Here is a 251,577-nt window from a genome sequence, read left to right on the forward strand (position 1 = left end):
CTCCCCCTACTTACCACTATCTTTGTATCCACTGCATTGAGTCATAATGATTGGTTTTGGAGTCTGTCTTTATCAAGCTACCCTCTTTAAGGGAGAATCAGGCTTTGCTCAACTTCATACCCAGTCACCATGTGCATGGTTAGCATTTGGTATGTTTGATGAATAAATGCGGAGTGAATGCGTGAATAATCGAGTTTGTACGAGATGGCTGGCTGGTGAGAGTGGAACAGGATGTGATGGGATATTCAGAGAGGGGATTTGGCAGGTGGTCACACTGGGGAGTTAAGGGAATGTGTATCAGATTTTAGAGGTGAGACACTCGGACAGACCAAACGGCACACTGGGAAAGCCTCCCCTTTGATGATACCTGCCAAGAGGGAATGACAGGGATTTCTATGGTGGAAAGATAGTTTCTTAAGCCAGTGTTTTCACAGTCACAGGGCTGCCAACATCACAACCACTGTGTGCTGACTTATAATACAGATTTCTGGGCCTCCTCTCAAGCCCTTCTAGTTTCTGGTACTGCGTTCAAGGAAGCTGCCTTTGAATAGCTCCCCAGGCGGTATCCTAAAGTGAGGGTCCTCTGGAGTAGGTGATTGAGTGCTAGAATCTAAACCCTCTGTAATAATTTGTTGTGCAAAACTGTGTCTGAAGCTCCTACCCATACAACAGACACTGGGACTTTACCCTCACAGATCTGTGCTCAGTAAGTTTAGGATGAATCCTGAGAATACATGTACTTAAAAAGTATGTGTAAGCCCAGCAAGCATAGAATCTATTTGGACATACCTAGGTGTCCAGTTTGACTGAGATTGAGAATTTTTTTCTCCAGTGATTGATGAAAATAGTCTTAGAAATCTCCAATTTGTTATATATTTTGGCCACTCTGTGCAGTGTCCTGAGTATTGTGAGAAATTAGACATAGCTTTTATGTTTAACACTCCTATAGTTAGAAAAAAAAAAAGATGTGTGAAAATAATTGTTGCAGTGGCACAGCTCTCATATTCACTTGCTGGGACCTTCTAATAAGGACCTTAAGATAGGAGAGATCAGGATCCAGCAGTGGGTGCTGGGATGAAGCCCTGTCATTGAGTCCAAAGAACATAATTTTGGGATTGGTTTCTGACAGTCCCAAAGTGAGGGGTCAGGACATGGTTGCAGAATTTCTCATCAGGGAACCTCCCCAACCACACATGTGCAGAAAGGCTCTTTAGAGGTCAAAGGAGAGTGATGCTAAGGGATGCTCTATCCATAGGCCTTTTCAGTAGAATCCATCTCCTAAGAGATATGAGTGCACACATGGGAGGATCCAGATATATACCAAATATGGACTCTGAACCAGGCAAATCAAATTGATTGGCCAAGGAGACCCAAAAGAAATGCCCCGTAAAAGTAATTCAAATTACCACACGGGCACAATTCAGGGCTTCTCCCTGAGTCTGCCCTTGTGTCTATCCACACATGATGCTTAGTCACTAAGTTGTGTCTGACTCTTTTGCAACCCCATGGACTGTAGCCTGCCAGGTTGCTCGGTCTATGGGGATTCTCCAGACAAGAATACTGGAGTGGGTTGCTATGCCCTCCTCCAGCGAATCTTCCCAACCCAGGGACTGAACCCCAGTCTTCTGCATTGGCAGGCAGATTCTTTATCACTGAGCTACCATAGGTAGCCATAGGAAATACAAACTGCTAATATTAACTCCCTCTGTTGGAGATTTGCTTAACATAGCTATACATTATGCTTTCCTCTGTTACCTTTAGTTTCATCATAGAATCTTGGCTCATTTTATCCTCTCTTGCAACTGGCACATCATCAGTGCTAATTAGCTTGGCCTTGTATTTCACATCATCACCTTTGAATCTGGCCAAAAGATATTCATCTGTCTTTTCGGTGCCTTTCTTCTCTTCCTTTCCCTTTTCTTTATCCACACATACTATACTATTTTTCTCTCCTAATAAATACTTTGTTTCACTACTTTCTGTCTTTGTGGAAATTCTTTTCTGCAAAGCTGAAGGGCCAGGGCCTTGTCACTGACCACTGGTCTAGTGACTAGTCTAGTGGCTAGGATTTGGTGCTTTCACCACTTCAGTCCAGCCTCAATCTCTGGCCAGGAACCAAAGACCCATTTCAGGCTGCTGAAGGCTGAGGCCACCTGAGATCAAGTGCAGAGACTGGCCAACAAGTAGAAGAGAGAGTCATTTGAATCAGTGTAAGCAATACTGCAAGAAAGGGTGGTTTGAAACTGTGTAAGGGGTCAGAGCTTTGGCTGAGAAATAGGCTCCAGGGGTAGGCTGCAATCCTGGAAGGAAGCCGGAGTGAGAACCAATAACCTAGGCCAGAAGTCTTCGTCTGGACTGCCCTTGGAGGGGTAAACAAGAAGACTCAATTCGGTGTTCCTGCAAACATCCAAGACTGTTCACACTAGGCTGAGGGCAGAAGACACATCCTCATTAGGAGAAAAGAAACAGAAATCGTGCCAGGCAAGGTCTTCATTGGAGCTGGTGGGACAACATCTGCAAGAGCATGCTTTCAGTGCCTACAGATGTCTGAGACAGGGGCTGGAACAAGCAGGAAGCAGTTCATGAAAGAGTGCCATTTCTGCATAAGACAGGTATAGATCCAATTGGATGAGTTAACAAAAGAGTAGGGGGAAACAAAAGTTTCATGGAGGAGTGAGAATTTGAAAAGAGTTTGAGAAATCAGTGCTAAGTATGAAAAATGAAACTTACTGGTCTAAGTTAACAAGGTCACATCTGGATCCCTTCTCATGATTCAAATTATGTAAGCAATTCATCAAAATTGTAGCCTAGTGACAGTTATTTTCACTATTTGTATGCAATGGAATCCTAGATTTTTTTTTTTCAAAAATCTGAAACCAAGCTGGAACCTTTAGGGGGCCCTCCTGGGTACATATCCTCTCTGTGTTCCCCATTTCTTGTTTATAGGGAATAGGCTTCAGCCCCCTAGACCTTCCCTGAGTTCCAGAGGGCAAATTCAAACAGTTGTTAATCAGGGAAGTGAAGGATTGCAGAAACAAAGGAGGAGCAGCCAGTGTGTGCTCAGTGGCTAAATTGAGTCCAATTCTTTGTGACCCCAGGGACTGTTACCCACCAGGCTCAGACTCTGTCCATGGGATTTCCTAGGCAAGAATACTGGAGTGGGTTGCCATTTCCTTCTTCATGGGATCTTCCTGACCCAGGGATGGAACCCATGTCTCCTTTATTGGCAGGCATATTCTTTACCACTGAGCCACCCGGGAAATCCAAGGATTCATACAGGGAATCAAAAGAGGGTGAAAATCCTTTGGGGTTTATAGTAGCTGAAACATTAGCAGAACAGGCTGAGATTTCAGCAACATAATTTGCTCCCCTTCCCCCTTGGTACTTTATCCCGGTCATCACAACAGTGTTCTGTTAATTCTAGTATGCTGCTTCATAACTGCAAGCTGCACAGCCCGAAGTCCTGTAATTCTTGTCATTGCAATGGGACAAATCCTGTAAGAGTCAGTAGGCTTAAAAAAAAGAGAGATGACAGAAAGGACCAACTCCCACCCACTTTACTGGGAGAAGTGGGGAAAACATCAAGTGATATTATATGTCACTACTATCAATGAACATGGTCATTTGTGCCCACATTTTCTCCTATTCATATTAGTATTGGCCTTTAGGCAGGCATATATCCCAAAGTGATTCTTGGCTTTGCTTTTACAACAAATATTTTCAAGTATTTACTCGATCCAGGATCTTCTACTAGGTGTGTTTACTTCATATATCTTAATTCTCTTAATGGAACACATAAGAACACAAATTAAGTCAGTGACTTACCATGTAAGAAGACTCAGCAAATTTTACTTGTTTCTTCTTCTGGAGAAGTTTATGTTAAAATTTAAGCAACCACAAAACTGACAAAGGACTTGTATCTAGGATATATAAGGAATTCTCAAACTCAATAGCATAAATCAACTGTACATAATTTAGGTCAAGGTCCTGGTTCCTCAGGAAGGAATATACATAATAATATGTTTGAGTTTTGCAGGAGCTGAGGCCCCCATCCAGATAGAGGATGATAACACCACCCTGTTACATCACCTCTAATCAATCAGAAGAAAGCCACAGAGACACACCCTGCAGCCCTCAAATTTTGCCCATAAAAACTCCTGCCTGAAAATTATTGAGGAGTTTGGGTTTTTTGAACCTGAGCCACCCGTTCTCCTTGCTTGGTCCTGAAATAAAATTTTCTCTGCTCCAAATTCTTTGGAATGTTTATTTGCTTTCACTGTGTGACACAAACTTGTGTTCGATAACAATTTCTGAATATATACTATTTTATTTTAGTGACTTTTTTTCCTGGTATAGAGACAGGAAAGAAGGGAGCAGGGCACAACAGTTAAAAGAATGACACAGCTATTGAGGATATGACAAAAATTGGTTAGCACCAACTAGACCCAAAATGGCAGAAGATTTGACTTCCAGTGGCCCTTGAGCCTCATTATATGCTCACGTGTAATACATTAGCACGCTAAATGACTCACCCAAAGGTGCCATGACAGTTTCAAGGCTGTCCATAAAAGGCCAAAAATGTAGGTGGTGCCCAATTCCTGGAAATTACCATCCCTTCCCTGAAATAGTTGGAATAATCCTCCCATTCATTACTGTATGAAATTACCCAGCCCATAAGAACTAACAACTGCAAATGCCAAGGCTTGCTCTCACTGTCTAAGAGAGATTGCATTCTGCCTATAGAATGTGTATCTGTCTAAATAAACTTGCTTTCACTTTACTCTGGCTTGCTCTTGAATTCTTTCTTACATGAAGTCAAGGACCCTCACTTGGCAGCCCATCCCAGGAACTAACCACAGACCTGGGAAGTGACCATCTTGTTTCCCCTTCTCCTGTAACATAATCTTACTATATGTACACAAATAGCTCAGTTGGTAAAGAATCTGCTTGCAATGCGGGAGACCCCAGTTTGATTCCTGGGTCAGGAAGATCCCCTGGAGAAGGGATAGGCTACCCACTCCAGTGTTCTTGGGCTTCCCTTGTGGCTCAGCTGGTAAAGAATCTGCCTGCAGTGTGGAAGACCTGGGTTCGACCCCTGGGTTGGGAAGATTCCCTTGGAAAAGAGAAAGGCTACCCACTCCAGTATTCTGGCATGGAGAATTCCATGGACAGTCCATGGGGTCACAAAGAGTGGGACACAACTGAGTGACTTTCACACACACACTACATCCACACCCAGATTCTACAATTGTCACCTTAATTTTTGATGGTTTTCAGAGGAAGTTAAACACAACAGAACACTTTACCCCAAACACTTGAACACCCGTAACATTAAGTGTGGCCCTGACTCCATATTAGGTGCTAGGGGTAAAGAGCATGCCTGCCAATGCAGGAGACTTAAGGGATGCAGGTTTGACTCCTGGGTGGGAAAGATCCCCTGGAAGAGGGCATGGCAACCCACTCCAGTATTCTTGCCTGGAGAATCCCATGGACAGAGGAGCCTGGTAGGCTACAGTCCATGGAGTCTCAAAGAATCAGGTATGACTGAAGTGACTTAGCACACACATACTCATACTATTAACCACCCGGTAGCATCCTAACCAATCATCTAATGCCACCATTCCAGTAGGAATTTTCTCTTCTCCACCCTCTGGAAGCAACATCTGTTCTGATTTTTTCTGTCATAGTTAGTTTTGCCTATCCTAGAACCTCATGTAAGCATATCATACAGCATATACTCTTTTCTGTAATGCCTCTTTCATTTAGTGTAATGTTTCTGAGGTTTATCCATGTTGTCCCATATAATTTGGTATTTTTTGTTGAAGAATAGCATTTCATTCTATGTTTATACAATAGCTTTTTTTTTTTTGGTTTGAATGTTTTTTATTCAATTATACATAATGTCAGATGATAGAAAAGTTACAAGAATAGCTCAAAGAATTCTAGATATCCTTCATTCAGGCTCTCCAAATGTTAGCATTTACCTACGCATGTTTATTGTCTCTTTCACTCTCTCTACTTCTTTTCTCAATCATGTTGAGTTGCAGAGATATCATCCCTTTACTCTGGAATACTTCAGTATCACCTAATAACAAAAAGAAATTCTCTCATATAACCAGAGTACATTTAACAAAATCAGGAGATGAGAGTGATATAGCACTATTTTATAAGCTAAAGACTGTGTTCAGATTTTGCCACCTGTTTCAATAGTATCCTGACTCGCATGAGAAAATCTAAAAATGTCTGTTGCACTCACTGTCATGTCTTTTTAGTCTTCTTTATTCTGGAACAATTCCCAAATCTTTCTTCATATTTCATGACAATGACATTTTGAAGACTATAGGCAAGTTATTTTTTAAATTAGGTTTTTATTTTGAGATAATTCTAGAGTTGCATGCACTTGTAAAGCATAATACAAAGAGATCTCACATATCCTTCACCCATCTTCTCCAATGGTAACATCTTGCCAAACTACAGCACACTATCAGAACCAAAATATTGACACATAAGTCAAGATTCAGAACATTTCCATCTCAGAAGGATCCCTCATGTTGCTCTTTTAGAGCCTCCCCTATTTTCCTCCCGTCCCTACCCCTCCTTTACTAGCATGTGAGATGAACGCAATTGTGTGGTAGTTCGAGCATTCTTTGACATTGCCTTTCTTTGGGATTGGAATGAAAACTGACATTTTCCAGTCCTGTGGCCACTGCTGAGTTTTCCAAATTTGCTGGCATACTGAGTGCAGCACTTTCACAGCATCATAGTTCAGGATTTGAAACAGCTCAACTGGAATGCCATCACCTCCATTAGCTTTGTTCATAGTGATGCTTTCCAAGGCCCACTTTACTTCACATTCCAGGATGTCTGGCTCTAGATTAGTCATCACACCATCATGATTACCTGGGTCATGAAGATCTTTTTTGTACAATTCTTCTGTGTATTCTTGCCACCTCTTCTTAATATCGTCTACTTCTGTTAGGTCCAGACCATTTCTGTCCTTTATCGAGCCCATCTTTGCATGAAATGTTCCCTTGGCATCTCTAATTTTCTTGAAGAGATCTCTAGTCTTTCCCATTCTGTTGTTTTCCTCTATTTCTTTTCATTGATCGCTGAAGAAGGCTTTCTTATCTCTTCTTGCTATTCTCTGGAACTCTGCATTCAGATGCTTATATCTTTCCTTTTCTCCTTTGCTTTTCGCCTCTCTTCTTTTCACAACTATTTCTAAGGCCTCCCCAGACAGCCATTTTGCTTTTTTTGCATTTCTTTTCCATGGGGATGGTCTTGATCCCTGTCTCCTGTACAATGTCACGAACCTCATTCCATAGTTCATCAGGCACTCTATCGATCAGATCTAGGCCCTTAAATCTATTTCTCACTTCCACTGTATAATCATAAGGGGTTTGATTTAGGTCATATCTGAATGGTCTAGTGGTTTTCCCTACTTTCTTCAATTTAAGTCTGAATTTGGTAATAAGGAGTTCATGATCTGAGCCACAGTCAGCTCCTGGTCTTGTTTTTGTTGACTGTATAGAGCTTCTCCATCTTTGGCTGCAAAGAATATAATCAATCTGATTTCAGTGTTGACCATCTGGTGATGTCCATGTGTAGAGTCTTCTCTTGTGTGGTTGGAAGAGGGTGTTTGCTATGACCAGTACATTTTCTTGGCAAAACTCTATTAGTCTTTGCCCTGCTTCATTCCGCATTCCAAGGCCAAATTTGCCTGTTACTCTAGGTGTTTCTTGACTTCCTACTTTTGCATTCCAGTCCCCTATAATGAAAAGGACATCTTTTTTGGGTGTTAGTTCTAAAAGGTCTTGTAGGTCTTCATAGAACCGTTCAACTTTAGCTTCTTCAGCATTACTGGTTGGGGCATAGACTTGGATAACTGTGATATTGAATGGTTTGCCTTGGAGACAAACAGAGATCATTCTGTCGTTTTTGAGATTGCATCCAAGTACTGCATTTCGGACTCTTTTGTTGACCATGATGGCTACTCCATTTCTTCTGAGGGATTCCTGCCCGCAGTAGTAGATATAATGATCATCTGAGTTAAATTCACCCATTCCAGTCCATTTTAGTTCACTGATTCCTAGAATGTCGACATTCACTCTTGCCATCTCTTGTTTGACCACTTCCAATTTGCCTTGATTCATGGACCTGACATTCCAGGTTCCTATGCAATATTGCTCTTTATAGCATCGGACCTTGCTTCTATCACCAGTCACATCCACAGCTGGGTATTGTTTTTGCTTTGGCTCCATCCCTTCATTCTTTCTGGAGTTATTTCTCCACTGATCTCCAGTAGCATATTGGGCACCTACTGACCTGGGGCGTTCCTCTTTCAGTATCCTATCATTTTGCCTTTTCATACTGTTCATGGGGTTCTCAAGGCAAGAATACTGAAGTGGTTTGCCATTCCCTTCTCCAGTGGACCACATTCTGTTAGACCTCTCCACCATGACCCACCCGTCTTGGGTTGCCCCATGGGCATGGCTTAATTTCATTAAGTTAGACAAGGCTGTGGTCCTAGTGTGATTAGATTGACTAGTTTTCTGTGAGTATGGTTTCAGTGTGTCTGCCCTCTGATGCCCTCTTGCAACACCTATCATCTTACTTGGGTTTCTCTTACCTTGGGCGTGGGCTATCTCTTCATGGCTGCTCCAGCAAAGCACAGCCGCTGCTCCTTACCTTGGACGAGGGGTATCTCCTTACCACTGCCCTTCCTGACCTTCAAAGTGGGATAGCTCCTCTAGGCCCTCCTACGCCCATGCAGCCACCGCTCCTCGGGTTGATCCTCCTGGCCACCACTCCTGGCCTCGGGCGCCGCCCCTGGCCTAGGGCGCGGTGTGGCTCCTCAGGGTCACCGGCCCTGGCCTCGGGCGCGAGGTGGCTTCTCCTGGCCGCCCCAGACCTCCGACACGGGGTAGCTCCTCTCAGCCGCCGCCCCTGACCTCAGACGCGGGGTAGCTCCTCTCGGCTGTTCCTGCGCTGTCGTAGCCTGGTACTCTTGGCCGCTGCCCCTGACCTCGGACGTGGGGTAACTCCTCTTGCCCGCGCTTAGTGCGCCGGGTCGCAGCCGCCCACACTTAAGCAATACGTGAACCGTGAATTTCCTGATGTTCAAGCTGGTTTTAGAAAAGGCAGAGGAACCAGAGATCAAATTGCCAACATCCACTGGATCATTGAAAAAGCAAGAGAGTTCCAGAAAAACATCTATTTCTGCTTTATTGACCATGCCAAAGCCTTTGACTGTGTGGATCACAAGAAACTGTGGAAAATTCTGAAAGAGATGGGAATACCAGACCACCTCACCTGTCTCCTGAGAAATATGTATGCAGGTCAGGAAGCAGCAGTTAGAACTGGACATGGAACAACAGACTGGTTCCAAATAGGAAAAGGAGTACGTCAAGGCTGTATATTGTCACCCTGCTTATTTACCTTATATGCAGAGTACATCATGAGAAAATGCTGGGCTGGAAGAAACACAAGCTGGAATCAAGATTGCCTGAAGAAATATCAATAACCTCAGATATGCAGATGACACCACTCTTATGGCAGAAAGTAAAGAGGAACTAAAAAGCCTCTTGATGAAAGTGAAGAGTGAAAAAGTTGGCTTAAAGATCAACATTCAGAAAACGAAGATCATGGTCCCATCACTTCATGGGAAATAGACGGGGAAACAGTGGAAACAGTGTCAGACTTTATTTTTGGGGCTCCCAAATCACTGCAGATGGTGATTGCAGCCATGAAATTAAAGGACGCTTACTCCTTGGAAGAAAAGTTATGACCAACCTAAATAGTATATGCAAAAGCAGAGACATTACTTTGCCTACTAAGGTCCATCTAGCCAAGGCTATGGTTTTTCCAGTGGTCACGTATGGATGTGAGAGTTGGACTGTGAAGAGGGCTGAGCGCCGAAGAATTGATGCTTTTGAACTGTGGTGTTGGAGAAGACTCTTGAGAGTCCCTTGGACTGCAAGGAGATCCAACCAGTCCATTCTGAAGATCAGCCCTGGGATTTCTTTGGAAGGAATGATGCTAAAGCTGAAACTCCAGTACTTTGGCCACCTCATGTGAAGAGTTGACTCATTGGAAAAGACTCTGATGCTGGGAGGGATTGGGGGCAGGAGGAGAAGGGGACGACCGATGATGAGATGGCTGGATGGCATCACTGACTCAATGGGTGTGAGTCTGAGTGAACTCCGGGAGTTGGTGATGGACAGGGAGGCCTGGCGTGCTGCGATTCCTGGGGTCGCAAAGAGTTGGACACGACTGAGTGACTGAACTGAACTGAACTGAACCCTTCCTTAACCCTGATAAGTAGTAATCTGTTCTCCATTTCCATAATTTCGCCATTTCAATGAGGTTAGATAAAGAGAACTATGTACTATTCAACCTTTCAAATGGGCTTTTTTCTTTCACCATAGTTCTCTGGAGATTCATCCATGGTGTGGATATACTATGGTGTGTTCAATCATTCACCTGTTGACAGACATCTGAGTTGTTTCCAGTTTTTTCACTATTATGAATAAAGGTGCTCTAAACATTCGTGTTCGGGTTTTTATGTGAATGTAAGTCTTTATTTCTCTGGGATAAATGCCCAGGAGAGAAACTGCTGGGTCACATGGTAATTACATATTTAGTTTTTGAAGAACTACCAGATTGTTTTCTAAAGTGGCTGTACCATTTTGCATTCCAGCAGCAATGTATGAGTAATCCAAATCACCAATAACACTTTGTACATACTGTCTGTATTTTTTTATTTTAGGAGTTTGAGTAGGGTGAGGTGGTACTTCATTGTGATTTTATTTTGCACTTCCCTGATGGCTAATGATGTTGAACATCATTTCATATGTTTCTTTGCCATCTGTCTATCTTCTCGGGTGAAATGTCTCTTCATGTCTTTTGTCCATGGATTGTTTGCTTTTGGATTGTTTCCTTTTTACTGTGGAGTTTGCTTTTGTTGTAGGAAGAGCTAGCATTGTTTTCTTTTGACTGGTAGATGTTTAGGATGAGCCAGTCAAGGAAGAGCACTTATTACAATGTGAATGAAACCCCAATCCTTTGCATACTGATGCAGACACCAATTGCATGCACGTATTTCTGGATCAAGTGTGTAGGTTTAGGGAGCATGGCAGCAAGAGTGAGAACCTTGACTGAATTTCATGTGTGACTTCAGTAGAACTGCTGCCAACACATCTTGTGTTCATGGATGCAACAAGGCAAAAGGCTATTGGTCAGTTTTGAGAATTTTTTGTATGTTCTAGATACTTGTATTTGTTGGATATGTGGTTTGTAGCATGTCTTTTCGTCCTCCTGACAGGGTCTTTCATAAAGCAAAACTTTTTCATTCTGATTAAGTAAAATTTATCAGTTTATTTTAGGGATAACATTTTTTTTTTAATTTTAGGGATAACAATTTTAAAGTCTAAAAACTCTTTGCTTTATTTTATATTCAAAAGATTGTCTCCTATATTTTTCCTAAAAGTTGTTTAGTTTTACACTTTACATTTGAGTCCATGATGGATGGACTTTATGTTAATTCTTCATGTGACGTGAAACTTAGGTCAAAGCTTGTTTTTCTACCTGCGAATGTCTAGTTAACTGCAACACCATTTGTTGAAAAGGTTTCTTCTTCCATTGATTTGCTTTTGCAATTCAGGTGGAGTCTGTGATCTTGAATTAGGCAATGCTTGCCCAGGTATCACTCCAAAAGCACAAGCAACAAAAGAAAAAATATGTAGTAATTGAACTTTATAAAAATTAATATCTTTTGTGCATCATAGCATACAATGCTAGATTTACACCCAAGTTGTTCTTTCTTTCTTTTTTTTTTTTTTTTTTTTTTGAGTGACTTAAATGGTGTTGTATTTTAATGTCAGTGTCCACATGTTTATTGCTAGTACATAAAAATGCAATTGATATTTTAATGATTATCTTTTATCTGGAGACCTTGATGACCTCACACGTTGGTTCTTAGATTTCTTTTTCTTTTTTTTTTAGTAAATTCTTTGGTTTTTCTTTGTAGATAGTCATGTCATCTCCAAATGGGACAATTTTATGTCTTCCTTTCCAGTTGGAATGACTTTTATTTTCTTGCCTTATTGTGTTTCTTGAACTTCTAGCACTCTGTTGTTTCTTGTATTTCCCATTTATATATTTAGAACATCAGACAGTGATTGTCTTAGCACATTTGTGCTTCCATGACAAAATACCATAGACTGAGTGGCTTATAAACAACAGAAATTTATTTCTCACAGTTCTGGAGACAGAAAGTCCAATTTCAGGGTTTCTCTGTTTGAGTTTCTCTGAAACAGTGTCAGACTTTATTTTTGGGGGCTCCAAAATCACTGCAGATGGTGATTGCAGCCATGAAATTAAAAGACGCTTACTCCTTGGAAGGAAAGTTATGACCAACCTAGATAGCATATTGAAAAGCAGAGACATTACTTTGCCAACAAAGGTCCATCTAGTCAAGGCTATGGTTTTTCCAGTGGTCACGTATGGATGTGAGAGTTGGACTGTGAAGAAGGCTGAGCGCTGAAGAATTGATGCTTTTGAACTGTGGTGTTGGAGAAGACTCTTGAGAGTCCCTTGGACTGCAAGGAGATCCACCCAGTCCATTCAAAAGGAGATCAGCCCTGGGATTTCTTTGGAAGGAATGATGCTAAAGCTGAAACTCCAGTACTTTGGCCAGCTCATGCGAAGAGCTGACTCATTAGAAAAGACTCTGATGCTGGGAGGAATTGGGGGCAGGAGGAGAAGGGGACGACAGAGGATGAGATGGCTGGATGGCATCACCGACTCAATGGGTGTGAGTCTGAGTGAACTCCGGATGGACAGGGAGGCCTGGCGTGCTGCGATTCATGGGGTCGCAAAGAGTTGGACACGACTGAGCAACTGAAGTGAACTGAACTGAACTGATACCCTTTCATGATTAGATTAGGGTTACACTACTTTATCCATAGATCCACAGAAGTGCATCATAGCAGAAGGCACATGCTTTCAATTAGTATTATTACCAGTGATATTAACTTTGTTAGCTTTGATCAGTTGATTAAGGTGATGTTTCCCAGGCTTTTTCACTATGAAGTTACTTTCTTACTTTTTATAGTTAATAAGTATTTTGTAGGAAGATATTTTGAGACTGTGTAAAGAGTCTGACTTAGCAACTAAACAACAACAAAATATCTTATTCTTCAAACTTTCACCAGCCAGCTTGAACATCATATATTGATGACACTTGCCTGAATCATTTATGACGGCCTAAAAAAATTTTTTTTATTAAAATACAGTTGATTTAAAATGTGTTCATTTCCAAAAAATACATTAGTTTCAGGTGTACAGTAAAGTGATTTAGTTATACATATATATAAATACAAATATATACATATATTCTTTTTTACATTTTTTTCCATTATAAGTTATTACAAGATATTGATTATAGTTCCCTGTGCTCTACAGCAGGTCCTTGTTGGTTGTCTATTTTATATATAGTAGCATGTAATTATGGGTTTCAAGTGATGATTTTCCCGTATTTGACCAGTATTTCCCATATTGACCTTAAGTTACCTGCTATTTCCCTGTGATATATCTTTATTCAAAGGCAACATGACTGTCTATGTAGAAAATCCCAAAGAATCTACCAAAATGCTACTAGATCTGTAAGTGAATATTACAGTGTTGTAGGAAGACAAGATTTAGGTATAAAAATCCATCATATTTCTATAAAATAGCAACATGCAACCAGAAATTAAAATGCTAAAAATATCATTTACAAGAGCAAAAAATCCATGAATACTTAGGGGTGAAAGTAAGAAAATATGTACAAGATTGGTATTAATATTTTGAAATTACAATTGACATAAATTTAAAAAGACAAATAAATGGACACACATACTTTGTTTATGTATTGGAAGAGTCAATATTGTTAAGCTGTTAATTCTTCTCAAGTATATCTGTGGATTCAACACAAATACTATCAGGGTCCCAGTAGCCTTTTCGAATAGAAATTGGTAAGCTGATTCTAAAATTGATATGAAAAAACAAAGGATCTAGAATATTGTGGAAACAATTGGAAATCCATATGTTAAACAAAATCAATCTTGACCCTTGCCTTGTAACAGATCAAAACAAACAATCTGATATTAAAAATGGGCAGAGGAGCTGAATAGACATTATTTCAAAGCAGACATACAAATGGTCAATAGGTTCATGAAAAGGTGCTCATCATCAGTAATCATCAGGAAAATATAAATCAAAATCATCATTTTGTATGTTAAAATAATTATTATAAAAAAGACAAGAGCTACAAGTCCTGGTGAGGATGTGGAGAAAAGGGAATATTTATGCACTGTTGGTGGGATTAGAAATTGGTACTGCCACTATGAAGGAGCTTCACACACTTCAAAGTAGAATTACTATACTATCAGTAATCCCACTTCTGAGTATTCCCAAAGAAAATGGAAATGAGATCCTGAAGAGATGCCTGCATTGCCATGTTCATTGTGGCATTATTCATAATAGTCAAGATATGGAAACAACCGAATTTTGTTTGTCTGCTACTTCCTCTTAATTAGCTTAATAGTCAAGTTATGAGCAGAGAAAACTTTAAATGCCTTGAACCTATAATTCAGACTTTTTCAAAGGGCTGTGTGTGTGTTTGAGGGGCATGCCTTCAGTGCTACAGCTTGCTTTTTTGTCTTAAATACTGTCACTGGCAAACCCCATTAACAATTCCCAGGGAATAAAAATAGAATCTGGATAATAAAATAAAATATTTTTTTTCCTCTTTGTGCTTAGTCTAGTCTCACTCAGAGGTTGCCACATGCCTTCATAAATGGAACATATACCTGGATGAGCCCTTCTTTTCCACTGGGGACCTACCTCAAAGGAAGTCCTGCCAGGTTGTTGGCCCCTGGTTGGAAATTAGTCGCACAAATACTATAAGATTCAACCCAAATAAGATTTCTGGTTCAGGAAATTTGGAACCAGTGCCGAACTGTTAATGGATTCCTTGAAAGACCAAAATGGGTGGTGTCCAATGGGGCAGACTGATGTGACTGGGGGTCCCCCTTGAATTTATAACAACCTGTGCTTAAGATAGTCCTTCCCCAGTCAGAATATCCCACAGGTTAGACAGGACTGCCTCAGAGCCAGAGCCATTTAGGCACGTAAGTTCTTAGCCTACTTGGTCTGTTAGGAAGTGGCACAGCTATCTGAGTCAAGGGTCTTCTTTTTTCTCCTTTCAGCCAAAAAGAAGGAGTTTCAGCCTTCACACCATGTGAGTGCTAAAAGCACGACGGAGTCCCATGGGGTGCTCACCAGGTCACTAAGGCACCTGGTATTCTGTACCGATACCAGGAGGAGAACTTGTGGAACCTCAGTTGATAATCATCCAAGCCAGGTAGGCAGTGAGTGTTTCTTGTCTGGCCAGCAGCTCACAGGTCTTCCAGGTATTGGGGTTCCTGGTCTTACAAAGGGCTCACAGGGCTCCCCTGCCTACTTCAGAGAAACTCACACCATGCAGCAGGGATTAAAAACAAACAAACAACAACAACAAAAAACCTCAATCATAATAAGACAAAGGAAATCATTAGAAGCCAACACAAAACCTTTCAGTATTCCTAGAGTGCCCCAGGGAATATCACCAAATCTATACTACTACTAGTCCTGAGTGATTAAAAAGGAATGCAATCCTGAGGTCCTGTTTAATTTCCCAAAGTGACCTGGACATGAGGTGAAAACTTCAGAAAGTGGAAGCAGAACCAGATAGTCCTCCCTGCCTCTCACCTCAGCAAGGTTGCCTGAAAGTGAAAGTGAAGTTGCGCAGTCGTGTCCCGACTCTTTGTGACCCCATGGGCTGTAGCCTACCAGGCTCCTCTGTCCATGGGATTTTCCAGGCAATAGTCCTGGAGTGGATTGCCATTTCCTTCTCCAGGGGATCTTCCCAACCCAGGGATCGAACCCAGGTCTCCCGCATTGTAGACAGACGCTTTACCGTCTGAGCCACCAGGTGTTTAATAACCAAGATATAGAGGAGGAAAAGTCAGAGGATAAAAGGGCCTGGGGGTATCAGGAAAGGCCTAAGAATGGGCATTCACAGAACCATTAGAATATAAACTGCATGCACACATTCTCACCCATTCCTTTCTATGTGTCCCTGAATGCCCTGTACCCCGTATATCATACAAATACTGGGGCTACTATCCACCTAATGGGAGACAAACTGGAGATTGGTGTTCCCCTAGACCAAGGCACAAAGAGATAATGGTAATGACTGGGGAAAACCTTACCTATGCAGAACAAGTGGACCTCCTAGAATTAAATCCCGAGGTTTGGGCCCAGGGATGGGGGTGTGGGTAGGCTAGCTGCAGGAGCCAGTCCTATGATAGTCCATCTAAAACCTGGACATACATTGTCCCAGATTTAGCTCAAATATCACAAACTAGGGTGTCCTATCTAGGCTTCATTCTCACAGCTCAGAGAAGCCTACCCTAGCAAAGAAAAGAAGCCATTTGCAGCCTCACCTACCCTAAAACTGGAAGATAGCTTAGGAGTTTCCTGAGGATGGCTGGGTTTTGCCACATCTGGATCCCTAAATATGGTCTAATATCTAGGCCTCTATATGAAAATTTGAAAGGAAAGGATGATCCTTTTGAATGGAGTTGAAACTGTGTAACTCATATTGGGACTCGAACCTTAATTCCCTTGAATGGAACAACTCAAGTATGCTCTCCAGGTAGAAGAAACCATGAAAGCTCTCATGGAATATGGTAACCAAGAGCTATTCCTTCACAGCAGGACCTAGGTGTATCTAAAAACCCTCAAGATCAGATCCCTCCTAAGTGGAATGGACCCCACTTAGTGATTCTGAGAGAGGAGTGAAAGTGGCTGGACACAACTGCTAGATAAATGAAGAAGGAGTACAGCTGTTAGGATGCAATAAAAACTGGCTGCAACCAAAGTGACTTCGCGAATATTTCCGTCATTGATCTTTAGCTCATTATGCCTTCATTGTAATACTAAAAATCACTCCCCCTTTTATGCCTTGACAGTTTCAAGGTAGACCATAAAAGGCCAAAAAGTGGGTAGTGGCCCAGTCTGCTGGATAGCCCATTGTGTGTTTGTGCTCTGCTGCTCATTCGTGTCCGACTCTTTGTGACCCTATGGATTGTAGCCCACCAGGCTTCTCTGTCCATGGAATTCTCCAGGCAAGAATACTGGAATGGGTTGCTATGCTCTCCTCCAGGGGATCTTCCCAGTCCAGGGATCGAACCCATGTCTCCTGCATTGGCAAGTAGATTTCTTTACCACTGAACCATCTGGGAAGTCCTGGATAGCCCATCACAAGCATGAATTCAGCGTCTCCCTGGGCCTCACATTCCAGACTTGGTTCTCATTGACTGACTCCTTCTTCTCACTAACTTTCTCTCAAATTTACAAGTTGGATCTTGAAGAAAGAAAACAAAAAACCACAGACATTAGGGAAAAGATGGAGCACATAGATGCTCCCTTCTGGTTAATGTCCCCATCCTCTTTGAACTCTGCTCCAATATGCTTTTACAATCCCAGAGATGGAGTTTGGTAGGGCAAAAGGTACTGTGCAAAGTGTGTTGTTGATGAAATGCAACGTAGTGTCTCCTTGAGGTGAGGTGAGACCAAACACTCTGGTGAGGGAAGAGCCTGAAACCCAAAGAGGACTTCTAAGAGTTGACTGTGATGGAGAGGATGCTGGAAAATTACCTTAATGTTTCATGCTTTTCATAGGATGAGTGAACCTGTCGAGAACCAGCTGGATTTGCCCCTCTGGGAGTAAGGGGTTTGCTTTCTCTGAGACTTGCTTTGAGCACATGTCAAAGGGAAATAAGTACATGGGAATTCTTCTAAACCCTGCCCAATGTGCTTCTTTTTTTTTTTTTTTTTCCAATATGCTTCTGACATGGAGAAAGCAAATAGGCTGGTTGTAGAAAAAACCTAGCTGGCCTGGTTGCTCAGCAGTAAGGAATTTGCTTGCCAATGCAATAGAGGTTTGATGCCTGGGTATGGAAGATCCCCTGGAGAAGGAAATGGCAACCCTCTCTACTATTCTTGCCTGGAAAATCCCATGGACAGAGGAGCCTGGTGAGCTACATCCATGGGGTTGCAGAGTGGGACACAACTTAGCAACTAAACAACTGAAGCAACAACAGAAACAACCTAGAACCTGTAATTGGTTTTGTCTCTTGCTTTAAATCTTGAGGGTACAAATGAAATTATTTACAGAACAGAAGCAGAGTCACAGATGTAGACAACAAACTTATGGTTACCAGGGGATAAGAGGTGGGGGGAAGGATAAATTGGGAGATTAGGACTGACATGTACACACTACTACATATAAAATAGATAACTATACCTGCTGTATAGCACAGGGAACTCTACTCAATACTCTGTAATGGCCTACATGGGGGAAAAAAAAATCCTAAAAAAAAAATCCCCCAAAATGAGCAGAGAGTAGATGTATATACATGTGTAACTGATTCACTTTGCTATACACCTAAAACTAACACAACGTTGTCAATCAACTATACTCCAGTAAAAAAAGACAAAAAAGCAGAAACCCAAGAGTCCTCTCTTCTCCTTGAGTCCATTGTGCATGCATGGTTCAGCTCCAGCCTTCTTTGTCACGTCACTTCTAGTGCTGGCATGAAGCCAAACTGGTTTCTCCCTTTTTTTAGATCTGACACACAACAGTCCCCAGGCATTCATTGCCTGTACCAGGAAAGAGAAGAGACGATGAGTAGCTATTCATTCTGTCCCTGACATCTGTCTGGATATGGTCTACACTTATGGGGTATGAATTCAGATTAGGATAGGTGTGGAAAATGTACAGGTACTCAGGATTGCTAGGGACCAACTAAGGAATACTCTTCCAGCCTCACAGGACCTTTAGATTTGGGTTAGAACCAGATTGGCCTCTGGGCTTTCCTATTATACAAATCATAACCATGCTGGGATTATTCTGAATAGCTAAAATGTGGACACATCCAATATCAGATTAATTTAAGAACACCTCTAGTTGTTTTTTTAATTTTTTTTTTAACTGAAGGATAATTGCTTTACAGAATTTTGTTTTCTGTCAAACATCACAATGAATCAGCCATAGTTATACATATATCCCTTCCCTCTTGAACCTCCCATCTATCTTCCTTCCCATCCCACCCCTCTAGGTTGATGCAGAGCCCCTGTTTGAGTTCCCTGAGACATAACGGAAATGCCCGTTGCCTATCTATTTTATGTATGGTAATGTAAGTTTCCATGTTGCTCTCTCCAGACATTTCACCCTCTCCGCCCCTCTCTCCCTGTGTCTGTAAGTCTGTTCTTTATGTCTGTTTCTCCATTGCTGCCTTGCAGTTAAATTCATCAGTACCACCTTTTTAGATTCCATATATATGTGTTAGTACACGATATTTATCTTTCTTTTTCTGACTTACTTCACTCTGTATAATAGGTTCTAGGTTCATCCACCTTATTAGAACTGATTCAAATATGTTTCTTTTTATGGTTGAGGAATATTCCATTGTGTATATGTACCACAACTTCTTTATCCATTCATCTGTTGAAGGACATCTAGGTTGCTTCCATGTTCTAGCTATTGTAAATAGTGCTGAAATGAACAATGGGGTACATGTGTCTTTTTCAATTTTGGTCTTCTCAGGATATATGCCTAGCAGTGGGATTGCTGGGTCATATGGAGAACACCTCTAGCTTTTTGTTGTTGTTCTGCTTTAAGCATTGTCTAGGGGAAAAAAAGAGGGCCTTTGAGGATGTTGCTGGCGAGATCTGGTCTCTAAGCTCTTCTGCTGGTCCTTTTCTATTTTACAGCATTCTTGAGATATGTTCACATACTCATCAACTTAAAGTGTGCAATTTAGCAGGTTTAGTATATTCACAGGTATATGCAATTATCACCACAATCTATTTTATTTATTTATTTACGGTCGTGCAGCATGGTCTGCGGGATCTTCATTCTCCAACCAGAGATTGAACCCATGCCCCCTGCAGGGGAAGTGCAGTCTTAACCACTGGACTGCCAGGGAAATCCCTACAATCAATTTTAGAGTATTTTTATCACCTCAAAAAAGAAACCCCATACACTTCAGCTATTATTGTCTCTTCCTGCAACCTCCTCTGCCCTAAGCAACCACTGATATACATTCTATCTCTAGAACTTTGCCTATTCTAGACATTTCACATGCATAGAGTCATGTAATATGTGTTTTTTGTGACTGACTTCTTTTATTCAATGTAATGCTTTCAAGGTTCATCCATGTTGCTGCATGTATCAGTACTTCATTCCTTTTTATTACTGAGTAATATTGCATTGTATGAATATACATTTGTATACCCCTTTATTGGCTAATGGACATTTAGGTATACTTTTACTATTATTAATAATGTTGCTATGAACATTTGTATAGAAGTTTTTATGTGGATATATGTTTTCATACGTGTCTATACCTAGGAGTGGAATGCAAGATCAAATGGTAGCAATGTACTTAACTTTATGTAGAACTGCCAGACTGCTTCTATAGTGGCTACACCATCTCACACTGTTTTTGTCCTTTATTTCTAGTGTTCCACTCACCTACCCACATGGTGGTTTTCATAGTCTTCTGACTTCAAGGTAGAAACTCAGAATATCACATCAGATAAGATATTTGAAAGCACAGGCCACCTGAAATATATTATTGGCATCAGAACTATCCACTGCACCTACTTTTAAGGCAATATTAAAAATTATCTTTCTATAGATATTTAAATATATCCTCATAACAATCTAACTCTCCCTGTTACATCTTCCCTAGTATAAAATAACCACAAAGGAGAAAAGAAGCTAAACATATAAAGCTATTTATAAAACTTTCTATAGGCCATGTTTTAATCACTCATGGCTAAATTTGTTTATTTCTTTTTACATCCTCCTTCTTGCCAGGCTTCTGACTCTAGCACCAACTTAAAAGGGATCTGTTGTCATTATCATTAAATATATTGAATTTGTTTGGTACTTTGACTGTTTTACATGTATCTTAAAATTCCAGCATGCCCTAAGGAGATAAAAATCTCTGCATTGTACCTCAGAGCTTTTCACCACAATGCTCTGAATTTCTTTCAAATGTCTTGAGTCAAATCCGGGATTTACTAATTGACTGGATTTGTGATTTTAGACTTAATCTCCTTGAGGTTCTTTTTTTCATCTGTAAAATGGAAATGCTCATACTATCACCTTTACAGTACCATATGAGATGATGAATGTGAATGGAATATATAACATTAATACCAGATATATGTGGAGGTTTTCTTAATCAGTTTAGCTATGCATGTCTCATCTGTAGATATTAAATGCTGAGAAACTTGCTGTGAAAGATACTATTTACAGTTAGTAGTTATTTGCTGTTTCCCTCAACTTGGCCAGATTGCCTTTCTAGAAAGAAAGTATCTTTAGTAACAAGCTTCTCTAATTAATTCTTTATACTTCTCAAAGATCCTCCAACAGCTGCTTTGTTTTCCTTCTCAGAGGACTTGAGTTTCCTGCTGACATTCATTCTACAACTGTCAGGACATTTCATTCTCCACTCTGAACAAGACTCTCTTCCAGTATGATTTTGGCTGCTCCATGCTTACCATGTGATAAAACTCATTTCACTGTTTCATTTGGGATAGTTCCTGCATCAAATATTTCTAAGTGTTCACTACCAATCACCACAGATAGTGACTGTAGCCATGAAATTAAAAGATGCTTGCTCCTTGGAAGAAAAGCTATGACAAACCAGTTATGGCCAATAACCATCAGTTTCTGGCCTTGCTTTAATATTTCAAGTGTGTACATTACAGATACCAGGCAGGATGCCCTTGTTCTTCCCTTCACTGTTTTCCCTGGAATTCTTGTTAGCAGTCAGGATGGTGTGAAGTATCCCTTTTCTGGATGGAGCTGATGGTTGGTGGGGGCAGTTTCGTGGTTATTATTGCTCATATGCTTGCCTTTCTTTTTCTGCTACATCTGAGAAGAGGTTAAGTTTACACTTCCAGCTCCTCCCAAGTGAAGTCCCTCTGTGTCTCCGGTGATTTCAAGTTAGGTAATGAATTTGAAAAGAGTATGTCTATTTTTAAAAATTAATTAATTTTTGGCTGCACTGGGTCTTCATTGCTGCAAGTGGGCTTTGTTAGTTTTGGAGAGTGGGGGGCGGGGTTACTCCCTCGAGTTGCCCTGTGCAGGCTTCTCATTGCGGTGCCTTGTTGCAGAGCACAGGCTCTAGAGAACAGGGTTCAGTAATTGTGGCTTAAGGGCTTAGATGCCCCATAGCATGTGGAATCTTATCAGACCAGGGATTGAACCCCTGTCCCCTGCATTGGCAGGTGGATTCTTAACCACTGGACTACAGTCCAGGGTGTGTCTTAAAATAGTTTTGTACTCTCATGTAAGTTCCTGCATATCCCTAATTTTGTCAAGATCGGAATCTATGAACTAGTGGACTAATTGCTGTGATTATAAAAAAAACTCTCCAAAGTGAAAAAGAAAACCAGAGCATTGTGATTCCAAAGTCAACGGAAGATTATATTTCAATAACGGAGATGAATATAGTTGAAAAATTAAATGGAATTAAAAAGTATTTAACTTTTACTTTGAACTAATGTTAGGCTTACAGAAAATGTGGAAAAAAGATTTTCTGTATTTTCTTCACTCAACTTCCCCAATGTTAACATCTTACAGCAACAGTTAGAACTGGACATGGAACAACAGACTGGTTCCAAATAGGAAAAGGAATATGTCAAGGCTGTATATTGTCACCCTGCTTATTTAACTTATATGCAGAGTACATCATGAGAAACGCTGGGCTGGATGACGCACAAGCTGGAATCAAGATTGCCAGGAGAAATATCAATAACCTCAGATATGCAGATGACACCACCCTTATGGCAGAAAGTGAAGAACTAAAGAGCCTCTTGATGAAAGTGAAAGAGGAGAGTGAAAAAGTTGGCTTAAAGATCAACATTTAGAAAACTAAGATCATGGCATCCGGTTTCATCACTTCATGGCAAATAGATGGGGAAACAGTGACAGACTTTATTTTGGGGGGCTCCAAAATCACTGCAGATGGTGACTGCAGCCATGAAATTAAAAGACACTTACACCTTGGAAGAAAAGTTATGACCAACCTAGACACCATATTAAAAAGCAGAGACATTACTTTGCCAACAAAGGTCCATCTACTCAAGGTTATGGTTTTTCCAGTAGTCATGTATGGATGTGAGAGTTAGACTATAAAGAAAACTGAGAGTCAAAGAATTGATGCTTTTGAACTGTGGGATTGGAGAAGACTCTTGAGAGTCCCTTGGACTCCAAGGAGATCCAACTAGTCCATCCTAAAGGAAATCAGCTCTGAATATGCATTGGAAGGACTGATGTTAAAGCTGAAACTCCAATACTTTGGCCACCTGATACAAAGAACTGACTCATTTGAAAAGACCCTGATTCTGGGAAAGATTGAAGGTGGGAGGAGAAGGGGACGACAGAGGATAAGATGATTGGATGGCATCACCAAGTCAATGGACAAGAGTTTGAGTAAACTCCAGGAGTTAGTCATGGACAGGCCTGGCGTGCTGCAGTCTATGGGGTCGCAAAGAGCTGGACACGACTGAGCAACTGAACTGAACTGAACCTTAGCACAGTAATCAAAACAAGGGAATGAACATTAGTACCCAATGCTGCTGCTGCTGCTGCTAAGTCGCTTCAGTCATGTCCGACTCTGGGTGACCCCAGAGTAGGAGCTAAATTAGAGACCTTATACACGTGTCACCAGTTTTCCCACCAATGTCCCTTTTTCTTTACAGGATACCATATTACATTTAGTTGTTATTTCTTCCTAGTCCCCAGCAGTCGATAATTGCCCTGAGATCTTTCCTTGTCTTTCATGATCTTGACAGTTTCAAAGAGTATTGAGCAATTATTTTTTGGAACATCCTCCCTTTTCAATTTGTCTATTTTTTTTTTTGTGATTGAGTGAGATTATACATTTTCAGCAAGAATACCACAGAAATGATCAGTGATCAGGACTTAGCACTTCCATTGCAGGGGCCAGAGTTCAATCTCTGGGCAGGAACTAGGATCCCACAAATTGTCCAGTGAGGCAAGAAAAAAAAAAAAAAGAATGCAAGACTATTAGATTGGAAAAAACTGAACTTTAATGTGAAAGTCATAGATGAAAGATTAGAGTTGTATATCAAAAGTTCTAGGACAGAATGGGGAGGGCGGGGCAGAATAATGCTATCCCCTCAAGGATATCCATGAAACATGTGAATAAATTAAATAGAATGTGATCAACTATGAGCATGCATGCTCAGTCATGTCTGGCTCTTTGTGACCACATGGACTGTAGCCTGCCAGGCTCCTCTGTCCATGGGATTCTCCAGGCAAGAATACCGGAGTGGGTTGCCATTTCCTTCTCCAGGGGATCTTCCCCAGCCAGAGATAGAACCTGCGTCTCTTGCATCTACTGCATTGGCAGGTGGGTTCTTTACCACTACTGCCACCTGAATATATTAGGTTACAGACAAAGGGGAATTAAGGTTGCAGGTGAGCTAAAAGTTGCTGCTGCTGCTGCTGCTGCTGCTAAGTTGCTTCAGCCGTGTCCGACTCTGTGCGACCCCATAGATGGCAGCCCATCAGGCTCCACCGTCCCTGGGATTCTCCAGGCAAGAAACACTGGAGTGGGTTGCCATTTCCTTCTCCAATGCATGAAAGTGAAAAGTGAAAGTAAAGTTGCTCAGTCGTGTCCGACTCTTAGCGATCCCATGGACTGCAGCCCACCAGGCTCCTCCGTCCATGGGATTTTCCAGGCAAGAGTACTGGAGTGGGGTGCCACTGCCTTCTCTGAAAGGTTGCTAATCAGTTGATTTTAAAATAGGAAGATTATCCTAGATTATCTGAGTGGCCCTGTTGTAATCACAGGGATCCTTAAAGGGTTAACAGTTGGTCTGATGTGACATGAGAAGGACCCAAACTGTCATTTCTGCCTTGAGATAAAAAGGGTGGCAGAAGCCAAGGAATCCAAGTAGCCTCTGGAAGTTGGAAAAGGAAACACTTTGCAAGAGCCCCCATAAAGTAAGGCAGCCCAGCCAACACCTCGATTTTGGTCCAGTTTGAGACTGTCAGACTTCTGACTTACAGAAGGTAAGCTAATAAATAGGTGTTAAGCCACTATTTGGAGAAGGCAATGGCAACCCACTCCAGTACTCTTGCCTGGGAAATCCGACGGATGGAGGAGCCTGGTGGGCTACAGTCCATGGGGTCACGAGGAGTCCAACACAACCGACACGACTGAGCGACTTCACTTTCACTTTTCACTTTCATGCACTGGAGAAGGAAATAGCAACCCACTCCAGTATTCTTGCCTGGAGAATCCCAGGGATGGAGGAGCCTGGTGGGCTACCATCTATGGGGTCATACAGTCGGACATGACTGAGGGGACTTAGCAGCAGCAACAGCAAGCCACTATTCTGTAGTAATTTGTTAGCTTAGACAAAGAAAACAAACTGACTACCTACATCTGAACTTTAAGGGACTCTACATCTTGGTCCCTCCCTAGTTTACTGACTTTTCCCCCTTTATTCTTTTCCTTTTGATTTTGGCTCCAGTCAGTGGGTTGTTGCTTAAATATCATCCCAGTTGATTTTAGGTGTTTATGTTTCTGGGTATGTGAAACATAGGGTTCTAAAAGACAATCTTATACAAAATTGCCACTCCCCTGTTAATCCTGCAACCTTGTTCCCATTCTCCCCTTCTCCTCACCCTTCTCATACAGGATATAATTCACTTTATCTTCTGGTAAATCCCCCCCGACTCCTCCCCCTGACAAATGAGCAGGTGTTGACTCCTCTCCCTGACAAATGAGCAGGTATTTGTGTGTGTTCTTACATCCCCTTGTCTCTTTCACAAAGGGTGTAATTAAAAAAAAACTTATTAATCAGCATCTTGTCTTAGTTGCATACATGGGATCTTCATTGCTCCACTACATGCAGGATTTTAGTTTCCCAAAAAGGGATTGAATCCTTCTGCATTGCAAGGATTCTTAACCACTGGACCACCAGGAAAGTCCCCAGAAAGTGTGTAGTACTTTTGCCTTTAAGCAAATTTAACTTTTCAAAGTCCAGCGAATTTGGCACAAGAAGGCTAGTTATGACTTTAAGCGAATGTTGTTTTGTTTAAATGCTAAGGGCCAGAATTAAATGAATTAAAACAGGAGACATGAGGGAAATGAAATAGTTAACTTTCAGTAAGTTCTTCTAATCCTTACCTGCAATTAGACTGTACACCTAGGTACTTCTCATCACAGATGCTGTTAACCGAGTTGCATTAATTTTAGTCAATGTGGGCAGCAGAGGGTGCAAACTGTTGAGCTGGCACAGAAAGGTCAATTACTCCCTTTTCGGAGGTTCATTGGGTGGGTGTTTGAATACTGAGACATTTCTGATGACGGTTTGTGTATTCCCAGTTGCTTGAATCCTAAAACCTTCACTTAGGTACCTTGCCCAACTGTGCCACAGCATCGCAGTTTTGGTCGCTGAGCCCAAACTGGAGCCCCAAACTAGTGGTCCTACAGAGCAGGGCCTTCCCCACAATATACAACCTTGCCCAAAGGGGACAAAAACAATGTAAAATATCACACCTGAGCCTATACTTTTCCTCAAGTGAACTGAGCAGTGTTTGGTAGCCGTTAACAAACTAATCATAGTACCCTCCCACTTCCATCTGCAGCAACAAACATTCCCAGGATCCCGGGCCGTTTGGACTGACGTTACTTCCGGGAAAAGTAACCTTTCTTTGGCGGTTGCAGATCAGAGAGGTCTCGCGACATTTGCTCCCGCGAGATCTGCTTGCTCACTCTAGCGATGACATCCTCCTCCTCCTCCCCGCCGCCTTTCGGCAATCTTCGCCAGTCCCAGCCCCGACCAATCTGCCCTCAGATGGCATAGATCAGGGTCTTCCCCCGAACCCCGGTCAGCGCGGGGCGTCCGGCGGCAGCGGCGGGGTGCGAGCTGCACGAGGCCGACGGCAGCGGCACTGCGGACGGCCACGGGCTGGCGACAAGCAGTGAGCGTGGGCGGGGCGGGGGTAAGCCCATTGAGTAGCGGCTCGATTGTTCTGGCCTGGCTATGGCGCCTCTCCTCCCCCCCGCCATGGCTCCCCGTGTCCCTGCTCCGCTCCTCTCAGTGAGTGAAAGTGGCCGCCGCCGCCGCCGGCCCAGCGCCCGCAGCCGCCTCAGCGCCGCCGCCATCTTGGGGTCCCAGGAGCCGCCGAAGGAGCGAGCTAGGAGCGTCCACGCCCAACGCAGTCACCGTCCCACGGCCTCAGAGAGCGAACCGCGGCTCCACAGTCGGCGGGGCGACCCCCCCCTCCGGACCCCGCCCGCACCCCGCCCCCCCTCCGCCGCCGCCGCGGCGGCGGGGCCCGGCGGCCCGAGGTGAGGCGACTAGACGTGGGCGGACGAACGGAGGGGGGGTTGTGTAGGCCCCGTTGCGCCCCTCTCTGTGGGCGACGACTGGGCCTCGTCTTAAAGGGGCCGTCGCCCCCGGCCCTGGGATTTGTTGGGGTTAGTAGGGAGGATGGGTGTGGACACTACTCGCAGGGTTGGGACCTCAGGGATCTGGGCCTTGTTCCTACTCTCTCCTACCTCTGGAGACCCGGGGTCACGCGGTGACCTCGGCCAGCCGAGAAAGCCCGTGGGGCGCCCACACGTGAGGAGTGTGTTAGACCTGGTGCACGTGGGACCCGGTGGGGCGGTGTCGGCTAACACGTGTGTGGGTTTGGGGGTGGGGTGGGGCAGGGCGGGGGCTGTTGGGCTCGAGTGGGAACCCGGTGTGGACTGCTGTATTTGTCCTTTTAAACAGATGAGCTCTAAGGGCTTGATAGTGTGTCAGTTTATGGGAGCGAGTTGGGATCTGGGTGAATGGTCCATTTTGCTTGTTGGTGTTGGCTGGGTGCAGCCTAACACGTGCGCACACTTAGGAGTGTGTAGGTGTCACCCCTTCTAGGCTTTTTGGCCTTTGTAGGGCGTCTAGGCAAGTGTCATCTAATTTGACGTTCCTTCTTGAGGTCGCTGTTGAAAACTACTACTTCCGTAATCTGCGAGGGTGGAAGCCCCCTACAGTTTAGGAATGAGAGGTTCTAAGACGGCACTCACTATTTTAGTTTAACAGCCAGCTCTGCCGAATTCTTTGATTCAAACACTATCTAGTTGTATGTTCGTGTACTTGTTGGTAGAACGGAAGAAGAAATGAGGTGGTTGACTTTGCTAACATCTCAGATAACCAGCTTACTTTTCCAATCAACTTTCATGATTTCCTTTCCCAAAGGGAATTTTCATTATGGTTTTCAAGTGGCGGCTTTTTGTTACTCATTTTTAAAGTAACACCTTTACTGAGATATAATCCGCATACCAAAAGCTCCGACTTTTAAAGTGTACAATTCCATGATTTTTAGCAGACGAGTTGAGTTGTATAGCTAGCACAGTGCACTATGTAACTGATCACTCCAAAAAGAAGCCCCCATAGCAGTTACTCCCTTCTCCTCTTCACCCAACCCCTAGCAATCACTAATCTCTTTTCTATTTTTGTAGATTTGCCTACTCTGGATATTTCATATAAACAGAATCATACAATATGTGTCCTTTTGTGGGTATCTTCTTTCACTTAACCATGTTTTCAAGGCTCTTTCATGTTGTAGCATGTATCAGGACTTTGTTTCTTTTTGTTGCCAATTAGTGTTCCAATTCTGGTTGTGTTTTATTCTTGAAATTCTCAAGCTCTTCCTATAAAACATTTATTTGGTTATTATATATGGTAGAAGTCACATACTTAACTAGATTCTAAAATAAATTTGTAGTTTTGAGAGTTATATTCCATTGTTTTAGTTTACTATCTTTTTTTCCTCTACAGTTTGTTTTAGAAGAATCCGAATCGATTTTTAAAGGTCTGTGTTTTTTAATAGGAAAAACCTAATGTAATGAGCACAAATGTGATTAGAAGTTTTATGACTAATAAAAACATTTTGAGTACATCAAGGTACAAATGTGATTCAGTCTCAGCTACAGACCTAAAACTGTGATGTTATAATTTCACTTAGTGAAAGTTTGTCATGGTACTACCAAGGGAAGGTATCCTTAAACAGTTTTTGACTGCCATTAACTTGTGTAGACATCGGACTAGGGAAGGACTAATAGGCATCTTTTCTGCCCACAAGGTTAAAACGGGCTTGGGGATTTAACACATTAGCATAAAGTTCACACAAAATACAAATGCTGGGATGCATTGAGTTTTAGAGTGGATAAGATTTGGATAAGATTGGTAGGAATTGGATAAGATTAATAGGAAACTTTGAATTTGTGTAGGAAAATAAGTGAAGTTGGTGACAGGTTTGCTTCTTAAACACAAGGATTTTGATACACTAGGTCGTAGCCTGCAGAAGACTGAGAAGAGCATACTCGTTAATACTTACTAAATACCTTATATGGGCACTGATCTAATCAGCAGGGCTCCTGTTCTACCTCACGTCACCTTGGCAGTTAGGATTTCAGCATATGAGTTGGGGGAGTGAAGGAACCTAAACATTTGAACTATGGCTGTGCATTAAATGAGAAAGTTGTAGAAGCGCTGGATTCTCTTGCTAATTGTAGTACAGTAGGTTTGCTTAGAGTTGAAAAGTTGGTCACAAAGAAGTTTAATGCCTGGGTTTTGTAAGTACATAAGAGAGATTTCCATATATTTTAGGTCAGAAGTAGGATATCAGTAATAGCCAACGTCATTGACAAATTCGATGTGAAAAAAATCACTGGGACTAAATGCTGTCCTTTTTTTTTTTTTTTTTTCTTTAAAATTTGGCGTGCATCTTGTGGTATTTTAGTTCCCCAGCCAGGGACTGAACCTGAGCCTTTGCTGTAAAAGCAGAATCGTAACCACTGGACCGCCAGGGAATTCCTCATATTTTAAACTGATGAAAAGACAATGAATAAACTGTGTGACATCCCTTTGTAAACCTTCATTACCAAGGTTTGGTAACTGTGTGATGGTGTCGGAGCAGTATCCTTACATTATTTATGTGCTTTGAACCCCTTTTGGGCTCCCCTGGTGGCTCAGTGGGTAAAGCGTCTGCCTTCAATGCGGGAGACCTGGGTTCGATCCCTGGGTTGAGAAGATCCCCTGGAGAAAGAAATGGCAACCCACTCCAGTACTCTTGCCTGGAAAATCCCATGGACTGAGAATCCTGGTAGGCTACAGTCCGTGGGCTCGCAAAGAGTCGGACACGACTGAGCGACTTCACTTCACTTGAACCCCTTTATAGTTTAAAGAAACCTTTGAACCCCTTCTCAGAATTTTATTTTTCAAATGTATAAAATATAGTTCATATTTTAACAACTAGTGATTGTCCTGCTCATACTGCTGTGGTATGCTATGGGAACTACATTCAGAATAGAAGAAAATGTTAATTTCAGTTATAGGTTAGTGAAAATAAGGATGTACATTTTTTCTCATACAATTTCTTGAACCCTAGTTTAAAGAGCCTTTGTCCTGGAGAGTCCAACAAGTAGCTAAGTCATTTTATATGCATCAAACCAGTGGTTTTTTTTTTTTTTTTTTAAGACGTAGAAGGATTGTTGGCTCAAATTTGCATTCACATGAACAGGACTTCTTAGGGGAAAAGCGAGTGATAATTTAGCTGAAGAGAAACCTGGTTGTATAATAGAAAGACATTGGTTTTGAACTTAAAAAAACTTAGGTTTGAGTCCTACTTAGCACTGAACAAGCCAATGAACTTGTTCAGTTCTCCGTATTTGTAAAACAGGTACAATAATTTTCACTTCTGAGATTAAATGACATATCAACTATAAGACAGCATATTGAGAAATGTTAGTTTATATTCACCTTTGAAGAACATATCAAAAACTTTAACATACGTTTAGTTCTGATTTGGAAGAGGAAACTTATGCAGTAGGAAAGAACATGTATGGCATATAGGGTTTTCTCGGGGTATATGTATAGTGTTCACCTTTTTGTACTGGTACCAAAATGATTCATATTTCTTATGAATATAAACATAAGCTGCCTTTGGGTTTGCATCTGACAGCTACCTTTTCTAGGCAAGAAGTTAGTTAACTGAGGAGGATAAACTGGGTAAATCTTTCATTCCTTGTGCATGAACAGAAAAATGGCTAGTGAACATCAATATGGTAAAAGGAATGCTAGGCCAGGTGGTCAGTTTCTCTCTGAGATTGTTGTCTGAATGTTACTAGAAAGGCTGTCAACATATTTGTCACTCCTGGAACTTCCCTGTTGGTCCAGTGGTTTAAGACTTCATGCTTCCCTGCAGGAGGCATGGGTTTGATTCTTGGGGAGCTAAGATCCCACATGTCTTATTGTGTGTCTAATAAGTGAATAAATCTTTTAAAAAGTCACTCCTGAGAGAGGTATGAAAAATAAAATTTAGAAATGGACTGTATTTGTATTATCTTGGTAGAAAACCACAGTGCATTCACTCTTAGACTTAAATTATTATACCTCAAAGAAGAACAAATTAAGCAGGAGGGAAGTTTCCAATATAAAATAATGAAGGCAACAGTGAGGCTTGCATATGAAGATAAATTTGACTTCACAATGGAGTGATGAAGACTGAGATGGACTATTATTAAGTTGTTAATCTGGAAAATTAGAACTAGCTTGTTAGATAGGTGTATAATGAGTGGTTTGTTTATGAAACTTAATAACACAAAAAGTGGTTAAAACTCATAAACAGACCAGACCCAATTTAAATATTACAAAGCCAGAGACTTTTCCATCCGTAGTTCATTTCAGGTCAACAACCATTTAATGATACTTGAACCTAATGGTTTAGGAAACTCCTTACTCTGTTCATTCATTCACTCAATATTTATTTATTGAACACATACTGAATGTGCTTTGATCCGCCCAACAGTGGGTTGTTGAGCATCTGCCACACTCAGGGACTGTGGTAAGACTCTGTTGGGCGTGTACAAGTGAGTTAATCCAATTGTATGTATATATATTGGAGAAGGAAATGGCAACCCACTCCAGTCTTCTTGCCTGGGAAATCCTATGGACAGAGGATCCTGGTGGGCTACAGTCCATGGGGTCGCAAAAGAATTGTACTTGACTTAGTTTCTGAACAACAACATGTTTATGTATGGAGAGTACAGAGGGGCTCTGCAAAGAGAAACAGAATTGTGCAAACTCTTGGGATGCCATTTTTTGTTTGTTGTTCAGTCACTAAGCCGTGTCTGACTCTTTTGCAACCCCATGGACTATAGTCTTCCAGGCCCCTCTGTCCCTGGGATTTCTCAAGTAAGAATACTGGAGTGGGTTACCATTTCCTTCTCCAGAGGATCTTCTTGACCCAGGGATTGGACCCACATCTTCTGCACTGGCAGGTGGATTCTTTACCACTAGTCACCAGGGAAGCCATAGGGTGCCATGGATAAGTGTAAAAGTATAAACCTAAATGTTTCTCTTGACGTGCTGATACAAATTACTAGTACTTAGGTTTTTTTGTTTGTTTTAATATAGTGAAACATTCTTTTCATTTGTTTAAAGGTCCTAATCTGCCTTGTTAACAGAGGCATTGTCATCCAGTGGCCTTGTAGTATAGACAGACCCCTTTTAGATGCTAGAGCCAGATGACCTGGGTTGAAATTTTAGCTCTCTTATTAACTGTGTTGCCTCTGGAAAGCTGTTTAAGCCTCAGTTAATTCATCTTTTAAATTAAGATAATAGAAATACTTACTTCACTCACTTACTTGCTCACAGAGACCTAAAAATTCTTACAGTGGAACCTGGCAAAGGGTGCTCTCAACAAGCGTTAGCTATAATTGTAAGTACCATTTTGTTTTGACAGTTTAATCTAGAGTTTTAGTTTGTAAAGTATTGAAGTCAGAAACTTTTTATTATGAATAGACAATATCTCAAGTCTTTTTTTAGATAACAGGTAAAAATACATCAGTAAAGAAAATCATTACAATGCATTAACCTGTGTTTATGTAATGAATACCAGTAGATAGAAATTTCTTTCTATAGTTAAAACTATAGTGCAAAGAGATGTTTTACAACATTAAACTTTTTAATTCAGGGTCTAAAATATTTCTGTCCAGGTTGTCATTCTAATGTTAGTAATAATTTGCCTTTTTTTAGAATCATTCTTAGAAAATAATAGTAAGCCAGACTCTACAGTAGGGCTTGGGAGAGGTTTTCTGTAAAGGGTCAAATAATAAATCTTAGGCTTTGCTGGTCATGCTTTCTCTGTCTCAGCCACTCATGTCTGCGATTGTATTGTGAAAGCAGCCAAAGTGAATATGTACATGAATGAGTGGGGCTATTTTCCAGTAAAACTATGGGCACTGAAATTGTAATTTCATATAATTTTCATGTGTCCTGAATTTTCCCCAGTTACTTCAAAATTTAAAAACCATTCTTATCTGTCAGGATTTATAAAAATGAGCAGCAGGCTGAGTTTGACATGCGGGGCATGCCAGCTCCTGTTCTAGAGTTGTGGCTCTGTAACTCTCTGGCTAGGTGATCTTGTGCTAGTTAATATTAAGCCTTTAATTCCATCATTTCAATAGGGATAATGCATAAAAGTATTTACTTTATATGTAGAGTTGTTAGAAACAAATGAAATAATCCATGTGAAGTGCTTAGCATCATCCCTGACACAAGTGTTTAATAAATGCTATAAATTATTGTCATCTAGTTGAAACTCCCTCATTTTACACTGAGACTCTTGGGACCCTGAAAGGATAGCTGTTATTCTTAAAGTCTGTATGGCTTGTCAGTAGCATTAAACTTAAAGTTCTTGACTTCACCTTCTCTTTCTACTACCGAACCATGCTGCTTCCATAGAGGATTGTAATACCATTTAGTTCATTTAAAATACTGCTTGATAAAATTATTCTATTGGCTACAGTAGTAGTAGATGCATGACATTATGCATTTGCTAAACTCTCAGGGCCTTTATAGCACAGAGTAAACTTCAGTATGTCCAAATTAAGCGAAAATCATTTTGGAGGTTGAAGGATTCCAGGAAGGAATGCGGATTGTGAAAGGAGAATATAATAATATTATAAATGTATGAAACCGCCTTATTAAAATTAGGAGGAGGGAACTGCTAACCTAAGTAACCTTGAAAATGAGTGGACTCTTAAGGAACTGCATATGAGCACTGTAGTCTAATTGTTACAATTGTGTTCTATGAGATATACCACTTAATTGTGATACTGAAACACAGAGAGACTACAATTGAACAATTAAGTAAATGGATGGTGGGAGACAGACTACTTACTGTCAGAGTAAGAATTTACAGATAATCAAGGGAAGGAGGCTAGAATAATCCTTGTGGTGATGGATTAAATTGGAGTTATCACTATGAATCCATGTTTAGCTTGATACAGGTATAGGTGGTTGCATATACAAATTTTTAGAGGCACATACATAACATGGGTTTATATACACACAGGTATATTTCTGTGCTCTGTGTAGAGAAGGTTAAAAACCTAGGAACATACCTAGTACCCACATTGTGTTTTCTTACACCATTATGTAATAAAAGGAACTGGAGCTCCTTGGAGAAGTAGCTAACTAGGTTTGATACGGGAAATCTACAAGATGAGCCTGGAGCATCAGAAGGTAAGGAAGTACTACAGCTCCCACCACCAGCATTCCACATTGATGAGGATATGTCAGAGGAGCACAGGGACCAACTGAAAAAGCTCCCAGTGGTCAAAACTCAACGATTTGAGCAGCAAAATAAAGCAGCATTGGATTATAACCCATAACATAAAATCAATATTTATGACTCTATATTGGTCTAAATAAATGATTGAATAAATGAATATACTGCTTGGAATACTTCATTAGCATGGCTTTATGCCCTTGGAGCCTCTGCTTGTTGGAGGTCCTTCAGACAATATTGGAATAGTTAAATATGTGGGAGTTTGGAGTCAGACTTGTTGGATTCCAGTCCTGGCTCTGTCACTTTGGCTGTGTGACCTTAGGGGAGACATTAAGCTTAACTCTTTTTTTTTCTTTGTAAAATAAGGGTTATAGTGTTGTCTATGTCATAAAAGAATTAAATATGTGAATGTATATATGAAGTGCATATGCAAATAAAATGGCATCTGGTTCTCAATAGAATGTGTGTACATAGTCTTATTGCATTTGATGCAACAAAATAAAAAATTTGAATTCTCAGTTGGAATTCCTTGTGATGAAGTTCCCTTACCCCCAAGCTTCTTGAATAGTTAAAAAAGTGTTTATTGGACGCCTAGTTTGGTGTAAACATACTTGCCTTGTTTATAATATCTGTGTATCTTATAAAATAAAGATAATGAAAGTAATTATATTTGGTGTTAATAAAAATATCATGTCTTAAGTGACTGAAATACAGTTGAAAAGCAAGAGCTGTTTAGTATACAATTCACCTCATGCTTGTTTATAGATGGTTCATTGCCAGGATGAATTACCTGAACTTTGATTTCTCAGACTTCCTTTGGTGAAGAAAGGCTTCTCTGTTACCACCCACACTGGTTACTGTGTTCACCCCCAAAATGAAAACTGACTTTTAGTATAGGAAAACTGAGTAGAAAAGTCAATTTTATAATATTGGCTGGTTATGAATGTCTCTTACCTTTTATTCACAATAATAAACTCTCACCATTACTTTTGTAATAATGGACACTTAACTATATGGAACTGATAACTAAGTTATCTCAGCTCTTTGTGAGAATCTCTATTTTTTGCAAATATCTATCAAGTAAGTTAATGTTAACTTCCTTTTGATGAGAAATAAACTGAATTGCTCAAGATTTTGGGCCTGTGGATTCAGTTCTGTAATTTCTGTTTTACTGGTGCATATATTTATCAGCTATCTCACTCCCTGAAAAAGGTAAGTGTTTTCGTGAATTTAGCTGTGAAAGTTGTTAAAGTCACTAATTCTTCAGTAAGAGGAATCTTTAGCTTTGTTTTCAAATTTTTAATTTGATAAATTGTCATTAATTTAGATTGGGTTCTTTTCACCAAAAGACTTGTGAAATATACTAGGGACCTCTAACATAGCCTAACATAAAACAATTTTTTTTTTAAATTACCATGTGAAAGATCCACTGGCTTCCTCAGGAAGCATTTCCTCCCTTTTGGATTTTTTTTATTTAGACTCTAATTAATTCTTAATTAATGGGAATTAAACTTGTTTGACCGGATGTCATGTCTGTGGTGTATACTAGAGAACTCCCTGTAGGCAGTTGTACTAGTAATTTATTTTTTATTATTTTGATAAAATGCAGTTTGTTTCCTGTCTTGATGAAGATGCTATTCTAGGAAGCTGAAATGATTCTTTACCTAGAAGAAAGCAAACACATTGTAATTGTTGTCATCCTTGGAAACATACTTCATTTTGATATATATTCTGATTTTATTGAGGAAGAAAAGTAGGGAAAGGTAATCATGGATAAGTACCTTTTCTTTCTCACAATATACCTATAAGATAAGCAAAATATTTTCTCTTTGCCATTTTAGAACTCTCTGGAAGGGCCATGATTTTTTAGCCAGGCATTCTTCATTCCATTTAAAGTGCAGATGTAGGGAGTTCCCTGGCGATCCAGTGGTTAGGAAGTTAGGACTCTGCGCTTTCATCATGGTGGCCCAAGGACGATCCCTTGTTGAGGAACTCAGATTCTGCAAGCTGAGTAGCAGGAACCATCCCCTCCCCAGTCCACCGCTGCTCCCCCCCCAAAAAAAAAACTCATGCAGGTGTAATTTTTGTCTCAGACTTTGATTTGGGGAAACCCTGGGTTTGTTAAATTACTCCTATGCTCTTACAGTAGGAACTGTTGCTTTGGTGGAGCAGGTGCTTTCTGGCCTTCCTGTCAACCTATGTAGAGGCCACTGTCAGCCTGTGCTCTTTGAGGACAAAGTTTTTCCTTCTGCTTAGTTCAGTCCTGGGACATAGTGGCTTCTTTAGCTTTTTAGTGCATATTCAGTGGTTTGAATGGAAAGTTTAGGTTCAACTAGAATATTTAAAGAGTACTTAATGAATTATTTTCCTCTTTAACTTGCCATGTGTAGAGTGACCAGATACTGTTCAAACATGGATACTTTTGGAAGTGAGAGAATGTTGGTAATTATGTTTCAGACAACAGGCATAAAATTGAACTGTCATGGGCAGACCTGCTCATGGGATCACTCTTGTCTCTTTGTTATTTTATCATAGCAGAGTCTGTGGTAAAGAATTGGGTGGTGAAGAATTGGGGCTTTTGAGTCACTGGTAATACATCTGAGTTCTAATTCTAGCTCGGGCAAGTTATTTAACCTAACTAAAATGGGAATACAGTTTAAATTACCATGAGGATTAAATGAGCTAGTATTATTAAGGCAGGAGGCCATCTATGGGGTCACACAGAGTTGGACACGACTAAAGTGACTTAGCAGCAGCAGCAGCAGCGGCAGAAAAGCCCCTCACACTAGCGGGCTCTTATTCAGTGATAGGTCTCTTCTCCTCCTCTCATCAGGCCATAACGAGAGTTATACTTCCAACTGAGGCTGGCTTTGAAAGTTTTTTTTTATGGTTAAGGTTATGTGAAAGATTTCAGTGAATGCAGAAATATTTTTTTGATGAGCCATTGAATTTTTTTTTTGTTAAAGTTGTATAATTATGGCGGGCAGGAAATAAATGCCTGTAGAACCTAATTACTCTTACTCTTTCAAAGCATTCATGAGAAAAAAATTTTACCCTAATTATTTTTTTTAGAATTGCTAAATGATATTTTAATAGATTTTAATAGTTTATAAAATATAAACTATATAATATTTAATAGTAATGGAAAGAAGTTGCTGGTAGTCTTTATTTCAGCTAAATGGAATGATACAAAGATGTTTTATTGGTTAGGGAACAAGTGATTTAAATGAGAATTTTATTAATTCTTGTCAGTATATTGTACAGATTATGTATTTTGGAATTTGGATTATTTTCCCCATGTTTTTTATATTCTGCAAATTTAATCCATTTTAATTATTTGTGAATTTTTAAAAAGGAAACTAAACAAAAGCAGTTTTTGTTGTACTTTGTGCATTAGTACAAGGCTCCACATTGTGAACCAAAGAGGGGAGTGTTCAGGTACTAAACTTCCACCTACTTCTGATATTGCATATGATTTCTTACTTAGTAAACAACAGATAATAAGGTAATACAGAAAGACCTAAGGTAAAGAACAGTCAGAGTAATAGCAGATCCAACTAAGAGAACTAAGAGAAATGGGAGTTACTTAGTTGGCCCATTTAAGTATACCGTAAATTGTTGCTGCCTGTAAAATATTGGAGAGTTAGGGAAGATATTTTTACAGTAAGGAATACTGGTTAAGCATAGCATATGTTAATGGGAACTTTTAGTATCTGTGTTATCTGGTACTGCTGCTGCTGCTAAGTCACTTCAGTCGTGTCCGACTCTGTGTGACCCCATAGACGGCAGCCCACCAGGCTCCCCCGTCCCTGGGATTCTCCAGGCAAGAACACTGGAGTGGGTTGCCATTTCCTTCTCCAACCTGGTACTGGAGAAAAAAAAATAAGGGCACTGGAGAAATACAAAAAATACTTTAAGGGCAGTGGCTAGAAATTGAATCCTAATCTGAAGAGCAAAAGGGAAAGCGTAATAAGGATCTTCTGGAGTAATTCTGAGTGGCCTTGGAACCCAGCAGAATCTTGGTAAGGGTTTTGTGTTAGAGAGAATTTGCACCTTTATTTGGTGTGGATATGGCAAAGAGGGCTACTGCGTCTGATTACATATAGTTTGCAGTAATACCCTTTCTCTGCAGACTGTTAATACTGTTGCAAACTGATAAAGAATGAAACCAAGCAAAGAAGGACTGACTAGTTTTTTTAAATGGAGAAGTTTTTAATTTTGATGAAGTCAGTTTATCAATATTTTCTTTTGTAGTTAGTACCTCCTGTCTTTTGTAGTTAGTACACCCCATCTATTAAATTTTTACCTACTCCAAAATCACAAGGATATGTTCTTATGTTTTCTTTTAGAAGCTTTATCGTTTTAACTTTTTATTTAAGTCTGATTTGTCTCACATCACTTTTGTGTATGATATGAAGTGTAGGTGTTTGAAGTTCAATCTCTCCTCCATATAGATATACAGTTGTTCCAGTACCATTTGTCAAAAAAAAAAACCTTCCTTTCCCTATTGAATTGTTTAGTGCCTTTGTCAAGAACAGTGTGACTGCAAGTATGGATCTCTTTCTGAACTCTCTTCTGCACTGTTGATTTGTCTATCCTCTGCCAATGCAGCACCATCTGATTACACTGATTTCAAGAGTTGCTGAAAGTTTCAGTGAACTCCCAACTTTAGCCATCTTTTCTAAACTTGTGTGGACGATTCTGCATCTTTTGTATTTCCATATGAAGCTTAGATTGAGCTTGTCAGTCTCTTCAAAAACTGGGATTGGATTGAGAAATCTATAGATGAACTAGACAATGTACATGAAGGATGTTATAGTAATACATATATCTGACAAAAGAATTATATCTGTGATATATCAAGGACTTATATAACTCAGTAATAAAAAGACTGAAATTTTCTGAAATGTGGTTGAAAAACTTTAACAGACATTTCACAAAGGAATTTACACAAATGGCCATTAAGCGTATGAAAATGTACTCAACTTTATCAGTCATTAGGGATGTACAAATTGAAACCACAGTGAGATGATATTATAATACAAAGTGTTGACAAAGATGGAAAGCAACTAGAACTCTTATTCATTGTTGGGGGCTGGGGAGTGTAAAATAGTAGAACAATTTTGGAAAGTTGTTTGGTGGTTTCTTTTAAGGATAAACATATACCTACCTGGAGAAGGCAATGGCAGCCCACTCCAGTACTCTTGCCTGGAAAATCCCATGGACGGAGGAGCCTGGTAGGCTGTTGTCCATGGGGTCACAAAGAGTCGGACACTTACTGAGCGACTTCACTTTCACTTTTCACTTTCATGCACTGGAGAAGGAAATGGCAACCCACTCCAGTGTTCCTGCCTGAAGAATCCCAGGGATGGTGGAGCCTGGTGGGCTGCCATCTGTGGGGTCGCACAGAGTTGGACACGACTGAAGCGACTTAGCAGCATATACCTACCTATAACCTAGCAGTTCCATTCCTCAGAATTTACCCAAAGAGAAATGAAAACCCAAATATCCATCAGCAAGTGAATAGATAAATTGTGATTATATTCATTCTTGTAATGGAGTCTGATTCAGTAACAAAAAGGAATGAATGGTATGTAATAACATGGATGAATCTCAAAAACATACTCAAAACCTCAAAGAATTCAGATACAAAAGTATATATACAGTATTTGTTTAGTCAGTCAGTTGTGTCTGACTTTGTGACCCCATGCAGTATGATTCCCTTTATATAATAAATTTCTAGTCTTATAGTGGTTCAAAGATTGTTTGGATTCAAATCCACATTCCCTATTAAAGTGGTATGAACTTGAGCAAGTTACTTAACGTGTAAGCCTTTGGTTCCTTATCTGTAAGTGGGATAATAATAGTAATAATCTTTTTAAACAAAATTATCCAGTAGGTTCTCTGTGCTAGAGGTATTATACTACTGTTAGAATTTTTTAAGAACCCTCCATATGATATTTAAATTTGTATAGTGTTACAAATAATTTTTGCTCATTTTTAAACTTTTTTCCTGTGCAGAAATGGCACATTGTAACATTTATTGAGATATAATTTCTGGTTGATAAAAGTCACCATTTAAAATATGTATAGTTTTAGTGTATTCATTGGTTTTAATATATTCACAGAGTTGGCAATAGTCACCTCAGTGTCAGAACCTTTTCATCAGCCCCCAAAGAAACCTCTGTTTATTATCAGTCACATTCCATTCCCCACTTGTTGTTTAGTCACTAGGTAGTATCTGACTCTTTTGAGACCCCATGGACTGTATCCTGGCAGGCTCCTCTATCCATGGAAAAAGCCAGGCAAGAATACTGGAGTGGGTTGCCATTTCCTTCTCCAGGGGATCTTCCCGAGCCAGGGATTGAACTTGTGTCTCTTGTGCCTCCTGCTTTGGCTGGTGGATTCTTTACCACTGAGCCACCAGAGAAGCCCCTACTTAACCCTGTCCCAACTTCCTGTCGCACACAACCACTGATCATTTTTTGTTTCCTGTGGAGCTGCTGTTCTTTATACCTCATAAGTTAATCAAACAATATAAGGGCTTTGTTGACTGGCTTGTTTACTTAGTATAATGTTAAAAGTTCATCTGTGTTACAGTGTCTGTTAGTAATTATTCCAACTCTTTCTAATGCCAAATAATATTCCATTGTATAGATATACCACATTATATTTATCCATTCATCAGTTGATGGACATTATGTTGTTTCCACCTTTTGGCTGTTATGAATATTACTATGAAGACTTAAGTCTTAACTTTTTTTGCAGACATATATTTTCATTTCTCTTGGGTATTCCTAGAAGTGGATTTGCTGGGACAAAGGTAAACATATGTTCAACTACTTGAAAAGTATCAGACATTTCCTAAATGGCTGCACCATTTTACATTCCCACTAGCAGTGTATGAAGGTTCTAGTTTCTTTTATATCTTTTCCAGCACTTGTTACTGTCTGTCTTTTCTATTATAATCGTCCTAGTGGGTTTTATTGTGGATTTGCTTTGTATTTTCCTGGTCTCTAATGATGTTGAAGCATCTTTTCATGTACTTTTAGCCATTGAAATATCCCCTTGGGAGGAATATTTATTCACATCCTTTTCCCATTTTTAAGTAATTAAAAAAAACTGTTTTGGGGATTGCCAAACAACGTGGGGGATCTTACTAGTTTCCTGACCAGGCATGGAACCTGCCTCCACTGCACTGCAAGTGCAGAGTCTTAACCACTGGACTGCCAGGAAAGTCCCCTTTGTCCATTTTTAATTTGAGTACCTTTTTATTACTGTGTTTTAAGAGCTTTGTAAAATATTCTGGATATCAATTCCTTATCGGATATATGATTTGTAAGTATTTTCTCCTATTAGTGAATTTTCAATTTCTTGAGAGTATCCTTTAAAGCACTAAAGATGATAAGTCCAGTTTATCTGTTTTCCTTTTGTTGCTGTTGCTCTTGGTATATTATCTAAGAAACTGTTACCTCATCCAAGGTCATGAAGATTTTTTCTCACATTTTCTTCTAAGAGTTTTATACTTTTAGCTCTTAAATTTAGGTTTATGATCTCTTTTGAGTTAATTTTTTGTGTGTAGTGCAAGGAAGAGTTCCAGCTTCATTCTTTTGTATGTTGCTGTACAGTTGTCATTGTGCCATTTGTTCAAAAGGCTGGTCTTTCCCCACTGGATTATCTTGACCCCCTTGTTGAACATCAGTTGACTCTAAATGTAAGGGTTTATTTGTGGACTCTCAGTTGTTCCATTGATCAGTGTTTCTTACTTTATGTCAGCACCATATATCTTAATAACTACTTCAGCTGTGTGGATAATTTTAAAATCAAAGTATGAATTCTCCAACTTTGTCATTTCGAAGATTATTTTGGCTGTCCTAGGTCCCTTACATTTCCATATGAATTTTATTTTATTTTTTATTTACTTTTTCCGCTGCACTGTGGCTTACAGGATCTTAGTTCCCTGACCAGCAATGAAACCTGGACCACAGCAGTGAAACTGTTGAGTCCTTACCACTGGGTCACCAGAGAATTGCCTGAATTTTAGAATCAGCTTGTCTATTTCTTCAAAAAAGGCAGCTTGGATTTTTGATGTGTATTGTTGAGATGTTAAAAATGTTAAATCATCTGATCCATGAACTGTGGGATATTGTCATTTTTTTAGTTCTTTTAATTTCTTTCAACAGTGTCTTGCAGTTCTTTGGTTAAGTGTGTATTCTTTTTGAGGGTAATGTAAGTGGAATTATTTTCTTAGTTTTTCTTTCAGATTGTTCGTTGCCAGTATATAAAAATATAATTGATTTTTGTATATTGATCTTGTATCCTACAAGATAACTGAGCTTGCTTATTCGTTCTAATCATTTTTTAGAGCATTCCTTAGTGTTATCTACTCTTGTACAAGATCATGTCATCTGTAAATATAGTTTTACTTCTTTCTTTTCAGTCCGGGTGCCTGCCATCACTCTCTCCCTCCCTTCCTTCCTTTTCCTAATTGCCCTAGCTAGAATTTTCAGTCCAGTTTTGAATAGAGGTTGTGAAAGCAGACAACCGTGTCTTGTTCCTGATCTTAAGGGGGAAGCGTTCTGTCTTTCACTATTAGGTATGGTGTTAGCTCTGTTTTGTGTCAGTGTCCTTTATCAGGTTGAGGGAGTCCCCCCTCCCACCCCCCACCCCCCGCCTTTTAAAAAAATTTTCTTTATTTTTTGGCAGCACTCTGTGGCCTGTGGGATTTTACTTCTCCAGCCAGTGATGGAACCTCTGCCCCCTGCAGTGGAAACATGGAGTCTTAAACACGGCTGTCAGTAGTGAAGACTGTTCCTAGTTTGTCAACTGTTTTATTTTGAAATGGTGTTGGATTTTGTCAAATCATTTTTCTGTTTCTGTTGAGATGATGAAGTGGGTTTTGTGCTTTAATGAGGTGTAACACATTGATTTGCAGGTATGACACCAACTTTGCATTCCTAGGATAAATTCTACTTTAGTAATAGTGTGTAATTTGGAGAAGGCAGTGGCACCCCACTCCAGTACTCTTGCCTGGAGAATCCCATGGATGCAGGAGCCTGGTGGGCTGCAGTCCATGGGGTTGCTAGGAGTCAGACACGACTGAGCATTTTCACTTCCACTTTTCACTTTCATGCAGTGGAGAAGGAAATGGCGACCCACTCCAGTGTTCTTGCCTGGAGAATCCCAGGGATGGGGGGGATCCTGGTGGGCTGCCGTCTATGGGGTCGCACAGAGTCGGACACGACTGAAGCGCCTTAGCAGCAGTAGCAGCAGCAGTAATTCTTTTTATATATTGTTGGATTCCGTGTATGATGCAGTTAACCCTTGAAAACCATGGGTTTGAACTGCATGGACTCACTTACATGTGGATTGTTTTTCAATAACTGCATACTGCACCATCTGTAGTTGGTTGAATCCATAGATGCAGAACTGTGGATATGGAACCTTAGGTACAGAACAGCATGACATGAATTTTCAACTGCAAGGAGGGTCAGTGGCCCCAAATCCCCCATGTTGTTCATGGGTCAGCTGTATTTTGTTGAGGATTTTGTATCTATATTAAAAGGGTAATTAGTCTTTGTAGTCTTCCCTTGGTACCCATGGGGGATTGATTCCAGGATCCCCTGCAAATACCAGAATTTGTGGAAGTTCAGGTCCCTTCTGTAAAATGGTATAGTCAGCCCTCCATATGCGTGGGCTCTATATCTGGGATATGAAGGGCTGACTTGTACTTTTCTTGTGATATCTTTGCCTGGTTTTAAAAATCAAGGTAATGCAGACTCATAGAGTTTCCTTCCTGTTATCTGGAAGAGTTTGTGAAGGATTGGTATTAATTCCACTTTAAATGTTTGGAAAAATTCACTGGTGGAGCCATTTGGCCTGGGTTTTTCTTTGTGGTTGGAAGTATTTAATTTTAGGTGATTGTATTCATCACACTTTTCATTTTTTATTTGTTAACTCATACAGAAGGATCCATATCCTAAACTCTGCTGTTTCCTCATTCAGAGTTATCACTTCAGTTCAGTCACTCAGTCGTGTCCGACTCTTTGCGACCCCATGGACTGCAGCATGACAGGCCTCCCTGTCCATCACCATCTCCCAGAGTTTACTCAAACTCATGTCCATCAAGTCGGTGATGCCATCCAACCTCTCATTCTCTTGTCATCTCTTATCCTCCCACCTTTAATCTTTCCCAGCATCAGGGTCTTTTCCAATGAGTCAGTTCCTCACATCAGGTGGCCAAAGTGTTGGAGTTTCAGCTTCAACATCAGTCCTTCAATGAACACTCAGGACTGATTTCCTTTAGGATGGACTGGTTGGATCTCCTTGCAGTCCAAGGGACTCTCAGGAGTCTTCTCCAATACCACAGTTCAAAAGCATCAATTCTTTGGCGCTCAGTTTTCTTCACAGTCCAACTCTCACATCCATACATGACCACAGGAAAAACCATAGCCTTGACTAGATGGACCTTTGTCAGCAAAGTAATGTTTCTGCTTTTGAATATGCTATCTAGGTTGGTCATAACTTTGCTTCCAAGGAGTAAGCGTCTTTTAATTTCATGGCTACAGTCACCATCTGCAGTGATTTTGGAGCCCCCGAAAATAAAGTCTGCCACTGTTTCTACTGTTTCCCCATCTGTTTGCCATGAAGTGAGGGGACTGGATGCCATGTTCCTAGTTTTCTGAATGTTGAGCTTTAAGCCAACTTTTTCACTCTCCTCTTTGACTTTCATCAAGAGGCTCTTTAGTTCTTCACTTTCTTCCATAAGGGTGATATCATCTGCATATCTGAGGTTATTAATATTTCTCCTGGCAATCTTGATTCTAGCTTGTGCTTCATCCAGCCCAGCATTTCTCATGATGTACTCTGCATGTAAGTTAAATAAGCAGGGTGACAATATACAGCTTTGACGTACTCCTTTTCCTATTTGGAACCAGTCTGTTGTTCCATGTCCAGTTCTAACTGTTGCTCCTGACCTGCATACAGATTTCTCAAGAGGCAGGTCAAGTGGTCTGGTAGTCCCATCTCTTTCAGAATTTTCCACAGTTTGTTGTGATCCACACAGGCAAAGGCTTTGGCATGGTCAATAAAGCAGAAATAGATGTTTTTCTGGAACTCTCTTGCTTTTTCGATGATCCAGCGGATGTTGACAATTTGATCTCTGGTTCCTCTGCCTTTTCTAAATCCAGCTTGAACATCTGGAAGTTCACGGTTCGCATATTGCTGAAGCCTGGCTTGGAGAATTTTGAGCATTACTTTACTAGGGTGTGAGATGAGTGCAATTGTGTGGTAGTTTGAGCATTCTTTGGTATTGCCTTTCTTTGGGATTGGAATGAAAACTGACCTTTTCCAGCCTGTGGCCACTGCTCAGTTTTCCAAATTTGCTGGCATATTGAGTGTAACACTTTCACAGCATCATCTTTCAGGATTTAAAATAGCTCAACTGGAAGTCCATCCCCTCCACTAGCTTTGTTCATAGTGATGCTTTCTAAGGCCCACTTGACTTCACATTCCAGGATGTCTGGCTCTAGGTGAGTGATCACACCATTGTGATGATCTGGGTCATGAAGATGTTTTTTGTACATTTCTTCTGTGTATTCTTAATATCTTCTGTGTATTATTAATATCTTCTTAATATCTTCTGCTTCTGTTAGGTCCATACCATTTCTGTCCTTTATTGAGCCCATCTTTGCATGAAATGTTCCCTTGGTATCTCTAATTTTCTTGGAGAGATCTCTAGTCTTTCCCATTCTATTATTTTCCTCTATTTCTTTGCGCTGATCACCAAGGAAGGCTTTCTTATCTCTTCTTGCTGTTCTTTGGAACTCTGCATTCAAATGGGTATATCTTTCCTTTTCCCCTTTGCTTTTCACTTCTCTTCTTTTCACAGCTCTTTGTAAGGCCTCCTCAGAGAGCAATTTTGTGTTTTTGCTTTTTTTTTTTCCTTGGGGATGGTCTTGATCTCTGTCTCCTGTACAGTGTCACGAACCTCCGTCCATAGTTCATCAGCCACTCTGTCTATCAGATCTAGTCCCTTGAATCTATTTGTCACTTCCACTGTATAATCATAAGGGATTTGATTTAGGTCATACCTGAGTGGTATAGTGGTTTTCCCTACTTTCTTCAATTTAAGTCTGAATTTGGTAATAAGGAGTTCATGATCTGAGCCACAGTCAGCTCCCAGGTCTTGTTTTTGTTGACTGTATAGGGCTTCTCCATCTTTGGCTGCAAAGAATATAATCAATCTGATTTCGGTGTTAACCATCTGGTGATGTCCATGTGTAGAGTCTTCTCTTGTGTTGTTGTAGTTCAGAGTTATAGGTATTTGTAAATCATGCAGATTCCTTGTTTAGCATTTAACATAGTCTGACACTCATAAGTTCAGGAAGTTTTTTTCCTAAACTTCTATTTCACTTTATCTGTACATTTCTTAAATAACTTCCCATGTGTGCTTTTCATTCTCTTTTTATTCACTAAATTCTCTGAAGGAAATATCTTTTTCTACACTGAGTTCATCAATTGAATAGCTGAATGAGTGAAATGTGACTTTAATATTCATGTGCAAATAACATCTCCATTCTTTTTTGGTCTATTTCTATCTTTAAAAATATTACAGAGATTTTTATTTGGCTTGATCCTGCTGTTTGTGCCATAGCCCTGCAGATTATTAATGTAGCCTGTGGCTCTCTGAACTCAGTAAATCACATTCAGTCATAATAGGTTTGGGTTACAGATTGCCTGAGTTATGGAGGAGTGCAGGTGGGAAATCCAGTTGTTCTGTTACCTTAATATTTGGCCTTTTAGAGCTTTAGCCTATAACCTGCTATAGCCTGTCTTCAGTTCTTAAAATGCTTTAAAGCTATAGTTTTCACAAGAGCTGTACTTTAATTCAGCCCCTTCTGTACTAATACAGATAAATTTAGGAATTACTTCTTTTTAAAAATTTATTTATTTTTAACTGGAGGAGGATTGCTTTATAGTATTGTGTTGGTTTCTGCCATATATCAACATGAATCAGCCATAGGTATATGTATTTTCCTCTCCCTCTTGAACCTCCCTCCCACCAGGAATTACTTCTTAAAGGCAGTTATGATTGAACTGTCTTTAGATATCTGACTAAGTCAGTGATTCTCATTCTGGTCTTCTCTTAAATATTTTGATGAGTGATTTTGCCATAAAATGGTCAAATAAATTGACAATTCCTCTTGAAAAGAGACTAAGCACATTAACATATTGGAAATGTGAAGAATCTTAAGTCTGACTTTAATGCATTAATATTTTTAATGAAAGTGAAAGTTGCTCATTTGTGTCCAACTCTTTGCGACCCCATGGACTATACAAGCCTTGGAATTCTCCAGGCCAGAATGCTGGAGTGGGCATCCGTTCCCTTCTCCAGGGGATCTTCCCAACCCAGTGATTGTACCCAGGTCTTCCACGTTGTAGGTGGATTCTTTACCAGCTGAGCCACCAGGGAAAACCCAGGAATGCTGGAGTGGGTTTCCTATCCCTTCTCCAGCAGATCTTCTTGACCCAGGAGTCGAACCGGGGTCTTCTGCTTTACAGGTGGATTCTTTACCAGCTGAGCTACCAGGGAAACTTGATATTTTTAATATCCATGGTCATTTATTAATATCGAGCTAGGACTCAGAGAAGTAAACTTTGGGAAATGGTTCTCTAAATGACTGGTGTGAAACTAACTTGGGGCAATATTTATAAAGAGAAATTGGTGGGGGGCACGGAATTATGGAAAATCTAACTGTTTAGATCTTTTGACAAATACTTAATAGCCAGAATTGTATTTTATGAGGTGATTGTGATATAGCATGTTTTACCATTGCTGTTAAAAAATAAAGATTAGAACTCACCTCTTTCCCTTAAAAAAAAACAAAATTAAAATTAAGCTAAAAACTGTTTCTTGGATTAGGCTACCATTGAACAGAGCCTGTTAGCTTACCCCTATTCAGAAGTAGGGTGGCTTTCCCTGTTAGGTCTTTCATTTGGGGGAGGATGGAAATTCTCTGCTAAGAATTGGCAGTTGGTGCAGGTATCCTTCAGCTTCTTGTCTAGAAGTAATGCCTTAATCTCTTCTATCCCCATATTTATCTAAGCTTGCCTGGGAGACAACTTTATGGAGGATTCCCTGAAAGATATTCATTCAGTTCATGCATTCTTCTGTTGTTCAGTGGGTAATAAATGATTGAATCCATTCTGCTTGTTTCTGTTACCTGACTTTTGTTATCTTTGATTTGTCTTATTTAAATTTTACCTGCAGGTCTTGTGTCCAGGATGGACGTGGAGGCCTATGGTCATTGACTACAGATTGTCTTTATATAGAAACTAACATTAGAACTAGAGTTTTGTAGCCTTGACATTTAAGACTGTGTTTTGAAAAACAAATTAATATGGTCATTTTTAAATATCAGACCAAATAGATTCATTAGATAGGGATTCTTTGCCCAAATATTTTAGCAAGTTTATTTAGTAAGGGAGCTAAGGCATGCATGTATATGTACAGTTAGTCAACTGTAAGATCATGTAAGTGCCATCCTTTCTGTAAATAACCATATAGATGTTCAAAGAAGAGGAAAGTTTTAGCTAAGAATAATTTGAAAGTGTTTCCTGGAACAGGGTATATCATTTTGTCTTTGAGAGATTTCATCTCAGCTTGGGGAGACTTATTACAGAGATGTTATTTATAGGATAAGTGCAAGGCAGTATCCATAAAGGCATAGCAGTAATTAGAGAATGCAAAGCAGTCAGCGTAGGACCATACATGAACATAGGTAGGTAAGTCTGATGTATGTGGGTTTGATTTGAAGGCAGATACTTTACCATGGATATCAAGCTTTATTTGAGAACTAAAAGGTGATCACAGTCCAAGTTGCAGGGTAATCAGGATTAAAGAGCCAGAGTTCAGGGTATGGACCAGGTCACTCAGTGGTGAATGGCTTTGACATCGTGTGTTAATAGTTCTTTCATCCTTTGAAATTGCAGTGAGAGCTTGTGGTTAGATGAATCTTAAAGGGCGCTCTTCACATGAAGATGGGGATGGATCTAACAGGAAGTTTAGAAGCATTTTCAGGGTGTTCTTAATTTGTGCATGCTACTGAATTTTCTACTTAACAGTGATTTAAATGGTAAATTTTATGTATATTTTATGACAGAATCTAATCAAGCACTTTAAAAATATTAATTGACTCTCCAGATATCATCATAAAACTTCTTGTGGAGAACTTCATACACCTCCTCCTTGAGTCCTGTGGAAATAAGAGAGTGCTGTTTCATGTTTGCTGTTTCAGCTGTCAGTGGTGATACGCTACAAAGGCGATTCTGGGAGAATCAGATGATAGGACTGGGGTGTCCCAAGGGCCACATTGAGCATTGTAAGACTATACAAATAACTGATCTTTCCTGGACGTACCTGGTTTTGAGTTCATGTTTTTAGTATGCAGCCTAGATACTAAGGAATTATTTAAGAAATAGTTCCTTTTGAATCACCTAGTGTTTCTTTGTAGTCATACCTTCACAGTCCCTTAATTAAGATCATTTTTTATTAGGCAAATTAAGTAAAGCATAATATCAATTATTTTGTAATAATACCTTAGGAGGGAGCCAAGCAGCAATTTTTTCTTTTTATATGGAACTATAGATGATTAATCATATTGTGTTAGTTTCAGGTGTACAGAAAAATGGTTCAGTAACAGTAAATCCTTTTTATTTTAATACAGTGATGTGTATCTTACTCAGTTCAGTCGCTCAGTCGTGTCCGACTCTTTGCGACCTCATGAATCGCAGCACGCCAGGCCTCCCTGTGCATCACCATCTCCCGGAGTTCACTCAGAGACTCACATCCATCGAGTCAGTGATGTCATCCAGCCGTCTCATCCTCTGTCATCCCCTTCTCCTCCTGCCCGCAATCCTTCCCAGCATGAGAGTCTTTTCCAATGAGTCAGCTCTCCCTCTTTCCCCTTTGGTAACCATAAGTTTGTTTTCTCTGTTTGTGAGTCTGTTTCTGTTTTGTAAATAAGTTCATTTGTATTATTTTTTAAATTCCATGTATGTGATGTCATAATGATACTTGTCCTCCGTTTGCCTTCACTTGGTGATACTCTCTAGGTCCATCCATGTTGCTGCAACATTTATACCACATCTTCTTTATCCGTTCGTCTGTTGCTTCCATGTCTTGGTTGTTATGAATAGTGCTATGAACATTGGAGTGCATTTATCTTTTTGAATTAGAATTTTCATCTCTTTTGGGTGTATACCCAACAGTGGCATTGCTGGGTCATACGGTAACTGCATATTGTTTTCCACAGCAGACAAATCAGTTTACATTCCCACCAGCAGAGTGGAAGTATTCCCTTTCCTCCATACCCTCTTCAGCATTTATTACTTGTAGACTTTTTGATAGTGACCATTCTGATGGGTGTGAGATGATACCTCATTGTAGTTTTGATTTGTGTTTCCCTGATAGTTAGCATTGTTGAGCATATTTTCACATGCCTGTTGGCCATCTATGTCTTTGGAAAAATGACTGTCTAGGTCTTCCAAGTAGCAGCTTGATGTGCTTTAATTTGTATGTATATTAAATGTGTTATATTATTATCTAAGATACTTCTGCTTTATTTTATTAAATAGGTGGTTTTTTTTTTAATGGTTACTTTTATTTATTTGGCTGCACTGGATCTTAGTCGCAGCATGTAGGATCTAGTTCCCTGATCCGGGTTTGAACCTGGACCCCCTGCACTGGGAATGCAGAGTCTTAGCCATTGGACAACCAAGGAAATCCCTTGCTTTCTTTCATTTATTTGTTTGTTTTTATGTTTGGCTGCACTGTATCTTTATTACTGCACACCGGCTTTCTCTAATTGTGGCGAGAGGGCGCTACTCTTTGTTGCAGTACACAGGCTCTTCACTGCAGTGGCTTCTCTTGTTGTAGAACACGGGCTCTAGCACATGGGCTTCAGTAGTTGCAGCGTGTCAGCTCAATAGTTGTGGCCCATGGGCTTAGTTGCTCTGCGGCATGTAGACTCTTCCCCAGGCCAGGGATGAAACGCGTGTCCTCTGCATTGGCAGGTGAATTCTTAACACTGTACCGCCAGGGAAGTCCTTTTGCTTATAAACACCAAGTTTCTTTGAAATTATCTGGAATGGGTACATGTTAGGCCTCATTTGAAAAGTAGAATGTATTGAAGTCTTTTATTAAAAAAAAAAACTTTTATTTAAAAGTTTTTTATAAAGATTTTTAAAAAAGATATTTTAAGTATTTTTGACATTGTTTACTTTGTTACCAAGGCTAATATTTTATATACCTTGAAATTCACCTTAAGTTACAATTCAGTGATTTTTAGCAAAATTACAGAATTGTGCAACCATCACTACAGTGTTGGTTTAAAACATTTCCAGCGCACCTGAAAAAAAGATCTCTAGTATCCATTTGTAGTCGTTCCTCCTTTCAGTTCAGTTCAGTCACTCAGTCGTGTCCGACTCTTTGTGACCCCATGAATCGCGGCACACCAGGCCTCCCTGTCCATCACCATCTCCCAGAGTTCCCTCAAACTCACGTCCATCAAGTCGGTGATCCCATCCAGCCATCTCATCCTCTGTCGTCCCCTTCTCCTCCTGCCCCCAATCCCTCCCAGCATCAGAGTCTTTCTTCCAGTGAGTCAACTCTTCACATGAGGTGGCCAAAGTACTGGAGTTTCAGCTTTACCATCATTCCTTCCAAAGAAATCCCAGGGCTGATCTCCTTCAGAATGGACTGGTTGGATGTCCTTGCAGTCCAAGGGACACTCAAGAGTTTTCTCCACCACAGTTCAAAAGCATCAATTCTTCGGCGCTCAGCTTTCTTCACAGTCCAAATCTTACATCCATACATGACTACTGGAAAAGCCATAGCCTTGACTAGACGGACCTTCGTTGGCAAAGTAATGTCTCTGCTTTTGAATATGCTATCTAGGTTGGTCATAACTTTTCTTCCAAGGAATAAGCGTCTTTTAATTTCACTGTCCTTGTGTATCTATAGATTTCTTATTCTGGGTATTTTATATAAATGGAATCTTACAGTATGTGGTCTTTGGTGTCTCCCTTCTTCTGTGTAACAAAATTTTGAGGCTCGTTCATGTTATTGCATATATGAATTGTTTATTCCTTTTTATTGCTGATTACTATTCCATTGTCCAGGCCACATTTTGTTTATCCATTCACTATCTGATAGGCATTTAGATTATTTCAATTTTTGACTATTATAAATAACATTGCTGTGAACATTCACACAAAAGGCTTTGAATGGTAGATGTGTGTTTTTATTTCTTTTGAATAGATAACAAAGAGTGGAAGTGCTAGATCACATGGTAGCTCTGTATTCAAATTTTCAAGTTAACTGCCTTAACTTTTCAGTAGTGGCTATAATATTTTACATTTTCATCAGCAATGTATGAGGGTTTCATTTTCTCCACATCTTCCCTAGCAATTATTATCTTTTTACCAGGACCATTCTAGTGGGTGTAAATGGTATCCTTCTGTACTTTTAATTTGCGGTTTTTTATGTTGAGCATCTCCATGTTCTATTAATCATTTGTATATCTTCTTTGGTAAAATATCTGTTCAAAGTCTTTTGCATATTTTTTACTTGACTTATCTTATTTAGTTGCCAGAGTTCTTTCAGTTGAGTTCAGTCACTCAGTCGTGTCAAACTCTTTGCGACCCCATGAATTGCAGCATGCCAGGCCTCCCTGTCCATCACCAAATCCCAGAGTTCACTCACACTCACGTCCATCGAGTTGGTGATGACATCCAGCCATCTCATCCTCTGTCGTCCCCTTCTCCTCCTGCCCCCAATCCCTCCCAGCATCAGGGTCTTTTCCAGTGAGTCAACTCTTCGCATGAGCTGGCTGAAGTATTGGAGTTTCAGCTTCAGCATCAGTCCTTCCAGGGAACACCCAGGACTGATCTCCTTTAGGATGGACTGGTTGGATCTCCTTGCAGTCCAAGGGACTCTCAAGAGTCTTCTCCAACGCCACAGTTCAAAAGCATCAATTCTTCAGCACTCAGCTTTCTTCACAGTCCAACTCTCACATCCATACATGACCACTGGAAAAACCATAGCCTTGACTAGACGGACCTTTGTTGGCAAAGTATCTGAAATTATGAGGGTTTTTTTTTCTTGTAGAATGAAGTTTTATAGTTTGAGGTTTTACACCTGGATCTCTGAACCATATTGAATTTTTTTTGCATGGTATGAGGTAAATAGTTTAAATTCAGTTTTTTGTATGTGTTATATATTCAGTTGTTCAGCACAGTTTGCTGAAAAGACTATCCTTTCCCTCATTGAAATTGCCTTGGCACCTTCATTGAAAATGAATTGCCGTAAATATGAGGTTTATTTCTGGATTTTTCAGATCTATTTCATTGGTCTGTGTGGTTATCCTCATACCAGTATCACACTGTCCTAATGACTGTAGCTTTCTTATAAATACATTTAAAATCAGACAGTATAAATCATTCAGTCCTGTTCTTTTTCAGAATTATTTTGACTATTCTAGGTTCTTTGAGTTTGCATATAAATTTAAGAATCAGCTTGTCAATTTCTGGGTGGGGCCGGGGGGTGGGGAGGAAGAGAAAAGCCTGCTGAGATTTTTATAGGGATTATGTTGAATCTGTAGCACAATCAGGGGAGAATTTTTAACATTCTCTTAAGAAAAAATTAAGGGAGTATAAGAGAAAGATTATATTAGGAAAAATTTTAAATCTATAATAAAAATAAAAAGGCCCCTTCTCTGGTGGCTAAGTGGTAAAAAATTTGCCTGCAATTCAGGAAACCTGGGTTTGATCCCTGGGTTGGGAAGATCTCCTGGAGAAGGGAATGGTAACCCACTCCAGTATTCTTGCCTGGAGAATCCCATCGACAGAGGAGCCTGGCAGGCTACAGTCCATGGGGTCACAAAGAGTCCGATATGACTGAGTGACTAATACTTCATAATAAAAAGAGAAGACAACTCAAGATAAAGATGTTTTGGTTTCCTTTAAAGATTATACCTGAATTTATTGGATTATCAACTTTACAAAATAATTTACTGTTAATATTTGTTGAGTACTCACTGTATATCAGATGGTGGGCTAATTGCTCTGTATTGTCCCATTATTTAATCCTGGCTCAACCCCATAACTCTTTAAAGAGACCCATTTATGAGGTAGAAGATGTTACGTGAAAGAGAGTTGGGGGAAAGTTGTCATGTCGATTCTCTAGTGAAGATGTCCTGACTCTAACATCCTCCTTAACAACATAAGGTAGCAAAGAAAATGCTCAGGTTTCTCACTCTCACTTTTATTCTCTTTGCTCTAGTTTTAAAAATCATTTCTAAATCTTTATATTTAATGGCATATTTATAAGAGAGTGTATAGTAAAATACTTTGCCAGTGTATCTAATCCTTTGTAAATGGATTACAGTTACTACCTCACACATATGTATGAATGTAAATACAAAATGAAAAAGGAAATAGCTGTTTGGAAGGGTGATGCTGAGAACAAGTGCTCCTCAATGAGATGTACAACAGTGAATTTATGGTACAGATTTGGATAGTTGTGAGTAATTATTAAAAGTATCATGAATTTTCATAATGATAGATGACAGTATTTCTATATTTTGATTTTTTTTTCATCCTTTTAACTTTTGCCTTTGCATTAGGAGGCAGTGCCTTATCATCTGTAGACTTATATTTTGATTTCTCTTCACATTGATAGCAAGCAGGCAAAATAAAGGGAGAGGGAATAGCATTTCATCTTTGTACTGCTTATCTCCATTCTGCAGCCGTGCAGTCGGAAACCCTTGTGCATGAAGACAGATTTGTTCTATGGCCTCGGAGTTGGGTGCCGGGGACGATGGCGGCTGCACTGAGCTGGCAAAGCCCCTCTACCTTCAATACCTGGAGAGGGCCCTCCGATTGGACCATTTCCTGCGACAAACATCAGCCATCTTCAACAGGAATATTTCTAGGTATGGTGTTCCATCTTCCCAATGTAATGTTTTACCACAGTTCTGATTCCCATTATTCCTGTAGATTTTAGGGTTAAAATATCTTACTGGTTTTAGAATTTTTTTTTCCTTCTCTCTTTCAAATAAAATACAGTCTACTTAACCAAAGGATCAATTTCTTCTGTAAAGTGTTTAGTCTACTAATCATAAATTATAATATTTTTCTGGGTCAGTTTTTATTGTGGATTCATCATTCTTTAATTTGTAGTGATGAAAGTGAAGATGGACTGGATGACAGTAATCCTCTATTGCCTCAGTCTGGAGATCCCTTGATACAAGTTAAGGAAGAACCTCCAAATTCATTGCTTGGTGAGACTTCTGGAGCAAGCACTTCTGAAATGTTAAACACATACTCATTGAATGGAGTTCTGCAGTCAGGTTAGTGTGGTATGAAATCCCTTTTTGAACTATCAGTTTTCTTGGGTCAGTTGTTCTTTCTTTTTTTTTTTATTCTTTGTATTTCTTTACACAGAATCAAAATTTGACAAAGGGAATTTATATAACTTCTCTAAGTTGAAGAAAAGCAGAAAGTGGCTAAAGGTAAGAAATAAGGTAGAACATTTATAATTTAAATAACCCACTAAAATTACAAATAGAAAAGTAACTGATTAATTTTGGTACACTGGCAGAGATTTTCCTAGACAGGAGTCTTTTCTTCTGGGTGGTGTTTTAATAGATTATAGAGAAAAGTCTAGAGGACTCAGCAGAGTTCATTTTAACAAAGTTTTTAGAAATAAAGCCCTATGCTAAGCAAGGGAGTACAGAAATATATCAGATAAGATCCTTGCCTTTACTGGCTTATAAGGACAATTTATTTTTTTATTAGTATCTGAGTAGTTCATTCATTCAGCAGATGTTGATTGAGGCATCCTGCCTTGGGCAACATTATTGTACACAGATACATAGAGTTCCCACCCTGAGTAGCTTACATTCTAATGGAGGGAGTAAGCCTTCACATAAGTAAATAAATAGTTTGTTTAAAGAGGTAACATTTTAGCTGAATGATCAGAGAGAACTCTGTAAAGGTTTAAGATAAAAGCATTTCAGTAAGAAGGAAAAATGGCAGAAGTCCTGAGGGACGAAGCAACTTGGTATGTTTGGGGAAGTAATGAAGGCTGATACAGCTGGAGTATAGTAAGAGGATAGTAGAAGCTGAGGTTGGCTTATCATGTTGGGCCTTGTACACTGTGTTGAAGAATTTGTATTTTAACTCTTGTTACAGTGGTAAGCAGTTGGAGTATTTGTAAGCAAGGGAGTGACGTAATCTCATTTACACTCTTAAAAGATTACTGTCATTAGCTCAATTCAATTAAGGATAGCCTTTCTTCTAATGAAACTAATTATTTCTCTGTTTTATACTTTTCTTGTGAAGAGTTCAATGTGGTTTAAAGTTATCCTTTCATTTTTATCACCAGGGCATTTAAAAGACTCAGTAGAGTCCTGATTTGCTTCATGTCCGTGAGGTTTTAAACTGTTGGGAGTGCAGTAACCTCTATGCTTCGCCATCATATTTTTAAAAATCAAGATGTAATTCACATGCCATTAAATATTCCCTTTTAAAATTTATAATTTAATAATTTTGAGTACATTCATAAAGTTATTGCAGCCATCACCACTGTCTTAATTCAAGAGCATTTTCATCACTCCAGAAAGAAATTCTACTCATTAGCAGTTACTCATTCTCTAGTTTCCCCAGCCCTTCACACCATTAATCTGTTTTCTCTCTCTGTGGATTTGCCTGTTCTAGACATTTCATATAAATGGAAACATTAAATGTGGCCTTTTTTGTCTGGCTTCTTTTACTTAGCATAACGTTTTCAACGATCGTTCATGTTACAGCATGTCAGTACTCCTTCCTTCATTTCAGTTGCCAAATAATACTTTGTAATATGGGTAATACCACATTTTGTTTATCCATTCATCTGTTAATGGATTTTGGGGTTGTTTCTCCTTTATCAGCCATCACAACTAGCATTCTATATTCCCTTTTATGCTGTACTAGTTTTTTAGCTTTTGTTTAGTTTTTTGTCTTAGAATTTGACATTTAGTTAAATTATCTTATGTGTAGTGTATATACTAAGTGAAATTTAGCCTTGTTGCTTTTGATAGCATTTCTCATGTTTTAGTGCTTTCTACTTGGGGATCAGTAGGTTTCAGTTCAGTTTAGTCACTCAGTCGTGTCCGACTCTTTGCGACCCCGTGAATCGCAGCACGCCAGGCCTCCCTGTCCATCACCAACTCCGGAGTTCACTCAAACTCAGGTCCATTGAGTCAGTGATGCCATCCAGCCATCTCATCCTCTGTCGTCCCCTTCTCCTCCTGCCTCCAATCCCTCCCAGCATCAGAGTCTTTTCCAATGAGTCAGCTCTTCGCATGAGGTGACCAAAGTACTGGAGTTTCAGCTTTACCATCATTCCTTCCAAAGAACACCCAGGACCGATCTCCTTCAGAATGGACTGGTTGGATCTCCTTGCAGTCCGAGGGACACTCAAGAGTCTTCAACACCACAGTTCAAAAGCATCAATTCTTCGGCGCTCAGCTTTCTTCACAGTCCAACTCTCACATCCACACATGACTACTGGAAAAACCATAGCCTTGACTAGACGGACCTTTGTTGGCAAAGTAATATCTCTCCTTTTGAATATGCTATCTAGATTGGTCATAACTTTTCTTCCAGGGAGTAAGCGTCTTTTAATTTCATGGCTGCAATCACCATCTGCAGTGATTTTGGAGCCCAAAAAATAGTCTGACACTGTTTCCACTGTTTCCCCATCTATTGGCCATGAAGTAATGGGACCAGATGCCATGATCTTTGTTTTCTGAATGTTGAGCTTTAAGCCAGCTTTGTCAGTCTCCTCTTTTACTTTCATCAAGAGGCTTTTTAGTTCCTCTTCACATTCTCCCATAAGGGTGGTGTCATCTGCATATCTGAGGTTATTGATATTTCTCTCGGCAATCTTGATTCCAGCTTGTGCTTCATCCAGCCCAGCATTTCTCATGATGTACTCTGCGTATAAGTTAAATAAGCAGGGTGACAATATACAGCCTTGATGTAGTAGGTTTAATTGATTACCTTTTTGTTTTTCAGTTGAATTGGTAAAGAATAGTATAAGGGAAACTAGAATGATTATCCATCCTCCAGCTGTTTTTGTCGTTTTGAAAAGTGGAAGAAAAAATCCTTGGATTATGAAAGTAATTGTTTCATATCAGAGGTTCCATTTCCATTTCCTCCCTTTTTCAGAGCATTTTGCTGAGTGATGAATCCAGTGAGGCAGATTCTCATAGTGAAGACAACGATGAAGAAGAAGAAGATGATGACGAAGAGGAAGAACTCAGTTTCAGCAGAGAAGATCTTCATAATATGTTGCGACTACACAAATATAAGAAACTTCACCAGAATAAGTATAGTAAAGAGAAGGAGGTAAAGAGTTCCAGGAGAAATCTCAGGTTTTCATGCTGGGTGTTTACCCTCTGGTTTATATTAATTGTAACTATATCTTTGTAACTTTATATTTAGATGGTGGTTGTAGTTGTTCTAATAATTGAAAAACATTTCACATGCCAAAAAAGTTCAATGTTTTAATGTACACCATTCAGTTCTTGGTATATTCTAGAACTTGTAACTGTAATCACTATCTAATTTCAGAATATTTTCTCCAAAAAGAAGTCTCATTCCACTTAGTTCTTGCTCCTTATTCTGTTTTTCAATTTTTTTTTTTTTTAGTTTCGGCTGTTCCTTGTAGCTTAAGGAATCTGTTTCCTGATAAGAGATTGACCTAGACCACAGAAATGAAAGCCTGGAATCTTAACCACTTAGCCACTAGGGAACTTCCCTCTCATTCTCTTCATTCCGCTCTGCTCCAGGCAGCTATCAATCCACCATTTCTCTATAAATTGCCTAGTCTAGACATTTTGTACAAATGGAACATGTGGTGCTTTATGTCCAGCTTCTCTCACTTAGCATATTTTCAGAGTTCATTCATGTTGTAACATGTATTATTAGTACTTCTTTCCTTTTTATTACCAAATAATATTCTATTGTATGGACATACTGTGTTTTATTTATCCATGCATCATTTGATGAACTAATTGGATTGCTTCTACTTTTTGAGCTTTATGGATCATAGCTATGAATATTGAGTTGTTTCACTTTTTGGCTCTTATGAATAATACTGCCATGAAGATTTGTGTATAGGTTTTCTGTGTGAATATATGTTTTATTTCTCTTGACCATATACCAAGGAAAAGAATCACTGGGTCATATGGTAACTCTGTGCTTTTGAAGGAACTGTCAGGCTGTTTTCCAAGGCACCATTTAAAATTCTTGTGGTTGCTTTTTTAATGCAGTTGTTTTTTTGAAAGTGTTCCTATCTTGGAAAAACTCCCTTTCTTCACATAATAACATTAGATTGATGATTTAAGTGGCAGTTATTTGAATGCTGTTATCAATGCCTTCTGATTTTTGCCAGAAGTCTCAACACTTTGTACATAATGAGTAATAGGATATTTGAAGACCTAAAAGCTTTCCACCATTAAGGTCCAAAGTTAGTTTAGAAAGCTTTGAATAATATGTTAAAAGTTATAAACCTGTAGAAGTGACAGATAGTAAAATATATGACTTCTGACTTAGACAAGGAGTTCCTTCTTAAAGTACAGTGCTAAGGCAGTTGGTATTCAAAATATTGGAGAAGGAAATGACAAACCACTCCAGTATTCTTGCCTGGAGAATCCCAGGGACAGAGGAGCATGGTGGACTACCGTCTGTGGGCTCAGAGTTGGACATGACTGAAGTAACTTAGCAGTAGCAGCATTCAAAATATTTGTTTTTTTTTTTTTTTGAAGTAAAACGCAGATGTGGAAAAGTTCACAGATTTTAAGTGTGCAGTTCGATGAATGTTTTAATAGACCTCATAGTAGTTCTTCATGGCACTCTTGTATGCTAGGTTCAGTCCTTGAACAATTCATTTGGCTATAATTCAGGAAAGAGATTCATCAATGTACTACCTAATTTTATTTATTTATTATCATGGTTACCCATTGAACTTTGGAAGTCAATTTAAATGAAATGTTTGAAAAGATTAATTACTCTTTGGACAGAAAAAAGTAGATTATTTGTATGTTTGAATTCTGGTAACAAAAACACTATGTAAATGTTGTCAAACTCTCTTAGTGGGAAATGAAGAGAGAAGACTTCAAACAATGAAGAATTGGATGGCTGGGGACTATTCAAACCAAATATAAAACTAAGAGCTGGAAAAGCAGATGTTAGGAATCTTAGTAAATCTGAGGACCTATTGGTAATAGAAATATGTTTGTTTCTTGTTGATGAATTCAAGAGGAGACCTTTCGGCAATGACAAATATGTGTCAGAGCAAAGTAAATACTCTGGTGGAGACTCAGAATTATGAAGGATTTTTGTTTGTTTTATTTTTTAAGTTATTTTCAACAACTTGCTGTGTGCATAGCCAGTGAGACCATTTTGTTTTGAAGTTAAGGAAATAATTCACTTTGATGTATTAGATCTTCATTGGTCTCTTTATACTCTAAGAATACATATATGGGAAGAACAGTACATGTAGCAACTGTGGTTTTTCCTCTGGAATGGCTTTTTTAAATAGAGATGATTTGAAGACTGAGCTGTAAGAGAGACAGGCCCTTCTGAGCATCCTGTCTTTGCCTGTTTTAGTTGCAGCAGTACCAGTACTACAGTGCAGGGCTGCTCTCCACCTATGACCCTTTCTATGAGCAGCAGCGGCACCTTCTAGGACCCAAAAAAAAGAAATTCAAGGAAGAAAAGAAACTTAAAGGTAAGCATATTGACTTGCCTTCTACCTTTACTCATTCTCAGTTTCAGGTACATTTGGACTTTGAACGTAATCCATGTAGTAGAAATTTGCTTCATCTGAAAAACCCTAGCCTCCTTTATCTCATCACTAATTTTAAGTATAACTAAACTTATTTTGTTTGGTTTGTGATCTTTTCTAGAATTATGAAGACATGAGAACTATAGATTCTTTGCCAGAGGTTTAAGCCGATTAGTTTATTCCTTTTTTTCCTTCTACATGCTGTCTAAATAGTGAAAGTATTCTGGGAGAGAAAGAAGTTGGTTACACAGGGAGGTATGAGGAGTAACCTGAAGTATTTGGAATAAGATATAATCGTTGCTGTATGTAGTGATTTAAAATAGATCACCTCCTGATATTCAGGAGTGTTTGTTTGCATGTTTGCCAGGAAATGTCTTTTCCTCTCTTGAGTTCCAAGTGTCTGGAAATCAGGAAGGAAATAGGAAAGGAAAGTTTTAGACTATCTGTACTAGGCAGATTTTATTCCCCTAAAAACGCTATTCAGAAAAACTCTTTTTAGCCTTCTTCCCTTGTTTCTTCCACATCCTCCTTGTTTTATCTCTGTAGTCTCTCATCCTTCTACCCTCCCTTTCAAGCTAGGTTTTTCTTTCATGTATAATTTTCTTTTCACAGATCTTAGTGTAATATCAGCAAATGCATTATTTCTTTCTGTTATTTTTTTTTAGTCACCTCACATTGCCACCAAATAGAAATGTTTCCTTCCTCTGATCATTACTTGAGCTCATGATAATTCGTAAGCCTCCCTTCCTATTGTTGGGTTCAAAAGAAATTCAGTTCTCAACATTCTATCTCTCATTCATGTAAACAGGGATATCCAGTGTTCTTTTCCAAGGTAGTGTGATCTTAGAATATTCATGGACCTGGATAGATAAAGGGATAAACACTGCTAGTCTAAGTGGAATGAGAAAAGAATCTTGATTTTTCTTAAAGTGATAAGGTTGTTTTATGACTCTCCTGTGGAAGAGAAGAAAGGCAACCTTCTGAGAGTCTGTTGCTTTGCAGCTAAGTTGAAAAAAGTGAAGAAGAAAAGGCGAAGAGATGAAGAACTTTCCTCTGAAGAATCCCCTCGTCGCCACCACCACCAGACCAAAGTCTTTGCCAAGTTCTCTCATGATGCTCCTCCTCCTGGCACCAAGAAGAAGCACTTATCCATTGAGCAGCTCAATGCCCGTCGCAGGAAAGTGTGGCTCAGCATTGTGAAGAAGGAACTACCAAAGGTCAGTCAGTGCCTCCATGTAGAATTTTCTCTGCCTGCCCTCCAAAAAGAAGCTGGGGGAGCTGGATTCTTTCACAGGATTCAGGAAGAAACTATCTATTGGAATTAGGAGAATCCTGGATAGTTCCCTCCTTGGTTAATTGATTTTCTAGAATTTGATCAGGATTCACAAGATAATTGTTGTGTTATGCTCCTTTGCCAAAAAAAATGGAGGGAGACCTCTTTGAGGAAGAAATACAATTTTCTTACATAAAATAATAGAGACTTGACAGCAAAATTTAAAGTGATAATACAGGAGATTAAAACAAAATGATGGAGATGTGTTTTCTTAGACACTGTAAACATGTAGATGTTACTGAATAATCACAGGTATTAGAAGAAAATGTGAATGATTAGGAAAAACATGTATAAGCATTCATTTTGCTCTTTTAATTTGTTTGAATGTTTTATTTTGATTTACTAATTTCCAACTTAAAAGTTGCAGAAATAATGCAAGGAATGTCTGTATTCCTTAGATTCACCAGTGGTTTGCATTTTATTCAATTAATTGCTTGATTATAAATTGAGTGCAATCTTAATTGAAATAGGAACAGGATATTTCATGAATTTAGAAGCTGATTCTAAACTCTGTGGAAAAAGTCAGTATGTAAGAATTGCTAGAAAAAAAGTAAAAAAACCTTCCCAAACATTAAAACACACTGTAAAATCTCTGCAATTAAAATAGCATGATATTGACACATGAATAGGCAGATAGACTAGTACATTTAATAAGTGATGCTGGACAACTAGATAGCCTTTTCAAAAAAAAGTAAAATTAGGTCTGTGTTTCACACATATACTCTAAATGGATTTGGGATGTCAGTGTAAAAAAATGAAATCATACAAATATTAGAATAAAACGATTGCATTTCTATCTATTTTTTGTGTAGGAAAGAGTTTATAATTCAACATCCAGAGGTAATATAAGAAAATACTCTTAAATTTGACCACATAAAATAAGTTTTTGCCTGACAAAAGACAGCTGACAAACTGTGAGACATTATTTACATTGAATACTATAGTTACAAGGCTATTGTCTCCAACACAGAAAGAACTTAAAAATTGAGGGGAAAAATTACCACAGATTTAGTTCAAAGTGTCTCATAATTGGGGTAATACAAATGAAAAACCACTTAGGTACCCTTAGACAAAAATAAAACTATTTGTCACCTATTACACTGGCAGGAATTTTAAAATATAACTATTCATTCTATTAAGGACCTCTGGGCAAACAGGTGGTCTCATGCATTACTGCTCGGAATACAAATTAGAACTGTATTAGAGGGAAAGTTGGCAACAGATGCATTTACCTTTCAAATCAGTACTTCCACTTCTAGGAATCTACCTTAAAGTAAACACACAAAATACATGTAAATGAGGTTATTCACTGTAGCATTATTTGTAATTGCAAAATAATGAAAACAGTCTAAGTGTCCATATATGGGGCTTGAATTAAACGATGACAGGTCTACTCAGTGGATTATCATACTGCTGTTAAAGAATGAGGAAGACCTCTCTGAGCTGATATAAAGTAATTTCTAGGACATACAGTTAAATGAAAGAGGCAAAACATTAAAAAGTAAATATACCCTTCATGTGAGAACAAAGGGAATATTAAGAAAATGCACAAATACCTGTTCAAAAGAAATTCAAGAGGGATGAACCAGAAATTAAAGTGATTGATTCCTTATAAAGGGCAGGTGGGAAAAGGATAGAAAGAAGGGAAGGAATGGGAACAGGGTAGCAGGGATGAGGAAGAAGTCTTTGAGTGTATCTTGGACAAGGCTGATTTTCAGAACCATACTAATGTTTTATGTGTCACTGACATACTTCAAAATAAAATATCAAGCCAGTCAGGATGTGGCTGGAGAGGAACGTTAGGGGATGTGTAGGCAAAATGGAATAAAAATAGGAACAAATATACTTAACTGTATTAGAAATGAGTAATATAATCAAGTTACAGGGAGTGTGGAACAAGAAACTCATATAAGTAACTGAGGGAAACAGTATTTTGATCAGATATGAAAGGGTAAGCACTGATGGAGCTATACGTAAATGCCATGATTGACACAGAAAAAGTGCTTCTCCCAGGGGTCTAGGTTAACAGTTTTGAAACTACTTTATGTGTATATTAGCATTGAACAAATAAGTAAATACATTGTATGTGAGAGCCAGTTTTCACTTCTGGAGAAAGAAATTAAAAGTAAGAAGGAAGGGGAAAGTTAAAATGAAGCCCATGAAATTTGATTGGAATCAGAGGTATCAGTATAAATTCATGGTTTTATATATACATCCAGATACAGAGATATACTTGGGTGTGTATGTATGTTTTTTTTTTTCTGCCTCTGGTAGCAGTGACACCCTAGTAACAATGAGGATACCTGGCAACCAGGTCTTGGTTTCTAAACAACTTTTATTCTCTAGTAAAAGGAATCAGGGCTCCTTAAAGAAGTACCATATTCCAGAACTCATCAGGGAGAATGCAAAATGAACCTTAGGGAATTTTCTCGTGGTCCAGTGGTTAGAACTTGGTGTGTCAATCCCTGGTTGGAATACTAAGGTTCCACAAGCCACACGGCACAGCCTTTACTCACCCCTCTGCCCTCTGCACCCCGCCCCCACCTCCCACCAAAAAACAGCAAAATAAACCTTAAAACACTTTTAAGTGCTGCTAGAAAGTAAGGAAGTTCTGAAAAAAGCTGGAGGGGAAGGAGGGGTTTGTCAAAAGAACACAGGAACAAACTTAAAGGACCACTTCATGGCCAAAGTTAGAACAATTTGAGCAACAAAATAATAATGATACTGAATTTTAACCCACAGAATAAAAGAAGTAGTTATCAGCCCATACGTCATAAATACCTGAATAGACAAAGGTGTAGATAGAGCACCTCTACCTTTCAGTATGAAATTCAGTTAATATATATAGAAGGAAAGAAGAAAGTAAAATTATCCTTATGCAGATACCACAGTAATACTTGTTGCAGACTAGATGCATTTATGAATGCTAAAATTAGAGAGCAGAAGAGGAGAAACAGAAATTGTATAGCCTCAAAACTGGCAGAGTGCACCTTATCCAAATGACCAAAGTAAATATCACAAGTAATATAAATTTTCATACCATGAACTCCTTGATGTGGTCCACTGGGAGGAGTACATCATCAATGCCTGATTTCTCTGCTTTTCTTGCCGAAGTGCATAATGTCATTCCAGTTGTGAGGAAACACCAGAAAATCCACACATTTTGGGACACTTTGCAGAATAACTGATTGTACTTTTCAAAAGTGTCAAGGACATGAAAGAGAAAGATTGAGGAAATGTTACATGCAGGAAGAGATTAAGGAGAAGAGCAACTAAATGAATGCATTGTTGGATCCTGTTCTAGGATCTTGGAACAGTAAGAGGATATTAGTGCAGAAATTCTTGGCATTCAGATAAGACCTGTAATTTAGTCAGTACTTTGCTGGTGTTAATTTCCTTTCTTAATAATTGTACTATGATTATATAAATTGCTAAAATTAGGGAAAGCGGGGGTGGGGAGTAGTAAGGGAACTCTATTTTTTGCACCTTTTCCATAACTCTAAAGTTAGTTCAGTTTCCTCACACCGTATACAAAAATAAACTCGAATTAAAGACCTGAGAAGATCTGATAAGATATGAAACTCGTGAAAGGAAACATAGGCAGAACAACCTTTGACATAAATTGTAGCAATATTTCTTTGGATCTGTCTCTTAAGGCAAAAGAAAAATAAACAAATGGGATCTAATTAAACTTAAAAGCATTTGCACAGCAAAAGAAACCATTGACAGAATGAAAAGAAAACCTACAAAATGGGAGAAAATATTTACAAATGATGTGACTGGCAAAAGGTTAATATACAAAATATATAAACAACTCACACAACTCAGTATAAATAAAAACATCATAGTTTGAACCTGTTAATCGTATATCACTATCTTGTCCTCTCTTCGCTCTTTCCTCTAGGAACCACTAGTTTGTTCTCTATATCTACGACACTGTTTTTGTTTTACTATATTCATTTGTTTATATTTTAGATTCCACATAAAAGTGGAATTTATTCCACATATGGTAACTGTCTTGCTGTATCTGATTTATTTCACTAAGCATAATACTCCCTAGGTCCATGCATGTTGTTGCAAATGGCACACGTTCATCTGTTGTTGGACACTTAGATTGCTTCCATATCGTGGCTATTGTAAATAGTGCTGCTGTGAACGTTGGGGTGTATGTATCTTTTTGAATCAATTAATATTTTCATAAAATAATTGATGTATTTGTTTTCCCTGGATATGTACCCAGCAGAGGAATTGCTGGATGATGTGCTAGTTCTGATTTAGTTTTTGAGACATCTCCATGCTGTTTTCCATTGCACCTGTACCAATTTACATTCCCACTAACAGTGTGCCTTTTCTCCACATCCTCTCCAACATTTGTTATTTGTGGTCCTCTTGATAGTGACCATTCTGACAGGTATGAGATGCTATTTCCTTTTTGTTTTGATTTGCATTTCTCTGATGACTAGTGCTGTTGAGCATCTTTTCATGTGCCCTGTTGACTTGGTATGAATATTCTTAATGGGAAAAGTTACAGAAAAACTTATTTCATACCTGGTGAAGAGCCTTCAGATGATAAGGAATTCAGTGAGAGTATTTTAGATTTTTATCTTTAGAGTGGCAATAGCTGCTTTAGAGAAAGTTTTTGATAAAAGCCCTAAAAAAATTCCCTTAATCAGACAGTCTGAGGTGGGATTATTATAGAAATGACTTTCAGGCCCTTTGTGTAACTTTAAACCTATTGTTTCTTTATAGTCAGGAGAGTTCTTTAATAATCAGAGAGCCACTAGGCTCTGTCTCTTCTTTTCACATCAAATAAATGGGTTCTCATGGGAAATCAGGTTTTTTTATTGCAGATGGTTGTTTGGTTTTTTTTAATTGAAGTGGAAGACATGATAAGCAGCTTGAGACTTGATTGTGGGCTGCTGAGTCATCTTGTATTAGGTCTGCCTTGGAATTTATGTTGAAGAAGATGAGGTCATGTGGTGGTAGAAATTAAGTAATGGTGGCAGTGGGTGTTCCTTGGCTGGAGGTAGAACTGGAATCACAAACTGAGAGACTAGTTCACCTTTCTCCTAATGATTTCTGTATGTGAGTGCCCTGCTGTCTCAGCTTCTTTGCAGACTGGCCCTAGAAAGCAGTGTCCTAATCAGGGTTAGTATATGTTGTTACATTTTCCTAGTTCAAGCCTTAAATATAACTTAAATTCTTCCCAGAAGTATACAGAAGATTAGATCTAAGGCAGACACAGGACCAGCTTATTCTTTTTAACTTTGCTTTAGGACTTTATGTGTGGTTCTGAGTGGTACATTTGGATAACTCTTGGAAGTGATGTGTCTTTTTTAACTGAAAAAGTAATGTACTTTGAATATGCTTGGTTTGACATTTTTTAAATCTTCATAGAGATCAATAAATGACAGTACCAATCTACACAATCATTTTTTCAAAAAGGAATCCTAATTGAGATATTGTTTTAAATATCTTAGGCCAACAAGCAGAAAGCTTCAGCTCGTAACTTGTTTCTCACCAATAGCCGCAAGGTAAGATTATAGTTTTATATTTCCCGTATTATGTTTTGCTGGAATATGTTCTTGTTATTTAGATCTATGTTTGCTGTTCTTATCTCTTTTGACCTGTTGATAATCTAATAGTACTTGAGAGAGTTTCTCAATGTTTTCAATCTATTTTATAAATAGAATTGCTCTTCCTTGCCTTTTTGGTTTTCATACCTTTTTGGGTAAGACCATAGCCCACTCTTAAGTCCTTGGTCAAACCATGGCATCATCCTGTGCTCAGACTCTTCATCTAAGAAATGGTGGTATTAATACTCTCTCATAGAAGGAGTTAATACAACTTTGTCACTGACTCAATTGACAAGAGTTTGAGCAAACTCTGGGGGACAGTGAAGGACAGGGAAGCCTGGCGTGCTTCAGTCCACGGGGTTGCAAAGAGTTGGATTGGACTGAGCAACAACAACAACAGCACAACTTTGAGTGTTGTGAGAATTAGATGAGGTAAGCTTACTAGTTGTGTGTCCTTGGGCTACTCATCCTCATTTTCTCATCTATATATAAAATACCAACTTCATAGGGTTTTTATGGAGAATGAATTAGTCACGTTAAACTTAGAATGGTGCCTAGCATATAATAAATATTGTTAGCTTTTTTTTTTTTTTTTTTTTTTTAAGTTTTTTGGCCACACCATGTAGCTTGTGGGATTTTGGTTCCCCAAGCAGGAATTGAACCCCCAGGCCCCTTGGCAGTGAGAGCTTGGAGTCCTAACCAGTGTGCTGTCAGGGAGTTCCCAACAGCTCTTAATAGTAATGTGTTTAATAATACTTCAAAACTTCCTAGAATATTGTAGGTTACTATATATTTTTTTCATCTTCTAAGGTCTGTAGATTTCTTACAGGCCTGGGACTAGCTCACACTCCTATTCAGGGATGTTAATCAGATTGGAAGAGAAAAAGATACGGCCATAGGAGGACGGTATATGCACTGGGCGAGTTGAGGGATGCTGTGGTTTAGAGTCCAGGGAGAACTGGCCCCAGTGTTGGGTCCTCCTCCATTGTCATAATACATTGTCATCTGCAGCTCGCCCACCAATGCATGAAGGAGGTGCGTCGAGCCGCCTTGCAGGCCCAAAAAAACTGTAAGGAGACTTTACCTCGTGCCCGCCGCCTCACCAAGGAAATGCTTCTGTACTGGAAGAAGTATGAGAAAGTGGAGAAGGAACACCGCAAACGTGCAGAGAAGGAAGCCTTGGAGCAGCGGAAGTTGGATGAAGAAATGCGGGAGGTAGGGCAATAGCATGAAAGTTTGAAAACCATAATAGCTGCAGCCATATTGAGAGATTGTTTTACATTTCATAAGTTATAAATCTAACCAATGAAACCATCGAAAAAATATTTTAACACATAACTTTGAGGATAGTGATTTTAGTCCAGTAAATCAGTTGTTTTTATTCTTTAGTAAGGTCTTCTCCCTGGCCTTCACCTCTCTTTTGTGTTAATTTCTTATATTCTTTGTAGCCTTATTCTTTTGTTTATTTCTGGAGGACAGTTGCGCTCCCACCCCTACCCCCCCAAAAAAAAGGAAAGAAAAGGATGAAATGAAAGAAAAAGAGAACAGCTTATAGTTTAGCTTGGCTTAGTTCCAGGTGCTGGCTGTAATTTCAGTTTGGTGGAAGATCTGGACTGGTTGCAGTTTTCTGAGACCCATTCTCCCACCTACTTTTCTGTTTTAACTTGCAGTCAGTTCTCTTGCTAAGCTTGATATCAGGAGAGATTAAGGAGACAAAGCCACTGTGTTGCCATTGGTAAACCCATTGGGATGAGTGGAGGGACAGTTGAGGTCTGGAGAAGGAAAAGAATTGGAGGATTGGATATTTTCTTTCAGGTATAAGTAGTACTCCTGTCAAACAGAGCTGTAGAGGCTCTTTTGAGTTCTGCATCGTCCCTCCTGTCTCATGCCTTTGATGGGCAGTATAGATTTTGCCCAGGTTTCTTAAGTCCCTGGGCAATGTGTATTTTTACTTGAAAGACAAATGTGTTTTGAGTTAGTAAACTTTTGATGCTGTTAGAAATACTTGCTCACTGAGTTTAGAGGCATTTGAGTTAGTCATAGATCTTGAAATTTTGAAAGTGACTTGGCTTATAATCTAGGTTTGACATTGTCTCAATATGTTGGTAACTAACTGATAAGAGTTTCATCTGTGATTATGTTGACTTCCATCTTTTTCTGTGAGTTTCTGAATTAAGACATTTTTGATGGATCCTTGTTCCCTTAATTTGCCTTCTTTATTTAAACATATAGTAATTTACTTCCTTTCAGTATAAGGGAATGTTGCTTTTTTGTTTTAATTTAGAAAGGTTTTCTTGATGGTACTTTAGCTTTAGTGAAAATCCATATACTTTATGAAAAGAAATCTTATTTTCTCTCAGATTTTTTTTCCCTAATCTGAATCTGGCTAAAGTGTTTGTTTGTTTTTTTTTTTTTTTTTAAAAAAACCCTGAGAAGTCTGGTTTCATGTCGCATACTTTGGGACTTATATCTTTCCTTGGCCACGTTACTTTTTTAGTACTGTTTTTCTTTTGTACAGGTGGATCAAAGATAACTCAAGTATACTTCATAGGAGTTTTACTATAAAATAGTTCATGCAAAATTAATGACCATTTGATTTGGTATTATTGTGTGAGCTGTATTTCATGTAATTCAGTCTTTTGGATCATTTGCTTACTTATTTTATTGTTTATCTTGAAGAACGATTTTTACTGACATAATGATTATTTTTCTTACTAGGTAATTTCAGGGGCACTTTGAATTTATCTTTTTCATTAAAAAAATTATGTGTTTGTGATATTATATTTAGTCTGTATTCATGTTTTGTAGCTCTCATTATCACAGATGAACAATGGGTTGTTTTGGGCAGCATTTTCTTTTTTTCATAGGCTTCTTAGTCTCAGATACCTCCTGCAGAACAATTTATAGCTCTTCATCACTTATTTTGACTTTCAATGTTAAAGAAGAGTTTTGAACACATATATGTTTTTAAAAATAAAGCTGTACACGTATATTTGTCACCAAAGTTATTAAGTAACATATGGTGTTTAAATTTAGTTGGTATGGTAGTGCAGTTAAAAGTAAAGGAATAAAGAATTAAGCATTTTAGATAGCAGCCTAGTAGAAAAAATATTTCATTTTGTAAAGGAGAGCAAAATATAGGTTGTTATTAGGCTATAAGTGAGGATTATTCCTGGCTTTTAGTGCCACTGTCTTGATTATAAATAAAATTTGTTCATTAGCCATTTTTCCCTTTCTGAATGTAAAGAATTTGTAAAGGAGTTGTTTGCAGACTATGTATAGGTTTAGTGAATGCTGTTGACTACCCTGATTTGACTCTTTTCACTTTCAACTTTTTTCCCTTTTAGGCTAAGAGGCAACAGCGAAAACTGAACTTCCTGATCACCCAGACAGAGTTGTATGCCCATTTCATGAGTCGTAAACGAGACATGGGTCATGATGGGATCCAGGAAGAAATCTTAAGGAAACTGGAAGATAGTTCTGCCCAGAGACAAATTGACATTGGTGGAGGGGTGGTAGTTAACATCACACAGGAGGACTATGGTGAGTCCTGAATCAGAAATTAGAGAAAGGAGATACCCCACATTTTTTCATATTTCAGGTTATATTCATTATTAATTCTTGTAAGTTTTGTCTTGATCAATAAGTAGTGTTGATCAAAAGGGAACTTTATTTTAACTGGAGTAGGGAAAGAAAGTATGAATGTTTCTATAAAATAAGCATATGGAAAGCTTTTATTGAAGAATTTAAAGAGGAAAAGGTGTGGTTATTTGATCTTACAAATTTGGGAAGATTTTGTCTTTTGATTTGTTAATAGAAATAAAAGATATTTTATCAGAAGAATGCAGTGAATTTGTCTCTCACATAACAGAATTCTTGGTGATACAAGTAAAACATGAGAAGAGACTATTTCGATACTTTTGTGACCACACAGAGAGGGAGGAATTGGTGTAAAGTTTAAGAGGAGTTTCACAGAGAATAGTGCTCAAGATCATATTGAGTAAGAGAAAATGAAAGTGCTTCAGATTATCTTGGGATTTAAACATTATCTATTGTTTTATTTTAGAATCGTTTCACCCAGTATAAATATATTACAATTTTGAATCCTCGTTGTCTTGCCTTTCCTGGCTTTAGCATTGCTTCGTGCGTGAAATGCAGAATTGGAAAACTGGAGCTCAGTCTCCTGGTGGCTTTTGTGAGCTGACTTTGGCTCCTGGAGACCATGGGAGACCCCTACCTCCATTACCACTTCCAGGTCCTTACGTCTGTCAAATAATTAGATCCTTTTCTTCTCCCTCACCCTCTTTGAATTTAGGGATATACAGAATGTGGAGTCAGGGATCCACATATGCTAGTATAAATTGCATCCTTGAAAGAGGTCAGTTAATGAGGTGTTATAATCAAAGTTTTTCCCTTTTCAGATAGTAACCATTTCAAAGCCCAGGCCCTGAAGAATGCTGAAAATGCTTATCATATTCATCAGGCTCGGGTGAGTCTTAGAAATGAACTGTTGGGTCCTGGAAATACCCTTACAGCCTTTCACTTAGGTAGTCTTCCTTTAAGCTTAATCATATTTTCAATTAAAAACATTGTTGAATGTGTATATATGTATGAGACTGTATTGGATGGGGATTGTAGCTCTATTTACTTTAGAATAATAGTAGGAATACTTGAGTAAGATGGGAAACGAGCTTTCGCTTTTCTAAGCTTTAAAAATGTGTTGACTAAAGCTAAGAGAGTTTTTCTATTTTTTTTCCTCTGTCCTCGCCAGTAAGTATGTATAATACCAAGTGAAGTGCATCATTGTTTAGTGAAAAATACCATACTCTTGATTGTTAAGAAAGCTATATCATGTCTAAAAAATGCTAAGTTTGCACATTCTTTCACTTTAGTAATAACTTGCTTATTCATGATACAGTGACATATGAAATCAGAAAGAAACAACAGATTAAGTTAAGTAAAGAATTAAGTAAACATTAATTAAACACAGTTAAGTAAACACCATTTAATATACTGCATAGGAGCCCCTGTGTCACTGACAGAATCCAAGTCAAGGATAGAGACTAAATACCCTGACCAATCAAATAGATTTTATATCACATTTTAAATAAATTCATTGATGAAGCAAGTAATTATGTAATATGGCTTAGTGCCTGTCTATCAAAAGTGTATGCTTAATACAACTGTTAATTTTGAAATATTAGTAATATACTTTAATGTACGGTTGACCATTAAGTAACTCTGGGAGTTAGTGGTGCCAACACACCCTGAAGTCAAAAATCTTTGTACGACTTTACAGTCAGCCTGCCATGTCTATGGAGCCACATCCACAGATTCAACCAATGGCAGGATCATGTAGTACTCTTGTACATATTTAGTGGAAAAAATTTTCATGTCAGTTGACCTACACAGTTCAAAGCCTTGTTGTTCAAGAGTCAGTTATATCATGCTTTGTATGTAATACGATATATTACATTATTGGAAAGTTCGTTCCAGCCAGCACAAGATAGATACATTGGCATTATGAATTTCATTTGAATTTAATTATTTTCCTCTTATATTTTTCTTCTAATATACTTTTATTTTCCAGACAAGGTCATTTGATGAAGATGCAAAAGAAAGTCGAGCAGCTGCCCTGCGGGCAGCAAACAAGTCTGGCACTGGGTTTGGGGAGAGTTATAGCCTGGCAAACCCATCTATCCGGGCTGGTGAGGATATTCCACAGCCTACAATTTTTAATGGCAAATTAAAAGGTTATCAGCTGAAAGGCATGAATTGGTTGGCAAATCTCTATGAACAGGTGAATTTTAGAACTATGTGCTACCCCCTCTGTTTTGTTTGTAAATTATATATTATGAAATGAGCACAAGAAAATGTTTTAGATTTCATCCTTTAAAAAAAAAAAAAAGCATTGTCTTTTGGCAGGAATCAGAAAGATGTCTCTATTTCTAACCTGGAAGCTTTATAGGGAAATATTTGTATCGTGTATAAAATTTGTCTTAAGTGGTCTTAGTAAGCCTGATTGCTTTTGTACCTGGATTAGATTAGCTGAAAAACTGGGTTTGGCCCATTTGTCTCATGTATCATGATTCAGAGTTATAGCTTGGAATTGACAAAAGGAATCATTACAGTAGTGAGTAATAGTGCTGAAACTGGGTATCTCTAGTCACTTTTGTTTGAACAGGTCTGACATTTTGGGTAGTTCTTTTTGGCAGTAATGAAGCATGAGAAAAAACTCTGTTTTTTTTTTCCAGGGTATTAATGGCATTCTTGCAGATGAAATGGGCCTTGGTAAAACAGTACAAAGCATTGCCCTCCTGGCCCATCTGGCTGAGGTGGGTAGATGCATGCAGTCTTTTCATCTTCCTCTCTCTCAATTCTAGGGTTGTTTTCTACTGAGCCATTATCAAGCACTATGCTAGATTCTGTAGCATACCATGACATTAGGTCTTGGTCCTTGGCTTGAAAACCTTTACAAGGTGACACAGTGTGTTGAAACTTTCTAGTTTTCAAGAATGTTAGGACAGGTTTTGAGCATATGTGTTTTCACTCCCCATCTCCTGCTTCTGTTGAGAACCACCAGTGTAGTGGCAAAAACACTGTAGTTAGTTAGATCAGAAGACCTGGTTTCACATCTCAGCTCTATGCTTACTAGCAGTGTTAATTTGGACAGTTCACTTATCTCTTTTGACCTGACTTCCCTTTAACTCTCTGAGGTTTAGTTTCCACTTCTGCAAAGTGGGGCTCATACCTACCTTACAGGAATTTTGTAAGAATTAAATGAGAAAAAATGTGTGAAGTCATTTTGAAAAAAGCAAAATGCTCTATTCCAATTAAATAATAGTAATATTGTTGTGATCATCTAGTATAAGGAAAAGCAACACATACAAGTCAGTATGTCATAAGTGCTTTGTGAATGATACAGATTAGGACCTATAAGAGGTGGGAGGAGTGGGGGTAATTGCTTGCTGTTTTTTTCTCAAGATGTTACTACCAACTTCCTTGTTTGTGTTACTGTAACATAGAATATTATTTTTCTTAACATATGATATTATTATTGAGTGTACAGGTATGAGAAATGGGAAACATTTCTTTTGTTACAGTGCATTGCCTATTAAACTATTTTTGTTGTTAATTATAATTTTGAGTTAAATCTCTTCAGTTTTCCTGCAGTTGGCTGACGTAGATTTTCTGTTTCAGAGAGAGAACATTTGGGGACCTTTCTTAATAATTTCGCCTGCATCCACACTTAACAATTGGCACCAGGAGTTTACTAGATTTGTTCCTAAATTTAAGGTAAAAATCAATAATAATTCTCTTTTTAAAATAAACATTCTGACTCCATTTTTGCTGCCTTCCTTAATTGCTCATAATAGCTTTTAATTCTTGCATTTTTTTCAAATAACCTTCATACACTTCCTATTGAAGTTACTGATGGGAACGATAAGAGAGCATGTTGCATCCTTCTGTTTTATGAGAAAGCCGAAGTCCAGTTTGAGTGATTTTGCTGTATTGGCCACATGAATTGTAGCTCCCAGTTGTACTGCCATAATAGAAAGTATCTATGTTGCTGACTTAATGTAGGTTTTGATAAATCATAATCAGTTTTCTTGACACTCCAAAGCCACCTCTTTGGTCTTGGTCCAGGTTATAATGCCCTAAGGTAACAATGTGAAAATTGATTTTAACTAATGTAGAGGAAAATAATTGATATTGACATAGGAAGTGATCAGCAAGGAAGTATGTTACATCAAATACAGACAAGATTTAAATAGGAGTTTAATTATGCAAAGCTGTTGGGATGTAAGAAAGAATGGATAGGATTTATTATCTTATTTGCAAGTAAAAAGAAGGAAATGTTAAATACTTGTCTCTAAAGGAATATAATGATAATGAAGTTGCATGTTAAGAAGGATTTTATGGAGATTATGTATCAAGAGATATTGACATGATCTCTGATCTTGGGTCTCGATAATAAACCGGTTCCACACAATTTAAGAGCATGGGAGGTGTTTTTCTGGCTTATGCTTCATATGGAATAGGGACATTTCTGAGATATTCCACTTTGGGGCACTTTTGTGTCTGTGGCCCCACCTTTGTAGCTGAATTAATAGACCTAAGAACTGTTTACAAGGCACATTATGTATATGGCTTTTAGCTTGGCCAGCTCATTCTAAGGAGGTGAGGTCATTCTAAGGCAATTTGTTGAGTATTTTCTCTGTAGAGTTTTTTCGCATTGAATATGGAGCGCCTCATCTTTTTTTCTGCTCTTTTGTTGTTACATGGTAAACAATTAGGAGGTCAAAAAGTTGTCTTAAAATTTTCTTAGAAACCACCTTCAATATTTCCTTCACAGGCCAATAGATGGCAATGTAATACTCCTTAATGTCATTGGTACCTCTCCTTTGACTTTATACCAGTGCCTGAAACTGAGTTTTCATTTGTATGTTGAGCTTCCTTTTGAAGCTCTAGTTTAGGGGTCAGTAAAATAGGACTTCTGGGCCAGTTGAAAGTGTGCAGTTGAGTAGTATTAAGTACATTTGTTGTGATAATCACTGCTGTCTGGTTGCAGAATTTTATCATCCCAAACAGAAATCTCTTTCCCTATTTCCCTTTCCCTCTGGCCCCTGTCTACCACAAATTGTCTTTATGTCTCTGTGGATTTGCTTATTCTGAATATTTTGTATACCTGGAATGTGGCCTTTCATGTGGCTTCTTTTCACTTAGCAGTTTTTTCAAGGTGTTCGTCATGTTGTGCACTTCATTCCTTTTTCTGATTGAATAATATTCAGTCATAACATATAGTGAGTATAATATTATAGTGAATTTCTGGGTATACTGTATTTTGTTTATCCATTCATCTGTCGATGGATATTTTGATTGTTTCTTCTTTTTGACTATTGTTAATAATACTGCTGTAAACATTCATGTACAGGTTTCTATTTGAACACTTGTCCTCTTTTCAGTTCTTTTGGGTATAACCTAGGGGTGGAAATGCTATCACCTTGTATTTAATTTATTGAGGAATTCACCTCCTATTCTTTGGTACAGCTTATGAGCTAAGAATAGTTGTTTTTTTTTGTTTTTTTTTTTTACTTTTTAAAATTGTTGCTTATAAAAGAATAATATTTCATTGCAAATGAAATATGAAATTTGAGTACACATATGTTTGATGTATATATTACATAAATATTAAATTTTATTATTTGTGGCAGCATTAACATCACAACAGCAGAGTTGAGTAGTTGTGGCAGAGGCTGGCATACAAAGCTAAAATTACTATCTGGCTATTTATAGAAAAAGTTTGATGACATTTGGTCTATTAATTCATTGTTTCTATTGCCATTATTCCTTTAAATTGTCAGATATGTGTTCACTTCCCTGCAGCACATAGTCAGAAGTAGACATTACTCAAGTTTAAGGTCTGGTTACATTCAAAAGATACTTAGATCTATTATGATAACATCTAAAAGTTCATTTTATTTGGCAACTGTCTGAGTAACACTGGTTTTATGATTCTGGTATGATTAGTGCCTATGACCTCCCTCCTTTTCCTCATGAAATAGGTTTACATTGTTTCTCTTGACTAATGTACCACTTTTCATTCCTAAAATTGAGTATTCAATGTGTTTTCTATTTCATTTATTTCTACTCTTTTTTTATTCTTTTCCTACTTTTTTGGGTAAACTTCTTTATCTTTCTGTCATTTTGAGATGGAGCTTAAATGGTTTATTTTCAGCTTTTTCTAATGTTTATTCAAGGGTATTGTTTTCTTAGCATGACCATAGCCATCAAAGGTTTGAGGTGTCACATTTTTATTATCTTAACATTCAAAATACTTTCCAGTTTCTACTTCAAGTTCTTATTTGATTCATGGGTTACTTAAAAGTGTTTTTCTTATTTTCTAAACAAAGGATGATTTTCTAGATATCTTTTTGTTATTTATAGCTTAAATCCACTGATAAGAAAATATGCTTCTTATTATTTAATCCTTCAAAATTTGTTGAGCTTTGCTTTTATGGCTCAGCACATGGGCAGTTTTTATAAGTGTTCCTATTTGTGTGTGAAAATAGTTTTTCTGCACTGTTAAGTACATTTTTGTATATATGTTGATTAGGTCAAGTTTGTTAACTTGTTCTTTACTGTTACATCTTTATTGATTTTTTTTTTTGTGTGCCTGTCCTATTACTGACTGAAAGAAGTGTGTTAATATTGACAACAGTTATGGATTTATGCATTTTTGTTTTCTTGTTTATTTTTACTTTGAGGCAGTGAGATGTACACAGATTTACAATTTTATCTTCCTGGTGAATGAACTTTTTATTAATACAAAATTCTTTCTTTAAGAAGGAAAATCTTAAAATCTATTTTCTTTAATATTCACTAACCAAACACTTTTGGTTAGTGTTTGCCTGCTCTCTTTTTTCTGTTAACTATTCTGTATCTTTATATTTAACATGTATTTCTTTTATTTGGAATATCTGTGCTTACTTTTAATGTAATTATTGATATGCTGCATTTAAATCTGTTGCCTCTTTGCTTTCTTCTTTCACCTGTTTAACTTCCCTTTTTTCCCTTTGAGTCCTTTTGAATCGATTCGATTTTATCCTTATTTTTTTTCCTTTTATTTATTTTTTAAAAAATATTATTTATTGGGACTTCTCTAGTGGTCCACTGATTGAGAATCTGCCTGACAATGCAGGGGGCATGGGTTCAACCCTTGATCTAGGAAGATTCCACATTCTGCGGGGCAGCTGAGCCCTGAGTAGCCCATGAACCGCCACTAGAGAAAGCCCATCTGTAGTAAGGAAGACCCTGCACAGCCAAAAATAAAATAAATAATATTTATTTTAAAATAATAAAGTATTATTTATTTATTTGGCTGCATTGAGTCTTAGTTGCAGACCGAAGGATCTTTGTTGGATCATGCAGGATCTTTTGTTGTGGTGCATGGACCCTCTAGCTGTGGTCTGCAGGCTCAGTAGTTGTAGAGCACAGGCTTCTTGGCTCCACAGTGTGTGGGGTCTTAGTTTCCCAGCCAGGGACTGACCCAAGTTCCCTGCATTGCAAGGTGGATTCTTAGCTACTGGACTACTGAGGAAGTAGTAGTATTTCTTATCCCTTTTAAACTTGCTAATTATATATTCATTCTGTTACTCAGTAGATTCCCGGGAAAATACAACATGCATGCTTAACTTCCTCAAAAAAAAATACAAGTTAATACTGTTAATACTTTTCAGATAATAGAAAGACCTTAGTATAGTACTGTAACTACACTCCCCTTCTCTAAACTTAACACAGTTGTTTTTGTATATATTTTATATTTTAAACCCCAGAAGACATTTTACTATTATTTGTACTTTTGAAATTATTTAGATTTATTCATATTATTCACATTCATTTCTCATTGATCTTCATCCCTTCTTGCATACTTGTGCTTCCATCTCTGAGATATTTCAGAAGAACAAGACATATCAAGTTATGGATTCAAGAAGCACTTTGAATCCCGTAACAATAAAAAGAATGAGAGTTACATCTAGGTACATTACAGAATTGCTGAGTTTTGCATTCTTTTGTTTCTCCATGCTTTGGTCTGGATGTTTCCTTCTGACCTCTCTTGTAGTTCACTAATTTTCTCTTCAACTGATTCAGTCTATTGAATTCATCATTTAATTCTTAATTCTAGTTATTTTTTCAGTTCTAGAAATTGCCTTTGGTTCTCTTGTAATTTCTAGTGTAACACTGAAGTTCTAAATCTCCTCTTTTAATTCTGTGAACAAACAAGCATTTGTTTAAAAGTTTGTTTCTAAAATTTTTGTTTTGGTTTTGTTTTAATGCAAGATGTATAGGAAAAATTCTGGAGATAATTGTGAGCTCTGAATGTTAATTTCTTCTTCCAGAGAGAGGATTAATGTATGTTTGGGGTTTTGTTGTGGATTTTTTTGCCTACAGTAATTTTTTTCTGGGACAGTAATAATCCAAAGCTCCATTAATCTAAGTCAGGAGTTGGAATGAATTGAAGCTAGATTTCAGAATCTGATAAAACAAGTGTATGTATAGTTTACCTTTACTATCCGTGTGTATATATCTTTTCATTTCCAACTTAAGGCCAGGGAGGTAGGTAGTTATCAGAAACCTTCCTCCTTGAACTACAGTTTTTTGTTTGTGGGTCCTGTGTCCCTTTAAAAAAAGAAAAACAACTTTTCAGTTTCATAGTGTCTCAACTAGAACTTTTGGGAAGGATCAGCACTCTCTAGGGGAACATGTACAATGCCAGGCTTTCCTGTCTTTTCTAGATCTAGACTCTATAATTCTTCACTGCCCAAGTAGCTCTCTGATGCCTTTTCAAACAGTTGTTTTGCATTTGTGTTTTAACTGGGTCAGTAGAAGAGTGCTAGTCCAACTCCTAGTGCAATAATGATAGAAGAGGAATTCCTATATTCATTCTGTTAAGATTTTTTAAAAAGCCTTTCTGAATAATGTATCGGTGATGATGAAAGTGAAAGTGTTAGTCACTCAATCATGTCCAACTTTTTGCAACCTCATGGACTGTAGCCCCCCCAGCCTCCTCTGTCCATGAAATTCTCCAGGCAAGAATACTGGAGAGGGTAGCTGTTCTCTTCTCCAGGGGATCCTCCCGACCCAGAGATTGAACCTAGGTCTCCTGAATTACAGTCAGATTCTTTACCATCTGAGCCACCAGAAAATCCTATATTTATAATGATACTTTTAAGATTATCAGTAGAAACTAATATACATATTGGTCCTTTTTCCAGGTGCTACCATATTGGGGAAATCCTCATGATAGAAAAGTCATCAGGAGGTTTTGGAGTCAGGTAACTTTCAGCTTACTGTAAGCATATACACACACACATATACATATTCACACATATATGCATTCATTATTTCTCCAGTTGATTTGAATAATTTCTCTTACATAAAATCTTACATGTTTCTATGCAGATGTAATTTTTTTTCTTTTACAATGTTTTTCCTGTTAGACAGTCAGTCAGGATTAAGAACTTTTCTCTTTAATAAGCTGATGACCACTTTTTAACAAGGTTTGTGATTAAGATGACTACTTTAAAAATAATTACACTTTAATTCACTACACATCTCCTACATGAGAAACATATCTTTAAGGCTATCTTAAACTTCTTGGCCTTAGGAAATACAGTCCATTCCTTATTGTCTTATTATGAATTGTTTAGGTTTCTCTTTTCACCCTTGCCCTCTTATATTTACAGAAGACCCTCTACACTCAGGATGCCCCCTTCCATGTGGTTATCACCAGTTACCAGCTGGTGGTACAGGATGTAAAGTATTTCCAGCGAGTCAAGTGGCAGTACATGGTACTGGATGAGGCTCAGGCACTCAAGAGTAGTTCCAGGTAATTCAAGTAGTAGAAGTAAAGTCTGTGGACTGAGGACATACAGATACGTAGATACGTGTATGACACACGCACACAAGAATGAAGGTCAGAGAGAATTCAAAACGTGGTATCTGCGGAAACCATGTATCTGACCAGAAGGCATAAATTCTTTTTTCGCATTTTCATGGAATGTAAATATTAATGTTTAGAGTGTGAGGATTTTTCTCTGCTTCTTCCTCCTCACTCAATAATTATGGCATTTTAACTGATTTTCGTTCTTGAGGGAAATTTTCTGTGGAGGAAGGGGTAGCTGCCCTTTGCTTGAGGGATTACTTTACAGATCTTGGTAGGAAGCAGAATGTTAAATTCTGTGGATTATAGCTTCTACTATTTTATGCAGGTTATCCTAGTCCCTGGATGGTTATTAGACTCCCAAGAATCCTTTAATTGGAAGTTACATGTTTAAAATGTTCTAATACCTTCAAGCTCCCAGACTGAATAGTAAATGAGTGCTTGGCTGTGAAGTGTTATTCAGTGGTATTAGACCTTGAGTTTGATGGATTTTATTAACTCTTGGTGAATTCATAGGACTTTCGTAGAAGTCCATGTTAACTGGCAGAATAGTATTTTCCATGGACCTTTCCATTCTCTGAAGAGCATAATTTCCTGTTTCACTCTTTTGAAGTAGGGCACACTTGTGGCCAGGAGCAATAGATTCATTCACTTTGTATTTTTTTCTCACACCCTTTCTCATTTTCCACTGTTCCCTCCAAACTCACACTAGAAGCATATAGAATAATAATTTTAAAACTTTCCGCTATGCGTTTTCAGTCGCTTAGTTGTGTCTGACTCTTTGCAACCCCATGAATTGTAGCCCACCAGGCTCCTTTGTCCATGGGATTTCCCAGGCAAGAATACAGAAATGGGTTGCTATTTCCTCCTCTAGGGGATCTTCCCCACCCAGAGATTGAACCTGTGACTCCTGGGTCTCCTCCATTGGCAGGCGGATTCTTTACCACTAGTGCCACCAGTTATATGGTTTGTATCAACAAAACTGACTAAAGATAGTGAAGGACTTTATCAAGCCAGAACGGATCCTAATCTGCCTTTTTGGGCTTCCCTGCTGCCTCAGATCATAAAGAATCTGCCTACAATGTAGAAGACCTGGGTTTGATCCCTGGGTTGGGAAGATCCCCTGGAGAAGAGAATGCCTACTCACTCCAATATTCTTGCCTGGAGAATTCCATGGACAGAGGAGCTTGCCAGGCTATAGTCCATGGGGTTGCAAACAATTGAACGATTAACACTTTCACTGCCTATTTGAGGATGTTTTAAAACTTTAATACCTTAATATCATGTTTTCAGTATAGAGAAGTCAATTCCTTTGAAATTTCCTATCCTCAGCTTTGTTGAATGATATTTTTCAGTTGTGTTTATTATAGATTGCTTGATTCTGAATGTTTGTTATTTTTTGAAAAGCATTTCTAGAAATAAGGGTTCTCAGTAGGGCGAATAAAGATTTACTGCTAACTTGGAATTTATTGCTCATTTTATTGAACAGTGTTCGTTGGAAGATACTCTTGCAGTTTCAGTGTCGGAATCGGCTTTTGCTCACTGGGACCCCCATTCAGAACACTATGGCAGAGGTAGGCACTAGTAACAGATTGGAATTCTTTATCTAGGCCCACCCAGAGTGTTATAGCTGTATACAACTTATAATCCCCCATGTAAAAGGAAGAATTTGCCCTATGTGGTTTTTTGTGGGGAGGTGCAGAGGAGGCATCATTCCTATTTTCTTATTCTCTGGCACAAGGCAAGTAAGTTTCTTTATTCTTTGGTACTTAAATAATGATCACATTAAGAATGCTGCTCATCTGATGCAGAGATATTTTTATATTAGGATGAAAAGGTAATATTCTTTAACACTGAGAGGAGCTAAAATTCTTTCTTATCATCTAAAATAGGAATCAGAAAACTTTCTATAAAGAATCTGATAGTAAATATTTAGACTTTATGGGCCATATAGTCATTGCACAGCTATTCAACCTTCCATTGTAATGTGAAAGCAGTCATAGATGATATATAAAAGAATAGGTATGACTATGTTCCACTATAAAGTTTGATTTATAAAAGTAGATGGCAGACCAGACTTGGCACCAGAAGTCATAATTTACTGATCCCTGATCTAGAGTTATTATTAGCAAGTTTTGCTACCTCATACAGTGTTCAGTTGTGGATGGATCTTTGTATAAATTTTAAAACTGTCTCACTGCAAAATCTGAGCAGGACTTTGAGACTTTGTGTGTAAAATTAATTGAAAAATACCACAGTTTGCTACAGTGCCTTGTTAAAGTTGGTTGATGAGACATGTGCTTATACACTCTCACTTAGTCACACATATACGTGCACCTAGACACAGGTAAACAAATCTGCAAGTTCACTTTCTCTCTCTCTGAACTCATTATGTCTTCACATCCTGTCATTTCATTGCTCTGTAGCTATTTTACTTTTCATTTGTTTCCAGCTCTGGGCTCTATTGCATTTCATTATGCCAACGTTATTTGATTCACACGAGGAATTTAATGAATGGTTTTCCAAGGACATTGAGAGCCATGCCGAAAACAAATCTGCCATAGATGAGAGTGAGTACTTTTATGAACTTTCATTCTTATTAGTGTAGGCAACACATAATTGTATCTTTTCTTCTGTGTAAAGAATTTTCTTCTAGTATGCATAAGAGGATCTGAGACAAAAGTTTTTTCTCTTTTAAAATAAATTTTTTTCTTTTTTATGTGCTTTCTGTGTGTCTAAGAGTCAAAAAAGGACTTATCAAGTGATGCTGCTGTAGTGTTGACTATTTACTCAAGGCAGAACAGGCAAAGTTCACATTTTGGCTTACAAAATCCTCATTTTCCACATAGATCCTGAAAAATTTTATATTCTTTGTGAAATGGGGTAAGGCTTTTTGCGTGTAATAAAAACAAAATATTAGAAGGGTAATTTTTGGTATTTTTCTTTACATATTAGGATTTATTTCTTCTTTGAACATTTTTGAATTTTTATTCTAAATTGTTTTGATCTCTTGACTAGTATCTTTTAAGAGAGTTATGGAGTATGTATTACACAATGTGAAGTGATATCTACCATTGGAAAAGTCCTTAAGTAATTTCTTATACTACATGTTGTTAATATGCCAACACACTTTGAAAAATGATTTGGGGGCAACACTGGGAGTCCCATATAGATTGCATTAAACCTGTTTGAGAACCCTATTATTGATAAAATGTTCTTGAAACATTCTGAAGGTGAATTCTGATAAAAATAAAGTCATCCTTATTGGTCTGAGTAAATATAGCAAAACGCATTTGCCCAATTGACTATAGGAAGATGCTGTGGAAAGTTCAGATCCTTGGCTTTCTACCTGGGAAAAATTGTTTCAGTCTTGCAAATAAATCATTATGCCAGAGGTATTTAGTGAGAGATGATCATGATATTTCTTTTGTTTGTGTTAAACTGATGTCATGTATTATTTGTCTGGGGGGGGGGTCTCCTGCCATTTCAGATCAACTCTCTCGCTTACACATGATATTGAAGCCATTTATGCTGAGGAGAATCAAGAAAGATGTGGAAAATGAATTGTCTGACAAGGTAAGGAAAGTCAATCTTGTGAGTTTAGGACTTAATAAACAACAACGTAAGATTCCAGGGTAAAAAAAAATTCCTTGGTAAAAGTTAAGTTGAAACGTAATTAGTTTGAGAGAAAACCTTTAAACTTGGGAGGGTCAATACAGACTTAAGATGAGTCAAATAATCAAGGCAAGTAATAGTTTTTTCTTTTTTGTTTTATACTTTTTATTATGGAGAATTTGAAATATTATAAAAGAAAGAATAGTATAATGAATGCTCCATATAGCCCAAATGATCAACCCATGACCATTCTTCACCCTTTTAGATTATTTTGAAGCAGATCTTGAATGTTTTTTGTTTCATTTATAAATATTTTCATATGTATCTCTAAAAGATTTGGTGTTTTTTAAAATATATAATCACGTATCATTATCATCTCTACAAAAAAAAGAAGTTACTTCATTGCAGTATCACATACCCAGTCAGTGCTTAGATATCCCCAGTTGTCTTTGTGTATGCTTCTTTCTTTCTTCCTTTCTCTTTTAAAGTGTTCACTTTTTGCGGTCGGGATCCAAACAAGGTTCATATGTAGTGTTTGGGTGATATGTCCCTTAAATATCTTTTAGTCCCACCCTTCTTTTTCCCTTTTGCAATTCTTTGTTGAGGAAACTGGGTGGTTTGTCCAGAGTTTTCCACATATCAAATTTTGTTCAGTGCATCATTGTGGTATTCTCTGACATGTTCCTCTGTCTCCTGTATTTCTGCAGACTGAGAGGTAGGTTTAGAAGTTTACTGTGCTTTGAGTTGTATTACTTTTTCTCATAAAGTCTATAATTATGGTTCATAAATATCTTTTTTGAATTTTTACCCGACCTCTGTAATTTTCTGTTATTGCTTGTGAATCCTCCCAATATTCTCCTTTCGTCTTTTTTTTGCCTCCCAGTACTTAACTCCTTTGGAGTATTTCCTACCTCACCTAGATTATACCTGTTTCTCACAGTTCTCCTGTCTATATAAAAGCCATCTTTCCAGGTGGCTTCCAGATAATGTCAGGTGGTTCTCACTGTCACTGCCAGAGGCTGGATCATTTTGAAATTTAGTAACTCTCATAGGATTGTGGTGGTGACATACACCTTCAAAGAGAGGGAAAGAAGTGTACCTTTGTTTTATTCCTTTAAAAAAAACTTTATGGCTGTTTTGTGAAACTGGTTGATTTTGCCTAAATAGAAGTATCACACAGATGTACCTGATAGAAAATACTTCATTAAAAAAAAAATAGATCTTTGAGGCTTTTATATCAGAAACAGCTTAAAAACAATAGCAGCATCATAATGTCTCTTATTTAGTGGTTATTAGTGAGGTGATGGAGAAGGCAGTGGCACCTCATTCTAGTACTCTTGCCTGGAAAATCCCATGGACAGAGGAGCCTGGTAGGCTGCAGTCCATGGGGTTGCTAAGAGTTGGACACTACTGAGCGACTTCATTTTCGCTTTTCACTTTCATGCATTGGAGAAGGAAACGGCAACCCACTCCAGTGTTCTTGCCTGGAGAATCCCAGGGACGAGGGAGCCTGGTGGGCTGCCGTCTATGGGGTTGCACAGTGTCAGACACGACTGAAGCGACTTAGCAGCAGCAGCAGCAGCGAGGTGATCAGAAGATGTGTGGTTGTTAACTACTGCGTGTATTATAAATTTCTTAAACATCAGCAATGTTTCTAATCTGTGAATTAAATAATATATATGTTATTGAACTATTACTGTCTGCGAGCAACTGATATGTAGAGAGATTCAGACTTCCCAGGGAGATGAATGTATAGATAGCTGGTACTGTATCATAGGATATATAGTGATGATCTATGTGAAGTATAATGGGAACACAGAAAGGGGATAGTTCTGTTAGGGAAGGTTAGAGAAGGCATCAAAGCAGAGGTGACATGTGAGCTAGATCTGAAATAATGAGTTGGCTTTTACTAGGAAATATGGTGGGAAATGGGTGCTAAGCAACAAGAATGAACAAAGGTAGGTCAGTATTCAAATAGGCAGCATGTGTGGCAAACATTATTCAGACTGTTGTTGCTGAGAAATACAGGAGAACATCATGAGATTGGGACAATATGGTAAGTTAGACTATGGGAGGCCTCTGCCTACAGGAGAATTTGTAATATTTTACCATAGGCAGTAACTTACATTGAAGATTTTCCAGCACTTGGGTACTTTAGAAGATTTGCATGGAAGGTTTCTTGGAACCAGGAGAGATTGGGGCAGGAAGCTCCCGTAGTAATAGCAGTCTAAGTTAGACATGGTGAGATTCTGTGGTATGTCAGGGTGGTTAGAGAAAAATATCCAGGTTGAGTTGAGGAACTTAGAAAATGATAGAACACGGGGTATGAAAGAGAAGAGATCGGAGCTGACTTTTTGACTTTTTGAAGTTTCTTTTTGGGCAACTTAGTAAATGACAGTGCTGTTAATCAAGTAAACTGTGAAAGAGAAATTTTTTTCTGATACATCAGAAATGCAATTGCTACAGACTGTTTGAGTGATACTATTTTAGTAGGTAGTTGGAAATATAGGGCTTAGGGATGTTTGGAAATATATTTTTGCAAGTTACTGTGATTGATGGTAGTTGGTGCTATTAGAAATGGGAAGAAGTTACCCATGGAAAGCATGTAGAGTGAGTGACAAGGGAAGAGGATCAAGAAAAGCTCATATTTTGGATAGTTAGCCACATCATAGGTTTATAGAGATACTGAGTTTCTTGAATTAGCCATATCACAAGTTTATAGAGATACTGAGTTTCTTGAGATATGTATACTGTTTTCTTTCCAATCATAATCTGCCTTGCATGAGTTTCCAACTTTATGGTAATACTGAGCTTTCTTACAAACTTTTTCAGAATATAAATGTTCTTATTGATTTTTAGATTGAGATTCTAATGTATTGCCAACTGACCAGCCGACAGAAACTGCTGTATCAGGCACTGAAGAACAAAATTTCCATTGAAGATTTATTACAGTCTTCTATGGGCTCTACCCAGCAAGCACAGACAACCACCAGCAGCCTCATGAATCTGGTCATGCAGTTTAGGAAGGTAAGAGCTTAGGTCAGTCGCCCTAGAGTTGTCTTTATTAACCCACTTCAAGGAAGAGGCTCTATCTAGCCTTGATGCCAAATAAACAAAGGTTGTTAAAGAATGAAAATGGGAATATATATATTCATAAAGGTAAGCCTGCAGGGTTTAGAATTCCCCCATTGCTTCATAGTGATGTCTGCACAGGACACTATTGTCTTATCATTTCCCTTTCTCTCAGGTATGTAATCACCCAGAATTATTTGAACGACAAGAAACTTGGTCTCCATTTCATATTTCCCTAAAGCCATACCAGATTTCAAAGTTTATCTACCGTCATGGACAGATCAGGGTCTTCAACCATTCACGAGACAGGTGAGCACATATTAATTAATATCTATTTGCTCTAAGAGTGCTTTTGTAATTTGGGGTTTTGTGGCTTAGTAGATAAACTTAATTGAGAATGAGTTCCACAACAGCGAAGTATTTAAGCAATGGGTGGACAACAGTTTGTTGAGGGATCATGTGATAGGGTCTGTGTACTATCAAGAGTTTAACTGGATGACCTGAAAGGCCCTAACTACTTGCAGTTCCCTTTCTGAATGAGGAATGTTCACCTGTGTGCAAACATGTACTTGTACCAACAGAGATCAACAAATATCTCTGCCTAAGTATTGAAATTGCTTTGTGGTGGCTTATTTCACACTTGGAATAGCACTTGTAGAAAAACTGATTCGATTTCAAATTTACTTTTTTCCCAGAATCAGCAGCGACAGATTTGGTTAAAAAAAAAAAAGAAGTGTTGTTAATGGTAATATGCTAGAAACCACTTCCATTCAGAAAATAGATGTGTAGGTCCATTCTGCACCTCTGCATGCAGAATCAGTCAGAAAATAATGATTTTATTTTGAAAATTAAACAATTGCTTTTGAATTTTTAAAACAAATTCTCAAAAGAGTCTTGTGTACACTTGCACTTGAGAACCATAGATTTATAAAGCTCTTTCTGTATAGAAACTGTATAAACAATATTATCAAAATAATCAACAACATCTAGCCTAACATTACTGAAACTGAGACAGATTTCTTGGGTTTAATTTTAGAATGCTTTGTGATAGCTCCAGGCTAATACTTTACATGGGCAAGGGGATTAACAGAACAGAGTTATAGTGGTTTTTGTTTAATATAGTGTATGGCAACTTGCAGTGCTGGAGTTGTTTCTGGAAATGTGAAATAAAATGAGACCGCTTTGAACTTGTATTATCATCTGCTACCTTTAGTAAATATTTAGTCATTTTATATGGTATCATTTTTGCCTGGCAACAAAATTCTCAAAGGTAGAAACAGTTTTAAACCTTCAAAGATTCTTTTAGTTTGGAGCCTTCAGTTTAGTTAACTTCCTGATACTTATATTTGGGTTTGGATTTATTTTGTTTTACTTACTTTACAGGTGGTTAAGGGTTCTTCTTTCTCCATTTGCACCAGACTATATCCAACAGTCTCTCTTTCACAGAAAAGGTAGGTGTTTTGGTCTTTGAGGAGGAAAGTATGCCAAGGATTTATCAGGATGTTCTTTGTTTTGCTGAGTTGGAACTAATAGTGGCTTTGCCTGAATGCTAGGCTTTTGTTTATAGTCTTGATAAGATTTAAGTAAGTTAGTTGTCCTTTATCTGTAGACGCTAGTAGGCTTTGTGGTTATAACAGAAAGCATAAAAAAAATTTTTTTTAATTTCTATCTGTTTCAGTTGACCTTCCATCTTTATTTTATATCTGTCTCTTTAAAATTTCTTACACCTTTGAATAAAGGTGTGATAGAGACAGTGCAGGCTCTTGTTAGTTTGATTCTTTAGGTCCCCTCTGCTTAGTCTAAGGAAAGGAAGCTGCTCAGCTTTGAGCATTGTCCAAAGTATTGAGGCAGAAGTTCAGAATTCTTCACCTCTGTGCTTTCCTTTTCTTTTCCTTTTCCTGGCACAATAAAAAGAGGAAGGCAGTTAGCCAAGGATCCGAAACCCCAGAGGTAACTGATGAGCCAACTCCACTCTGGCCCATATGTGTCATATCTTATACGTCTGCCTCTTTCACTTGTGATTGTGGTACAAAAATATGACACTCTGTCTTCTGTCAAAGTGGCTGTATTGGAACCTTTAGAATAGTTTTAAATTCTTAAGTCAAAATTCAGCAGTTCAGCAGGCTTTAGTTGAGTGTTGTCTCTTGTTTTCTGTTGGGTTTCACTTTGTTCTTTGAAATTCCAGGTGTTAATGAAGAAAGCTGTTTCTCTTTCCTTCGCTTTATTGATGTATCTCCAGCTGAAATGGCAAACCTCATGCTTCAGGGACTTTTAGCCAGGTGAGAAGTTTGTTCATTGTTTAATGAGAGAACAGTTGAGAATAAATAGGGGCAAATGTTGAATATTGTGAAATTAAATATTTAGTATTATATGATCTTACAAAGCCTCTCATTCTTTTTGTATTAAGAATTAAAGTTTTGTAAGGAAATCATAACTTTCTTTTGAAAATTTAATAATTGTACAATGCTTCATGCTGTACCTTAAATAAAAACTGTTTAGGTTCTTCTCCCAAATGCTACCAGAAGGTCTTCAAGTCTTAATTTCTAGGTGGAAATTTGTTTTATTTGTTTCTTCAGGGCAAATGATGGCTGATGATTCCTTTACTTAGTAGGGATTATAGCATAACCTGCCTTATGTATTCTGGGAAACTTAGTTCTCTGTTCTTATTCTTTGGAATAATGGCTTTTACTTAAATTTACTGCTTTGTATTATATTTATATAAAAAATAATGACCTCATTAGGAGAGGCTTATCTCCTTTATAAGAGGATGTTTTTATGAGAGGTTTTGCGATAAGAGTTGAATATTCCTTAACACTAAGAGGAGCTTTACGGAGGATTTTCATTTTCATAGTAGCAAATCCAATTCATGCCAAAGATAGAATTTATGGAACAAAAGTATGAAGCGACTTTGTTTGAAAGAACTGTGTCTAAAATGCCCAAGATTGACAGAAGAGACTGTTAATGAGAGACAAGGTTCCTTGCTGCTATGAACTACCCTCAAACCTCCATGGAGCACTGAATAAGCATGTCTGCTGTGGTTTGTTTCAGATGGTTAGCTCTTTTCCTGTCTCTGAAAGCCTCCTACAGGCTCCATCAGCTGCGCTCCTGGGGAGAGCCGGAAGGGGAGAGCCAGGAGAAATATCTGAGAAACAAGGATTTCCTTCTTGGGGTTAATTTTCCACTCTCCTTTCCCAGCCTTTCCAGCTGCCCTTTGTTAAAGGTAAGCAATTATTTCAGCATCAGTTATCTGTGTAGTACTCCCTTCCCTTTTCTTTCAGTCAATAAAAGTAATAAAGTAAAAGATGACCTGAGGCAGTCAAAAAAAGTTCCTATAGGAGTGAGAGCAGTGTATTGTTACAATTTATTACATATAACTTAATAGACATTTTATGTGTGTATACAGTATATGTGCATTTATATTTTAGTATATATGTTATATATAACTTTACTGGGAAGTACACATATTTTAAAGTACCCATTTAAAATATGTGAATTTACACTTGTGTATGCATTTGTGTAACAACTACCTAGATTAAGGTATAGAATATTTCCAGCACCCAGAAGTCTCTCATACTTTTCCCATTTGAAACCTCAAATTCAGAACAGACCACCAAAAAAAAGATACTCTTTTTTAATGCTGTTAAGTGGTCCATTGCCTGTTTCTAATCACAGTTTATTAGTCTAATGTTGGTGGATATTTAGGTTGGTTCCAGTTTGGGGCTATTATGGATAAAAGTGCTGTATATATTCGTGTACATGTCTTTTGATGAATGCAAGCACTAATTCCTTTGGCGTTTATATCCAGGAGTGGGATTGCTGTATCATCACACACATGTATGTTTAGATTTAGTACCCATTGCCAATGAGGGTGAAAGAGGAAAGTGGAAAAACTGGCTTAAAACTCAACATTCAAAAAACTCAGATCATGGCCTCCATCACTTCGTGGCAAATAAGTGGAAGCGGTGACAAATTTTATTTTCTTAGGCTCCAGAATCACTGTGGATGATGATTGCAGCCATGAAATTAAAACACTTAATCCTTGGAAAGAAAGCTGTGACAAACCTAGACAGTGTATTAAAAAGCCAAGATGTCACTTTGCCGGCAGAGGTTCTTATAGTCAAAGCTCTGGTTTTTCCAGTAGTCTTGTGAGAGTTGGACCATAAAGAAGGCTGAGCACCAAAGAATTGATGCTTTTGAAATATGGTCCTGGAGAAGATTCTTGAATCCCTTGGATTGCAAGGATATCAAACCAGTTATTCCTAAAGGAAATCAACTCTGAATATTCATGGAAGGACTGATGTTGAAGCTGAAGCTCCAGTTTTTGACCACCTGATGCAAAGAGCTGATTCATTGGAAGAGACCCTGAAGCTGGGAAAGATTGAAGGCAAAAGGAGAAGAGGGTAGCAGAGGATGAGATGGATGGATAACATCACCGACTCAGTGGACATGAATTTGAGCAAACTCAAGGAGATAGTGAAGGACAGGGAACCCGGGCATACTGAAGTCCATGGGGTCGTAAAGAGCCAGACACGACTTAGTGACTGAACAACAACCCATTGCCAGATATTTTTCCAAAATGGTATTACAAAGTTAAACTCCCACCAACAGTGTGAGAGATTTACTGTTCATCTTCCTTGCCTACTCCTGGTACTGTCTGTTCATTTTTTGACTTTGTGATTTTCAGTTTCATCTCCATGGAAAATAATGATGTTGAGCACTTTTTCATATAATTGTTCACCTTTATATAGTAGGTAAGGGGGAAAGTGATAGGTGATAGGTGCAGGTTCAGATCATGTGGGACCTTATAAGTGAATGACTAAGGATCTGTGTTTTATTCTGAATGAAATGGATAACACTGGAGAATTTTGAGAAGCGATATGTATGTTTATATTTTATAGTTCTTTAACTAGATTAAAAGTTTAAAAGGTAGAAATTTTCTTTGTATCCTCTAGAAAATGTAAGGGGTCCTCAGTCACACTGGTGACTGCTATAGAAGTAGGATGTTCTTTGGCTGCATCTGGTATTTGACCCCTGTCCACCGAAGAACCCATGTGGTTTCTTTTTCTTCTCTTTCCCATTTCTTTCTCAAGTGTTGCTCCATGTACTTTTATGGACTCTGAAGATAAGATCATTAATGCAGGAGGAGAATAGAATTGGGTTCCAATTCTGTTTGGAATGATATAGTCAGTGGTGGCGAGGTGACTTCCTTCTAGTAAATACTGCTATGTTTGGTAGACAGTTGCTTAACCTCTCTCTTATAGTCTGATTTCCTACATTTGATACTGTGTATTGCTAAAGATACAAATTTTTTTTACTAGTTTTATTTTTGTTACAGAAAGCGCCGTGGCCCCTGGGAGTTTGTTGTGCCCTGTTACGTCAGTGCTTCAGTCTTACCTAACACTGAAAGAGATGAATCAGTTATCTGTATTCTTCTGCTTTCTGAAAATAGAGTAGTGTGTTCAGAGCACCTGTTCTGTGCTGTCCTTCAATCAGTGAATTTCTTGAGAAATTTAGATGTGGGCAGCATGCTTTATGTGAGATTGGTTTTTCCGAAGTTAAATTCACTTCCATTTCTTATTCTTTACTTTTATTTCATGTTGTAAGCAGACATTTGCTTTTGTAGTAGCTTAGCATGTAGAACTGAGTTACTGAGCCACAGGTAGCTGAAAGCTAATCGTGGACATGTAGAGATGCTGTTCTGCTTTGGCTCTCATCCTTATCTCCAACATACATATGTTGAAATATCAACCAGGCAGTGTACCTTGCCAGAGTTGGTTGATATATCTTTTCTAAGAAATACTTGCTTTCAATTAAGTAGAAAGATCTTTACATGATATCTAGCCTTAAAGGTTACACTGGGTTCTGATTGAAGAATTATTTTGTTGAAGCTCTATGTGTAACAATTAATAAAGCCCGTTATAACTGTGGCTTTTTCAGTCTGGCCATGACTCACAAGAATATTTTATACTACCTATAGTTATGTAAGAATCAAGACTAGGTGAATAGAATCACCATGTAGAAAGATTCTGGATCATTCTGTGTAATAGTAAGGAAAGAAACTGACATTTTGGGACTGAGGAAGGGTCTTACTTTCTGAATGTGAAAGAGACCATCAGAAATTACTCAGAGAGCAGTACACATATTTCATTGCAGAGTTACTCTGACATGTAGTTTATGATCAACTACTACTGATGACTGTGTTAGTATATTTGGCATATACCTGTTATATTCCTCCTATTCAAAAATCATATAAAGTTAAGTAATTTTGGAAAAAAAAAAAAACCTAATTCAAACCTGAGCAGATAGTTTATTATGGAGAATCTCCCCCAAGAGTGGCTTTGCTAGAATATGCCTCTCACCACTGTCATGCTGCTTCTCACACTGATTTTTCCAAAGCAAGTTTTTCTTACTCAAGAAATATTTTTTTAGAGAACATGACATTGCCTGTTTTGCAAGAAGAGTAGAGAAGGAAATTTTGAATACTTAATTCTTTAAAACAGATTTCCAAAGTTTATTAGTTAAGAGTATAGAGTAAAAGCTAAAACTTAAGATGCATGATATTTTAGTGTACATACATATATGAAAAACACATTTCCTCTAATCCTGCCAATTTACAGTTTTTTACAAAAAAGTGAGTCTCTTTGGGGTGGGGGGAAGGTGACTTGTCAAGTATGGACAACAGTGGTGAGGCTTAAGTCTAATAATTGTCTGTCTTGATAATGTTTGGATTTGTTGATAGGATTTAAATACAAGGTCTTGGATTCTTTTCATTTATTTGTGGCTGCATCAGGTCTTAGTTGTCATACGTGGGATCTGTCGTCGTGATGCATGGACTTCTCTCTAGTTTTGGCTCGAGGGCTTAGTTGCCCCACAGCATGTGGGATCTTAGTTCCCCGACCAGGGATCAAGCCTGTGTCCCCTACATTGAAAGGTGGATTCTTCACCACCACCAGGGAAGTCCCCTGTCTTGAATTCTTTTTGTTTGTCGTTTGTGTGTGATAAATTCATCATGTATGTGCTTTGTGCCTTTTCCTGACGTGACTTGTTTGTTGTCATTGGGATCTACAAAAAAATTCCGGCATTATTAATACAATTTACAGATCTTCTGAAAGAGCCCTTTGCTTATACAGGGATGCTACTACTGTGGAATCAGAGAGAAAATTTTTATTTTCACAGGAAGCAAATTTATAACTGTGCTTACTAGTTTTAGCATGTGTCCTGAAAATATGACTTGAAAGGTATTTGCTGTCATTCCTATGATGAATTAGAACTTGAGGAAGGACAAGAAAAGTCTTGAAAGATTAGAAAAAGACTGACATATAATTGTGGGTCGTTAAAGCTTGAGAGGGCAGGAAGTACCCTAGTCAATGATTAAAGAGTTAAAATTTTTTTCCAATGATAATTAATTAATAACCATTTGAATTCATGAACCTAAGAAGTAGCTAAGTTGATCCTGAAAATATGACTGTTTGCTTTCCATTAGTAGATAACAGGCCCGGGTGATTAGAAAAACAGGAAGAAATAATGGGTATAATATTTTAAAAATTTTAGCCTTTCTCTTGTTGCCTTGGCTATCCTAGAGATATTAACATACATATAGGAAAATGCACAAGTCGTGTGACATTGTCTTGTCTGCTCATTCTAGTCCTTCTATGTGATAGTATCTCATTGTGGCTTTAAATTACATTTCCCTTGTGAATAATGATATTGAATACCTTTTCTGATGCTCATTGGCCATTTGGATAACCTCCTTTGTGAAATGCTTCTTCAAGACGCTTATTTTTCTTTGTTCTACCTATTACTTTTTCACTCTCAATACTGTCTTCTGTTGAATTGTTAGCATTTTTTGTATCTTGTGAAAGAAATCTTTGTCTTTATCGAGGTCATGAAGATTATTCTGTTTTTCTCCAAAAATTTTTTTGATTTACCGTTCAAATCTACAAGAAACTGAGTTTTTAGTATATGTTATGGGTTGTCATTTCTTTTTACTTATAGATATCCATATCCATTTGACCCAACTTCCTTTGTTGAAAAGACCATCCTTGTTGCACTACAGCTTCACTTTTGTCAAACGGGTGGCTGTATATGTGTAGGCTTGTTTCTCATCATGTTCTGTTCTATTAGTCCATTAGTCTATCCTTGACCAGTACCAATTATCTTAATAATTCTTGCTCCATGAAAAGACTTGAAACTGGTAGCACAGGTCCTCTGTCTTTGTTTTTCTTCAGTATTGCCTTTACTGTTCTTGGCCCTTTGCATTTTCATGTAAATTTAGAATCAGCTCATCTGTCTTGGTTTAAACTCTTTCCAGCAATACCACTAGCCTCATGTGTCTTGATTATGCCCCCCTGTTATTAAAACATTTTTATCCAGTACCTGTGTATTATTTCATTTAAAATGATACACAGATAACATATTAATATTATTTACATTGTGAAGCTTGCCGTAATTTCTCTGGAGACCACTGACCTAAACAGCAAAAGATGCCTAATTGAGTAAGAAATGTTAATAGAGGAGAGAACTGTTTACAGGAGAAAGTACTTCTTTTTTTGTTTCCCACACACTCTTTACCCTTTCTCTCCTGCTGTTTTTCACTTGCTTGATCCCAAGGGCCAATGAGATTGAGCATTCGAATGGGTCCATTATTTGTATGTGTATCAGAAGAGCTTGTTGATTGAAAGAATCTCCAGGGGTGGAATGTGATCTTGGCTTAAGGTTGGGTTTTTCTAATGCTCCTTCAGAGTAGCCTTCCCCCAATGGCAGTCTACTCCTACAAAGGGAAAGTACTATAATTAATGTGGTTTTTGAACCTGTCACGCATCACTGCCTATTGTGGGCGAGGTGTGTTAACAATCATAGTCTCTATCTTCTAGTTTGAAAAATCATTCATGCATATAGTAAAAAGACATGCACAAAATTAAAAGGACTCAAGATCAGCGTTGAAGACATAATTACACTGCCAAAATAATAGTAGATGACTAGTGGTAAAGTTCAGGATGGAAGATCACTTTAGGTTAAAACAGACAAAAAAAACTCTTTTATAGAAATGGTATTGTTTAAAATTGGATCTTGAGTGATAGGGACCTGGATAGGAGGAAGAATATTCCAAGTTAAAGATTTGAGCCAAAATAAAGAGCAGTGGTGAGAAAAAAGGCTGGATAAGTAAGTCACCTTTCTTCCAAAGGAATCTTTGAATGCCAGTCTGTTGGGATGTAGATGTTAAACCAGGAGTTTCAACCTTTTTTGGCTCACCTTCTCCAGTAGATGCTACAGTTGTAATCCTGGGGGGATAAAGTTTTGGTGGCTACTATCAAGCTTTGGGAGGGAATAATCTGGTAGTTGGTTTTAAGAAGGCTGTTAAATCATTCATCATTACAGCTCATCAGTGGAGATCTCTGCCACTGGTATTTGATGACTGATCTTAAGATTATGACAACAGGAAAGACTGGACATGGGGATCTGTGATGAGGAGAGTATTAAAGTTCCAGGTGAACACTTAAGAGTGAGATTAGGGGCTCTTTGATATTATGAGTACAGGTAGAATAGAGAAGGCCCAGTGGCAGGGATTTACAAGGAGAGAGATTCTGGTTAGGAAGTGGGTAATGAAGTAATACAATTAAAAAGAATAGGAAAACCTTTCAGGAGAGACTGTTGGGTTAAAGCTGAGGTTTGTAATAGAAAGGAGACTCAGATTTGAAGATGAAAAAGGAAGAAGGCAGTTAAAAGGGAAATCAAACATACAAGAAAGATGATTGATAAAGGATGCAAAAGTGATTAACTTTCCTTTTTACATGGTAGAGAGCCATTGTTCAGGTAGGTGCTCTTTAATTAATAGAAAGCTACTTCTCAAACACAAAGAATATTTTACAAGATCCAGAAAGACTGAAACCAAGCTGAACATTTTTTTTTAAAATGCTGTTAAATAATTCTGCCATTTTTGGTGGACTTCCCTATTGGTCCAGTGGTTATGAGTCCGCCTTCCAATGGAGGGGTGAATCCCTGGTTGGAACTATGATCCACATGGCAAGTGGTGTAGCCAAAAGGAAAAAAACAGCTCAGTTCTGTCTTTTTTTTTTTTTTTTTTTAATTTATTTGGCTGTGCCAGGTCAGAGTTGCAGCACTCGGGATCTTCGATCTTTGTTGCAGGTGTGGGATCCTTAGTTGCAGCATGTGAACTTTTTGCTGTGGCATGTGGGACCAAGTTCCTCACCAGAGATTGAACTCGGGCCCCCTGCATTGGGAGCTCAGAGTCTTAGCCACTGGACCACAGGGATGTTTTTTTTCCCCTTTGGAATTTTGTATGTTTTCTTATCTGAGAGAATGTCCTCCAACTTAAAATTAGAAGTATAATCTTCCTCTCTATTTAAAATAAAATTTTCTGAAGGGTTCTAACTTTCCTTGGATGTTGGGAAATACGGGTGGCATTGGTAACTTGTTTGGTCATGCATTGAGTTTATTGCACATTGGTTATTTTTGCCATGCATTTGAGCTGAGATCTAGAGACATTTCTTGGGAATAAGAAATATACCAGCAGCTGCTGCTGTTGCTGCTAAGTGGTTTCAGTTGTGTCCGACTCTGTGTGACCCCATAGATGGCAGCCCACCAGGCTCTCTCGTCCCTGGGATTCTCCAGGCAAGAATACTGGAGTGGGTTGCCATTTCCTTCTCCAGTGCATGAAAGTGAAAAGTGAAAGTGAAGTCACTCAGTCGTGTCCGACTCTTAGCGACCCCATGGAGTGCAGCCCACCAGGCTCCTCTGTCCTTGGGGTTTTCCAGGCAAGAGTACTGGAGTAGGGTACCATTGCCTTCTCCATATACCAGCAGAAAGAAGCTAATTTTTAGACATCTCAAAGAGTAATTGTAAAAAGGGTGTCAATTGTGGATATTACCCCTGTAGTATTAATAGTTATCTATACCTATAAAACAAATTACCCAAAAACGTAGCAGCGTAAAACAGTGAACATTTTTAATATCTCATAGTTTCTGTTGGTCATAAACTTGGGAGCAGCTTAGGTAGGTGGTTCCGACTCAGAAAATCTTCCGAAGTTGCAGTCAGGATATCAGCTAGGGTTGCAGTTACCCGAAAGATTGACTGGAGCCATAGTACCAGCTCACTTACGTGCCTGATACTTTGGTGCCCATTTTGGCTGGAGGATTCCGTTTCTTAAGATGTGGACTTCTCCATGGGGCTGCTTCAGTGTCCTCATGACATGGCAGCTGGCTTCCCCCAGAGTGAGCGATTCAGGAGAGAGAGTACGGAGGAGCCTCAGTGCCTTTTATATTAGTTACTTCATTACCAAGTTTGTTTTGGTATTCTCTGTTGTGAGATTTTGGCTTAGGTGATGGATGAGTTTTGACTGTGATACCATGAAAGTTCTTAAATTGGAAGGGATGCTGGCATCATCACTCCTTGCTCTCCGTGTTACCTGTCTGTTCAGTTTTGTTAGCTGCAGCAAATGTCAGCTGGGGAAACTGTTAATATGGTATAATATATGCCATTTATCTTCAGCCCAAAATTCATTGCTCATAAACCCTAACTCTTTGTGAACAATTTTTTTCATTGCAAGCTCTGTTCTTTTATCTTGCATTTTCATTTTATTTGCCTACTTAGTTCTGATTTTATAACTTTGATTATTTGGAAACATAATGCTGTAGAGATGCTATTTCTCCAGCTCCTTTGTTTTGCTTTTGGTTTCTTTTGTGATACTACAAAGTAGAGTGGCCTTGTTTTATATGCATAGTAAATGCAAATTTGTTTCAATGTTTTGATGGGAAAACATGAATCCTGATTCCATGTTCAAAATCAGTCTTAAAAGTTGGGGATTATTCTCAAGCAAACCTGAGAGAAGAGACAAAGGGAAATGCTAAAATTGAAAGTGAGTGCCAGGATACTTATACTATTCAAATAATAACTTTTTTATAATTTTTACTTTTGGCTGTACTGGGTCTTCATTGCTGTGCAGACTTTTCTCTAGTTGCAGAGAGTCGGGACTGCTCTCTAGTTAAGGTGCATAGACTTCTTGTCGCAGTGGCTTCTCTTATTGCAGAGCGCGGGCTCTAGGATGTCTGGACTTCAGTAGTTGTGGCTTCTAGGTTCTAGAGCACAGGCTCAGTAATTGTGGTGCACAGGCTTAGTAGCACCATGGCATGGGGGATCCTCCCGGATCAGGGGTCAAACCCTGTCTCCTGTATTAGCAGGCGGACTCTCCACCCCTGAGCCACCAAGGAAGCCCAGATAATAATTCTGAATAAAATTCCTTTGGAGCTATCAGATTAATTTTGAGTTAATTTTTTCCATATTCACTTTTATCCTCTTATTGCAGAAAACCCTTTATTTTGTTCTCTTCTGTGTCTTCATGTATTTTATGTTATAAATAGTAGCAGGTATTTTTCCAGCAGCCTGTCTCCTGAATACAGCTTCCTATCATCAGATCAAGGTGAACGCTTTTTTTTTATTTTTTTGAGGAGGAAGTTAATGAATGTTGACTTACCTACATGTTGTCATCTTTTTCTTGGTAGTCTATCTTTAAATAACATATTACCTAAGTTATATTAAGCAGTCTAGTCCAATCCTCCCATCTTTCTTGCCGCTTGTGGACGTGAATGAATTTTAACAGTGGGAAGCTCTTTTTTTCCCACTGAGTATACCTGTAAAACTCTTCTTCTTACCCAGCAGTGAATATTAAATTTGAATCCTGTGTTACAGAGTTCGAAGAAGTACCATTCTCATAATACTGGCTTTGGGGGAGTATACAGAAACATCAAGGAACTAAAAACTAGGCTAAGGACACAGATCAGATGACACTTAGTATTTTGAACAAAGTTAGGGCCTTTTAAAATCTCTTACTTGACATAAGTGCTTTTCTGATTATCCTTTTCTTGTTTGTTCTTTACCCTGCTTTACTGGTGATGAGTCCAAGAAGGAATAGTATTTAGCTCAAAACTTTTGAGAATTAATTCTCACCAGAGATCCTTTCTTGTACAGTTTTGCAAGGGTTAGAGTGCAAGTCTCATACACATGAATCTTTTTTTTTTTTTAATCTTATTTTGCTTTGAAAACTAAAGACAAAAACCAGAATCTGTAGGAAATATACCATTGAGCCATCTTTCAGGGAGGTGGAACAGATTTTATACTATATCCAGTTAAATAATATGTTAAAAATGGTAATTGGCAGAAAGGGTACAGCATCGATTTCATTTCCTATCCTAGTCTCTGAGAAGCTGTTGTCATGGTAATGGTCTGCTTAGGTATTATATGAGTTTACTGGCTCACTACAACTCTAGTGAGCCAGCTAACTCATAGACATTGAGGGCATTTCAGATTTTGCAGTTTAAAATATACAAAAGAATCTAAACATAAAGAGTTGTTTTGGGAGAAGTGGTGTTTTGTTTTGTTTTGTTTTGTTTTAATTTTAAACACTGTACTCTATTAAATGCTTGAATGGCTATTGATGAAGAATCTCCCAAACAGGAAGTTTCCAAAAACTCCTCTGCTAGATGTTAATTTGCAACTGCAGTATCTATATCATCATTTCCTGAAATCATGAGAGCTGCCAGCACCCTTGTGGAAAGCTCTGGAAAACCATTGTTTTCAGAGTTTTTCTGTATTTCCATCTGAGAAAATAGAATCCATGTAATCTTAGCAATTGGTCTGTAAACACTGTGCCCTTTCATTTTAAGTGAGACAATTTCTCTATATCTGAGTTTGATGTGTTCTTTAAGAGCAAAAGCAGAAAATTAATTTCTAAGTAATGAAGGCCTAACATTAGCGTAAGTACTCTTTTTAATTCTAAATAAGACATGGAAAACAAAATATGGCCCCTTGTTAAGTGGGCAAATCTGTATCTGAGGGGAAAATACAGATAACAGTGTGTTCTCTGCTACACTGTGGCACAAAGTATGCTGCTGTGGGGCCTATCATACTGCTTTGTGGTTTTCACTTGAGACTTGCATGGTGCCAGAAGACTCTAGCGAAGCCTGCCTTCACGTGTGTGCATATTATGGTGCTGGCAGCAGGACATACAGTTGCCAGTGCCTACGGAGTAATGAGATAGTCCAGGACACGAGGAAGGGACAACAGAAGAGCAAGACCTGTGACCACTTTATTACCAGGTCACATCTCTCATTGCATGGCGTTCTTTTTTCCTAATCTGTTTTAGGCCAAAATAGACTGAAAAAGTAATAAACCTTATTTTCTGTACCACCCACCCGTCCATATCCCACACAGTAGTGTCTAAGGTGTCCTTTTTTAAATCTGGGATCAGCTGTAGATCACCTTGATTTAGTGACTCCAAATGAGAATCCCATCTTAACCCAGCTGAGATAAGACAAATGAACACATCCTAATTTAGGAATGACGACCCTGGAAGTAAAGTTATCATTAGACTTTTTTCTAGTAAGATATCTCAAGCAAAATAGTGTGGTTAAGAGACTCCCTATAGTGACTGTTGTATCCCTTTCTTATTAATAGGTGTAGTGCTGAAGAGAAAATAATTGAAGGGAATAGTCATTCTTTTCATCTCTTACCTGTTATATTTGCCATTTAAGAATACTGAAAATGAGGTTGACTTTAAGAGATTCTTGACTGAGATTCTGTTTAGATACTGGTTAGTAAAGAGTTCAAAAGTCTTTAGGCCCGCCACTGCTGCCATCTCAGCCACCTGGGTGGTGGTGGACGCTGCAGCTAGCAGTCTTGAAATACTTCAGATGAGCAGCAGTTGCTAGGCTTATGTCATCTTCACCCCCGGAGGGGCAAGAACTGTTACTAATAGTCAGAAGTGAACTTCAAAAAAAAAAAACAAGAAAATTGGCTATATATACATGTGTGTATGTGTATATATATACATATATTTCTTTAACCTTCAACCTTATTGTGTCAACAATAAGGTTTTGTGGTTTTTTTTTTGTAATTGATCCTAGCTTGTCAGTATTCAATATTGAAAGAACAGGGTGACACCTGGTCTATTTATCTTCATAACGATCCTCAGGCATTCAGATGATAATGAAGATAAATATGTAGAAAGGTGGATAAACCTCAGTGCAGATGCTAGCCAACATAAAGAGAATACAAATATTATTGGAAAATGATATCAGAAGATTAACATTATTTCCTGGTTAATGATTGGACCTCAACATCTGGAGAAAATTAGCAAACTGGTCAAAACTACACGAGTCCAGCATTGTAATAAAGGGTTGTAAAGACTTCCTAACTGTATGATTAGATTTCACTAAAGGCATCCCAACCCTGCAGGAAGCAGTTGAAGCCTTTCAGTTTGTTCCTGACTGTTATTTAGAAGATGCTGATTGCTTCTTTAAAGTACATTATGATGCACCTGTCTTACTAGACACTTGAGATGGAGTCTTTCAAACTGTGATCCTGAAGAACCCATGTACTTTAGGAGAAGATACGTACAGAGTCTTTGAGGAGATTTGGTACTGGACACGTGGCACTGGAATTACAACTGTTTTTCTCGTGCAGTGGGTCCTGGTTACTGTTCTTCTTGCAGTTTTTTGTATTGTCTTCATTCATATGGTTATTTGTATACTGACTTGCCTTGAGAAACCAATAAGACAGATAAATGAAATAATCAAGAATGAAGATCCAAAGATAAAGTGTCTAACGCTGAGCTGAAGAAGGAACTGCATCTATAGTATACACTACTCTAATCCCACTGACTGCTTCTTTGTATGTGAACATTCCATACTTAAAAAGTCTTTCATATGAATGACTGCAAACTGAAGCTTTAAAGATCAGCTCTAAGTCTCTTAAAATGAATTCATACGGTAATGAAAGTGAAGGATTTAATTTTTTAAATGGTAGTTAGAGAAACTAAAGAGGCTGTTCCTTGCTCCTGACCACTTGTATTGATGTCTCCAAATAAATAGAACATCTAACGTTGCTAGAACTATACTACATTGTTAGTACAGGCATGTAATACTAAACTCATCTGCCTAAAAGAATTTGGCAGGGAATATTGTTGGTCATCATTTTTAACTCAAAATACGAGTTTGTATCAACAGTTTAACAATGAACCAATTTTTCCTTGAGATACACAAAATGTTGTTTTGTCTAATGAAAAATTTGCTGTAACTATTGATAATAAACGGTATTCACTTCCAGAAAAAGGTAGAATTAGAGATGACATTTACTTAAAGTACACTGATAAAAGCACATTTTTAAATTAGCATGAACCTTGACTGTGACTTTTTTTTGGTTTTGCTTACATTAAACAATTGTCAGTAGCACTAATTTGCATCTTTGTTTTGTAGTCTCTGGTTTTCAGCAGCCACTGTAAAGCAGTGAGTGGCTACTCAGACCAGGTCATCCATCAGCGGAGATCAGCTACCTCCTCGCTTCGTTGCTGCCTGCCCACTGAGCTGCCATCTTTTTTGTGTGTGGCCAGTCCACGAGTAAGTGCTTCAGTAGAGGAGCAATAAAATAGGTGGTGTTTAAAGAAATAAACTAGTTTTCAGGGGGTCCATGTCTTAACAAGAATGCTCAGTATTTAGAAAGAGGATCTGTGGTCCTAGCTTTCCTAAGACAGTATCCCTCACTTTGAATTGTGTTGGCTTGAGAACCGCTGTATGGCAGCTGGAAGCGGCTTCTTTCTCTGATGCTGCATCTGTGCAGTTCCTCTTATTTAGTCCAGGGTTCTAAACGACCATGGGAGCAGGCCATCTGTCAGGTGGGTTACCACCCAGTAGCAGGGACAGGGACAGTGGAATATTTGAAAAGGAGAGGGAGCCATTTGTCACCTGTGTTGAGGTTTTTGAAGGTTTTTCAGAGGCTGGGGCCAGATTGGGAGGGAGATTTGATCTGGCCTTATCGCCTTGGTATAGTCTCCATATAACAAAGGGAAACCTAACACTCCAGCATCAAGAAACTTCTTACCTTTCTTCCGCAGCCCTGCCTGGGCTGTCCTTCACAAGTATGTTCCCTCTGAAAAGTGACTGTTGTGCCATATCTTCCATTCAGTAGTTGTAGTCTTACTTGTAGGTTGGGAGTAATTTCTATTGTGGCTTCAACTTTAAACAGCTGTTAGAACCTTCCTAATACCCTGTTTATCAAAACAGGGCCCTCTGGTGATAGCTGACAGTGTCTCCAAAGGCTGTCCCGGAACACTGCAGCTGTTTACTTTGCTTACATCTTCCACTCTTTCATGTCTTTCTGATCAGAGCCAGGCAGAAGCTCTCTTAAACCACAAAGAAGTACATGAAGGGAGAGGGGCAAAGTGGAGATGTGGCCAAACTGCTGTTAGAGCAAAAACTAGCTTCTGTCTTTCCAGCTTGTTTCCATTTGCTCTAAGGGGCAGCTTTCAGTTAGCCCAGGACACACTAAGAGGTTGACTTTTCTTACCCTTCTGTGTTTTTATCTTGTTTTCACCACTTATCCTAGCAAGACTACTGTTTTCACAGTTCCATTCAAAAAAGGTGAAGACTTTAAATCTTCTTCGTGATGTTTCTCTACCACTGTTTATATAAGCTTACATCCTTACTTTATTAAATTATCAAAGGTCAGAATCTGGCATAAGGTCCAAAGAAAGATGATAGGTGGAAATGAGATGATAGTACTGAGGCCCGTTGATTCCTGCCTGCCTGAATTTCTTTGCTGATCCTGTGCTACACAAACGTGATTCCCTTCCCATGATCAACTTTGTTTGATTTATATTGATTATCCAGAAAGTATTTGGGTTTTGTATGTACCCACTTCTTCCAAAGCATTCTTGGTATTTGAAGCTTAAATTGATTTAGGGAAAAGCACTTTTTCTAGGCAACATTTAAAGCCAAGTGCTTACATAGAAAGCAGCCTTCATGTTTCATAGTTGTATAGTTGTTTCCTTTTTTCTTCTAATCTGTAATGTATACAGAGAGACCTATAAGAGGAAGTCTGGATTTTTGAGAGAAGGTTGTCAGGACATTTTTACTTCTCATATTCCCCATGTTTTATGGAGCCAATAAAGAGTGAACTGCCCTGGACTGTAATTGCATTTATGGACATAAAATTTTTCATTTATACCACTTGGAGCTCTGTAGCCAACCATTCTGAAGAATAACCCCACTTTCCTGACATATTTACACATAAAAATTCCCACTGTTCTACTTAGGTATTATTTCTGAGGAGGCTGAAGTCTGAACTATCGTGTCTGGTACTGATATCTCCCTAAAAAGCAGTAGTAAATTGAAGAAGACTATAATTGTGTAAAGGTGTGGGGGCAAGCAGGAAGCAAAAGAAAGCTTTTCTCATCTGGCTGAAGGGTTCCTTTCCAGCATCCTTGTCTTTTCTGCCCCTCTCCCTATACTTGTTTGTAGAGTTTCTTCAGTAGCTTGTGCTAAATCTGAAATGGGAGTAATCACACCATAATTAGAAGGACGGGAAGAAAAGTTTTTAACATGTCTGAATGTTTTATACACGTCTTCAGATCAGGCCTGGGGTGTAAGTAAGGCAATATTTCATGAGATGTTTTAATTATATTGATTTCTAACCTATCTGTGGTGGAGAGAAACTGATTTCCTTTGAAGCCTCAACCCTGGCCTTGAGTTAAGACAAATTAATTTCCATGGCACATGCTATGAAAACTTTAGGGTCAGTTCAGGAAGAACTGTGTCACTAAGGAAGGAATTATCATTACCTGAGGAAATCGTTCTACAAGGTTAATAAACTAAGACCCTGGGAATTCATCATACCAAAAAACTAAAGTGCTTGGAGCGGTCACGCTTCTTAGAGCTAGAGCAGGAATCTACATGTCCTCAGGAAGGACGCGCTGAATGCTTGAGGAGGCAGCCCCTAAAGATACTAGAGTTTAGGAAATTAATGAAGCAAGCAACAGGGGTCAGCTCATGTGAGACGAAAGGGAGTGTGCATTTCCATTTGTGGGGAGGCAGGAATGGTATGTCATACTTCATCTCCCCTGCTTCTGAGCAGTTGGGAACGCTGCTTGGGGTGGGCAGAATGGGTGGAGGTGGGCTGTTTAGGGTAGAGCTGACTTGGAAGGCATGATTTAAGTAGAAATGGACATGTTTGCCTCCTTTTGGACCTCGTGGGTTTACTGCTTACGTACTTAAAGCATGACATCTGTGATTCTGTATATATCTTGGTTCAGGGCTCCTGCCAAGTAAGCTTAATGAAACATTAAAAAATATTTCACTACGAGCTGTGCCTTCGGAACCTCCTAGTTTTTAATCCTGAATTTGGAAGGCTATTAGCAAAATGAAATTGGAAAACAGGCGAACGTTTATAACTAAAAAAAGTTGTTTTGTTTTTAAACTGTAAAAGAGTGACTAGAAATGAGTCCAGACAGGAAAAACATTCTTTCCTGTGTCAACTGTTTTTGCCTTGTTCCTTCATGAATTTCTAACTTTTGATTTTTCATCTCAAGAACATGGGCCCAAAGTTTTTATATAATTCCAATGTATGTTCTGCTTTTCTTAAAAAAAAAAAAAAATAGCAAGGGAGAAGGGGGAGGAAGGAAAGAATTGGGAGTTTGGGATTAGCAGATGCAAATTATTTTATACATAGGATGGATAAACAGCAAGGGCCAACTGTATAGCACAGGAGCTGTATTCAATATCCTGTGATAAACCATAATGGAAAAGAATATATATATGTATAACTGAGTTACTTTGCTATATAGCAGAAATTAATACATTATAATAAATCAACTATACTTCAGTAAAATTTAAAGAAAATTAAAGTGGTCATCTTTGAGTGTAAAATTTTTAATCATCTGCTTTGTGTTTTCAGTCTTTATTTGCCTTTGTTCACCTTTCAGTGGGAAAAAAATGAATAACTTGAAAGCAAGAGAACAAACTCCTTTTGGAGTGGGTAAATGTGATATGAGATAACCAAAACCTGTTCTTAGCACTGTCTAGGCAAATTGATTTATGCCTGTGCCTTCTAGGTTTGGGGGGCTTTCCTGGTAGCTCAGTTGGTAAAGAATCTGCCCGCAATGTGGAAGATCTGGGTTCGATCCCTGGTTTGGGAAAATCCCCTGGAGAAGGGAATGGCTACCCCCAACTCCAGTATTCTGGCCTGGAGAATTCCATGGACTGAATAGTCCATGGGATTGCAAAGAGTTAGACACAACTGAGCGACTTTCACTTCACACTTCTAGGTTTTGGAGTGCGGGGTCTCAGCCAGCTACCCACTGTACTTTTGCATCTGGACCATAGATGGCACTGCTTCCTAGCAAACTCAGTTTAGCTTCATCTGCAAGCCAGAGTAGTGTACTCTTTGGTAAATTGGTAAATGATGTTCTTTCTCCAGTTTTGGTATTCTCTGGTTTCCACCGGGGCTTCCATGATGGCTCAGATCGTAAAGAATCTGCCTGCAATGTGAGAGACCTGGGTTCGATCCCTGGGTCAGGAAGATCCCCTGGAGAAGGGCATGGCAGCCCACTCTAGTATTCTCGCCTGGAGAATCCTGTGGACAGAGGAACCTGGCAGGCTACGGTCCATAGGGTCGCAAAAAGTTGGACACGACTGAACGACTAACACTAGTACTACTAGTTTCCAGCAGAAACTAGTGGCCCCATAGTTAGCTATCTGTTTGTTTATCTGTTCCAAGGCAGTATTTCTCAAGGTTTGGCTTTGTTGTTGTTCAGTTGCTTGCGACCCCATAAATTGCACCATGACAGGCTTCCCTGTCCTTCACCATCTCCTGGAGTTTGCTCAGACGCATGTCCATTGAGTCAATAAATGCCATCCAACCATTTTGTCTTCCGTTGCCCCCTTCTCCTCCTGCCATGAACAGAATGAGATGCTTGGATGTGTGTCAAAAACCTAGAACTAGTGACTCCTCCCTTAGACCTGTATCAAAATCTGCACATTAGATAAACTCCCAAAAAGGTTCTTTTGACAACCATTGCCCTAAATATTGATGAGCATAAAAATAGAAAAGTTAGTAGTAAGGTAGATTTTCGTAAATGTCTAACTTCTAAAAAATAATAGAAATAATAAGACTTTATAACTGGGTACAGTACTTTATGTTCTGATCTCTCCCATCTCTCTGCCCTTGTTCCTTCTAGCCACATTCTTCCTATCTCTTGGTCTAGCTCCATGACTCTTCTGAGCAATTTTCTGCTAATAATGAGACTTTAGCCTTTTTATCAACCTGGGCTTACACATAATCAAAACCTCCAAATTTTAACAAAAGGTAACCTCAGACTTCTTATCAACCCAGATGATTCACAGACAGTTGAATGCATAGTTGCTTATTAGAGTGGGAATAGCCTCAGGTCATTAAAAAAGAATTAAAGTCGAAGTTTTTAAATTGACAGACTTCTTTTCTGTTGGGGGTCAGCATTTGAATGTAGATGCATCTTGTGGTGAGATAAAAATTTGTGCAAAGTCTCTGCCCTAGCCCAGGAATGAATTCACTACTCTCTGGCAACCGCTTTCTCCGTTCCCTACCACCTAGTGCTCCCCACAGCATATATCCTGAAAGAAAGAGTCTGTTATCTTCCGTTGGGTTTGTCAGTCAGCAGCCTGGTCAGGGAAGAGGAAAAACAAATGTTGATAAACTTGGGCGTTGCGCCACAGAAGCGTTGAAGACAGCTTCCGACGCACCAGGAGAACACTCTTCAGTTCTTTAATGATGGCTGTCTCACACTCCCTTTGTGGCCTCACCACACTGTGTATGGCTTATAGAACTTTGCCAAAAGCACTGTGGCAGTGAAGGGAGATGGCAGAGTGACTCTCGCTATAGAATTACTCCTGGCCTAGTATCCCAATTATCTGCAAACTCCAGCAGTCTCTGGATCCTTAGTTTGTTGCAAGTTCATGTTATGGGGATTGGCCTTTTATCTGGGGAACCTCACTAAGTCACTTATTAAGTTTGTCAGAGCAAGGAAGTTAAAACCACTACCTAAGAATTATCCACATAAGTCTCATTTCAGAGTCAAAAGTTCCCAGAGGGCTTAGTGCGTGTGGAAAATGTGAAAGAACCATCTCACGTGAATCTTTCCCTGCAGGTCACCGCAGTGCCATTGGATTCTTACTGCAATGACCGAAGTGCAGAATATGAGCGGCGAGTGCTGAAGGAAGGAGGGAGTCTGGCAGCCAAGCAGTGTTTGTTGAATGGGGCCCCTGAACTGGCAGCAGACTGGCTGAATCGACGGTCCCAGTTCTTTCCAGAACCAGCTGGAGGACTGTGGAGCATTAGGCCTCAGAATGGCTGGTCTTTCATCAGAATTCCAGGTAACTTCTCCTTTCTCTTGGCATATGTTCATTCTTTGGCAAGGGAAGAACCAGGGTGTTAACTTCATGCAGTGGTTTCAAATATTTGGGATTCAAGAGTTCTTGGTGTTTCTATTTCCTCTTTTACCCTTAGTGACTATAGGTAAGAATACTGAAGAAATTTGTGAGTTGAATGGAAAGAGAAATCTGTTTTAGATTTCTGCCTAAATACTCTCTTTTGACAAGAGAAAGGAATACCAGTCTTTGGTGGCCAGGATCCGGAGTTGGGGTGGCGGTGGGGCCGCAGTGCAGGGAGGGTAGGAAAATGAATTTGGTAAGAAAGGCTTTAGGTCGAATGAGTACAGTTGTCTTGTGCCCTTGCCAGTGGAATGAATGAGAACGTCGTCACTCGCAGAAAGCCTAGTTTAAGTAGCATAAACAGTGTTCTGCACGAAGCACTAGAGATCTGAATGATAACCAGAAGAAAAACAGTGTTTTGTGCCAAAATGCTAGCAGATTCCCAGACCTCCTAGGGTCAACGTCGAGGGTTGAAGGGAAACTAGGTTTTCATCTTCACTTTAGCGAGACTACTTTTAAGGAAACTGAATACAGGGTTCATAGGCTTATGTTCTTCGTTACACCTGCTGGCACACTGAAGTAGTAGCTTAAAGCTTCCACGTTTGTTTCAGTTGTCCAACTTCTCTGCCACTTCGATTGTGTTCATCTTACAGGCATATGAAGGAAATAAACTAGAGTTAAGTGTTCAAAACAGAGGTTCTGCTGTTTCTAATAGATAACTGGGTTCTAGGCTTTAAGGCCTGGCTTTTCCATTTAATGTTAACTTTGTCAAGTGTTGAGGGACTTTGGGTCAACCTGTTAGTTGCTTTGGGGGTGCTTTGAACTGGAAGATACCATTTTGTGTATACAAGAGCAATATTTATATGACTTCATATCTGACTTAAATTAGATGAAAGCAGTGGGTGCCGGTCTGTTGTTGGAAAATAAGGGGAAGCTCAGGTATAAAGCAGGCCTGGATGGTAGTAGGAATAGAGGAATAGAATCCAGCAGGTTTGGAAACCACAGAGTCCCAGGCAGAAGATGAGCACAGGTGTTGAAAGAAATAAGATAACACCTTATTTCTCCTTTCTCCCTTCTTCATTCTGACTCCCAAGTTCCCAGTACACAAGGAGAAGGCTTATTGCTGGCGCTGTGGGAATCTCTTGTGGCTTTTCCTGTTCTTTGAAAGAAAAATGGACCTTGTTTAAATAGCAGGAAGTGTCTGAGTTCTTTTCGCATCGATAAAAAGCACCAGCCTCACTGGCTGTTTACTGTGAGAACCAACCAGCTCCTCACTGACCCCATTGTGCTCAGTAGACTGGCTGGGCAGGGCAGTGGGGGGTGGAGGGGGTCACTGGAACCTGTATTTTATCTCTCTTTCCTCTATACTTTTACGTTTTCTGTTTCCCTGGGAAGAGTTGGTTTCATTATATTCCTTGCAAGACTGATCAAGAATCTCTTGGATTTCACACCTTGAATGTGTCTCTGTGTCTCACCAAGAGAAGTATGTACAGTCCCTTCAAAAGTCTCCTCTCCTTGGAAAAAGGAGATTGTCTTTTACCTGTTATCCTAATTTTACTGCCACTGGATACATTCATTTTGTCGGTGACCCAACGTCTTATACTGTGGTCAGTAAGAGCTTGTGTCTAAGTGAAAATACTATAAGGTTGCATAGCAGGATTGTAGGAAAGACTGCAAGATGGTAGCATAGATCTGTTCATCTCACCATTTTTTGAGCTTCTGTTTTAAAGAAGGGGCTGGGCCCAGGTTTGACTTGGCAGAATCAGCCTAATTTCTTGGGAACTGTGCTCTTCTTGACTCTATGCCCTGCTTAGCTACAGGTGGTATTCTTGTCCAGGGCAACTTTGGTAGCTCCTGAAAACTGAGTAATGGATGTCAGTCCCAGAAGGCACTGGTGTGTGCCATGGAAGAAAACACTTTTCTGCTTAAGTGTTTTAAGGGTGTTGCTGGTCACTTTCTTTTTAGATCTTTTCCTTCAGGAAAGTCCAAAGAAATCAGTCCATCCACTTCATCTCCCCCACCTAAGCAGTAACAAGCTAACATTAGGTACAGCTTCTTGATTCTTTTAGGTTCATCAGAGTTCTCTTCTAAGTGTGTATACATCTTCATCTTTGAGTTTTCCTAATCCTAGCATCAGTGTGTTCTGCTTAGCAAAGTAAAGTAGATGTGAGAAGCAGGAATGTGTGAAAATCATCGAATCGTGATTTTGAGATGAATTGAAACTTCTCAAAATTCACACACAAGACAGATTTGTATATGCTTAAATATTTGTCTTGAGGGAGTATATGCAAGTGGAAAGAGGAGATAAGCAAGCTGCAGAAATCTGATGCTCTTAGCTTGCCCGCTCTTACTCAGTGACTGAAAAATATATGGGTTTCTTTTTTTTCCCCTTCCTGTGCTTTTAATGAGAAACAAGGAAACTTATTGTCTGAAGCTGATTGGTACCTCTGTGGGGAATGTTTAGGAGCTATCAAAATTGAGGGACCCCAGGGAACCCAATTAAAAGAGAAGGGTAATTGTGACAAGGAGAAACCCTTGGAGTTGTTATGAAAGCATTGCCTGCCTGATCAGACTGGGAATTTATACAGGCCTCCTTGTCTGGTGCCAACAAGAGGGCTTAGCAGTCGGTTCTGTCCCAGCTGCAGTCATTTGATTGTGTTGGTCAGGAGACCAACAAAAAGGAGAGCATTTCAATAATCTAAACAGGACCAAACAAAGAGACTGAACAAAGGTGTGTGCCACAGCGTCAGGGAGTGGGGGTAGGGAGAGAAATGTGGCCTGGCAATGTTCCGAAGGTGGGAAAAGGCAGGCTGTAGCGCAAAGGAGTAAACATCCAGGACCTGTGGCTTTGTAGCAAAAACAGAGTGGCTGATGATTTGTTGTGATGCTGTCAGCACATCCGTTCTCATTCAGTTTATACAATCAGTTGTGCACTTGGCAGATAGTGGCGAGAACAGAGAAATGACCATTGAAAACTCTTGGATTGCTCTCAACAGCCAGCTTCTGTAGTTCAGAGGAGAAAAACCATGGGTTCAGACCTAGAAACTAAAAGTAGACAATATGTTTTTCTTAACAGTTTTCTTGTTTTACTTTTAGTAGTTGTATTTCTAGCCTTTCTGTCTCCCTTCTTTTGTCCCACAACCACTTACAAATATACTCTTACCTCTCTCATTCCCCTAAGTTTCATCTCTTCCTCTCCTAATATCAGCAATTGTTAGGGCATGTTTATGGACCAGTCTGCAAACAGGAAATTCTACTTCCTGAAATGTGATGGGAGTTGAATGATACTGAATGGATAAGATGAAAATTTCTGAGTTAAGTGTTCTCTAAAGATCTCTGGCTGAAATGCCTTTTTTTTTTTTTTTTTTAATGGGAGGAGGAAGGAGAAAGGCACAAATTAGTGAGTGAGAGCAGCTTCCATTTCCCAGAAACCCAAAGTCTTTCTGAAAAAGCTGAATAAGCCCTAGTATCTTTATTAAATTACAGCTTAGGATAGTGATATTTACCAGCCAACCTATTTGAAATCATCCGAAAGAGAGTGTTTTTTATTTTCTTTTTGTTTTGTTTTTTAGTGTATTTCTTGGTGTTTAAGTGTCCCTAGGGGCAGGTAAGAACTTTTATTTTCTTGAGCTCCAAAATCACTGCAGATAGTGACTGCAGCCAAGAGATTAAAAGACACTTGCTCCTTGGAAGAAAAGCTATGACCAACCTAGACAGCATAGACATTACTTTGCCAACAAAGCTCCATCAAGTCAAAGCTATGGTTTTTCCAGTAGTCACTTATGGATGTGACAATTGGGCCATAAAGAAAGCTGAGTGATGAAGAATTGATGCTTTTGAACTGTGGTGTTGGAGAAGACTCTTGAGAGTCCCCTTGGACTGCAGAGAGATCAAACTAGTCAATCCTAAAGGAGATCAGTCCTGAATATTCATTGGAATGACTGATGCTGAAGCTGAAACTCCAATACTTTGGCCACTTGATGCGAAGAGCCAACTCATTGGAAAAGACCCTGATGCTGGGAAGGATTGAAGGCAGGAAAAGGGGATGACAGAGGATGAGGTGGTTGGATGGTATCACTGACTCAATGGACATGAGTTTGAGCAAGCTCCGGGACTTGGTGATGGACAGGGCAGCCTGGCGTGCTGCAGTCCATGCGGTTGCAAAAAGTCAGACACGACTGAACTGAACTGAAGAGCAGCCCTTGTTTCTCTACATTCTCATGCCTTCAGGAGGTAAACCTTAATTTAGCCATAGAACTGGCAGAAAGAGATACCTAGAGATAGGATGAACAAAGGAAAAACAGATTTCTCAGGTCACTTACAGCAGGTATGGCATGGATGTTACTCTTAGATGTCCACATGACCTGCTGTCTCTTGAATAAGAATGTGGAACAGGGAAATTTTCAGGTACCTTAGCTGCTTAGCAGATGTCTTATTGGGAACTGTCAGTTGGGAAGGGACCTCCCTCCCTCCTTCAGGATATTTCTTCCCAGAACACTACTGGATATGATTTTAAAGTACTTTGCATTCTTCTCTAGAGTACTTTCCTGCTCTCCTGATGGATAAGCATCCTGGTTGTAGTAATTTTGGCTGCATACAGCTTTGCAGTGAGTGATTTTGCTGCTTCAATTAAATACAACTTTCCACTTCCCCCTTTTCTTCTCCCTAGGCAAGGAGAGCCTCATCACTGACAGTGGAAAGCTGTATGCCCTTGATGTCCTGCTGACTCGGCTCAAGTCTCAAGGACATAGGGTCCTTATCTACTCCCAGATGACCAGGATGATAGACCTGCTGGAGGTAGGAGAAAGAATTGTGGGGACTAGGACACTTTGGCATTTGACTTATAAGAATCAGATGGGTATGACTAACGTCAGTGCTGCTTAATGTAAACACCAAACTTGTCTTCATGCTTTTACCATCTGTAAAGGCAGAGGAAGCAACTTCTGGCAGAGATGAAAGTATGTAAAGGACTTCTTCCTCCTTCTTTATAGCAATGAAATAGAATCCCCTCTTTCCTCCTTTTACTAGGGAAGAAATTCCCTAATTTTCGAGTAGATCAGAGCCTAGGAATTTCTTGAAAGGTCCTGTGAAATTCCATATGGAAAACAAGATTTGGAATTAGTTCTCTATTAGAGACCAGCTGTTCTACCTGAGTTAGTGTAGTAGTTCTCAACCTGATGACATTTTGCAGTCTTCTGGGGGAGCTTTAACAAATATGAATGTCTGGTCTCATCCTCAGAGATTCTTACATTAATATTAAAAGTTGAGAACAAAACCTAGGCATCAGGATACTTAAAAGCTCCCAAGGGGCTTCTAATATATAACCAAAGTTAGCAACCAGTGGATTATGGTGACAGAGAGAGCTCTGTCTTATTTTGCAGGACATATTTTGTTTCTTTTGTTACCTCTGGGTTGACATTTGCTCTACTTTCTTGTTGCTAAAGTAGTGGCTTATTATTTGGGGGAGAGAAAGTCATGGACATACAAACACAGGAGTGAAAATGAGGATAATGATCACAGACCACTAGAGTTAGTGCAAAAAATTTGGAAAATCATCCATCAAGGGACTAAAGCACCTGGATGTCAACAGTATATAAATATTCTCAAGTTTTTTTCATGTGTTTTAACTATCTAAGGCTTTAAATTTTAATCCTGCTACTCAGATACTAGTTGGTAGTAAATAAGTAAAAACTGGACCATGACTATCCCTATCTAGAAATAAGAGAGTTAGAGATTCTGTCGGTACAGAAGGAAAGAAGGGTAGCAATAAGAATTTTAGGTTCTTCAGAAGCCAAGGCTGGCTCACTGAATTTTACAGTGAGTTTATCTGAATTCAGTGGCAGGCTCTTACAAAAGCATGCAACTTCTTTTAGCAAGAGACATAACAAATGATATTCAGGGTCAAATTAATCACTGAGTTTTATTTTTAATAAAAAGTATGTAGCCTCTAGAAAGCTGTCAACAAGGGAAAGTTTCTTGTTTGTATTGTGAGTAGGTCATCTATTTCTTTTTTAATTAATTTTTATTGAGTATAGTTACTTTACAATGTTGTGATAGTTTCTGCTATACAACAAAATGAGTCAGTCGTAATCTGCATGTGTGTTCTCCCTTTTGGACTTCCTTCTCTGTAAAGCCACCGTGGTGCTTTCAGTAGAGCTCCCAGTGCTGGACAGTATGCTCTCGTGAGTTATCTATTTAGTATATAGTATCAGCAGTGTATCTGTGTCAGTCCCAGTCTCCAGTTCCTCCCACTCCTCTCCCTTTCCCCTTGGTATCCATACATTTGTTCTGAAAATCTGTGCCTGAATCCTTAATATTCTGCTCAAACTAAATGATGCCAAAACAATATGAGTAACTTTCCTTCAGTGGGACTTTTTTTAGATAAAACATTCTTGCCTTTTCCTGAAGAGTCAGGAAAGTATAGATGAAGTAGTAATGTTTCACTGATTAGAATTATAGAAAAAAGCAATATGCTAAGGATTTTGTGAGGGAATCATTGATCTTGTTTCCCCAAGGCTATATCAATATGTTATAAAGTCTTAAAAGCTGGTTCACATTAAAGGGAAGTTCCAGGAAAAAGGGAGTGCCACCAAAACATAAGCTAGCTCTGGTAGATGAAGGTGACTGTGGGTAGGTTAAGTTTGACAGAGTCCTGCATTTTAGTCCCTTATTCTGTATATTGCACATTTCTAGGTATTCATAAATATTACTTATTACTAAGATAAGTAATTCAAAGTATATTCAGATGAGTTTTGTTCAGGATGAGCGCTCTAAACCCTACTCACCAGGGTCCCTCTGTCTCTATGATCCAGCAGGATTTTTAGAGGGGATGGACTATGTGGGTAGGCTTAGCAAATACTGGCAGCTTGAGAAGCTTCTCTCAATGTAGTTGCATCACTCTATGGGGAATTATAAATTAGGGAAAAGCCAATTCAAATCCTGAATTTCACAACTGCTAACATTCTTTAGCCATGTGTATAACATGCATCTAGGATGCTGAAGCCAGCAAGTTTTGCAACTGTTTGTACTGAAAAATTAAAGTGAAACTGTTGTCTAGTTTCCTTACCACTATACTATTCCTATTACCACTGTACTCTTTTCCTTCAAGATTAAATTTAAAAGTTTCTTTTTTTTTAAGTCTGTTCATTTGTTTTAATACTGTTTACTCAAATGAATTACATTTTGTATTCTAAGAGGTTAGTCCTCCAGATTTATTTTGTGGGCATAGAATTACAGTGCCCACAGAGTTTAATACATGTCTAATCATTCATAGTCAGATGGCATCACCGACTCGATGGACATGAGTTTGGGTAAACTCCGGGAGCTGGTGATGGACAGGGAGGCCTGGCGTGCTGCGATTCATGGGGTCGCAGGGTCGGAGACAACTGAGCGACTGAACTGAACTGAATCATTCATAGAAGTGTAAATGTGTTGTGAATCTTGGGACAGTGCAGGATTAGGTTTATTTTTCATTCTTTTCAGAGTATTATGGGTTTTCCAGTCACTTTCATGATGGAAGCTTTCACTATAAAGCCATGTTCCATGTTTCAGTAGAGCCATGTTCCACTTTAGAACATGACCAAGTATTAAAAAAAAAAAATATCTTCACTTTGGCCTTGAGTCTTCATTCTCACGGTACTGTGGGTTTTTTTTTTTTACTTTTTGTACTTTTTAGAGTAAAAAAAAGAAAGTTTTCAGGATTGTCTTTTTCCCTGGACATCTTGCATCTTGTATATCAAAGAGGGAAGAAAAACTTACAGTAGAGCAGAAATTAGAGCTCGCATGGGGCTGTTGACGCTCTGCTGTGTAGCCGTGGAGTACGTTAGCATCTCTTTTACCCAACAGCCTTTTTGGGTTTTTTGTTCTGTGCTTTAACCCTGGCTCTGTGTTTGTTTCTGGGATTCAGAAGAACTAAAAGATAGTAAAAATTCACACATTTTTATATGGCCAGGTTTCCATTTTGGGAAAAATACTAGATCAAGGCACTTTGTATTTGCTCAGTATTTTCTAAAGTGATTGATAGCCTCCTTCTCTTGGGCAAAAATCTGATTTTAATTTAAATTTCTAGTAAATGTGTCAGATCTTCCAAATAGAATTCTGTTTTCAGGAATATTTTATTTTTTCCCATGGTATCCAAATAGTATTTCTGGATAAGGGATTTAAAAAGGAAAGTGATTTCCAGGGCCAAGAACTTTTAGTGTGCCATGGGTAGAAGTTAAGAACATAGAGGAAGGGTATGGCAGGTCACTAAACGTTATATTATCAGTTTATTTTGTATTTACCGAGTCACATATAGGATCTTGGCTGATGCGGCTACTATGAACACAGGCATAGCCCTTGTCCAGTTGGGATGGTGGCATCCAGCTGGATGTCAGAACTTTCCCCAACACCACCATTTTACCCTGGTTTGTGGCACTCCCCTTTACTCCCCATAGTTTAGAACTTGCAGAGAGCTTTAACTCACTACAGATGACTTAGGTTATCTCTGCATCGTCTCTGTTGAGATTCATTCCTATTGCATCAAGCAGCTGAGTCTGTAGTTTAAGGAAATAAGTCTCAATATTTTCTATGCAATACAAGAATACTTGGGAAGAGTCAGCCAACTGGTGCTGTATGTGTTGTGATTGTTAAGTATTGAAACCCAGACAAATCTTGCACTGCACCAATATATGAAAATAATACAACACAGAATTAAATCCAGATAATCCATAGCTAATGATGATATTTGAGACACTGGGTCGTATAAGTTGCATAGTCAGCAAGTACCTCACTGGGGAAGGATTCATCCCAAACAGACATTCTATCATTTATGGGCTGATTTTCTTAGAACTCCAAATAACCTTTGGGAACTATGGTTCTGAACATACAGGGAAACTAAATATTTTATAACTGCTCCATGGAATGAAAAGCAAATTGAGGTCACTGTAAACTAACATTTTCATTAGGTCTTAGAAATGATAGAAGGAAATTTGTGTTTGCAACCACGCTATATTTTTCCTGTTTAGTTCATTTCTTTTTATGAGGGAGGTGTTGTGCCAGGCAGAGGTAAACACCAGTTAAATGTGGTCTTTAACTTCAAGAGATGTGTTGAGTGAAGAATTTATGTATATGTACATCACACAAATAACTGTCAAGTATACCCTGATACTAATGCCAAAAATAAAGCATGACCAGAGCTGAAGATAGCAGGAGGGATATGTTTATTTCTAACTTGGTCACTTCAGGAAGGCTTCACATAAAATGACATAAAACCAAACTTAAATAGAATTTCAACCGTGAGGAAGAAGGGCATTTTCAGACTAAGGAAGCCACATGTAAAAAGGCATGGAGGTTGGAAGGTACATGACATTGTGTGGGTTGGGAAAGGAGGGTGAGTTCAGTGTAACTGGAGCATATCGTATAGAAGAAAGGGGAATAACAAGTAGGGCGAAGGCAGATTGTGGTGGGCCCTTCAGTGCCTTGTGATCAAGTCTTGCTCCATAGGGCTTTATATTAGATGAAGGAAGGATAACTGCCCTATTTCAGTCACTTGGTATGATTTGCTTGGACAAAAGAGAAATTGTAGACATTGAGAGAAGTCTCACTTTTTGCTGGTGATGAACCTCAAGGATGGGAGGGGGCATGTCTAGAAAAATAAAGTTACACTAGGTCTGCAGGTTTGTGGATAATATTGACTTTCCTTCAGATTGTTTTATGATAATGAAATTGGGTTAAAATGAACACCAGAGACAACTTTGAAATAAAAAAGAAGTCTCAGAATGGAAGGTTTGTTGTAGGGATATGTAAACATTTGCCTTTATTTTTTCAAGTGCCCAATTAACTCTTTATGTTGATGATGGATAAGAGTTATACAGAGGGTTATGGGGCTTCTCCCGCCCCCTTTTTTCCTCTAATGGTAATGAACTTCTTTTCTGTCTGGAAGCAGTAGGTAGAAGGATTAAGCTAAAGGCTCTGGATCCAGTCTACTTGAATTCTCATCCTAGCTCCATTACCTACTGCCTGTGTCACTTTAGAGATCTTACTTAACATCTGTTAAATATAGGATTGACAATACCTATCTGAAATAGCCTTTCTAGATAAGCAAAACCAGGTAAAATACCCAAAATAGTGATTGTTATTTAGTAAATGTTCGGTAAATGCAAACCATCATCATTATCACTGCTCCTTCAAGATGAACCTAGACCCTTTGTATTACATCACTGGTGTGAATGTTTGCTTTTATTTACTGTACTTTAAAGGATTGAGAGGCATTCCTGAAACTATTGTGAGTTTTTCTAATACTTCTGTTCACATGCTCCTGCTTAAAAAGTAGGACTTAGGAATGTGTTCTAGAACTGACCTGTCCTCTCAATTTGTATTCTAAGAAAGTGGTTTTCCAACAGATGGGGTTGGGTACAGGAAAGGAGACTTAAAGTGTAGACATTAAATAGGTGAGGCCCTGGACTCCATACCCTTGTTTGTTAACTAGAACAGTAAATTTTTAAAATCTATTTTCTATTAGAGGGGTTCCATATAAGATTTTTCTTGAAAAAAGTGTTCCAGTGCCTTAGAAATAACATAAGGGTATATTCTGTAACAATGTGGATGTACTTACTAGTCACACCTGTTAAATGCAAATTCTGATTTATTGGATATATGGGGCATGCCCCTCAGTTCTGCATTTCTAACACACTTCATGTGTTGCTCATCTGAGGGGCATGCTGAGATAGCATGATTCTAAGGGACCCTGCTCTGCCTTCACTCTGGAGTGGTTGTTCTCAGCTCTGGTTATAACATCTTTGGATGTTTTATATCAGCAAGCACCTTTGGAACTTTTAAAAAATAGACCAGTCTAGGCCCTAATTCAGACCTACAGAGTCAGAATTCCTGGAGTGGGACCCAGGAGTTTTAATCCTGGTTGAAAGTCAGTCCTCAGATGGCAGGAGTACCTCTTATCCATAACCCCTTTGCCTTCTTCAGTAATTTTTAAAAATAGCATCTACTAGAACTATATAGGTCTAAAGACTTCCTAAATGTTAAAAGCCATAATTTGTATTTTATTAATTCAAGGAGAATTAGAGCTTACTTTGGTTGGTGGTTATTGATCCACTTGAGAATACTGGTGTTCATATTTGTTTAATTAGGGGAGAGTACAAATTATGAGACTTTTGGGAGAGGAAGGTCTACATTTGGTTTCTGTCTTCTCTTTGCTGCTTTTTTTTTAGGGGGATGGCCAGCACAGCATGTGGGATCTTGGTTCTCTGATCATGGATTGAACCGTCACTCCCGACATAGAAAGTGCAGAGTCTTAATCACTGGACTGCCAGAGAAGTGCTTCTCTTTGCTGCTTTAAGTGGAGCAAAAGGAATTCTTGGTTTACAAGGTTCCAAGAAATTCAGTCATACTGATAGATCGTTTTTTTAGCCTTTCCTAAATAACCCAAGTAGACTTGAGTGAGAGAATGCCCTTGGTTTCTCCACAGTGCCAAATGTCAGGAAGAACTGGGTAGTGGTTTTCCTGTCACATGAGTTCTAAGCACTGGACTGCTAACATGACTTGGTTCCTACACAGCACAGTACAGTCATCCAGCAAGCGGTAATCATCCAACTGTGGTCCTCAGGCATGGGAGTGAATTCAGAGGATTGAGGGGTGAATGGGAATCCTGTGCCATCCTTAAAAGATATTTAACTGCAAAACTCAAAAAATAGTACTGATTAACCAACTCTTAGCTGCTGGCTTTGAAAAGAATATATTAAGCAAGGCACTTAAAATGGATCTTAGAAAACCTTTTGATACAGAGATTGTTAAGTGGGGATAGATTTTTAAAATTTATTTTTATTGGCAAATAATTGCTCTGGGTTTTTTTTTAAAATAGATTTTTAAATTAAATTTTCAAAAGTTCTGTGACTACTATCAAATCATTTGTTGTTAGAATTCATCTCTTTTTATTTAAAAGAATGGAATTTTATATTAAATCATTAGTTGTTTTTAGGATTATAGGAGAACTAGACTAAGAATGGAGCAGCTCTTGAAATTAATGATTGGAAAAAATAAGGCTTTTCTTTCCAGATGAATATTTGATTAAATTAAGTATCTTTTCAAACAGCCTAGAGTTCTAAGTGAAGTCACTCAGTCGTGTCCCACTCTTTGTGACCCCGTGGACTATAGCCCACCAGGCTCCTCCATCCATGGGATTCTCCAGGCAAGAATACTGGAGTGGGTTGCCATTTCTTTCTCCAGGAGATCTTCCCAACCCAGGGATTGAACCCGGGTCTCCCCCATTATAGGCAGACGCTTTACCATCTGAGCCACCAGGGAAATCCTAGAGTTCTAGAGAGATGTCTAAGGCAGCTTTGGGGCTACCTAGCTCACAAACTAGGTAGTTTGGGGGTTTCTAGCTCACAAACCAAAAATTGTGAATGAAAGAAATACTGAGTTGTCTTTTTAGCTCAGCCTTTTAGATGTTTTTCTGTAGTGTGAGAATATAGCTATTCCTCTATTCTGCTTTTAACTGGTGTTTCCATGTCCATGTACTTGTTTTGAAGCTGTTTATTGAAATAGGATCTGGACTCATCTAAGCCTTCTGAAATGCCACTATTCCCGTGGGTGAGAGAGGAGAGGCTTAAAGCAGCAAATGGGAAAAATTCAGTTCCGTTGCCTCAGTAACAAGCTGTCTGTAATCAGTGTTGTTTGGTTATGGTCTAGGATTAATATCTTTGGTGGTGTTCTGACCTTGATACATAAATGATGTGTACAGCAAGATCTACAGGAAGATTCATTCATCACTGCTGTCATTAAAGTTCAGAAGTTCTGGTTCAAAAGGCAAAAGAGTGCCTATGCAGGAAGTCTACTTTTTGGTTAAAATTCAAATCTGTGGGCTTTCTCTCTATAATCTAGATATTTTGTTGTTCTGGATGGCCACATCTGATGGAATAGCTGCCCAGGTATAGTGAGCCTCTAAAGACCATCCTTATGCTGTTATTTTTCATCTTCTTTCCTGAATTTCTCCTTATCCAAAACATCCCCTGCTACTCTTCTGCAATTAACCCATTCCCATCATAGGGCTATAAGGGCTGAATGTGAAACTTGCTTTGACTGAATATTTTCTGTCCCTCTTTGATTACGAAAGTCCTTAAAGAATCCCCTGGAGACAGAAACAAATAGTGAAAAAAAGAAGAATAAAAAAATACATACATATCAGCTTGCTTTAAGAGTGCTGCTGCATACACTACACCAACCATGCCAGACTCTAACAACCTTGCATACTGAAGTACCCAGCCAGGTGTAAGAGCTGCATAATGAGAGGATTACAATAAAAGAGCATTTGACCACAGAAAGGTATTTAGCATATATAGCTCCCAAATGTAGAAATGATGAGTCTTTTTCAATAGGAAAAAATTTTATTTGAACTGAAAAAAAAACAGTTTCATGGTGTTTCTTATAAATCGGCAGGTATATTAGCTTTTGATACTAGTCCCTCAATGAGTGCACTTCTTGAAATGCAATCTATATGATTGGATAAAGAAAGAGGAAATCATTACATCATCTGTAAGAAGAATTGCAGCTTCCAAGAATGGATATATATTCCCTCCATTTCATCTCTTGAAATACTTTCTCCATTCTTAAAAGTTATAATTCTTCTTACAGATGACACCAAGAACATACACAGCCATGGAAAGTTACCCTGTTGCTTAGGTCTCCCTTAACAGTAATGCATGCTCTGCTGAGAGAAGGGAGCTTGGGTTGTAAATTCAAGGACTTTGGTTTAGCAAGAATTTGCTAGAGAGAAACCCATTGGGGTGAGTGCTATTTCCTGAAAGAAAACCAGATATTCCATAGCTGTGGAGGCATCTGGTTGGTGACTGAAAAGCCATTTTGGTTTAGAGATTTTATTTTGTTTCACTTGTTTGTTTTTTCACAAAATCTATAAAAGTCTGCAGGAATAAGATTAGTCTAAGTTGAAATTGAGAGTGGTTGTAATCTTCAGGGTACCCTCTATTTTTACACACTGATAGTAAGCTTATTTACAAATCAAATTCCTGTACTTTTGAGATTGCTTTGTCTTCATTCTGGATAGAATGACTTACCTACCCTCCATTGATAAGGTGGGTAGATGCTTCTGAGAATTAGAATGCAGTAATTTGCATCAAGCTTATTATATCTTTTTGCTCTGATTGGCAGGAATATATGGTTTACAGGAAGCATACCTACATGAGGCTTGATGGCTCATCTAAGATCTCAGAGAGACGGGACATGGTTGCTGATTTTCAGACCAGGTAATGTTAATAGAAATTACAGAAATTGTCATTTGATTTTTCCTCTAGTTGAGATGGTGAGTTTCAAAGAAATACCAGTACATCTCAGATTGTTAAGCAATCATGATACAGTTCCTGCCATTTTAAGAGGTAGCTCCATCTGCTTATGATGGTTCAGATCTGGGTGGCTGTGAGAGAGAGAGGAAATGAATAGTTGGTAATTTTGGTATTCTAAATATTCTTTCTTACTGAATCAGTGCCTGTAACTTTGCACAATAAAAGAAATAATTTCTGAGTATGAACCAGGATCCTTCTTATGTGAATAATATGTATGTAAAAAAAAAGTCCACAAGGCTATATTCATAAATGTTAACAGTGGCTATCTCTGGGTATTGACTTATAGTTGATTTTCATTTTGTTTGCTTACCTGTTTTACTTTGTGTGAATTTAAAGAAAAATACCTTCTTTTTTTCCTGCTTTGCCCCTAATATTGTAGTGGTACAGTGCACTCTGACAAATTGCAATAGTGTGCAGTCTATTCATCTGGCAGCTCTCACTTACAGTACCTGTCCTACCCGATAATAAGCCTGTGAAATTTCAAATACCGCCTCCTGGATGCTGATGGCCTACAGAGCCATAATTATCCTAAGTGCAGGTTCTCATTGTAATAAGCAGGGTCTAGTTACTGCTTTCTCCAAGGAGAAAGCCAGGCTGTACAGGTCTCCTGAACTCAACCCTTAATTTTCCTTGAGATCTAAGGAATAGACTAGGTTTTAATGTTCTGTAAGTCAGAACAGTTCTGAATTTTTGGCCTTTAATTGTGTAGTCTGTTACTATTTAGCTTTTGAATTCTTGGTAAGAAAATTAAGCATATAGCCACTTGTATTTAGGTTATAATTTTTAAATTTCTTTTATTTCAGTTTTAAAACATGTTTTACTTCAACATAAAACAGATCTATAATTCAACATAGCCTGCATGCCCTCTGAGAATTTTTGTTATTGCACAATCCTTCGTAATACAGCATGGGTAAGGGGGTGCATCCTGATGTTTTAGTTTACAGTGCATACTCAGACCAATAACTCCTGAGCTGAAACTGCTTCTGAATTCAGGTGCCTGTTTGACCAACAATGGAGGGGGAGAACTTCTTTGGACCTGTTTTAGTTTGTTACCTAGCAGAAGCTTTTGGCCAGTTTGTAAATTGATTATTTAAGTGGGACATGTATAAGCATAGTAGTGCTTCCTAGCATTGCATATTGTTTTGTGCCTCCCCTCACCCCAGAAAAAGTTTACCAGCTGATCTTTATCTTTTCTTGATTTTGAAATCAAATGAAACACATTTCTCTATGTCCTTATCTAGTCCAATGTTCAGAGCTCCAACTGATGAGGATCTTACATATAAGATCTATAGACTGTTTTCCTTGGGGTGCCTATATTCTCTCCAGGCATATGTGTTAGAAGAAAAGTCATCAAGTCATCGGTCTTTCACCTACTACTGTTTGTGGTTTTTTCCCCCACTAATATGTTTGATATTGTACATTTGAGAATCTCCTTTATAGAAAAGCTTTTTTTTTTTTCAAGTAACAGTTGTGGCCATTTTGTATTATATAAAATGCCTATTGAGGAAAATATGGGATTATTTGATAAAGTAAAAAATACCCACAGTCTCATCACTGTTAACATTTTGGTTTATCCCTCTAGGCTCTGATATGTGTGTGTAATTATATTTACATGTTGATACCATGTTGTACAGATGATTATGTGTCCTCATTTCTTCCACTTAACAGTATTTCATAAAGATCTTCATATATCATCAAAAAAGTCATCATAGTCATTATTTTTAATGACCTATATTCCATTACATTGGATATACCATCTTTCTGTTGTTAAAATGTTGAATATCTTTGTTTATAAAGCTTTGTCGTCATTTTAGATTATTGTCTTAATATGGATTCAAACAAGAGAGATTACTGAGTGAAGGGATATGAGTGTTTAAGACTACATATTTTCATATTACTTTATAGAAAATTCTGCTGATGTCGATAACCAACCAGAGCTGTAATGTGTTGATCTGTAAAGTTTGGGCTTCTGAGTTATAGAGCTACAACTTTTCTTCTAGCTGATCCAATTCCCTAAACTGGGGATTTCATGGGAGAAAAAAATCAGTAGATGTATCTATTTTACTACTTTTAAAATCTCTTACTTGTGATTACTTGGGCAATCCCAGTAGCTTAGCTTTAAAAGAAGGGTATTTTCACCATTAAATTATACTAGATATACTTAGTAAATACTTTGTTTTTTAAACTTTCCTGGAAAACCTTACTTGAGTGTCCAAATTCTGCAACTAAGAATTACTTAGGGAGCAGTGAGTTTTATTTAGACTCAACGTGAGTAACAATCATTTTATCACTTGGCATCTAATAGGCAAAATGAAAAAACAGACTTAAGTCTTCTTCCCTTCCTACAGGATGAGCTAGACTAGACGATTAGAATTAGGATTATGGCCAGGAAATAATCTCTCTCTCATGTATAGAATCTGAACTGTATCTATGCTGATCAGAAGCCTGTGAGACAGGTCTCTCCAAAGTTCTCAAGTTATAAATTTGAAAGGCTAACCCAATATAGAGAAAAAGACAGGTGTTTTTGAAAACAAGAAAGCATCCTTGCCAAATATTTTCATTGTTGTTAAAGAAAAGACATCAAAAGAAAAAATTGTAGTTTTCAACTGGAAAGCCCTGTGGCTCAAAGGTCAGCCAGAGTAAACAAGAACTCCTATAAAAAACCATTTACATTCCCTTCATACAAGATTGATTTATGAGGGGTCCTTCCAGGAAAGAGTCTGACTGAGACTAAAGACTGTTTGGCCAGGATGTCCTGACTGGGCAACATTCGGAACATCTGACCAGTACGTGATCCTAGACTGAGCCATTCACAAGGGCTTTGCTCTGGGGTGCCTTGGCCTTTGCTTCCCTTCCTCCTATCCCATGACATTTCCCAAATGGACCCCGCCCCCCACCACCGTTACCTGATTATTCGGGTGACTGGAAAATATGAGCAAAAGTAAGAGTGTAGTGTGGATTTTTTCTTTCTTGGTGAGAGTAGAAATAAAGTTCCAGGGTCTTTAATTCTAGCTCTTTTCCAGTCATCATCAAGTCTTTCCCAAAGTCAGCTACGTGCCCAGCACTATTTCAGTAATTTGGTGTAAAGTGGCCTTAACTAAAGAAGAATTAGAGTGAGATTTAGGCATGTCTTTGCTACATGATTTCATAGGCTGCTTCACAGACCACCCTGAGCCTGGTCTCTAAGGCCTATTCCAATAGAGACCCTGAGTTGAGATTCCTTTTTAGCCCCATAGAGGGCACCCAAACTATCATGTTGCCTTCTGGGATTCTATTTTCTTCCTTTTGGTCAGCTTCCAAAACATTAATTTACATTATCAATGCTAGATTTATTAAGTAGAAAGGAACTTCTCAGCAGTTCAATTTAGATGTTTTGGTTTACATATGATCCAACAGTGTGATCCAGGATGGACACTAATTTCTTTGACTTTTAATAATCTAAGACTCCCATAATCCTTATTTTTCCATTAGAGTATGATGAAATTACACTGAGTACAGCCAAACATTGCTGCTTACCATCTCCTTATCACTAAAAGGTATCTTCTTGATATATAGGTAACATCTCCAGAAAAGCATTTTTCACCATTAATATCTCTAAATTTTGTTACTAATTTATTTATTTATTTATTTATTTTTACTAATTTATTTTTAACTAGATTCCTTTTTCTAGTGTTTTTTTCTGTATATAGTCCCTGTTTGTGAAGAATTGCCACATCTGGGGACTTATGTCTCTGGCTGTGCAGACTATGGAAATGACCCATCTTTCTGCCTCTATTCTTTTTTATAGATCTCAGCTACCTTCTATCTCTCTCTTTGTCCCACCCCTTTCCCCCGTCCCCACATCAACAAAAAGTCCTGGCTGTCAGGTGACTCCATCAGCTCTAACAGATGTTGGAGCGAAGCTTCTGACTCCTGCCTCTGTACCCACCAGAGCAGGAGAGAGAGATGCATGGAATTGAGCAGTCTTCTTAAGGCCAAAGTAGAGAAGATTATCTTGTAGAGATTAGTATGGCCCTGGAAAGCTACATCAGTGTTTATTTGAAGCATTATTGTGGTTAAATATTCTCTTATGGGCTAGGAGGTATCAAGCTTGCATTTACATCATCCCGTATCTAGGGGAGAATGTGTTTGTAAACTGGCAGATGCCTTTTAACTTTTTGGTTTGCCCTTTATGATTTAACTGTGAAAGATGATAACATATAAATAAAATTATGAAATATTAGGCTTCATGATAAAATTCAAGGATAAATGAGCACAACTTCCAGTATTTTTGGAATCATGCCCTACAAGAAACCTCCAAACATGATCTGTTATCCATGTCTGCCTCTAGGAAAGCTGTGTTTAATGGAATGCAAATTAATGGACAGGTTTCTGCTAGGACCTACCCAGCCTAGGGATTTAGCCAGGATACTTACTTTAGAGTAGTTCCTTCACTGGTATTCATATTTGCCATTGCTATGTCATCATTAAGTCGCTTCGGCTATTTTATTCAGAGCATCCTCATTTTACAGTGCAGGAAACAGACCTTTAGTGGTCAAGTGACTTTACCAAGGAAGAACCGCATCAAGGGATGAAAGCATCCTGATGTCAGTGTGTTTGTTTTTTCTCTTAAACTGGAACCCACAGAATAAAATTTATCTTACACTGAGATTTAATACATATCTGCCATGTCAGAAAATCAGAAAAAATACTTATCCTTATGACCTGTGATATAATATTTTCTAATCTGTTCTTTTTATTTCTGTAACTTATATGTACCAAACCCACCAAACTGATTTCATGACCAATGGTAGGTGTGACCTGCAGTTTGAATAACACTGGTAATGAATTTCTGGTTTTGTTCCTCATTATAGTCATGAAGAAAAGGGATCAGCAGCTTGATTTAGAGGGCTGTAAAGTTTGTTCATCAGTATAATGCAGTCCCTTTCCTGTAGAAATGTTCTGGAAAATAACCTCAGGTGACAAAAACATGAAAATGCAAGATAGTCTCGAATATATTCGTGTTATCTGTAAGAACTGGGCTTGAACTGAGCCCCTAATTGCATGTGTGTACACAGATAAACCTTATAGTCAGTCTGTCCTTTCTGATCCGGCATGGCCTTTGTTCCTAAAAGATATTCAGTGAATATTTACTGCCTGAATGAGTGACAGGTGCACCTACTGATTTATTTGTAATCCTCAGTTTCTTTAAAAGGATATAGGATATAGAGGGGAACTGAGAAAACTATATCTTATCATTTCTGTTAAGGGCAATGTTGGCATCCATCAGGAAAGAGCTTTAATTTTAGCCTGTCATCATGGATTAATCCTAAATTCAACTGAATACTTAGAAGTCATAACCTGAGTCTTAATCCTGACCTCTGGTCATTTTTCTGGACTAACTTTTTTCATATGAAGTTGAGTCCTTCGGAGTTATGATCATTAGTTCCCAGATTATTGAAAGTCATGATTCTTTGGGGAAACATCAGGAAATATTGACTTATTTTTCCCCACTGTATGAACTGGGAATAGTTGGACTTGCTAGACAGTTGACTATTACAGAGACGTCTCTACTTCCATGGCATATTTTTCTGTTACTTTTGCCAAATATTTTAAATTATATTGCCTATCAATCAGTCTTAGTGGGCAGCAAAAGTTTATCTGCGAATTGGAAGATGACTGCCATAATTTCGTTTTAGCAACCCAGCGCCTTTGTTGACACCTTTCAGTGCGTCAGAGAAACGTGGGTCAGGTCTGGGTAACCACCAAACCCTCCTAGGCCTACACATCGTTCTGTGTCCAGAGATCCCTCTCTTTTGCCACATGCTAGTTTTCATTTTCAGTTTTTCCTCTTAAAATATCTCCCCTCTCTCTCTTCTGCAGGAATGACATTTTTGTGTTCCTGCTAAGTACACGAGCTGGAGGACTGGGTATCAATCTGACTGCTGCAGATACCGTAAGTAACGAACTAAAAATATACTGGATATGTAGTTTTTCTACTGTAAATATGTTGTTTGGTTGATAATATCCTTTATTATGTATCACAAACTTTTTATTTCTTTGCCTCTTGTTGTGTTAAAAGGAAGTAGTTGCATTTGCCCTGGAACATTTCAGCTTTCCTTTTTAGACTTTCTTTCTAGTTTCTTACACATTCATTCAACACAGATTTAGTAAAAGTATACTGTGTGTCTGATACTATTCTAAACACTTGGACTGTGTTAGGGAACTCAGCCAACAAGATTTGTTTGTTTTAGGAGCTGTAACTGAGCAAATCAGAAAGGGTTGTTTTATGACTCTTATGTATTATTCCATCATAGGAAAAACTCATATTTTTATATCCTAAACTTCTAAACATGGTTGGAGAGCAATGAAATTGGTGATTTAAAAAATAAAAAGACATCTCATCAAATTATCTATCCCTTTATGCCCACTCTCCTTAGAGGGATGCTTCAGCATCTGAAGTATGGGAGAAGAAAAGAACATTCCTTTTGTATCTCAGAACTATTCCCAAGATACGATATATATTTAAAAACAATTTCGGTAACCTTGAGACATAAAAATGCATAAATGGGAAATTGTTTTGTAGATGGCATGACTCTACAAATACCATTTAATGTCGTCTTTGTGGTACCTCTGTGAAATACAGAACATTAGAATCCCTAAATAAGAGAAAGATGCAAACTCTGGAGGGTCATGGAAAAATGAAGTCCAAAGGTGAAGAGGCTTGGATAAATTCACAGCAGTAGATCTGAACTAGACCCCCTGTTTCCCAGGTTCCACTTCTAGACTGTCCATTCTTTCTCCTTGTTAACTGCTGCACTGTAGAATTGCTTGCCTTCAAGAATGGAAAAACAGAATCCATAACATCACCGAGTAGAGTCTCAGCCACAGGACTCAGCTGAACTTTCCTCAGCATCTAAACTTCAGCCAGTTAACCTTTTTGGAACTGGGTTCCATGGCCTCAGGTCTGCTGGAGACATAACTGGGTAGATTCTGTAACTTACCTGTACATCATCAGCCTCAGTCGTCTTGAGAGAAGGCAGTCAGTGGTGGTAGTGTTGTTCTGGGGAGTCCTCTGATGAGGTAGCTCACTTGGTGCCGTGTTAGCAGAAATTTGCCTTTCCCTTTGCCCCTTGGTTCTCTACTCTAGTTTTTATGCATACTGGCCCAATTAGTCATAGTCTTTTTTTTTTTTCCCCTGATTAATTACTTTGGTTGTAAATTTGTGGGTGGTAGAGGGCAGGTTCCATAGTTTTTGGATTCCTTCAAATTAGAGAAATGAGATGTGGGTTTGAAACCCAGCTCTGCTATTCACTATGTGAACGTGAAGCAGTTGCTTGACTGCTCTAAGCCATAGTTTCCTCCTCAATAGAATGAATATAATAATCCTTCCTTCTCCTATAGCTGTGAAATGTTGCCTAGAAAGCATGTGTGCCCAGTGCCTGCACATTAATAGCCCTCAGGGATCCTGTGGCCCTTGTAGCTCCTGATGAGAGAGCCAGGTCCAGAACTTTGTTATTTATACTAGGCCGCAAATAGCCTTCCTTTCCCTTAGGCCTTGTCTGCCTGGCTCTGTGCTCAGCTCTGCTACTATGGGAAAGCTGGGGATGGGAGTCCAGGGAAGGCTTTGGATTCCCAGGGTGGGTAAAAAAAAGTCACACATGATATGGATTGAACGGCCAGAGCTGGGGCCTGGGAGCCTCAGAGGAGGAAGAGAGATGAATGGGGAGGCGGTACTCCAGAACCCTGCACTGGTGCAGCGTTGCTGTGTCCTGGAGGCGTGGCTGGAAGTGGGTGGAAACTCTCAGGGTCTTCCCAGGGGCAGGAGCCTCTTCTCCAGCACCTTTGTCCCCTTCAGGGTTGGTAGATAAGCCTCTCCTGGAAGAGTGCTCTGTCACTGCACAGCCCCCCAAAAACTGAGCCTGAGTTTATCTCTGGGTCTCCCGCTTCCCCCTTCTTGCCCTGGTCTCCACATGCCAACTGCAGTTATCCTCAGAGAGTCATGGGTACTTGGGTGAGAATGCCAAGCATGTCTCTTACCACACTAGGTTCTTCCCTTATACCAAGCAGTGCCTAATGGGGCAGGCCAGGTGCAGATTGGAGGATTTGGAGACAAGTAACTTGGTTCTTGGATGGATGTTGAAACACTGTTTAGTGTGCGGGTGGGTCCCAGTTACTACATTTATCTAATCCCCATGCTCCCCCACCCTCTCCCCTCCACATCCTGGGCTTTGCTCCAACTAGCCAAAGCCAATGAATATTTGAAATAGAAAATTGAGCTCGTAGGAACTGATCCAGACACAGATTCAATTCAGCAAAGTGTTAAGTTCTCTCCCAGGTTAAAGGGGATCCTCTGACCGTGGCCTAGGAGTTGATAGCAGTGGGCCCAATTAGTCTTACTCTTAATGTGAGTACAAGACTGATCACTTTCTCCTAGCTGATCTTTTGGACTCCACTCTCAGCTCCCCAGCCCCATACCTCCTCAATTTGTTTATACCCTTCTTTATCAGCCATGCTAATCCCTTGCTTAAAACTCTTCAGGGAGTCTCTGTCATCTACAAGATAAAGTGTAAGCTCTTTTACACATACAAAGCCCTTCACTTTGTGGCCTTTATCTCCCTTTCCAGCCTAATTGCCAGACTACTGCTCCTTCCATAGTTTATATTCCAGAAACAATGATTGACTTGATTCCTGAACCTCCCATACTGTATCATGTGCGTGCTAAATCACTTCAGTTATGTCCTACTCTTGTGCAACCCCATGGACTATAGCCCGCCAGACTCCTCTCTCCATGGGATTCTCCAGGCAAGAGTACTAGAGTGCGTTGCCATGCCCTTCTCCAGGGGATCTTCCCGACCCAGGGATCGACTGGTGTCTCCTTCATTGGCAGGCGGGTTCTTTACCACTAGCGCCGCCTACGTAAACAACTCCCTCATCGTAAGTCTTTCTCCTTGGCACACCTCTTCTTCCACCTGGGGAACTTCTGATTGTTTTTCAAAACCCCGTTCATGATCAGGGGTTACTGTTTTATATAGACTGATAAAGCTCTGATAAGGTGCCATTTGTGCCAAGATCTGAAGAAAGTGAGAAAAGCAAGCCAATTATGTATGTGGCCTAAAACAAGCGCATTCCAGGGAAAGGAGATAAGTGCAAAGCCCTGAGGTGAGAACACGCATGGCATAATCAAAATGAAGCGAAGCTTTTTGTAGGGGGAACAGAATAAAGGTGGGCAGAGTGGTGTCAAATGAGTGACAGAAGCAGATTGTGTGAGACTTCATGGGCCATGGTTAGGATTTTGAAGTGAGAGGCTACTGGAAGGATTTGAACAGAGAAAATGTATCTTTCTGGCTTCAAGGGTTGTGGAGTGGGGAAGATCATAGGGAGAAAGGTGGAAGCAGGAAGTTCGTTAGGAATTAGACATAAGGCAGTGGTGACTTGGGCAAGGATTAAAGTAGTGGAGGTGATGAGAGATAATTGGAATCTGCGTGTATCAATCTTTTGAAGGCACAGCCAGTGAGGTTTGCTGCTAAGATTGGATGTGGATCATGTGGGTCAAGCAGAAGTCCAAGGTATTCAATGTGAGGAACTAGGGTGATGGAGGTACCAGCTGCTGGTTAAGGGAAAGTGCACAGAGGAATGGGTTTGAGAAAGGAACTCAAGAGTTTGGTTTGGGGTGTATTAAGTTCAAGGTTCTTAGCAGACATTAAGTAGCCATGTCATGCAGGCAGTAGAGTGTGGGTTTTAGGAAAAAGATTGAGGCTCAAGATATATTTTGGAGTCACCAGGTCATAGGTAATGTTTAAGGCCGTGAGGCTGGATGAGGTCACCTGGGGAGACCTAGCATTGGTTCATTTGATTAAACTATCTTTCCCTTCTCAGCCTGCCTATCTCAAGTTTGAACTATGGTTTCTTAAGGAATGGTTCACCTAGGCATTCATTGGAATAACCAAAAAATAAGCAAGTTTGAGGGGGCAGAGCTGCATCATGCTTCTGGTGTTGTGGGTTTTTTGCGCAGGCTTCTCTTGTTGTGGACCATGGACTCTAGGCAGAGATTCAGTAGTTGGAGCTTGTGGGCTCTTGAGCACGTGGCCTCAGTAATTGTGGTACATAGGCTTAGTTGCTTCATAGCATGTGGAATCTTCCCAGACCAGAGATCGAACCTGTATCCCCTGCGTTGCAGGCAGATTCCCATTCACTCAGCCACCAGGGAGGTCCCATGCTTCTAGTTTTCACAGCTTGTCTTTCACAAGTGAACTACTCCTGCTGGTCAGGAAGAACCCTAACCCCACAACTAGAGGAGCAGATATAGGTATTCTCTTTACATCCTGGGACATAGAGGCTCTGAATATTCTGAGTCTCCAATTCTGATATAGTTTACATTTAATTTTGAGAGGAAGGCTAAGGGACTCACAGATTAGAACCTCTTAGAATACTCAGGAAAAAAAAAATGGAACTACACGATTGAAATGAGTTGCTAAGTAATGGTTTGTGTGGAGTCAAGTTATACTCCCTGTGTGTATTGTTAGAGAAACAATAAGTTTAACCACTTGCCTGGCATTTTTCCTTTGCCCTGAGATTATTTAGCTTTGGAAGATCCCCAGAACCATTTATGGACAAGGAAGAGGTTAGTCACCCTAAACTGTCAGGAAAAACTTAATGTTTTATGATTGAGAATGCATATATAAACATGTATTTGTAAACAGTGAGACTCTGACTCACTCTTTTAATAAAAACATGATTTTAGCATGAAATTAATGGCAGCTGCCCCTTACTTTCTGCCTTGGTTCTTTGTGTATTCTTCCTAAAGTAGGCATTTGACATTGTTTAGTAAGGGATTGTTATAAACTGCACTGTTGGTTTTGTTTTTGTGTCAGACTGTTTTAAATGTTTGTGTAGAAAGAGATTGAGGAGCTTTTGTCCCATAGTAGCAAGCAGTGTGAGAAGTCTTATGTCCCATGAGACACCATAGGACAGCTTTCAGCCCTCCCAAGGAACTGAACTTCTAACGCGTTCTCCACCCATTCCCTCCAAGTGTTGGTCCAGCTGTTTCCAGTTGTTCCTCTCAGTTTTCCCATTTTCACTCCCTCATCCCCTGAAACTCTCTGTCTTTGACTTAGAGAGCCAAGAGCATCCCACACATCTCAGCTCTCACCTTCTTCCTTTGCTTCCCCTTCCCAGTACCCTCCCAGCTTGCTGTTTACAACTTCATAAAAGTGCTGACAATTAATATATTTCCCCTTAGTCATTGCTGGGCCACGCATTGTGGAGTGGCTCTGATCTTTCCTAGTTAAGTCAGTTGTTGCATTCTTAATTGTTGCTTGTTTTTCTCTAGAATGTCACTGAGCTCCATAAAGACAGGTGTCATAACTGTCCTACTCTGATGGACATTGTCTCCCTTGAGTTTATGCCATTGTTGATTCAGTGTTCTTTTTTTATTGTTGAGATAGATAATAACCATACATCTCATCTCGTGTTTATATCTCTCTTATTTTTGTCTTAACTTGGTAGCTTATACATGTTTCGTATTATTTTTCTCTGTGTCTTTTTCTAGATAGAATTTTTTTTTTTTTTAAACATCAACAGCTTATTAGATAGGGCTAAGTAGAATCTTATTTTATTCTCTCTTCCTCACCAGTTCTTTACCTCTTCTAATCCATTTGAATGATAAAAGCCACTAAATTGGGAAAAGAGGGGACTTGAAAGTTAAATTGCAAACCTATCTCCTTAGGCTCCAATCTTCTTACTGTTGATGACCTCAAAAGAACCCAAGTTGAGTCAGGTTTGGTTGCCACTGAGACTTCTAGGAAAAATGTAAATATGGAGGAAACACTTGTGAAATGATTCATAATATAGGGTTGCCCATTATGAGTTCATGCTGAACTATTCATTACCTTAGGCTTGGACTGCTGAAGGTACTGTCTTTTGGGTGTGACATCAACTCTCATTTTCCACATATGCAGTCATGCTAGGTTTGTTGGGCAAACAGTTGCCTCCACCCTAGTTCAGTTGGAGGTCTCACTTTCATTAACTCTGTCCTCTCTTCCTTTGTTCTCCCTGAAAGTTTAAACTGAATTTTCTAGAATTTTGCCAATCCTGTTGAAGTTCCAAAATGTCCTGTGGTCAGGTTTTCTGTATTCCTCTAACAAGTGACAAACGTTACATACTTCCAAATCCTAGATCTGTGGACACTGGCTTAACAATAAGCTTTCATAATGATTTTCTTTCTTTGGCAGGCAGTTTGTAATTTCTTCTTCTTCAAGGATTCTAACTTACACTAAAAGTTGAGGGATTATACCTCATATGAGAGCGAAACAAAAGGAGCTCCATAAGAAAGAGCCAGTGGGGGTTCTTATTATTAGAGGCAAAAACATTAAAAATGCTGATGCCTTTTATCCATCCTCGCATCAAGTGAGTTCTGCAGAAAATGGCAAAAGAATTGCTTTCATTATTAAATGAGAAAATAAATTACTTAGGAATAGTGTTAGTCATAAGTCATAAGTTGCTCAGTCGTGTCCAGCTCTTTGAGACCCCATGGACCATAACCTACCAGGCTCCTCCGTCCATGGGATTTTCCAGGCAAGAATACTGGAGTGGGTTGCCATTTCCTTCTCCAGGAGATCTTCCCAACCCAGGGATTGAACCCGGGTCTCCAGCATTGTAGGCAGATGCTTTACCATCTGAGCCACCAGGGAAGTAGTGTTAAGCAATGGAAAAAGCATCTAGAGGAACAGTGTCGAGAGAGATGAATTACTCTTTTGCTTACATTTTAGCGCTTTTTCTAGTTTGGATCACATCTTAGTGATTCTAGTATCAGTTGACTAGTATTTGTAGAATTCTACTTTGTTCTGGTGGATGGTGTCTGTCCTCCAATAGCACTAGGCAGGAAATTTGTAAAATACATAATACATATGAAATAATTGGATACTTTTAGAAAATAGTGATTACGTGGGAGCTTGGACCAGGATAGGCAATGCAACATTTTGCTAATAGTGCAGGTTCTAAAAGGAGACTGTTAAGACTGTGAACTCAGGCCAGTCTTCCTAATTTATGAGATGAAGGAAATATATCAGGTTTTTATGAAAATTTAGTGAGATATGTATGCACATCTGTTTTAAGTGCTTAACAGGTTTTGACCATTGTAACTTCTAATAGGAATTCATAAGGAATAGGAAAAGGAAACATTGTTACAGGCAAGAGAGATCAGGGAGGTCTAAGTCAGAAAATCAGCTTGAGCAAGAAGTGGTACAGTCAAACTAACATAAGTGAGGGATACCAAAGAGAACTATCTGACAAAAGGGAAGAGGTGTATTTATATTAGGAAAGAATAAAAGTGAAGTTGTCTTGGTATATAGCTGCTGCTGCTGCTAAGTCGCTTCAGTCGTGTCTGACTCTGTGCGACCCCATAGATGGCAGCCCACCAGGCTCCGCCATCCCTGGGATTCTCCAGGCAAGAACACTGGAGTGGGTTGCCATTTCCTTCTCCAGTGCATGAAAGTGAAAAGTGAAAGTGAAGTCGCTCAGTTGTGCCCGACTCTTAGCGACCCCATGGATTGCAGCCCACCAGGCTCCTCCGTCCATGGGATTTTCCAGGCAAGAGTACTGGTGTGGGGTGCCATTGCCTTCTCCAAAGTAAACTGAAGAAAGAGACTGCGATCTCAGAAACCCACTGATCTTGAAGCATCAGTGAGCCAGATGTAGGTGGTGAGGTCCTGGCCCAGGAGAAGGACAATGGGAATATAGAAAGAATGGGTTTGTTTCTGAAGAAGTACTGGCTAGATTTGGTGACTTGGTTGAACGTAGAGGAAGACACATGAGAGATGAGGGTAACTTTGAACTGGCTTTCTTTTAAGAGATCCACTGTGTTGATAGTAGCTTTAGGACTGAAGATCCAAGATTCTGTTGGTTTTAGGATCACCTATGAGTCAGGGGAGTAGGGAGTACATTTTGTTCTTTGTGTTTGTTGTTTAGCAAACTAGAAGTAGCTTCCAGAGAACCCTTTAAACATTTCTTGCCTGAAATTCAAGAGACAGGAAATGACCCTGTTAGTGGGAACCTGAGAATGCCAGGAAAGCCATGCCTGTCTCTTACCAAGGTAGGCTTAGGGTTAAAAAGAAGAATTTCACATCCCAGGCCCACTGCTTATTTAGTCTGTGTGATCTTGGATAAAGTCTCTTGAGTTCCCTGAGTCTCAGTTTCCTCATCTATTTATATAAAGTAGGGGTTTTTAATAGTGACTAAATCATATGGTAGTGGAATTTAAGTGAGTTAATACACATAAAACATCCAGTGCAATGATTGGCAAAGAGTAAGCCCTGGATGTTAAATGTTAATATTGTTGCCACTCTCTTTTTAACCCTCAGAGTCTTTCACCCAGAGCAGGTGAAGGAATGGCTTGGTTTAATGAGTAGATATCTTTCATCTTTACAGAAAAAAATCTGGTATCAAACTGTTGAAATAGATGAATGGCTGGGTTGCTGTCAGAATTCCTGGTGTTGCCCTGAGAGTGCCTCAGTCTTTGCTGTATTCTTGTCCTGCCTGCACAGGTGATTTTTTATGATAGCGATTGGAACCCCACTGTAGACCAGCAGGCCATGGACAGGGCCCACCGCTTGGGGCAGACAAAGCAGGTTACCGTCTACCGACTCATCTGTAAGGGCACCATTGAAGAACGCATTCTGCAGCGGGCCAAGGAGAAGAGCGAGGTAAGCAGAAGGCAAAGGAGGCACACTGCTGGCAGAGAAAGTAGTTCAGCCATAGTGACTGACCGAGATGAAGACTCTTGGCTTTCTCTGGTCATGAAAGCCCTGGAAACTTCTTGTGACTAGAAGATAAAATGAAGTCCTGTACAAAAGCAGCGTGCACTGGCCTAGCCATTCCTCACTCCTTTTCTTCTGGGATGGTATCTACACCCTGTATTCTCCTGTCGTTCATTTGAAGAAGACCCCAGTTGTGGCCCTCGTGTTTGACATAGTTTCACGTTCATGGGAAGAAGAAATGGCCTTTGTTCCTGCCCTAGTATTCTCAGTGTGATCAGCCTCTGAGCTGTATGCTTAATTTGTTAGTTTCTAAAGAAATTATCATTTTTGGTTCTTTTCCTTCTTGATTCAATGTAATTGGATCTTACAGATATCAACAGTTTCAAGCAAAGACGTTCTCATTGTCCTTTCTGTTGGCACAAATGACCTGGATGAGCCAGTCACATCAATGAAAAAAAAAAAAAAGGAAATCCAGGGGCCTCACCAGAATTACAGATTGAGAAACATGTTTCTTTCTTTTTGGATATTTTCCATAAGGGAACAGATGCCTATCGGTGATTTTTTTTTTTTTTTTTTTTTTGCTTTGGATTAGATTCAACGGATGGTGATTTCTGGTGGAAACTTCAAACCAGATACCTTGAAACCCAAAGAGGTGGTTAGTCTTCTTCTAGATGATGAAGAGTTGGAAAAGAAATGTACGTACTCTAGACCTCTTATTAATGTGCTCTCCTTACAGAGATGATTCCTCTGGCTCCACGTATCTGAAAACAAAAGGGCCCTTGACTATGTCCCAAGGGTAGGCAAAGCCAGACTGTGTTTGGGCAGAAACACTTTTTTGGTTAATATTTTGTTCTAAAGGTCATACAAGGATATGTTATGGAGTATAAGGAAATAGGTGTATTTTAAGAGTAATACGACTTCAAATAAATGTGTACAGGAAGGCTATCTCCTAGATTTCCTCAGCAATAATGAATTTACTCTCTTCTGTCCAGAGAAATATTTTTGTGAAATTAATGGAAAAGTTGGAGAAGCACACTGCCATATGTAATATTCAGACCCTTCTCCCAGTATTTCTGGGTTTTGAGAAGCCAGAAAGTGGGTTTCAGACTTAACCTTGTAAACTTCTGCAGGCGTGGACAGCATCACATCAGAAAATGTGCTGAAGCACCTTTCTTATGGTGCTCACATGTGCCACCGCCTTCTAAAAACCTTTCAGGACTCTATAACCATCTCGATCTCTGCAGTGCACAGATATTAAAAGGCTGAAAAGAAAAGGAAAAAGGAAAGGCATGGAAAGGCCCATGACAATGAGACTGAATCATGGTCTGAACCCCAAAACTGTTTAGAACCCAGGGAACTCTGTTCGTTCTCCAAGTTAGGAAACCACCAGTTATCTGCCTGCCTTAAATGGATAGAAGTCATACCTTGAATCATAATATCAAAGAATAAGCCTACCTTAGTTTCAGAGAATAAGGATCAAGATTGCCACAGGTGGTTCATTAGATCTTAAAATTTTCTTGATAGTGAGACTTCGGCAAGAAGAGAAACGCCAGCAGGAGGAAACCAACCGAGTTAAAGAACGCAAGCGCAAGCGGGAAAAGTATGCAGAGAAGGTATGTCAAGTTGGAGTGGGGGACTGGGGCTGATGGGGGTGCTGAGTGGTCCCTCCAGAAAAGACTGTAGAATACATGCTTGTCATCTTGGTTGCTGGTTGGTATCCAGCTCCATCTGTGTGTGTTATGTAACAGTTCTGTCCTGACTGACAATCGAGCAGGAGAAATGCAGCCTTGGTAGGGTTGTACTCCCCACGCAGACATAATTATATTATATGGGTCTGTGGTCACATGTAATTGTAGAAACCTTTTGTTGGGACTTTTTTTAAAAGCTTAAGTCCAAATGTGAGTAAGATGAATGTTAGATTATTAGATTCTGCAGAATCTTAAAAAGGGCCTAAGAGGTCATTAGATCCAGTCCTTCTGCCATAATTCTTCTAGTATCATCTACTGCTGGAAAATTAAATCACTGTCACGCTATTCATCTCTTTCTCCAGTTCGTGCCAAGGATTTGGGCTGAGCTGTTTTTTGCTTTGTTTTTGTTTTTATATCCCTTCTGACATTTCCTGCTTGAGCCCACCAGCCTAGCTGCAACATGGGATGTAGTTCCCCTCCATTTCTTCCTGTCTTGCTGTTTCTGCACATGTGCCAGTAATCCTTCTCATAACCTAGTCTTTATTGTTGTTTAGTCCCTAAGTCATGTCCGACTCTGCGAACCCGTGGACCATAGCCCAGCAGGCTCCTCTGTCCATGGGATTTCCCAGGCAAGAATACTGGAGTGGGTTGCCATTTCCTTCTCCAGGGGATCTTTCCGACACAAGGATTGAACCCAGGTCTCCTACATTGCAGGCAGATTCTTTACCGTCTGATCCACCAGGGAAGCCCCAAAGATATACCATATTAACCCTAATATAGATCTAGATACAAGTGCTGTTAGGTGCAGTGGATGAATGCGATTCCCAGAATTTTCTAAGCACACTCATTCCACATCTCTAACCTATGACAAAGCCTTGCTGAACTTGGCTCTAGCACTGTTTGGTGTAGCTCAGTCATTCAGTGCTTAAGCATTTTCATATAAATTGAGGAGGTAATGAAAAGCCACTTCAGTATTCCTTGTGTATGAGAAGAACCTTCATTCCCCTTATGCATATTTAAAAAGAAGGCAGAGTAAAAACAGATGTGCAAAAATAAACTAACAGCAGGGGCTCTCTCCGCTGCATTGGTTCAGCCTGATAAGTGCTGTGAGGCTGTGCTGGAAGCTGATCGACCCTCACCCTGTTCGGATTCTGTTTGGCACAGCTCCATTCAGTGTGACTGGCCTTTCAGCTCTGTATTATTATGGTAGAATATGCATAAACTTGTACTAAGTGATTCCTTTCCTCCTTCCTTGGGATTTTTTTTTCTTTTTTAATAATATGCTAATTGAATAAAGTGAAACTTAGACGTTTACAAAGAGTCAAATATCTATCATCACTTTCTTCTCCAACCCTACTTTTCTCTCAGTGCTTAGCCTCATGTGTTTTTCTGTATTTCTTGATTTGTGTGTTCCAGAAGAAAAAAGAAGATGAATTGGATGGCAAAAGGAGAAAGGAGGGTATGAACCTGGTGATCCCATTTGTTCCCTCAGCTGATAACTCCAATCTCTCTGCGGATGGGGACGACTCCTTCATCAGTGTGGACTCAGCCATGCCCAGCCCTTTCAGTGAGGTGAGGCTCCTTTTATTAGTGATGCCTTCATCGCAGCAATGGGGGCTGTGTCCTTACTGGGTAGCTTTTGCTTTTGGGAGGATTTGCCTGCCTTGTAAAGCGGGTTTCACAAGGAATCCATCAGGAGAAAAGCAAATGAAGGCGAACTGCCTTCTCCAGAGCCACAGTAGGGGGTCTGAATCTCAGGAGTGATGCCAGGGAGGAGAGGGAATGGTGGGGAGGCCTGGGAAGCACGTCCTCACTGAGGCACGAGGGCCGAAGGCTCTGAGAGGAGTGTGGTGATCATGACCCTTCCGCCTCCAGATCTCCATCAGCAGTGAGCTGCACACCGGCTCCATTCCCCCCGACGAGAGCAGCAGCGACATGCTGGTCATTGTGGATGACCCCGCCTCCTCAGCCCCTCAGTCCCGAGCCACCAACTCTCCTGCTTCCATAACGGGCTCTGTCTCAGACACTGTGAATGGTGAGTGATGCAGCTGTCCCTGCCACTTGGGTGAGGTCCTGGTTCCTTCTCAGATAATGGCATTTTCTACCTCCTTTAAAGAAGAGTGGAGTAGAGCAGAAAACATTTGAAGTCTCATTGTTTTACTAGCCTATTCAAGTGAAAGGGAGAATGAAAAGGCTTAAGGAAAACAAAATAAGAACTTCATAAAGATTTCGAACTTCTTTGTTTTCTAGCCATTCCTGTTCTTCATATTTCACCCTTATTTTGGCTAGTTTTTAGTTATAGTTAACTTTTCCGGGCCTTTCCTCTCTTTGTTCTATGGGGCCCAGTGTTGCTGCTATTTCTTGAGTCCCTCTAGGTTTGCAACTTGGGAGTAAAAGTCGATTCCCCAAGGCAGGAGAGCATTGGATTGTGCAGGTGAATCACGAGTAGCATACCCCTGGAGTTCGTTTAGTAATGATCCAGTTCAAAGAAAAAATCAGGAGCAATGGCGCCACTCTTAGAGAATGAAGAGCAACTTGACATGTCAGGCCATTGTAGCTACTCACAGTTCTTACTAATGCTGTGTGACTGTGTGGCTCAGCCATTAGATTGGGACATAGACCTCCCTAGGAGTCCTGAAACAAAACACCCCGAAAGCCATCTTCTGTGTCCAGGAGATTCTCGTCACACATAAGAAATTGACTTTCTTTCCCCTCTTGACCAATTTGTTCCCACAGGGATTTCCATTCAGGAAATGCCAGCCGCAGGACGTGGTCATTCAGCCCGAAGCCGAGGCCGCCCTAAAGGTTCGGGAAGCACAGCCAAAGGAGCCGGGAAGGGCCGGAGCCGGAAGTCCACTGCAGGCAGTGCTGCCGCCATGGCAGGAGCCAAAGCAGGGGCTGCCGCAGCCTCCGCCGCTGCCTATGCTGCATACGGGTACAACGTGTCTAAAGGTGCGGGGGCTCTAGGGACTAAGGTGCCATTCTGGCTGGGGCTAGGCTGGAGGGCTGCTGAGCATTCTGCCAGGTAGAGCAGGCAGGACCCCTGGGCCCAGAGCCCCTTCCCAGAGCCCATGTTGGAGCGCGCCTCTGCACCAAGTGGTCCTGACAGTCCCTGTGCTCTTGTGACCTAGTGTAGTGCTGCCTTCAGAGTGGAAGTAACTGAAAAACAAAAAGGTGAATTTCTTGACCATGTTGCTTAAATATTTCTCCTGCTTTGAGAACTGATTTTTTCCCCCATACTCACAGTTTAATAATTACATTTCTGTAGTGCAGACTAGTATAGTTAACAGTTACCCAGTAGCTTAGTTGGTAAAGAATCCGCCTGCAATGCAGGAGACCCCAGTTCGATTCCTGGGTTGGGAATATCTGCTGGAGAAGGGGTAGGCTACCCACTCCAATATTCTTGGGCTTCCCTTTTGGCTCAGCTGGTAAAGAATCCCCCTGCAATGTGGGAGACCTGGGTTGGGAAGATCCCCTGGAAAAGGGAAAGGCTACCCATTCCAGTATTCTGGCCTGAAGAATTTCATGGACTGTATAGTCCACAGGGTCGCAAAGAGTCGGACACAACTCAGCAACTTTCACTTTCAGCTTTATGAGCCACCACCTTAGGATTAAACACCTGCTCTAGGGATTTCCGTAGTGGTCCAGGGGTTAGGTCTCTGCTGTCACTGCTGAGGGCCTGGGTTCAGATCCCACCAAGAGCCCACAAGCCACACTGTGCCAAAACACACACACAAAATCCGACACCTGTGTGCATGGGGGTGTAACACATGGAGTCCGTACCTGAGTATATAATGAAAGTGAGACAAGGAAGCCATGCCTGGAACGTGTTTAGCGGCAGTAGAAGGCAGTATGTTAGCATTGAGTGAGAGAAGAGGAAAGGCCTTAATTGTGGTAGATCAGGAGGAAGAACTATGTACTTGATGACTAAGTTTCCAGACTCAGAAGGAAAGAGAAGGTTGACAAAGGATTTCCACTGGTGACAGAGGGTTTAACGACCTAGGCATATTGGAGGTCACCGAGCAGGTCAGTCAGACTGCTGCAAAGGGCCTGTGGGAGTCAAGGTTGGAAAGACCTGATGGGCAGAAGCTCATCAGACCTGTGACCATGGGCTGTCAGAGTGGTGAGAAGGGCAGCACTTGCCATTCGGGCACTGCTCTCCATTCAGAACACATGCTTAAAATTCAGGGTGTTGCAGCAAGTAAGAGCATTATTGAATAGAAAGTTCTCAATAATGTGTTCATTTACCTCCCCTTTCTCCTCCTTTCTCCTTTGTTCAACAACTGTGAAGTATAATAGCCTAGCCCTTTGTTTCTTAACTTCTTGCCAGCTCATCACATCCTTGGGAAACAGCAGTCCTGACAACAGTTAAGGCTGCCGTGGCAGGGTTTCACCCCCACATGGGGCAAAACATGACACTCATCAGGCTTTCTTCTAGAGGCAACAGGGGGCAGAGCGTCACAAGAAACATTGACAGTGCTTGGTGACTAGGCATGGAAAGCAAGGGATTCAGTCATTGCCTACAGCTCCACTGTGGGTGAGAGTATTCCTGAGTCTGCCTACCGAGCACGTAGAATTCCTTTTTTAGGAATGTTAGAAAGAGTTGCTGTACAGGAGATTGGAACCAGCTCCTTAAAAGCAGTAGGTCTTAGAGAGCAGTGTGGCTGTGTGCAACGCAAGAGCTGTGTGTGTAGACATAGGATAGAGTGGGTAGCCTTGTGCCCTCTGGTCAGATGGACTGCAGAGTAGAGGACATCTTCTGAAATTAAGAAGGAAGCAGGCCTGTATAAGAAAACACATCAGTGCCTGTCACAGCTCTTCCTGTAGCCTTGGCTTCCCAACGGGTAACGTGTGCTCTGCTCTTGAGTGCTTCGGTGACATCTGCTCCCTGTAGATGCAGTAATGTGGAGAGGGCCGGGCAGGTATTGGTTTTCTCTTACAGGGAAAAACAGTTGACAGGAAGAACAAGTGGTACGGGGTTCCCCACAACCTCACCTCCAGACCTGACTCCAGGAACCAGGGTCGGGTGCTGAGGCAGTTCAGGTGGGATGGGCGCTTACTCTTCTTGCCTCTCTTTCTCTCCCCACAGGAATCTCCGCCAGCAGTCCTCTGCAGACGTCCCTCGTTCGGCCTGCTGGCCTCGCTGACTTTGGACCTTCAAGCGCCTCTTCTCCCTTGAGCTCCCCTTTAGGCAAAGGAAATAATCTTCCTGGGACTCCCAAGAGCCTCCACTTGACCAGCAGCCTAGCCCCAGACTCCCTGGTCCGCAAACAGGGCAAAGGCACCAACCCCGCCGGAGGACGGTAGCCATCTGGCCCTCCAGCTTCCTTCAGCCACACCGGGGCTCACGCCCTGGCCTGCAGGCGGTCTGTGGATAGCTTGCCCAGTGCAGCATCTTCCATCCCAAGCCACGGGGCAGCAAGGACCAGCTGCAACAAGGGAAAGACAGGCAGGCGGCTGGTGTGAGCACTTGGATCATCCATGTCTCTAGAGGAACGCTCTGGGGTTGCCTGTAGGAAAAAGGCCCAAGGACAGGGATCAGACCCACAGCCTCTCAAAGGACCTTATAGGCAAGTCTTAAACCTCACACTGGGGAAGGGCTGACAGAGACCCCGTCTCGATGCTCAGGCACATAGTCTCCATCCCCATTCCACTCTTCAGCTCTGGCCATGTCCCTTGCAAAGGCTCTACAAGTGCTGTGAAGAGCCTTCCACGGTGGAGACTTCTCTTAGGGCTTTGATTTCCTGGGGGGGCTTGGAAGAGAGGAAATCATGTAGTTGGCGTTCTCAGTTGAGCAACCCAAGTCTCCAAACCCATTCACCGGAGTGTTACGGCTGAGAGCAGCAAATGCAGGACAAGGTGGTGGCTGTGAGGATGGCACAAGGCTAGAGGCAGCAGGCGTGGAGGCAGTTGTTTTCCCAGCATTTCCTCTCCTGCCCTGCATGGTTCGCATCAGAGAACCTTCAGGTCCCACCAGCAACTAGCCGCAGCTCCCATCCTGGGACTCCCAGAAGCCAGTAAGAGACCAGGAGCCACCTCAATCAGCAGGACAGCCTCACTGCCCCTCTTGCAGGCTCCCCTTGCCCCTCCTGAATGCACAGTCTCCCCGCCCTTGCCCTTCGGCCCCCTGCTTGGCTGTATGCACTGTCTGTATTGCACTGAGAAAGGAAGGGATGGTGGAGTGAGATGGAGAGAATGGAGCAAGGGCAGGCTCAGCACCCACCTTCCAGCCTGGCCCCGCCAGCCCGAGCTCGCTTCCCTTCAGGAGCGGCAAAGGGGTGGTGTTCACATGGGAGGTGTTTCTGCCTACCCCCAGCCTGATGTCCCTGGTGGAGCAGGTGCTTCTGGGCGGGTCCGCCTCTAATTTGCACACCTGAAAATCGCGGAATTGAGTTTAGATAGATTGATTTTTAAAACTTTTTTTGTTTTGAGTAGGGGTGGTAGGGGAATCATTTAATTTAAATCATTAAGATTCCCCTGCCCAAACCCAGACTCCTGTGTACAGATGCTATTTAGAGGGAATCAGAAAAATGCCAAGCCTTTTTTCTCTTTGAATGTGCTGTCTATTTTTATAACTGAACCTGTACATATGTATAAAGAGAGACACATCTTTCTTTTACTAACTGGAGAAAAATCTTAAATAAAATGGAGTGAGATAATTTTATGTAAATTGAGGTGTCTGTGGTCTTTGCAGCTGCCTCTCCTTGGGGCCATCACAGGGCTCCTAGGGGAGAGTGGCAGGATGAAGAGGAAGCAGAACCCCGACGTCATGATCGTTCTTGTCGTCAGAGAGGTGGTCAGTGGGACGAGGAGTGCCCTGTAGGCGTTGATGGGCATAGGAATGTGCCTCCAGCCATCAGAGAGGTGGCTTGACCAAGTGCCTGACAGGCCAGGGCCCTCGGGGTATGGGCTTCTTATGACTCTAGACTTCGCCTCCAGGACTTTAATGTAGGCTGCTTGACCTGGTCCACCATTAGGCATTTACACAGTGGCAATCTAAAAACTGAGAAATTCTTTCTTCAAAAACCACAAGTGAGAGGTTATCCTGGCAGTGTATTATACATAAAATCCCCAACTAATAGGAACTTAAGGGTCCCAATTTCTAGAAATGTGATGTGTATACAACTATGTGTATATAAACCCCAGAAACCTGCCCCATTTGCAGTTCCAGTACCCACTATCAGTTAAGCTGGCAGAAATACTGAGGAACTGTGAAATGAACACAGTTTTCTCAGAGTTAGCTGTCGTAAGAATTGTGAAAGAAAACAGTGAAATATGTAACTAGGGATTCCAGAGACATCCAGGCTTTGAAAACTTAGCTGTCTGATCAGTTGGGGAGAGTGAGCCCTCCAGCCTGTGCTAGCAGTATTTCTCTGACTGAGCTTCATAAGACAGTGATGTACTCTTACGTCACCATCCAGCGGGGTTTGTGCAGGCTGTGTAGCCGCCTCGGCCTTGGCTCACCCTGCACACCCTTGATAGGGGCAGGCTGGCTCCTAAGCATCTGCTGCTCCCTGGTCATAAGGGTAAGCCTTTTCCTCCTCTTGCTGATCTTAAGTAGCACTGTCGTACGTGCTGAGTCTTGTTTTGTTGCTGGTAAACTTGACCATGGCCTTGCACAGAGCAAACCGGTGTCAGTTTTCCGATTAGCCATACCCTGTTGTCGTCACCACTGTGGCTTCTGGTCAACAAGCCCACTAGGATGGATCCTCTCCAGTTCTCATTACCTAGCCTGCCCCTCAGTGACAAGACTGTTCAAACTGCACCAAGGTCAACGGTGGTCACCTCTCTACAGACCTGACAACTCAGATCCTCGCATAGCTTCGCCCAGATGTGGATAGGCTAGATAGTCTCCTCCTGAAAAGCATGTGAGTTCTGGACCAGAGCTCTCCAGTCATCTCTTTCTCCAGACACACTGCCATGCTCCCCTGATATGCATTTTCAATCCAGTCCCTGAAGCAGCAGCTAACATGTCATATTCAGGAATGCTCATGGCCTTGATGTTTCTCTCACCTGTCCCTCCCTCACCTGAGGGTTCATAGATGGAGCTTGAATCTTAAAAGTGAAGGCTTCAAACTCATTAACAACTTGAGTCCCGTCCCCAACTTACACACTTTATGAACACTTGTCCGCCTCCCATGTGAGAGCCCAACTCACCTATGAACCCAAAGAACCAGTCCCTAAACACAGAAGAGGGCTGGTGAGGGATCCTACCTGCTAGAATCATCCCTCCGGAAGGCCTGGAACACAGGCCATTCTTTCCGCTAGAGTCCTCTCTCCACATGAGCCAGTTGTGGGGCCTTAGGTAAGTAGATTTTAAGATTGTGAGTCCCTGTGAACAGCCCTGGAAATGTGGAGACTGCACTGGGCTTTCTAGCACAGTCTCCATGCAGGAGTCTCTGGAAACCCCCTGGACCTGGAGTGTTAGAGATCCTCAGATGCCCCTCAAGGGCTTTTGTGAGTGATAGGTGAAAGGGGATGTGGGCTCTCCAAATTAAACAGCAGCTCTGCTTTTACTGCCAGGTTAAGATTTTGTGTGGCGTTAAAGGGAAAAAAAGGCTTGTTTTTTTAAAAAACCTCTGGAACATTTAATAAGTGATAATTATTTAAGTAATACTTATCAAACTTTAATATACATATGAATCACCTTGCATCCTCTTGAAGTGCATATTCAATTTCAGAAGGTCTAGGATGACACCTGAAACCGAATCTCTAACATACCTCAGGTGATGGCTGCTTTGCCTTGGACCACACCTGAAATAACAAGGCCTTGGCACCCCCTCCAGCCCTGTCAGAATAAACTCTGATCTCTGCTTGTATGCCCCACCCCAGCCAGGAAGCCCTGTGCAGGAAATACATTTTATGTTATATTACTCAATCCACCTGAGAAAATGAAAAACTAGCATTTCCAGGAAAATTAGGTCCCATACATGTTTTCTCACTTTTTTTGCCTTTAAATCTATCAATTCATGATTTTCTCCATGCCCTTTCTCTCCTGGGTAGACCTCTTCTAAACACGTTAGGTATGAAGGAAGGTCCCTGATCTGCTGCTGCCCTTTCCTGGGTAGTCATCACCAAGCTGTAGCTTTTTTCATTGCTGGAAAGTCTGTGATCCCTGGGCCCACTGTTTTCAGCTACATCCAGTCAGCTTTCTCAACTAATTCCTAAGCCATTCTCAGGGGCATGGAGAAATTTGCCAGGTCTCTCCGGCTGAGTCTGCCAGAGTGTGGTGAAGCCGTGCAGTTTGGGAGGCAGCCCTGGTTGGTGCTTGCTGTCCCAGCCAGCCACCTTCATGGTGCTTTCAGACTACTTGGCTGTGGAGAGCAGGCTCTGTTCTAGAAAACACAGGGCTTCTCATTGTCTTAAAACTGTGCCCCCCGGTGCTTGCTGTATGGTAGCAAATGCTGCTGCTAGAGAGGCATCTGCCTGGAGGGGAGGTTCCTGCATGGAAGTTCCTAAGGACTCTAGGGTGGCAGGAGCTTGACCTATGTCAGCCCTCAAAAGAATAACCCCTTCTGTCATCCTGGAAGTGTCCGGGGCAAATAGTGCCATGGCTGGATTAGACAGATCCCAGAAGTCCCAGGGCTGGGTGTAGGGGGAGGCAGAAGGAAAGGAAAGGGGGAGGCAGAAGGAAAGGGAAAGAGGAGGGATGACATGCCTGAGACCCACTTCCTGGGTCCTTGTGGAAGCTGGGTGCCTCCCTTATCACCAGGCCTCTGAGTTCCTGTGCTCCTGTTTTGTCCTTGCTCAGGTCCTGGGACTCAGTCGCCGCCCATTCTCATCCCAGTTTCCCTCCTTTACCTCCAGCTGCAGGAGGTGTCCTCTTGGTTCTCTCCTGTTGTGTGCACGCGTGCTAAATCGCTTCAGTCATGTCCAACTCTTTGCGACCCCATGGACTGTAGCCCACCAGGCTCCTCTGTCCTTTGGATTTCCCAGGCAAAAATACTGGAGGGGGTTGCCTTGCTGCCAAAAATGAGCATCTTGCTTCCTTTTATAGTAAAGGTTTTCTTGCTCATCAAAACAGACAGCAGGTAAAAGCAGAACCAGACATTGGGAATTACAAAGCTCAGGATACATTTCACGGTTCTGAGTCCTTGGTCTTCAGTTCTTGGCACCTTGGCTGAGAGAAACACAGATTCCTGAGCATGAGACTCTCTCTTAGAGAGGGAAGAGTGTCTCCCCAAAGGCCCAGGGGTTCTAGGGAGCACCCTTGCAGGGCCTGTGCCTCTCTGCTCTCCTGCCCCTTGGGATTTTGAGGTCCTGGGATCCAAGGGCCAAGAATGAATGCCTGGGCCAAGGGATGAGGTGACCTCTCGGTCTAGTCTGGACTGGAAGTCAGACTGCACAGCCTCTGAAGGGAAAAGGAAGCAGGGGCATAGAGGGTCACAGCTGCAGGAGATGATGGGGAGCTTTCTAAGCCCCCTCCCACCCCATCCCCTACCGCCAGCCCAGCTGTTGCTCCTGAGAACCGCTCTCTGGGAGAACGCCCAAGGACACTTAACATCTCAAACCCTGCACCAGCACCCACCACCCTAAACCCCACCCTGAATCAGGCTTACGTGTGGGCTATTCCTTCAAATTTCCCAGGTGAGGGGGCCTAGAAGATGCCAGGCAGCTCCATGCCTTGCCATCATGAAGCCACTTGCCTGGGAAAGTCTGAGGAGGGAGGGCAGTGAAGGGTGTGAGGGGCTGAGGGGTGATGCAGTGGATTTGAAGGGCCATGCAGTTTCAGAGGTCTCGGTCTGTCCTCAGCCCGTGGGTGTGGAAAGGGCAGCAGGAACCCTGTCATGCAGAATCTGAATAGCTTGGTCTTTCAGAGAGCTGATGTGTAACCCTTTAAAGCACCAGAATTTATCTCGGTTAGGGCTTCCCAGGTGGCTCAGTGGTAAAGAATCTGCCTGCAGTGGAGGAGCTGCAGGGAGGCTAGGGTTCAACCCCTGGGTTGGAAAGATCCTCTGGAGGAGGGCATGGCAACCCACTCGAGTGTTCTTGCCTGGAGAATCCCATAGAGGAGTCTGGTGGGTACAGTCTATGGGGTCTCAAAAGGTCAGACATAACTGGAGCAACCTAGCATGCACGCACAGGACTCTTTTTAAGAGATTTTCTGAATACCACAGCTTAACCCTTCTGAACATATCTTCACCCTTCCTGAGGACCTGGGTCACAGAAGCATCTGGTGCCCTTCGCTGAGACTGCCGTGTGCCCGACACTAAGCCACACTGGCAGCCACACTGGCAGCCACACTGGTATGCTGTTCGTGTCTGCTTTAAACACAACCTGTGCCCCTTGAGTGTCCGTGCCGAAATCTAACTTACCTCCCTTTTCAGAGTTACCTTTTCCAAACTGGAGGCGAGAAGCCATTTAACCTAGCTCAGAACTTCTGAACCAGGGAAAAGTAAATACCCTGAAGGAGGAACTGCCCAGTTTCCTAGGAATAAAGACATTGAGCTTCAGTGCATGCCTGTGGCTTCTGCTGGGATCTAGTACGTGAGTTCTGGATAAAGCCAGTATTCTAGGTTGGCTGTTCTGGTTTGAACCAGTTCATTAAAAGTTGTAGATTTTTTTAATCTCTCTTTTAAAAAACAAACAAACAAAAAAAGTTGATTAATTTAAACACCTAGGAACAGCTCTGCCAAGGAAGAGCTGGAGGTAATGCAAACAAATGTAGTCTATCATTAGGGTTCAGCCAGAGCAAGAAAAATTAACTGGGCAACCTCAAAGCCCAGTGTAATTGAACCTGATTTCTGATCTCCGTTCCCCCATGCTTCACCTTTATGGGAAAAGTCTGGTCATCCCTAGGGACTGTTCAATTACAGCTCTCCATGGGTTGGGCCATAAATTCTCTGAGCAAATAATGTCATCGTTTATATTGGTTAGGGCAGCATACCATCTATAAGAAAGATCCAGAAATGCAATTTCTAAATAAGATGTAAATCCATATCAGTTCAGTTCAGTCACTCTGTCCTATCTGACTCTTTGCAACCCCATGGACTGCAGCACACCAGGCTTTCCTGTCCATCACCAAGTCCCAGAGCTTGCTCAAACTCATGTCCATCAAGTCGGTGATGCCAACCATCTCATCATCTGTCATCCCCTTCTCCTGCCTTCAATCTTTTCCAGCACCAGGGTCTTTTCTAACGAGTTGGTTCTTCACACCAGGGGGCCAAAGTATTGGAGTTTCAGCTTCAGCATCAGTCCTTCCAATGAATATTCAGGACTGATTTCCTTTAGGATTGACTTGTTTGATCTTGAATCCACAAGATGGCAGAGTAGAAGGACGTGCGGTCATTTTCTGTGAGAACTCCAAAATTCCAACTAACTGCTGAACAACCATCAACAGGAGAATGTTGGATCCCACCAAAAAAAAAGATACGCCACTTCCAAAGGCAAAGGAGAAGCCCTAACAAGATGGTAGGAGGGATGAAATCGCATTTAGGCTCAAACAAAATCCTGTGTGCACCAGGACCCAGAGACCCCACGGGAGACTGAGCCAGACCTGCCTTTGAGTGTTTGAGTCTCTCCTGTGGAGCCATGGGCCAGCAGTGACTACCTGCAGTGGGGATGAAGGCTCTGGCTGTAGCAGAGAGGGAGGCATGGCATGTGAACCCCACCATAGAGTAACCGAGCAGACAATCCACAAACTGGAGAACAATTATACCAAAGAAGTTCTCGCACTGTTATGAAAGTTCTAGGGCCCACAGTAGATTTCCCAACCTGGGGATCCAGCAAAGGGATTGAGAACCCCCAGGGAATTTTGACTTTGAAGGCCAGTGGGGTTTGATTACAAAACATCCACAGGATTGGGAAAAGAGACTCGTGGAGAGCACAAACAAAACCTTGTGCAGACCAGGACCCAGGAGAAAGGAGCAGTGGCCACACAAGAGACTGAGCCAGACTTGCCTGTGAGCGTCTAGGAGTCTCCGGCAGAGGCACGAGTCGACAGTGGTCTGCTGTGGGGCCAGGAGCACTGAATACAACAGTCCTGGCATAAATCCTTTTGAAGGAGGTCTCCATTACTGCCATTACTCCTACCATTGTTTTGCCTCAGGCCAAACTACATGGAAGGAACACAGCCCCACCTGTCAACAGAAAGAAATTGGATTAAAGATTTACTGAGCATGGCCCTGCCCATCAGAGCAAGACCCAGATTCCCCCACTGTCAGTCTCTCCCATTAGGAAGCTTCCACAAGCCTCTTATCCTTATCCATCAGAGGGCAGCAGAGTGGAAACCACAATTACAGAAAACTAACCAAACTGATCACTTGGATCAGAGCCTTGTCTCACTCAGTGAAACTATGAGCCGTGCCGTGTAGGGCCACCCAAGATGGATGGGTCATGGTGGAGAGTTCTGACAAAACGTGGTGCACTGGAGAAGGGAATGGCAAACCACTTCAGTCTTCTTGCCTTGAGAACCCCATGAACAGTATGAAAAGGCAAATCCATATATCTCTCCCTTGAGAATTTGAGTATGTTCTACACATTTCAGGACTTCCTTCAGGGGATCAGATGGTAAAGAATTTGCCTGCAATGCAGGAGACCCAGGTTTGATCCCTGGGTTGGGAAGATCCTCTGGAGAAGGGCATAGCAACCCAGTATTCTTGCCTGGAGAATCCCATGGACAGAGGAGCCTGATGGGCTTCTGTCCATGGGGTCGCACAGAGTCATATATAACTGACCGACTAACACTTTCACTACACATTTAAGGTGCCAGTTTCTCTTCATCCTTTTTCTCTGCCATCTCCATGCTCTGTCCTCATCTACATGGTTAGTGCTGGTTTGCAGAAATATAGGAAGAGGAAAGTCTAGGGACAAGGTGCCCCTACTGTCTTAAAAGTTAGATACTTAATTGAACTTCTCCTGTGATCCTTAACTGCACTTGTTGGCCCAATGGTTAAGAACCCGCCTGCTAACACAGGGGACTCCAGCTTGATCCCTGGTCTGGGAAGAGCCCATATGCTGTGCAGCAACTAAGCCTGTGCATTGCAGCTGCTGAGCCCCTGCTCTGGAGCCCTGAGCCACAATTACTGAGGCCTCAGGCTGCTACTTACTGAAGCCCTCAAATCCTAGAGCCTACACTCCGCACCACAACTAAAGGGTGGCCCCCACTCGCTGCAACTTCATGCGCAGCAACCAAGTTCTAGTGTAGCCAAAAATAAAATAAATAAAATTTAAAATATATATATAGTTTACAGTGTAGACACATTTCATAGACTTTCCAAATAAACAGGATCGTAGACATTAAAAAAAGAAGATGGAGCCAAAAACTTAAGAGGAAAAATCTTAGGTTGAAAAGCATGAAACTGCTTTTTAATCTACAAATATGGCAATTTCATATGTTTCAACCTATTTATATATAATAATGTTATTTTATGATTTTTGAGGTATTTTTCTTTTTCTGTTCTAAATATTCACTTTTGTGCTTAATTTTGTATACTTTTTCTTAAAAGGGGCTTTAGGCTTCACACACCCAGTTCCAGGGTGGGAATGAAAAGGGATAGGGCCTTGTGTAGGACAGTTTGACAGTCTGTGTCAGGAATTTTAGAAATAGCCATGCCTTTGGCCCAGCCACTCTACTTTTAGGGGTCTATTTTCAGGAATAATCAAGTGTGATGTAGGGCAGGGCTTTGAACCCTAGGGGAATGGAGCAGGAACCCAGAGTGAGTCTTGTCAGAATCTCCCTTCCTCATAACTTTTGAGTTTCACCAATAACTCCTTGGCTTAAGACCATTTTGTATGCAATTAAAACAAAGGCCTTGTGGCAGCATAATAGAATTTAGCAAAAAAATTGGAAACCACCCAAATGGAAATGACATAGAATTGGTTAAATAAATTTTGTACATCACTATGTTGAACTAGGTGACCATTAAAAATCATATCTTTTAGAGTATCTGATGACATAGGAAAAATGCTTACAATTCAATCTTAGGTTGAAAAATTAGGACACAAAATAGATGAGGTTCATGTTTTTATGTATATATGTAAGTTTTTTAATAGAGTAGTAAGAAGAAATAGAAGAAAGTAAACTTTCTTGGATGGTGGAATTATGAATGAATTTTAACTCTTCATACCATTCTGTATTTTCCAAACTTCCTATTATGAGTATGTGTTATTTTGTATATAGTTATTATAAGTGCTTTAATAAAAAAGTAGGTTTTTAAGGGAAATTTAGAAAAAACTCAAAAGCCAAACGAAAGTAAGATATTTCCCATAGAGAAAATTTTCTTACAATTGTCTTCCAATTTTAATTCAGTTCTCCTGATAAAATGATGACAAGGCAGCACCACCCCAACCCCTTAATGTTTTCAAGGGGACTTTAGAGAAGCTGAATGTCAGGGAAAAGCATAGACTAGAAATTCAGATACCATGCGGAGATATTTTCAGGCAGGTATGGCTTTTCCCATCCCTCACGTTAGATTCTGAGTATCAATATCTGCTCTGGGTTTACAGAACAGGTATTCTGGTTTACCTGGGCATGGGGCCAGCTTTTCCTCTGGGTAGAAAAGGGAGCTCTCTGCATGGCCCATCACCCAAATCAGTGCTCTTAACCTCTGAGAGGATAGCCAGGGCCTCTGTGCTCAGGACTTTTGTTTTGCAGCTCTGCATTTTATTATATACTTGACTTATTTATGAATAAGTAATTATTTGTACAGTTCAAAATCAAAAACATACAAAAGGGCATAAGAATAAAAAGTCTCCCTTCCATCCCAGCCCCTGGCCCCCAGCTCCCCTCCTGGGAGGCAAACTGTGTTGACAGTTCCTAGTGACTCCTTCCAGACATATTTCTATGCTTTTTAAATACATGATTGTATTCATACTATGTATCTCTTTTTTTCCATTTAACATTATACAGTAATGTTAAGAAAGTACTGCAAAAAGAGTAAAATGTTTTCTGAACAGTAATAAATATTCTTCCTAAACATTCATAATGACTGCAAATACGCCATGGAAGGGAGATGGGCCATTTGGTTGTCTTACTGCTGGAAAATTTGGATTTTCTCTCCGTAAGTCCCAGAGGGACCATCCAAATGAAACCATCTTCCTGGGTTCAGCCAGCAGTTGCATTTGGTTTGGGCCCCGATTAGCCTTTGGCTCTCTGGGGACACAGAACTCTGGGGTCAGGAGGAGGCCCGGGGCCCAACCCAGAGGGACAAGCGGGTGGTCCCTGGCCTTGAGGGGCTGGCTGTGTGGTCCAGGCCAGCAGAGGAGATATATTTAGCTGGGCCAGATGCTGCTGGCTGTGTCGTGACCCAGGAGGACTGTGCTATTGGTAAACAAACCACCATGGCCCAGCCCTCCTCTCTCCTCCCTTTCCCCATTTGCTGGCAGTGCCGTGAGAGGTGGAGGTGGGCCCTCACCAGGGAGACGGCTGATACAGTGGGGCCATCTGCAAGACACCCAGCAGAATTGTATGGCCCTGTCTTATGGCCCAAAGTTTGTTTTTTCCCTCATTTCCCCTCCTGCCTTTCTTCACTCACCCTCCCCAACACTGCAAAGTGGGGCAGCCCAGGGAACAACCCCCTTCCTCCTATGCCTCCACACCCTTTTCCCTCTGCCCATCAACCTGACTTGTCCTCAGTGCTCTGCTAAGTGAACGGAGTTCATTCATACAGTCATTCAACAAACTTCACTTATCCATTTTTCTCTCCAGCAAATACTTTTTGAAGGCCTGAGATAAGCCAGGCTCAAAGCTTGGCCCTAAGAACACAGCAGTGAACAGGGAGGTGCCAGCTCTGGCCCTTGTGGAGCTTACACTCTGGTGAGTAACTAATTAGGTGTTGGTGGAATGTTAAATAATAACCAACATTCACATGTTGTTTTAAAGTGTGTAAGGGTCTTCCACCTGATAGCATATCTAATCCCAAGAAGCCAAGAGATATGATTATCATTCCTGCTTTAAAGAGGAAGAAACTGCAGCTCAGAGATGCTAAATAACCTGGCCCAGGATCCACAGGGTACATGGAGCCCTGATTCTTGAACTCAGTCCCTCCAAATGCAAGCCCATGTCTTTCCTGTAAAAGGGGAGACCCTGGAGCTGGATGAGAGCAGGCTTCTCGTGCAGCTCTTCATTTCACATTTGAGGAAATGAAGACCCAGAAAGAAGAAAAGGGCCTGGTCTAAGACACAAGGCTTAAAACAGGACTGGAAACTCTGGACCCCGGCCCAGTTCTCTTCCTTTGCATCTGAACAGTGATTCAATGTCCTGCCCAGGGTATAAGGCCCTGGCAGATTTGGGGTCAAAGATAATCACTGCAGGTCTGTCTCCTCCTATCCCCTGCACCCCTACTGGCCCACCCACGTCTGCTGCATTGTCCCTTTTGTGAAGATAGAGCCCAGAACGGCCTCCCCAGACCCCATCTTCCCCTTGCCAGGGTCTGCTTCTTACTGAGGGCGTGGGCTTTCATTCAGCAAACAAAGTGAGCACCTACTGTGTGCAGGCTCTGGGAAGCACGTCAAGGGCGCACAGTCCACTGGGGAGGCCAAGGAGCACGGTGCCATCAAATGTGCAAGATAAAAAGCACAGATATTAGAGATGCGTGTCAGGGCCCCAAAGCCAGGCCATGATGGACAAGTAGAGAAGGTTCAGAGAAGGCTTCCCAGAGAAGGGACATCTCAACTGAGCCCTCAGGTCTGCGTGATGAGTTAGCCAGGCCAGAGCCGGCAGGGATGAGGCTTTAATGGAGAGTGGATTACAAAGTAAGAAGGCACCCTGGACATCGCAGGTGTGTGGCAGGCATGTCAGGTGTGTGTCACGCCTCTCCGGGCAGCAAGCAACCTGTGAGCAGGAAGTGGGTCTCCCTTCTTGCGGAAATCCCCATGAATGAGGGCCTACTCCTGCGGGTGGATGACTCAAGCACCCCGTGTGGGCAGCTCTCACACCATGGACTCCGCAGCCTCCCAGCCAGGGCCACCCCGCTGACCTGGCAGGGACATGACGGCCTGCCTGGCAGGAGTCTGACCATGGGGCTGGGGGAGGAGACGCAGGTGGGTACATGACTACCGCCCCCTGCTCCCCCAGTCACCAACACCCTCAGGTTGTTCCCAGGAGGGCCCAGCTCCCCCTCCTGTGGGGACAGGGAGCACTAGCCCAGGAGATAGGACAAACAGCCCTGCAGCTTGGTGCCCAGAGCAGAGAGGACTAGCAAGGGCTCGGAGCCTGCCCTTGATCTGCCTGCAAAGGGCGGCCCTTCCCCTTTTAGGGCCTGACCTCTCTCTGACTGACTGAAAGGGAGGGGCGGCCCAGGGTAGGTCAGTGCCCCTCGACAGGCACACGCTGGTCTGCCCAAGCCGAGCAGAGCTGGTCCCCCCCGGCCCCAGCAGCCCCCTGTCCCACACTCCTGGGCCGTGCACAGAAACATTCACTTTGAATGCTAGCCCTAGGAGGCAGCTTGGCCATCGTCTCCCTTGGCCGTGACCGTGGTATTCACGGGGCCTTTCCCTCCAAGGGGAAGCGTGACACTGCGCTCAGAACGGGTGTCTCATTAAACCCCACTCCCCATAGGTCCCCTGAGTTTCTGTGGGGCCCAGAGCTGTGCTACTTGCAGGGTGACATTCAGCTCCCGCCCTGGGGAAGGGGGATGGGCGGGGCCTAGCGGGGACATCTCTGCAAGCGAATCGCGTCCCTGCGGGTGGGGCCCCAGCTAGCCCCAGCCCAGGTCAACAGCAGCTTCTGCAGGCACGATGCTGGCGCTGAGTTCCGAAGGCTGTGAGAAGGTTGGGCAAAGTGTCACATGGGCAAAGTAGTAGAAGCAAAGGCATTGTGACCAGAAATAGCACGAGGTGGGAGGAGACAGCAAGCAGGAGCAGGATGGAGAGGCTGGGGGCGGGGATGTTTACCCCGAGGGACACAAAGCGCTATGGGAAGTCATCCGTGGGCAGAGTGGTGGTCAAAGTTACATTTGAAATAGTGTAGAAGATGAATATCCAGGAGGGCATCGAACTGGGGACACGGATCAGTTTGGAGGGCATGACAGTGGTCTGGGGAAAGAGGCAGTGTTAGGGAGCGGGTGGGAGGGCTGGGAAGGCACCCTTAGGTCAGGGAGGACAACAGCAGGTCTGAGAAAGGAGACTGGGCCCACGTTTAAGGGTGACAGAGGGGGTGCTCACCCCGGGGCTCTACCTTCCTGAGGGGGTGGTAGTGGAGGGAAATGGTCTACCCTGAAGAGTGTTTGCAGGGCAGGGACCCTGATCAAGTGGGAGGGTGTGGGTACGACGGTGTCCTCTCCTTCCTGTAGGGGCAGGGATGGTGATGGTGACAGGGGAGAGTGCCTGGTGGCTGTGCCTTCAGGCTGTGTCTGCTCTCCCTCACGCCCACGGAATGCCCGGGCAACCACGAACCAGGAAGCACAGGCCTGGCGGGACTCTCCAGGGGCACCCAGAAAGGGCAGAGAAGAGTGGTGCCCTCGCGTCCCTGGGCAGGGTCCGGGGGTCCAGGGACAGGGCGAAGAGGGCAGGAGGGGACAGGGGTGGTCAGGGGCTTTAGTCAACTGCCTCTGACAGGTGCCAGATAAAGCAGCCCTGCTTAAGGACATCCCTAGACGGCCAGGGGTTAAGGCTGGGTGCTTCCATTGCAGGGGACGTGGGCTCAGGCCCTGGTGGGGAGTTAAGATCCTGCATGGCTGAAAAATAGAACTAAACAAACAAATAAAAAAAACCCCACAACAACAGCAAAAAACTGCTGGGCCCCAGTTCCCACAGCCAGCATGCAATTTAAACCACCCAAACCTGGATGTTCTGAGAGTGAAAGTAACTACCTCAGAACAGGAGCAAACTAGGCCTGTTGATTGTCCACCAGGCACTCTGGGGTATGTGGTCATCCCAAAGCTGGGGAAGGAGGCTGGCGTTCGCACTCCCACCTAGGCCCACAGTGACACTCTCCCTGTGACCTGTCTCCCCAACCTGGCCCCAGAGCGCCCTGACCCTCCTCAGACCCGGACCTGGGGAAAGACAAGGTGTCCCCCATTCGAGGTCCAGCTCCTTTTGCATTTCTGCCATCACTGTCTTCAGAAGAATGACAGCACTAGGAGGAGCAATCTCCCTCCTGGGACCCAGTCGGGGGGCCACTTGGAGAACCCCCAGAGCCTGTCAGCCCTAGAAAGGTGCTTGTAGGCTGGAGTCGTGTTTGCTCACGTGCCCTTGTAAAGTGAAAGTGAAGTCGCTCAGTCACGGCCGACTCTTTGCGACCCATGGACTGTAGCCCACCAGGCTCCTCCGTCCATGGGATTCTCCAGGCAAGAGTACTGGAGTGGGGTGCCATCTCCTTCTTGCGCAGCAAAACCCTGGGATCCCCTCCTGCTTATCCCCGTTGCCACTGGCTGCCCGGAGGTGTCCCCACATTCCCTGCTCCTGGTTTTAGCTCAGCCCTTCCCAGCCCCTGCCTGCCTCAGGGCCTTCCCCAGCCACAAGCACAAGCCTCCTTAAGCCCAGACCTGAACACAACACTTGTCTGCTTGACAAGCAGACAAAACAAAAAGAACAAAAACAAACAGAGACCCTTCTGTGGGAGGAAAAACAAAAACATCACCACCGAACTCTACTTCCCTGCAAGATACAGTCCAACACTTCCTCCAAGGACTGACTCCAAGGTAGCTTGCCACCTTGTCCCCAACACCCGCAGGCTTCCTCCACGCTGTCCCTCCCTCATTTGCTGACGCCATCCCCACAAACCTGGAGTGCGCCTCCTCTCCATGGATTCCAGCAGCTTCCTTAAGGCCCTCCCTGACCTGGCTGCCTCTGCCTATTCCCTGAGCTCGGAGTTGCCCCAGGCTAGATGTGAGAGAGACTCTGCTAGTCCGGCTCCCCCGCAGCTGGAGGTCCAGGGCCCCTCTGCCTGCTGTAGACACAATAAACTGCGAGTGAACTGACTGACCCTTCCTGCTCATCCCCTGTTCTCCAGAAGGATGCCCTTGAGGGATGATGGACAAAATGATGATTTCTCTGTGTGTGCATTCAGTCGCTCAGTAGTGTCGGACTCTTTGAGACTCTATGGGACTCTTTGCAGTGCTATGGACTGTAGGCTGCCAGGCTCCTCTGTCCATGGAATTTTCCAGGCAAAAATACTGGAGTGGGTTGCCATTTCCTTCTCCAGGGGATCTTCCAACCCAGGGATGGAACCGATGTCTCCTATGTCTCCTGCACTGCGGTCATATTCTTTACCACTGAGCCATGATTTCCGAGATCCCTGCGAACTCCTGAATCCCAGAATGCCAGTGGTCTATGGTTGGGCACCCATCCTGCTTAAATCCCTTCAACTAAAAAAGAAAATAAAAAGATAAATAAATAAAAATGGCTCACGGACTCCTGGGAGTTCTCAAAACCCTCTCAGGAGGTCTGTGAAGTCAAAACGATTTTCATAACACTACTGAGAGGTTATTAGCCTTTCACTCTCATTTTCTCACAAGGGTACAGGAGAGTTTTCAAGAGCTATACGTGAATTTGGAAGAGAATTCAGCTGCTTCCATTAAAAAAGTAGAATCATTTTTCCTTAAAATATGTTAACATAGAATGGATTTTTCTTATTTGATAAAATATGTTTTACACTTCTCAATTCCTAATACACTAAATGTTATCAATTGCTACATCCCACATCAGCAGAAGTTCTTGGGGTCCTCAGACTTCCATGCCTTCTCCATACTCTCAGTCAGCCCTCAGCTTCTCCCTTAAGAGTCAACTTTCTGGGGAGCTGTCTACTTCCCTCCCACTAGCTTCTGAGCCCCACCCTGTGGTTCCCCACCACTGACACCACTGAGGACCCCCTGGCATTTCATCCAGTGGACATTCCTCTGGTCTCATGTCCCTTGAGATCTCAGCAGTGTAACCCTGGCTCTCAGAAAACCATGCTCTCCTGGTTTCTCCTGCCTCTCCAGCTGCTTGTTCCCAACCCTTCTTGCTTTGCTCACCCTACCAGGGCCAGAGGCCTCAGAGTTGGCCTGGGGCTTGTTCTTTCTCTCTGCTACCATGGCTTCAAGCACTGTCTTGATGGGTGGAGCTCCCAAATCTCTACCTCCAACCCATGTGACTTTCCTGAGTCCCAGCCCCACATATCCAGCTGCCACGGGAACACCCATGTGCATGCCACTGCCCACAGGTGCCCCCAAGGCAAACATCCGGGCAGATCTCCACCCCGACCCTTTCCAAGGCTGCCACTGCAGAGAACCCTGGCTCTCTACTCTCTCATCAGCCAGGCACATGCAACCCTACTGACTTCACTACCTAAATGGCTCTCAAATCTACCCTCCTGCACCCCACTGCACCCCACAGCTCCAGCCACCTCCCCTCTCCCTGGCCTTTGACCTTCCTCCTCCAGTCTGATACAGCAGCCAGTGTTCCTTTTTAAGTAGCCTCTTCCCCACTCAGAATCCACAGGGGCCCCCACTAACCCAGGAGGAATTCCACCTCCACAGCACAGCTCACCAGAGCAGCCGGTGAAATGAGGTCTTGCTACCCATCCTTCCCCAAGCCCTCTTCCCCACCGCACTGTCCCAGCAGGGCTGATCTTGCACCCCTCTGGTACAAGCTGTTCCTGCCTCTGTTTGCTAGAGACCCCTTCTCAACCTCATAATTTCTCCTCCAGAAAGCCTTCCCTGACCTCCCCTCAACCTCAGGGTCAAGAGCCCTTTCTACACTGAGTACCCTGTTCCCATCATGACACATTTCAGGCTGAATGGTCACCATTAGGAGGTCTTTGAGGAGCAGGATTTCTTCTCTGTTGTATCTCCAGTGTCTAAATTGGTACGTGGCATGTAGCAGCACCTTAGTAAATACTTGCTGAATGAATGACTTGAAGTATGTGAGACCACGTGCAGCAGGCAAGTGACCTTCCCCATCCCTACACCCATTCATATAGAACAGGCTCTGATGTGAGTATCCGGACTGGCTGTCTGGCCCTGCCCTGCCACAGAAGGCAGCTACCCAGGGTTCCCTGCCTCCTGTCACCTCCTCCTGTTGTGCTGTCCTGACCGAGCTCCCAGAAGAACCTGGCTGGACTCCTTTTCCCATCAATGGCCAAGACACGAGGCTGCCAAGACATGGGCACCCTTCCCAGGCACAACGGCTGCCCAGCTTGGTCAGAGCTGACCCTGCTGGGGACACCAAGACCAAACCAGGGCACCAGCCATAACAAGAGTGGCGGCAACACCCACCACACAGCACCCCAGGGTAAACAGAGGCTCAGAGACGGCTTTTCTGGAGGTCACTGAGCAAGTGAGGGAGAGGCTGGGTTACAGCCAGGCGCTTCTGCTGCAAGAGCCTTATCTGGCCCCTGCACCCATTCCACAGGTCCAGGAGTAAAGGGTCAATCCACTGAGGGACCATTTCCAGTTGAGGAGCCCCGGGCCAGGCTGAGATCTTGGGGTCTGGGACTTGCACTTGGGGGGGTAGGGTGGGGGGAGGGCTGGGGAAGGGAAGAGTAGCCAGAGGCAGGCAGATGGTGAACAAACAGCAGACCGGGGGTGCCCAGCCACCCCTCCCTTTTGGATTTGAGTCTGGCAGGTAGGTCAGGGTGACAGGGAAGGCACAGCCCACACCAAGGCCCAGGAGGCAAGAACGAGCTCCTGGACCTCAGAAGTCAAAGGGCCACCAGATCCTCCAGGCCTGCACTGTCAGCACTGTCTCACAAGGTGTCATCACCTTGCCCTTGAAGCCCTTTGAACCCACATGGCTCCTTCATCAGGAAGCCAGAGGTCTAGCTTCCCTGTCAAGAAGAGGCAGCAACTGACCCTGCAACTGGAGGGAGACCTGATGTGAACTCCACACCTGTCCACTTCTTCAGAGCAGCTGGGGGGAGACACAGGCTACCAGGCCACTGGCAAAGACTACTCACAGGGCTGCCAAGTGGAGCGGCCCAGGCAGAATCTGCATGCCTTGGGGGCATTCTTTGTGTGCACTAAGAACCCCGCAGCCCTGCCTGCTCAGCAGTTCCTCTCTGGGAGAGCCATGGGGGATGAAGAGGGAGCCCTTCCCCCTCTAATGAGTCTTTCGGGGGCACATCCCCTCACTCATCCCAAACCCCCATCTGAAGAAAGAACCATATTCCAGCACAGCACAGATAATGAGGTCAGTTTATGGATTACAGTATGGGACAGACTAGGAAAGGACCAGGGCCTACCTACAGTGATAAGCTTCCCAGGAATAGACCGACAGACAGAAGTAGCCCAGACAGACAGACTGAGGAACAGGGAAACAAAGCCAAATGGGGAAGAGGCCTTGGCTCAGCCTCAGCACCTGTGTCTGGGCTCCAGAGCCAGCCTGCCCTGGGGACCCGGAGGATGAACAGGCTGCAGGGCCTCAGATCCTACAGGGCTCCCTCTCCTCACTCCCTTCTAAACCCTCACGAGCAGGCTGGGACCCTTGGCAGGTGGTGTTTCTGGGGCTGGGAAATGGTTGGTCTGGAGGGGGCGGGCAGACGGTCAAGACTCCTGGAGGCTCCCTGGGAAGATGGAGGCCTGGGTAGCATGGGGACAGTAGCAGCACTGGGGGGATTTCAGCCAGGCACCAGGCACCTGGGGTGGGGCACTGCTCAGCAGTTCCCCTGTGTCTAGGGCAGGCCCCCCACCCTGCCTACCACACCAACATGGTGCAATAAATAAAGTTTCAAGTAGTAAGTCAGTGTCAAGCAGGAGATCTGGGGGCTGGTGGACAGGTAGGGGCTTAAGAGAGGCCCCTGTCAGCCCACCGAGTCCTCTCAGTGAGCTCCAGCTGTATCAAGCCTGTCTATGTGCACTGGAATGGGGACCTGGCCCCCGTGTCCATGTAGGCACTCCCTGCAGGGGCTCAGCCCCTCAGACCAGTGCCAAAGCCTGCTCAGTGGGACAGAAGCAGGGCAGCATGGTGCCTACAGCGTCCACGATGGCGGCCAGGTGCTCGTCCTGAGCCTGGGGCCCACAGAGCTGCATGAAGTCCGCCAGGCGCAGCAAGTACTCAAGGTTGTGCCCAGAGAAGCCTCGGCAGGCCAAGATCTGTGTAGCGATGGCCTCCTCGGGGGCAGGACCCAGGTAGCCAGGGTTCTGCGGGGTGGCCACATAGGCCAATGCCTTGAGTGGTTGGTCAGGGGTATCTTGAGGGTAGAAGGTGACCTCCTTGGTATCATAGCCGCCGAGCACTGCCTCCCGCACGTTCAGGTACTTCAGGGCCTCCCTCACCTGCTCGCCTTGCACCTGGTAAGCCACACCCCAAGTGCAGCCCTGGGAGAAAATATGGGTACCAGAGTCAGTCACAAAGTTCCTTCTGATCCCACCCAGGCCTGTGCTCGATAAGGGAAGTGGGCAGACTGCTGATGAGCCCTCTACTATCAATAGAGCAAACCCTCACCCCCCCTTAATCAGGGTTGAGAAGGCAGACTAGCCCCAGAGAGAACAAAAATTCGGCTCAGTTTGGTCTGAGAAACAATGGCATCACCTGTAAGCTTGTTAGGAATGCGTTTCAGGCCACTCTAAATCTCATATTAAAATCTATGTTTTAAAAAGATCCTCAGGTGATTCTTGTGAGAAGCACTTATCAAGACTCAACGTTCCTCTCAGCCAGAGGGGTATCTATCTAATCTAGCCTGCGGCCAAGGGTCCATGAGCTCTGCCTGTCTGCACCCCTCCATCCTGGATCTGTTTCTTGACTCTGGCACTTACCTCTCGATCTTCAAGGAGGGTCACTACACGACCAGGCTAGGGAGGGAAGAGAGATTTTGAAAAAGAAAAAAAGTTAGAAATGAGTTCAGCCATCACTGGTAGAGAAAACCCTTAGTAACCCTTCTATCCCAGGCCTCCAATAGCCCCACTGTTGGGGGGCGGGGTGGGGGCGCGGGAGTGGAGGGAGTGATGCGTGTATGTAAGAGAGGTAGACTCGTGGTAGTGGTCCAGACTGGCCATCAGAAATATTCATCAACACGGTGATCCACAGGATCAGGCTCTAGCCATCACACAGTGACCCACTAGGCACACAAACTTAAGTCACAACGCCTTGCAAGGCTCTCCCATTTCCCCCATCAGGACGGAGTCACTGTCAGCCCAAACAGGCCCGGATACTCCAGGGCACCAGCGCAGCGCCCACTATCCTGCCCCAACCCCCGTCATTTACCCGGGCAGGGTCGGATGCTCACCATCTTGTCACTGCCGCGATGGAAGGTGTCTCCCTGCCAGAAGCGGCGGCTGTAGCCGCGCACGAAGCCCACACGGCTGTCACTGTAGGCGAAGTCAGGCCTCCACACCAGGGAGCCGTACCCAAAAATCCACAACGCTTGGGGGTCGCCGTCTGCGGAGAGGGGTTGTGAGGAGGGCGGAGAGGCGGGAGGGGAGTTCTGGGCTGCAGGCTCCTGCTTCATGGTGCCGGGCACAGGGACGGGCCCGGGCGGCCTCCGGGGCTGGTCTCCGGCGCGGGCACGGAAGGACCGACCGACGCGCACACCTGGCCTGGCACCGCTTGGTCGCTCCAGCTGCGCGGCCCCGTCCGAGGCGCTCTTTAAACCCTCCGGCCGGGAAGCCCCACCCCTCGCAGCCAGCTTTCGCGTTTATTGGGGCGGGGCAAATTCCCTTTTGGCCAATCACCTTCGGATTTTCCTGTCCAGTTAACCGCGCCGCCCTCTGAGTGGGTAACTACTTGGCCTGCCCCGGGCCCAGCGAGCCCGCTGATTGGTTCAACTCCACCTCTGTAGCAAACCTGGCAGGAGTGATGCAACGGCGGAGGAGGTTTTCCCAGATCAGGCATGCAGCAAGGGCGCTTCAGATTGCGTCAGGCGGCCGGCAGTGGGCACGGACGCGGGCACTGGTTGTTTCCCCGGCAGCCCCTTTATGCCTTGGCCCCTTCAAGAACCATGGTGGGCGGGTCTCCGGAGGACGCCTCTCAAGCACTCCTGCCAGTGCACCTGGCCGAGTCACTGCCACCCCAGGCAGCACGGATTCATTACCAGGGTCAGTGCAGGACACGTCCAGAACGAGAGCTCTGGGCGGCGTAAACGCGCATCTCTGGGGCTTCGCCTGGGAGCACGTACTCTGGAGAAGCTATCGGAGGCATCTCCGCATTCCGCATAAGTGCCTCATGCTATTGGTGCGCGTGAGCAAATGGAGAAACTGAGTCACGGGGCTGACAAGGTGTTCTGCAGAAGCTGAGAGACTGAGTCAGACCCGGCGGCCGGGGCTTGCGGGCATCACGTGGGGGCTACGCCCCAGGCCAGGTGTGAGACGCTCCAAGCCCAAAATAAGATTTGGGAAAACCCTGTCAGAGCGCTTGAAACAGCAGTCTGGTGGTGGTGGCCAGGCCTGCGGAGAGAAGCCATAAAGCCAGCAAAGCCAGGCCAATCCTGCCCCAAGGGGATGGGTTTAGTTTTGTTCGGACAGATTTTGGCAACAATGGTTGGGTTAATCTTAGGCACGGAGGTTCTGGAAGTGGAAGGCAAGGAGGGCCCAGGTGAGGTCTCTAGAGGACCGCAAGCAGCTACCAGCCTTTGGCTACTGGCTTCACGACCCAGGGAATGTCGTGCCGCCTGGGGTTAACCCCCTACCCCCTAAGTAGCGGCCAGGGTCAAATGGAAACAGGCAGCAGAAAGCCTGCACTTGGCAGAAATGGCTCCAAAGGACTGCTGCCGAGGTCAGGGAACTGCTGATGAGGGACAGGGTGAGTCCTCTGGCAGGGAAAGGGGACAAAGCAATTAGATGGTTAAACTAAAAATGATCTGGACACCGAAGGTGCCTAAGATGAAGTCTCCAGCAGGAATGCACTGTGATGTGTATAGTATGAAGCTAGATCTTTAAAAACAAAGTAAGTTATACATTAATATTAGTAAAAGAAATAATATGGAATAATATATTTAAACTTTTAGCAGAGGCTGTCACCAGAGGAGGATTTTCATATTAAATGTAAATATTTATGGAAAAGTTTGGATTTTCTTCGAGGAACATAAATTACTTTTCCAATTGGGGAGGAAAATACAGACGAATGGTTGTTTCTGGTTCTTCCTGCCTCCTTCCCTTGCCATGTGCACCCTCCCCTCTTCTCTTCTCCTCTCTGTCGTGTCCTCTTTGGTCCATATGAGCACCTCCTTGGCTGCTCAGGGAAAATATCCCCGCTCCATCTATCTCCTTTGGTAGTTGGGAGGAAGGTGAAAATCTGATACTAATACATTGCTGAAAGTATCTAAATTGATACAGACAACCCTTTGAAAACAGCTTCATGATACAAATCAAGAATCATAAAATAGCCTGCCCTTTGACCCATTACTTCAATTCCAGGAAATTATTAAAAATATGTGGAAAGCCATATTCCTCAAGGTTTTTCTGTGCATTGCTCCTTATTATAGCAAAAGCAAAAGAAGTAAAGCTACTTAAATATCCAAAAATAGCTAAATGTTCAAGTAAATTACAGTCAATCCACAGGTGGGGAAATGCACACACAGAGAGAAAATGACTTAAAATCCTGCGATAGATGATTCAGTTCAGTTCAGTTCAGTTCAATCGCTCAGTCGTGTCCGACTCTTTGCGACCCCATGAATCGGAGCACACCAGGCCCCGCTGTCCATCACCAACTCCCGGAGTTCACTCAGACTCACGTCTATCGAGTCAGTGATGCCATCCAGCCATCTTGTCCTCGGTCGTCCCCTTTTCCTCGTGCCCCCAATCCCTCCCAGCATCAGTCTTTTCCAATGACTCAACTCTTCGCATGAGGTGGCCAAAGTACTAGAGTTTCAGCTTTAGTATCATTTCTTCCAAAGAAATCCCAGGGTTGATCTCCTTCAGAATGGACAGGTTGGATCTCCTTGCAGTCCAAGGGACTCTCAAGAGTCTTCTCCAACACCACAGTTCAAAAGCATCAATTCTTCGGCGCTCAGCTTCCTTCACAGTCCAACTCTCACATCCATACATGACTACTGGAAAAACCATAGCCTTGACTAGACGGACCTTAGTTGGCAAAGTAATGTCTCTGCTTTTCAATATGCTATCTAGGTTGGTCATAACTTTTCTTCCAAGGAGTAAGCGTCTTTTAATTTCATGGCTGCAATCACCATCTGCAGTGATTTTGGAGCCCCCAAAAATAAAGTCTGACACTGTTTCCACTGTTTCCCCATCTATTTCCCATGGAGTGATGGGACCAGATGCCAACTTTTTCACTCTCCTCTTTCACTTTCATCAAGAGGCTTTTTAGTTCCTCTTCATTGTCTGCTATAAGGGTGGTGTCATCTGCATATCTGAGGTTACTGATATTTCTCCCGGCAATCTTGATTCCAGCTTGTGTTTCTTCCAGTCCAGCGTTTCTCATGATGTACTCTGCATATAAGTTAAATAAGCAGGGTGACAATATACAGCCTTGACATACTCCTTTTCCTATTTGGAACCAGTCTGTTGTTCCATGTCCACTTTTAACTGTTGCTTCCTGGCCTGCATACAGATTTCTCAAGAGGCAGGTTAGGTGGTCTGGTATTCCCATCTCTCAGAATTTTCCACAGTTTATTGTGATCCACACAGTCAAAGGCTTTGGCATAGTCAATAAAACAGAAATAGATGTTTTTCTGGAACTCTCTTGCTTTTTCCACGATCCAGTGGATGTTGGCAATTTGATCTCTGGTTCCTCTGCCATTTCTAAAACCAGCTTGAACATTAGAAAGTTCACGGTTCACGTATTCCTGAAGCCTGGCTTGGAGAATTTTGAGCATTACTTTACTAGCGTGCGAGATGAGTGCAGTTGTGCGGTAGTTTGAGCATTCTTTGGCATTGCCTTTCTTTGGGATGATTAGTTACATAAATTTGATATAGACATGAAATTAAATCTGTGCAGTCATTGGGAACAATTATGTATGACTACACTTATGTAATTAAGTGAAAAGCAAATGATAAAATAACCTAAAATAACTTTCTTAACTTAAAAAATCTATATGTGTTCATTTCCATAGGAAAAAATCTAGAAGAACATAAAAATGCTCAGTGATTATCTCTTAGTAGTAGGACTACTGAGATTTGCACTTCCTTTTTTATACCAATTGAGATTGAGAATTTCTCAAGAGAACATAAATTACTCATGTTTAGAAAAAGAAGTTTAAAATAGGAAAACAACGTAGTAAAAATTCTTATGATTGCACAGTAAGGCAAAAACAGGAACTATTTCATGCACTATAATTAAAACTATTAAAACAACAAAAACAAGATTCATGAGGAAAAAGATGGGGACACCATATACTAATCCATGTTGGATGGATTTGGGGTATTAAGAGTATAGGTGATTCTTTTCTCTATTTTGCAAGGCTTATGAAATGTAACTTTTAACAATACAAAGTTACTTTTAAAGAGTAGTTAATGGTTCTCTGATATAGCATATCAGAATCACCTGGGCAATATCTTCATGACGTTCACTCTCCTAAACTCTCCATGACTTCCTCCTAAAAACCCCAGGCTTTAATAACGTCCCTGGTGGCTCAGAGGGTAAAGCGTCTGCCTACAATACGGGAGGCCTGGGTTCGAACCCTGGGTCAGGAAGATCCTCTGGAGAAGGAAATGGCAACCCACTCCAGTACTCTTGCCTGGAAAATCCCATGGACGGAGGAGCTTGGTTAAGCTACAGGGTGTGGGGTTGTAAAGAGTCGGACACGACTGAGCGACTTCACCTTTGACGAGTTCATCAGTGACCAGCTCTTGCTCCAAGCAGAGTTAGTCACTCCCTCCTCTGTGCTACCAGACCCCCTTACCTCAGTTCCGTCCCTTCCACTTTATGCTTATAATAGAAACATGTATCGAGTGCTTATCTTGAGCTAGGCAGTCTGCTAAGTGATTTTGCTCTGCTGCTTTGTGAGGTAAATATCATTTCACAGATGAGCAGTCTGGAACATAGGAAAGTTAGGTAACCCGCTACAGTGATGCGGCAGCAAGGTATAACCTGGGGCCCAAGGCAGGCAGTCCAACCCCAGAGACTCCTTGTTAATGAGCTTTTGACACCCTGCCTCCTACGAACTTGAGAGCTCCCAGAGAGCAGATGTCATTTTTGAAGGCCCAGGAGAACCAGCACAGTCCTGGCTCATGGAAGGTTCTCTGCAAAAGGAGGTAGAAGAAGTGAAGCTTTTGGAAAAGGCCAGGGCACCCTGGAGTTCAGAGGAGGAAGAATCCTGTGAGACACAGGTTTAACTTTGACCCTCAAAATAGTATGTAAAACTGTCAGTCACTCAGTTGTGTCCGACTCTTGCAACCCTATGGACTGTAGCCTGCTATGCTGCTTTGTCCATGGAATTCTCCAGGCAAGAATACTGGAGTAGGTTGTCATTTCAAAATAGGAACCCCCCACAAAAGTTGACCCAGAGGTCTTGACCACCTTCCCAGGAAATTGTCTCGCCTGTTTCTTCCTTGCTTATCCTTGCCAACATCTGTCTCTTTCCCTCCCGGTGGGACACTCCCAGGCAGTAAACAGCCCACCTCATCCAGTTTCTCTCCAACACTGGCAGCAACTATCCCATCTTTCCTTCTAAAATCCCCTCAGGGTGGGGCTGCAGACTCATACATACAGAGATGCCAGCTCACAACAGCTGATGAGAGTATTGCCTCCACCTTGCAGAGTTGCACATGATTGGCACATGATGCATACCTGGTGGCTTCCTTCTCTGAATCTTTCCCAAATTAATCCTTCCTTATTGTTCCTCCAAGCGGTCACTTCTAATTTCCTTCTCCTCATTCCAGTCACTGTAATCAACTCCTGGTGTTAGTGGGCACCATTATCTGAAACAAGGGAAGGCTGTACCTTAGGAGCCCAGGGATTGTGTGAATTTATTATGCTAAATGATGAAGTTGCTTTATGAAGCTGTTGATTCCAGAAGAATGAAAAATCTCCCCATACATGAGCTCTAATACTAACTTGTCCAGATTTGAGCCTAGTTCCACCATTTACCATCTGGGTGACCACAGGCACTATATATGCCATGAAATTAAAAAACGCTTGCTCCTTGGAAGAAAAGTTATGACCAACCTAGACCACGTATTAAAAAGCAGAGACATTACTTTGCCAACAAAGGTCCATCTAGTCAAAGCTACGGTTTTTCCAGTAGTCATGTATGGATGTGAGAGTTAGACTATAAAGATCTGAGCGCTGAAGAATTGATGCTTTTGAACTGTGGTGTCGGAGAAGACTCTTGAGGGTCCTTTGGACAGCTAGGAGATCCAACCAGTCCATCCTAAAGGAAATCAGTCCTATATTCATCAGAAGGACTGACGCTGAAGCTGAAACTCCAATACTTTGGCCACCTGATGTGAACTGACTCATTTGAAAAGACCCTGATGCTGGGAAAGATTGAAGGTGAGAGAAGGGGACAACAGAGGATGAGATGGTTGGATGGCATCACCAACTCAATGAACGTGAGTTTGAGTGAACTCCGGGAGTTGGTGATGGACAGAGAGGCCTGGCGTGCTGCAGTCCACAGTGTCACAAAGAGTCAGACACGACTGAGTGACTGAACTGAACTGATATATATATCTCACATCTTAAATTAGTCATCTGTTGATCAGCAATTGGGTTGTTTCCATGTCTTGGCTATGGTATACAGTGCTACTATTTACATGGGGGTGCATGTATCCTTTCAAAAGAGAGTTTTTGTTTTTTCCAGATATATGCCTGGGAATGGGATGGCTGGATCATATGGTAGCTCTAGTTTTAGTTTTGTAAGGAACTTCCATATTGTTTTCCATAGTGCCTGCACCAATTTACTTCCCCATCAATAGCGTAAAAGTGTTCCTTTACTCAACACCCTCTCCAGCCTTTATTATTGATAGACTTTTTGATGATGGCCATTCTGACCAGTGTGAGGTGACACCTCACTGTAGTTTTGCTTTGCATTTCTCTGACAATTAGTGATGTTGAGCATCTTCTCGTGTGCTGGTTGGCCATTTGTATATCTTCTTTGGAGAAATGTCTATTTAGGTCTTCTGCCCTTTTATTGATTGAGTTCTCTTTTCATTTTTTTGATGTTTTCCTTTGCTATGCAAACGCTTTTAAGTTTGCTTAGGACCCACTTATTTATGTTTGCTTTTATTTCTTTTAGCCTTGGGAAAATATTCCTATGATTTATGTCCAGAATGTTTTGCCTATGTTCTCTTCTAGGAGTTTTATGATATCTTGTTTTAGATTTAAGTCTTTAAACCATTTAGAGGTTATTCTTGTGTATGGTGTGAGGGAATGTTCTAATTTCCTTGGTTGTTGTTAGCATTCCCAGCACCACTCACTGAAGAGACTGTCTTTTCTCCATTGTATATTCTTACCTCTTTTGTCATACATTAATTTATTGTAGGTATATGGGTTTATTTCTGACCTTTCTTTTCCATTCCATTGATCTTCATGTCTGTTTTTGTGCCAGTTCTATGCTGTTTTGATTACTGTAGCTTTGTAGCATTTTCTGAAGCCTGGGAGGGTTATGCATCCCACTGTGTTCTTTTCCCTCAGGATTGCTTTAGCAGTTGCTTTGTGGTTCCATATAAATTTTAGGATTATTAATTCTAGTTCTGTGAAAAATATCATGGGTATGTTGATTACAATTGCATTAAATCTGTAGATGGCTTTAAGTAGTATGGCCAGTTTAATAATATTAATTCTTCCAATCCAAGCACATGGGCTATCATTCCATTTCTTTGAACCATCTTTAATTTCCTTTATCAATGTTTTAAAGTTTTCAGCATTTAGGTCTTTCACCTCCTTGATTAAGTTTATTCCTAGGTATTTCTTTTGGACACAATTTTACACAAGATTTTTTTTTTGTTTTTGCTTTCTGATATTTCATCGTTAGTGTAAATAAATCCAAGCATGCTATTAACAGAATAGTTTCTTGACCAAAGAGGGAGATTATCTTTGTGTGCTTGGGGGAAGCAGGGTGATGCTTAAATAAATGAATGATTAAATAAATTAATCCACATTCTACTAGGGGCTATATCTCCTGCAAACCTATGAGAGATCAATGTATCCTCAGGTCCTTGGCCCACGTGTTCCCACCAACTCTCAGGCAGGATGGGAAGGAGAAGCTGAAACCCTTGATACAGTCCACCTCAGAAGAGAGAAAGAAGTGGAGAAGACAGCTGCTCTGCTGATTATACCAACTGAATCCAAAGCCAAGGGAAGAAAGGCCACTTGGTCCCCTGCCCACAAAATCAGGGACTGTAAGCGGTCACTCATGCCCTGGCAGAGGGGTGCATGGGTAAGTGGGAAAACCTGGCTCCCTGCGCATTTCTAGTTGCCAAGGAGGGGGGAAGACACAGCTGATAGGATACCCTGGGAGATTCAGACGTGGGGCTTAGTCCTGGAAGGGGAGGGGCCACGGCTCCAGCAGAGGACTGGGATGGTGGAGTCTCTCTTCCAATTCCAAGGAAAAAGAAAGGTGTAGTTTGTGGGGGCAGGAAGTGGTTGGCTCAGGGCTGGGGAGAACAACAGTGGGGATCACTTCAGTGGAGTGACAGAGCTGCAAAGAGGGGAGACCGTGGGGCCAGAGGCAAACATCAGATCCCACAGAAATGCTGGGGTGTGGTGGCACCAGGCTTGAGAAGTGAACCTAGGAAAGCAGCCCTACGCAAAATGGGCCTGACTGTGGGAGCAGACTCTGAGAGCCAAGGAAGTAAAGCCTTAAATGACAGTAGCTGGGACAACAACCTGAGGGGCCTACTGAAAAGGGGCAGGAGATCCCAGAACATTTTAGCTCTCTTTTATCATAGAGCTAGAAGAGGAAGCACTGACGGAAGGGAGTCACTGATGGAAATGAAACTGAACGTTCTACTCGCCCAAATACCTGCCACTACCGGAAAGGGAAAGCAATCCTAGCACAGGTCAAAGGCACACACCTGTCTGCTAACCACCAGGGCCGGCTTTGCCTTCAGCATGAGTCAGGAGGAGGGATCACTGGAGACAGACAGTTCACCCTGCAGGGGGTGCCATGACACAGGACAGCCAGGGGCCCAGGGCTAAATCCAGACTCCTGAGATGCTAGTTACCCTGGCTCTGACTGTAGCTGTAGCTGGCTTTTTTTGGACCCTGTGTCATGGCCTGAGAGGGTCTTGGGGATGAAGGGAACATGCTGAGCCCACTCTTGGCCAGAATACTAGCAAGAGCAGGGCTAAAAGCCACTTATGGTAGATCTCCAAGGGGAAAGGGACTCTAGAGGACTCGGGGTCCTGCTGTCACTTCCCACAGCCCAGGTCTCTCTTCCGTTACTCCCCACGTCAGAGGAGGTTGACCTAGACTAGTGATGCTCCTTAAAGACAGGGACACAAAGAGAAGAAATGGTGGAGGCAACCTGGCATCTCAGTTGCCTCCTTGGTCCAGGGCTACCACTGGGACTATCCAACCAGATTCCAAGCTCCTCTCTAGCATCTCTCCTCCATCCTGTGGACTGGGATGGTGAAAGCTCCCAAAGTGGTTTGCTGGCATAAATTTAAAAAAGATTAACCTACCTGGGAGAAATATCAATAACCTCAGATATGCTGATGACACCACCCTTATGGCAGAGAGTGAAGAACTAAAGAGCCTCTTGATGAAAGTGAAAGAGGAGAGTGAAAAAGTTGGCTTAAAGCTCAACATTCAGAAAACTAAGATCATGGCATCTGGTCCCATCACTTCATGGGAAATAGATGGGGAAACAGTGGAAACAGTGTCAGACTATTTTGGGGGGCTCCAAAATCACTGCAGATGGTGATGGCAGCCATGAAATTAAAAGACACTTAACTCCTTGGAAGGAAAGTTATGACCAACCTGCTGCTGCTGCTGCTAAGTCACTTCAGTCATGTCCAACTCTGTGCAACCCCATAGACAGCAGCCCATCAGGCTCCCCCGTCCCTGGGATTCTCCAGGCAAGAACACTGGAGTGGGTTGCCATTTCCTTCTCCAATGCATGAAAGTGAAAAGTGAAAGTGAAGTCACTCAGTCGTGTCCGACTCTTCGAGATGCCATGAACTGCAGCCTACCAGGCTCCTCCATCCATGTGATTTTCCAGGCAAGAGTACTGGAGTGGGGTGCCATTGCCTTCTCCATGTGACCAACCTAGATAGCATATTAAAAAGCAGAAACATTACTTTGCCAACAAAGGTCCGTCTAGTCAAGGCTATGGTTTTTCCAGTGGTCACGTATGGATGTGAGAGTTGGACTGTGAAGAAAGCTGAGCGCCGAAAAATTGATTGATGCTTTTGAACTGTGGTGTTGGAGAAGACTCTTGAGAGTCCCTTGGGCTGCAAGGAGATCCAGCCAGTCCATCCTAAAGGAGATCAGTCCTGGGTGTTCATTGGAAGGACTGATGCTGAAGCTGAACTCCAATACTTTGGCCACCTCATGTGAAGAGCTGACTCATTGGAAAAGACCCTATGGCTGGGAGGGATTGGGGGCAGGAGGAGAAGGGGACGACAGAGGATGAGATGGCTGGATGGCATCACCAACTTGATGGACATGAGTTTGGGTAGACTCCGGGAGTTGGTGATGGACAGGGAGGCCTGGCCGTGCTGTGATTCATGGGGTCGCAAAGAGTCGGACACGACAGAGCGACTGAACTGTGCTGAACTTACCTGGGGCGGCAGGGGAGTGGGGAACGGACTAGTTGCTCACAAATATTTTCATACACTAACTCATTTCAACCTCATAGTAATGTACACAAGGTATTGCGATTCTCTGAGAGGTTAAAGATAATTAACTAGACGCCTAGCTTCCTAGGTACAGACCATATTCTATCGCCAATGCCTGGTATATAAAAGGTACTCAATTAGTGTGGAAGGAATGGAGAAATGCATGGACTGTCCCAGGCTACCTGGCAATGACAGGTGGTCCTGGAAGAAGTTTCAGCCTCCCAGCTCAAACCTGGTGTCCTTTCTGGCCGGTCTATGTTTCCTTCCACTCAAGATGCGGGCAGGGATGGCCCAGAGGGCCGGGAGGTGGGGAGGGCGCTGGTTGCGAAAATAACTGAGTTTCGGGATGGGCTCGCTTCTCAGGCACAGCTGAAGCATAATTAGGGGAAAGCATCGCGCTGAGCTTTCTCCAGTCTACTCTGTATGCTTAGGGGGCCGAGGCCTGGAGGGAGCTCTGCGCGACAAAGACGACACTGAACCCGCGTCGAGCTGCCCCCTCCTCCAGCTCGTCCTGGTGACCTCCAGGGCAGAGAAGCGCTGACCCCGAGGCTTGCGAAGCGACCATGTCCCGGTCCAGGTGCGGCCCTGCGGCCGCTCAGCGCCCCCTGCTGTCGGGCAACGGGGCCCAGGCAGTCCCGCCCGAAGGCCCGCCGGGGACACCGGCTTCCCGCGGCCGCGGCCCGGCGCGGGCTCCCCGGCCGGGGGCGGGATTCGGGGCTGCAGGAGGCGGAGCCGAGCGGGCGGGGAGTCTCCGAGAAACTCGCGGCCTTCGGCGGCTTCCCGGCCCGGGAAGTGAGCCGGGGTCGGGAGGCCGCAAACAGGAAGTCGGGCTGTAACAAAGAGCTCGAGGGGGGCGGGGGGCGCGGAGCCGCGGGACCTCCGGGGCGCCCGGGGCGGCAGGTGCGGCCGCGCCGCACCTGCCTCTTCCGCCGCCGCTCGGGGCTCCAGGCCGGCCGGGATCCAGCAGTGCCGTGCGCCCTGGGCGCGAGGGAGGGCGCGGCCGCTTGGGGAAGGCCACTGGGACCTCCCAGGCGCATCCTCTCCCCGGGAAGGGACACTCACAGTTCCCTGAGTGAATCATTTCCATCCCTTCCCGGAATGCAGCTGGCCACGTGGGGCGGAGGGCTGGGTCGTCATCCTGCGGACCCGCGGGGAGAGAGTGGCAGGGAGGAGGACCCTTGTGGGTCCTCGTAAGAAGTGGGGCAGCGGCACAACCTGAGTTGTCTAGTGGCCTCATCTAGCCCGGGACGGGGCGGGGGAGGGGGAGAAGGAGGGCGAGGTAAGAACCACTGTCCTTTTTTTCTATCCCCTGACCAATCTGGCTCTGAGGCAGGAGAGGGAACCCTAGCTGAACCACCCTTCTTCACAGCCTCTCCCTACCTCACCTCCCACGGTGATATCCAGGTGGTTACCAGCCAGTAAGCCCTGGAAAAGCCACTGTCCTCAGAACTGGAAGTCACCATGGGTTAGGCTTTCCTTTAGACGGGGCACTGCCTCCAGGCTAAGGAACTGCTGTGCTCCGAATTCTCTTGCGAAATGCCAGTGCAGATTAAGCATGGGTGTTTTGATAAGCCATGAAGAACACTTCACAGTGAGTCCACAGCTATCATCTGGCTTTGTGTCTGCCAAGCCTGGGGCCTCTCCCGTACACCTGAACACTCCATCAGGAAAAACTTGGGTACCTTACCTATGAGAAGGGGCCAAACCCTCAGGGAGTGACCTGGACATCCCAGAGAAAGAAGGGCTTCCACTGTGGCCTGTTCACACCCCAAGTGCCTGGCACGTGGCAGTAGAGGTGGAACCTGGCACAAGCTACGGGGTGAAGCCGCCCAGACCAAGTGCATGAAGAGACCCTCTCTTTCCCCAGAAAGTGGGCTCGGTATCAGATCTGGTGAGTGGGTTTGACCAGCCAGCTCCCCTCAGGACTCTCTCCTCAGGACCTGGCAGCCCGTGCAGCCCAGCACAACACCGTGGTGTGGACGTGCAGGCCCGCGGGTGTCCTACCTGTCCCCCACAAGGGAGCCTCGGCATCTCGCCTTCGTGTCCCAGCCCAGTTTCCCCCGCCCCCCAGGGCCCGGGAGCTGCTTTCCTGTTTCATTTTGGGCAGGAAGAGTGAGGTCGTGTTGTTCTTCCCCCTGCTGCCGGCTCAGGCTGTGGGAACGGTTCCCTGAATGCTTTCCTGTTTGATACCCTGTGTGTGCAGTGAGGGGAACAGAGAGAAGTGGTGAGGCGTGGAACGTGTGCACTTGGGTGAGTGTGCACGAGCCTTGGTCTCTTGCTCCCATGTATCAGGCATAAGTACCCAGATGAGGGGTGAGTATGCTGTGTGTGTCAGGGAGGAGACAAGGGAAGCTCGAAGCGCTGCATGTGCTTGGTCTCCACTGGGAGCATCTGCTGCGTCTAGTTTGCTTTACTGGACAGACTGAGAGCTAGGAGCATCTGCTCGGCTTTTTGTCAGTGGCTCATTTTTCATCACTTGCTCTCCAGGGGATATGTTTGTGGCTGTAGAGAGAAGACTGTGGCACCCTAGGGACCACCTTGAGCCTTAGAGGAAGCTAGCCATGAAGTTGAGACTAGAAACTCCGTCAAAAAAATAGTGCCTCAGCCAGAGAAACCCGGCCTCAGGGAAGCCTCCCTCCTCTTCCTCATCCCCTCTCTACAGTCTTCAGGAAACTAGCAGCTCCAGGCAGAACAGGCACAGTGCGCCAGCTCTCTTGCCCAGCTGCAAGGAGGACAGACCCAAGGCAAATCCCCTGGCACAAAGACCAGTGCCTGGCCATGGCTTAAAAAAAGAGCAGGGTGCTAGTCCATCTAAAACCCTGCAGCAGCAGGAAGAAGGGCCCAGACATTATCGTGGTTCAGAGACCCTGTGCTCTGACAAGAGGCTCCTTTTGAAAAGAAGACTGGCTGGATTGTCTCCTTCCCCTGAATTCCTGTATCTCCCAGGCTGACTAGGGTGTCCATAAGCCTTTTCAGACTAAAAGAGAAAAGAGGGGTAGAGTCAGGTCAGGGGGCATATCCCCCAAGGAATGGCAGTTGCAAAAGGGGGTTGCAGCCAACCTCAAGCCATCAGGTAGAGAAAGCTGGCCCAGGCTGGGGACTAGATGGGTGAAGCCTGGTTCCCCAAGGACTAGAAGAGGACGAGGGCCCGGAGCACAGCAGGCCAATCCCAAGTGCATACACAGGTCCAGGGAGTTCTGCGGGGGAGGTGGGGGGAAGCCAGCAGAAATATGAGAAGGGGAGTCAGAAGGATTCCCACTCTGTCATCACAAAGACAGGACCCAAGAAGTAATAAACTCCTGTACACATCTGTTCCATATTATAAATACACATTATATACAAAATAATGTTATAAAATGTAGAAAGGTCAGTGCTTCTGATTCTTAAATTATTGAAATACTAGACTCCAAAATAAACTACAAAAAAAATAAAAACTCATATTATTGATTTCTGAAGATCGGCTTCAAGGGTAGTCCGGGGGCAGTAGTGGGTGTGGGCAGAGCCCAGGCTCGAAGCCGCTAGAATGGGCTCCAAGGAGGGAAGGATCTGGGTGTCCACAGTACCCAGTTTCTCCCTCAACAGAATTTCTATCATCTCTGCCCGGAGCTCCCCAGTTAGGCCTGGTGCCCCTGGCTGGGAAGAGGCGCAGGCCCGCCCCCATCTGCTCACAGGAGCCTGAGGCATCCAGGGCCAGAGGCTGTGGAAGCCAGGGAAGGCTTACCAATATCCTTACCCAGAGAGCCCGGGCCACGGAAAGGATGGGGTGGTGTCAGGAGCAAGGCCCACATGCAGTCGTTGGAAGCATGGGGCAGAAAGTGCTCCTCCTCTCTGCTCCGGGAGCTCACCTCACCTGCAGGGACACTCCTGCCAAGAGCTACACCAGGTGGCTTCCCGGCTGGCGGATGGCCCTGCCCTTACTGGCCTCCTCTCTCCTCTCTGATTTGGACCCAGCTGTTGCCATGGAACCCGGGCCAAGGCACTTTTGGAAACACAGATGCCAGTGGAAGCCAGAGCAGCTCCAGGCCCCATGGGACCACTGCCCCTCCCTCTGGAAAATAGGCTGGAGCCCCAAGGAGCCCTCTGAAAGCCGCTGCTGGCAGGGCGGGTCCAAGTGGCACCTCTCCTCTCCTCTGTTCCCCTGGCTGGTGCGGCTGCCAATCTGATGCCAGACAGACACCCAAACATGTGGGAGGGTACTGCATCTCTTGGCAGGCTCACAGTCTGTCCAGTTCATGCCATTCCCTCTTCCTCCTGAGAGCAGCACGTTGCATATTAAAAATGTCCCATCCAGGATGCAATGTAAACAATGCAGAAGGAAGGTCCAGCTGCTGGGGTGGAACTGGGATGTCCTGGGGAGGCTCCTGCCTTATACCTGGGGGGCATGTGGAAAGGGTGAAAGTGGGTTACCTTGGGGTACCAGCACTCCCTCCACGGCTGCCCTGGGCCTCCCTGGGAGAAGCCAGTGAGGCAGGTGGTGTGAAGAGGAGGTGGGGCAGCCCTCCTGGTCTTCCGGCCCAACACATACCCATGCCTGGAAGTCTGTGCCCATGAGGGGGCCAGTGAAGGAAGCCAGTGAGTAGGGGCAGGAGGGGCCCAAGGCAACCACCCTCACCCACCAGCAGCTGGGAAGCAGCTCCCGGGAGCTGGCCAGGTGCCACGCCGCCCAGCCCAGCACTAACACAGCAGGAAGAGACCGGGCTGGCTCACCACTGCAGCTCCTGTTTCACACCCTCTGTGGCAACGAGGCCAGCAGAGATCCAAGAGCCACTGAACCAGGCCTGCCAAGGAGGGGTTTCGACCCACCCTTCAGGAGTGGCCCCTGGGGTCAAGAGTGACCAGGCCACTTTCTCATTCCCTAAAGGTAGGAGGGCACATGCTAGAAGGGAAGGCGGGCCCATCACTCACCTCTGTGGCAATGAGACATTCATTCCTCTCTTCTGATATCAAACACACAGACTGGTACATGGAGTCCCTGGGGGAGCATATGGCTGATATCCGACACTCTGGCTTTTCACTGAGGGAACACAAGACAGGCCGGTGAGGGAGAGATGAGCAGAGGGCTGGAGGAGGTGGGGCGCTAAGCTGGACCCTAGAGAGCCAAAGGGAACTGGCCAAGGTGGCTCTGGGAGAAGACACACAGGGATTAGGGATACCCAGTGCTAGTCTGGTAGGCAGTTGGGAACAGGCCTTGAGAGAGCCACAGAGGGTCTCAGGCCTGGAAAAGGCCAGTTTGCCACTGGAGGCAAGCCATGCTGGGGGAAAATTGGAGTCACAAGTGACATACTGTGGACACTTGACTTTGTGAATGAATGAATGAATGAGTGAATGGGAAGGAGGGATAAAAGGAGCCTGGAAGAAATCTTACTGGATTTGTAGCCTGTCAGCGGCAAGAGCCCCTATTTGCTTAAAAGCAGTCAAGGGCTTGGGGCCAGCCTTCCACCTCTCCTGGGGGAGCCCAGGCAGGACCATAGGTGTGTCCCTGGGAAGCCCCTGGGCCTCCAGGTGCTGCTTACCTGTGTATCCGAAGTGGCGCCTTCTCCCCTAAGCTCTTATCGCTGTGGGAATACTTCCCGGGCAGGATCCCCCGCCCCAGGAGCCCTGGGGCCAGATTATAGTCCAATGTGTGGTTCTGCTGTTTGCCACAGTTGGACTTGTCCAGGCCACAGTCTACTTCCAGCTCCTTCTTCTGGTTTGTGTTCTTGAGCTGGGCGGTGGGGATCAGGTTGTCCTTTTGGAAGTCCGACAGATTGTTCATGGCCTCCCTGCTGCCGCCATCGGGCCGCCTGAGCCGCAGCTGCCGCACTGCCACCACCACCATGCACAGTAACACGAGCACCACCACCAGCCCCACGCCCAGGGACACGGCCACCCAGGGGAAGCTGGGGGGCATGCTCATGGGGAACTCGCAGCGGCTGCCCACGAAGCCATAGGGGCAGTTGCAGACGAAGTTGTCAGGAGGGAGGCCAGTGTAGCACGTGGCCCCGTTGAAGCAGGGTCCCGAAGCACAGGCTTCGGCAGGCATCCGCACCTCGCAGCGCCGGCCAGAGAAGCCGGCTGGACAGGTGCACACGAACCCATTCTCCAGGTCGTGGCACGTGCCACCATGGACACAAGGGCTGCGGGCACAGTCGCTGATGCTGATCTCACAGTGGGCACCAGTGAATCCAGGACGGCAGCGGCACATGCGGTTCGGACCTCGGTTCAGGCACTGGCCCCCTATGGGTACACACAGGCCACAAGTCAGCCATCTCCAGGGAACGCCCCCTGGAGCAGAGGGTGCCCCATCCCAGGAACCAGCTCCAAGCTCAGGTCCTCCTGCCTCCAGAACACAGCCAGCATATACAGATCCTGCTACAGAGTTCTTTGCATGAAGGGTCAGGAGACCCTGAGTTAAGGATGACCCTGGTCCTCTACGCCTCAGTGGGCTCATGTATAAAAACCACTGGCTGCTTACAGAGATTTACAGTAGAATCAAGCAGATATGCTTGGGTTTGAATCTCAGCTGTCTCTAACTAAGGATTTGGCACCTGCGGCTTTATTTTATTTCTAAGCCTCAGTTTCCTCACATGTTAAATTGGAGAAGAATGCTATAGGCTGTCTTTTGAAGGTTAGGTAAAATAATGCATAAAGACATGAGCCCATGCCTGGTGTACAGTAAATGCTCAAATAAATTATTGTTTCACTTAAGCATCACAAGCACATGAAATACAGAGGACAGGTAGTACATTTTCCCACTTGGTGATGAAGAAACTATGGCTCTGGGGAGTTAACTAGTGACTAGTCAGAGAGAAGATTCCATCTCAGCCCTTCCGGTCCCTCTCCAGCCTTCTCCCCTGCACAGCTGTCTGTCTGTCTCCCAGATGGTCACCAGTGGACCAAGGAGACAAAGACCAAAGACATCATACGTGGTGCCCCCCAAATGCTGAACATTCCAGACACCTTAAGGTTCCGGGTTCCCCATAGCCATGGGGCAAGGTGAGTCCTCCATGAGCCGGGCCCTCACCTGCTAGCCACCTTCAAAGAGGGACATGAGGCCTTCAAAGTCCCTTTCTCTAGCCAGGTCTTCTTGGGGAGGGTCAGAGGCCACCCCAGCCAGGTCAGGACATGGGAATAGGAATGGAAGCCAGGCAGTGTGCGTACTGCTTCCTCCCCAATGGCCTGCACCCACTGCTAAGCTGCCCTTCTTCCAAAGCCACCCAGATGATCAAACAAGCTCTTCAGCATCCAGAGCAGATGCAGATCCGTCTCAGCCTGCCCAGAGTGACACACAAGGCCTCTCTCTTCCTCTTGTGACCCTCCCTCCCCAGAAACTTCTCTGGGCCCCAGGGCCGATCCATCAGGTTAGCAAGGCAACAGGACGCACCATTGGCACATGGGTTGCTGGTACACCTGTCCACTTTCTTCTCACAGTTGGAGCCAGTGAAGTTAGGGGGACATTCACAGGCATAGCTGGTCCCCTGGTTGCGCTCCCGACAGGAGCCGCCATTGAAGCAGGGGGAGTCAGCGCAACTCAAGGTGCTGTGTTCGCAGTGCAGGCCATAGTAGCCCGGGGGACACAGGCAGTGGTAGCCGTCCTCCTGGTCCTGGAACAAGAGCATGAAGGGGCCACAGTCAAACCCTGGGGAGCAGGAATTCATGGCTGGGACCTAGCTCCCACCTGCCCATAGTGCCTGCCCATGGCTGCACATTCACTGGCCGCCTGGGGTGGGGATGCCCAGGTACCACCTGGCCAGAGCTTTGCCTTTCTGGGCTGGCCTAGGCCTCACCTTACAGCTGCCTCCGTTGCGACAGGGGTTGCTATCACACTCGCTGAGCTCCAGCTCACAGTCTACGCCAGTGTAGCCTGGGCGACAGGTGCAGGTATAGCTCCGCTGCCCACTGTTGGAGCATGTTGCCCCATTCTTGCATGGGGAATGGTGGGTGCAGTAGTTGAGATCTGTGGAGACAGGAACCAACTGAGCAGAGCCAAAAAATGGTCTCCACGTCCAGGCTCCATGGAGTTCAAGTTCACTGTCCATGGTCAGACCTGGCGCTTCAACCCAAAGTCTTCCAGGTCCAAATACCCTTCTTCTTCCCCCAATGAAATAATGTATATAGAAGCAGCTAGAACCACATCTGAGGAGTGCAATCAATCAAAGTTGAAAAAACACAGTTGGACACCTGCCTGCAGGTAAGCTCACAAACACATAAAGGTAAAGAGGAGGAGGCGACAGCAAGGCCACATATTGAGGAGGAAGTCAGAAAAGGCTTCATGGAGGAGGGGCAGCTGAGGTAAGCTTGGAAGGGGGCTGCAATTTTAACAGGTGGCAAGAGTAGAGGGAAGGCTAGAGCCACCATAGGTGGTTACCAGGCATTTTTTAAAAGCGGAATGTGTCACGGGGGTATTTTGAAATATAAGTCTTTGTTTTCTTATTCGGGGAGGACAGGGAGGGAGAACCAGACAGAGCAAATACAGGGACTATAAGGGCTATGTTTGAGTAAGACGAGTATATGGCTGTATCACCTGGGAGCAAATGTGGGGAGAGGAAAGAGACATGGCAGGAGCCAGGTGTGTGCGTGTGTGTGTGTGTGTGTGTGTGTGTGTTTGAGGGGCGTGGAGTGGGGACAAAGTGACACACACATCCACAAAGAAAACAGGGGCTGAATTCCAGGCCCCTTGTTGCCAGCAAGTCAGGGCCCAGGCAAGTTCCTTCTATCCTGGCAAGCGTCCTGCCCACCCTATCCCGGCCTGTGCTGGTGTCTCCATGGCAGCAGCCACCCCATTTGACCCTGAAAATGGGAGGAACGCGCTGCAGCTGGCTATGAGGATGAAGGAGAAAAGGCTCCCTCCCCCACCACTGAGGCTGGCAGACCCCCATACAGCCAGAAGAGTGACCAGCCCCCCAAACACCAGGAAGACTGTGGGCTCAGGCAGCTGCCTGGCAAGTGCTACTGGGGAGAACAAGGGAGGCTGTTTCTGCCTCACCGAGAAGGCGGTTAGATGTCACTCCGCCCAGAGGTCCCCCGCACCCACAGCCTCGGGGCAGCCCGTGGGCACACCCCACCAGACAGCTGTTTAGGGGAGAGCTGCTCAAACAGCCCTGGCAGGTAAGCAAACACTTAGGGGGTTAATAGGTAACTACAAGGTCGAAAGAGGAACTGAGCCTGGCACCCCTCTCTCTGGCCTTGTTGGAATTTATGAGGCCACCTCCAGGCTGCCAACTTGTCACCCTCCTGGCTTCTCCAGCCACCCTCTTTCCCTGGCACCCAAGGAAGAAGGACCCACCAGCTCATGTTAAGCCAGTTGTTAAGATCCTTCCAAGTCCCAAGCTCCTTGAAGGATAATGGGAAAGTTCATCAGTCATCAAGTAGGAAAGGTCCAGGTGACAGCTCTGGTTTCCACCCCCAGCCCAGCCCCTCTCTCTGCCCTGACTCACCTTGGTCACAGAACAGGCCTCCCCAGCCCTCATCACAAGTGCATTGCCAGGGGGTGCTGCAGGTGCCATGGCGACAGCCATTGTGGGGGATGCATTCGTTGCACAGGCGGCCCTGCCAGCCCGGGCGGCAGCTGTAGAACAAAAGACAAGCTGGGGGTGAGGTGAGGGCCTGGCCAGGGGACGGCTCCCCCCTCACAGCTTCCGGCCCCTACTCACATGCACTCTGCAGGCTTGCTGCAGTAGCCATTCTGTTCATGACAGCCAGAAAGACAGATAGCTGAGGAAAGAAAACAGGGCTGGGTGAGGGCGGGTTGCCAATGACTCTGAAGTCCTATTCTCCCTCTCCTGCCCTGGGGGTGCCCCCAGCTCTCCTGGGCTTACTTCCCACTCCTGGCCTCCCAAGGGAGCCATGGATGACTTAAAGAGAAATAATGGCACAGGGAAGGAGAATCCAGTGCAATAACGGGGTGTTTATGGACTTAGCATGATGGGGAGGAATGCTAAGAAGAGAGAAGGCAGAGTCCAAGCCCGTCCTAAGCATCCCCAGCTGTTCCTGAGGCCCAGTTAGTGGACAGCCCAGACCGCTCTCCAAGGGAGGCAGACTGCAGACGACAAGATGCCACTGTGTTTGTTCTGGGGACCCCCCCCTCCAGGCAGGTGGGAGTTTGGCTGCTTACGCTGTTCGCAGTACTCCCCCGTCCAGCCGGGCAGGCAAGACAGGCTGCCATCTGGCTGACACACGTAGTGGCCGAAGTGGTCATTGCGCTTCTTGCATAGACGCGAGCAGCTGTCCCCATAGTAGTTGTCACTGCAGATGACCCGGTAAGAGTAGCGCAGCCTTGTGAGAGGGCTGGTCTGCTCATCCAGTAACCAGTTCTGGCCCACAGCTAGGGAGCCCTGGATGGCGATCTTGCTGATGAGCGCGTCTGGTGGCAAGGCCTCTGAAGGGGCAGAGGGCCGGGTCAAGGAAGGGCAGCCAGTCCCCAAGAGTGCCAGCAACTGCTGGATCAAACCAGTTGTCCAGATAACCCCCACCTGCCAGCAAGCACAGGCCAGAGGAACCCAAGGGTCCCACTGCTTAGCTGCTCTATATGTGCATGTGCAGAGGGCCTGATACTATTCAAAAAGGGGACAATAGAAGGATGTTAAGATATCCCAGTGTTCTGGAAGCAGATAGGCAGGGGAAAGAGGAAAAAGAGGTCAAAATGAGGGGATAAAAGGAAAAAAAAAGAAAAGTTCTCCAGGCCTTTGAGGACCCTGGGAGCAAAGGGTCCTCTGGTGCCCATTCAGGGGTTCTGCCCTCAAAGATGGGTAATGCTTTTCTTTTTCCTTTTCAAAGTGAGAATTGTTGTGCTGCTGAAATATCCTTTTCCTCTGTGTCAGAACAACATCCCAAAGCCATTATTCCCTTTCCAAAGGAGCGGAATTCGCGAAAGGTGTAAAATACAGGAAGGGGCCCGTCAGCGGCGCTGGCAGCTTCGGCCTTTCTCACCGCCGTGCTCCCCGCGTTCCCACGCCAAAAATAACCCGCAGGAAACGCAATTGTGCTCAGAGTCCAGGCAGCGGGCGGAATCCGAGCGTCCAGCGCGGGGCGCAGCTCCCGGCCTAGCTGAGCGTCCTGCCCCCCACCCCCCACCCTGCACTTCCCCCGCCTATTACAGATTAACTCTTTCGGCGCTGCGCCGTGTCGCCCCCCTGTGGCCGCGAAGCGAGCTACTCACCTGGCCGCAGGTCATCTCCTGGTGCGTGCCAAGCTTCAATAATGAGTGAGAAGGTACCCTGGGAACAGAAAGGAGGGGGCGGGGGAAGACAGAGAGATGGCGAGATGAATAGGGGATGGTGGGGGTGCCTTTCGGCAGCCGGTTTAATTAATCTAATTGCAGGATACAGTTACAGCACCCGGGTCAACATAACGGGTCTGTGCTCAGCAGCGCGCGCGAGCAGGGAAGGTGAGAGAATCCCGGGTAGCAGGAGAGTTGAAGGAAGGGGTAATGTACGGGGGAGCTTTCGGAGGTGAGGAATAGCCGGGGTGGCAGGTGATGAAAATCGTATCCCAAGATCTAGGAGAAGATGGGACGTAGAACTGGGAAGAGATAGACTGGTGAGAGCCTACAGGAGGGTGAGGTCCCAGGAAAGAGTCGGAAAGAAGGATCAGAAAACAGTGACCCCCCTTTTTTGGAGGGAGTGAGCAAGTCTAGAGAGAGGGTTTGTTCCCAGAGAGCCCCCTTCTCTCGTGACCTCCCAGTGCGCCCAACGCTGTACTCACCGGCCAGGTGAAATTGAAGGGTAGTTGCAGAGGGTTGCGTCCCCCGCCGCTACTGTCGTCTCCGACGGCGAAGGAGTTGGTGCCCAGCACAGGCGTGGAGACGCTGCCGAAGGTGCAGGGCCCGGGAGAGACGACTGCCTGGAAGTGCTTAAGGCAGACGCGGAAGAAGGTTCGGCAGCCAGGTTCGCACGGCCGCCCGCTGGCTAGTACGCCGCGCTCGTTGGCAAACTCCTGCAGCTGCAACTGGAAGACTCCGGAGCCGGCCGCGGGCTATTGCACAGGGACCAAGAGAAGGAAGAAGGGGAGCGGTCAGCTCGGTGGACGCCCGGGGATCAGGCCACGGGCGCGGTGGGAGGGAGTGGTGGGGACGTTACCTGCTGCCAAAGTGCCACCAGCAGCAGTAGCGCCCAGCCCGAGGCGCGACGGGACGCGACTGCCATCCCCTGGGGCGTCGCTCTCTCCACCCGCGGGCTAGGAAGCTTTCCCGCGCGTCCCACCGCCGGAGGGGTCCCTGAAAAGCCAGGCTCCGCTCGGGGCTTTCCTTCCGCCTCCCCTTCGCGCTAACTGCGCTCCAAATGCCGCGGTAGGTAATCCAGGTGAGGGCGGCTGGGTGGCAGCAGCTCTGAGGACGTGTCCTCGGGTTAATCCTGGTGCTGTAAGCAGGCTAGTGTCCGGGTACGCGGCACTGAGGCGGCTTGAGCTGCGGCTCTTGGCCTCGCGTTCACTGACCGCGCTCAGCGCCGCTACTGAAACCTGCGCTCTCCAGAGCTTTCCTTATATATATTGGCTCCTCTCTTCACCCGCCTGTCACTCAGACTCGTGGTCACTCTCCCCTCCCCTCCGGCCTCTAGCTGCTACAGTCCCAGCGCCGCCCGGAGGGGCCTCCGCCCCCGCCTTCCCCCCTCCCCGCCAGCCAGTCAGGCACAGGTCCCCGCCCCTCTGGGCCGTTCTCACTCAGCTCCTGGGTCCCCCAGCTCTGAGCGTGCCGAGGTGACCAGTTCTCCGCAATTGCTGGGTTACAGGAGGAGACATTGGCCTCGGGAGGACTAGGGGGAGCATCAGGGGGAATGGGGCGAAAGATGAGCTAGTGGTTTCCGGATGGTAGTGGGGGCGGAGACACTGGGGAGTCCCCGTGGGCGGTGTGTCCACGGCCAGCGTTAGTTACCTGCAGCCCTCGAGCAGGTAAAGGGAACTTAAGCTCAGAAAGCGAAACCAGCGCTGAAGGACTCGGATCTCCTTTACCCTCCCGGAGCTTCGGGAGCCCTGACGTCGTCGGCCCCCAACCTGTGAGCGTCCATCCGCCCCCGTACCCTACCACCACCCTGCGCCGCAGGGAAGCCAGCGGACGCATTAACATCTCTGTGGCCAGTGCAGACTAGGCGAGGGGCCAAGCGTCCAAGGCTCGGGGGCTCGGTTCCTCCACCTAATGGGCATCTCTCTCCCCAGTTGCAGGGGGCGTGTCCAGCGCGTGCCTCCTCCCTTCTGCTTCCCGCCTGGGCTCGGCGCGTGCCAGTCCCAAGACGCGTGGTCCCTGTGCTGGGGGTAAGGGGGCGTGGTCCCCAACATAGTGGGGCGCGTCCTCAGCTGTATGGTAATAAGGGTCTGGTTCCGCCATCAGCGCCTCTTCTCACCTGGGTTTAGCTTCAGCTCCAGCGCCTAACTTCTCCCCCAACCCCAACAGCCTCAAGCCCCGGCCCCCGCGTCCTGTCGCTCCGTTGGGGCAGGGAGGAACTCTCCTGGCTCCAGAGTTGGCTCAAGCCACCAGAGTCCAGATGAGGGGCCGAGGTCCGGCAGACCCGGGTCCTCTCCTCCTTGGGTGACATGTAGGTTGGAACTGGAAGCGCGCGGACTCATTTGAGTTTCAGGCGGCTTCCCCCGTCTTTCCTTAGCGTCTTCCCTGGGTTGGCCCCACTTCTCAGAGCGGCGGCAGTGCAGCTGCTTTCCCGGAACCAGCGTGATCCCCGGAGGCTTTAGACCCCGGAGGGCCGGCTTCTCCCAGTGTCGGGGGGTACAGGAGAGCTCTCCCTCTGCGACGCTGAGGGCGGCGGGGCCCTGTGGCTTCAGCTGTCAGCCCGCCCGCACAGCTATGGTTGTCGTCGGGCGATAAGATCGGTGCGGGGGGAGCAGGGACGCGGCGCGGGCCCGGGGGAGTCTTGGAGGGGCACGGCGCAGAGCTCAACAGCTGCCTAGATCGAGTATGATCTGATTTTTTTTTTTTAACTTGAGGGTGGTAGTCGGGACTGGGGGAGAAGGATGAGAAACAAGAGGTTGGGAGCGTGGGTTGGGGGAGGGGCGAGGTGAGGAGACGGGCTCGGGGTCCCCCACGCACGGCCACCCCTCCCAGCCACCATCTGGCGCGAGCGGGTTGGCGTGGGGAACCGAGGTGGGGCGGGGGCCGGCAGATGGGCCCAGGCTGCGCTCCAGAGTTAATGTAGGTTATGGACAGGCGGAGTCCCCAGGCCCGAGGGAGGGGGAGCCCGGGGTTGGCCTTCTAGCGATCTTGACAAGTGGGTTCTCCGCCCGTACCCTACGGGTCCCTTAGGCCTGCCTAGGGTGCCAAAGAGTGCCCCTCACTTTCTTCTGAGGTGGTATCCAACCCTATCTAGTTCTGTCCTTTTCAACCCCAAAATCCTAGCGTGAGAGTTCATTAATAAAAACAAAAACAAACCCAAAAACCTGGCTCCTTTTCTGGCTCTGGCTCTAGCCTGACACTCAAGGGAAACATCCAGTCCCACCGGAGGCGTCTTGCTCAGTATTGGACGAACTGGAACACTCTCCATCCCTCTACACATCCGGACTAATGTGCCTATAAGCACTTTGCAAACAGTCAAGGACCAAACACAAACATCATCATTATCCTCAGAGTCAAGAATTTTTGCAAGGGATCCAAGAAATAGAAATCCTCTGACCTGTAGAGGAAAGGGTTAAATTATCTTCCCCATCAAAAGGCATTCAGGAAGCACCTATTTGCTAAGGGGTGCTGTTCCAGAAGTTCATTTACTGCCCTGGGACTCTAGGATACCGTCTTTGGCCCTATACACCCACTCCAGTCTACTGGGGTCCAGCTTTGCTCACATTTGCTGAGCAGGAGAGGGTTGCTTTTTGGGCAAGAAATAGAAATGTGAAGACTTCACAACTGGAGCTCCTCCACTTGCCTCCCACTTGTGACTTGTGGCCCAAAACGTGTCCTGGGGCTCCCAGGAGCAAGAGGCTGTGAGGGTGTCAGAGGATGAAAGTCACAGTGGGGTGGGACCCACGAGGACATGTGTGGACCCTCCTCCTATGCAGACGCTGGGCCATGCTCTGGAGAGCAGGCATGGAAGCAAGGCCCCAGGGACCTGGGCTCCCTCCGACTGACTGTGGGCCTTCGAGGGTCCACGGCTCCTCATCCCCACCAGCATCCACAACACTGCCCACCGTCTGGAGCCCAAGGAGGGTCGAGGCCTGGCTTCAGGCAAGGCCCCCAGCCTCTACCCCAGGAACCTTTGGCTTCTGCTGTCCTCTCCGTTTGGCCGCTGTACAGTGACCCCAGAAGGCAAGACCCGCACCTGGGGCCCGGAGGGGGCAAAGTTGTCTTGAAGCCTTGCCCCCAAGCTGACCCCCAGTGATTAGGGTGCGACTGGGACCAAGTAGAGCCTCAGGCCCCCTCCCCTACTCGGTAGCCTTCGCGCCCCCACCCGCTGGGAGGGGGCGGCGTGTCGTCCCGGCTTTCAGCGCCGGATTGCACACCCACCCCCGGGACAGCCTTCTCCGCGGGAAGACATGCGCCCAGGTAGGAGCGCGATAGGAGCGGGGGACAGCTCCCGCCGAGGGGGTCCAGGGGTCGGGGAGCTAGTCTGGCTTGGGCGGGGCGCTTAAGCCTTGAGGAGCGCCGCTGCGGTCGCTGCGGAGAAGGGGCCACGTGCAGGGAGCGGCGGCCGGGGAGCTGCACAGAAGGCGGGGAGATTTGCAAACTGTTGCTGCCACATGGCTGCTCCATTCGATCCATTCACATTGAAATGAGGCCGGCGCGTGCCTCATCTGCCGCAGGGCGCTGCCACGCGTCAGCCCGGCCCGCCGCGTGCCAACTGGGGCAGTGGGGCTGGCAGGGCCTGGCAGCCGTGGGGGCGCAGCCCGAGCCCCGAGGCCAGGCGGCGGGTGGGGGAGGGGGGCCGAGCTACCCTAGCCGCTCAGGCGCCGCAGTTTAGCGGACCTTGGCCCTGCAGTTGGGAGCGAGCCGACGTGAAAGGACCAGGACCGACGGGTTTCGGAGGGGGGCCGGGATCGATGCCGCCGCTCCCCGCAGATGCGCCCCAGCAGCGCTACTCTCCATCTGCCGCTGCTCGCACCTGCCGGTCAATAAATCGATTTTACAATTTAATGCAGCAGCTTCCCGCCCGCCTGGGACAGATGCCGCCGCAGAACCACCTCCGCCCTCGCCCCTCCCCTCGAGGGGCGCCAGCGGTTAGGGCCGGGATTCCCGCTCGGCAGGCGGCGCCCCGCGGGGCCTCGGTCACCTCTCTCTGGAGTCTCTACAAGGAACTGCCTGCTCTGGGTCTTTCCCGCGGGACAGAGCGGGTTTCCCATAGGACAGGCCTGAAGCTGGTGGAGGAGAGAGGAAGATGATGACTTGGTGGTGGCCTTCAAGACTCATTTGGGGGCTTCACAGGGGGAAGACAATGCAGTGGCTGTTGATAAGATGCAAGAGCCCCCGTGAGAAGCAGGAAGGGATAGCACCTGGGACACGAGTGCTGATAGCCACTGGGTTCTGAAGAATCACCATGGCAGAGCCCAGGAGGGTTGAGGTGGAGTGGGGCCTCTCGTCGACCTCTGCCTGAGTGGGGTGAATAAGCATGACGCAGACCTGACTCTTGGCACTTCTCAACCATATGGTCTTGCGCTTGTAATTCAACTATGGCTCTACACCTTAGTTTTCCTATTTGTGCAATGGGGATAAAGGATGGGAGGGCAACTGATTATGCATTTGCAAATGAGTTCCAGGAGAAAAGAACAGAAAAAAAGGAGAGCTGAAGGCAGTTATAAAGGATGAGGCAAAGGAGCAGAGCGTGGAAACAAAGAGAGGAAAGCGAGGTGGGGCGTGGAAAGGAGACTGCACAACCTCCACTGGAGAAGGCCCTGTGCAGGTCTTTTGTGAGAAGACGATGAGAAGGTTCTCAACTGAAAGGAGAAGTCTGGAGCTTAGAGAATGGGTTTAGACAGAGATGGTTTGGAAGAATCAATTGCCCATGACCACATGACCTCCAGCCAGGGCCCAAGTAGGTCTCAAGCTCCCACCCTTCCTCCTTCACAGTGGGGTTTTTGACCAGAGGCATTGGGAGGAGAAGTCAACTTCTGAACAGCCCTGGTTATTGAGGGGTCTCAGCCCTCCATGCATCAGCAAGAGGGCACACAGACTGGGCTGGGCTGTCCGCTGGTTTATGGCTCATGACTGATGATCCAAATGTCCCAAGGAAAGGATGTCCAAGTGGGTGAGGCCAGTACACAGGAGTCAGAGTGCCTGCTCTGGCTCCCCATAAGATCAGGAGGGCTTCCCACCTTCTCTCTGCCAGGCTCCCAGAAGCCTGCAGGCCTGGGCTAGCCCCATTCTCTGTCTCCTTTACCTTCTCAGAAGACTGGGGCAGATGGTGCCTAGGGCTGGGGCAACTGCTCCGGACTGAGCCCTCTCCGTCTCAGCAAGAACAGCTTTGGCCTGAAGAGACAATGGGCCCAAGAGAGAAGCAGCTGAGGGTCCGTCCCTGACCTGAGAAACCTCTTCGTCCCTGACCTGGGAAGCCTTTTCTGACTGTGTAGGAAGGAAGCGCTCCATAGGCTTCCTGTGTGCTAGTTAGAAGGAAAGAAGGAGAGAGAGGAAGGCAAGGCAGAGACCTGCTGGCTGGAAGCAAGGGCCTTCATTGGTGGTGACCTGGCAGCTGCCCCAGCTTCATTTGCCAAACCCAGGGGAAGCCTGGAGAGCTAGGGCCAGGAGCCATGCCGCGGGTATTTCCAGCCACAGATGAGTCCAGGGTTTATGGCAGCCTCCACGGCAACTTTCCCAGAGCCCCTGGCTTCCCCTTCCCTAGCTCCTTCCTGTCCCCACCCTACAAATTAGAAGGGAGGCCACTGGGGGAGGGAGGGAAGGCTCAGGGGGCCGCTTCGTGGAGACCCTCAGGCTGCAGGCCTTGCCCAGCCTTCCCTTGCCTCCTGCTGGGTCTCAGGACAGAGGGGACTCTGACAGGGCTCACAGGGCTAGAGAACAGAGGGCATGGGACAAAAGCATTGCTGAGAACAGGGAACCTTCTGCCAACTATGCTGAAGGACAGGGTGGGATGGGGAGCAGAGCCTGAGTAGAAGGTAAAGGTTCAGGCGCCCCCTCAGCCCTCTATCTGGGACCAGTTTCTCTGCCCCAAGGATTTTCTTCCCTCTCACTCACTAGCCTCCACCCTGAGTGTGCTAGCCTCCACTCTCCTCTGCTCTTGTCCCCTCCCCAGCATACAGCTCACCTGTCCCTGAAACCTCTCTTCTCAGTAAACGTTGACAGGTGGGAAGCTCTCACCTGCCCCACCCCCTGCTCATCCCTCACTCTCTCCTGGCTCTGGCCTCCCTTTAGCATCAAGGCCCAACATTGCACCTGACCCCTCCATGTCCTTGCGTGCACTTCACCTTGCTCTGCTGAGCAACAACTCATCTGGAAGAAACTCTGACCTCTCTTCAGTTCTCCACATGACCTCTGATCTCTGGGCCCAGACTCCACCCAGGACTTGAAGTGAGGAAGAGATAGGTGCTGGAGTCACAGCTCTCCCTCTCTGCAGCCCCAGAGCCTGGGAGTGGGGACTCCTCAGATGGGCCAGGGTCCCCTCCAGCCTCCCTGGAGGGAAAGGTCGGGCTAGAACCAGGAAGTGCTGTACTTCACATACTCTCACACACAGAGAGCGAGCCAGGGGCAGGTGCCAGCTCCATGAACAGCAACCTGAGCAGCTCCCTGAGGAACAGCTCCCTGAGGAAGGCTGAGGAGCAATCTGACTGCCATGGTCAAGTAGGTGATGGGTCTTAAGCAGAGAATGGTGACCAACTGACTCCGTCTCCCACCACAGTCAGAATGAGAGGAAATGGGCTTCAATTGTGGCAGGAAGGATTTAGGTTAGACATATGGGAGAACTTCCTGTGACAGTGTCTACACTATGTATCCCAGTCATTAATCCATGTTGAACTCTCCCCTGGAGTTGATGAGAAATGCGTGTTGATGCTACTAATGAGTAACTTGTCTTGGCTGTGATTAGTAAAGAGCCTCCAACCCAGAGGATTTTCCTTGTCCAGGAAGAAGTCCAGGGAGGCTTGAGAGGCCCTAGGACCTGGGCCTCCTCTCAGCCCTGAGGGGTTTTTGGACAGTGTGAGACCACTGTGAGTCAATGTCCTCTGCCTCTCCTGCCCCCAGTCCTCCGGCTGCTGCTCTCAGATCCAGCCCTGTGGAGCTGTCCAGCCACCTGAACTTTGCAGCAAAGAGGCAGGCTTACTTTAAGGTCTGGGAACTCACAGAGAATTTCCAGAGCAATGGTGAATACCTAGGATCTCCAACACCAGGGGCTTCAGCACGAGCCTTAGCTATTTCTGTAAGTTTAGAAATAGACAGGCTTTAGCCTGGTTCTGTGCCCATTCACCCAACTCTCACGAGTCCTGCTCAGGCGGCATGAACATTTCCACTGCTGGAGTCATTCTGCACTGAGATCCCTGTGTGTGTTGCCCTGTGGCTATGGTCGTCGCCTTCGTCTCTTGCTTCCCTTCCTCTTCTAAGAGGCTTGATCCCCTACCCCCATTACCACCACCCTTCTCCAGGTAAGGAGGAAGCTGGAAAGACCTAGGATGATGGGTCTATCAGGTGGGCATCAAAAGAATGCAGGCAAAAGACCTGTTCCATTTGTGGCATGGCTCTGTGTACCCCCATAATGAGTTTTCCTGGGTCAGGGCCTATGCATGTGGATGCATGTACACTCAGAGTTTGGTCCCTCAGTCAACCAGTTGTGAATGAGGTTGACTATGTGCCTAGCACTGGGCTATGGTTAGTGAGGCTAAAAAGAACATCAGATTCAGCTGCTAATGCCTATGGGACATGCAGATAACATTGAGGGTCCTGAAAAGGAATGTGATATCCTGAAGAACCAGGGTTCAGAGAGGCATGGGGGACCCCAAGGTCAAGGGAGGCTTTCTGGGTGGACTAGGGGAACACACTGAACGTGGAAAAAAGAGCAGGACATAAAAAAAGAGAAGAGAGGGTATTCCTGCCAAGGAGGGTGGAGGGAGGCAAAGGATCAGGTGGAAACGAAGTAGGTACAGCTGGAGTGGACTTTGTATGTGGAGGGTTGGACGTGATGTTGGACAGAATATGGAGATCTATCAGGCAGATTAATTCAGCCTTGATCGATGGGCTTTCGAATTGTGGTGCTGGAGAAGATTCTTGAGAGTCCCTTGGAGAGCAAAGAGATCAAACCAGTCAATACTAAAGGAAATGAACCCTGAATATTTATTGAAAGGACTGATGCTGAAGCTGAGGCTCCAATACTTTGGCCACCTGATGTGAAGAACCAACTCATTAGAAAAGACCCTGATGCTATGAAACATTGAAGGCAAGAATAGAAGGGACGACAGAGGATGAGATGGTTGGATGGCATCACTAACTCATTGGATATTGAGTTTGAGCAAGCTCCAGGAGATAGTAAAGGACAGGGAAGCCTGCTGAACTGAATAAGGTGTGCTGCAATTTCATGGGGTTGCAAAGAGCTGTACACGACTTAGCAACTGAACAACAACAATGGGGAACCTTTGGGTTCTTGAGCCAAGGAGGGTGTTCAGCCACTATCTGGCAGTGGTACACAGGTGGTCTGGAATAGGGAGGTGCAGAGGGAGGGCCAGAGACAGCTATGAGCCTTTCTGCATCTGTGGCTGGTGGCCAGGTGTACACCAATGCCTGGGTCCTATCCTTGAGATGTCTGGGCACCTGAGGTTGCCAGACCCCTGATGACCTGCTGGGAGAGGCCCCATGCTTTCCTTGCCAGCAGCTGCTCTCTCCTTCCACCCCACCTTAGACAGAGCCCTGTAAACACGAGCAGCCTCAGGGCATCCCTGACTCCTATACTGATCATGGGGACTGCTTTGCCTAAGCCACCTCTCACACCCATCCGGCCCCCTTTCCTCCATTTTTCCTCAGAGGCCTGAGGCCCTTCCTGGCAGCCTGCCTGAAAGAGGGTAAAGGGTTGGGTCAAGCTTGGGTTCATCCATCTTCAGGCCTGAAACCCACTGCAGGAATCTATAGGTGTCTCAAGGGAATGAGCTGGGGCCTTATATCTAGAAACTCAGGATGAGGTAAGCTCTCAAGGGCACGTAGGCCCACCCCATACTCTACACCCATGTGCTTGAATACCTCTAGAGACAGGACCCTCACCTCCTCCTCAGGCTGATCCTGCTCCTTAGGTGGTTCTGGTTATAGAAAGTACATCCTCTGGTTGATCCAAAAGTCCTGCTGTGATCAGAGACTAGTGGTGTGGGAGAGCTCTGTTTGGGCCTCGTTGAGGGGCTTCTGGAGTGGCATCGCCAGAGGGAGGGTCCACCAGCCTCTTGGGTCTAAGGTGGCTCTGCTAGGTCTTGAGGGCCTCCCTGCTGCGCCTGCCTGGCGCCCTGGGCTGGGGCAGTTTAACCGTGAGAAGTGCCAGTCAATTCCCAGCTCGGCTCCGGAGGTGGGGCAGCACGGGCGAGGCCAGGCCAGCCCCGTCAGCCTTGTCAGCCTCACCGGGAGGCCAGGCTAGGGTCAGGCTGTCGCAAAGGCCGGCCCTCCCCAGGCTGAGATCATCGCCCTCCGGCCTCCATGGCAGCCCCCACCCCCAGCTGAGCTCACTGCCCTGGCCCGCTGGGGGACATTGTTGTCTCCTGGGCCCCTCCCCCGGGCTCAATGAGCTGTTTGTTGGCATGTCCGGCGCGGGCAAGGGGAGGGCGGGCACGGGGCGCCCGCACACAATGGGGATTCCGTCCATTCTGAGGTGGCTGCGGGAACCAGGCTGGCTTTGTCCCTGGGACCCTCATTCCCACCATTTAGCGGAGCCGGAACTCCAGGCGGAAGGCCCCGTATAAGAACAACAATGTCGTCACCCCGTCTGTAGGGGAGGGCACTGTGGGCCAGGCCTCTTGGGGCCCATGGGACCCACAGTTCAGGGCAGCCTGAGGAGCACTCCAGACAGGTCTCAGGGCTGAGGCTGTGCCTCAAATCTGAGGGAGACTCACGAGGCAGGTGACCCACCCTCCCCCCCACCACATGCCCTGCCGGTGCATCTGCAGCCCACAAGCGTGGAAGGGGCTTCCCTGGCATCTCTAGCTGTCTGCAGCTCCTCCCTGTGCAAAGATGAGAGCTAAGGTGCAGAAGGGGGCGAATGTACTCTGTATGCCCCATTTGGGTGATGTGCTGTAGAGGTGTTGAGCTCGAGGCAGCCTGACCCACAGGCCTTTCTGCATGCAACTTGGGCAAAGACCTTTGCTCAAAGCTGGGCTCAAGCCCATTTCCGAGCCTCTAACTCAGCAGGCCTGGCCCTTCGGAAGCGGCGCTGGCTGCTCAGACAACAAGTGTTTATTTTCCAGGGTGAGGGGAACAGGACGTCACCGCGTTTCCCTCCTGCCTGGTGCTGCAGTGGTTCTCACAGTCTGGGCACTGGTGACATCACCAGCCTTTCCTCCTTGGTCCTGGCCTCCTTGCCTCTCCCTCCCCCCACCGCACACTCTGGCCAGGCTACACCGTTCTGAAGCTCCTGCTTCCGGCGAGGGCACTTCTGACCAGGTCCTCATGGAAGGCGTGAGGGTGGCCGGGAAATTACTGGATCAGCCCCTCTCTCACAGCCCTTGGCATTCAGGCCAAGCCTGGGGATAGCCCCTTCTTGATCACCCTCACCAGAGCACTTGCTGTCCCACCGGGCACGCTCCTAGAGTGATGCTGGCCCTTTAAGGGTCTTGGGAAGCCAGAACAACAGGAAATCCAAACGGCCTCATTAGGCAGCTCAGAGCTCAGCACAGTAATTAGTGCCCTGAAAACAAAACAAGGAAAAGCAGGTGGTGGTGCCCCCCCCAATCTCGGCTGCCCCCGGCGTGGCCTGTTAGTACCCAAAGCTAGGCAGCTGGGACTGGAGCCCCTCCCTTCTAAGCCCCCTCACCCCAAGCTCCTGAAGCCTGCTGCATGCTGCCCAGGCCAAGGGTCAGAGCCTTAGCTTCTGGGGAGCAGGCAGTGGCTTCTTGGCCAATCATTTCCCCCTGGGAGAGGATGAAGCCCCAGGGACCTGCACTGGGGCTTCCCCTTTCCTGTAGCCAGGTGGCCACTTGTCCACAGCATTTTCCACCTGTTTGGAAAGGGCTGTGATGAAGGTTGGGAGCCGGGGTGGTCTTCTCCAGGGGGGAAGGGGAGACCCCTGGGAATCCCAGGCCAAGAAGGGAGAATCCTGGTCTGTGGTCCAGCCTTTCAAGATCTCTGGTGATTCTGCAGGTGGGCAAGACAACTTGGACAGAGAGAATGGTAACCCACTGGCCCTCTGGACAGACCTTGAGGACCTGTAAGCCCCTCACCTGGTAAAAGCCTGGCCAGAAGCAAAAAAAAGAGCCTAGTGAATTCTCTTCAGTCAGGCCCCAGGCCCCAGCTCATTCTACCCTCTACTCTCCCCCATCTGATGCCACTGGAACCCCACCTTGTCCCAGACCCCTGAGAGATCTTCTTTTAGTGTACTGCTAGGGGAGGTACATATTGTGCTCCACTTAAGAAACAAATAGTCACTCAACAAACATTTCTGGAGTGTTCAAAATACTCCATGCACTGTGCTCGTGGGGAATTCATGAGAAGGTTTCAAGGAATTTAGATGGTAGTTACCTTGTGATAGCTCATTACAGTCCCTCCCTCTGTTTTGAGAAAGCCTTTGAGAGGAGGGGCTGTGGCTTTCTGTGTGTGCACATCCCCTTGTAGACGAAGCTCTTAGGAGACTGGGACATGCTTATGAACATTTAAAAATGAACCAAGAAAAAAAAAAGAATCAGAAATAGTCTGACTTTAGAGTAAGCTCAGTATTTGGCATGGCACAGCAGCAGCACTCTGGCAGGGTCCCCCAGTTGCTGGGGAAAGTCACAAAGGCTCAGAGCAGAGATCTTCCTGAGGACCCTAAGTTTTGTGCAGAGCAAGGGCTAAGGGCATTGTAGGGAAGGAACCTCGGGTCATCCTGAGAACAAAACTGGAGATGACTGGGAGGTAGAGAGGAGCTGTGCTGGGCTTGCCTGGGCTGCAGGCTGTAGGGGGTGGGGTGGGGGTGGGGGTGGGGGATCCTGGGCGGGAGAGCTGGGCAGGTTGAGTATGGACTGTGGCCAGCCTATGGCCAGTGAATGGGGCTGTAATTAAGCTGCGGGTAGGTTTCTGGTCACACTCCTGTTGGCTGAGAACAAAGGCCCCAGGCGTCATTGCCCAGGGGGAAGGAGAAGGAGCAGAGGGAGGGGGCGGGGTAACCCAGAACCTGCTATTGGGTTGGGCAGCTGGCCTCCAGCTGGTCAGGGAACTCTGTGGGCACCTCTGGAGCCACCGGCAAGGTGGCAAATTCGGAGGGGCTTGAATCCTGTGAGGCCAGAGCTGATGCTAGAGGTGAAGGGGATCAGCCAGCAAGTGACCAAAGGGTCACAGGTTCATGGAGCAGGGGTTCTCAGCCCTGACTATACAGAAGAATCACCTGAGCTGCTCCCTAGGGTTCTGATGTAATTGATCTGGGACGAGGCCTAGGAGGCACTGTTATTTTCCAAAAGATTCCTAAGTGACCCAGAGTGCAGCCAGATTTTGAGAACTATCACTTGTTAGGAGCACAGGGCCCTGTTTTAAACGCTAGGGCTTCACCTCCCCCTCCCCCGAGCCCTTCGCGATCAGAGGTCTTGCCTACTGGCCCAAACAGTGCGGGTGCCCCGGCCGGGAGGGAGATGGACAACAGAGTCTCCCAGGCCTGGGGGTGGGGCCTTTGGGAAAGTCCTCCTCTTCTTGAAACCCCCTCCCTCAGTGGAAAGTTACCCAGGGAAGCGGCTCTGGGCAGACAAGGCAAGATGGCTGCGGAGGTGCACTCGGGGGGGTTCCCATGGCCTCTTCGGGCCCCTGGAAAGGGACCCTCCTACATCACCCCCAGCCCCCCAGACAACACCAGGAGAACAGGGGAGCAGGAGGGAAGAGAGAGAGACTCAGAGCACCTGAGCTGATGGAGCCCGACCCGGTTCAGGGACGTGCGCTGGTCCTGAATCATTTCCCGGATATAGCTCAACAGCCCAGACTTCAAGGTTTTGGGGGGGAAATCTTTTTTCCAAGTTCCTCGATCTGGCATCCCACTCCCCAACCCCCCTGCCTCGCCGGCCGGATAGGCCTGGACCAGTGTCCTCTCTTGGCTCCCCCTCAGCCTCCCAGCTCGGGCTTCTCCACTGAGCTCCCTGGACATTGTTTCCCGCCTCAGGAAGTCTCTGATGCCCTGCGCTGGATTTTGTTTTCCTTGTTATCGGGACAACTAATATTTTTTCCTGTGCGGAAAAAAAAGAGATTTTCCCAAGCAGATTACAGCTGTCAGTGAAGGGGGAGGGGGCTGGAGGTTGAGCCCTCCCTCTCTGCCACCCTTCCAGGGCAGGGCTTTTGAACCAAGGAGGAAGTGCTGGCCCAAGAGCCGGCCAGGCCAGCTGGAGCCAGTGACAACTCTGGCCTTGGGAGAAAAGTCAGGCCCCTATCCTCTGCATGAGGGGGCCCTGCTCCCTGCTAAGAGGGCTGATCCATGGTCTGGGTCACATGCCCAAGGGCAGGGAGAGGGTCTGGGGCCTGCCTTCCCTCTAGCGGGCCAGGAAGAGCAGGCCACTCAGCAGTGCCCATGGGGCAAGTTCTGTCTGAATGGCACATCCTAGGCGCACAGTCACATATGTGGATATACAACACACACACACACACATCCTGGGCTTCTGTATTCTTCCTCAATAAATGCTCACTTTCTACATGAGGTGCTGTGGTTCTAGGGAGAGGCCGCCTGGGCTTTTGGGGCGGGAAGCTTCAGCATAACCAGGATTGCACAAATAAGGCCTTATATAAGATGACCAAGTTTCTTTTAAGGTTCACAACAACAAACAGAAGGGCTTTAGATGTGGGTTACTCTATTGTTTGTGGTTTGCAAATGTATTAAGAAAAGTAGCCCGCCCCCTCCCATGCCCTGCACCTTCATGCAAGGTGGATGGTCAGCTCTGAAAAGGACCCTCCTATCTCTGTGTGATAGGCTCCACAGTGGGCTGTGTGCAGGGGTAAGCAAGGCTATCTGTCCAGGGGTTGGAGGAAATAGAATTTCTATTGAGATTAATTGTTTATCTAAAAAATAAGTTGAACTTTAATAAATAATAATATGTGTTTTGACTGTACTATATAACCTATACAGAGATATTCATAGTCTAAAAAATTTGGAGACCACCACTCTGGGAGATCAGTGAGAGCTTTCAGACTGGGTGGGGGAAGGGAACTGTGGAGGGGGGGCTGGTGAGCTCTGGGTGCAGAACCATTTGGGCCAGGTCGGACGCCCAGACGTCACCAGCATTGTGGACTTTCCGGGCCATCACTACCCGCTGTGGCCTCCCCTCTCCCTGCCCACCCTCTCAGGCCCCCTGTGTTCCCGTTGGGTTCTGGGACCTTTGGGTGCCACGCTGCCCACCAGGGAGAAAGTGGTCGTGTGTGATGGTCCCCGTACACCAGGCTGGCTGAAGTGCGGCTGGGGTCCCTCTAGCTGCCCTGGATGCTGTGTCACCCCAAGAGAAAAGTCCCTGGCGGGAGGCGGCCCTCTGCCGGGAGGCTGTTTCCTCAACCAGCCAAGGTAAGAAGTGGGGGATTTCCAGCCCTGTCCACGGGCTGACTTAGTGCTGGGGGCTCCTCTCCTTCCTCATGCAGCCCAGGCCCCGGTGAGGACAGAAACCCCAGAGGTGGGCCCGGTTGTAGGCCAAGGGGTGTGGGAGCAGAGTCAGCTAAGCCCGCAAGTCTCCCCAGCTGCGACTCCCTGTTCCATAATGAGCCAAGTCCAAGGCGGAGCCCCAGGGCCACACCTGGGGCCAACAGGGACCCAGTCTTGGAAGACCCCGGCAGGCCTCTTGGTGGGGAGTAGGACCTGGAAATCCAGAGCCACACTTACTCATGGTCCTGTGGGAAATGACTCAAATCAATGAATGCCCCTGCCTAACCCCAGCCTGCCCTGGTTCTGGTGGTCAGGGGAATGGCAGGTCTGTATTTTTCCCTTTTCGGCTCTGCTAACTGGCTGGTCCTTCCAAGGACACTGGAGAATCAATGGAGCCAATGTGGGCCCCTTGGGAGCTGGGAGCCAGGACCCTCACGTCCCAGACATCTTGCCCCAAAAGCTTGACCCCAGGAAAGGGGAGCCGTACCCTAACAGCGTCCCCTTTCTTCCTGCACTGTGGTCAACTGAGTGAGGAGGGTGGGTGTGATCCTGGGGGCTGATTGGAGAGAGAATTAGGCAGATTTGGTGACCTGGTGATGATGTTACACACAGACACCCCAGCTCCAATGACGAGTCACTTAGGCCCAAGTAATGGCTTAGGAAACAGCTCGACTCTTCCTCCACTTTCATGAAGATTCTCTCTTGCCTCAGACACTTGTGAGTTTCACTTCATTGCTTGGCTTCTATGTGTTTGCTGTGTGTATACATACCCAAGCTTGCAGGTTAGTGTGACTGAGGCATGTGAGGTGGCAGAAGAGACAGTGATTCATGCAAGGTCCCTGAGCGTGAGAGCATCTGAGAGGTGAAATAATAAATCCAGATATCATCAGTGCGGGCTGGCAACACACCATGCATTATCACCAATCTAAATACCAACAAATCCTCTGAGGAAGGTATCATAATCTCCATTTTACAAATCAATAAACTGAGTGAAATCGAGAGAAGCCAAATGACCAGCCTGAGGTCACACGGTAAGCAAATCTAGGTGAGCATTTGAACAAAGGTCAGTCCGAGGCTAAGCCAGTGGTCTCTCTGTCAGGCTCTCTCAACATGGTTCTCCAGTTATGCTCCATCTGCTCCTTGTCTCTGAGGCTCTGGCTGCCCTAGTCTGAGGTGACCCACTCTCCCCCTCCTTCCCTCCCCTGTGGTCAAGGTGGCCAAGCAGAGCCTGTTCAAGGCTGTGTGGAGCCCAGATGCTGGGCCCAGACCTTCATACATCTAGCCTGTGCCCATTTCAGGGAGGGTCTGGCTGGCCCTGGGCGGGATCAGCTAGGGCAGAGCTGGGGCAGCTGTTTACAGTAAACAGAAAGCTCCCGAGGAAGGAAGGAGGGGAGGGGCTGGGGTCGTCATGGAGACAGGGAAGAGCAGCAGGGCCTCGGCCCTGATCCACAGTTACTGGTAACGCATCCCTGCCCCTTCTAGAGCTGAGAAGGCCCATGGAAGGTCCAGATGGGCAGCCTAGGCAGGAGAGGCAGGGGCAGGTTGGGCCTCAGAGCCATGCCTGCTGAGAACACACTCCCACCTCATTACATATTTCTACTTATTGCTAACAATAACAACGACTGTTTATTGAGCTTTTTTTTTAACAGCAGGCCTGACGCTGGGTCCTTGAGCGTGTTTTCTTATTTAAGCCTAAAAACAACCAGGAGACAGGCAGAATAACACTCTAATTAACAGAAGAGGAAATTGAGGTTCAGAAAGATGAAGCCATTTGTCAAGATCACACAGCTTGTGACAGAGCAAAAATTTTTGGATCAAAAACTCTTTACCAAGGCAGATAGGAGATGAGCTAGCAAGTGAAGCTCTGAGACTCTCAGCTGGTGGGGAAACTGAGTCCCTTGGGTACCAAGGGGACTTTCCCAGGCTTCTGGCATTAGTCAAAGAGATGGCTGGGGACAGAACTCGTGTGTTCCAGCCCTAACCACTAGACCACACGGCTTCTCCATGGCCTGAGCTGGGAAGGTCCAAAGAGAAACTCCCTTTCCAGCCCCAGCCCGGACTGTAGATTCTTCCCCAGCTATCAGGCTGCCCCTGTGGAGGCCAAGCCTAGCCAGGGTGCCTGGGGGATGCTGGGGGGTTTCTGCCCACACATATGGTTTCCAGATTCCAGGGGATGAAAAGGAGGCCCTTGGGGGTGGAAATGGGGGATGTGTGATGACAAATTTAGACTGATTGCTTAAAAAAAAAAAAGGCCTAGAAACCCTAAAAAATAAAAGCAAAAAGTCCGCTAGAAAAACCAAAGGGAATTATTTGATTGCGGAGCCAAGTGCCGTGAGGTAGAACATGGTGTAAAGTGGAACAATACCAAGGGTTCTCCTGAGTGTGCTCAGAGGATGACGGGGAGGAAGAGGAGTTCCGTCTGCTGTTTCTGGCTTCACCCCCTGGACTTTGGGACAAGGCTAAAAGTTGGGTCTGGCTAAAGTCAGATGTCTGGAGTTCAGAAGCACTTGTTGGGGGGGCTCCCCTGTAAAGACTGGGCCCTTCCAATGCCAAGGATCTTGGCTTGTGGCCAGTGGTCCCCACTGGCTCACAGAGTGAGTTGCCCTGGGGGAGGCTCCAGCTGGTCTGTACTGGGAGCATGTAAAAAGATGAACTGTAAAGTGGGGGCCTGGGGTGTCTCTGAGTCCCAGCCTTAAAGGGAAATCGCCAGGAACAGAAGGTAAAGAGAGGACAGCTGCCTGGAATTCTGGCCTGCAGCAGGCCCAAAAGGTCAAAGGTCAAGGGGGGACAAGGGGGACTTCCTGAGGCTCTCTGGGGAGTGCCAGCCAGCCAGGCTGTTGTGCAAGCTCTGGGCTGGACCAGAAGGGCAAGCTGGCAGAAGAGCTGTGCCTGGCTTAGTCCCCTCAGCCTCTCGTATCTGTTCCCTGGAGCTGGAGTAGTGCCCTCTCTCCTCCAGGAGATCAGACCCCGCCCCCCAACAGCACCCCGTCCCACCTCACTGGCCACACTCTATACACTTGAGGGCTTCCTCTCTCATACTCATCCTGAACCTCTCCTCCCCAGAACCACCATCTTTTGAGAAGCAGAAAAATCTCAAGTAAGCGTCTTTCTTCCAATTCCACTCCGATTTCCGACGTGATCAGAAGGGTTCGTGAGGGGAGAGGCATAGAGGGGGTCACAGGCTCTCAGCTCTAGAGGAACAGGCACAAAGAGAGTGGAGGTGAAGCAAGCATCAGGGGTGTGTGGGCACCGGGCCCTGGGTTACCACAGATGTGCTGCCCTGCTCTCCCTTAGGCTCACATGAGCCTCTCAAGGTCTGTTATGTTTGAGTTTAACAGGTGAAGAAATTGAAGGTGTGATTAAACTGACAGCTGGTAAATAGCACAGCAAAGAATTGCACTTGCTCTTTCCAGATCACCTCCCTGTCTCTCAGCTCAACCCACCTGACTGGAGATGGAGAGCGAGCACAATAAAGGGTCTAGGACCATATCTGGCTCCCAGAAGGTGTGGGATCATTACTGACTGATGCTGAATCTCACAGAGAAGGGACTGGATCCTGGATGGAGCCTGGTGTATCACAAATTTCTCCTCTTAGATTCAGCATCTATAAGAGCAGGAGGTGGGGTTGCCAGCTCAGTGGTTTTCAAGCTTGGATTCTGGACATCCTGGCAGCTCATAGAAATTGGGATGGGGGAGAAAGGACGGTGAGTAGGGATGTTCCCTGCCTTCTTCCAGCCCAGATCCCATCAGGGAAGCTCAGTATATCAATATAAGGTAGTGGACATCCGTAAGGGACACTTTTATTTGAATAAGGGTCCCACAGCACTCTATGACTTCCACCTGAGGTCTCTGCAACTCTGACCTTCTGGGAGCCGTGATCACAAGGCAGGTCCTGGGCTGGGCAGAGAAGCCAGAGGATCTAGTGAGGGAAATGCAGGAAGCCATGTCTGGGCTCCTAGCCCTATGGCAGGAAGCAGGTTAAGGTCAGAGCCATGAGATCAGGCCTCGGCAGAGGAGGTGAGCTAGAGACACATGGCACTTGCCTCTCCACCAGGGAAACACAAATAGACTTTTGGCCACAGCAGCCTGGAAATCAGAAGGAGCACCCACCTTCCTGGGGGTCAAACCTATGTCCCTTTCTTCTTTTCTTCCAGGCCTGCTTGGGCTTGTTCTCAGTGGACATCAATTGTGGTCACCAGCCAAGGGCCACCCTAACCTCCCATGACCTCTTGGCTCCTGTTGCTCAGTTCACAGGCTACTTCAAGGTGAAAGCTGAGAAAAGGCAAAGCTGCTCACGGAGAGGAAAGCCCCTAATAGAGGGCATTCAGTGGGCAAGGCTAATCACCTTGAAAGAAGGACCCTACTTGATGCTCCTTTATGGGCCAGCCCTAGACAAAGTTATCCCTGTGCCTCCGTTTTCCATTTTGGAAGCTGGGCATAAGAATGGTGTCCCTCTCCTGGTGGCTTCAGCATGTATAGCTCCCAGCATGTATAGTCTCCATGCTCTAGGTGAAGGAGGAAGCAGAGGGTGGCCCTAGAACTAGAACTATCTAGCGTCCTCCTTCTGTCCCACTGCTCATCCTGGGCCTGCCTCTGACCACCACCCTCAACCTGCTGCAGGGCCCAGCCTCGCTCCCTGTAAGCAAAGCTTGCCAGCAGGGTCCTTTGTGGGGCTGCTCCCCTGTGGCACTGCCTAGGGGCCCCACCATGGGGCAACAGATGGACCTATGGTCTCTACAGAACAATGGTGGGGGAGGGGCCCTGGCATCGCCTGCCCCAAACAGGAAGCGCTGCATGAGCTTCAAAGAACTGGCAGGGCCAAGGGGCTGAGTGGCTGGAGCCGGTGCCAGGACCGGCGGCTGCCTGAAGAGATGCCTGCCAGCCTCGGGATGCCCAGCCTGCAGTGGGGGTGGGGCTGCAGTGGCAAGGGCAGCTGGGTCTCGGCCGAGGACGCTTTGCACCCTCGGTGCAGCAGCCTCTGACCTGGAAGCAGGCTGAGGGAAGAGCGCTCGCACTCGAGGCTGCTTCCCGGCTCTGCTGCCACCCGCCTGCGGGACTGCAGGTTCTTTCCCAGACCACAGTGGGTCTGGCCCTTCAGCAAGTACCCGTGAGGGGCAGGGCTGGCACTAAGCCTGCCGCCCACTCCCTGCCTCCTGCTCCCAGCTGCACTGCTCAGAGCCTTTTCCTCTCCACTTCCTGTTCACACAGGGGGGGGGCGGGAAGTGGAGGGAGGAAGTTGGGGGGAGGCGTGTAGGGGGGACCCATTGAATAAAAGGAATTAACCGTTTCCCTCCTCTGACCTCTGGGAATTTCCGCCTGTGAAAGTGTCTCGAAGAATCTGCAGAGTTGAGGGAGTGAGGAGGAGGTGTGCCCCTCTTGGCCCCCTCCCCTGCCCCCTCTCCCGGTGTTAGTGGTGGGGCCAGATAACTCCCTCTGGGCCCCCTAACCTTTTGTTTCCCTGGCGCCAGGGGGGCAGCGCCGGGGGCAGCGCCAAGGGCAGGCTGGAGCCTGGTAGGACCCTCCCAACCAAGGGGGTTAGGGTGTCCGGCCTGCGACGCGAGTTGGGCGCCGCGGGGCAGGAGGGGGCTGAGCAGGAACTGCTGGGAGTCGGTGGTCCCTGGGGAATGAACTCACTCCCGGGCTGTCCGGGCTCTGAGCCCTGCGCCCTCCCTGCCAGGGTTGGCTTTGGCCAGGAGAAGGGCGGTGGGCAGTCGGCCGAGCCTCAGACGTGGGGCGGGCACACCCTCGGGGGCCACTCCCCCTGGGGCAGAGGAAAGTAGCTGGTGGGTTAGGGAAGCCAGTAGACAGCGCCCCCTAGTGCCCGCTGCTGACTCAGCCAGGCGCCCCCCGCAGCCCCCCCACAAGGGCCCTCTCAAGGGCGGGCCTCAGGAAGCACCTGCTCCCCAGGACCAGTGGCCGCCCTGCATCTCCCCCAGGTGGCTTCCTTGTTTACAGGCCTCCTGCCCTGATCCCAGCGTCACTGACTGTGGCCACTCCTCCTATTTCCAGTGACCGCTCCAGAAGCAGCTCATTCATCTTGGCCCCTGCCCACGCAGCTGCTCCCCCACCTCCCGCCACCCCCCGGTCCTCCCCCCAGGCTTAGGGCCAAGGCCCCGAGGGCCTTCTCTCTTCCCTCCACTCCAGGCCTTGCTTGGTTTCCAGGGATCTAAGAGCCGTGGCTTCCCGTTGCCCTGACTCAACGGAACCCCATTCTGCCTGTGCCAAAGATTGGGGCCTTTTTCCAGGAAAGAGGAAGAAGCCTAGGACCAGATGGGCAGGCTTAAGAGAGGACAGAAGGGGCAGTGGTGTCCCGGGCTGTCTTAGCCAAGTCTTCTGGGAGGAGGGAGCAGTAGGGCAGCCTTTGCTTAACTAACATGTTATTAGGCACACATTATGTGCAAAAACAGAGGCCTCAAGCTGTTCCAAGTAAGCAAGTGACCATGCCAGTGGTAGGCCAAGATTTACCTAGTAGACGGTGGGGAGCAGTACCCTGAGCCCTGGACTGGGCATGTCTAGGTGTGAGGGGAGCCTTAGGCCACATGTAGAGGAAGGGAGCAGGAGCCCCCCAAAGCTTCCTGGGACACTGGAAAGGGAACAGGATTAGGATGGGACCCTACCCCCCTTTGTTTCCACTCTTGCTTCAGAGGGAAGATAGGGAGTCTGAGGCTCATCAAAGATGGACAGCTTCTGGCCCTACCCCTTGCCAGGGGCCATGAACAAACCCTGTTGTTCTACTGGTTGGGGAAGAATCAGCAGGACAAGATTCTCCCAGAACTGCAGAGGATAAATGTCTTGGGAGAGGATCAGGTTGCACCGGCAAGAGAGAGAAGCCTGCCATCATTAGCCAGGTGACTTGACCGGAGCCTGATTCCAGGAACACTCACTAGTTATTTTGTCTCAGTCTGGGCAGCTGACCGACCACACCCATAAAGCTGGACAGTGGACTGTGAACACCAGTCCATGGAGCAAAGGGTGCTCAGTTGATGTCACAGGAAGGCCCTGCTTCAGGACTTCCTAGGGCTTAGCCTCAAGCCACAACTAAAGAAGTATAAGTTGTTGGCAGGGGGATGGGTAGGTCATAGGAGCTACATGGGGAGAAAACATATCTGCCAAATGCTATGGATGGCAGCAGCGGCAGTCTCACCTCCATGGTGGACCTCTGCATTACAGTTAAGGGACTTCCCTGGTGGTCGAGTGGTTAAGACTCCATGAAAAAATGAAACAAACAACAACAGAAAACAACAGTGTTATGATTAAATGCCAAATAGTGGTAGGGCAGTATCAAAATTGGGCAGAAGTTGAGAAGGCAGGGTTCCAGGCTGGTGAAGAGATAGGCAAGCAAAATCTAGCATGTGTAAGAGCCAGTGGAGGGAGGAAGAATGAGGGGCTTAGATTTATGATTAGGCAGTGAGATTAGAAAACTCCTGGGACAACCAGGGAGGGAACAGACCAAGGAAGCACTAGTGAAGAGAGGGATTTGAGAAGTCAGCGCCCCAGCTGCCCAAGTGTGGAGAGCTCTGTGGGGAGCAGCACCATCTGCTGGCCAAAGGGAAGAACAGACCCTGCTCCTAGACTTGGGAGTGCTGTGCTTAGTCACTCAGTTGAGACTCTAACCCCAAGGTGTGTAGCCCGCCCAGGTTCCTCTGTCCATGGGGATTCTCCAGGCAAGAATACTGGAGTGGGTTGCCATGCCCTCCTCCAGGAGATCTTCCCAACCCAGGGATCGAACCCAGGTCTCCTGCATTGCAGGCAGATTTTTTACCATCTGAGCCAGCAGGGAAGCCCATGAATACTAGAGTGGGTAGCCTATCCTTTCTCCAGGAGATCTTCCTGACATAGGAATTGAACTGAGGTCTCCTGCACTGCAGGTGGATTCTGTACCAGCTGAGTTACCAGGGAAGCCCAGACTTGGGAGGGTAGGCCTTAAAGCCCAACCCAAGCTTGGAGTCAGAAAGAACAGAGTGAAGGCAAAGAATCAAAAAATCATCCTGTTACATCTCTAGGAGGAGCAAGGGCCAAGGCTTGAAAGCAAGCAGGGCCATGGCAGCTTCCTGTGGCACCCCAGCCCCTCTTGGAGATCACTCACACAGCACTCTCCCCAGCATCAACACAAAGGCACCAACTCCAGAGTATCAGGGCAATGCAGACAGTTTAATGCTCTCCAACTCATCACTATCTCCCACTGTCCTCCAGGAGGCTCTCTGCCCCAGGGCACCCCTCACACTGGAGCCCCAGACAGTGTGTGCACAAGAGCAGGCCCACCATCAGCCCCACCTCTCACCCCAACCCATGCCCAGGGCTTGGGGGGCTTGTCTTTTCACCTGTGGGGACCGAGAGGCAGACAGAAGAGAGAGCTTCTGAGAAAGATGAGCCACAGCGAAAAGGAAGGCTAGGATAGGAGGTAATGCTCCAGAAGGAGAAACGGTGTGTGGAGAGTGAAAAGGAAAGGAGCTGTTAAGACGCAGTGGGATAGTGATGGGGCCAGAATTCTGACTTCTCCAGGCTATGGCCCTCTACTGGGAAGCAGGCTTATGGCCTGGGCAAAACAGCAGCTCTAAGGCAGCTCTGAAGACCAGCACAGGCAGCTGGCAGAAAGCATCAGCTGATACCCGAGGGCCACAGGGATAGTTGCTCTCCCCCCACCACTGGCCCAGCCCAGCAGCCTCCAGGAGACTGAGCACAGATGATGCTGTGGCTTTCCCAAGGGACAGCCCCCCAACTGCCTGCCCGCCTTTCGGGGTTGACATCTTCCTACAACCAACTGAGGTGCTCCTCCTCGTAGCGCTGGGGGTCGATGAAGGGCCGGTCAATAGAGCGGATCATCAGCTCCCCACAGTACACGCACTCAGCGGCCACAAGTTCATCCAGGTCAGCCTTGAGCTGTTCCCGGCTGGGCCCCCCAGCAGCAGCGCCCCCCTCAGCCTCTTTAGCCCGGGCAGAGCCCTTGGCAGGGGGTGGAGCAGCCCCCAGCTTTCGTTGCAGCTCCTCGAGCCGGGCCTGCTTGTAGGCCGGCAGGCCGGGCCGCACGGCCTGCAGCAGGCAGTCAGCATGGAACATGTGGCCACAGAGGAAGAGGTAAAAGGGGCGGTTGAGCAGGGGGAAGTCGCAGGTAGCACATTTGTCCTGGGGCTCTACGGTGCCATAGCGGCCCCGCAGCTCCTGGAGGTCTCTCCGGATGCGCTGGGCACTGGCTGTGGCCTCTTCCATCTCTCGCTGTAGCTCTTGGATGTGGTGATTGTAGGCCTTCAGTGAGCTGCAGATGGCCTCCTTGAAGTGGTCGATGGTGACAAAGTCAGGAAAGAAAGGCAGCACATCTTCAATCTTGAGCAGGGGGCAGCTGGCCAGGCAGGCCATGGCCGTCTGCACATCCTCCTCCTCCTGCACCACGTGCCGCGCAATCTTCAGCCACAGCTTCTTGCGCAGCTCCTCGTCTTCCTCAGGCAGGTCAGCACACTGCTTGGCCAGGTCCACGTCCACCTGTGGGGAAGCTGAGAGTGTTAGGGTCAAGTCCCCTCCCCACTCAGGGCAGAGTCTGTGGGAAAGACAGATGCCTGAGACAACGGATGCCCAGCACTCCTGGCAACAAGAAAGATCGGGCTTATGGGAGCTGAAATAGGGGCTACTGAAACAGGAAGGAACCTGAAACAGGAAGGCCTGTCAGTAACGGGCCTGTCCCTGTCAGAGCTACGCAAATGCTACTTATTGATGCTGGGCCTGCAATATTAGTGAAGTTAAAAATCACCTGGGCAAATACCCAAAATACAGATTTTCGGGCCCTCATCCAGACATTCTGATTCAGTAAGTCTTGGATTCAAACCCAGGAATTTGATTTTTTTTTTTTCTTTTGACTGCAGTGCATGGCTGGCAAGATCTTAGTTCCCTGACCAGGGATTGAATCCGCACCCTTGGCAGTGAAAATGCACAGTCCTAACCACTGGACCACCAAGAAATTCCCTCAAATTTTAAATAGCACTTTATACAATCCTAAGTAGGTGATAATTCATGATCTGAGCAATGCAACTCAGCACCTTCCCATTCTGCAATTGTGGCTAGCATGTATGTAGAACTTACCTGTGAGGGAAGTGCTTATTATATTATCCCCATTTTGCAGCGGAATAACCTGAGGCAAAAAGAGGTTCAGAAACCAGTCTGAGGTCACACAGCTTAGTACGAGGCAGAACCAGAATTCAAACCCTGACTTCTGAGTCGTGTTCTTCACCTCTATGCAACAGCTCCTCTGCGAGAGAGGCCAGCACCCCTTAGCCACGGTCCCACCCCCTCAACTTTCAGCATGTCATGCTTTCTAGTCCTCTCTCCCAGATGGGGTCAAGGATCACCGGCTCACCTGCAGGGCCAAGTCCACAGCCTCCTCATACAGCTCCAGGACCTTGTAGACGTGGACACAAGCACGGTGGTGGCCGTGCTCAGCACAGAGCCGCAGCGCATACTTGAGATCATAGTGCACGCGGTGCGGGCTGGCCCCGGCCTGCTCTAGGTAGGCCAGCAGTGAGGCCGGCTGGCCCCGGGCATAGAGCGACAGCAGGTAATTGTGAATGGCCTGCTCGGTCTCACCCAGCACATTCACGCAGAACTCCATGTAGCGGATGGCTTGGCTCACCTGCTGTGCCTCGCCACCTTGGCTATAGTTCACCAGGGCAGGGATGAGCTGCCGGGCATCCAGCCGGCTGCCCATCTCAATCCAGGCATCCACCAGCTGGCGAGGGATGTGACGGATGAGGATGGGCGAGAACTTGTAGAAGAGCTGGGGGTCACGGTGGCGGGCCAGCACGGCCAAGGCCTCCTCGTAGGCCTCATGCTGGCAGTGGTAAGCCACCACACGCTCGTAGTCCTGCATGATCACAGCAAAGTACACCATGTGCTCCGTGTCCCCGTGGCTGGCCAACAGCTCGTGGATGGAGGCCCGGCTGGCGAAAAGCCACTCCTTGTGGCGAGGGCTGCTGAGGAAGGAGCGGAAGCGCTCACGGGTTTCCCGGTAGAGGTTCAGGGCGTCGGGGTCACCCTGCAGAGCCCCGAGCCGGCTCAAGTAGAGCTCCGTCAGCCAGGCGGTCAGCAGGGTTGCCTGGGTTCGTTCGGCAGGCTTCAAACTAGCCAGTTTTCGCTGCAGGAACTCGGCCAGCGCCTCCTCCTGTCGGGCCTCCAAGAACTTAAGGGCAATCTCTTCAAAGTAGCTCTGAGTCAGGGCATAGCAGCGGGCGCTCTCCAGGTAGCGACGCTGGCGGAAGCAGAAGTCGGCCTCCCGGGCCAGGACTGTGTCCAGGCAGTCAGGCCGCTCTCGACAATACTCCTTGGCCAGGTCGAAGCGGTTCATGTCTAGGTAGGTGCGCCAGACATCCCGTGCCTCCCGCTGTACGTGGTAGCGGAAGACAGCCCGCTCGGAGTGGGCCCACAGGTGGCCCGTGGAGGGGTCCTTCGCCATGTGCTTCAGCGGCCCGAACTTCTCCAGGAAGCGGTCCCGCAGCACCACCTGCCCCGTCAGCGTGCACACTGCCTCCACCCGGTCTGCCAGCAGCAGCAGGAAGTGGAACTGGGTCAGGACGATGGCCAGGGGCGGGCTGGCCCCAGGGCCCACCCCCTCTGGGTACTCCCAGACCCGCTCCTCACTCAGCAGGGAGTCCGGACGCCCGCAGTCCAACGATCCGTACAACACGCCATCTCCCATCATCCAGGCGAAGGCCCGGGGCGCAGAGCGCAACTTGGGGGTGTAAAAGGCCAGCTCGCTGTAGCCCAGACTGCTGGGGAACTCACGGAATGGGGGTGGGTGGTCAGCGTAGGCAGCAAAGAGCCCCGAGAAACCCTGGGCCTCAGCTCCCTCCGCCACTCGGCCTATGAACTGGAAGAGGCGCTGCCGAGTGGTGGCGATGACAAAACCGCGCCCTTCAGGGCCCCGCTCAGCCTCAAGGGAGCACACAGGTGCTGGGCCCCCTTCTTCATTTAGCACATACAATGGACGGAAGTAGAGATCCGGGGCAGGGCCAAAAAGCCCACCCTCGCTGGCCGAAAGCTCTGCTTCGAAGATCTGCCCTTGGGCGGTGCCGACCAGGATGGGGCCGGTGCTGCTCTCAGTGCCCAGGGCCTTATTCCAGCCTACACTCTCCACCAGCTGCCCCTTCCAGCGTGCCAGTGGCCGAACCTTCTGTCCATTACGATTCACATAGAGGACCTCAGTGCTGCTCAGAGCGATCAGCAGATGAGAGCCTGGAGGGGGGCAAAGCATGGCACCCTAGAGGATGCTGCCTTTCCCGCCCTCAGGTCCCACCCACCCCGGCAGTGACCCACCCTCTACAGTCCCCACCCCCACCTCAGAACTCTATCACCACTCACCAGTGGGGTCCAGGAACATCTTGTGAACTTTGGCATCATCCTTGCGCCCCAGCTCCATGTGGTTGGGTTCATTTGCTTTGCCCAAGTCAATGCTGTCAAGACAAGAGTCAAAGCATGACTCCAGAGGAGGGCAGAGCCATTTTTTTTAATCACAGACCTCTTTATGGAGAAGGCAATGGCACCCTACTCCAGCACTCTTGCCTGGAAAATCCCATGGATGGAGGAGCCTGGTAGGCTGCAGTCCATGGGGTCGCTAACAGTCGGACACAACTGAGCGACTTCACTTTCATTTTTCTCTCTCATGCACTGGAGAAGTAAATAGCAACCCACTCCAGTGTTCTTGCCTGGAGAATCCCAGGGACGGGGGAGCTTGGTGGGCTGCGTCTATGAGGTCGCACAGAGTCAGACACAACTAAAGTGACTTAGCAGCAGCAGCAGACCTCTTTATAATCAGATGAAAGGCACAACCTTTCCTCCCTGAAATCTAGACAGACACATAAAATTCTGAATACAATCCCAAGGGAACTCTGAAACACATATGGGGTCCTTCTTCAGAACCCTCAGCTCTGAGAATCCACTTCATTTTGAAAAGTCACTAAGCGAAGTCTTTTGCTTCTGCTCAACATAGCCCTAGTGCCTTCAAGAAGATGGGCAGGGACATCCCAGAATGCTGGGGTAAAAAGGGAACCACAAATAGTAGCTAATGGTTATTGAGCACTTTCTAGATACCCAGCACCATGCTAAGAGCTTGAGCTAGTATGACCTCAATTAATCTTCATAGTAATCTTGAGGGGTATTTCCTTAAGGTTATTCCTTATTTAAGGTAGTTCCCTTCTTAAAACCTTTTCAAATGATACGCTCATTCTAACCAAATAATCAATGCAAAATTGTATGAAGGGGAACTTCCCTGGTGGTCCAGTGGTTAAGAATTCACCTTGCCATGCAGGGAATGCGGGTTTGATCCCTGGTCAGGGAACTAAAATCCCACAAACCTCAGGGCAACTGAGCCTGAGACCCGCACTGAAGATCCCATGTGCCACAACTAAGACCCCACACAATCAAATTTAAAAACAAAAAGTAAGGATGTATGAAGAAAAAGTTAATGACTTTCCTTCCAAATTCCTGTTATTCCCAGCAGAAAAAACTGATATTAACATCCTTCTCCATGTTCACAACATAAAGTTATTTTATCACTGTTTTTATAAATTTATACCTTACTTTTCTCAATGATATTTCATGGACATTCCACTGGGTCAATAGATACAGCTCTCATTGTTTTAATAACTGCATAATATTTCCATTTATGGCCAAATCGTAACTTAATCATTTTCCTACTGATGGGCATTCAGCTTGGGTCTAGTTTTTACTACCAGAAACATGGCTGCAGTCAACATCCTTGTATATGTACCTTTCAAACTGGTAGTTTTCTTTCTATTATTTGAATTCCCCAAAGTGGGACTGCCAGGAAATGTCACAGATATTTTAAAGTTTAACAGACATTACTTTTCCAAAAGGTGGTGGCAATTTATACTCTTTCCAGCAATATATGAGTCCATCTCTCTATATCTTCACCAGCATCATACATTGCCATTTTAAACTCTTGCTAATGTTATAGGTTAAAAATAATAGTATCTTAGTTTTTTTTTTTTAATTTTTTGGCCATACCGCACAATCTGAGGGATCTTAGTTCCCCAATCAGGGGTTGAACCCACGTCCCCTGCATTGGAAGCATAGAGCCTTAATCACCAGACCACCAGGGAAGTCCCTTACTATTATTTTAATGTGCATTTCCCACAGGTTTAAACTATTTTCAGATGTTTACTGGAAATTTAGAGTTCCTCTTCTGTAAACTGCTTGTTTATATAGTTTACCTTTCCTCTTCTACTGAACTGTCTTTTTCTTATTAATTTCAAAGGGTTTTTTAAGGAACAGGAATGTAAATCTTTAAGTCATATATGGAAAAACATTATTTTCTCATTGTCTTTTGTCCTGACCTACCTCATATGCTTTTCTATTTTTATTCTGTCATAACAGCAACTACTACATAGTCACATCTATCTTTTCCTTTGTGGATTCTTGATTTTCTAGCTTGAGTAAGAAGGTCTCCCTTAAGCCCAAGGACATAGAAATTTATTAAATATTCTTTAATATTCACACTGCTTATTTTTTTATATTTAAATAATTATCCTACTTAGAATTCATTTTTGTGATACAGAGATTTAGCTCTGTTTCATCTCAGATAGTTATTCTGAATAGATAAAAAAATTTTGCTAACACCTTTTGTCATGTATTATTTCCATTTACTTGAGATATTTCCACTTTTATTGAGATATTTTATTTCTACTTATAGTGAATTTATTTCAGGACTCTAGACAGTTCCACTTATCTGCATGACTAACTTTGTGGGTTGGTACTGTTTATAAGGGGCTTCCTTGGTGGCTCAGTGGTAAAGAATTTGCCCACAATACAGGAGACGGGGGTTCAATCCCTAGGTTGAGAAAATCCCCTGGAGAAGGAAACAGCAACCTACTCTAGTATTTTCGCCTGGGAAATCTCACGGACAGAGAAGCCTGGTGGGCTACAGTCCATGGGGTCACAAAGAGTTGGACACGACTTGGTGACTAAACACACACACACAGAGTCTGTAACAGATGAAGGGACATGTTCAGAGAGACCAGGTGACTTGCTCAAGATTCCACTGCTGTAAGTGGCAGAGCTGAGCTCTGAGTCCAGGTCTACTACACTACATCAGTTCTCTGTGAAAGGATAGGATATTTCCCCAAAACCCCAAATCACTGTTTCACCTGCCCAGAATAGAAGAAAGGCCTGGTCAGTCAACAGTTCCAAAATACCACCAATCTACTTCCTACACTCCTAAACCTTCTGGGTCTTTATTTACCGGAGTAGCGTATCCTTGCCGAGGCTCATGCAGAGCTGATTGCAGGAGACGACAAGACTGGTGATGCGCTCGGAAGGGGTAAAGTCAATGCGCTGCTTTGTGAAGATGGGCGCTTCCTTCTCTAGCTGGGCATTCACATATCCTAGGCAAGGAGCAAAGGAAAGGTTAACTATGAAACAGAGGAAGGGCAAGAAAAGGCAGATTGCTCCTCCCCACCTTCTAACATATTCCTACCACAGGATGTTGGTTAGTGACACTTTAAATATCAATATATCAAGCACTTTACTAATCACCTCTACATTGGTCCTACGCTACATTGTAGGTTCTGGGCTCTTCCCACACCTCTGAAAGCAGTAAGGGGTTGATTCTTTGAACCACTATGTACCTGCTCCTGGTGGTAATGAGGGAAAGTTTGAGTGTTCTCCCTTATTAGTCTTTGGCCAAGCAATCCCAGCTCAACTAAAGTCTAGTTCCACTTTCTTCCCTCCTCCCTGCCCATGCAATAATGCTCTCAATGAGTCTCCAGAAGAATGAGGGCAGAGGGATCCCTGAGAAACCCTTCCAATCAGTTGGTTAACAAACTGCTGGTACTTTCTCTTTAGCCTTTACTTTCATTTCTCTATCACTACTCAAAATATTCCAGCACTTCAGATGCCTCTGCCAATGTACTACTTTCTACAAAAACTTCCCCTCACCATCCAGCTGCAAACAGCTCTACCAAAAGCTTAAGATACTTCATTTCCCCTGTTTAGTGACAGAGTTCCCTCTAGGCTCATCCCTCCTTCCCCTACAACACTCCCCTTTCACCAGTTCTTTACTCATTCTTTCTCTTACCTCCAGAAGGGGACTGATGGGAAAAACAATGAATCAGATGAAGCCTATTCTCATCTGAACCTATTCTCAGTTTTCCCAACTGCTGCCCTCTAAGCAAGTCACTTCTTTATCTCAGTCCCAGTTCCCTCTTAGAAGGACTCTAGTGGCATGGCCTAGATCACGCGGCTGTGCTTGCTGCTCTTTCAAACTTCGACCATCCACCGCCTGGAGGCCATAAGAACCTGAGGAGAACCAAGGGCCTAAATCCAGACTGCAGGTCCAGGAGGTGAACCCGAGCTCCTGGAGCCACCCGCTCCGCTCCTCCCATGCAGATGCCAGGAGAGCCGAGAGGTGCAGCGGCGCCCTCACTTCCCTTACCCGAGTGGGGGATGCCCACGCTGGGGCAGCCAGGCTGCAAGACGGTCGAGCGGGACAGGGAGTCCTCGTATTCATCCAGGATAGACGCCATGGTGCCCGGCCTCTGGGTCCTCCGTCCCAGGGATTACAACAGGGCTCCCCCCAGGGATCCCCGTCTCCCAGGATTGGAAGCTGCGACTCCCCAGCCTCGACAGGAATCTGACAGATCCTGGCAATCCGCCACCGCCAACTCCTCCTCTTTAAAATCCTGAGAATCTTTTCACTCTCGCCTTATAGAGTGAGAAGATCGGAGAGCCCGCCTCCTTGAATTTGGCGCAGTCCTGCACCCAACTCACGCCCCCAAGAGAGCACCGGTTCCCCCTAGCCGATCTCAGGTGATCCCAACCTCGCCCGACCAGCTCAGCTGACTCCCGCCCCTGGGACGCACGCCTATAACGTAACTTCCGGGTTCTCAGAGGCCCACGTTTGCTGGCGCAGGAACGTCGCGGAGCCGGCCCTTGGGAGGTGCAGTGAGGGCTGCGGTGGGCGGGGCCGGATGGTGGTAGGGGCGGGGTCGGGTTGTGGATGGGCGGGGCTATGGCCTAGCTGGCTCTCCAGCGGAGTGCTCGGTTCTCTGCTGGGGATAGTCCGAGCTGGTGGCGGTGGTTTAGTCACTAAACCATGTTCGACTCTTGCGACCCCATGGACTGTATGTACCCCGCCAGGCTCCTCTGTCCATGGGATTCTCCAGGCAAGGATACTGGAGTGGGTTTCCATTTCCTTCTCCAGGGTATCTTCCTGACCCAGGGATTGAACTCAGGTCTCCTGCACTGCAGGCAGTTTCTTTACCGATTGAGCTACCAGGGAAGCCCGTAGGTGGTGGACGGGTCCACCGAACACAAGCCCCACCCTCCTGGACTCTGCTGCAGTTCTAGACTTTGACACCAGGAGGCAATCCTGGCTTTCTCTGTCGCCTTCCCAGACCCACCCAGCGCAATCCAGCCTCAGCCTCTGAGAAGGTCCCCAGCATTTTTCACGCCCAGGCTTCCCTCCCGCAGAAGACCACTCAGCGTCTCTGGTCAGCTCCCGCTCGCACATTTAAAAATAGTCCATTGCCCTAGGTCCCCAGTGAAGGAAAAGACTACCCACTCCAGTACTCTTGCCTGGAGAATTCCATGGACAGAGGAGCCTGGAAGGCTGCAGTCCATGAGGTCGCAAAGAGTCGGACACGACTAAGCGACTAACACACACACTAGGTCCCCAGGAGAACATTCCTTTCTTCAATCTAAACGCCACCTAAATCCTGCCTTCACACGGCACAGGCAAGCAGTCCTGGCCTCTCTTCTCCCACGTCCAGGGAGCCACCAGTTTCCAGAAAGTGGCAGAGATGATGGCTCGCCAGTAGGAAGCTATGAGCTACCCCGTCTCTTCTCTGGTTCGTAGTGGCTCCTCCGTGTTGAGCACTTACTCTCTTCCTGGCCTTGAGTTAGGTGCTGGGGTCACAGAGATAAGTACAACAACCGTCCTGGAAGATCATAATCCAGAGGGGCGATGGGCCCATAAATAGGTAGTTAATGCTGATTGTGAGGTGAAAGTCGCTCTTGTCCTACTCTTTGTGACCCCATGGACTGTAGCCTGTCAGTCTCCTCTGTCCAGGGAATTCTCCAGGCCAGAATACTTGAGTGGGTATAGCTGTTCCTTTCTCCAGGGGATCCTCCCAGCCCAGGGATTAAACCCAGGTCTCCCGCATTGCAGGCAGATTCTTTACGGTCTGAGCCACCAGGGAGGCCCTAGTTAATGCTAGAAAAGTGGTTTATGATTTGCTCAGCAGTGCACTCATTCCGCAAATGAGCATGCAAGCCCGCGCGTGCGCACACACATGCACGCACACGCACACGCACACACACACACACACACACACACACACACACACACACACACACTCTGTTCCTGGCTCTGGGGACACCACACAGAACAGAACAGAAAAAAGCTTGCCCTCTAGACGTGTACAAGGGACATGGCCATAGTGCTGTTGAAGCACTAACGCCTGAAAAGCCTGGCTGGAACAAGGGATGAGGGATGTTGGAGGCGGATGGGGAGTCCAGAACAATGGAACAGCGAGGGTTTGGGTACAACTGCTCTTGGTTTTCCCTCTTCCGCCTGCCTGGGCAACCCAGAAAGAATCTGTTCCTTTCTTTGGGCTCATGGGCCTTGCTACCTTGCTAAAGAGGAAGACTCTATCTAGGCAGGGTTACCAATGTCCTGGCTTTAACCAACAGCCCTGGATTAATGACTAAGAGTGCCCTCTTTATTCTCAAAAACGTCCAGATGTGCACCGTACATAGTGCGGTTATGCCTCTCTTACTAAACTTTCCTGGTAGGCGCAGAGGACTGGACCCTCATCAGCCCTCACCAAAGGTTCTCTGGGCCTGGAGTGTCCCTGACTGCTTCGCGGTCCAACATATTAAACAACTTCCCAGAGCTCCCGGGCCGGCCTCTCCCACCTGAAACCTGCTGCCGCGATGCGGCTATGCCACCAGGGGCGCTGAGCAGCAGGTTAGGTCCCAGGAGGGAAGTTGCCCAAGCTACGAAGTAGGGAGGTTTCCGCCCGGAGAAAAGTGATCCCAGCCCCGAATCTGCTTGTGTGTAAGACTCCACCCCAGATCACCTGTCAGCTGCATTTTGATAAACACAAATAGGTCCAGATGAAGGTCAAACAACCAGAAAAGGTACATTTCCTACCGATGCGCCAAAAACCACACTAAGTTCCTAATATTCAGTGTTATTTCATCTTACCTCACACTAATGCTATAAAATAGGCACTGCGGTTTTCCCCATGTTAGGAAAGCGGAAACTGAAATTCAGCACGGTGGAGCATTTTGTCCAAGGTCATGTGGCCAGCAAGTGAGGAAACCAGGAAGCAATATTCAAATGCAAGCAAATACTTAAGAGTTTACCACCGCACCATCCATGACCCCAGAACAAGCTGAGGGAAGGGTGACACAGCTGAATCCTCAGGTCTGGACTTTGCAGGGAGAATGTGCCCCCTGCATGGAACTAGTGTCTCAGGGAAACAGAGTTCTTCCAGCCATCTCACTGTCCCCAGAGGCTCCCTCTCAGTTCCACTGCTCTCTGGGATGTATGGGGTGGAGCCTAAGTGGGCCTACACACTCAATACTACTCCCTGTTGAGCTGATTACAGCAGTTTTCCCCCACGTACTGGGTCTTCAACCTTAGGCTGGGCTTTGGAGTAAGAGTCAGAGACCAGCCTTCTCATTCATGCCTAGTCACTCGGTAGCTGTGACACTGTGTACATTTGATGCTCTTAGCGTTGATCTTCTCATCTACAGAAATAGGTATGATGATACCTAGTAGGTCTGTGTGGAAGAGTAAATGAGGTGATCTAGGTGAAAACTCATTGGGATAGCACAACGTTCAACATAGAGCATGTGCTCAATAAACTCTAAATGTGGCTGTAACCTGAGAGTCTCTCAAGTCCACCTCCTCCATGAAGTCTCCCTTGACCACAGTGTCTCCCTCAGAACTGCTATGGATTTCCTTGTATTGGCCTCTACTGGCATCTATTTATGAAGCATGGGCATTTGGCTTTGATGTAACGGATGTGATTGTGGGGAATACCTCAAATATTCCTGAGCACCTGAATACAGAAATGCCTCAGGGAACCTACAGCTGGAGATGCAGATTCACTCACTCCTACCTGAAAAACCCCTGCGGGAAACTTCCCTGGTGGTCCAGTGGCTAAGACACAGAGCTTCCAATGCAGGGGGCCCAGGTTCGATCCCTGGTCAGGGAAGTAGATCCCACATTCTACAGCTAAGAGTTCTTATGCCCCAACTAAAAGATCCTGCATGCTACAACTAAGACATGGTGCAACCAAATAAATAAATATTAAGAAAAGAAATATGATAGTTGCCATGAAACAGGTAAGGGCTGACTCCTGGGCCAGGGAGAGAGAGGATTGGTGTATGAAAGCTGGTAACTCTGAGCTAAGACTTGAAATGCATGTGTGATTTCCAAGGGCCAAAAAGGGAAAGCAGCAGGTGGATCTGCAAAGACCTGCAAATAGTGTGATGCTGGTTGGGAGGTGGGGGAGATGGGGGTGGTGGCTGAGGAGCACTGGGAGTAGGGCAGTGAGTGAAATGGGACTGGTGGTGGCCAGATTGGGAAAGCTATTGAATGGGCCATGAGAAGGTTTTGGCTGGGGATGAAACCACCTGATGTGGGTTCTGGAAAGATGGGTGGTGGCTTGGGCGGAGTCCACATCAGAGAGGATGAGCTCTGAGGCAGAAACAGAGGAGAAGTGGAGAGGGCCCAGCCTGGAAAAGAGAGAGTAGACTGGGAAGACGTTTCTGTGGAAGGGCCACTGGGCTTACTGTCAAGTTAGGCACTGGCAGGGGGTGGAGAGCCGGCAAGGAAGCATGCAGGACGGCTGCTGGGAGACCTAGCAGATGGTCCAGTGACAACTTTGTCTGGGAGGAGGAGGAGCTGGATTGGGGTGGGGCAGAGGTCATGTGATTGAGCTCAATCTGGATGATTGCATTTGAGGCCCCTGCAGGGCATTTACTCCAAGAGACCTAGCACCTGTTGGAGTTCCCTAACTCACTGCTGCTGCTGCTGCTGAGTCGCTTCGGTCATGTCTGACTCTGTGCGACCCCATAGACGGCAGCCCAGCAGGCTCCCCCGTCCCTGGGATTCTCCAGGCAAGAACACTGGAGTGGGTTGCCATTTCCTTCTCCAATGCATGATAGTGAAAAGTGAAAGTGAAGTCGCTCAGTCGTTTCTGACTCAGCGACTTCAGGACTGCAGCCTACCAGGCTCCTCAGCCCATGGGATTTTCCAGGCAAGAGTACTGGAGTGGGTTGCCATTGCCTTCTCCACCCTAACTCACTAATAAATATTTATTAAACAATTGCATGAATGAGTTTTCTCATGCTTTAGTTTCTACATCTGTTAAAGGAGAAAAATCTACCTTGCAGTGTTTTGTGTTAAAATTAGTGAACCAATATTGATATATTATTATTCACTGAAATCCATACTTTATTCAGATTTCCTTTATTCAGATTTCCTGGAACCTTTCTGTTCCAGGACCCCATTCGGCAGATGACCTTGCATTTATTTTATAATAATTTTTTAATGTTTGTTTTTATTTATTTGGCTGTGCTGGGTCTTTGTTTTTCACTAGGGTCATTTTTAAGCTCTAAAATTATCTGGTTTTATTTCCAGTTATATCTAATTGTCTTTAAGATTCCAGGCACTTTTCATATTTGAACTGTGGACCTGTTTGCTTCTCTATCTTTAATCTTTATGAATTATCTGACTTTAAAATTACTGCCCATTTCTCTCCTGTTTAGTCTGAACCCCAGTGGACATCCCCCTCTTCACCACAGTGTTCAGATGCACAGCCAGGAGATGACTCTTGACTCCATGGGGACTCTCAGTCCTGTCCCAGGATTCTGTGGCATTTCCCTACTCTGATCTTTCACCTACTTTCTTAGGTAACTATTTCACATCTTTCTGTCTTCCTTGACACCATTCAAACCTTTCCCCTCCTCTTAACTCTCAGCTAATAAATCTCTGTCCTATCTTCCTGAGAAGAAAGAAGCAGGAGAGGATTTATATAAGATTCATTGCCTCATCTACCCACTTATTTGCTCCTTGCCTTTATTTTTTTTTAATTGGGGGATAATTGCTTTACAATATTGTGCTGGTTTCTGCCATACATCAACATGAATCAGCCATAGGTATGCCTATGTCCCCTCCCTCTTGAACCTCCCACCCACCTCCCTGTGCCGGGTCTTAATTGCTGCATGCAGGATCTTCAATCTTTGTTGCATCATGCAGGATCTTTTAGTTGTGGCTTGTGGGATCTAGTTCCCCAACCAGGGATCAAACCCAGGTCCCCAGCATTGGGAGCACAGAGTCTTAGCCAGTGGATCGCTAGGAAAGTCCCTGACCTTGTATTTAGTTATCACTTCTCCTTAGGCTCCTCTTGAGTGTGGTAGATTTTTCAGACTTTCCTTCAAGGTCCTTTAGGTAACCTTGACAATTTTGAGGAACACTGGGCAGGTAGAATGCTCTCTATTGGAATTTGTCTGTTATCTTTTTTTCATGATTAGGCTGGGGTTGTTGGGTTTTAAGAGGTAAAGTAGCATTATCATCACCTCATATCAAGGGTACATATCATTAACACTGCTTATCACTGTTGATGTTGATGTTGATCCCTGACTGAGGTTTGCCAGATTTCTCCACTGTGCAGTTGCTTTTATCCTCCTTTCTAGACTGTACCCTTTGGATGGAAGTCACTATACACAGCCTACCCCTAACGAGTGGAGATTTTTGCTTCCTTGAGGGTTAAGTATTATACAAATGGTTTGGAATTCTTCTACATGGGAGATTTAGGAATTTATTTATAAATTTAACTTTTTATTTTAATCATATATTTGAATTGTTGGTACATTTTTTCCCAACTAAGTGGGAAACGAAGGCATCCTAAGTCAGTGGTCCTCAAACTGGGGTTCACAGGTCCTTATGGGGTATGGAAGTCTCTCCCAAGGAAACCACACCAAGTAGTTTTATGGGAATCAGTGCCCAGAGCATCTGTGGTTAAAAGTGACCAGCAAGAGAGATGGTGCCTGGGAGCAAGGTCACGTCCCCTTCCACCTCTGCTGCGCCTGACTCTTCAGAAGAAAAGCACACCACACATCCACCTGGATGGTGAAACAGAAACCCCATCCCTTGGTACATTGCTTCAGAGCTTAAAAAATTTGCAGGGAGCCCAGAAGAGAGACCTCTGGAATTGTTGGTTCTCCCACAAAGAGAATAAAGACAAGAACACATTGAATAGGACTTTCCTGGTGATCTGATGGTTAAGAATTTGCCTTCTAATGCCGTGGACATGGGTTCAGTCCTGGGTCAAGGACATAACCTCTCACTTGCTGTGAGGCAACTAAGCCCCCGTGCCTCAACTACTGAGGCTGGGCACCTGGAGAGAAGCGCGTGCACCTCTACGAAGAGCCCATGTGTTGCAACTAAGACCCGACACAGCCAAAAATAATAAATAACTATTGTGAAAGGAGATGTGTGTATACAAGGTTTCTCTGCATTTACATTAAACAAAACAAAACAGTAAGAGAACCGATGATGAATTTTGTCACGTTCAAGCATTCTATCCATGAATATATAAACTAATTGAAAACAAACCCCCAAAAAGCCTGATGCATTTCATCAAAAGATGTATTTCTAGTATGATTTTACTTTTCATGCATAACTTGGTCAAAATATGTAATATATTTGTGCTTTGGTGTTGAATGATTTTAATGACAATTTAATTCAAATTTAAAAGAAAACAAGTAAATACTTAGAGCCTCACTGTCACAAGATATATAAGGGCTTCCCTGGTGGCGCAATGCGGGAGACCCGGGTTTGATCCCTGGGTTGGGAAGATCCCCTGGAGAAGGAAATGGCAACCCACTCCAGTATTCTTGCCTGGAGAATCCCATGGTTATCAAAATGTGTAATATATTTGTGCTTTGATATTGAATGATTGTAATGATAATTTAATTCAAATTTAAAAGAAAGCAAGTAAAGACTCAGAGCCTCACAGCCACAAGATATATAACATAATGTTAAAAAATGTATATATACTAATTACGCCCAGTTAGGATACAATACCAATAAAAATTCCAATCATAACATACATGAGAGGAAGACTGAAATATTGAAAGAGAAAATGAATAACATAAAATTTCCAACTGTTAAAGTGGAGCTTGTTTACATTATTCTTTGTGTGTATGTGTGTCGCAGAGTTTTATTAAAGTGAAAAAGAGACAGAGAAAGCTTCTGACATAGACATCAGAAGGGGGACGAGAGAGTGCCCCCCACATTATTTTAAATGGATATGGTAGGATATCAAACGAGTTTGGTATTTCAGTTTCCAATGTGCGTATGTAAGAGTGAGGTCATAGTTTTATTTAAATGTCAATATTCACAGTGTACTAGAAGTGGCATTCTCTCCAGCTGCTTGGTCTTAAGGTGAAAAGTTTTGGTTGTCAGTACCTATAGTTTGGGGCTTCCCAGGTGGCACTAGTAGTAAAGAACCTGCCTGCCAATGCAGGAGACAGATAAGGATTTGATCCCTGGGTCAGGAAGATCCCCTGGAGGAGGACACAGCAACCTACTTCAGTATTCTTGCCTGGAGAATCAGAGGACAGAGGAGTCTGGTGGGCTGCAGCCTGTAAGGTCTCAAAGAGTCAGACACCCCTGAAGCGACTTAGCACGCAGGCACCTATAGTTTTATTCATTTTTAGGGAGTTTGGGAGTCTTAGGGGGGAGGTAGATGCTTTGTCCCAGCACGACCTCTCCAGGCGCCACTCCCAGGCTGGCTGTTGCTTTCTCTACCACCACCCTCCTGCACTGTTTCTCCAGAAGCTCTTCTCAGTATGTGGAACCTAACTTAGTCAGATGCTGCTGGACGAGTCGCGGGCCCCTCTGAACGCCTCTCGTTTCCTCAACTGTAAATGGTGAAGGTAGAACAAGACTATTTCTTAACAGTCTGTGGTTCTCTGAAAGCCAAACCCTTCTCACAGTCCCTTTGGAGACACATGGGGACAGCTTCCAGGGAATAATGGTTTTCACGTCACTGCCTCCAAGCCGGTTTCTATGCTTCTTATCTATCCCTTAGTCTAGGATACATTTTAAAAGATGCTTCAGCCAAGAAGCCTTCTCTGATTATGTGAAACCAAATAAAATCTAACAACCAGTCCTCATCCTGCCTCCAATCTTTTAGGTCATAAGACCTGACACACTGTAAGCACTTGGGAAGTGCCTGCTGTATTAATGCATGACTTGACACACTAATGTGTATTTACATGCATACCATCACACTACATATGTCTATGTATTCACCCACATGTCCTCTTGCATAAACTGTTTTCAAACTTAAAAATAATGAGATCTTTGTATTCAGTTCAGTTCAGTTCAGTCGTTCAGTCGTGTCCGACTCTTTGCGACCCCATGAATCGCAGCACGCCAGGCCTCCCTGTCTATCACCATCTCCCGGAGTTCACCCAGACTCATGTCCATCAAGTCCGTGATGCCATCCAGCCATCCCATCCTCGCTCGTCCCCTTCTCCTCCTGCCCCCAATCCCTCCCAGCATCAGAGTCTTTTCCAATGAGTCAACTCTTCGCATGAGGTGGCCAAAGTACTGGAGTTTCAGCTTCAGCATCATTCCCTCCAAGGAAATCCCAGGGTTGATCTCCTTCAGAATGGACTGGTTGGATCTCCTTGCAGTCTAAGGGACTCTCAAGAGTCTTCTCCAACACCACAGTATTAAGAATAAAAATAATAACACAACAAAAACAATAAAATCCAAATTGTTCAAGAAGACCAGTAATATGTAGTGTTGTGAGGCTGTAAAGCAACTGGAATTCATTGCTGGTGGGAATGTAAAATGGTGCAACTGTTCATAGCCACTTAACATGCACTGACTTTATGACTCAGCACTTCCATACCTGGGTATTTACCTGAGAGGAAGAAAACATATACCCACTTAAAGATTTTGGACCAAATGTTTATAGCAGCTCTATTCATAATAGCCCCAAGCTGGAAACAACTCAAATGTCTATCAATACGAGAATAAACAAATAGTAGTACATCCATTCAATACTATTCAGAATTTAAAAAGAAAAAAATTATGCTTACACACAGGGCTTCCCTAGTAGCTCAGTGGTGAAGAATCAGCCTGCAGTTCAGGAGATGCATGTTCCATCCCTGGGTCAGGAAGATCCCCTGGAGAAAGAAATGGCAACCCATTTTAGTATTATTGCCTGTAAAATCTCATGGACAGAGGAGCCTGGCCGGCTACAGTCCATAGAATCGCAAAAGAATCAGACACAACTTAGTTACTAAATAACAACAACCCTTACATACAACAGCATGAATGAATCTCAAAAGCATGCTGAGTTTTAAGAGGTCAGACATAAGACAGTAGACAGAGCCTGATTCTGTTTATTTAAAACTATAATAGGCAAAAATAAAACTTTATCAACAGAAAACTGTTCAATGTTTGCTTGGGAACTGGCATAGGGTGGAGGATTGACTAGAAAGAAGCAAGAAGGAACTTTATAGAGGAAATGGAAATGTTTTGTATCTTGATTGTGGTGTGGTGAATACATTGGTTGAAACTCCTTAAACTATACAGTTAAAATGGGTGTATCTTAGATGTAAATGATATCTCAATAGAGTAGATTGTTATACCAAATGTAATTTTATTTTTTAATAATTTTATTTACTTGTTTTTATTATTTATGTTTGGCTGTGCAGGATCTTCGTTGCCACGCAAGCTTTTCTCTAGCTGCGGAGAGTGAGGGCTACTCTTCACTGTGATGCACAGACTTTTCACTGTGGTGGCTTCTCAAGTTGTGGAGCATAGGCACTCTGCGGGCTTCAGCAGTGGTGGATTTTGGGCTCAGTAGATGTGGCTCCTCCACTCTAGAGCACAGGCTGAATAGTTGTGGCGCTCAGGCTAAGTTGCTCCTCAGCATGTGGGATTTTCTCGGATCAGGGATCAAGCCCGTGTCTCCTGTATTGGCAGGCAGATTCTTTACCACTGAGCCACCAGGGAAGCCCTGCAATAGCAAAATTTTAAAAAGATCTCTGCCCAAATGTCAGAATGGATATTAGAGTTTATAAGATAAAAGATAAAATGCTTTGTAGCCCATAATTATTTTTCTTTACATTTTTTAAAAAACTGAAGTATAGTTGGTTTACAATATTGTGTTAGTTTCAGGCAGATAGCAAAGTGATTCAGTTATATATTTTTTTCATATATTTCTGAAGATAATCTTCAGATTATTTTCCATTATAGGTTACTGCAAGATATTGAATATATTTCCCTATGTTATAAATAAGTCCTTGTTGCTTATCTATTTTAGGCATAGTAGTTTGTATCTGTTTGTATTCCTAATTTATCCCTCCCTGCACCTTCCCTTTTCATAACTGTAAGCCTATTTTCCATATCTGTTTCTGTTTTGTATATAGATTCATTTGTACTATTTTTTAGATTCCACATATAAGTGATATTGTATAATATTTGTCTGACTTGCTTCACCAAGTATACTATTCTCTAGGTCCATTGATGCTGCAAATGGCAATATTTCATTTTTCATGGCTGAGTAATATTCCATTCTGTGTGTGATGTCTCTATCTATCTATCATGTTTTCCTAAACCGTACCTCTTGATGGGATAGCCCATCATCCTTAAGGGGTAGACTGAAAAGTAGGTGGTGGAGCAATAAATGGGGCTCTGTAATCCTGGCTGTATCTTAGGTGTGAGGCCTTGGGCAAGTCATGTAACTTCTATGAAGACTCAGTTTCCCCATCTGTAAAGTAAAGATAATAACAATACCAGTATATTAGAATGATGACTTTTTGTGTTCCCTATCTGAGTCACAGAAGACAAAATTCTGAACCTATCTGTTTTTGAAATTAATTAATATTTATTATATATTTTTGGCGGCGCCAGTTCTTCACGGCTGCTGCCTGAGGGCTTTCTCTGGTTGAGGTGAGCTGGAGCTCCTCTCCAGTTGTGGTGTTGCAGCCTCTCATTACAGTGGCTGCTCTTGTTGCAGAGCACAGGCTCTAGGTGCACAGGCTTCAGCAGTTGAGGCTCATGGGCTCTAGCCCGTGGCCTCAGTTGTTGTGGCCCAGGGCCTAAGTTACTCCCAGGCGTGTGGGATAGTCCCGTACCAGGGATTTAAACTGTGTCCACTGCACTGACAGGTGGATTCTTAACCACTGGACCACCAGGGAAGCCCCCGAACCTATCTTATCTGACAAATGTGTATTGTTCACTCTTAGGCAGGGTTGTGACTTCATCTGAAAAAAACATGACCTGACCCAGGGGAAGATAATTATAATACTAGTGCACCCTTGCAGAGTACTCTCTCTGTACAGACACTATTCCAAGCATTCTCTATAATTCATTTAATCCCCACAACATTCTATGAGGCAGGCACTATCTTAATCCCATTTTACAGACAAGCAAACTGAGGCCCAGAAAAAAAGGCAAGAGCTAGTAAGGGATACAACCTGGATACCAATCCAAGTGCTTTGACCCAGAATCTGTGCTCTTAACCATCAAGGTAGCTTATCTCTTGTTGACAAAAGCATAATTTGTAATAAAGGCAGGGAAAAGAACTTGATTTAGAAATACTAACTTTATACAAACAAATGTGAACAAAACACAGTACCTTTCATATCAACACTTTTATAAAAAATAGTGAAAGCTAATTTTATGTTGGTGTAGAAAATCCTGCTCTGTTTCTAGTTTCAATTGCTATGGTTTAGCTAAAGAGCAGGCTACCCTACTAACAGGGTTAGGGAGACCAACCCTCATGGTTTTAGGGCTGAAAGTTTTGTATCCTGGGGAGGTATCTCTAGGTCTAGCTGTTCCCTGGTGAAATAACCCTGAAGGAAAAGAAAAGCTGTGATGTGACCTGGATTGGGCTCTCGCCTCCCTTCCCAACTCATTTCTCACCACTCACTTCCTTGGTGAGCTGAGCTAGTTTTAGTTACAAAATGGACCAGAGTCTTTCCCTTCTGGGCCGGATTTCTGCTATTCCTTCAGCCTGTTTCCAAGCCCTCTTTGCTTGGTTCACACTCACTCCAAACCCAACCAGACTGATGAAATTCGGCAGGTACACACCTATGTGGTCACGCCAGCGATTAAAATATCCCCTTCCGTGAGTGTGTCTCTCACCATCACTCCTCCCCAGGAGCCAGCCATTAAAGGTTTAATCTCCGGCATACTAGAGATTTTCTAAAAAGCTGCTCCAGCCCAAGGACCAGCATCTCTCTGTGGGCCAAACCAGCTGTTAAATAATGTAAATGCCATCCTTGGTTCAAACTATATAAAATGCAGTTTATATAAGCAATGCCAAGGAGAGCATTTGGATATCATTATTACCTGAATGCTTCTTTATTGAGTCCTTTTTTTTGTAAAGCTGCTAATGTTCATCTTGATCATCAAAGGAAAACACATGCTCTAGGGTTAACCGCAGAAGGTTGAGTGGACCTTGGTGGTCTCAGGCCCCAATTCCTATCCACGGAGACTTTGGACCAGTGGAGCCAGTCTTTGAGGAGAAGCAAGTGAGGATTGGCTGAGCCTTTGGACAAGTGCTTGTGACATCAAGGAACATGGGGCTAATCTCTTTATCATTTGGCAAATCATGCCTCACCATTCATTTATTCATTCCACAAAGAGTTAATAAGCTCCTCTTAAGTGGGATGCCACTGGGCTAGGGCAGTAAGAGCCAGAAGTTGTATGAGCCCCTCTTTGTCCACTATCCTGTGTATAAGATACGCACACAGGAAACACGGAATGTTCTCAAAATGAGTGAGACGGACCTTGAGTTCAGAGAAGGAGGGTTAACATAGGATAAAGCAAGGTGTAGGAACACATGAGCCCTGATTTGTTCATCACTGTGCACTGAGCACTTTCCACAGTGCTTACCCCACAGTGGGTTTGAAAAGAACCTCATGGAATGAAGGGATGAATGAGAACATAATCATAATTCACGATTCTGCCATTCCGACATTGTTGACATGTTGGCGTGCTTCCTTTTTTTCTAAATATACAATGAATGTGTATTTTTAAAAATATTTATTTATTTGGCTCTTCTCAGTTTTAGTTGTGGCATGTGGGATCTAGTTCACTGACCAGGGATTGAACCTGGGCCCCATGTGTTGGGAACTTGGATTCTTAGCCACTGGACCACCAGGGAAGTCCCTGAACGTGTATTTTTTATTTCAGTATTTTTTTTTTTTTGCATAAAAGTAACTTGTTCATTGTTGAAAAGGGAGATAAAATGATGATAAAGCAAAATAATATTAATAGCTAACTTGTGCTTAGTGTTCATTACATATCAGGCAAAATCAGCTTCCCAGCCAGTAGCAATGACTGTCTACATTTTGATCTATGCCCTTCTTATAGGACTTTTTTATTCTAACTGTACACTTAAAAAAAAATACTTGGCTCAAACTGTTTATATAATTCTGTATCATTTTACATTATTTTTTAAAACACTTTCCTATATCATTGGAAGTTCTCTTAAGGATTATTTTAGTGGTTGTTTATCCCATCCTGGGAGTGTACTGTAATCAGAAGCTGTGGATGACAGCAGAGATTCATATACTATCCGGCAGTGAATAGGGATTCACTGTAGTGTTTTGAATGGGAGAGTAACAGAATAAACTTGTTGTCTTAGGAAGCTTGAGCGCACTAGAAATGAGAAAGACAAAGTCAAGGAGGCAGGCAGGAAGTGATTCTTTGGGCAAGGGATGCCAAAAGGAAGAGGAGTGTCAAGTACTTCACAAAAAGGACTGAAGATGGAGAGGAAGGAGTCCAAGCACATTGTGAGGTTTGAAGACTAGTCGGCTCCAACTCTTTCCAATCCATTAGCTGGAGAGAATTGGGTTAGCATTTTCAGAAATGAGGAAGTTAGGAGGAGAGCTCTATTAATGAAATGAGAGAAGAGTACTTTTATATGAACATTTTTAGCTGGAACTCCTGCAGGAGGTTAAAAACAAACAAAAATACTGGGCAGGGCTTGAGAGCAAAGTCTGAGTAAAAGTGAGAGGTTTGAGGAGGTAGAAGCGGTGGGATCAAGTGAGTAGAGATGAGGTGGAGAGAAAGGCAGGGAGAAGAAAAGACTAAGGCTGGATGTTGGGAGAAGGGCAGGGCTGAGCAGAAGCCAAGGAGGTAGTCAGATCCTTGGGACAGATGGCGTGGAGAGGCTGGAGGGGAGATGAACAAGATCTGTTCCCCTGGTACCAGGAGGCTAACTCAGCCCAGGCCACTGAATTTTGCTTCTAACACCCTCCCAGGATGCAGCACAAGGAGTTGAGAAAAATCCAATTATTGTCTTATAATCATCAGTATGTAGGTAAATAAGTAGTTTTTCCCAGGTTTATTAAGTGTTGGATATAAAATTCTTTTTCTTGCATCCTCTTTTTATTTCAAAGCTTTCTGACCTGCTAATTGAGTCTCTGGGCTCCTTCTGAGCAGCAGGCCTGATTCAGAAGTCTCGGAGTGGAGTATGCAGAGGATATAGCAAAAGATTACAAGAGGCACGTTTCACCGACAAACGGCCTCAGCACTGAACTTTTTGGGTAAACGCTTCCTTTTTTGCTAATCCTTTTTTCAACAATAGAAGAATCTTAGTGGTGGATATGGGTAGATTTCTTTTGGTTTATTGAGTTGAGGTTTTGCTGGAGGTATTCCAATGTGTGCAGTAATTTTAAATAAGATCAGGGCTTAATAGAAATGCCTAGGAATTTGACCACACCTGCTGCTGCTGCTGCTAAGTCGCTTCAGTCATGTCCGACTCTGTGTGACCTCATAGATGGCAGTCCACCAGGCTCCCCCGTCCCTGGGATTCTCCAGGCAAGAATACTGGAGTGGGTTGCCGTTTCCTTCTCCAATATATGACAGTGAAAAGTGAAAGTGAAGTCACTCAGTTGTGTCCGACTCTTAGCGACCCCATGGACTGAAGCCTGCCAGGCTCCTCTGTCCATGGGATTTTCCAAGCAAAAGAGTACTGGAGTCGGGTGCCATTGCCTTCTGGCGAACCTATTGATTGCTAGTTTTGGGATGGTCTGCCACTTAGGAGCCTCTTTGATCTTGAGGCTAGTTTCCTAACTTTGCTGGACCCCCGTATACTCCGCCCACATCCCTCAAACCGCTCAGCAATTGCACTTGGATATCTTATGAGATAGAGCAAACTAAAGAAGCTTCACAAGTCTAAAGCGCCATACACCTTGTGTTGGACACTTTGGAAACAAAACTTTATGACTGCCATGATTCAATGTCAGGACCACGTTTCAGTTTTTTTTGTGTGTTTGTTTTTCCACTAAATAAAACTATTTTATTAATCTTACACTCTGCCTAAGCTAGCTAAATTTTTTTTAACTTAAGGCTTAGTTTTTTTTTTTAATATAGTTGACTTAAAATATTAGTTTCAGATGTACTACATAGTGATTTGACATTTGCATACATTATGAGATGATCACCATAATTTGTCACCACACAAAGTTATTACAATATTATTGACCATATACCTTATGCTATGCTGAATATTACATCCTCATGGTTTCTTTTATAACTTGAGGATTGTACCTCTTAATCTCCTAAGTATTTCACCCCCATCCTCCTTCCTTCTGGCATCTACCTGTTTGTTCTCTGTAGAACTCATAGATGAGTCTGGTTTTATTTTGTTTTGTCTTTTAAACATTTTAATTAATTTTTTTTAGGCTGTGCCACACAGCATCTGAGATCTTAGTCCCCCAACCAAGGATTGAAACTGAACCCCCTGCAGTGGAAAGGTGGAGTCTTAACCACTGAATTGCCTGAGAAGTCCTGAGTTGTTTTGTTTTTTAGAGACTACACATAAGTCAGGTCATAGAGTATTTGTCTTTCTCTGTCAGATTTAGTTCACTTAACATAATACCCTCTAGATCCATCCATGTTGTAACAAATGGCAAAATTTCACTGGTTATGGCTGAGTAATATTCCTTGGCACATGTATACAACATCTTTTTCCATTCATCTATTGATGGACACTTAAGTTGTTTCTTGGCTATTGTAAATAATACTACAGTGAATACCGGAGTGCATATACCTTTTTGAATTACTGTTTTTTGTTTTCTTCAGATAAATACCCAGAAGTGAAATTGCTGGATCATATGGTAGCTCTTCTTTACCATCTGAGCCACCAGGGAAGCAGAAATGCAGGAGACCTGGGTTTGATCCTTGGGCTAGGAAAATCCCCTGGAGAAGGGAATGGCTACCTGCTCCAGTATTCTTGCCTGGAGCATTTCATGGACAGGGGAGCCTGGCAGATTACAGTCCATGAAGTCACAAAGAGTTGGACATGACTGAGTGACTAACACCTGGTAGTACTATTTTTAATATTTTGAGGAAACTTCATACTCTTTTCCATAGTGACTGCATCAGTTTACACTCCCACCAATAATGTGCAAGTGTTCTCTTTTCTCCACATTCTCACCAACACATTGTTCTTTTTGATGACAGCCATTCTCACAGCTGTGCTTTTAACTTGCATTTCCCTGATGATGAACATCTTTTCATATGCCTGTTGGCCATCTGTGTGTCTTATTTAGAAAAACGTCTATTCAGGTCCTCTGCCATTTTTAAATCAGGTGTTTTGTTGTTGCGGTTGTTGAACTGTATGAGTTCTTTGTGCATTTTGGATATAGTTTCAATATAGTCCCTTTATTGGGTATATTGTTTGCAAATATCTTCCCCATTCAGTAGGCTGTCTTTTTGTTTTGTTGATAGTTTCTTTCTATGTGCAAAATCTTTTTAGTTTGATGTAGTCCTGTTTGCTTATTTTTGCTTTTATTTCCCTTTCTAAGAGACAGACCCCCCAAAAAATATTGCTAAGATTGATGTCAGAGAGCATACTGCTTATGTATTCTTCTAGGAGGTTTATGGTTTCGGGTCTTACATTTAAGTCTTAACCCATTTTGAGTTTATTTCGGGATATGGTGTGAGAAAGTAGTCCAGATTTGATTCTTTTGCATGTAGCTGTCCAGTGTCACCAACAGCATTTATTGAAGAGCCTGTCTTTTCCCCATTCTATATTCTTGCCGCCTTTATTATAGATTAATGATCATATTAGCGTGGGTTTATTTCTGGGTTCTATATTCTGTTCCATTGATCTATGTGTCTTTTTTTGTGTTAATACCATACCTTTAAAATTAGGGTTTTTTTTTTTAATAGACTTTAGAACAGTTTAGACTTATAGAAAAATCAAGAAGATAGCACAAAGTTTCCCTGTCTTTCACACTCAGGTTCCCCTATTATAAATATTTTACATTATATTGTACATATTTTCCAGTAGTCATGTATGGATGTGAGAGTTGGACTATAAAGAAAGCTGAGCGCTGAAGAATTGATGTTTTTGAACTGTGGTATTGGAAAAGACTCTTGAGAGGTCCTTGGACTGCAAGGAGATCCAGCCAGTCCATCCTAAAGGAGATCGGTCCTGAGTGTTCATTGGAAGGACTGATGTTGAAGCTGAAACTCCAATACTTTGGCCACCTGATGTAAAGAGCTGACTGATTTGAAAAGACCCTGATGCTGGGAAAGATTGAAGGCAGGAGGAGAAGGGGATGACAGAGGATACAATGGTTGGATGGCATCACCAACTCAATGGACATGAGTTTGAGTGAACTCCGGGAGTTGGTGATGGACAGGGAGGCCTGGCATGCTGCAATCCATGGGGTCTCAAAGAGTCGGACATGACTGAGTGACTGAACTGAACTGATTGTACATTTTGATTTCACTGATTGTCACAATTAATGAACCAGAATTAGTCCATTATTATTAACTCAGGTTTACATTTTATTCAGAATTCCTTAGTTTTTACCTAATGTCCTGTTTCTCTTCCAAACTCCCACCCAGAATACCACATTACATTTAGTTGTCATGTCTCCTTGGGCTCCTCTTGTCTGGGGCCGTTTTCCATACTTTCTTTGTTTGATGACCTTGACAGTTTTGAGAAGTACTGGACCACCTTTTGGTAGAGTGTCTCTCAGTTGGAACTTTTCCTATGTTTTTCTCATGATTAGACTGGAATTCTTGAGAGGAAGGCCACAGAGGTCAAATGTCATTCTCTTTGCATCACATCAAAGGTACATACCATCAACTTGACTTATCAATGGTGATCTTAATCTTGATCACCTGCTTGAGGTGGTGTTTGTCTGGATTTTCCACTGTAAAGTTGTTTTCTCCCCTACCCTTTTCAGTCTTTGCAAGAAAGTCACTATGCATGGCCCACAAGAGTGGTGGTCTACTCTCTTCTTTAAGGGTAGAATATCTACATACAGTATTTGGGATCATTCACGAGAAGTTTTATATATTATCCCCCGTTTATATCAGAATAGATATGCTAGTTATTTTATATTTGGGATTATAATCCAATACTGGTTTATTTTATTGCTCAAACTGTCCCAGGTTTGGCCTGTGGAAGCTCTTTCAGTTGGCTCCTGGGTCCTCTAATGTATCTCCAGCTTCCTGTTGCTTTGTTTGTTTGGCACTTCCTTACTTTCTGTACTACAAAATGTTCCAGGCTCATCTTGTATATTTCCTGCTCCACTCCTAAATTCGATCAGCCCTCCAAGGAGAAAGACAAGGCAACGTTTTAATCTTAGCAAATGTGTATCTGACTGGAAGTTGGGACAATTTCTCAGGTGGACAGGAATAAGACTCAGGCCACCCTCGGGAGGGGACTTTCCCAGCAGCAGCAGCAACCAGAATTGCAAGTCTTTAGTGAGAAATAGATGACTCACCAGCTCCCCAGGTTGTCTCCTCCTCCCCTCTCTTGCTGACAAGACTGTCCCTAAACCAGCTCAGGTTAGAAAGTGTCCCCATCCACAGGGCCAGCAAAGAATGGCCTGTTGCAGGCCAAGTGGGGTTTAACCATGACCAGCTGATACCTCCCCCATTTGTATTATTTATATTCCCTTCTACCTGCAGAAAGAATTAAACATGATTACTTTCAAATTTACAGCTACAATAAAACTATTTTTAATAATAGTTTGGGTAAAAGGATAAGAGCATGGTGAAGAAGAGTATGTGTGTAGTAATTTTGTCCCAGACACCCAGACTGGGGCAATTTCCCTAGGTTCCCTGAATCACAGATTGCTAGCACCAGAAATAAGAAATCTTTAAGAAATAAATATAAAATAAGGAAGCTTCACCTAGCATGTTATAGCTGAAATGGAGCAAGTGATTTCTCAGAAATTACACAGCTAATGAGTTGAAGAAGTGCGAATACTGGGGCAGGTCTCTTGATGTCTAGGTCTTTTCAAATCCCCATTCTTGCCTCCCTTTCCAGGAGAGCAAAAAGAATAGCTTTCAGACCTTCTGAGTGCCACAGTGTGAAGGCAGCACTTTTAGGCTTCTTTCACTCACCGGATGTCTTATGTGGATGTGTCTGAGAAGTCATAGGGGCTATAAGTTCAGTTCAGTTCAGTTCAGTCGCTCAGTAGTGTCCGACTCTTTGCGACCCCATGAATTACAGCACGCCAGGCCTCCCTGTCCATCACCAAGGGGTTATTAGCATCCACAGATACTTGGAGGTAAGAAATGTAGGATGTAGACACTGGGATACAGAAGCGAATACTGGGGATCCTACCGTTTCTCCACAGTCAAGTTTTTAATGGTTAAATCAGCAACTTTCTAGTTGTTGTCCTCAACATTTGCTCAACAGTTGGTGGTGGAGGGGAGGGTAAGGAATAAAAATCAGAAATCTTGAAACTTTTTTCAAGAGATTTTGAGATTTGGACTTAGGGATTTTTATACTACCTACTGCTTGAAAAATACAATTATTTCTTTTCTTCAATTTTCACTAAACTACTTCCAACACTCTCCCTTCAACAACTCGTGAAGGAGGTGTTTTCAATGATCTTTATATAGGCTGAGATCTTTGTATAGGCTTGGAATTCAGAGAAAGGATTCTGGGCCTGGTGTCACTTGGTGTGGCTACAATAAAGAGATGAAATTAGCATCAGGCTATTCTTCACTTGCTCTCTTGGTGACCTTACTAGGGCTACATGAGATATCATGTCTTTATCTATAAACACCTTCTAGGGCAAGGATAATGGGTGGCCCAGGACAGCATCAGCAAACAGGTAATTATTATCTGCTTTTGATGATGATGAAGATAATATTAGAGACTTTGGGGATATAGAAAATATTCAGTTGGAGAATTGTCCTTGAAGATCCTCCCCAGCTAGCTTCTCCAGCATCCCGAGATCCTTCAAAGGAGCGGAGTGAAGGTGTTTAAAGCCTGCCTTCAGGCTGAATCTAGAGGAAACTCTTCTGTGGAAGAGGTACAGTATATTCTTGCCGGCCGTGTTCCCTCTTGAGTTTATCTTCTGCCTCTTCATGATCTCTTTATTTTTAAAAAGTAATTCATTAGTAAAATTATTATGCAGCCTTTTTAATACTCAAACATGTCTTTTTTTATTGTTTTCATTTGAATAAACGTTTAATTTGAACATGTTGCAGTGTGTGTTCTGCGATTTGCTTCTTCTTCCTAACAATAAATCCTGGATATCTGTCTCTGCCAGGATACCGAGATCTGCCTCATCTGGGCAATTCTTTGTTCTCGAACTTGTGTGATTCCCTGAGCGTCCGTTTTCGGCCTGCGTCTCTACCTCCTGGTATTAGAGACTGCCTGACCTCTTGCGGCGTGCTGTAGAGGGAGGTCCTGGAGGAGGCTCGGAGGGTGGGCGGGGTCCGAGGCCGCTTGGGGTATGCAGATGAGGTGGGCGGGGTCCACATATACCCACGGGTAGCGGCTGGGGGTTGAGCTGGGTCTCCGCGGATTCAGAGGCAACCTACGGAACGTGCTTCACCGATCACAGCGGAGCCTGGTCCCCGGCTGTCCCCGCTGTCCCCGGAGCGGGCCATGCCCCCGCGGGAGCTAAGCGAAGCCGAGTCGTCCCCTCTCCGATCCCCGACCCCTCCCCCGGGACGGGGCAGCGCGTCCCCCGAGCTGGGCATAAAGTGCGTGCTGGTGGGCGACGGCGCGGTGGGCAAGAGCAGCCTCATCGTCAGCTACACCTGCAATGGGTACCCCGCGCGCTACCGGCCCACAGCGCTGGACACCTTCTCCGGTACGTTCAACGGCCGCGTGGCTGGGGGTGGGGTTGTGCACTCGGGGGCTGCGTCTGGAGCAGAGGAACCAGTGCACCGAAGCCCCCGGGGAGGCTGGCGGGAACAGGCCCCGAGGTGGCGCTGCTGAGGCTTGGTGGGATCCAGGACGCTCTTTCTTTTTCTTAAAAAAAATTTTTTTTTCATTTATCTTTAGCTGTGCTGAGTCTTCGTTGCTGCGCGGGTTTTTCTCTAGTTGCGGCGAATGGGAACTACTGTTCGTTGCAGTTCGCTGCTTCTCGCTGCGGCGGCTTCGCTTGTTGCGGAGCACCGGCTCTAGAGCGTCCCGGCTTCAGTAGTTACCGCACGTTTAGTTTCGGTTCCAGGGCTCTAGAGCACAGGCTCAATAGTTGTGGTCATGGGCTCAGTTGCTCTGAGGCATGTGGGATCTTCCTGGACCAGGGCTCGAACCACTGTCTCCTGCATTGGCACATGGATTTTTTACCAGTGAGCCACCAGGGAAGCCTCTTTTTCTTTTCTTTATTCGAGTGTAATTTCTTTACAATGTTGTGTTAGTTTCTGCTCTGCAACGAAGTGAATCAGCTATATGTATACCTATGCCTCCCTCTTGAACACTCGCCTCCCCCCATACCACCCATCACAGAGCACAGAGCTGAGCTCTCTGGGCTGTACTATAGGTTCCCACTAGCCATTTTATACACGGTGGTGTATCTACATCAAGCCTAATCTCAGAACGCTCTTTCTGACTCAGTCTTTCCCCTGCCTCTCCCCTGCAGTGCAAGTCCTGGTTGATGGAGCCCCGGTGCGCATTGAGCTCTGGGACACAGCGGGACAGGTGAGAAGTAGGAGCATCCTCTACTGATCTGGGGTGAGGTGGGTTGGAGGCTGGGAGGATCCCAGGTCCATCAGGAATGGAGAAGGCCTTGAGCCCTTAGTTGTGAGTCTCAGTCTTTAAACCCAGGTGACAAGGGATTCCCTGCATCCTGTGGCAGGGAATAATGGCCTGGACTTTCCATCCTAGGAAGACTTTGACCGCCTTCGCTCCCTCTGCTACCCGGATACAGATGTCTTCCTGGCCTGCTTCAGTGTGGTGCAGCCCAGCTCCTTCCAAAACATCACAGAGAAATGGCTGCCAGAGATTCGTACTCACAATCCCCAGGCGCCCGTGCTGCTGGTGGGTACCCAGGCTGACCTGAGGGATGATGTCAATGTACTGATTCAGCTGGACCAGGGGGGCCGGGAAGGCCCGGTGCCTCAACCCCAGGCTCAGGGTCTGGCTGAGAAGATCCGGGCCTGCTGCTACCTGGAGTGCTCTGCCTTGACGCAGAAGAACTTGAAGGAGGTGTTTGACTCAGCCATTCTCAGTGCCATTGAGCACAAAGCCCGGCTGGAGAAGAAACTGAACGCCAAAGGTGTGCGCACCCTCTCCCGCTGCCGCTGGAAGAAGTTCTTCTGTTTTGTTTGAACAGCTGTGGCAGCAAAATGATCAGTAGGCCAATGGCCACAGACTTCTAGAACCTGAGATGTGGGGCCTTTGAGGGGCTCTGCTGGCAGGGCCAGGCCACCCCCATGGGACTCAGTTCCCATCTGAACGCTGTGGAGCCATGGGCCTTTAACTGCCCGCTGTTATATGCCAGGGTGAGCCTAGGGTCTGGAGGAGGGAAGGCTCTGACTTGGATTTCTGTGGTCAAGGCTGACAAAGAAATCCTAGTACTTTGATTTTCATGGGATGATCCTGACAGCGGCAGCTGCCTCCAAGCAGTTTGGGATCCAATTCCCAGTTTCTTATTATGGGCCCTCAAGCCAGCCTGGCTGAATTAGGACCCCTTGTGGTGGTCCCCACCCCTTCCTTGGCCCAGGGGTGAGGAAGAGCCTGAAGAACAGCTGGGCATCTCAGAAGGCTGGAAGGTATCCAGCCCTGATTTGGAGAGTTTAGAATGAATTGAATAAGACAGAGGTCTGTGAGAGATTCAGAAGGAGCAGAAAGTACAGCCTTGGAGCCTTAGGACTTGAGGCAGGCTGGGGAAAAGACAGATCAGAGGGCTTCTCTTGGAACGAAGAAGAGAAAGGAGAGTAGAGAAGTGGGGCAGCTGAAGAGCAAGGCTGACACTTGGGCTGTCCTCAAAGCCTCAAGGCCAGGGAGGGCGGGGCTGGTGCCTGAGAAGAACTGGGTCTCAGGGCTCCCTAAGCACTGCCCAAACTGGCTGGACAGGAGTGGGGCAGGAAGTGAGAGGCAAGGCCCAGCAAGAGGAGGGGGAGGAGCTGCAAATCGGAGCCTAAAGGAAGAAGGGGCTTTCTCCAAAGTCATAGCCTAGAAGACAGGGCAATGTGGAATCTGCAAATAAAGCCTTAAGTTTCTGAAGCTGCTGTCTCTGTGTCTTTTTCTGGAGAGGTCAGCATATTGGTCTCTCAAGACCCAACAGTTTGGATAGACAGCTTGGGTACCAAAAGACTGAGGCTAGATTGAAAGGTGAGGGCTGGTCTAGATGGGACAGTGATGGGAACTGGCCTGCAGGGAGGGGTTTGGGGCGCCCTGTTTGGGGCTTAGCTGGTTCCCAGGAGAGCTAGCGTGGGAAGCAGCCTGGAAACGGGTTTCCCCAGGTGTCAGCGCCAGAGCTGCTTTCCCATGACCTCACCGGGCGGGTGGTGCCCCTCCCCTCTCCCCCTCCCTTCTGGGGCACAGTGCTCAGCCCTGGGCTCGGGGGCAATCCTGAGCCCTCTAACCTTCCTGCTCTGATCCTTCCAACAGTCTACAGTGCCCAAGGGTTTCAGATTGGGGAGGGCCTCTCTGGTTCAAGCCCCAGACACAAAGGGACCCCCATACAACTTAAACCTCAACCACTGGCCAAACTTCTTGGACTTGGGTTGGTTGAACTCAGTCTTTAGACTTAGCACTCAAAGGCTACATAAGGACCTAGTGAAGGTCAGGATGCCAGTGTCAACAATTTATATTGCTTTTTATTCTTTTTTTGGCCTCTTCTGTGCAGGTTGTGGGATCTTAGTTCCCCAACCAGGGATTGAACCTGCCCTCAGCAGTGAGAGTGAAGTGTCCTAACCAGTGGGCCACAAGGGAACTCTGGTCAACAATTTAAATAGAAGTTTGGTCCCAGAAATCCTTTGAGAGTGAAGGTTCATTGATTGAGGACTTGGAGAGGAGCAGGGATTCAGAGAACATTCCCTGGACTTGGAGCTGGAAGGACATTTAACAGGTGAATTTGGAGTGGGAGGGGCACCACTTTACCTGTAAGGAAAGGGAGGCTCAGAGAAAAAAGGTAATATCCCAAGTAATATACTATTATAAGTGGCCATAAGAGCACTTTGCAAACTCTAGAGTTGGTATATGGTAAGTGTTGTTCGTGTGGAGAGGTATTTCTATGGCACACCTGGGACGCTTGCTAGGCAACTAATGGGCCAGGTGAGCCCTCTGTCCCAGCCCAGCTCCCTCTGCAGGAAGTTGTGTGTGTGTGAGAAGGAACGTGGCTGTGGGACAAAAATCCTAGCCAAGTGAAACCTCAGATAATCCCCAAGTTTAGTTTTGGCCAAGACTGTCCACCTTCTGCCCCACCTGGGCTCTTCCCCCAGAGCTCCAGCCAGCTGTCTCCCTTTGCCCCTTGCCCCCTCAGATGGATGGAGTCTCACGCCCCTGCTCCATGGCCGGCTGTTACCTCAACCCAGACTGACACACTCCCTTTCCTGGGGGCAGAGACCCCAGTTCAAGTTCAGGGCCTGGCATCAAACATGACCTTAGGCAATTTTTTTTTCTTCCTTGTGCCTCAGTTTCCTCATTCGCAAAATGAAACACTCAAGTCTCCGGATTAGAGATTTTCAAACCGCTCCAAGGTGACTTAAGGTGCTATGGGTTGGGGGAGGAAGCCTAATCAAGTGATCTTCGGGGTCTCTCCCACCTCCAGCTTCTTCCCTAATTCTCTGATGGTATTAGTATACCCGTGTCACTTTGTCTTCTCTCCTGCTGGGTCACTGAGCCTTGTCCGCCTCGCACCTGCATCTCTGCCGCTGCCGCTTCCCACCCCGGTCCCCCTAGTGCTGCTTCTTTTCTCCTGGCGCTTCCCTGACTCAAGACTCTTCCTGGATCTCAGTGCCTGCAATGAACTCCCAGCTTCTCATTTCAGCACTCAAGACCACAAACCTGACACCAACCTGGACAAGTCCAGATTGTCCCAGTGATCCCCACTCCCTGATCCCCAATAATTTTTTACTTCTGACTCCAAGTCTTTGCTTTTGCCAAATCCTCTTGAAAGTGTCCCCCACCTCCTCTCCCAACCAAATGCCCAATTTCTCCTTTAACCATCTTCTAGTCACTACTCAAGTCAATACTTCCAGTCGATACTCTCCAGGACCTGTATCATTAATGTCTGCACTGCTGTCTTAAATTTAGTCCTTTGCTCAGGCTACACCACCACCCCCCACCCACCATCACCAGCTAAATGGAGAAGGAACAAGTCCCATTCATGCCCCTGTGTTTCCACAGGATCATGGGTCGAGGCAACATTTGCTGCTGGCCAATTAGTGCTTGGGGCTTCCCTTGTGGCTCTGATGGTAAAGAATCTGCCTGCAATGTGAGAGACTTGGATTTGATCCTTGGGTAGGAAAGATCCCCTAGAGAAGGGAAAGGCTACCCACTCCAGTATTTTGGCCTGGAGAACTCCAGGGGCTGTATAGTCCATGGGGTCGCAAAGAATTGGACACAACTGAGCCACTTTCAGTTTCATTAAGTGCTTGAGATAAAAAGCCAAGCAGTGAGCCCTGCAGGAGATTCCAAGGATAAAGTTCATCTCCAGGTCTGTGCTCAGGGGCCTTACCACAGGCCTAAAGAGTAATGGAATGGCTTGGGATTTCCCTGATGGTCCAGTGGTTAAGGCTCCTTGATGCCACTGCGGCCTGGGTTTGATCCCTGGTCAGGGGACTAGATCTCACATGCTACAGCTAAGAGTTCAAATGCTACTACTAAAGATCTCGCATGCATCAACTAAATGATCCTGCATGCTACAATGAAGATCTTGCATGATGCAACTAAGACCTGGATACAGTAGAGATAAATACTTTTCTAAAAGAGCCATGGCTTGCTGGAAAGGCCCTCTGAGGCACTGGGGCCCATGCCTGTACAGAGCAAAAGAGGATTTACCTCTTGTTCCAAACCCACCATCTCACTCGCTGTGTCTCTACCATGTGATCTCTCTCTACTTTTCTGGGACTGTTTTTATCTCTTTATTTCTCTCATTTGCCTCTTTTTCCCTCTTTTCTCTGCTCTTGAATCTAAAGGAACATTGAATATATTAACTGGAAAGGAGTGTATGTTTCTTACATATACAGTCTTAAATTAGTGCTTATTGATGTAAAATTATTTTTAATATCTGTGGAACCAACCCTTAGTTGATGTTTTTAAATATCTATTTTCTTTTTTCACAATAAATGCTTCGCTTACAGAAAAACTGGAAAATCCAAAGCACTAGAAGATTGAAATGTACCAATAGTCTTAATTCCCAAAGATAATCCATAGTAACAATTTGATGTTACTTCCTTTTGGTTTTCTCTATAGTTTTGAAATATTTCTTGTGATTATGCTCGATATAAGTTTGTATTTTCTGTTTAAAATTTTCACAGCGTTTTCATGTTATTATAAACTCCGATTAGAATCTGTAACCATTTATGTATGCTTGCTTACTATTTCACTCTGATCATAATTTCTTCAACTAGATCCCCATTTGGGTGCATTCCGGTTGTTTTCCGTTTAAATATTTTTTTTTCTTTTACAAATGAGATTAAATCCACAGTTGATTATTTTTTCCACCATGGATTGGTGACCATCTACAGAAAAAAACATCCTTCAATTTTGGCTTGGAGACTGGGCCGCCATATGATCGTGAATGGGGCCTATGAGGGAGCTTTGCCTGTTGACTTGTCAGAGGCTCTTTCTGTTGAAGATGACTAGCAGATTGTGGGTGTTCAATAAATACTACATGATGACAAGGTATGTATATATGACATATTGGTGTTCATGTACATCCCTCTGCATCCCTGTTTTTGCTCTTGTGTATTTCAAGTGGATATTACCTTTGTGCAGACCTCTGAACCCTTCCATGCATGTGCAGGTCTGTGTATCTACATGTGTAAACGTGGATGTCTGTCTTCATGTGACGTGTGTGTAGCTCCACATGTGTACATTTGTGTATCCACATAATACCTGCCCTTAGGAGTGTGTATTATACACAATTCTATGTGTGTATCTGGCTGTGTGTTGGGCTTCCCAGTTGGTTCAGTAGTAAAGAATCCTCCTGCTGGTTTGGACACCTGGGTTCAGTTCCTGCTTTGGGAGGATGCCGTGGAGGAGGGCATGGCAACCCAGTCCAGAATTCTTGCCTGGAGAATCCCCATGGACAGAAGAACCTGGTGAGCTACAGTCCATGGGGTCGCAGAGTCAGAAATGACTGAAAGACTTAGCACGTGTGCATGGGTGTGTTGGATGTGTGTTGGTCTCTGTGCCTGCGTGTGTACATCTAGGTTTGGGTCTTGTTTCTTCGGGACTGAATGTCTATGTGTCTGTGTGTGCCCAGGCTCAATTCTGAGTGGGTCTGTGTGTGTGTGCGGGGTGGGGTTTCTCCACGAGCATCTTTGTGCTGGGTGTGTGTGCTGGGCTGGTGTGTGAGTGCACACTTGAGGGAGCTGGGCCTTACTCGCTTTCCCCCAGGTAGCAGAGCGGTGCCCAGGGCAGAGGTGACACACCCTCCAATCTCCTCATTCTCCTGGGAACCAGCTTGGGAGAGTGAGTGAGACCGAGAGCAGACTGCGTCAGGAGTACCGGCCCCTTTTGCAACCAGCCCAAGCCTCAGGCGGTAACCAGGCTCTCACAGGTCAGACCTGCCCACTGTGCCCGGCTGCCAGGAAACCCCGCTCCCAGCAGGGCTGAGCTGTCAGCGCCCTCCCTGGGCCTGAGCCAAATCCTCTGGTGAGCGGAACTCAGCCAGCCGAGAGGCCACATTAGTCACGCTGTGGCAACAGTAGGGAGTGACTTCCCAGGCCTAGGCAGTGCTGACTGTCCCAGGAAACCACTGTTTTCTGTCCCTGGCTGTGGTGATGCTTAGGCAGCCTAGTCTGCTCCAGTATTGCCTTCCATTCTTACAACTGAACTTCCAGATGGGCCAGAGGGCTCTTATTAGCTCCGATTTTCAGATGAGACTGAAGCCAAGGCCAAGATGGCACTTGGACCCTGCATCCAGGCTTCTTTCTAGTATGCCGCCTGGAGGCTCTGCCCCCTAGAAATAGACCTCTCACAGGGCAGGGCTGGGAGGCATGGTTGATGGGACAGACAGATTAGGTTGTCCTAGGCTCAGAGTGGGACAGAGGGAGACAGGGTTGGAGTGGAGTGTGAGAAGGGATGTTGGCACTGAAGCAGGCCTGCCCTCCTACTGGAATGTTCTCGATGCTTCCTCCACTGAACAGATTTGTCCCCTAACTGGGATGACCGTGGAATTCATCTTCAGACTCAGGATATTTCTGAGATTGAATGGGAACTCTATTAATAACCTGGGCGTATGGTCACCCTGCTCATACCCTTCTGGAAGGCAGAGCCAGTCACCGGTCTCCTTGCCTGGCCAGCTTCTTGGCTTCCTTGACCCTTGCCTGTACCAGTCTGTATCAGACTCTCTGGCCCCTGGGCGGTGAGGGGCAGCAGGGGGGGCCTTTGGGCCAGGTGGGGCACAGTGATTCCCTGGGGCCCCTTGAAACTGGCAGAAAAGCGAGAAGCCCAGCCCCCAACCAGGGACGCTTGACCCATTGTGTGTTTCCCCCTCAGATCTGTACTCGCTGTGGTCATGTTGCACTGCTTCTGCCCATCTTCTCTCCCTCCCCAGCACCCCATACCTGCCAGAGATGGCGAGATCATCCCCCTGGTGAGACAGGGACCCTCTATTCCCCAGGACATGTGTGTTTTTCTGCCTATGGCACTGTTCCACCCCTGCCCAACAGGCCAGGTGTCCCACCGACCACCCCATCTCCCATGGGTTCTTCAGTTTCAGTTCTATCCCCAACTCGCTGGGCGACTTTGGCCAAATTACTGCCTTCTTCCTTGTCTGAGTTTCTCCCAGTTGTGAAGCGGGATTAGTACTCTCTGCCCCTCCCTGGCTCCCAGGGGACATTCAGGGAGAAGCACGAGAAGAGTGGGGAACTGATTTGGAGGGAGCTGTCCAGTGTGTGAAGCAGCACTTCTGGCCTGTGTTTATAGGGGTGTGTGGGCCTTGGGATCCAGCCTCCTGAGACTTAGAAACAGCCCTGACTGCTCCTTGGCCTGGCTCCTTTGTCCCACTTCCAGAGAAATGACAGACACTTAGCCCAGGAGCCTGGGCATCTGGAGAAGATGAGACCTCAGAGCAAAAAGTTTGGGGCTCAGACTTCCTGGCCTATTCTGTCCCCAGACACTGGCTATGTGACCATGGGCAAGTCACTGCCCATTTCTGGGCCTCAACAACTTGGCTCTGACAGCCTCCACCAGTCGTGTATTCAGGGGGCCCTAGAATCCATAACCTGTAACCATAGTTTAGGAATTAGAA

General features: G+C 44.2%; 5 protein-coding genes across 6 annotated transcripts; 2 read left to right on the top strand and 3 right to left on the bottom strand.

Annotated features, from left to right (window-relative positions):
• Nucleotides 1-27,183: 27,183 nt before the first annotated feature.
• Nucleotides 27,184-148,404, top strand: INO80 (INO80 complex ATPase subunit). Of its 2 annotated transcripts, none has more exons than XM_040226893.1 (36): nt 27,184-27,500; nt 55,582-55,767; nt 56,015-56,184; nt 56,279-56,346; nt 59,048-59,227; nt 61,493-61,613; nt 62,673-62,887; nt 68,484-68,537; nt 69,591-69,794; nt 71,927-72,122; nt 73,001-73,068; nt 74,170-74,379; nt 74,834-74,914; nt 75,780-75,875; nt 81,356-81,415; nt 81,827-81,969; nt 83,513-83,597; nt 84,476-84,593; nt 85,514-85,599; nt 88,498-88,665; nt 88,886-89,019; nt 90,094-90,161; nt 90,896-90,989; nt 91,759-91,930; nt 104,979-105,119; nt 110,678-110,903; nt 115,630-115,757; nt 125,121-125,215; nt 131,174-131,246; nt 139,834-139,992; nt 140,639-140,741; nt 141,571-141,659; nt 143,151-143,306; nt 143,610-143,769; nt 144,471-144,686; nt 146,824-148,404. In XM_040226893.1, exons 2-36 carry the CDS (start codon nt 55,625-55,627, stop codon nt 147,039-147,041), a joined length of 4,698 nt encoding a protein of 1,565 aa, XP_040082827.1. In that variant the 5' UTR covers nt 27,184-27,500; nt 55,582-55,624; the 3' UTR covers nt 147,042-148,404. The 2 variants fall into 2 exon arrangements, with proteins under 2 accessions (XP_040082827.1, XP_040082828.1); XM_040226894.1 differs by having other exon boundaries at nt 143,154-143,306.
• A 17,357-nt stretch (nt 148,405-165,761) lies between these two features.
• CHAC1 (ChaC glutathione specific gamma-glutamylcyclotransferase 1) lies at nt 165,762-168,197 on the bottom strand. Its single transcript, XM_040226896.1, has 3 exons — nt 167,821-168,197; nt 167,351-167,386; nt 165,762-166,912 (listed from the first exon to the last, which is right to left on the bottom strand). The coding sequence occupies exons 1-3, from the start codon at nt 168,040-168,042 to the stop codon at nt 166,511-166,513; spliced, it is 660 nt and encodes a 219-aa protein (XP_040082830.1). The 5' UTR covers nt 168,043-168,197; the 3' UTR covers nt 165,762-166,510.
• A 13,362-nt stretch (nt 168,198-181,559) lies between these two features.
• On the bottom strand, nt 181,560-190,718 carry DLL4 (delta like canonical Notch ligand 4). The gene is made up of 11 exons (XM_040226897.1): nt 190,327-190,718; nt 189,953-190,222; nt 189,408-189,465; nt 188,364-188,627; nt 187,903-187,963; nt 187,687-187,817; nt 186,037-186,206; nt 185,634-185,853; nt 183,784-184,486; nt 183,176-183,284; nt 181,560-182,642 (listed from the first exon to the last, which is right to left on the bottom strand). The coding sequence occupies exons 1-11, from the start codon at nt 190,390-190,392 to the stop codon at nt 182,637-182,639; spliced, it is 2,058 nt and encodes a 685-aa protein (XP_040082831.1). The 5' UTR covers nt 190,393-190,718; the 3' UTR covers nt 181,560-182,636.
• A 22,290-nt stretch (nt 190,719-213,008) lies between these two features.
• On the bottom strand, nt 213,009-221,755 carry VPS18 (VPS18 core subunit of CORVET and HOPS complexes). Its single transcript, XM_040226898.1, has 5 exons — nt 221,309-221,755; nt 220,118-220,259; nt 217,219-217,310; nt 215,222-217,092; nt 213,009-214,353 (listed from the first exon to the last, which is right to left on the bottom strand). The coding sequence occupies exons 1-5, from the start codon at nt 221,397-221,399 to the stop codon at nt 213,628-213,630; spliced, it is 2,922 nt and encodes a 973-aa protein (XP_040082832.1). The 5' UTR covers nt 221,400-221,755; the 3' UTR covers nt 213,009-213,627.
• Nucleotides 221,756-242,694: 20,939 nt separating this feature from the next.
• Nucleotides 242,695-245,375, top strand: RHOV (ras homolog family member V). Its single transcript, XM_040226899.1, has 3 exons — nt 242,695-243,015; nt 243,790-243,848; nt 244,035-245,375. Exons 1-3 carry the CDS (start codon nt 242,808-242,810, stop codon nt 244,476-244,478), a joined length of 711 nt encoding a protein of 236 aa, XP_040082833.1. The 5' UTR covers nt 242,695-242,807; the 3' UTR covers nt 244,479-245,375.
• Nucleotides 245,376-251,577: the final 6,202 nt, after the last annotated feature.

The sequence above is a fragment of the Oryx dammah genome, unplaced genomic scaffold, assembly GCF_014754425.2.
Source record: "Oryx dammah isolate SB20612 unplaced genomic scaffold, SCBI_Odam_1.1 HiC_scaffold_26, whole genome shotgun sequence".
Lineage (NCBI taxonomy): Eukaryota > Metazoa > Chordata > Mammalia > Artiodactyla > Bovidae > Oryx > Oryx dammah.

Bases quoted from the DNA above. Each gene is read 5' to 3' on its own strand.
- INO80 (XM_040226893.1), top strand. From the start codon at position 55,625: ATGGCCTCGGAGTTGGGTGCCGGGGACGATGGCGGCTGCACTGAGCTG. The intron at 91,931-104,978 runs GTAAGCAATTAT...TTTGTTTTGTAG, and splicing joins CCAGCTGCCCTTTGTTAAAG to TCTCTGGTTTTCAGCAGCCA. The intron at 140,742-141,570 runs GTACGTACTCTA...TTTTCTTGATAG, and splicing joins TGAAGAGTTGGAAAAGAAAT to TGAGACTTCGGCAAGAAGAG.
- CHAC1 (XM_040226896.1), bottom strand. From the start codon at position 168,042: ATGAAGCAGGAGCCTGCAGCCCAGAACTCCCCTCCCGCCTCTCCGCCC. The intron at 167,387-167,820 runs GTGAGCATCCGA...TTCCCTCCCTAG, and splicing joins ATCGCGGCAGTGACAAGATG to CCTGGTCGTGTAGTGACCCT. The intron at 166,913-167,350 runs GTAAGTGCCAGA...ATTTTCTCCCAG, and splicing joins CCCTCCTTGAAGATCGAGAG to GGCTGCACTTGGGGTGTGGC.
- DLL4 (XM_040226897.1), bottom strand. From the start codon at position 190,392: ATGGCAGTCGCGTCCCGTCGCGCCTCGGGCTGGGCGCTACTGCTGCTG. The intron at 190,223-190,326 runs GTAACGTCCCCA...CCTGTGCAATAG, and splicing joins TGGTGGCACTTTGGCAGCAG to CCCGCGGCCGGCTCCGGAGT. The intron at 187,818-187,902 runs GTGAGTAGGGGC...TTTGTTCTACAG, and splicing joins AGCAAGCCTGCAGAGTGCAT to CTGCCGCCCGGGCTGGCAGG.
- VPS18 (XM_040226898.1), bottom strand. From the start codon at position 221,399: ATGGCGTCTATCCTGGATGAATACGAGGACTCCCTGTCCCGCTCGACC. The intron at 220,260-221,308 runs GTAAGGGAAGTG...CTCCTTGCCTAG, and splicing joins CGTGGGCATCCCCCACTCGG to GATATGTGAATGCCCAGCTA. The intron at 217,093-217,218 runs GTGAGTGGTGAT...GCCCCCCTCCAG, and splicing joins GATGTTCCTGGACCCCACTG to GCTCTCATCTGCTGATCGCT.
- RHOV (XM_040226899.1), top strand. From the start codon at position 242,808: ATGCCCCCGCGGGAGCTAAGCGAAGCCGAGTCGTCCCCTCTCCGATCC. The intron at 243,016-243,789 runs GTACGTTCAACG...TCTCCCCTGCAG, and splicing joins AGCGCTGGACACCTTCTCCG to TGCAAGTCCTGGTTGATGGA. The intron at 243,849-244,034 runs GTGAGAAGTAGG...TTTCCATCCTAG, and splicing joins TCTGGGACACAGCGGGACAG to GAAGACTTTGACCGCCTTCG.